This window comes from Chlorocebus sabaeus, chromosome 7, assembly GCF_047675955.1.
Source record: "Chlorocebus sabaeus isolate Y175 chromosome 7, mChlSab1.0.hap1, whole genome shotgun sequence".
Taxonomy (NCBI): domain Eukaryota; kingdom Metazoa; phylum Chordata; class Mammalia; order Primates; family Cercopithecidae; genus Chlorocebus; species Chlorocebus sabaeus.
Window position 1 is genome coordinate 124,829,406 of NC_132910.1, and position 288,358 is coordinate 125,117,763.

General features: G+C 36.6%; 2 protein-coding genes, 1 long non-coding RNA gene and 1 pseudogene across 12 annotated transcripts; 3 read left to right on the forward strand and 1 right to left on the reverse strand.

Annotated features, from left to right (window-relative positions):
- Window positions 1–34,808: 34,808 nt before the first annotated feature.
- Window positions 34,809–89,590, reverse strand: FBXO8 (F-box protein 8). Of its 3 annotated transcripts, XM_037993866.2 has the most exons (8): window positions 89,283–89,590; window positions 75,276–75,328; window positions 74,083–74,196; window positions 61,214–61,550; window positions 58,159–58,285; window positions 39,572–39,690; window positions 37,416–37,612; window positions 34,809–35,439 (listed from the first exon to the last, which is right to left on the reverse strand). In XM_037993866.2, the coding sequence occupies exons 4-8, from the start codon at window positions 61,540–61,542 to the stop codon at window positions 35,252–35,254; spliced, it is 960 nt and encodes a 319-aa protein (XP_037849794.1). In that variant the 5' UTR covers window positions 61,543–61,550; window positions 74,083–74,196; window positions 75,276–75,328; window positions 89,283–89,590; the 3' UTR covers window positions 34,809–35,251. The 3 variants fall into 3 exon arrangements, with proteins under 3 accessions (XP_037849794.1, XP_007998477.1, XP_007998478.1); XM_008000286.3 differs by lacking the exon at window positions 75,276–75,328; XM_008000287.3 differs by lacking the exons at window positions 74,083–74,196; window positions 75,276–75,328.
- Window positions 89,591–89,722: 132 nt separating this feature from the next.
- Window positions 89,723–137,667, forward strand: CEP44 (centrosomal protein 44). Of its 8 annotated transcripts, none has more exons than XM_073017726.1 (12): window positions 89,725–89,819; window positions 102,676–102,769; window positions 103,444–103,582; window positions 106,424–106,571; window positions 108,074–108,220; window positions 108,606–108,728; window positions 113,011–113,181; window positions 119,778–119,984; window positions 120,718–120,793; window positions 132,371–132,495; window positions 132,735–132,772; window positions 133,537–133,757. In XM_073017726.1, exons 3-12 carry the CDS (start codon window positions 103,494–103,496, stop codon window positions 133,583–133,585), a joined length of 1,173 nt encoding a protein of 390 aa, XP_072873827.1. In that variant the 5' UTR covers window positions 89,725–89,819; window positions 102,676–102,769; window positions 103,444–103,493; the 3' UTR covers window positions 133,586–133,757. The 8 variants fall into 8 exon arrangements, with proteins under 8 accessions (XP_072873830.1, XP_072873827.1, XP_072873825.1 ...); XM_073017724.1 differs by having other exon boundaries at window positions 89,813–89,929; XM_073017723.1 differs by lacking the exon at window positions 89,725–89,819 and adding an exon at window positions 89,828–90,115 and having other exon boundaries at window positions 133,537–137,667.
- Window positions 137,668–215,122: 77,455 nt separating this feature from the next.
- LOC103236550 (uncharacterized) lies at window positions 215,123–243,951 on the forward strand. Its single transcript, XR_005238862.2, has 5 exons — window positions 215,123–215,304; window positions 217,933–218,048; window positions 236,243–236,496; window positions 242,946–243,172; window positions 243,761–243,951. It is a non-coding gene; the product is annotated as an uncharacterized lncRNA (long non-coding RNA).
- A 13,756-nt stretch (window positions 243,952–257,707) lies between these two features.
- LOC103236549 (phosphoglycerate kinase 1 pseudogene) lies at window positions 257,708–259,269 on the forward strand (annotated as a pseudogene).
- Window positions 259,270–288,358: the final 29,089 nt, after the last annotated feature.

The following is a 288,358-nucleotide window of genomic DNA, read 5'->3' on the forward strand; positions in this document are numbered from 1 at the left end:
CCCACGCGTCTGCCACACCATTGCCTTGAGTTGACCTGGCACTAAAGGTGCAGTCTGTAACCCTGAAACAGAAAGAAGCCAATCAGTTTCAGCATACACCCCCACTGGCTATACCAAACCCATATTCCTCAAGCCCCAACTTTACACTCAGGGTAAAGCGCTCTGACTTGAATATTCTCAGCTTTCCTTCTTTCAATCTCTAAACAGGATTACCTTTATGCTGTAGTTTTCTTTTCTTCCTTTCTGACTCAAAAAATCAGTGTCTTTTCCACATGTAAACCTCTGCACCTGTGCTTAATTTAATCTCCTCCCACTTCCCCAAGGAGTTTGCATCACTAATTATCTGTTCTTGTCCTTGCCATAAACTACTTCCAATATGCCTTCAAAGACTTGTCTCTAATTAGGAAAAAAAAAATTATTTCGTGTGTCCCCATCGCATTCCTACAACTATTTTTCCATTTCTATCCTTCTTTTCATTGCTATAACTTCGTGAGCACCTATTTTTCTTCTTGTATGATGGAATATCATCCACTCATTATTAACTACTTGTTTAATGTCTGTCTTCTCATAACATCAACTCCATAAAAGCAAAGATTAAGTCTGTCTTGTTCCAGTTTATGCAAGTGCCTAATACAGTTTGTAGCACATGTTAGACATTCAAAAAGTATTGATTCTACTGGATTATTTAATCTTTTTTTTTTTTTTTTTTTTTTTAGATGGAGTCTCGCTCTGTCGCCCAGGATGGAGTGCAGTGGCACAAGATCTCGGCTCACTGCAACCTTTGCCTCCTGGGTTCAAGTGATTCTCCTGCCTCAGCCTCCCGAGTAGCTGGAATTACAGGTGCCCGCCACCACGCCCAGCTAATCTTTGTATTTTTTTCATAGAGATGGGGTTTCATCATGTTGGCCAGGTTGGTCTCGAACTCCTGACCTCAACTGATCCGCCCACCTCAGCCTCCCAAAGTGCTGGGATTACAGGCATGAGCCACTGCACCTGGCCTGGATTACATAATCTTGACAATGCTACTTTTTCTGTTGTTGTTTCTCATCACCTCCACTAAAACTCCTGAAAATCGGGTTTCTACCCCCTCCACTCTCAAGGAAATGTACATTCACCAAAAACATATGCTATATTCTTTTTCTCAACACCGTTACTTACAAATCGATAAATAAAATAACATGTTCTCAGTTTCTACTCCTTTTCACCCTTAAAAATTTGATGCTGATGTTGGCCCTATCTTTACGGACCCTCTGGCATACTGATTCTCCTCACCCCTCCTATCACTTTGTCTCAGTTCATGCCTCCAACCTCTACAAACTAACCCCACCACCTACGCCCAGCCTGCTTGCTTAGACGATTGTATTAGACTCCAATCTCTCCCACTCCAATTCACACTGAGTGAGACTGAGGAGACTAATTCCCTCCTATTCAAAAATCTCAAAAGTTTTACACTGCCGGTATTATTTAAAGTCTAAGCTCCTTATCCTGATATTCAAGACCCCCTTGACAATCTGTACCCTAATCTCTCCAGCCATACTCCCCAAATTACTTACACTCAGTCCTTTCTACTTATTGAAACCACAAATGTTTTATTTTCCTACATCATACTTTTGCTTAATATCAGTTGCCCTGACTAGAATGCTTCTGGCTACTCTCAGTGTATACAAATATTCTTTATCTTTTCTTTCTTTCTTTTCTTCTTCTTCTTCTTCTTCTTCTTATTATTATTATTATTGGAGACAAGGTATCTCCCAGGCTGGAGTGCAATGGCATGATCATAGCTGACTGCAGCCTCAAACTTCTGGGCTCAAGTGATCCTCCCACCTCAGCCTCCAGACTAGCTGGGACTACAGGCGTGCATGCACCACCACACTGAGCTATTTTTTTTATTTATTTATTTTTTGTAGAGACAGTGTCTCACTATGTTGCCCAGGCTGTTCTCAAACTCCTGGGCTTGAGGAATCTTCCTGCCTCAGCCTCCCAAAGTGCTGGAATTGCAGACGTGAGCCATCGCACCCAGCCTTATCCATCTTTTAATATTCAGTCCAGACCACTGTTTCTTCATTAAGACTAGCACAGAATTGCAAGGTATCTTGGTGTCCATTTGCACCATTATTTTGGAAGCCAACCATGTGCTTGATTATTTTATTTTGTTAGTTTTAGAATAGTTGTGTAATACATTCTCAGTGTTTAAATTTCAAGGTGTACAAAAGTGTTTAACTGTTTTCCCCACGACCTTGTCCTTCAGCCAGCAAGGTTCCCTCCTGGAAGCAACCAATATTATCAGCTTCTTGTGTATCTTTCCAGAGATAATTCATTAGAAAGAAATAAAAGTTACTGTCTTTTTACTATGTTTAGCACTTTGTACCAAACAAATATGTATCTATTTATTTTTTCTACAGATATTTAACATTTTATGTACATACAAGTGATCCTCCCATTTATGGAGTCTATGTGCCTTGGCTTCTTTATATTAATGTCTGTCAAACAAATATTCATTGATTGATTGTGCACTTCTTTTTTTCAAGTTTGGGAGAGACTATTTCATGGTAAGATTGACTCTCTACCCCTTTCCTCCTCAATTAAGCAGGATAATAAAGTAAGCAGTCGGTTTTTTCAAACACTTCCTCCCCATACACAGTCTTTAAGAGGAAACTGAAACATGACTAATCACATATGCAGATGTGCATTGTTTTACTGTGATAGTTTAATACGTTCCAGATACAAGCACACATTACCATGTTTCCTTTGGTTCTGATACATATGCTGATACAAAGATTAGCAAAATTGCTGATTTGTAATGGATGATTTTGTTTCATTTTAGAACCTCCCATCCCTGCAGCATTCCAAGTTCACTAAAGGTGTGTTTGCACTAAACTTTTTTCATAATTACATCTATATCCATTTCACATTGCACCTATTAGAAATGACATGACGGCCCACCCACCTTGTTGCTGCTTCCTAAATACCCTACAGTTTCTTCTTGTTTTAACCATATATATTAATTTGTGCAGTGATAAACCCCAAAATGATGTTCTGTATAAAGAAATAAAATAATGCCTAAGTCAAGCATTGGAAGCAAAGTCAGTTTCATTCATAGTTAAACACTGTACCTAGCATTACTAATTTAAACTATCATACCAAATATAACAAAGTAGATATTTGGAATCAAATGGTTTATTTGACCAACAGAGCGTCAAACCAGATAAGCTAGAATGCCTCAAAACCCATTTGTTAAAAGAGCCTTTAACCATCAAATTGGCTGCTTTTAATGCATCAAATTAACTGGGCATGTGTCAGATATTCCCTTGATTTCACAAAATAGAACCTTAATGTATATCCCAGACATGTACCTTGAATTGGAATTATTTCTTTTCTATTAATCTTGTATTTAAATCAGTGCCCAAGGCTTAAATATCATCTACAAAGACACAATTTTTCTTAGAAAAAAATGTATCTTGAACCAATAAATACAATTTTAGTATGTATGTATGTATGCATGTATTTGCATACATAGTGAGATGGGACCTCACTATGTTGCCCATGCTGGTCTTGAATGTCTGGCCTCAATCATTACTCCTGCCTCGACCTCTCATAGTGCTGGGATTACAGGTATAAGCAACGACACTTGGCCTAGTTTTTCAAAATTAATGTAGATTATTTTTATCTATACCAGCATTGATGCTTTTAAAAATTTGAAACTATTTTTTTTTATCAGAACTCCATGGAAAATATCAGTATTTTAGGCTTACAATTTTAGTAGCTCAGTTTTTCTTGATGACTATTTCCTTCCCAACTAAACACACACACTTTTCACAAACTCACTCACAAGCTCACTCACCTAGAAGTCTCATAAATATAAAAATTATGTTACAAAATATTCAGGTGTGAGTAAGATTAAGTAGGAATCAATAATTCTGATTTGTCATAACAAATGCATTTATTTTTGTCCTCAATTTTAATAAATTCTGTTCTGGGTTTTAGTTCAGATTATGAGTATATATGATCATAAATGGTTTGAATATTTACCGACACAGAATGTAGTAACAGTTAATAGTTAAACATACTGCTCAAGTGAGATAAATTCTAAGACACTGTTAAGGTAGGTTGGAAGCACTTAGTTTTGATAGGCATGATATATAGCTAGGGGAGTAAGTGTATGCAAATAATTATGCTGTCTTTGAAAGAGTGGCTTATTTAGAAGTAGCATAGCCAATGAGACTGAGGTAGTACTTGTCAAACTTACAGGAAGTAATTAAAGAGGCAGAGATTCTCTTCTTTTACTGGCTGTTTCTGGATTACATAGAGATTATGAAGAGAGACAAGAAAAATGACAGAGAAGCCTAAACAGCTGTCACATTTTCAACTAAGAAAATTGTTTTTCTCCATAGGTAAACTTTCTGGTTAACAAACACTTAGTGTTTTTATTTTATTCTCTATTACTTGAAAGTTTGGGGAAAATTCTGATTTCTACATTTTAACAAAGATACAGATATGTTTATTCTCCAAAGGATTTGTTCTCTATTTCCCCAGCATTTTGCAGTCCTCTTCATCCTCAGTTCCTCTAGTTGGTTGCCATCTGGCAGTTTGCCTTTGATTTCAGGAATAAGGTCCCCAATTGTTTTTGCAGCTGTTATCAGTGCAGGCTGATCTATTTTGAATGGGGATAACAGAAAATATATCTCCACAATGTTCTCCTCATTTTATTCCTGTGGCTCTCTTCCCAGACCTTGAATTGTGATTTTTCTAATGTACATTCCTCAGCGCAGATGGTGACAACCCATATGGTGACTAGACAATTGGTTTAAAGAAGATATAAAAGTGAACGCCTTCCAGTAATCATTGTTTATAAACATATTTATGAATCTGTGACTATGGGATCTATTAATTGTATGCATATTTTATGCATATGTACTGTTATTCTCATCATGGCTGCTGAAAATTCTTCTAATTATACAATTTCTACCTCCAATTAATTGTTTCTTATTTTTATAAATGATGTTTATATCTTCCATGCTGACCTCATGAAAAAATAATAATGTTAAAACTGTATTCCCAGGAGCACTCCGGGGAAGAAGTGAAAAAGATGGGAGTGATTAACTACTATTAATGTTATCCTAGTTTTCAAGGTAATAGGTCCATCAGTCTCCTTTCAACCAAGGTAGTTATTTTGAACTGATTTCACGTATTAGACTTCCAGGTAACATTCTGTTTGAAGAAAAGATTTCACTACTAATTTAGAGGATAAGTGAATTCACTCACTACTAGAGATGGCCTCTGGCCAGTTCACCATATAGATAAGTAAGATATTCCTTACAAGCAGCCTCCCCCTGAGTATCTCCCCTTGTAGCAATGCTGCCTGTAATTTCTACTTCTAGTCCCATCTTTTTAAAGGCATTGAAAACATGAGTTTTAGGTCAGCTATAACAGGTTGGACCAGAGAACACGTTAAACCATCCATTAGCACCTCCATATGAATAAGTTTATCTATTAGCTCTGGGAACTCGAGAGGCCTGGAGAAAAATCTAGTAAGTTTTTGTGGGCCAGGGGATAAAAAAAAAAAAAAAAAAAAAAAAAAAAAAAAAAAAAGTGCACTAGGTCATCACTTTAGGGAACTGTAAAGTACTCTGAAGCTCAGGGCTGTGGAGGGGTGAAGAAGAGGAATGCAACCCTGAGCAGTAGGGGGCAGTGATAGGAAACCCAGGCTCTGACAGTTGAGGCTTGCCACCAAGAGTGGAGGGCTGACCCCTAGTAAAGGGGAAGACACTCCTCCACCCCTCCCCTTGGTCAGCTAAGCTTCTACTTCCAGATCAACATAGATTTTTTTCTTTTCTAAGTATTTTATTTTTCTGATCCTTTCAACTATCCTTTCATTTTAACTGAATCTTACTCTAAAAGCCTTCTGTTGTCACCAACACCAATAATAATTTCTAACATAATCATCCTGAGTTGTCTGTTTTATAAAATATTACAATCTGTCCCAAATCCAGGCAAGAAAGTTTTCAAAGGTCTGCACAAAATTTGTTCTACACATTGATGGTTAGTGTCTCTATTTTTGCTTAGGAAATTACTGATAAATGATCATCTAAGGTGCTAAAGTAAAATGTGCCATTATTTCTCAAATTATATTCTCCCTGCAGCAAGATATCAGCAGAGTATTTAACTTTTGCAATTTTTTAAATGAGAGAAAAGCCTACCGTGGCTAGTTTTTACATTATATTAATGTGAGAAGTAAAATTGAGTCATCGCTGTGACTCACTGTGTTTGAATTATTATTCCACATTTCCAGGCCTACACTAGACGAAGTTTCCTTTAAGCATACCTCTGTACAAATGGTAATTTTGTGCGTCCGAATGGAGGGTGATCCCTGGTTAATTCTGAAGCCAAGTTTATGAGCAGCTTAACTTTACAAAAGAAAAAGAAGGCAGAAACACTGGATTGTATAAGTAAAGTTTCAGTAAACGTCAACTTCAGATGACAGTGGGAGCTAAAGGACAGGGGACAGAGACAATGAAACGAAACCAGAACTCTACCTACTGTTTTCTTACCAATTGTCCCTGCATTTATATATGAAATTTTCAGAGGCACAAGGTAATCTTGCCATCTAATCCTCTACAGTTGACAAAGTGCTTTCATATGCATTTTCTCCCTTTTCTTTCTGCAGGCTGTGATCCCTGAGCACTCTCAGACTTGTTAGAGAGACTTCCAGGATGCTACTTGAGGCTGAAGAGTAGCGTTCTGGGTCCCCGACTCAGCAGGCACCACCTCTCAGGGAAGTGACCACCACTGCGCTCTCGGCTCCGCACGTCGCTGGACAGTCGATTGAGCTCACACCTGGTCTGCCGGATCTGGCACGGTCAAGACACAGGAACAGCCATACTTTCCTGCGGGTAAGAGGTTTTTCTTCTGTCCATCACGTTCAGAAGAAGCCACTCCGAAGTGCAAGCACCTTTCTAAAGTTTTCAGTGCTTCCTGAGATGCAGACAACGACGCCTTGCTGAGTTATCCGATCCTTTGATGATCAAATAAAATGAAGACCAACTCCCCGCCGTTTGATCGTGGCTCAGTTTCTCTAATGGCTGCCACGGCGTCGGCGAAGACTCACTCCGGGCTTCCCAGCTCCCTCGCGTCAGCGAATGTCCCTCTGGTCCAGGCAGCCTTTTCCTGCGCGTTCTTCAGTTCCTTTTTCTAAAGCTCTAAATAGAGTGTAAATACACAAGTTACTTCTTTCTTCCTTTCATTAAGCAATCAGGATTTATTTTCCTTTCTCTCTGTATCAGCCATGGACACATTTACTGATGAAGAACCAATCAACGTTTTGTGTTCTTATTTATTTTTATTTCTGATGAGGCAGGTTCCAATCAAACAGCAAAGTCAGAGAAAATAATCAAACAGCTTGCGGTGGCCGCTTTGTCTTGGTTTTCACTCGAGTTTTCTTTTGTGGGTCATTTTTAATTCTCTTCCTTGTTAAGGGATAGTTAAACCTGTATCTTCTGGCTCTGCAAGAGTGGCCAGGGTAGTAAGAAGGCCCAGAAAGCTTCCTTGCCCCAGTGTGCAATCGGCAGCTTCCATTCGCACTGAGGAGGAGACTTTCAGGGGAGAAAGAGAGATGGAAAAACTTTCCAGCAAAATCAGTCAATGCATGGAGAAGCCTGCTATTCAAGAGCTGCTAATTTTTTCCCAGGCAGCTCCTGCTCCCCTACAGAGGAGGAGGAGAATGAGATCTCAGGTAAGTAAAGGATCCAAGCTCAGTGCTGATGGAAGAAAAAAATCCCTCTCTCGGTGAGGGACAGAACCTGCTTTTTGTCTTGAAGTTGGCTTGGTGTTACTGAAGATGTGGGGGCCAAGATTCTTTTCAGGACACTAAAAATCTGAAATTGTTGACTTCATGGGTTGAACAAGGACCAACACCAGCTGAGAGTGGCCTGGAGTACCTTTCACCTCACCCCCCACCCAGCAATGAAAATAGCCTCTGTGGGCACAAAGGGGTGGAGAGTGCTATCTGCTATTAAACATCAATTACGTTGTGGAAAGGCTATGACTTAAACTACACATAATGAAGACACCTCTTAGGTGACACAGAGAAAGGTTGTGACCAGATGGCTGGCGTTGTTCCTTACGCTTCTGTTAAAAATCACATCCTCTCAGCTCCCAGTCCAAAGTGAGTCCTAATGTTAACCTAACCCTCCTTCTAGAGTGGAAGCTCTAGGAGAGGGTGTGTGTGTGTGTGTGTGCGCGCGCACACACATGTGTGTCTTTAAACTGTTGTGTGCATGTGGTGTCTTTAAACTGTGTCCCCAATGCCTAAAACAGTAGGCATTAAGTAAATATTTGTGAATTGAATGACAGAACATTAGAAGCACCACTACTACCCCCACTGCACCCCACCCACCCACCCGGTGAAAAATGAAATTTCCCAGCCAAGATTAGTGAAAGAAGGAAAAGACAGGGATTAAAGTGCTCGTTACCAGAGTTTTGGGAAGAACTGGCAACCTGGTAAAATAAATACGGACCCAAGGACATCTTCGCCTACTCTTTATAATGAAGGGAAGCAAAATCACAGGTAAATGAGGCGGGGACATTGCCGCGGAGAGGGCTTCGGAGGGTCCTTCCCTGGGATCTTGAAAGAAGATATCCTGGAACAGGGGGCTCAGTTGGAAGGTGGCATACACATTAGCTTTCTAAAATTAAATTTATAAACACAAAACTGCAGAACTTTCAAACTACTGTGTAAGGAAAGGAAGTTTCTCCATTGAAAGCTCATCCGGCTGTTAAGTGGGTTTTAGAAACAGCTCTAGTAAGCGAACCTATCCGGAACTTTCGGGTTTTCATTCCTATTCAACTTCCCTCTTCTAGGTCCTTACCGAAAGGGAAGGTCCCAAAGGACCACCAGCGCGCTCTCTGAGGCTCCAGGACCAGACATTGGACTCCCACAGCACAACACCATAGGGACTCCGGTGTTCGGTTCCCGTGGCCCTCTCCTTGGCTCCCGGTCACCGTCCTCACACCCCCTGGCCCCAGCTACTGACGGAGGCCACGTGCAGCTGCCATAATGTGTATAAAAGAGAATCTCTCCCTGGCGTTGGTTTCTTCTCTTCTTGGAATGCTTTTGGCAGATCCTCCTCCTTTTCCGGGTCTCTTGGGAGTCTGAACATGAATTTTTCTTTATTTCAGACAGGATTCCGAAGTGTTAACTAGATTGTGCCCTCTCCACCACCTATCCTGCCTATCTTCCTTCTCAGCCGTCGGGTGCGGGAACGAACGCCCTTGCCAACCTCAGTCTTTTTGATCTTCCGCGGGCAGAGGCTCATCAGAGCCAGGAGGATTGTAACTACCCCCGGGGCGTGTACCGCCGAAGCCTGAAGGGGCTGGTTGGGCCAAAATAGCAGGCGCTGCAGACACCAGTTTCAGCTCGTCCCCAGAGGGCCGGCTCCTGTGGGCGCCCCAGTCTCGCGGGCAGCACGCCCAAGCTCGCCAATCGCCCTCTCACGTTTTTAGAAGCTAAGAAAGGCACTTTTGAAATTCACTCCTTCGACCGTGGGCAGAGGAGCAGGTGGGCGCAGAGCCCTAGCTGAGAGTGGGGGGTCGCGGAGGAGAGGAACTGGAAAATGGGAAATAGGTGTCTGCTGACCTAGGGTTCTTCGGCTTTGATTTTAAGCGGCAGTGAGGCTGGGTGGTTTCTCCCCCCTCACCCCCTCGGTCGCTGGCGCAGATTGATCCTGGAGCTAGTTACGGGTGTTAAACTGGTACGCGGGTGGAGCAATTCATTAGGCAAGAAATGGATTAGTTGTTTATTATCTATAAACATTCCAACCACAGCAACCAATCATAAAACCGCGGAAGGGCCTGTAAAGTAAAGCAGCAGCGAAGCCTCCATGTGGGCAGCTCAAGCTTAGCGATTGTTCCCGGGCGATAAAGGGTCGATTAGGGAAGTAGAGCTAGGAAGGCGGGGGCGGGGGAGGGCGTGATAATTAAGCGAGTCGTCAGGAAATTGTTTTCTAGATGGGGATCATGATGCCTCTAACTTGAACGGGGCAGGAGAAATATTGGGGTGATTTGGAAGAGGGTGGCAAGAGAAAGCACAAAATAAACATTGGAGGGCCGCAGTGAGGTCGTTAGTGAGGTTGATGTCGGTGATAAAAGCTGTTGATTAAATGAGGGGAGCAATTTAGTCTTTGGTTTCTTGGTGAAATGCTTAGTCACTAACCATGAAAGCGGCCTAATAATATTTTATGGGGGTGGGGAGGAGTTTAAAACTGGCAGCTTTCTAGCAGCAGAAATTCACCTTCGAGTATGGCTTTTTAAAATTCCTCTTTAGAATAAAACGTTTTCTAATCAGAGTTAGTCTCAAAAAAAAATATTAGGTTGGTGCAAAAGTAATTGCGGTTTCTGCCATTTGTTAAGGGATAGTTAAAACAAATGCGTTTCAAATGACACAAACGCATTTACTTTTGCCCTAACCTAATACTTTTTCTTTTTTAAGTATAAAGTTTTTGTTTTTAACAAAATAGCTATTTGGTTTCTTTGCGGTTTCTTAAAACAAACTTTAAACTCATTGCGTATTTGACATTTTACTATATTAGAAACAGTGGTGAAATAATTATGCTGGTTTTCGAATAACTAATTCGAGTATACTGTTTTCACTTTGATTTAGAACCTATTACTCAGAAAACAAGTTAATGGCAAAGTTCTTAATACAGTTTAACAAATATATTGGCTTGAAAATTTATTAGGACTAAGATGCAGAATATAGTAATATACACACATTAGAGGTTTCCTTTCTCAAATTAAAAAAAAAAAATCTGTTAATTTAAGTGTAACCATCCAAAAAGGGGCATAAGTCATAAATGAAAAATTTGATAAATTATTTTTTAAAACCTTCTTATGGAATTTCTTAGATCAAGATAAAGAGCATTACCTGCATCCCCGAAATCCTTCTCCTGCAAGATTTTTTTAAAAAAATCAATGTATTAGATTTTGTTTGGGGGATGTTTATGTTTAAATAACTGCTCATCAGTGCTTGGATTTCTTTGTAGGACCAGTGTTGTAGATTTTCCCCCCTTTAGGGACTACCTTCCTAAAAATAAAATGATTCGAGCATTTTGAAGAAGGAACAAAAACAGCCTCCACATCCATTTTTTGTTTTTTTCCTGCCTCTGGCAGCACACACTCCTTCCCCCAGCTTTCTTTATTCCATACTGAGAGACATAACAAACAAACGATTACATGTTGAAAAACACATCTGAAAACAGAAAGGTCACATTACTACCGAGTCCTGGGGAACATTAATCTGATGTTTGGAAAACAGTTGACAGTTGAAGGTTGGAGTTTCTCTTCAACTCTTGGACAGAGAGAGAGAGAGACAGAGAGAGAGAGTTGAATAAAAAAAAAGAAGAGAAGAGACCACTTTGTGGCCTTTTCACTTCAGAAATAATTGCGGGACTACCAAATTTCTAACCCAGATTTTAAAATGCAAACACATTCACAAAGAGGACTAACAATTTGAAATGGCTCAGGTTGGCATTGACTGTAAGTGAGAAGGGGTATGTGTGTGTGTGTGTGTGTGTGTGTTGTCTTCAAATAATTAATGTGAATAGTGAAAAGTAATCATGATAACATCAAGCCCTGCATGCCTGAGGGGAGAGTTTGCTGGACAAAAAACAGCCCCTTTACTAATAGCTTGTGAGAAGGTGAAAGTTGATTGCCTGACCACTCGCCTCTCTCCAGCATTTCTCTAAGTCCGAGCCCCCATCTCTCCCATTCCTCCCGGCTCAGCGAGGAATTCCTTTCTTTGACTTGGTTAGGTGCTGGTAACCCAGGGCTCAGCGGCTGAAGCAGCTAGGTGTCTAAAACCCTGATATCTGGCTGCCACTGGGGTTCCTCCTATGTGAATTGTGAAGTAGAATGAGGAAGAAGATCTGAAGTACATTCCGGGGACTTCGGAAATGATCATATTGAAAATTATACTAGTAAATTGCAACAGCAACAAATAATGAGTCCTTCTTTACAGGCATTCTCAGATCCTGGTATCTCTACCACACAGTGGATATTTGAGGCAGGACGATGGATGGGGCCAGGTGTGAGAGCCAGAATCAAGAAACCTAGGATAAAGCAGTTTTACCAGATCTTTGTGTGACCTTGTGCAAGGTCACTTTAACCTGGATAGGGTCAGGTTTCCCCCCGCATAAAATAAGATCAAATGATGCCCTCTTGGATTCTTTGAATGCTGGACAATCATTAGGTCATAGTGAACAGATGCGCTTGGTTGCCAGACCCAGAGCCCTTTGCGGGTCTATTAAAAGGGCCAGCGCATATTCTGGAGCTGTCTCGGAGACTTGGACGGAAAGATTCGAGGCAAATATTCTAGGCTGGGAAATTCCGTGCCGAGCCCCCTGTAGCTAGCCTGCCTAAAGGCTGGTGTGGCCAGAGCGACGAGCCAGAGAGCTCTGCACCTACTGTCTGGGCTGACAATGATTTATGTGCATGTGACCCAATCATAAACCTGGTTTGCTAGACTTACAGGGAGCTGCGCTGCAGTTAATGCAGAGGACTTATCCTCTGACCCGCACGGTATCCCCACCTGGTGCTCTGCAGCTCCAGAGCGCAGGGATTCAGCTTTTCCTTTCTCATTGGATCCAAGTTCAATCCCCTCGATTAACTGAAAGCGTGTTCATTTCCACCCGGCCAGCAGGACCCTAAGGGCTCCTGGAGGAGTCTGGTGTGGGTCCTGGCTGCAGCATGCCCAGCAGAGCTCTAGATGCAGGAGGCTGCAAAGCCACCGCCGCGCCCAGGCCCCGTGAGCAGAGGTGGGAACGATCCACCCTAGAGTTCAACGTGAATTGCTGTGACAGTGGCGGGTGGGGGAGGGGAGTTCGAGCCGTTCGCCTAGGGGAAGAATTATCCCAGATCATTTATTTTTAGATCTGAATTCCTCCAGAACCCAGCAGAGGCTGTGGCCAGAGCTCCAGCGCCAGGCAAGCGGCCAAGCTGCGCTCTCGATAAAGGAGCCAGAATGGTTCCATCTGGTTACAAATATATCTTTTTATAAAAAAGTAATTAGATCCTGAAGCGCTTCCCTTGCGGTTCACCGCTCTCCTGCAGGCTGCTTCTCCGAAGCCAGCTGTGGTAGCGCCCACTCGGTGGAGCCCGCTCCTCCCCCAGGCAGACCTCCTATGGGGCATGTTGCGGCCGGGTGGGTTCCTGCCCAGGGAACTCTAATAGGGTCGGGGGGAGCTGATTTGAATCTTCCCAATTCCTTCCCTGTTTATTTCTCAAGCCAGCAGTTCAAAAATTCACTTTATTACTGTCCCCTAACAAAAACACGAGTAAGAAAGATCGCAAAGAGTTAAACTGGACAGGCACTCATGTTGCGAAAAAGGTTTTGCTTGGAGACTGGAGGAGGGGGGCTATCCCTCTTTACAATTCACGACGTTACTACCAACTTTGTCATCGAGTGTTCCTCTCCCTGCCCGAATTCCTGGTCACCTTGGGTCCAGAGAGCGATGCGATCATGGCCCTTGAAACCGAACGGGGCGTAACGTGCCATTCCTCTCCAGCCGCTGAGCCCCACTCCCACCTTTGCCGCTGAAACTGTGAAAAAGCCGCCGAAGTCTGGGCACCCAGCCTGGCAGTCGGAAGACAGTGAGATAAAGAACGCGATAGTAAGTCCTTAAGTGCTTCCTAGAGATAAGGTCCCGGAATCCTGGAAAAATTCAGCCCGGCCTCCCTACTTCAGCAAGTCGCCTCCTGCTTCCGTCAGCCCCCTCCTCACACACACCTGGAGGGAGAGGTGGCCACAGGGGTAGCTGGGGCAGACCCGCCGCTCCTCCACTCCCGGTGGCCAGGGGTCCTAAGGCCGCGCGACTGGCTTCCTTCTCTGGGAATCAGAAGATGATAATGAGAAAATTCCTCAACCATTGGCGCGACCAAGCTCAAAAATCGACAGTCCTCCATTATTCATAAATATTACTTCAAATATGATAAAGACGTTAAGTAATTTTTATTCTCTTTAGAATTTCCAACTCTATACTTTATTATGACACATAAGGTATGATTTGTGCTAGTCGCGTGCCAGGACACTGAAGGTGAAAAGAAGGAAAACAAAGAAAAGAGTTTCTAAAAGGATTCACATAACATTTAAGATAACTACATACAAAGCGCTCCCTTAATTTCTCTTAAAACAGTTACGATGAAGAAATTACATTTCCAACTTAATAAAATTTAATTCTCTTAGTCGTTTGTACAATTGATGGCCTTTGGTTGTAAAATTTTACTTTTTGGAAAAACATTGCTCCTCTGTCAAATTATAGCACATGACAAATAATATAGCAAATAATAGGTTTGACTTTTAAACATACACAGTTATTTGAAACAAAATGTTTTTAATTTCCTGACAGCATACACAAAACAGTAAAAACACAGTTATATTTTAGGAATGATCTTAATACATTCCGCTCTATGATATCAAAACTCACTTCCGATTGAACCAAGGAAGAACAGCTAACTCTTTGGATAAAACTTTTTCTCCTTCACTCCCAGACATGGTTTGGAAAGCAATAAATGCCTATTTGCAAGAAGTCATGAAAAATCAAGATTAAAAATGCTGTATAATCTTCCTGATAAAACATAACTTATATACATTTTATATCTGACCATATGAAACTGTCATCTATTACATTTTAATGAAACATAATTCCTCATGATATATGTATTTCATAAAAAATGGCAAAGGTAATATTATTTACCTTGATGTATTTTTTCTTTTGAAAGCTCCTTCCACCAAATGAGAGAGACCTCTATTTAAACAGCAACTTATATTGAAATACATAATCTGAAGGAATTAGCTATTTGAAAGTCTTTTGACAACTTTACAGATTATATCTGTTGAGTTTTTTCTCTCTCTCTTATTTCCACAATTTACATGTGTGAATATTTGGGTAACTCTCACTATCTTTTCCACATCAGTCATGCACATTAGGTAGAAATTAATTTCGAAACTCTTCTTTGTTTTTAAATTGATATATGTCATTACTGTTAGGTGAGTAAGCTAAGTGTGTTTTTTGGAGGGAGAAGGGAGGTTAATCACAATGACAGAGCAAATATAAATAGTATTATGTTGTTGGTGTTAAAAGGCAAAAACCTCTTAGTCTGTGAAAATCACCTACTTACCTTCTCTCGATTGAAAAAAAGAGTTGAACTTTTTGACTCCCTATATAACGTGTGTTCTCCATAGATTTTATACTAAATATTAATATTAAGATTATAGAGCTAACCTTTTTCCAATGTCAAAGAGCTTTTGAACAATACAGGCTTAGGAGGGAAAAGACACCTACCTCACACATTCACACCCCAAATTTCCTATCTCCAATGCAACAGGAATAATCTTTTTATTCCATTAAAATGGTCACTAACCTTATAATAATAAAGGCATGTTTTAATCTCTTACCTGAAGGAGTCTTATCAATGTAACAAGAACTGAAATTGTGACTGGTCCATGTTGTCGATTACAGTACAGAGATCTGTACTGTATTGCCTTTGAGGAGGACTGAAGTAACAACATATGACTACTGCCTCCTGAGACCCTTATGAAAATGAGATATATAGCTGGTTCCAATAAATGCTTTAGACCTTGACCCAGGAATATAATTGACACAAATTATTTCACATACACTAAAACATAATTAAAATGTTATTCTAAGCTCTGCTTTTGTGTGTTATGTTGTATATGCATACTAATGTTATCCTCAACCATAAAGCTATGGAAGAAATGACTGTACTTTTAAAAATGTTACATAAACATCTTTTTTCCTAAAAGTGTCAAAAATTACCTTAGAAAGCAGTTACACTACAACTTTAACTTTTAAAGCCTTTCAAGATTCAATATTTTAATGCATAACATATTTCTCATTGTTAAAATTTTTTGACTTCCTGAAATCTGGCATTTTAAATTTTTCAGTTGTTTTGTAGACTGTGTATGGAAGGTTGCATTTTTCACTGACTGTCAAAATAAAATCATTGTTTGCTTTAGATTTAATATGTATTTGGATATGTATGCATATTTGTTTAAAACTATGAACTCTGGAGAGGATTTTAATTCTATGCAACATAAGTCAATTTTATATAATGAATATATACAACTTCAGCTAATGAAAAGTAAGATTTTAGTCTTGACAATATATTCCCAAAAATGCATTAAGATATTGTCAATCTAAAATGAGCTTGAAGGCCGGGCGCGGTGGCTCAAGCCTGTAATCCCAGCACTTTGGGAGGCCGAGACGGGCGGATCACTAGGTTAGGAGATCGAGACCATCCTGGCTAACACGGTGAAACCCCGTCCCTACTAAAAATATATATATATAAAAAAAACTAGCCGGGCGAGGTGGCGGGCGCCTGTAGTCCCAGCTACTCGGAGGCTGAGGCAGGAGAATGGCGTAAACCCGGGAGGCGGAGCTTGCAGTGAGCTGAGATCCGGCCACTGCACTCCAGCCTGGGCGACAGAGCCAGACTCCATCTCAAAAAAAATAAAAAAATAAAAAAAATAAAAAAAATAAAAAAGTAAAATGAGCTTGATTTGAAAACAAAAAGAGTAAGTTATTTTAATGAACTAGTGGCATATTGTTATATGTATATATGTTTTGCTGATTTTAGCAATAAAATGGAAAACAATCCATTTTGCAAAAGAAACTTGAAGTAGATTACCTAATAAATTGTTTTCAGCCTGAATTTTAAGGTACTAAGACATAGTCATACGTTTGTTTTTTAAAATATCATTTTCAAAAATCAAAGACATTAGTGGTATTCCCTATTTCAAAACCATGATCATTATTCTGCTTTTTACCACCAATATTTATGCTAGGAGAAACATGTGTAAGAGTCATCAACACATTGGGCTCATTGGCCATATGAATGAGTCACATGGTCAAAATAAATATTATTTTGAAAAAGGAAAAAATATATATATTTATACATATGCATATGTATTCTTTTTAAATGAATAAAAGGGCTTCATACTTTGGGACAGCAGAAAAAGGGAGTAGCAAGCATCACAGCCCAAAGCAAGAATGAAACTAACAATGGTCTCTAGACAAAGGAGCAAGGATATTTGCTTTTAGAGTTAGTTTTATTTGGGACAACTTGGAAGAAAGAAGGGTAGGCTCTCAATGGCTAAATTAAGTTATCTGGATGATTTGTCTTCACAGAGCAATAATGACATCTCTTTTTGTTGTTGTTTCATTTTGTTTTGTTTTTTGTTTGTTTGGAGACAGAGTCTCACTCTGTCGACCAGACTGGAGTTGCCCAGGCTGGAGTGCAGTGGCGTGACCTCAGCTCACTGCAGCCTCTGCCTCTTGGGTTCAAGAGATTCTCCTGCCTCAGCCTTCCGAGTAGCTGGGATTAAAGCTGCCTCACCACCATGCCAGCTAATTTTTGTGTTTTTAGTAGAGACGGAGGTTTCACCATTTTGGCCAGGCTGGTCTTGAACTCCTGACTTCAAGTGATCCGCTTGCCTCGGCCTCCCAAAATGCTGGGATTAGAGGCCTGAGCCACTGCACCTGGCTCCTCTTCCTAATGTGCTACGTAGATACATCTCTAACAGGAAACTAAAGATCCCTCAGCATTTGCTTTTGAAATAATTCAAAACTTCCATTTCAGTTAGGAAACACATTTTGCCAACATCATATTGTCTATTATTTCCATTACATTCCCCATAACAATACTTTTTAAATGAAGTATGCCTCAACTTAATGTTTATTACTAATTTAACAACTATTTGTTGACTGTTTGCTACAATTCTTGGAGCACCAATAACTAAAACAAACAAAATAACCTACCCTTGATAGAGTTGGGGAACTTCTCTACAGAGTATAGAAATTAAGGGCTAAAATCCTGTAGGTTTCAGGTTATCCACTAGGTGGCAAGGTGTGCAAAACTGACTGCTTATTGTAGAGCAAAATTTGGTGCAAAGAATAGCGGCTTTCTATGAAAATTTCCACCATATTTTGTTTGTAATGATATTTGCAAAATCTCTTTTCACGCTCTACTGTTAATATCTAACTGTCAGGATACAATTTGCGTTCAGTTTTACAAAGCATTCTTTGCTAGGGGCTCCTCTCTTCAAGAAGAGAGCCAGCTGTGTTCCCCAGAGGCCTATCTACAAGATCCCCAAGCTTACCTTAAGAAATTTTTCTCTTTTCCTTCTTATATTTCTCTCTGCCCCCAGATGTGTGGATTATGAAATCTGCCTAAGGGTCTGAACATCTGGCTTTGCAGAAGGACCACAAAGTGTTGGTTCAATTTTATTCAAATTTAACTAGATCAATTTAGGTATCACATTTTGATTTGGTGATTTGGGGGGTTAGTGTCCAAAACACTAACATCTTACAATAACATCCATGCTGATAAGTAGTCAAACACATATGCCCATACGCACATACATGCAATCATGAATGTATTTTGTTTTCAGAGACCACTTAAGTGAGATCTCACATTTATAGCAAAGAAATGAAATTATTTCATTTAATCAGGCCTCTTCTTTGGAAAAGAAGTGTGATATTTTTCTCAGTGAAATCGGGCCTTTATGCACATATTTTGTTTTCAGAGACCATTTAAGTGAGATCTCACATTTATAGCAAATAAATAAAATTACTTCATTTAATCAGACCTCTTCTTTGGTAAAGAATTGTGATATTTTTCTCAATGAAGTTGAATCTTTATGCATCTTTAGATCTCCCAAAGAGATTAAAGAAAAAAAAATCTTTCCTTCTTTGAAAAATGGTTTATACAGGATGTAGAACACTTGTAGAGTTGTTTAAATATAGAGTTTGAGATTTTTCTATGCTTATCTACCATAAGAAATCTGTATCTTTGTTTTCAGATGAGTAGCCTCTAAATCCAAAAGTGAGATATTAGCTACGCATGGTGGCACTCAACCAGTAGTCCCAGCTACTTGAGAGGCCAAGGTAGGAGGATTGCTTGAGCCCTGGAGGTCAAGAGCAGCCTGGGAAGCAAAGCAAGACCCCAATCTCTAAAAATACATAAATAAAGTGAGATTTTAGAGATAAATATTTTTCTATGTGAAAATGTTCTCCCCAACAAGACTGTGTGTCTAAGGACATAATTATTAGTAAAACATTAACATTTTAATGTATATAGATGAAATTTTTCTCCTTACATATTCACTTTGGCTGTGATAATTCTCAACACATTCAAAATGTGTGCCTCATAGCAGAATTTATAAATTTGGCCATGAGTTTTGATAACGGTTGTGAATGAGCAAAGGAAAGATTATTTTATACATAAATTGGAAATGTGGGTTGTTTCTGATAGATGTGGTTGTTTTCCATTTATCGGAGTTGTAGGGAAGCTATTTTTTGAAGTTAGGGAAAAACATTTATGTCAGGCTCAATTCCTCTCAATACGCAATCAAGCACCAATTTATATCTGTTCTGCTTAGCTCAGGGCCCTCTACACAGTTCAATTAACAAATTTACTGATCGATAACTGTGATTTGTTTCATGGAGAAGTTATTTGTATAAAATGTATTTATAGATCATAATGTAATCAAGCCAAGGTATTACTGGTAAAAGAAAATATCCATTCTTAATACAATTTTAAATGTAAAGGGATTTTACCTTCAGTTAGTCTAAACAAAATAATAAATCTCATCCTTCCTCCCCTCAACCCTCACTGCATTAATTCTGCTTTGGGTTTCAGGACCTGGAAATAGAGCTTTTAGTGTTTTTATTTTTAATTCCCATTACAAAATATGTCAACTTTTTAAAGACTTTATTATGATGAAATTCTATTCTGGATTGCTATCGTTTTAGGCTTTTCTCATAGACTTACTGTCTTTTCCGAGAATTTTACTTTTTAGTTCACAATAGTATAAAAAGCAGAGCAGAACTCAATAAAATTTTTTAAAACCATAGATTTCTCAATAACTCCTCAATACATCAAAGTTTTCAAGTAACCATATTTTCTACTCAAAATTTTCAATATACATTTTCTTCATTAATTATAATTATTATATACATTTTATTTAGGGTTTTTACTTCATATGTTGTTATAAACAGTTCTCTTATCCTTAACTAGTTTTTATATTTATCTAGATTAATGGCTAAACTCCCTCGCATTTCTTTCTAAACATTCTCCTCCCAATGTTCCTCATTTCAGTAAAGGACACTAGCAGCTGTCCAGTTTTTAAAGCCAAAAGTCCAGGAGCTCTCGGTCCCTCCCCTCTCCTCTCCTTTCCTTTTTTTCTCTCTCTGTTTCTTTTTATTGAGACAGAATCTCCCTTCATTGCCCAGGCTGGAGCTTACTGCACTCTTAATCTCCCGTGCTCAAGTGATCCTCCCGCCTCAACCTCCCAAGTAGCTGGGACTGTGGGTGTGCACTACCACAACTAGCTCATTTTTATATTTTTATTTTTTGTAGAGATGGGGATCTCACTATGTTGCCCAGGCTGGTCTTGAACTCCTGGGCTCAAGCAATTCTCCCACCTCAGCCTCCCAAAGGCTTGGGATTACAGACATCAGCCAAGGCACCATCTCAGTTCTCTGTATCTCCACTGCCACCACCCAGTTCTAAGCCTCGGTGACCTTCCATCTGAACAGCCTCAGATGCCTGCTAACTGGACTCCGGGCTTTCCCTCTTGCTCCAGCCTATTACCCTCTCTTCACATAGCAGTCAGGAGTGATTATTTTAAAAAACATACATCACATCACATGACTCCTCTTTTAAAATCTTTCTGTACTGTTTTATTGCCCTTGAAACAGAATTCAGATTCTTTGCTACTACCTGCCAGGCCCTGTCAGATATGGCTTCTGCCTTTTTTTTTTTTTTTTCCCAAACCCATCTCCCTCTATGAATTCCTTCCTTCCTCACATATTTCCTGACCTTTATCATGTTTTAACGTGGCTTTTTTAGGTGCTGGGAATGGAGAAGTGTATGTAACAGTGTCTTCTTTCATGGCGCTTACATTTTGTGGTGCATGGACCAATGTTGTTTCTGCCTCCCGGCCTCGGCCTTTACTACTCTTCTGCTTTGGAAAGCCCTTATCCTCCCAGGGTTGCAAAGAGAGAGTGTGATTAATCAGTAGATCAAGGACTCACTAGCCTGTGACCTCTATAAATGGTCATGTTTATCTCCTCAGAGCATACTTGTGAAGGCTAAATGAATTAAATAATACAAAGTCCTTAGCACAATAAATGTAAGATAAATGTGATCTATAATTTGGATGTTTATTATCATTTTTGTCAAGAAATATTTCTACAACTTTTTCAGAGATTTCTAAGACATGCTTCCTTATGGCATTGACCAAACTGCAAAATGAGCTCCCATGCAGGAATTTTGAGCTACAAAATACATTCCCAAGTATTTCCTCCCAGAGCCAGGGCTCTGCTGTGCAGCATGACACAAATATCCCAAGCTTAGCACCATGGTTTTTATCATGGATGCTGATTAGAACATAATTTAGTGATGTTTTTGATTGGAAACAAATTTTGACCCCGTGCTGCGTTACATTCAAAATGTCTCCATTGCAAAGTGTTTAAACTTTTATTATTGCATTTATCACATTGTATTATAGTCATGGGTAAGGTAACCACACATCCTAAGTTTATGCCTTTTGTCCTGAAGTACCATCTGGTTTAGCATTTTAGCACTCTCAAAAGTGTCCTGGTTTAGACAATAAACTCTATAGTCCCCCAATTATGAGGCAGGTGCCTGGCTGCAGAGGTTGAGGAGCACTGGGGTGGTCCTAAGCTAAGTGTGGGCCTGTTTGAGAAACTGGTGATGCTGGTGACCCAGAGATGTCTGGCTGCTTTGCATACAGAGAAGGGCTTTGAGGAGAAACTTAGGCACAAAGGGCCAAAGGCAGAATCAGTGGAGGAGAGTAAGGAGGGACTCCAAGGCTACATTGAAACTCTGTAAGGAGAGAGCTCCTCTTCTCATTTCTGCTAAGAACACAACACATTCTAAGGAAGTGAGGATGGAAGAGAACAGCTTTGCTTTGGTTCTTTTGAGGCTTGTAGTTGTATTACAAGATAGCAAGGAATCAAGGGCAATGAGACAAAACTCAGAGGATGCCTTGCAATCCTAAACCTCAGTGAAGTATGAAAACAACTAAACCTGGGTTTCTGAGGACTCGAAGAAACATTTGGGGCTGGGTGAGGATTGGGTTTGCATGCATCTTAATCACCAGTGTAAGATTTAATTTGGTTTGGTTTCATGCTAAAGTTTTAGTTTTCAGTACTTCCAATTAAAGGGTCAAATACAGTCTATCAACTAAAGAATATTTAAGTGGAATACTTCATATCCTGGCAGGAGGAAACCTTTCTGAACAGAGTGCACCTTGGTTATTTAGTTTAAAATTTTTTTCTGGAAGATTGTTTAAATTGAGACGGGATGGTGACTTTTTATATACAAGGAATGTTATCAAGGTACTTTCAGATTTTTGGATGCTTCATTTGAGAGCACTTGTCAAAATCAATTTGTTCATACAACACTTATTTAGATCCCACAGCTTGCCATGCACTATGCTAAGTGCTCACGACAATGTCACAATGCATATCAACTCCTCTAGTTTCTTCTACTATGTCTATGCTGAGGACTCTCCCAAAATATTATCTTAGCCTTTATCTCCCATCTTGACAGTATACAACTAATAGTTGAACACTTTCACATAATTGTCTTATACATACTTCAAATTGACCACAATGAACTCATTCTTGACTGCTTACATCCTTCCCGTCATTACCACTTTCCTCCTAATCCAAGAAGACATGTCCTTCACTTACATTCCCTCCATCTAGAATAGTAACTCCTTCTTCAGAGTATTTGGAGTAGTTTTTAACTTCTTCATCTTCATGTCCAACAGCCAGTAGTTCACCAAGATGATTTACTTCAAAAGTTTCTCTCAAATCTTGCTCCTATTACTTCCACTCCCAATGACAGTGCTAAAGTTCAGATTTCCATCATATTTCACTGGCATAATAATTATAGTAGCCTCTTCAATAATTTCCTTAGACTACAGTCTGTTGCATTTTTACTTCGTATTTTAGATTGGCATTAGAGAGATCTTTCTAAAACACAGATCACAAATGATACCTTTCTTCTTGAAAAATATCCAATTGCCTACAAAATAAAAAAGTACTGACTCTCTATTTTAGTTTACTGTCTGTTCAAACTGTAATTTCTAGGCTTTTCTTCCACATCGTTCCCACTTTGCCCTCCAACTCCAGCAGATTATTCACTATTTCATGACCCTTATATGCTTTTGGTTCCATGTCTTTGATCATGTTATTAACTCAGCAGGCAATACACCTACTGAAATAGCATTCAGTCTTTCACAGAGTATTAATTGCTTACTCTTCTTTAAAACACTATTCGTTTTTTCTAAAAAAATCTTTTGGCCGGACGCGGTGGCTCACGCCTGTAATCCCAGCACTTTGGGAGGCCGAGGCGGGCGGATCACAAGGTCAGGAGATCGAGACCACGGTGAAACCCCGTCTCTACTAAAAATACAAAAAGTTAGCCGGGCGTGGTTGCAGGCGCCTGTAGTCCCAGCTACTCGGGAGGCTGAGGCAGGAGAATGGCGTGAACCCGGGAGGTGCAGCGCCCTCCAGCCAGGGGGACAGAGCGAGACTCCGTCTCAAAAAAAAAAAAAAAAAAAAAAAAAAAAAAAAAAAAAAAATTTTAACATTGTTTCTTCTGCTTTTCATCAAGGTTAGTAATAAACAAAAGGTACTTGGGAGTCAGTTTGTCTTGGTACCTATAAATGGTCATGTGATCCTCCAAAAGTCACATAACTCCTCCAGACCTCTGAAAAATTGTGGTGATATATATGAAGTATTATAGAACTGTATGTGATTCATTATGGTTGCCTTCCTCACACTGAAGTCCTTAATAATGAGGGGTAGTTTTCTTCATTTTTGTCTTTTTCACAGCACCTATTAAGTTTCTTTCTTGCACAAAATGAGCCATATTTAAATGCTTATTTAAATAATAAAAATTAAAATGTCATTGTAATATAAAATAATGCTCTTAATTTATCGTTGTATCATAGGTACTTAGGGGTTATGGTAAATTTGAACTTGAATATGTGAGAAATGATAGTTCCCTTAAACAGTGAGAAAAGCACAAAATACATCAGAATGATGTTGGAACAGCAGGCCTTGCCTGTAATGTGATTGGCTACATTAAGGCTTTAATAAATTGATGTAATAATAAGTGGAAGTATTAGAAACATTCTGAGTCAAAGAAATGGGAAACTGATGAAAGAAAGGTCAAAACACCATGCTACTTAGTATAAAATTAAAAGCAATACGGGAGCAATTGTTGGCAGTTTCTAGTAGAAAGTGATTTCAGCTATCAAATTTTAAATGTGCAAAATAATCTCTATTGAGGAGTGCATTTGGCTATCTAAGTCTGCTGCAAAACATAAAGCATTTGATTCAGGTAACTCCCCTTGATCGGACTCCATGCCCGTCAATCAACTTACTGTAGGCTGGTAAACAGAGAGAGAGAAGGTGCTGTAGGTTATCACTGTAATATTTCCTTTAGTTCTGGATTTAAAATCATGTCATGAAAAACACACATGCTTGAGGGGTGCTGACAAAACCAGATTTCTGAGGCTAAGAACCAGACCCAGAACCAATACAAATCCATCATGGTAATAAATGCCACTCTGGAAGAGCTGTTACAAGGCATTGAATTTCACCTAATCCAATATACGCTTGGCCTCATTCAAGTTTTTCACTTCTCTGGCTTATTATTGACAATAGTCATAATCTTTTTTGGATGGCATCCAGGAAAATACTATATATTATAATACCAAGATTAATTAAGGGAAGGAGAGAAATACATATTTTTAAAATTTACGCTGTAAGAACAAAAATCTCCAAAGGGAAAGAAAATGAATAACTATTAACTCCTTTGCAAACACAATTGCCTGAATTGGACTTTGTAATCCTTTTTTAGGGAAAAATATGTATTTCTCTCCTTCCCTTAATTTCACAAACATTGAGAAAATAAAACATATAATTGTTGAGAATTATAGAGATAAAATAAACTATTCAATGGCCGCAAGATTTAAAATGACATAGGCTTTGGAAGAAACTCACTGGAGGGCAATGTGATGGGTGTCACTGTGCTGGTATACACACAGAACTACTTTACTTAGCTCCTTTCTTTGTCCTCTCTAAAAGGGCAGCAGCTTTGATAAACTTTTCTGGGCCGCCCCACTTTTCTCAGACTGCCTACCACAGGAGCACAGGCAGATATTCACTGGAACTCTGGCCCTGGCAAAAGGTAATTTCCCTTTGGGAACATACATTCATGCAGCTCAGAGGAGACAACTACCCTGAAATTGTTGAAAATGAGGGCACTCTTTGTTCATTTTTTGTTTAGATAAAAATTGGCAAACATACATTAAGTTTCTGTAAAAGGAGCCCTTAGATGTCTGTTATATCAAGACCTTTTCTATGAGGTTTTTTTGGAAGAATTTTCTCTAGCTTGAATTCTTTTGGACAGGTTTTGAAATAAAATGATAAACACTGGTATTGGTAATTGCTGCAAATACCAGTAACAATTTGTACAATTGTTATTGTAATTTGGTATTGGTATTGTTTTTGGAATTAGCAATTGGCATTTGGTGTTTAATTGGTATTAACATTTACTTAACTTTCAGTTAAACACAAATGTCAAATACAATAATTTGTACAATACTAAATACAATATCAGTATTGAACCAAAAATATATATTTCATCTGCCACCTAATAACTAGCTATATTCAGTAATTTGAGTTTAGCTAATGTCATCATTTTTAAACCATACATACATAAATAAGGGTGTATTAAGTCATATTGCAACCTTATACCTTAATTTAAAAACTTGATTATAAAATTAGTCATGCTTAAGTTTTTTAAAAGTATTTTCAAAAATGAAAAATGATTTTACTTTTAAAAAAATGCTTCACTTTAATTCTTTAACTTAAAAAAACAGAATGTAAAATTCCTTGTTTGTTTATTTTAATTTTTAAAACAAATTAAGGAGGGGGACATTAGTACAGATTTTGTCTTCAAAGTTTCCTTTAGAAAATGCCAACAACTTAAATATTTAAAAAGTGATTAACTACTTGCAAAGAGACTAAAAACAATATCTTAAGTATGTGGGTCCCCAAACATACATATTTCTGATTTAGACTTTTAAACTGTCAATACCAGAGAGACAACACCATTGATGGGGACCTGGCACTAGTCTTTCCAGTTAATTTTTTCCTTGGAGAATGGTTTTGGGCGACAGAGTGGCGTCCGGCTTCCCAGGTTGTTGCACTGACAAACTGCAGTGGTGGCAAAGTCAAGGAGTCTGACAAAATCTCATTAATCATTTTAAATTAAATCCAACCTTCCTGTCCAACCATGCCAGGAAGAAAGCCTTTAAATTTTTTTTTTAACAAATAAAAATTTCCTCAGTAAAGATTTGGTATCTTTCTCTTGTTGGTCTTTAATTCGATAAGACAAAAATAAAATAAAACAATGTACTTTTTTTAAGCCTGAAAACAAAACATTTGTCCAGATAATGATTTAACAGGTCAACTAAGTGTCTTTTTAAAATAAATTTTGAATAAAAATACATGGAAACATTCTGAAGGGAAACCCTACAAGGTAAATTAGGAACATTGTTTATGTTCTGAATAGTTTGATGAATTTATTCTGTTCTATCTAAAATATATGATCTTTAATAAGATTTTAAAGAGGAAATAGACAAAAAATCCACTATCTATAATATTTTGGTATATTTTATGCCAGTCCTTTCTATTCACAGGTTTTTGCTTTTATATGGTAATTGTAATTTGTGTGTGTATATATATATGTACAATATACACACATGTACAATTTTATACACTTTATAATATCTATAAGTATTTCCCCGTATTATTCATAAATATCACTGCATCATAGTAATACATCATGAGGATGTATTTTGGTCTTCTCAACCAGTACTTAGTGCAGTGTCTGGTACATAGAATGTATTCAAATATTTGTTGGTATTTGTTAGAATTTCAGTGTTTTCATCTCTTTTTTCTTTTAAAAACAATGATGTAATTAAAGTTGTGCATATTGCCTTTTCCCAATTTGGAATTATTTCCTTAAGATGACTTCCTAGAAGAAGACACATTCACTCATGAATACTTGACAAGAAATTGTAGGCAATAGTGTTATTAATAGCAATATTTAGGAAAAAGTTCACTTTTGACACAGGAAAGCAGGTTTTAATTTGAATAAACAAGCTGTTATTTTAAATATTCAAGCCTATGAATAAGCTTACTCTAATTGAGCACAATATTCATAATATTGTCAAAAACTTAGACCAATTAAAAGAAATAACAAGATCAATGACAAACTCAATGTTTTTCTTTCTTTTTTTTTTAAAGGTCACCAACACAGAATCTGCATGAAAAAAAGGAGGCAGGCAATCTTAAAGTAGCAGTAATTCATTCAGATAGTTCAAATTACTTCTGGAGAGGTGAATTTATGTCTAGAATAATACACAGTTGAATCTTAATATTTTTAAAAAGTTAGCTAATATACTTTGATTCCTAAATTGTGAAAGGTCTGGATGTATTTTTTAAAAATGGAAATAGTAAAGCCATCCTTCTATGTGATTATATAGAAACTAAACCAGAGCAAAAATGATTCAACTGGATTTATTGAGAAACTACTCTGGGCTAACATCCATGTCAGGTACTGAGTGAGATACAAGAACAAAATTTCCACCTGCAAGAATGAAGAAAGTTGTCCTGAATGGAAAAAAATCTAACAGTACTTGGAAGGACAAATAACATTCAACAAGTAAATATGAAGAAAGGTTAATAGCTTTCTAGAAGAGAAACACAGTGCAAATGAATGGAAGTATGAAAATACAGATTTTTATGAAAATACAAATTCATCAAGATTAGAGAGTTCTAATTTTAAAAGAATGTATTCAGTAAAAACCCTATTGATGACAAATTTGGAGGGAATTCTAAAAGTTAAGCGTTTTTGTTCTTTCCTCTCTTCTTCCTTTACATTTTCTTTTTCCTTCCTCCTTCCTTCCTCCTTCCTTCCTCTTTCTCCTTCAAATTACAACCTGCATCTTAGAAAACATAATGAGTGACTGTGTATAGGAAGGATTCACCAGCAGCACCCAGTTGCTATGGTATGTTATGGGTTTGAAACAACAGTGCTTACTGGGGAAGAAAAGTATAGAAAGGCCTAAGTTGCAATGGACCATAGCACTTTTGTGAGTTTCAGCAGAGCTCAATTACCATTGGGTAAAGGAGTATTTGTCTACTGAGAGTGTAAAGGCTATTAGCAATACTGTGATTTTCTAGCCTCACAGAACTCAGCCCCAGGTGGAAAAGGCAGACTTAAGAAGGTGAGTGTATGTGGAAAAAAACCACTTCCTTGGTCTGCAGCAATGTAAAGCTCAGCATCCTTCTTGAAACTCTTCTTCCTTAGCTCTTGGAATACCATTAGTCTCTGGTCCTTGTACAGTTTTGATGAATCTTGTTTTTCTGACTCTTCTCTACCCAAAGCTAAAATGCTGTGTTTCCCAAATGTTTTCCACTCGATACTGCCTTGAGAATTTATCTTTTCCTATGCCTCACTTGTATAACATATGTTAAATACTAATATAAGCCAGCCCCAATTTACATATCCAGTTCTCATTTAAAAAGAACAGACATTTCTCAAAAGAAGACATTCATACAGCCAACAGACACATGAAAAAATGCTCATCATCACTGGCCATCAGAGAAATGCAAATCAAAACCACAATGAGATACCATCTCACACCAGTTAGAATGGCAATCATTCAAAAGTCAGGAAACAACAGGTGCTGGAGAGGATGTGGAGAAATAGGAACACTTTTACACTGTTGGTGGGATTGTAAACTAGTTCAACCATTATGGAAAACAGTATGGCGATTCCTCAAGGATCTAGAACTAGATGTACCATATGACCCAGCCATCCCATTACTGGGTATATACCCAAAGGATTATAAATTATGCTGCTATAAAGACACATGCACACGTATGTTTATTGCAGCACTATTCACAATAGCAAAGACTTGGAATCAACCCAAATGTCCATCAGTGACAGATTGGATTAAGAAAATGTGGCACATATACACCATGGAATACTATGCAGCCATAAAAAAGGATGAGTTTGTGTCCTTTGTAGGGACATGGATGCAGCTGGAAACCATCATTCTTAGCAAACTATCACAAGAACAGAAAACCAAACACCGCATGTTCTCACTCATAGGTGGGATCTGAACAACGAGATCACTTGGACTCGGGAAGGGGAACATCACACACCGGGGCCTATCATGGGGAGGGGGGAGGGGGGAGGGGGGAGGGATTGCATTGGGAGTTATACCTGATGTAAATGACGAGTTGATGGGTGCAGCACACCAACATGGCACAAGTATACATATGTAACAAACCTGCAAGTTATGCACATGTACCCTACAACTTAAAGTATAATAATAATAAATTAATTAAAAAAAAAATTCTATTTCCTAGCTGTAGTCAATTAATGTTCTTTTAACACTTACAAGTTACAAAACTTGGGATCATTACCTTTTCCGTTTTACTCCACTGGGTGCTTCTCCTAGTAGCTACCTTTGATAATAGGAAAACCAGACCCTTGTATTAGAAACCTTTCTCAAAAATCACCAAATCCTATCAATTTCTAGGGTTTAAAAAACCCATTCCTCCTTTCTAAGCCATCTGCCATTTCCCTAGTTCAGTTCTCACAGTAAGAACATAACAGGCTGGGAGCAATTGTTGACTCTAAGAAGATCACATTTGATGAAGAAGCTGGATATGTAGAAAATTACAGTATAATTATTATAATAAAGATATGCACAAAGTGCTATGCTTTGCAGAGAAAGAAACAATTAACATGACTGGTATGTCTGATAGACAGTCTTCGAATGCTTTGATAAATTACATTTGACATGGATCTTGGATGATTAGCAGGGGAACTTTAGCTACAGATGGGAAAAAAAGGGTATCAGAGAAAGAAAGAAAGCCTATAAAAGGCAAAGAAAGACCAGACCACAGTTGAGGAATGTGGTTGAACATGAAGCTTTAAAGGTGAGGTGAGGCAAGATTGTGAAAGGTTTTATATTCCATGCCAAGGAGGCTACACTTATTTTGCAGGATAGAGGGAGACACTGAAAGACTTTAAATAGGTAAGTGTGACCAGGAGATTTGTCTTTAAGAACAATAACATTGACACATCTGAAATAAAATGCAATCATTCTCAACTTCAGGTGATTTGTCTCCCCAGTAGGCACTTGGAAAAGTGGGAATATTATTTGCATGTCATAATGACTAGGGTATGCTACTGGCATTTAGTAGGCAAAATCTAGGCACGTTTATGTCATATACTGCATGGAACAGTCTCTCATGAAAGAATATCCTTCCCCCAAAGGCAGTAGGACACCAACTAGGAAACACTGAATTGCTAATTTGGTAAACATTTACTAAATGTTTTCATAGATGGAACATGTTAAAAATTTCTGCTCACCTAGTTTTAAAAATAACCAAGAACAAATCCCTACTCAGTAATCATAGGAAGCAGTAAAAAGACTACTACCCAATTGGAGAGGGTTCCACTTCAAGTGATGGTCAAGAAGTTCTTTCAGACCACCTGCCAACATATGAAATTACAAACCTTGGACAAAATTTTTAAAAATGAACTAGTCGAAAGTAATAGAAAACAACCAAAAGCAGGTTGATCCTACAGAGGAGTGAATACTTAGAAGAAATAGCATTGGGTGAGTTTCCTATTTTTATAGCTCTTAGCCTGAGGGTACTCCTCACTCTGCATCATGTGGAGACTATAGTTGTACTGACTTGAAGAACCCTAGGACAGAGCTTGGGGTAATGGCAGCTGCTGGAAAATGCAGAGAGAAGTCCTGATAAGAAAAGGACCACAGAGAGAGCCCTAAATTCTGTGTATGACTGCCAAAACTGGCTGGTTTCCCAAGCATGCAAGTACAGAAGAGATTTCAACTACAATAGCCAGGTTAAAAAGCTGAACTAAAATTTGAGCTGCCACGAACTCTAGGGGAACCAGAGTTTGCGGCTGGGAGTTTGGCCAAGCTAACTAGCTGCTTTTTTTTTTTTTTTTTTTTTTTTTTTTTTAAAAAAAAAGAAGGTTTTGGAGAAACAAATAAAAATCCAGGGTTTCTGCAACATTTTACTTACCATGTCCCAGCCACAATCTAAATTATTCAACATATGAAGAAACAGGAAAATGTAACCCATTCTTGAAAGAAAATTAGAGAACACTGACAATGAAATGATCCAGAATATTGAAATGAATATTGAATATATTAATTCAATATATTAAAACAAGAATTTTGAAAATTGAACATAGAAATATTCAATACTGAAATATTTAATATTAAAATATTAAATGTTAAAATAGACAAGTGTTTAATATTGAAATAGAATACTGAAATGAGCCATCAAGTATCTTAAAGTAGCTACTATAACTATGCTAAAGGGTGTAAGGAAAAATACACTTGCAATGAATGAAAAGATAATCTAGCACAGAAATATAAATTATAAAAACTAAGTAGAATTTCTAGAACTAAAACACACAATAATTACAATAAAAGTTCATTGAATGGGTTTAAAAGAAAATGAGTACAGAAGAGTCAGTAAGTTGGACTATATAGATCAAGTGAAAAAATCCAATTGAAGAAAAAAGAGAAAAAAAGGGAAGAAAAAACAAGAGCTTCAAAACCTGTGAGACAATATCAAAAGGTCTAGCATATTCGTAAATGCAGTCCCAGGAGGAGAAGAGAAAATGAGGTCGAAAAAAAATATTTGATGAAATAAAGCACTCAGAGGAAAATTACATTTCTTCATAGGGGAAAAACTATGTGAACATTCCTCTTCTCATTGGAAATAATGGAGGTCAGGAAACTGGAACAACATCCTTAAAATGGCAAACGTGGGGTCGGGGGAAGTTAATCTAGAATTATGTATTCAGCAAAAATATTCCTCAGGAAGGAAGACAAAATAAAGACATTTTCAGATTTTAAAATTTGTCATACTTAATTTCCAGCAGATATGAACTATAGATGTTAAAGCTTTTCAGTTTGAAAGGAACGATGCTACAAGGAAACTTGGATTTTTCAGGAAGAAATAAGAGCATCAGAAATGATAATTTAGGTAAATATAAAAAAGCATTTTTAAAAAATTTAAAATATATGTCTGTTCAAAGAAAATTATAACATATTGTGGAGTTTATAACATGTACTATATGTAATACATTTAATAAGATAATGGATGGGGTGATAGGGTAAAGAGGCTTATATGGTTGTAAGTTTTCTATATTTCATGTCATATAGTACAATATTATCTGTAAATAGGCTGTAAAGTTGTGTATTTTGAACAGGGTTGGGTATGCCCAGGTATACATGCATTTGTGGGGACTCATTGACTAGTATACATAAATTTTACCTCAAACTAAAAAGCTGACCCGGCACAGTGGCTCACGCCTGTAATCCCAGCACTTTGGGAGGCTGAGGTGGGTGGAACACGAGGTCAGGAGATTGAGACCGTCCTGGTTAAGCAAGAAATGTGGCCTTGCTATGTTGCCCAGGCTGGTCTGAAACTCCCGGTCCCAAGCAATCTTCCCAGCTTGGCCTCCCAAAGTGCTGGGATTACAGGCGTGTGTCACTGTGCCTGGCCTGGTTAACGGTGAAACCTCATCTCTACTAATAATACAAAAAATTAGCTGGGCGTGGTGTAGTCCTAGCTACTTGGGAGGCTGAGGCAGGAGAATCACTTGAACCTGGGAGGCGGAGATTGCAGTGAGCTAAGATCGCGCCACTGGACTCCAGCCTGGGTGGCAGAGGGAGACTGTCTCAAAAAAAAAAAAAAAAAAGAAAAAAGAAAAAAAAGCTAAAAAAATGATCTCTAGCTAATGATATGCAAGTTTAAGTCTTTAGGAAGGAAGTTATATCTGAAACTTATTTTTAGCTGTATCAAAATGATTGATGGATAGAGGAATGGATAAACATGATTGAGTGAATACAGTAAAATTTTAATTGTAGAATCTAGGTGGTGAATATACAGGCATTCTTTGTAAAATATTTCCACTTTTCTATTTAAAAATTTTAAAATTTATTTTATGTTTAAGTTTTACTGACACAGAGTCTCACTCTGTTGCCTAGGCTGGAGTGCAGTGGCAATCACAGCTCATTGCAACCTCAAACTCCTGGGTTCAGGCCATCCTCCTGCCTCAGCCTTCTGAGTAGCTAGGACTACAGACAGGTGTGTACAACCACGACCGGCTAATTTTTTAATTTGTAGTAGAAATGTGGTCTTGCTATGTCACCCAGGCTGGTCTGAAACTCCTGGGCTCAAGCAATCCTCCCACCTTGGCTTCCTAAAGTGCTGGGATTACAGGCATGAGCCACTGTGCCTGGCCCCACTTTTCTATGTGTTTGGAATTTTCCTAAGAAAATGTTGCAAAAGCAAATATTGCCAATCCACATTTATAATCAGGTCAGGGTAGAAAAATAAAGTGGGAAAAAGAAAAAAAGTTAGGAAATGGAGGATACAAAAAAAGGAAAAGATACAAGCTAAACCAGAAGCAGAGAGAACTGGATGGTAAGAGACAGGTATGAAGAAAAACAAAGATGGAAAAATAGAAGGAGGTAGACAGAGGGAGAGGGCAAAGTGTTAATCACCGGAAACTAGGCACGATAGTAAATAATAGTTATCACCACCCTTTGTCTTTTGAAATGTAATAAAGCAGTTTTGAAGTTAAAAATTAGAATTGTCATGGAATTCAAAATTATGCACACGTAAAATGATTTGGATATTTGCTTCAGAATCTTAGAAATCATTTACCATCAGTCTAAAAGTCCCTTAGACATTCAAAATTTGATTATCGTATGTCTTGTCCTTGAAAAATCTGTAGTACAACATTCTCATTGTAATACTGACAACCACTTTTGACTAAGGGTCAGATCTGGAAGGAAGCCAGGATTCAATATCTCTAGTAAGGAGTTTCTAACTCCCTCAACTCCCTCCTCTAAACTAGTAGCTCAACCCATCATATACTATTTCATTCCTAAGGTTATGCGTTTTACTTGGAGGTCACTTTTAACTCACCATATAAATACACTGTTCTCTATCATTCTAATGCTGCATATTTTAACTATTTACTTCATACAGTTGCTCTCCACTAAGCAGATTTTTTTCTTCTCGGTACCCAGTTATGTATTATCTGTGAGAGCAGGGTCCATGTCTAGCACCTCACACAGTGTTAACACATGTAAAGCCCTGGATAGATACTCACTGAACCAATGAGGAAAGAGTGTTTACTGTTCTTCACAATATCTCTTCAATGGACTCTGAACAGGGATCATCAAGATTAGAAAAATAGTAAAGTTTGCATAATCACACCACATATAAACAAGCAAACATTTACCAGAGTTCTAATAATATTTTACTTTATTCCTATGAATATAAATCATAAATTTTGATATTTTAAAAAATCCTAAATGGTTTAAAGGACTGAGACTTGATTAACCCAGTTTTTAAAATAAAAAATCAAATTATAAATTTATATTATAAAAATAACTGCCAGTTTTGCATAGTAATATAGTAACAAATTAACACTCTTCAAAGTTTAAAGGAAAAGGAAGCTGGTATTGGTTTCTATCTGAAGTCAGATCTAACTTTTAAGAAGACAAAGTTTCAGATCAGAATCAAATAAATTTCAGAACTCAGTTTGAGAGAAAAGGAAAAACTTTAGTTAAAATCTTTACAATAAAATAATTATGACTATAAATCTCTTTAGTTAAATATGTACACATTACATGGTATTTGTATAAAGAATGGAAATGGATAAAGTTTTTCAGGCAAATCTAATGCACAAATACACCATCTTTTAGAGTATAATGTCAGTTTATCATTCTTTAACAGCTGTGTTAGACAATGGCTCTGCTTTGTGCAAAACATGATAAAAAAAATTAGGAAAAATTCTGTAAAATTATTTAGTTCCCCAAGGAAATTACTAAAATAGAAAATGGCAAAAGAAAAAAAGGTTGCACACTGAAGCTTGATTGTATACTCAGGCTACAATGACCAGCACTGATGTAACCCCCATATCTGCTAAGTCCTTGGGTAGCTTTAGTCTGAAGTAAAAACTTGAAGTCCTAGCAACTGTGCTTTCATGCAGCCACATGGCCAATAAGGTAGATATTGTCATAAAGATGCCCTACAAAATCTTCACTAATATTTTGAGCAGCGCGACGGGTATTTCGAATAAATTCTCTTTTTGACATTTTATTCTTCACATGAGGGCTAGTGAGGTCAATGGAAAGTAGAATCAAAGAGTAGCACAGTACATAGACAGCATCTGGAAGGAAAAAGAAACAGTTCAAATTATTAGTTGGTTTACAAAATATGATTCCAAGGACATAATGTAAGGCAAAAATGTTGATAATTTCAAGAGATCAAGATTAGCTCATAAATACAGAGTGACCAGTCCATCCCAATTTGTCTAGGCTCTTCCCAGTTTTGCATTGAAAGTCGTGTCATCCTGGGAAACTCAGTCCTGAGCAAACCAGGATGGTTATCATCCTATCTTAATACTAATTAAGCATGTATTTCCTTCATTTCAAAATAACTTTAGAACAGTTTAGGAGTGTACAGTAAAAATTCATTCTAGATTTAAAAAATTTAGCACTGCCTTTATTTTGTCTTTGCTTTCAAATGTGATATTTCTATTCAAACATCCATAAAATACATTTGTACTGTCAGTATTTAGCTCCTCTTTCTAAAAAAAATTTATATAGAATGCTTTTACAAAAACCCAATTTAATTGGAAAGCATCTTTAATGACAAGAAAATGTATTAATCTGGTACTAATAAATAAAATGTAAATAATTCAAAAGATTATTAATATTCTCATTTAAGATACATGTTATAAAGGCCTGTGGAATTTACATATTAATTTTTAAAGTAAATCTTTAGGGAAAAGACTGCTACACCTGAGCACCATGCAACAAGATTTTATATATGCTTAGGGTAATATTTGATGTTTAATATTAAAATAGTAACAAATGTCATGATAGTTCTACTACTATGGAGATGATATTTTGGAATCCTGCAGTCTTAAGAAAGCCAAGTTGAACATTATGTCATGTAAAGCATGCTCAACAAATTTCACATGGCAGGAACAGTTTTGTAATATCTGTTTAATAAGATAAGCACAATAAAATTTTTGATATGAAAAGATAAGCTATACCAATTGAAAAAATATGTAGGAGATTCAGGCTATATCATATGCACACAAACATACACATATAGATAGAAGTACACACAAACAATGAAAACCAGTTGTATTAAAAACAAATTTTAGTGAAAAATGGTGCTACCTATATAATATGCAGATTATTAAAAGCTTTAAAAATAATTTCTCGAGTTTTCAATTAGACTAGTAGAAATACCTAACACCCAAACAAGAATAATTTCTTAAAGAACTTATGTAGCTAAGTCTAACTTTCTTCTTAAAACAGTATGCGTGTGTGTGAATATATATGTACATGTATGTATATGTGTGTGTACAGTTGTGTGCATATATATACACACATATATACACACACATATACTGTTTTAATGGAAAGTGGAATCGAAGAGTATCACAGTAGATAGCATCTGGAAGGAAAAAGACTGCTTATCTTGCATCCATATTTTATGTATATGCATTCTATGTAATATGTGTATATGTATTCTAAAAAATTATATGTATATATACATATATACACATACACATACATGCATGATAGCTATGTGTATGCATATATGTATAAACATATATACAAATGCATATATTATATTTACAAATTTAAATATGTACAAATGTCTATATATACATATGTACAAACATATATTACAAATTTATATATACAAATATCTGTATATACATACATAGACATAGAGACATATGTAACAAATGTATATATACAAATGCCTATATGTCTATATATGTCTATATGTCTATATGCATGTCCAATAGACATTTGTATATATATAAATTTGTAATATATATTTATATATAAATTTTTATGTAATATATAAAAAATATAAATGACTATGTATACATAGCTATGTGTATTTATATACACACAAACACACACACACCATAGCTATGACAAACTGTTTTTCCTAAGCTGACATAAATGATGAAGTAGTCACTCCCACAAACAGTAAAACAAGTATTTGTAATTACTGAGAATATTTTTCCCCACAGTGAGACAAATGTCTCGTATGTCTCTGTTTCTACCTAAAAGTGGGCATGGGGTGATGTACTATTAATATATATATTCTTACCAGGACTAAGGCCAAGTTCTCGCATTAAATCAGGGTTACAAGCACAGAATCTATGTGAGAACTTTGTTATAAGAGTTTCAAGATACTCTCCACGCTCTTCAGGGGCATGGATATGACGAAAAAATTCTCTCAGTGCATTTGGCAAGAACTGATTTCTAAAATTATGCAATGTTACAAGGTCATCCAAGACATCTCTCCTATAGAAAGAAAAAAAGGCACAGCTTTAACTTTTCTTCATTAAAAAAATGGAAAGAAAAAAATAACAAATTTCCATTTTTTGGATAAAAATACCTTATTATTGATTACTAGATCAGCTAGTCCTACAGAAGTAAGCATAATTCCCAATATTTAAAAAATCTAGGTATGATTATTTAAGAAGTTAACTTTGAAATCTCTCATGAGTGGTTTATAACAGAATCAAACAAGGTAAAACCTAGTATTTTTACCTCTATAATGAAAAAAAAGGAGTTCTCTAGTATTAAAACGAACAACTTATTTTTAAGTGTCTTCTTGGCTAAATCCAAATAGCAATAGATTTATTTATTTTTCAAATTATGAAAGTAATGAAAGTCTCCACCTACACCAATTCACATCTTCAGAGGTAAAAACTATTTACACAGACTTTTAAGAATGCCTACATACGCTATATATTGTTTTAGAATTTTTTTTGCTTTTTTCACATAGTATATTGTGGACAGCTTTGTATATCTTTATACCTAGATCCACCTAATTTATTTTTAGTGGCTTCACAGTATCCTATCTAATGGATGCAACAATCCTATTGATATACATTTAGCTTATTTGCTATAATATAAATATTTGTGTGTGTATACGTAATTTTAAAAAAAATCACTAGCATTCCAATATAGAGTGAAACTTTGTTACAACGGCCTTCAATTCTTATTGAACTCAGTCATGATTATATGATCATAGTCTTCAACTTCTACCAATTGCATATAACAGGAATAGGCGAACTACAGCAACTGGGCCAAATCTGGCCTGCTGCCTGCTTTTGTAAATACAGCTTATTAGAACACATTCACACTAGTTTATGTATTCTCTCTATCTGCTTTCACCACAGAATGGCAGAGTTTTAAGTAGCTGTGACAAAGATCGTACGACCCACAAAACCTAAAATATTTACAAAAAGATCTGGTTCTTCACCAAAAAAAAAAAAAAAAAAAAAAAAAAAAGAAGAAGAAGAAGAAGAAGAAGAAACAAGAAAGAAAGAAGAAAGAGAAAAGAAAGAAAAAAACCCCTGCCTATCCCTAGGTACTTGGCACTTAAAGATTAAAAAAACACTTAATGATGTCATTTTTACATGTTTCAATGACCAGTATGCTGGACTGTGAACTTCTTGATGACAGGGATTATATCTTAATCATCCATGTACTACTACTCTAGCAAGGTTTCTGGAATATTATGAACATTTACAGATTGTTCTTTAAAAATATTGAGATATACAAAATTTTGAGAATTACAATGAAGGTAAACATATTTTGAAGCCATACATTAGATTCGTATGAGAGCTCTAATTCTAAAAATGGTGGTTCAGTTATGTGACATCAAAACGTTGTCCCAAAATTTAAGTTCATTAATAACCAAAAGTAAAGTGTACAAATGAATAACTATCAAATCAGAACAGCATACTAACCATCATCTCTGTGTAAAACACTGCTAAATGTTACATTTTCATAATTTTCTTACTTGAACATGACATTTCTATATAGTGTCTAAATGCAAATATATATACCTTATATCCCTAGGATTTGGGGTTTATGACTATAATCTGTCTTTGTACTAGCTTTTTTATATGGATAATTTCGTAATTCAGAATTTTTACCAATATAAACACTTAGATTATGGCTACTTTTAAAAAATCAGGGTTGCAGATTCCTGAAAAATATTTTGTTTTGGTTTGCTACTACAAAGACGTTGGGCTTCCATTTTGTGTGGACTTTTACTTTTAAAATGGTAACTTCCTCATCAACAAGTTAAAGCTCACAAAAGAAATGATGTATGAGATATAGGAATCTTTTCCCTGTCTTTACTCAATTTTGCAACCAGATGATTATTACGCAGTATTAAAGTAAAACTTAACTCATCAAAAACATTACTCAACTCATTTTGCATGAAAAGTTAATTTTTGTCTTTACCTTTCATCAAGATAGATTCTCAGTTTTTTCCAATTTAGTGTTCTTGTACAGAAGATAAACTTTGCTATTTCCTTTGGCGAATCATCTAGGATACCCTTGGACATAAAGTAGTTCACTCCCTAAAGCAGAAAGACAAGTCTACATAAATAAAATTGTTCTTTATTTATATATTTTAACAATTAAGCAATAGCAGAACAGTAGCTATAAATTGTTTCCAGTATTAATAGACTTTTTGTAGCTTTATCATGCAAAATACAAGCTAGAACTTGGACTGAAACTATTGTTTGTGGTTGATAGTTTACATGCAATGAAAAGCAGGAAATTCAAAGTTAAGACTGTTAAAGAAATCTTATTTAATTTTCTGGCTCATGTCAGGTAAAACTAACTATACAGAAATATGGCCTAATTTGGGGAAGGGGGCTGCAGATGAAACCACAATACAGACATTAAAACAAGCCTTGTAACAAATACTTCCGATGTCTAATAGAACACATGATTTCTTAAAGTTCACATATATATTGTAGTAGTGTGCCTTTCAAGGAAATAGTTTTTTGATAAAAAAAATACTCCAAATGAAAGACTAGTGATTTTATTCTGGAAGAAAAATATTAAATTATTTAACTTAAAGGAGGCCCAACTCCAGGCCAATTTATAGGTTGTACTACTTTGGCTTTAAACATTGCTACATTCTACAAGAACCTAGTTACAATACACACTGAGGGAAAACATATTAAGACAAAACAATTCAAAGTTTTTCATAGAATTTATCTTTGAATTTCCTTTTCTCTGCATGCAAAGTTTTCCAGAGAAGCATTACCCATAAGTTTTTACCTACTTTAGATTTAAACCACCAACAACAAAACACCACCACCAACAAAAAAATCAAATGCTGAAAACAGTATTCTCTCACATATACAGAGGTCACATTCAAATAAATGTCTTAGCTGGATTTGAATGTGCAGTTATTGAAATAAAAGGCAGGTGGGTTTATTTCAACTTGCAGTTATCCAGATACATGCATTCCCATGAATACTTATGTCTGGATACTAGCACACTATGTGCCGCTAATTGGTAGAGAAAATGACGTATTATATACACACAACATAATGTTTTCACACATAAATTCCTTTGGCATTTCTTCACTTTACAAACACTTACATAGTACTCAGAAATATTACACACATTAAGAATTTTAAAAGTTGGAAGAATATCTATAAAAACCTTTTCAAGATAAAAACTTTCTCATAAAACTTTTACGGCAATTTTTTTTTTTTAAGTAATTAGGTACCACGAGGTAATGCTTTTGAAAGGTTATAATTATCTGTAAGTTGTAATTCAAAGATAAGGCTTTTTATATAAAACTAACTTTATGAGCCATCAACATAATAGCCTACTAGCAATTTGATCAAATTTTCATGTGAATTTTAATAATACAAAAGCAATGCTAAGGCACTGATTTTAAAAATGTACATGAAGAAAAGCACAATGTGATAACGTGAAAACTTTCTTGTCAACTCTGTTGTAACCTGTATTTCAGACTAAATCCTGAATACAAGGACTAGAAAATGTAATATGATAAGATGGAAAGCCAAAATACTTCTTTGGAATGAGGCTTTCATCAACTGTCCGAGGGGGCAGCAACTAGAAAACCATTAATGCTTGTTCTATCCTTTCCTTCATTAGTTTGAATAATCGAGAGTTGACTGTATACTCAATCTGCTTAGCAAAAGTCAGGTTTAATTGCTTCCAAAATTCCTCAGTGTAGAAGGGTAACAATATTTTAGAATTATTTCCAGTATTTAACTTTAATTGAAATGATTAAAAACAATGTCAATTAAGTATTATTTAATAGATTCTTTATTCATACCTAAATCAGTATCTGAGATGTAGAACTAATGCTAAGCTACTTTTTAAAAATTGTGCAAAATAAACAAACCTAATAATACTATACATTAATGATATCTAATTCTCTAGTTATGTAATCTATGCCACTTTAATATCATTTGGTGATACTTAGTTATAAATGAACATTGGTATTTGCCTTATGTAAACATCATAAAAATACACTGTTAGCCATATTCTGTTTTATAAAAAACACATTTTGAGAATTTTACATCTAATCTAACCTGAGTTCTCCCAAATTAATCAAATACATAGGAGCAGGCATGAGCACAAAGAATTGTTAAATTCAATCCTGGAAACTGGGAACACAGTTTGAAATAAGCCAACTCTATTGGTTTTATGAGGAAAAGAGACATCAGCTTCAAGCTTGGGATTCCTTTGGAGAGGAAGGTTACTTTAGAAGGGCTACCAAAGTGAATGGTAAAGGAATAACAAATACAAAAAAGACATAAGACCAGATTATAACTGTCTCTAATAAGCAAGTTGGAAGTCATCCAAATTCTCATCTTCTTATATTTTAGGTTGGTGTGAAAGTGATTGCAGTTTTTGCCATTAAAAGTAATGTCAAAAAACCGCAATCACTTTCACACCAACCTACAATTAAATACAAAAAAATACCACAGCATGAGGTCTGCTGAATAACTATACATTTGTTTAGTAAGTGGTATAAGTATTTTTAAAAGTAAAATTTTAGAAGAATGGTAGAGAAACTCCTAGACCACATAGCATATCAGTGATTAGTCAGGACTAGAACTCTGAGCAGTGTGTATGTGCATGGACATCTGTGCAGTGTCTCACATGCAAAGGAAATCATGAGTCTAGATTAATATATATATAGTATTCTAAAGAAGGAAGGTTGTAGCTTAGTATAGTCTACATAATTGACTATAAAAGTTTCCAATTTTGTGTGTCACCTTTTATGAGGCATACTGACAAATTAGGACTTATCTGGATAAAGAAAATCAAGACCCGGTGAGATTGTTGAAGGGTGTCGAATTCATGTTATGTAAGAAAGAGCTGAGGGACGCAGGAGTATTAGGCCAGAGAAGAAGATATACTTAGGAAAGAAGAAAAGATTAAGACTTTAGGATATCTATAAGGCTGTGTCACAAGGACAAAGGAAAAGATGTGTGTAGTGGTAGTGAAGATATTAAGCTCTTTTGGGAGGTTATGGACCCTTCTGAGTACTAGGAAAGTCACAGAACTTCTTCCCAGAATAATGCACGTACACATTTTTTAAAACAGAAATTGAATTCCATCTAAGGACCGCAGGTTACAAATCCCTATCCTAGATGAGTATAGAAGTCAAGTCAGGAAATGTCACTTATAGGCAGACAGGTTAGTACCACATAAGGAAGGGAATGCTTGTAATTTCAGTTGAGCTGTTCAAAGACCAATCATTTGTCTTTGCTTGATTCAATTTTTGTTGTTGTTGTTTTTACATTTTCAAAATAAGATTAAGCTTCAAACTCAGAACTACTTAAATTTGACTGTTTAATCTATACACATTTTAACTCCCATTTGCAACTCTGTTCAACTTTTAGAATTATCTAAATTGTTGCAGTCATAATGTAGTTCCTTTTCTTGCATGTGGGGAGAATTCTGAGACAGTTTTGTCAGATAACTCTGAGATGAATCATGATGGTGTCAGTACTATAATGGGCTGAAACTATCATGATTGATCTCAGTTATCTCCAAGCACAGAGATCAGCTCTTGTCAGGTAAAGGAAACTATTAGCCAAAATATATTTAAAAAAAAAATAGTTTTAAAGGATAGTTACAGTGGGGTAAATAAAATTCCTCTTATTAAAATAGATATTAGGCCTCATATTTCTCGGGAAAATAAACTGGTAAATAATGTTCATGCTACTAATTATAAATTTCATAGTCATTTGATTTTTAAAAAAAAAATATCCAGTTCACTTTACATTTACATAGAAAGATGAATGCCTAAAGACTAGCTTGTAAAATAGATTGTATATCTGTGCATATTTACATATATGTATCTGCTTTAAAATGTTTTTTAAAACATGAAATAATACATTAACATTGTCTACATTTAATATATTTTTGAAATATATTAAACACAAGGTGTGATAGGCAAGGTATTCAGTGATAGACACTGAGTAGTGTAACACAATTTTGCCCTAAGAAAATTTAAGTTTATATGTGGCAATAAGACACGTACATAAACATCTAGTATACACACTTGTGCCAAGGTACATCAATAGTACATGGCAGTAGAAGAAAATCTAAATGAATGCTTATGAAAAGTGTTTCAGCAGTTCACTGAAAGGAAAAAAAGTCACTATGGGATAGGACATTTGGATAAGGTTTCCTGCTAGAGATTAGACTGAAGTAATGTAAGGGGTTTAGACAAGGAATGTAAGGGGTTTAGACAGCTCTGAATGAGGAGAACACTGGAGAAGAATGCTCCAGTTAATACTGTATTATATGAGCAAAAGTAATATAAAATTTTTAAAGATTATTTTTAGGAAGGAGGGGGAAATATTTTGGGTTGGAGAGTAAGTCTACAACCAGACTATGACAGTGACAGAAATAGCACTGAATTTTAGGGTAAGAAGTTTATTCTCTATCCTAAATCTAACTGGAAGCCTCTGAAGGCTTTTAAACCTGATGAAGCAATGGGCTACAATGTGAATTTGGCAGCAATATAAAGAGAAATAACGAAAGAAAAATTGGACAGTGGGCCATTCAGCAGAGCACTCAATAGATAGTAGGCTGTACCACTGTCCAGGTTTGAACATATGAAAAAGCACTAGAAATATGCTACATATATGAAAATAACTTGATAAATATGCTGGCTATCAAGCCATGTGACAGTGAAAAGTGAAGGACAGCTGATGGCTCTGGCTTAGATGAAGAGGGAAATGACTGACAGAAAATGATAAGTAAAAAAAGTCACAGAACGCGTTGATTTGAAGACAACAGTGATGAGTTAGCTTTTAGAAATGTTGAACTTTAGGTGATGACAGATATAACTAGAAAGGCATAGTAGGTAGTTGCTAATGTAATAGGATATATTTTAAAAGTGAGGGTTGAAGATACAGATTCAGGATCCTGGATAAGAAATATCAGTAAGGGAGTAATGAAGAAAAGGATAGAATAATGTTCCAGAGGCCAAGAGCCTTTGAGTTAAAGAACAGGGTGTCTAGTGCAATTATGCAGTATGATGGAAAGAGCATCATTTTTAGGACAGGGACCAAGCCATGGTTCTGCAACTTAACGATGATATGAATATAAACAATCTACTCAATCTTCCTGAGCCTTAGTTTCCTAATCAGTAAAAATCTTAGTGGGCTAAGTGCATAGCAAAAGGAACAGAGCTAGTTTTCTTTTTCTTTCAAATAGCTCAAGGATACTAGAATAGGAAGAGGGCACTGAGTTTGGTGACTGGGAGGAAAGAAGTGACTTTCAAGAGGTCTCTTTCCACACTGTAGCAGAGGCTGAAATCCAAGAAGAAAACGAAAGAACGAGCTCAAGGTAAGGAAACTGAGTACTGTCCACTCACTTGAAAAATATATTAGTACAAAGGAGGGAAAAAATGGCAAAATTAAAGGGAAAAAAGAGAAAGTTTTTTTTTTTCAAGATAATTTCGACCTAATCATGTCAGAAGACAAAAAGAGGTCAATGGAGACAGGAAAAGACTGATGTGCGGAGATTGTGCTACAGGGGCAGCAAAGCCGATCAAGAGAGCAGGGGAGGGTTTGAAAATACTGCTGGAGTTAATAATGATGAGCCTGGGGGACAGCACAGTAACACTGGTTCAGAGACAGCTACAGTAAGAAAATGAAAAGCAGAAAACAAAGGACATGTTGGTTTCCTTCTTAGAGAGCACTCATTGTCTGGGGAGCACTGGAAAAGCGAGGGCTGATTTGGATTCCTGGGCAAAGTGGTGAAGATTTCTATCAACAACGATGCAGGATATGACTGGGAATTCACTAGGAATAAACTAGGAGAGCCAAGTAGCAGTGAGAATCTAGGTGAAGTTAATGTGAATTCAACGCATCTCTTGTTAAGGTTAAGCAAAATCTACCATACATATGCTCAGAATCTGTAAATATATATTTGGGAACACAGTGAATTCTGTCTAGAAAATTAGACGTGCAAAGCCCAATGAAAAAGTACTGACTATTGGTACTGAAAGTACTGTCTACTGGCACAGACACCTGGCACATATATTGTGTAACAGTTGGTGTCAATAAAAGTTATACGATGTTTTGTTTTGTTTTATTGGTGTCACTAATAAAACAAAACTGTCACATACTAGCGAGTACCTTTAATTTTTTTCCTAAAGAACAACTTAGTAAAGAAATGTAGAAAAAAATTTGATTTACTAAGTTGCGTTTAATTTTGTCCTAGTATACAATGTAAAATCTAGTACAATGGCTACTACTTTTCAGGTAATCAAACTGTCCTTAGACCATTATATAATAGAAAGCCAGATGCACACTGCATTTAATTTTCTTTAAAAAAAGAATTTTGAAGACTTAAAAAAAAAATAAAAATCCTGAAACAATATAGCTCAATCTAGATTTCTAACTTTTCTTTCAACATGATAACCAATATATTATTTTTCAAGTATACATTTTAACCACAGTGAAATTAACTGAATATATTATTTTTCAAGTATATAGTTGACAATGAAATTTAAACTGAAATGTAACATTTTCAAACTGAAGATAATGTAAAAATTAAGTGATATATGTTATTAACAGTAAAAATTAATTGGCACTTCTGTAGGTCAAATGGGAACATCCCCATTGTTTTGTTTGAAAATAGCAGCAGCAATGGTTAAGATCACTGCTCTGATACTATTTCTTCTTTTCTACAGTGTTTTAAGAATTGCTAAGGTAAATGTAAAATCTGTTAATTTGTATCAGTACAGAAGTTCTCCCTCTCCCTATTTAATCAGAGAACATGTGCTCTACAGTCAAGGGAGGGCGGGCCCCAGAGAATGTGGATAATTGAGAATAATTTATCTGAGGATATTTGTTATGCAAATAAAAAATCAACACCTTGCTTTTTGGCTGCAGTAAAATAAGTGCAGATTTCTTAACTAGTACGTTTAAGACTAGGTGTCTATGTTTTTATCCTGTCATTTCATTTCATTCTAGCCACTACATTTTGTAATGTTTTCTACTTTCTGTAATTTTCCATGACCTTCAATGTTTAACGGTAACCTTGAGCACATACATAACAGAAATGTCATGCATTGCTTTTATCAAGCTGCCTATAAATATTACAACAGTTATTCCTAATACAATCACTATATTCAAAGACTAAAGTAAAAACTATGCCCAGATTTTAAAAGTTGTCCTAGATAGAAAGATTATAAGAGTACTAAGTTTTCCTCTCACTGAGAAACCCGTAACTAGGCTATTCACCGGAAGGCTCTGTGTTACATAGAACTAAGAGGAAAAGGGGCAATGGAAATTGGGAAAGAAACGTAAAGATGGTTTTGATGTCAGTTTTAAGTCTGAATAGCAGATTTCAGTCTTCTTTCTTCCAGAGCAGGAACAGAGAATACACACTGTCCACACTGAAGTGGGAGAATTAACAGTTGTGAAGAGAGAGTGCCAGTATCCTATACCCAGTTCTCTCAGTTAGTTATGAAACAGAATACCACATTTTGTCTGGAGGATAATGAAGAGTCATATTATTCAGTTTTGATTTTACATTTACCTTTCGTATAATATGAAACCAGTTTATGTATAAACATTGTTTGAATTGGCAACAATTTCAGCTAGAATGATTTATGGAAGACTTTTCAACATATTAAAGAGCAGAACGCTGAGGAACTGCTAAGGACAGAGATATATACACCTGAAATTGTTTGCAGTTAAAAGATGTCAACAGAAAATCTCACATAAAAGAATGATGGTTTAAGGAAAATCTAAATAAAAATAAATATTCCCTCCAATGGAGTCCAGAGAAAACACAAAGGACGCATAGGACAGGTCTTTCTGCTTATTTTTCAAGAGAGAAAAAGCAATGGCAAACAAAATAACATGAACCTAATTTTCTGAAGTTTTAAATAATTAAAAGTCCCTTTTAATTAGTTCTAATAGCTTCAAACAGAAAAAGAACCACATCTGTGAATTCTAGTATTGCCGAAAAGAACCACATTAGTGACTGGGATGGATCAACATGATAGATAAGAAAGTATTTCCTAAATAGTAAATTACTACTATCAATTAAATGTAACAATCATTACTGTAATTATTATCAAAAAAGCTGTTGCTAGCTGAGTCAAGCTTCTTGGAAAAGCCCCCTTTATCTCTAACCTGTTTCTATATTAGAAAAAGAAAGCATTCTAATCAAAATACGGAGATAAATCTCTATTAGGTTACGATTAATAATGGAAAGTAATGAGAAAGTGACACATTTAACAATGATGCTAGTTTAGAATTCTTGTTTTATAAGAATCACATACAAATACTGGATTTGCAATGTGCATATATACAACTGTTTAAATGACTAACCCATAAATACTAGTTTTATCATATTACCTAGATATTAATATGTACATTTATAAATATATTTTAACAGCTCTGAAACAGTTTTAAAGTAAACAACATTTAAAAAAAAAAGTCTTACTAGCAGACAAGCAGAGAAGCAAGTTGGGATATACATGGTAGGTTCACTGCCAGCACAAGTATATACTTAATCATGCAATGTAAGTATCTATTCATCCTGCCAACATTATAGCCAAGACACACATTTCAATTTTAAGGTAACTTTGGACCCCTAATTATTGCTTAAATGTCAAAAAGATTAAACTCAGCAGCACTACTGAAACAAAATGTTACTGTATATGCAAAATATTGCATATACATGTCAGAAAATACAATTAAAGACAAAGGGTATCATTTAAAGCTAGGAGATATTGATGTGACCAAAACATACTTCACGAAGGACCATTAGTCAGGTGTCACATAGTTATCTACTAGAATCCAAAAGTTCCAGAAGAGGAAGAACCTCAAGGCCTAGAACAGTGCCTGGTTCTTGGTATTTTAAGTTGTTGTAGTTGTACCTTTAGTATAAACATATAGTTACAGTTTGGTGAACACTTGGAGGCATGTTTATCATGTCTTATTTCATTCAATCTTCACAAGAACACTGTTATAAGTATTATTACTGTTCCCATTTTACAGACGGGGAAACTGAAGCACAGAGGTTAAATAACCTGCTCAGAGTCAACATTATATCAATTGTAAGTGGTAGAGATACTTAATAAATATTTGTCGAATGAATGTTTGAATCTACAGGTACAAAGCTTCCAGCTGTCTTTCAAGAGATGCTGTAAACTTCTGAGGATTACATAATTCAATCTGGGGAAAAATACAAAAACAACTCCCTTCCAAAAAATGTATAAGTTGGATCAAATATTAAGGGCAGATAAAACCCCAGCACACTTTGAAATACCTCAAGTTATAAATTCTCAAAGGTCAGAGTCACCAATCTAAATAATCAAAAGTAGCATATCACTTCGATGCTATATTTAACTGCTAATGACCTAAAGAGATTTACAGAAATCTTAGGAATTTTGTTATAAAGAAGGCATCTCTCTAAAAACTTTATGATATAAAAGAAGAAAATGTTACATAGTTTTATGGATAAATGTACACTACAGTTAGCTGGTTTAAAAAATGCACTTAAGGTAGTGTTTCCTTCATACTCCCATATTTGAAAAGCTGTAAGTAAGTTGATGGATGTCTTACAATTGATGACACCCAAGAATTGAGGAAATATTATCCTTTGGATTTCTAATACAATACTCATATTTTGAAGTGGCATCTACTGTGACATTGGTAACAACAATTGCTAAATTCATGAAAGACATGTAGAAGAGGCAAACACCTTGGACATTAAAGCTGAGAACTTAAATCTAGAAAGTAATACCAAGTTGCACTGAAACTGTGATCACAATGGATAAGGAAAAATATTTGGGAGGTATCAAGGGAGTCAGGTAATGTATGATAAGAAAATAAAAAGCAAGCAGATTTTTCATTAAAATGTACTTAAAATACTCAATGTAGCACTGCAAAATCTCTAGTTACAATTATTTATATTGCTAACAAAAGTAAAACTCAAATAAAAAATTGTTCATTATAGCAATTCATATTTTAATATTAAAAATTTAAAAATGTGTCCTAGGATGAAGACATTTTCCACCAATTTCAGCTTTTACCCTAGACAATTCACACTCAATGATACAGCAAATTAGTAGGTCCCATAGCACACTGAATAAAACAAGAGTAAAATACATCAGGTGATTTGATTGATGAATAAACTATGGAATATTCTAGGGCCTGAATCTCTTTTTCAACTAGACAATGATTAGAAGAGGGCCTGGGAAATTCGTCTTTCTTTCACGTTTTTAAAAGGTTTATTCCGAGTCCACAAACCTCCTCTGGGAACTGATTCTACACTGCGTGTTGGAGTGACGGGAAAAGGGAGAAAACGGAAAAGGAGGGTGGCTGGAGATAGAGTATGGTTAGGGTAAGGTGTAAACTTAAGTTGTCCTAAAATGCAAAGGGTAAAGCTGCGGTCTTAACCGCAAAATCATCACGGATCAGATTAAAAAGAGATAGACACATACATACACACATGCATATCCATACATACGTCACATTACTCTCATAAAAAGAAAATGACCTCCAGTTTAGCACCATTTGACTAATTGTAGCTGGTCGCTTGAAGGTATTAACTTGTCTAGGCAGAGGAAGAGGGTATTTAGTGTCTGAGAGGCATATTTTTTCACTTTGACTCTAATGTTGATCAAGGGGAAGGGGCCTGCCATAAACCCCAGCATTTTAGCTCCCATGGGTAAACAATTCTTATAGAGGAGGAAGCTAGTTAAGCCATATTTGGTGAGGGACTCCTCTCACTGTCACCTAGTTTCTTCTGCCCTGATTAAATTTCCCCCAGCAAATTTGGAGATGAATTGATCTGCTACTGAGAATTAGCAATGTTTGTTTGTTTATGAAACAGGGTCTTGCTTTGTCACCCAGGCTGGAGTGCAGTGGCATGATCATGGCTCACTGAAGCCTCAACTTCCTGGACTCAAGTGATCCTCCCACCTCAGCCTCCTAAGTAGCTGTGACTCCAGACACATGCTATCATACCCAGTTAATTTCTGTATTTTTTGTAGAGACAGGGTTTTACCACGTTGCCCGGGCTGGTCTCAAACTCCTGAGCTCAAGTGATCCACCCGCCTTGGTCTCCCAAATTGCTAGGATTACAGGTATGAGCCACTGTATCCAGTTAGCAATGTTTATTTTTAAAAATTTGCATTGAGGATTACATCTCAAACTCTTAAGAGTTTGGATAATAGCAACAGCAATAATACATCAAGATGTTTTTGGTTATAAACAACAGGAGACCCAGTTCAAAATAAAGGGATACATTTACTTCAAAAATAAAATTACCTTGCATAACAAGAAGTTCCAAACTAATATGGTTCCAGGTTGTTAGGCTCACAGATAGCATCACAGACCCAATTCTTTCTTTCCAGTCTGCTATTCTTGGTAGGGTTACTAATATCCCTCATGGCTACCAGATGCCTGCACATGGTCATATCATTATATTCTCACATACCAGTGCCTAGAGGTGTACATGACACATGTATTCGTGCATGTGAGCGCATGCATGCACACGTGCACACACAGACACACACACATACACACAGACACACACACACACAGAGACAATACTACTTCTTTGTGTCTCTTTTTAAAACCTAAAAAATAGGCTAGGTATGATGACTCATTCCTGTAGTTCCAGCACTTTGGGAGGCTGATGCAGGTGGGTCACTTGAGGCAAACCTGTCTCTACTAAAGAAAATATTAACCAGGTGTGTCAGCATGCACCTGTAATCCCAGCTACTTTGGAGGCTGAGGCAAAGAATCACCTGAGCCCGGGAGGTGGAGATTGCAGTGAGCCAAGATTGCACCACTGCACTCCAGCCTGGGAAACAAAGTGAGACCCTGTCTCAAGAAAACTAAAAAAATCTAAAAAATCTTTCTCTACATACATCTTTTCCAACCTCATGAGTCAAAGGTAGATTACATGGATGCCATAAAAGCATCCTCCAAGGGGAATGGAGCTTGGAATAAAGAATCCATATTCAACTCTGGACCCTAGGAATGAGCCAGCCACACAACTGGTTGAGGTGCTTTCCCTAGTGAGGAGTCTAAATGGTGAGTTATAAGTCTTGGCCACGTAGGCCCAGTGTGATTTTTTAAAAAATTACTTTTATCATAGGATATAGTACCACTAGAAGGAACCCCAAGACATCTCTTGAGTTCCACTTATATCCTTTTCTTTTGCCACATCGTGTAGTACTATTTCCCTCTGGTTATCAGGCTTAACCACTTCAATCACAGCATAGCTACCTTCCCTCCAATCCCCTCCTCCTCCCTTTTAAAATTTTGATATTTGCTTAGTAGCAGGAAGACCTACATTGGCAAGAAGGTAGGGTCAGCTACCAATTCAGATTGTTGTGCCACAGGTGCCAATGTTCCTCCTTTGGATACTAAGGCCTCTAACCCAGCAGAGACCAGAAATAAAAGGAAGGCTGAATCACGTGTTTTAAGTGCGTCACTAGTTAAAATGGCATTACAGATGCTTGGATGCCTTAACAAAGGTCATTTCCCTGTTTTTCATTTCTTCTAGCATCCTAGCTGCAGTTGTAGAATCATAAGTCTAAGCCAATCATGTAATCTTTCTATTTTATTCTCTAGTGTTCTAGGGGTGCTCGCATGATTTAATTATGTTCTATAAGAAATGAGTAGAAGTACGCCAAAGGCTTCTGAAAAAGATTTTTCTCCCTAATAAGTATAAAGAATATAAGGAGAAAGCTTCTTTTTCTGCCTCTCTTTCTTTGCACTGGGACACTATTATGGGGGAAGTGATATTTTGAGTTGTGGTAGCCACCTTGCTATCAAGAGAGGATGAAAGTCAACACACTCAGGTCCATCAAGAGATCGTTATCTCACTAAAATAACTGGGATACCTGCATCCAGAACTCCTTTGAAGTAAACAAATGTAAAGGGTTTAAGTCACAGTTCAGGTTCTCAGTTCCTTGCAGCCAAAAACATCTTAGCTGATACATACAGGGAGAAGTAGGTACTGCAAGAAGCCAATCATAAAATGTGGAACATGCTGAGTTGAGCAGTACAACAAAGGGTGTTGCAAACTCAATTCTTTCTAGCTAGATCTTAATTTATACCACAGCCAAGAATTAGAATTTTGAGTTTATTTTTCTCTTTCTTTATGCTATCTGGCATTGTTTGAAGTATGTGTGCCTTACTGTCAACTTGGTTCACATTCTACTACCTGTAAGTTTATTCCTGAGAGATTCACTTTCAGTAGAAAGATAAAGCCAAATTTCTAGACATATAGAACTAAGGATAAAACCTCAACAGGTAGTACATTTTCCAAAGTAAAAAGTATCTTAGTGGCCTGCCAGCCTTCATTAGGAATACTTCTGTGCTGTAAGAAGTACTAAGATTTAAAATAGTACAGAGAATGAGATACCAAGGAAATAATGATGAATGGTCTATTAGTTACAAATTATTTGACAGATGCATTTATCAATGTGTACAGGCAGTTATTTGAATTCAATATTGCTTTCAGGTTTATTGCCTTACCCTTATTGTCCAAAGTAAAACTTCCCTTTCCAAACCAGATGGTAATCAAAATTTAAAAATGGAAAAAATCTCTCAGTCTGTCAAGACTCAATTCAACTCTCAGGGTTTGTTTGTTTGTTTGTTTTGTAGTAAGTACTATCAGACCAAAGGAAAGAAAACAATTAGAGACCCACAGACTTTGATAAGAGAGAAGATTACATCTGATAACTGCAAGCGAACAACACGGTATTTCAACCATTCTAAAACATTTATTTACACACAGTAAGATTACAGATAATCTATACTAGGTTATCTCAAAGTGTATTCCCTGGAATGTTTTTACCTTCCTCTCCCCAAAAAAGAAAGAACCCCATGTCAAACAAAATTAGATACATATCGCATATAACATCTCCCTTGTTAGATAGTCACAATGTGCATCAAGGTATTAAAGGCTTTGAAAAGTTAGGCTGTAAATAAGCCAACTAATCATAATCTATCATGTTCAAATTAGACTTAAGGAATGCATTTGGGAAATGTTTATCAGTACATTCTAATAATGCCCATGACGGTTTTCATTCCCTAGGAATAAAAGTTAAAAGTTATTTTTCACCACCGTTGCTATGCTATGAAGTAATGGTAATGACGATTTTGTTGTGGAATATTGGAGCAAAAATTCATTAACATATATCTGAGATACTATTCACAAGAACTGAATATAAATTCCTGAAATGCTTTCCATAATGGAGAACTACAAATTTCCTGTTTATACTTTAGCTGGTCCAGCAAAAAAAAGAACACGTTATCTTGAAAGTAAGTTGCATATTCATTTCTACCTAAAACGTGTGGATACGTCAAATTTAAAATATGTTTTATAATAGATTATATCCAAGATCAATTTAGTAAAATGCATAAAATTATATGCATGTGGATATTTCTGTATAAATACCAGAAAAATGTGCTTATATAGTCATTAAAAAAAAAAAACCTTTTGTTATCTGATCCCAATGAGGACATTTAAAACAAAAAACTGTTTAGAAACACAATTACACAAACAAAAATAAACCTATATTAAAGTTAAACCATGTTCACTAACAATTTTTCAAATCCTAAATTTAAAAATAACTATGTCAAGAAAGTGTTTTAATATACATTGGAGCACAAGTAATATAGTTTACTGGTTGTTAAATAAAATTACTTCATTATACTACTGCTAGTGGAATAAAATTGACACACACAACTTGTACATGCAGGGAAAATACAACTTAATGTAAATAGATGGTTTTCAGCACATTCCTTTACTAGAATGTGGCCACCTGCCACAAAGTACACAAGCTCATGCACAAGATCAAGACGTTACATACAGCTGAGATCACAATGTCATGCATAGTACAACAGCGTGCCAGATTATCGTACCACAAACTGTGCGGATGTTCTCCCCCACCCCATGAGCCACTGCCAGCAGCTGCTGTGGAGCTTGGTTACCCATATCCGTGACATGAACGGTGTCCTTTGGAGAATCTTGTTCCCTGTGGCTGTAAGTATTCTTATTTTTATAATATTTTAATGATGCTTGCTATCAAAATGTTAAGTACAATACTAGAAATTATGAAAAAGTAGATTTTTTACAATACTAAGCAATTATATACATCTTATCTCAGGTACCTGCAATAAGCATCACATATTTAAACATATCATCAAAACGAATTTAGTGCTCAGAGTTAAATGAACCCAAAATAATATATCTGATGACAGTGCTCCAGTGAGTGGGGAAAAAGAAAACAAAATACAATCTCCAAAAAGTACTGCCTAATTTTGAGCACTCAAAAAACTTGGCAAGAGTCATTCTAAAGTCTGGCTAAAGTATGACTCATACAGATATGTGCTATATAAGAACATTTATTAGGATAGATCTTTCACTTACATGATTTCAATTTTGAATACTTGACTTGGTAAACAATTAGCCAAGTTAACATTATTTATGTTAGTCAATGAAAGAAAGTATAGAATATAGTCACTGAACTACTTCCCCACCTTTCTCTGAACTTATTAAGTGTATTGCAATGTCCTTGTTTTTCTATATATTTCCTAAGTGCATTCTGGTAAAGACAGCATTTTCTTTTGCTATTAGGTAACACTTGCTAAATTACATGTTCATAAAAGCATAGAATCAGAATTTTGGAACCTTGAGACACATTGAGTGGCTCAGCTCTATTCCTCTTGGGAGTACATGGCCCTTTTAGAATGATAAATTCAGTGCTTCTGGAATATTCCAGAGTACCTTTAAATCAGGCCAGGGAGTGGAAAAAAAAAGAAAATACAGCCAACTCTCAATAACAATGGAAGGTAGGATAGATAAGTAAAATCTGAAGATCTAAAAATTTTATTTTAATTAATAACTTGAATCTCCTCTCTTAACATTTGACTTACAATTTTAAAAAATTATGTCAGATATAAAAAGAACTTGAATTTGAACTCTTTTCTCTGCCCCCTCTCCAAACACCCTAGAGGAGGTACTAATAAGAACTGTATAGTCTGATATTGGTAGCTGCAAAGATGAAAACCTATTTATATGTCTAGCTTTTCCAAATTAGATATTTAAACCTATACATATATTTTAGTATATGAGGACCCATGCGTATTTTCATCTTTGTGTAAAAATGATTGCTTTATAATTTGCTTAAAAATTGGCATTCCTTTAGCAAAGAATGACTACTTACCATAATCAATATCAGCAGTTACATCCAACTTTTCTGACTTTGTAACAATCTACAACTTAGTACTTACCAGGTTACATTTCCCTTAGAATGTAACATTTGAAAGTGATATGAATTGAAGATGACAGTTTTACTCAACGTCAGAATAATTCATGAGAGGAGCCAGCATGCCTTGATTAAATGGGCATAAGACTGGGGCTTAAAACAGCTGCCTCTCCTGATTCTTAAGTACTGTACAGTACAACATTGTAGCATTCTGCCTCAGTTTTCCTCCAGCAATCATCATTCAATTACCTCAACAGACTGATGCAAAATACATATCTTTATTATGACTATTATTATGTGAGACAGGGTCTCACTCTCACAGCTTATTGCACTCTTGACCTCTGGGGCTACATATCTTTATTATGATTATGATTATTATCATTGAGACAGGGTATCACTCTCACAGCTTACTGCACCCTTGACCTCTGGGGCTCAAGTGATGCTCCTACCTCAGCCTCCCAAGTAGCTGGGACCACAGGCATGCACCACAATGCCTAGCTAATTTTTTTTAAATTTTTTGTGGAGACAGGATCTCCCTATGTTGTCCAGGCTGGTCTCAAACTCTTGGGCTCAAGTGATTCGCCTGCCTCAGACTCCTGGAGTGCTGGGATTACAGGCGTGAGCCACTATGCCTGGCCTGCAAAATATATATTTTATTATAAAGTTCATCATATGAACTGTTTTAATTCACAACAAATAATGTTTAAGTTAATAACAACAAAGTGTCTATAACTGTGCCATTATTTGAATATGTAAGTGCAGTAGAATCTCTTATAAGAGCAGGTATGCCACCGTGCAGGATAAAAAAAGGGACATTCTTATGTTGCCATATGTTTACATGGAAGATAACTGGGATTTGACCAAAAATAAGGTGAAAACAAGTATATTTTATAATAAAAGGCATTAGAAAAAAATGTGCAATAAAAGGACAATAATATTTAAGTTTATGATAAATAGTTTATCCATTTATTTGCCTTTCTGAAGAATGATCATTCGATTCTAAAAAGCAGTGTTGTATTGGTAAATGTGAAATTTGAACTTCTTATAAATCATTCTAATTTCATTAAGGTATCAGTTTGTTATTCATTGACAGTAATACCTCTTTAAATAGTGATGAAAGAAAAGAAACATCTGAATTTAAGTATTATACCTGGCTTTACAATATATATACTTTGTTATATTTCTGGAGATAAGACTTAACTGATAAGAAGTGTATCAGTAATCCTTTGCAATGGCATTTTATTTCAAATTTATGTACCATAAAAATTTAACAAAAAATAAACCATATGTAAGTAAAAATCAATTGGTTAAAAAATATATTATTGGTATTACTATATGCATACATATAAAATTGGTATTTTTGTTTAAGACTCAAATATTTTACACAGGAGAAACATTTCCCTAATTATAACGAAAGTTAAGATAACTTTAGAAAATACTTGGCTGCATGATTTGAACTGTCGTTAATACCCCAACAACAAATAAAAAAAAGTTGGTTTCAAAAATTAGGTATATTAAAATAATGCTGCAGATTAAATTTTTCCACAAAAAATAATGCATCCAAAAGTAGTAGTTCTGAGTGCTGTATAATTTTCACTTAGATTTCTAAGAATAAATCTGTAAGTATTTAAACATTTCTGAAAATCTGAACTTTTCCAGGACACAGTAAAATAAGAATAGGGAAAAAAAATCAGTGAAAAAGTTGTTTTCACATTTTGATCATGCTTACATGTTGAATTAAATAATTAATACAAAATTCTTCAATTTTGTAACAATCTACAAATAGTTCCTATGTCAACATGGAATTACATTGTTAAAGGCATTATTTGAAGACAACGTTTTGATTTGTCAGAAAATAGAACAATGTCCTCAATGATTATCTTTGATAAAAGTAACCACTAAGGAAAAACAATAAACAGAAAAAACCGCTACAGATAAAATCTGATGAACACACTCTGCGTTCTTATCATCAAATTTTTGTGCTCTCTACTTATAATGTACTAATATTGTAATCAGGTCAGTAGAGGACTGAATATACATCATGGATGCTGCTACACAAAGTAAGCAGGTAGAAAGATTAGAATGTGACATGGTAAGGCGAAGAAAAATGACTATGTCACATAGCAATGGTTCAAAATACTGGTTTTCTCAGTGATTAAAAAAGCATGTTCAATGACTTTTTATTTTCCCTGCAGTTCATCATATTGGAAAGCTACAGCAAGACAGTAATACAGCTCACTGGATACAAATATTCAAGTTCTTCACTAACCTCATCTGGGTTGGCATTAAAGGTGAGGCTGCCTTCATCCAGCTGCATATACAATTTTCTAAAAGAAAATCCTAAAGGTGGGTTCTTATTGTATATGGAACAGTGACCCCAAGTGGATTTGCACAACCTGTAAAATCAGAGAAAATGAGACAAGAAAACATTACTACACTTAATTTCCTAAGTTAAATATGCATATACATGAAAAAATAGTAACATGAAATAAGATTGAATTTTATAGTTCTAAAGTTTAAAATTTTTAAGTTTGCACTTGTTTTCTATTTGTTTACTAGCGTATGACAGATGCTTTAAATTTAGCAATTTTGACAGCATCTAATAAATATGAGTTATAAAGATTAATAATATTCATGAGTACTATCTGAAGTTAAACAAACTATCATAATAGTAGTAATAATAGCTAACATTTACTGAGTACTTACTAGATGTCAGACCCTATTTTAAGTATTTTTATTGGATTAGCTTGTCTAATCTTCACAACAATCCTATGACGTTGGTGATACAGATAAGAAACACAGAGACAAAACAGTTACCCAAGATCATATGGCTAACATGTATAGATGCAGGATTTCAAACAATGAGTAATCCACAGCATGCAATTATTAACCAAGAATCTCAATAGGGTTTATTAACTAATCTATGTGCTCTACTGCGAAATAAAACTAAATGGGAGGAAAAGATTGCTGGGCAGGGAAACAACTTTTGTTTTTCAAATAATAAATGTTACAACAGACAAACTAAACATAGAAATTGTTTGTAATGCCACAACTTGAATACTTTCATCAAGCTGTGATGTTAAACATAGCTGTTTTTAAGACACTGCTTCAAAAACCCTGGTTCTTTACTATCAGAGCGATACATGATTGTTTAGAAATTCTATAAAACCTAAAATACTAACAGTTCATATCTCAAAACACACTGCAGATTGGGATAGTTGTTTCTAACTCTTTACAGAGGCAATAGCTACTGGTTATTTGAAAGCTAAAGTTTTATCTTATTATAATGCCTGGAAATTCTGGATATCTACCAAAGAGCCTTAAATATAAATGCATTATTCTAGAGAGACAGAAAATACTGAAATTATATTCTGACACAATTGTAATGAGTCTTTGTCTCAAAATTATCTCATTTGTTGTGTATTCAAAAGCACCTGCTACTTGTTGAGACAAATGAAACTGTTTACTTTCTTATATTATTAGTTTCTGCCTCAAATTTCCTTCTTTTAATAAACACACAAAGTGCAGGGCAACAAGAAAAAGTTACTGTCTGAGCACATAACATCAACAATTGTGAGGACAAGGGGGTAAAATATCTAATTTAACATGAGACTATCCTCTTAGTAGTATACTGCTGTATTATTTTTATCCACCAAATGAAATCACTGACTGAAAACTGTAAGTATAGAAAATTGTTTAGAATATTATCAATATTTTTTCAGTCTTATTAATCTAGTCCCAATAAAACTCAAAACTAGAGTTTTATTACTCAGCTATGTGAAAGCCAGAGAACTTCCCAACATCAATGAGTATTCAATACATCCAAAGTTGAAATTAAAACTAAGCCAGTCTTTAATTTCAAATAGAAGCAATTTATTATTAAGGAAAAAATCCAAGTATTATTAAAATAGGCATAATTATGGCAAACATTTCTTTCACAAATGAAAAATTGAGATTTAAACCTCAAATGAAGAATATATTTTGATTGACTTTGGGAAGACTAGAAATTAAAGTTTTTAAAGAAGTCCAAAAAAAGAAACAGAAATTAAGTTAGTGAGGAATACTAAAATGTAGAAAAGAGATTATAAAGAATGATCTAGTTTAAAAGTACTTTCATTTCCTCTTCTATTCACATGATTAAAAAAATTAATAACTTACTTAAAGACTCCTCTTTAATAGAATTTCCTCACATAATACTTTCATTATGTCAAACAAATGAATAAAAGAATAACAAGATATGATATTGATGATTTTTATCTATTTAGAGGTTGAGAAAGGACCTATATAACTTGTACTATAACTGTGTGACATCAGAAAACCTAACTTAGGAATGTCATTACTGAAAATATATTTTGACTAAAGTTTGCAATTTATTAAGTCTCAATTAGATTTCTAGTTTGAAATTACATGAAGTCTTAAAAAGATGTTTGTTTCCAGTTACATTCTATATTTTTATAAAGACCCACTTCAAGATAGTAAGACAAATAAACTTTGGTAAAGGATGCTAAAAGGTCTGAGATCCAATGATTCCATGTTTGGTGATATTCTTAGGCCAAAAAATCATGTACCTATACTTTTTGTTAAAGTATATGATGCTACTGAAGGAGTAACTTAGGTTCAATAAAACAGATTCTATTCCAGCAAATGTTCTTAGATTTGTGGTTTTAATTCAAACTAGTACAATGTGAAAATTTACATAGTCTACTTTAAGTTCAGCAAGTAAATTAAAACAACGGTTTGTCCCCTTGCTTTCTAATATTTGCCTACTTCATTAAAATGCTAGTTAGAAAAAAAAAGTAGATACAATTTTCACCAGTTAAATTTTATTCTAACAAGCACCTTTGAAGAAATACAGAATTGAGTAAAAATGTAAGGCTCTATATGAAGAAAATTTAAAAAAGTAACATTTGAGGACTTCATTGATTTTGAAGTCTGCCTATTCTTCAGACAGGACACCTATGGGAAGCACGAACTATACAGCATGTGAACACCCCAACTTTTAAATTAGAAATTCTCACTCCACAACTTTGCGGTATTTTTAGAATAAAGCGAGAGTTTCTGATTTATAATCAACTGACAGAGCCTGACTGGTAACCTCTCTTCTAACTGTGAAGTTGTTATTCTATTTCCTATTGTCCTCCTTTTCACAAGATCAAATTTGACTGTGATGCTAACTGTACATTTTTCCAGGTTTTAATAAAGAGTATCTCAAAGTACAAGACCAAGTTTAAAGAAAATATTTTGTAATATATATTATTAAAAGAACATTTAAACATGATTATGTTTAGAGATACCTGAATTCAACATTGGTGGGTTTAACTTACCCTTGCCAGAGAAGTTCATCATTTGCGAGGTCCTGCCAAACACACGAAGCCAAGCAAAGGTCAGTTGCATTCAGGTAGGACAAGATGGTGAAGCTTAGCTCAGGAGGCAGCATTTCCAAATTAATGAATCCTTCCTGTTCTTTTGATTTCCTTGCCTTCAAAAGATGATATATGTCAATGCCTCCTTGGACTTGTTTACGATGATTGCTGTTAGAAATGTTGTTCGCAGCCATTCTCCTGCTCTGCTCTCTAGTGAGGTAGCCTTGCTCACTGTAGCCTTCTTGTTGTAGCTGCTGGTTTCTGACCACTCTCCACAACCCCTGACCCATCTGCAAGCCTGGGAAAAAGCCAGAATGTAATAAGGGTGACATTTTAAAAGTAACCCATTTTCCCCAGTGGTATAACAAATCTGACATGAAGCATTCATTTACCAGAATTAAAACTTCTCATTAAAACCTATTAAAACCAGAAGTATATTATTAAGAATAGCTGAAACATTGTAAGTGTAAATTTTGATAGACAAAGTTTCGGAATTACTTGGTTTGATCATCACCTTTATCCCGGTTTGCTAACTACTTTTAAAGTCCATAGGTGACATAATCATTTTTCATGTGGTAAGATTTAAAAGTTACTGATGTCCTTAATACTCTTACAAATTATAATTATGTGGACTTATGGGCCAGTATCAAATACAGCTCTGATCAGAGCAAAGACTCTAGTTAAAAGGCCTCCAGACCCTGCTTTTTATCACAATTCAGTCTAAGCTAAGCTAGCTCCTTTTAACCAAACTCCCAGATGTGTTAACAGCTGGGAAACAGGCTTTTAGTTTAATTCTTGCCAGTCTACGCTTATGTTGTAGACTGTAATAAAATGTAACATAGGCCCTGAAGTCTAATTCAGAAACCTTATAAATTAGACACCTAGAACTCCAAGATAAATGCTCAGTAACAGTCTACTATTTAGTTTTGTTGTTGCCTTAGATTAAAAATTGTAATTTAGATAAATTTTCTAATTCTTCTCCACAAATCCCTATGGATTCTTCAGAAGTACCTGGGAAAAGTCACCAGAAGAAGGCGTGCTCCAGTCTCCCCACTACCATCTGACCTCCCACCAAGGCATTCTACATTTGTCTGTCATGTATATTGACTTCCTCATGTACAAATGTATTAGAAAATTCCTAGATCTAGATTTGGCATTGCCTTTTAATAGCTTTTCTAGGGCAAATAAAGTCATTCTGAACAACTAAATCAGAGTTCTTAATGAATATGAATAATTACTTTCATGATTTCTTTTTCAAACAAAATACTTTCGTTTTATCAACTCAAGTTGACAGCTAATACCTGTGTGTTTCAAAAACTTGGAAAAAATACTGACTTTCCCATAAAATCATTAAAATAGTCAAATAATTTTTATAGCATGACCTGAACTTAAAATATAACGTTGTTTTAATTAATTGTTTACAATAAGGACTAACAAAAACAAAAGCAAAAATCCCAAAAGACAAAAAACAAACCAACAGTGACTAGATATCTTTTAATTAGAAATAATTTGAAAATTGAGCGGAACTTCAAAGAATGTCAAAGATACTATTATTGTAGTATTTAAAAAGCTATGATCCACGCATTTACTTACTAAACCATTGGCTATTGTTTCGATAATGACCACTAAATTAAATCATTTGCTGATTAAAGCAGAAAAAATAGTCCAAGATAATTTTTAACTCTTCCCCCACCTTATATTGTCCTGCTTGGAATCCCAGCAGCTTAAGCTATAAAGGTATGGAGGGGAGGTATAAAGAGAAGAAACCAATAATTTTAAAATGTAGGCATAATTGTTTTTGAAAAGAAGGCACAAAAGATAACCTTTCTCTCCCTACTACACACAACACCATGGTATTTCTTCCTAAATCAGTGGTTAAGCTATACAAATAAAATGCTTTAGAAAATACAGAATATCAAGAAAATAAAAAACCACAGACCAGTAGAAAATCTTTGTAAAACATATATATGATAAAAAGACTGTGTATCCAAAAAAGATAAAGAACTCTTTTTTTTTTAAGTACATTTAAAAAAAATTATACTTTAACTTCTAGGGTACATGTGCACAACGTGCAGGTTACATATGTATACATGTGCCATGTTGGTGTGCTGCACTCATTAACTCGTCATTTACATTAGGTATATCTCCTAATGCTATCCCTCCTCCCCCTCCCCCACAATAGGACCCGGTGAGTGATGATCCCCTCCCTGTGTCCAAGTGATCTCATTGTTCAATTCCCACCTATGAGTGAGAACATGCGGTATTTGGTTTTCAGTTCTTGCGATAGTTTGCTGAGAATGACGGTTTCCAGCTAAGAATCCATGTCCCTACAAAGGACACAAACTCATCCTTTTTTATGGCTGCATAGTATTCCATGGTGTATATGTGCCACGTTTTCTTAATCCAGTCTGTCACTGATGGACATTTGGGTTGATTCCAAGTCTTTGCTATTGTGAATAGTGCCGCAATAAACATACGTGTGCATGTGTCTTTATAGCAGCATGACTTATAATCCTCTGGGTATATCCCCAGTAATGGGATGGCTGGGTCAAATGGTATTTCTAGTTCTAGATCCTTGAGGAATCGCCACACTGTTTTCCACAATGACTGAACTAGTTTACAGTCCCACCAACAGTGTAAAAGTGTTCCTATTTCTCCACAGCCTCCCCAGCACCTGTTGCTTCCTGATTTTTTAATGATTGCCATTCTAACTGGTGTGAGATGGTATCTCATTGTGGTTTTGATTTGCATTTCTCTGATAGCCAGTGATGATGAGCATTTTTTCATGTGTCTGTTGGCTGTATGAATGTCTTCTTTTGAGAAGTGTCTGTTCATATCCTTTGCCCACTTTTTGATGGGGTTGTTTTTTTCTTGTAAAATTGATTGAGTTCTTTATAGGTTCTGGATATTAGCCCTTTATCAGATGAGTAGATTGCAAAAATTTTCTCCCATTCCGTAGGTTGCCTGTTCACTCTGATGGTAGTTTCTTTTGCTGTGCAGAAGCTCTTTAGTTTAATTAGATCCCGTTTGTCAGTTTTGGCTTTTGTTACTGTTGCTTTTGGTGTTTTAGACATGAAGTCCTTGCCCATGCCTATGTCCTGAATGGTATTACCTAGGTTTTCTTCTAGGGTTTTTATGGTTTTAGGTCTAACATTTGAGCCTCAAATCCATCTTGAATTAATTTTAATATAAGGAGTAAGGAAAGGATCCAGTTTCAGCTTTCTACTTATGGCTAGCCAATTTTCCCAGCACCATTTATTAAACAGGGAACCCTTTCCCCATTTCTTGTTTTTGTCAGGTAGGTCAAAGATCAGATGGCTGTAGATGTGTGATATTATTTCTGAGGGCTCTGTTCTGTTCCATTGGTCTATATCTCAGTTTTAGTACCAGTACCATGCTGTTTTGGTTACTATAGCCTTGTAGTGTAGTTTAAAGTCAGGTAGCATGATGCCTCCAGCTTTGTTCTTTTGGCTTAGGATTGTCTTGGCAATGTGGGGTCTTTTTTTGGTTCCATATGAACTTTAAAGCAGTTTTTTCCAATTCTGTGAAGAAAGTCATTGGTAGCTTAATGGGGATGGCATTGAATCTATAAATTACCTTGGCAGTATGGCCATTTTCACAATATTGATTTTTCCTATCCATGAGCATGGTATGTTCTTCCATTTGTTTGTATCCTCTTTTATTTCACTGAGCAGTGGTTTGTAGTTCTCCTTGAAGAGGTCCTTTACATCCCTTGTAAGTTGGATTCCTAGGTATTTCATTCTCTTTGAAGCTATTGTGAATGGGAGTTCATTCATGATTTGGCTCTCTGTTTGTCTGTTACTGGTGTATAAGAATGCTTGTGATTTTTGAACATTGATTTTGTATCCTGAGACTTTGCTGAAGTTGCTTATCAGCTTCAGGAGATTTTGGGCTGAGACGATGCGGTTTTCTAAATATACAATCATGTCATCTGCAAACAGGGACAATTTGACTTCTTTTCCTAACTGAATACTCTTGATTTCTTTCTCTTGCCTGATTGCCCCAGCCAAAACTTCCAACACTATGTTGAATAGGAGTGGTGAGAGAGGGCATCCCTGTCTTTTGACAGTTTTCAAAGGGAATGCTTCCAGGTTTTGCCCATTCAGTATGATATTGGCTGTGGGTTTGTCATAAATAGCTCTTATTATTTTGAGGTACGTTCCATCAATACCTAGTTTATTGAGAGTTTTTAGCATGAAGGGCTGTTGAATTTTGTCAAAAGCCTTTTCTGCATCTATTGAGATAATCATGTGGTTCTTGTCTTTGGTTCTGTTTATATGCTGGATTATGTTTATTGATTTGCGAATGTTGAACCAGCCTTGCATCCCAGGGATGAAGCCCACTTGATCATGGTGGATATAAGCTTTTTGATGTGCTGCTGGATTCGGTTTGCCAGTATTTTATCGAGGATTTTTGCATCGATATTCATCAGGGATATTGGTCTAAAATTCTCCATTTTTGTTGTATCTCTGTCAGGCTTTGGTATCAGGATGATGTTGGCCTTGTAAAATGAGTTTGGGAGGATTCCCTCTTTTTCTATTGATTGGAATAGTTTCAGAAGGAATAGTAGCAACTCCTCCTTGTACCTCTGGTAGAGTTTGGTTGTGAATCCTTCTGATCCTGGACTTTTTTTGGTTAGTAGGCTATTAATTATTGCTACAATTTCAGAGCCTGCTATTGGTCTATTGACGGATTCAACTTCTTCCTGGTTTAGTCTTGGGAGAGTGTAAGTGTCCAGGAAATTATCCATTTCTTCTAGGTTTTCTAGTTTATTTGTGTAGAGGTGTTTATAGTATTCTCTGATGGTAGTTTGTATTTCTGTGGGGTTGGTGGTGATATCCCCTTTATCATTTTTTATTGCATCTATTTGATTCTTCTCTCTTTTCCTCTTTATTAGTCTTGCTAGTGGGCTATCAATTTGTTGATCTTTTCAAAAAACCAACTCCTGGATTCATTGATTTTTTGGAGGGTTTTTTGTGTCTCTATCTCCTTCAGTTCTGCTCTGATCTTAGTTATTTCTTGCCTTCTGCTAGCTTTTGAACGTGTTTGGTCTTGCTTCTCTAGCTCTTTAAATTGTGATGTTAGGGTGTCAATTTTAGATCTTTCCTATTTTCTCTTGTGGGCATTTAGTGCTATAAATTTCCCTCTACACACTGCTTTAAATGTGTCCCAGAGATTCTGGTATGTTGTATCTTTGTTCTCATTGGTTTCAAAGAACATCTTTATTTCTGCCTTCATTTCGTTATGTACCCAGTAGTCATTCAGGAGCAGGTTGTTCAGTTTCCATGTAATTGAGCCGTTTTGATTGAGTTTCTTCGTCCTGAGTTCTAGTTTGATTGCACTGTGGTCTGAGAGACAGTTTGTTATAATTTCTGCTGTTTTACATTTGCTGAGGAGTGCTTTACTTCCAACTATGTGGTCAATTTTGGAATAAGTGCGATGTGGTGCTAAGAAGAATGTATATTCTGTTGATTTGGGGTGGAGAGTTCTGTAGATGTCTATTAGGTCCGCTTGGTGCAGAGTTGATTTCAATTCCTGGATATCCTTGTTAACTTTCTGTCTCGTTGATCTGTCTAAGGTAGACAGTGGGGTGTTAAAGTCTCCCATTATTGTTATATGGGAGTCAAAGTCTCTTTGTAAGTCTCTAAAGCCTTGCTTTATGAATCTGGGTGCTCCTGTATTGGATGCATATATATTTAGGATAATTAGCTCTTCCTGATGAATTGATTCCTTTACCATTATGTAATGGCCTTCTTTGTCTCTTTTGATTTTTGATGGTTTAAAGTCTGTTTTAGGCTAGGCGCGGTGCCTCTAGCCTGTAATCCCAGCACTTTGGGAGGCTGAGACGGGCGGATCACGAGGTCAGGAGATCGAGACCATCCTGAGTAATGCGGTGAAACCCAGTCTCTACCAAAAAAACACAAAAAACTAGCCGGGCGAGGTGGCGGGCGCCTGTAGTCCCAGCTACTCGGGAGGCCGAGGCAGGAGAATGGCGTAAACCCAGGAGGCAGAGCTTGCAGTGAGCTGAGATCCGGCCACTGCACTCCAGTCTGGGTGACAGAGCGAGACTCCGTCTCAAAAAATAAATAAATAAATAAATAAATAAATAAAATAAAATAAAAGTGTTTTATCAGAGACTAGGATTGCAACCCCTGCTTTTTTTTTTTTGTTTTCCATTTGCTTGGTAGATCTTCCTCCACCCCTTTATTTTGAGCCTATGTGTGTCTCTGTATGTGAGATGGGTCTCCTGAATACAGCAAACTGATGGGTCTTGGATCTTTATCCAATTTGCCAGTCTGTGTCTTTTAATTGAACCGTTTAGTCCATTTACATTTAAGGTTAATATTGTTATGTGTGAATCTGACCCTGTCATTATGATATTAGCTGGTTATTTTGCTCGCTAGTTGATGCAGTTTATTCCTAGCATTGATGGACTTTACATTTTGACATGTTTCTGCAATGGCTGGTATCCGCTGTTCCTTTCCATGTTTAGTGCTTCCTTCAGGATCCCTTGTAGGGCAGGCCTGGTGGTGACAAAATCTCTAACATTTGCTTGTCTGTAAAGGATTTTATTTCTCCTTCACTTATGAAACTTAGTTTGGTTGGATATGAAATTCTGGGTTGAAAATTCTTTTCTTTAAGAATGTTGAATATTGGCCCCCACTCTCTTCTGACTTGTAGAGCTTCTGCCAAGAGATCTGCTGTTAGTCTGATGGGCTTCCCTTTGTGGGTAACCCGACCTTTCTCTCTGGCTGCCCTTAATATTTTTTCCTTCAACTTTGGTGAATCTGACAATTATGTGTCTTGGAGTTGCTCTTCTCGAGGAGTATCTTTGTGGCTTTCTCTGTATTTCCTGAATTTGAATGTTGGCCTGCCTTACTAGGTTGGGGAAGTTCTCCTGGATGATATCCTGCAGAGTGTTTTCAAAGTTGATTCTATTTTCCCCGTCACTTTCCGGCACACCAATCAGACATAGATTTGGTCTTTTCACATAATCCCATATTTCTTGGAGGCTTTTTTCATTTCTTTTTACTCTTTTTTCTCTACACTTCTCTTCTCACTTCATTTCATTCATTTGATCTTCAATCGCTGATACTCTTTCTTCCAGTTGGTGCAGTCGGTTACTGAAGCTTGTATAGTTGTCATGTAGTTCTTGTGTCACGGTTTTCATCTCTATCAGTTCTTTTAAGGTGTTCTCTGCGTTGATTATTCTAGTTATTCATTCATCCATTCTTTTTTCAAGGTTTTTAGTTTCTTTGCGCTGGTTACATAGCTCCTCCTTTAGCTCTGAGAAGTTTGATCGACTGAAGCCTTCTCTCAACTCGTCAAAGTCATTCTCCGTCCAGCTTTGTTCCGTTGCTGGCGATGAGCTGTGTTCCTTTGGAGGGGGAGATGTGCTCTGATTTTTTGAATTTCCAGCTTTTCTGCACTGCTTTTTCCCCATCTTTGTGGTTTTATCTGCCTTTGGTCTTTGATGATGGTGACATACTGATGGGGTTTTGGTGTGAGTGTCCTTTCTGTTTGTTAGTTTTCCTTCTAACAGTCAGGACCCTCAGTTGTAGGTCTGTTGGAGTTTGCTTGAGGTACACTCCAGACCCTATTTGCCTGGTATCAGCAGCAGAGGCTGCAGAAGATAGAATATTGCTGAACAGCGAGTGTTGCTGTCTGATTCTTGCTCGGGAAGCTTTGTCTCAGGGGTGTACCCCGCCGTGTGAGGTATGAGGTATTGGTCTGCACCTAGTGGGTGATGTCTCCCAGTTAGGGTACTCAGGGGTCAGGGACCCACTTGAGCAGGCAGTCTGTCCATTCTCAGATCTCAACCTCCGTGCTGGGAGATCCACTGCTCTCTTCAAAGCTGTCAGACAGGGGCATTTACCTCTGCTGAGGTTTCTGCTGCTTTTTGTTTAAATATGCCCTGTCCCCAGAGGAGGAGTCTATAGAGGCAGGCCAGCCTCCTTGAGCTGTGGTGGGCTCCACCCAGTTCGAGCTTCCCAGTGGCTTTGTTTACCTACTTAAGCCTTGGCAATGGCGGGCGCCCCTCCCCCAGCCTCACTGCCAACTTGTAGTTAGATCTCAGACTGCTGTGCTAGCAATGAGGGAGGCTCCATGGGCGTGGGACACTCTGGGCCAGGTGTGGGATATAATCTTCTGGTGTGCCGTGTGCTAAGACCCGTGGTAAAGTGCAGAATTAGGGTGGGAGTTACCCAATTTTCCAGGTGTTGTGTGTCTCAATTTCCTTTGGCTAGGAAAAGAAATTCCCTTCCCCCTTGCACTTCCCAGGTGAGGCGATGCCTCGCCCTGCTTCAGCTTTCGCTGGTCTGGTCGGGCTGCACCCATGGACCAGTGCCAACTGTCTGACACGCCCCAGTGAGATGAACCAGGTACCTCAGTTGAAAATGCAGAAATTACCCGTCTTCTGTGTCACTCACACTGGGAGCTGGAGGCTGGAGCTGTTCCTATTTGGTAAAGAACTCTTAAACCTCAGCAATAAGAAAATAATCCACTTTAAAAAATGAGTAAAAGATCTGAATAGACACCTCATCAAAGAAAATATACAATGGCAAATAAGCATATGAAAAGATGCTCAAGGCCGGGCGTGGTGGCTCAAGCCTGTAATCCCAGCACCTTGGGAGGCCGAGACGGGCGGATCACGAGGTCAGGAGATCAAGACCATCCTGGCTAACACAGTGAAACCCCGTCTCTACTAAAAAATACAAAAATCTAGCCGGGCGAGGTGGCGGGCGCCTGTAGTCCCAGCTACTCGGGAGGCTGAGGCAGGAGAATGGCGTAAACCTGGGAGGCGGAGCTTGCAGTGAGCTGAGATCCGGCCACTGCACTCCAGCCTGGGCGACAGAGCGAGACTCCGCCTCAAAAAAAAAAAAAGAAAAGATGCTCAACATCGTATGTCATGAGGGAATTGAAAATAAAGTAACAATGAGATACTACTACAACTACTATACACCCATTAAAAGAGTATACCCAAAAGAGTGACAATACCAAATGCTGGCAAGGATATAGGAATGCAAAATGATACAACCACTTTGGAAGACAGGTAGTTTCTTTAAAAATTAAACATACTTTGTATGATTCAGTATTAGCATTCCTTGGTATTTATCTAAATAAAAGTTTATGTCCACACAAAAACCTACACGTGAATGTTTAAAGCAGTTATGGTAATTAATTTTCAAAATCTGTAAGCAACTATGATGTACTTCATTATGGGAATGTATAAATAAGCTGTGGTACAGTATACCTACATAATTGAAAATTATTTAGCAGTAAAAAGAAAAGAGTTAGCAAGCAATGAAAAGACATGGAGGAACCTTAAGTGCCTAATACTAATGTTAACTAAAAGAAGCAAATCTAAAAAAGTTCCTTACTGGATGATTCTAATTACAAGATATTCTGGAAAAGGCAAAACCATGGAGCCAGTAGAAATGATTAACGTACAAAAATAGAGAATGTCAACAAAAAATTACAAGTACAAGTTTTATATTTGTTTAATGTTTAAATGTGCCATGTCACATTACAACATAAGTACAACTTAATTTTGATACAAATTGAACATTTTAAGTCTACTAATCATAAAGAAAAGTATTTTATTTTCACCATGGTTATTCCTCTATTTAACTCACAAGAAAATATCTAGAAATCACGTTAATTGCTGAGCTCACCTCGCAGAGCTGTTATTTTAAATAATTGAATTTATTCTTCTCTTTTGTTTTTGTACCACTAAAGGTAAATTATCAAACATGGTAAATGCAGTATCTAAAGTCTCAATAATTAAAGCATTTATTAACAATTTCAGTCTATTTTCCTACAGAATCTTTCTAGTGGCATATGGTGAAGCAGCTGTTGCTACTCTTAGGCCTGTTGCTAGGGAACAAAGAATCAGGGTGATTTCCCTAGGCTCTGGACTTTAACGGAGATCACTTAAATTGATCACACTGGATAATGTGATTCAGAAAACATCCAGCAGGTAGAAAGAGGTAAAGCCAGCAGCTGGTTCTTTAAAATACTAATAATTAATAATGGGGAGGTTGGAGGGTTGAGGCTCAAGTATACATAGTTCAGACAAAGAAAACTGCAAGATTATACCTTATTTTCTGTATTCCTACTGCTAAACAATACTGAAAATTGTCCCCTTGGGACTTTCATTTCCCTTTAAAGCAGTTCTTGATCCTAGGTAAAAACACAGTAATGATAAAGCACTCTGAAAAAAATTAATATCATGAGTTTAGCATTTGGAGAAAGAAAAGGCAGTCTATAGTGTTCTGCCCCCATTCCCTATCTTCCTTAGCGTAATAGGGATGTGAAACATGGGTGTAACTGTCAGAAAAGCTTTAAAACTCTCAAAATGACATGACATCCATTGTGTAAGTTGTAAAGCAAGTCATGGAGGGAGTACAGTGGTATGGATTTTGAAGTCAGACGGAACTGAGTTTAAATCCTGACTTTATTAGTTATTACTTACAGGACCTTGGGAAAGTTACTTGACTACTCTGAGCTTTGGTTTCTTCATGTACAATGCAAAAAAATAATAATGATAAAAATATCTATAGCTCAAAAAGCCATTGTGTTAAATAAGATAATGTACATAAAGTTCATTTCATGGCTAACAGTCAACTAACAGTCAATATGTTAGATATTACTTTGACAAGCATATTTTCATCAAGTGAAAGTAAGCACTTTCATAAAGCTTACTTAATGATACTTTAACTGTTCTGATGTCCTGCCTGTTGAATAAGCTTATTTGCTCATGTTGCTACTTGTACAGCTTTGTAGGGCCTCTACATGCAATTCACCTCTTTTAGTTATTTCATATTTTGACCATGTTTTTATTTTTATCTTCTTGTAAATGTAATTCTTTTATATCAATGACCCAGCAACAACAACAAAAAACTCTAGAAAACAAAAAAGGCTGTGTTGTCTTTCACAAAAAATTTTAAAACTCAGCATGCCTGAGGATGGTGTCAATAGCAGTGTCATGAAATAGGTCTTTGTGTTATTGTTAATAATCGGTCAAGATGTGGCTAGGTGTGGTGACTCATGCCTGCAATCCCAGCACTTTGAGAAGCTGAGGCAGGAGGACTGCTTGAGACCAAGAGTTCAAGACCAGACAGGGCAACATAGACTCCGTTTCCACAAAATACAAAAAAAGTTAGCTAGGTGCGATGGTGTATACCTGTAGTCCTATCCACTCAGGAGTCTGAGGCAGGAAGATCACTTGAGCTCAGGAGTTTGAGGTTATAGTGAGCTATGATCACACCACTGCACTACAACCTGAGTGACAGAGTGAGAAATTGTCTCTAAAAAAAAATTAAAATTAAAAATTAGAAGAAAATAAGCTGTCAACACTAGCTCTAAAAGAGATGTAGAATATGACGCAGTTTCATGCTGGGTTCTTCTATGATTTCAAACTCTTGAAAATAGTGTTTAGACTGAACCAATTAAAACTTAATTTCAAAGTATAAAGTCTTCAGATTTGTCTTAAAAGTTTTAATAATATCTTGTTATAACGATTTTAAAACTGAAACATAATATTATAAAAGATATAGTACTGTCCTGTCGCTTGCAGAAATTGTTAGGTTAAAAAAATCAGCTGCAATGTGGAATCACTGAATATGCAAAAAGTTTCAAATTGAAAAAAAATTCAATACAAAAGAAGTTTTGTATTTGAAATCACTAGTTTTGGTGTAAATATGGATTCTGTGATGAAACTACAGCTTTATTTGTTTACTCAAAATAGGTGGAGAAAATAGATATTTATTTCTTAGAAAAAATATTTACTCTTCTAAGAACATAATTAATCTATGTTAGTCTATCTCATATAGAAATAAAAGAAATACGGTGCTTCTTGTTATTCATGGCAATTATGTTCTTTAAAGTTTCTGCAAACACTGAATTAGCAATACTGAACCATTGTTCCTAGGGAATTATAGGGTTAGGTTACTGTAAGCCTCTGTTCACAATATCTTCATTAACTGATCAATACATAACCTTATTTTATGTGTGTTTCTGCTGAAAGACATTTAATATATATTGCTAATTCATTAACTGTGAACTCATGGCCAATAGCACTATAACTCAGGCTTGAATGAAGCTTATCTAACATGTATTTTCTCCATAAGGCACAACACTTAGGAAAACTAGACAACACTTCTGCACTAGGCTTGGGGGCCGTTTTTTTTGTTTTTTGTTTTTTTTTTTTTTGGAGATGGAGCCTCACTCTGTGGCCCAGGCTGGAGCGCAGTGGCGTACTGCAAGCTCCGCTTCCCAGGTTCACGCCATTCTCCTGCCTCAGCCTCCGGAGTAGCTGGGACCACAGGCACCAGCTACCACGCCCAGCTAATTTTTTTTTTTGTATTTTTAGTAGAGACGATGTTTCACCATGTTAGCCAGGAGAGTCTCGATCTCCTGACCTCATGATACGCCCGCCCTGGCCTCCCAAAGTGCTGGGATTACAGGTGTGAGCCACCTCGCCTGGCCAGGGACCATTTTAAACACTAAAACCACCAAGAAAAAGCATGTGGGAAATGTGGCATTAAATAAGCCACAAAAAGGACACTTGTTTATAATGAGAGCTAAGATAAGGCGGCAGAGCCTTGCCTTCAACTTCAGCTGCGAAAGTGCACCTTGAACAACACATTTTTTTCAGCTCTTGTGCATGTTTGCTAAAGGCTGCAGAAGCAACAGGAGTACTCCTTTGAGAGATACAAATAAATTTTAGTGAGTAGGTAAATTCACCAATACAAAATCATAAATAATGAAGATCAACTGTAATTAATACAATTCAAGGTGTCCCATACCTTTTCTTCCAAATTTGAATTTATTTTGTTCAAAGCTTCTTTATCATGTTGAGAGGATCTATAAAAATCTTTCTAAGGAGCTTCAAAATAAAACCAAACATATTTTTTCTTGCTCTACAAACAAAGAAACATGACTTCATTATTTATCATCTGACAGAAGTAACCAAAAATTTCATAATTACTTAGATCACAGAAGAGAAATCAGGCAACAAAAAAAATTCTCCATAAGATTTCACAGTTGAAACTCTTCCTTTCCAAGGAGACAAAAACAAACAAACAAAAAAAAATGGGGGAAAAAACCCCAACGCAATCCCAACTCTACATTTTCTCATTATTTTTCAGAATGGTAATAAAACGCGGCCAGGAGTGGTGGCTCACGTCTGCAATCTCAGCACTTTGGGAGGCCGAGGCGGGCAGATCACTTGAGGTCAGGTGTTCCAGACTGGCCTGTCCAACATGGCAAACCCCATCTCCACTAAAAATACACAAATTAGCCTGGCATTGCAGCGCATGCCTGTAATCCCAGCTACTGGGAAGACTGAGGCAGGAGAATCACTTGAACCCGGGAGGCAGAGGTTGCAGTGAGCTGAGAATGTGGCACTCCAGCCTGGGCAACAGAGTGAGACTCTTGTCTCAGAAAAAAAAAGAATAGTAATAAAATGAATACTTACTACTGAAGATTTAGATACTATTTAGTAAACGTAAATTGATAATTTCCAGCGAATGATTAGCACAAAATAAAATAAATCAGAACTCCTTTATAAATTGGATGAAGCATCAAATGAAGCAATGGCCAAATAGGCAAACGAACATGATCCCAGAATTTCTACTCCCTGAAATTATGCAAACATGACTATCAATTAATTATAGTCATTTTAATACAGCAGTCAATTAATGCTCCTTGTGTCTCAGAGCTATTATATACTGTTTTGGTTTAAGGATAAAATATTCATGTTCAATTCTGTACTGCCTGCAAATACACTCAGGGAACATGGTAGTGAACAGGAAACTTAGAAGCCTGACACAAATGGGTACTGAATGGCTACTGAATGTAGACTGGCAACCAAACTGTGCGACCTTGAACACTCAGTGGTACTGTGTATAAACGTATCACATTAGCGAAGACAGAGCTATTTTATTAAATTAATCTCGTGTATAAGAATTTCATACTTTGGTTTATTATCATAGCTTACATTTCAAACTTAATCTTCTGTTCCTAAAGTCCTATGCTGCTGTGGCACAGTAGCTGGGAAGACATAAATGGAAAGTAACATGATTTTAGGAAGAGTCCAGCATTATTAAAAAATAATGCCTTTATTTATCTAGAAGACTGCATAAAGTTTCCTACTTTTATAGAGCAAGCAGCCACTGTCACCCCTATATGATCTGTTGTACTCCCACCTGATAACATTTCAGTAAAGTTATATCTAGGATTACTAAACATATATGGTATTTTTCTTTCTACGAAAGCTCTTTTGGTATTACATAGCTTACATTTAATATGCTAAACTTCAAAATCATTTTTATTCATGTTCATGTCTTAGGAATAGTGGTTTTTTTTTTTTTTTTTGAGACGAAGTCTCGCTCTTGTCCCCCAGGCTGGAGTGCAATGGTGCGATCTCGGCTCACTGCAACCTCTGCCTCCTGGGTTCAAGCAATTATCCTGTCTCAGCCTCCTGAGTAGCTGAGATTACAGGTGCCTGCCACCACGCCCGGCTAATTTTTGTATTTTTAGTTGAGATGGGGTTTCACCATGTTGGCCAGGCTGGTCTACGAACTCCTTACCTCAGGTGATCCGCCCGCCTTGGCCTCCGAGGAATAGGTTTTAAACTAATATTGGGATAAGTATAAATGGTAGGGTATCATCTCATTAACATGCTTTGCAATTTGTAAGATACCATTTGGACAGGAGACAGAAGAAACAATTTTTGGACTCACTTTTGAAATACTCTTTTAAGGAACTTTTTCAGAAAAAAGCTCAACCTTGGTTGGATTCTTGTAAGATGGAGCACATATATTTATCACCTCTCTCTCCCATAAAATGACAGAGTAAAAAAAAAATGGTAGAAACTACAACTAAAAGAAAACGAAAACAGGACAGTAATGAACATGAGATTTCAACACATTTCTGCAACATGAAAAGTAGAAGGAGGAGTGGCTACTAATGAAGCCATGTAGACAAAGACGGAGGACAGTCTGGAATCATATGGAGAGGGAAGCAGAAGCTTATGTACCTTGCAGAAACCTTGAGAGGCTTGGCACTCCAAAACATAGGATAAGGAAGAGAGAAATTCAGAGTGAAATGAGCAAAAGAATCAGGATATTAACATCTCTGGGTCATTGCTTCCTTCCCTACACAATACTAATAAAAATATCCCCCTTGTATAATTTTTATGAGAATTAAATAAAATAATGTGCATATATATGTAAAAATGGACCACAACGTCTCCCCTCAACACACATATATCACACAGCTAGAAAGATTGGGTATGTATCCCAACCCCTTTCCCTCACCCAGGCAAAATGAAGAAGCATTTTTGCTACAGAAATTGAATGACATTAGAGAAAAACTCCCTGCCACCACCCTCCTTACATTTACAATTGGCCCAGCATAATGGCTGTCAAACCAATCACCTCAAAGCAAGGAACATGGTGCAGAAATCTCTAAGTCACTTTTCATTGCCTCAAAGATCCAATGTTTAAGCATTAAAATGTGGCTGAAGCACTTGCATAGCAATTACTTGATTTACTTTTCCTGATTTCATCTGGTAACTCGTCAATAAAAGTTAATTTTAACCTTAATTTAAGTAGATATAATTATAAAATATTATACTCTATATATTACATATTTGGGGGATTTACCTATAGGAGGGACTCATCAAAGTTCTGCTATACATGAATATGGTGAAAAGGTGCATCTTCTTCTCAATTTGTACCTTTCCAGTTTAAGGACCCCCTTAGGGGCTACCAAGAAACTCCTAAGGCAGTGTTTCTTAAACTTGGATTATGAGTGTTCAGTGAACTAATAGCAAATCAAAAAAAAAAAAAAAAAAAAGAAAAACAAAAGCAATGGGATAATGTCAAAAGGACATTAGGAGCTAATTTGAAGGCGGCTCCTATTGCCCAAACCTGGAACATCAAATAAAAATGACAGTAATGAATTAATTGTCCCTTAACATTTGCAGTAGACTGGTTCCAGGATCACCCCCTCATGTCACCTCCCCCAGATACCAAAATCCACGGATGCTCAAGTCCCTTGTATAAAATGGCATAGTATACATCCTCTTGTACACTTTAAATCATCTCTAGGTCACTTATAACATCCAGTAAGATGTAAATGCTACGTAAATAGTTGTTATACTGTATTCTAAAATTTGTATTATTATTTATTGTTGTATTGTTACTTTCTATTTTTTCCAAATATTTTCAATTGTGGTCGAATGACACTGTGGATGCAGATCCACAAATACTGAGGAAAAACTGTATAATCCATTACATAAAAAAAGAATCTGTGAGTCTACACTGATGATGATCAATAGAAACATAAAGGAGAAGGAAAGCTCTTTTTTAGAGTAGAATTCTAATTAAAGAAGATAGAATAATGTAGTTAGAAAAATTATCATTTTACCATCAGAGAAAAAATAATTTAGTCAAGAATTGTCAATGGATGCTGCTGAATCTGAAGTTTGACAAAGAATGGAATACTTACAGAATCCCAAAGTATCTTCCCACATATCAGCCATTAATTACAAGAAAAAATTAAGAAATAAGACAAAACCTTAACTAAATGATGAAAATTAACATTCACAAATAAGAGGCAAATGCACATCATGTGCCTCTAGATGTGATGCCCTGAGGACACAACATCATTATATAGTATTCCAGCCAAAAATCCATAATCTGAATTTAATAGGGAATATACTCAAAAGGCAGTCTGTAAAATAACGGAATCTTTTCCTTCAAAAATGCCAATGCCGGGCTGGGAATGGTGGTTCATGCCTCTAATCTCAGTGCTTTGGGAGAGCAAGGTCGAGAGAATTGCTTGAGGCCAGCCCAGGCAACATAGCGAGACCATCTCTATAAAAAATTAAAAGATTAGATGAGTGTGGTGGCACATGCCTGTAGTCCTACCTACTTAGGCGCCTGAGGCAAGAGGATCATTTGAGGCCAGGAATTGGAGGTTCCAGTGAACTAAGATCACACTACTGCACTCCAGCCTGAGTGATGGAGCAAAACTCTGTTCCTAAAAAATAAATCAATAATGCCAATGTCATAAAAGTTAAAAAAAAAAAAAAAAAAGAAAAAAGGTGGAAGAACAGTTTTGGATTAAAGGAGGCTACAAAAAATACCACCGAAATGCAGTATGTCAACAGGATTGGAAAAAAATTGCTATGTAGCACATTATTGAGATAAATAAGAAATTAGATATATGGGCTGAAGATTGGATAAAAATATGGTATCATAGTATCAATGTTAAATTTCCTAAACTTGATAACTGTGAAATGGCTATACAGAAGTATATTCTTGTTCTTTGTAACACACACTGAAGTGTGATGGTGTGACATATGCAACCTACTCCAAAATGGTTCAGCAAAACAGTAACATCTATGTCTATACAGATGGCACAATAAAGTAATGTGGCAAAATGTTAAACATTTGTAAACCTGGCTAAAAAGTATTCAAGGGTTATTTTTATTCCTCTAACAACCTTTTTTGTAACTACAAATCTCCTAGTTGTGGAATCCAGGCATGTAAACTTGAAAAAGATGTGTGTTTGAGTTTATGTACTCAGTTTAAGAATTATTACCTTAGGGCTCAGTGTAATACAGACTGAATACCATTACTAAAGAAATAAATACTCAGCATCACAGTATAAGAGCAGTAGGAAACCTACTATCAAAGAAAACATCAAAATATTTAGTAGGAATTATTTTTGCCATTTTTGATAAGAATTTTCTATTTTAAAGGGCAGAGACATTCTTTTTTTATTTTTATTCTAACAAAGTAGAATAAAAAATCCCTTTAATTATTTGTTGTGTGTGGAGATTTAAGCCTTAGAATGAATTCTTGACTCTGTCCCCTCCTTTTGTACATAATATTATGCATATACATTTATTTATATAATGTTTAATAATATAAACATTAAACAATACTATTTCGTGCTATAACCCGTTAATATGTACTCTGTGCAAAGCACTCTGTTAAGTCTGTTATATATTATCTCATTTTAGTCCTCACAACAACCAATAGGTAGGTGTTACCATTCTAAGTTTACAGCTAAGGAAATAGTGCTCCAGAGAGGTTAAGTAAATTTGCCTGAGAAGTCAAAGCCGGAAAAATGGAAGATTTAGGATTCAAACTCAGGTCTATCTGAGTCTAAAGCTTTTATTCTTAACCCACAAAGCATATTCCCAGAACTGCTGGAGCCCATGGATGACAAAGGCAATTTACCATCTGTTTCTTCATCACTGGTTCTCATCTCTTTTTACCCGTCACTGTTTATTACCTCCATCGCTGCTCCCAGCTGCAGCTGCTCTTTCAGGCTGCTGCTGTTCTTGTGGAAAGCACACAGGCTTTGATGTGAAAAAAGATCAAGATCAAATCACAACACAGAATCTGATTAGCCTATAATCTCTGATCCTCATTTTTCTCATTAGTAAAATAATGGATACTAATTCTTATTTCATGGGAGGTGGGGATAACATTTACGCAACTTAACCCATAGTTGGTAGTTCACAATAAAAGGTAGTTTTGTACTCATCCCTCTCACCCTCTTTAAATGATAACTATTATTTTGGTTCCTTCATTTCAAAGTACGTCTGATAACTGTGGATTTAATTACCTGAGTAGTCATAATCCTGGTCCTGAATTTCAATAATTTAGTATCTGTGAAATTTGGAGAGACGCCATTTACATAGCAAGGCCACAGTTTCAGCATGCACTAGTTTCAGTTAACATGGTACCACGCAAAATGATGACTGTAAGTACTAAAATAAGGAACTGACTCCACACAATAGGTTACATGAATAAACCCAGTATCAAACACAGTGGCTTGGCATATAAAGTGCTCAGAAAATATTTGTTGAATAAACAATTGGTAAACACTGATTTTTTAAAAAAGTGAATTAGATGAACCTTGACCTAAACCTTACACCTTTTACAAAAGTTAACTCAAAATGGACCATAGACTTAAACATAAAACATAAAACTATAAAAATTTTAGAATACATAGAAGGGGTCAGCCATGGTGGCTCACGTCTGTAATCCCAGCACTTTGGGAGGCCAAGGTGGGTGGATCACGAGGTCAGGAGATCGAGATCATCCTGGCTAACATGGTGAAACCCCATCTCTACGAAAAATACAAAAAATTAGGGTGTGGTGGCGCGCGCCTGTAGTCCCAGCTACTCAGGAGGCTGAGGCAGGAGAATGGCGTGAATCTGGGAGGCGGAGCTTGCAGTGATCCGAGATTGCGCCACTGCACTCCAGCCTGGGCAACAGAGCGAGACTGTCTCAAAAAAAAAAAAGAAAGAAAGAAAGAAAGAAAGAAAAATACATGAAGGAAATCTTTGGGGTCTAAGGCTAGGCAAAGAATTCTCAGACTTATATCAAAAGCATGATTATGAAAGTAAAAATTATCAAATGGAACTCATCAAAATAAAAAATTTTTGCTCTTTGAAAGTCTATATTTGGAAGATGAAAGCCTATACACAGAGAGAAAATATTTGTAAACCACATATCTGACGGACTGGTATCTAGAATATATAAACAAGTCTCAAAACAACAGTAAACAAAAACCAAACAATCCAATACAAAAATGGGCAAAAGATATGAACACACATTTCAATGAAGAGGATAAACAAATGGCAAACAAGCACATGATAAGATGGTCAACATCAGAGAGGTGGGTATGGTTATAAAAGCACAGTGTGAGAGATCCCTGTGGTGTTACAACTATGTACTATCTTGACTGTGGTGCTGGATATGTGAACTTGCACAGAACTTCATACACATACACATATGTATACCGAGTAAAAATAAAACGGGGAATATGAATAAGAAGGATTGTATCAATGGCAAAACCTGGTTTTGATAGTATATTATAGTCCAAAACTATTACCAATCAGAGAAACTAGGTAAAGTATACAAGGGATCACTCTATATTTCTTGAGACTTCATGTGCATCTACAATTATCTTTAAAAAATCATAGAAGGATGGAAAAAAAAACAAAAAAAGTTTTAAAAAGGACAGGAAACTGTACATTTAAAATAAATGAATTTTATGGTATGTATATGATACCTTAATAAAGATTTTTTTTTAAAAAGGAATTAGAAACTCTAATGAATGCTTTAAAGAGGGTGACCAAGGACATGGGAAGTCTAGCATCATTTCACAAATAATAACTATTTTATATTTTAGGAATCCAACTAATTGTGAAAAATTTACAACCTGTGAATCATCTCTCACTTCAAGTAAATTCAAATACATATAGATTAAACGAAGATGGAATTAAGGGATACAAATCCTTAATGACACAAATCCTAAATGATGTTTTGACCACTTACATAGGATATATCAACAACAGAGCAAGGTACAATGCAAAAAGGATAGATATTTGTGTAACTCTTAGTCTGATAAAAAAAACAATGTAAATATAAAATATATTAGTTAGAAAATTGGTATAATTGCTTATTTGAAAACAAAGTAATAAGCTATCTGAATTAATTTGGATTGCTACAAATATTATACTTCTAGTATCTGTAGAAAAATGCTTCTACTTAAAATACATTAAAATCAGTAAATTTTATTTAGAATCTCCTAAATTCTTATATGCCCTTGTTTCTATTAAAATAACAACAGCAATATTAACAGTAATACTTTTATTACACATTGACCAAATACTTATTTGACAGCCATTTTTTTTGTTGTTGAGTTGGAGTCTTGTTCTGTTGCCCAGGCTGGAATGCAGTGGCACAATCTCAGGTCACTGCAACCTCCGCCTCCAGGGTTCAAGCGATTCTCCTACCTCAGTCTCTCGAGTAGCTGGGACTACAGGCACGCACTACCATGCCTAGCTAATTTTTGTATTTTTAGTAGAGACGGAGTTTTACTATGTTGGCCAGGCTGGTCTTGAACTCCTGACCATGTGATCCGTCCGGCTCGGCCTCCCAAAGTGCTGGGATTACAGGCATGAGCCACCGGGCCTGGCTGACAAAGCCAATTTTTTAAAAATCTAAATGTATTTAGATCTTTCGGATTTTTGTTTTGTTTTGTTTTTTTGAGACAGAGTCTCCCTCTGTCAACAGGCTGGAGTGTAGTGGTGTGTAAATCTTTTGGTTTTTTAAAAATTAATTTGTCTACTTTCAGTTTTATTATGCTAATTTCAGCATAAATAAAACTGAAATCTCTAAAGTGGGCTATATACTATAATGTCTGCTTTACAGTAATGTAGAAGCTTTTTGACACCACTACTGTGGAGGATGAATTTAAAGGTGGAGCTCCAATTACGCTCTAACTTGCTGTATGACCTTAGGTATTTCAAACAAGGTTCCGACCTTTTGTTTCCTGTGAAATGGGGGAAATCATTCCTATCTATTTTACAGGGTGACTATGAGCCTTAACTAAGAAAATGTATGTAAAAGCATCTTTTAATTGGTAAAGCAGTACGTAGTTTCTGAAACAGCTATATTGTTCTGACATAATTTTGGATTTTTTTTAAGAAGTAGTTTTAGTCTAAAGAGTCTTTACAACAGCAACAAAGAGCTTCCACTTAAAAGCAGTACAAACTACGGATTAACTACAAATAAGTATACAGATTACACATTTATTAAAATTTATAAGAATAATAGTTTTCTATACTTGTTAACTTCTAGAAGATCGCGACCTTTCTGAGAGACATGGTATTTTTGACTACCATGTTTTGTTTCCTTTTTAAAATAGTAGCCTATTTCTAAAAAGACTAAAATACAAATGTTATTAATAGCTGTTGTACCTAATACAAAGTCTATCTGTAAAATATTAAGTAGCTTTAATCGAACTATCTCTATATAACAAGTTAAACACCAAATAAGGTAGTATTTATTAAGAAAAAGGTAACTAATGCTTTTAATAATTTCATGGCACTAAGCACTCAAATGGCACATGCTGTGTAGACGATAAATAATGAAGAATAGTTTATATACTATTCAGGCATATAAAATCTACACAGGAAAAGATGGCAAGAATAGAAAGGAGTCCGGAGGTCTCAAAAAAGCATTCTACTTTAAGATCTTTTGTTTGAAGCAAACCAATTCCATAAAGCTTTTACTGAGGAAACGGTGTTAAATCATTGGTATGTAACGACTGACATATGAATAGCCTCATTTAAATACACATTATAAATGATCATCTTTCTTCAGTATTTCTTAGTTATCTAAATACTGGAATTTATAAATAAATGTCCTGTCTCAGATGAAGGTTTAAAGTGTGTACTAAAATAGTTATCTCTAAAACACAAATTCTAAAGATAAGGAAATCCACCTATATGTTTTTAAAAATGTTCAATGCTTTTCAAGTAAAAAGTAGCAACTCTATTTTTGGTTACTTTAGGTTTCAAAAACCTTTAACCGATATCATGTAATATTATTCAGTGGCATAGGAACATGGCAGAGTCTATGAGAAAATATTTTCTGAGACATTTTGAATCAAATCAGGAGCCTAGCATTTACTTCTTCACTTCCAAAAGAACAGACCACCAAAGAAGTTTAGAACAGAGTGGGTAGAGAAATTTTTTAAAAAAGAAAAAAAACCTGATAACCAATCACATCCCTAAAATTTAAAGGCAACAAATGTAGAGAAATGAAGGAAGGGTAAGTCCACAAGGAGGTCTTTCTAAGGAGAAAAGGGAAATAGCTAAGTACTAAGAGGTCACAAGGTACATTAAACACATAAAAAGCCCCACTCATTAAATTTAAAGATCTGGTCCTGCAAGAGCAGTTTTTGTTACTAAAAGGCATACCATTTGCAGGTTTTTTTTTAATTCAAAAAGATTTACAATATTACTTTGTTTCCTGAAGGTTTTTTTTCCTGTTCTTTAATTTTATTCTATAATAAGTGTTACAAAAATGGCAACTAAACAAATGTAAATATTAAGATGTGTTATTTAAATGCAACCAAAAATCTAAGAATTTTAGGCTTATTCAATTTCTTTGGTTTGTTTTTCAAGAAATGTTCCAATGTCCAATTATTTGAAATTTTAAATAAAATAAATGTATCATACTTCTCACTAGCATTATTTTTAATTATATGGTTCTTACTTAATTGCATTACTATTTACTCAACGTGGCTATAATCAGCTGTAGTCATGGTAGCATAGCATATCCTAACCCACCTTCTCAGTATACACACACTCGCCTGCCCACTAACCACAAAGGCCATTGCTATGAGTGCTATGGAATTAAAAAACAAAACAAAAGTCGTAATTCTCACTGAGTTGCTTTTATACAAATAAAACAAGGTATTAAATTAAATGAACATTGAAGGCAGCCAGAAATAGGGGGAAGGTGATAAATGAGATGAGAAAACATTTAATAGTGAAAAGAGACATATGGAAAGAAAACATGAATTTGACTCAGTCTCCTTCCTTAGCTAGTAGTGAGTATCAGGCAAGTCACTAAAATTTTGAAGTCTCAGTTTCCTCCCCTGTAAAATAAGGGTTTTGAAACTGTCCCTAATATCTTTTTTAGCTATAAAATTCCATGGTTCCGAGAGTAATTAGACAAGAAAAAAAGCAAAAGACACCCAAATTGGAAAGAAAGCAGTAAAATCCTTTGTAGTTACCCTAAGGATTCTACCAAAAACTTAGAACTAATACATATGTTCAGCAAAGTAGAAAGATACAAAGTCAAAACGCAGAAATAAGTTGTATTTCTTTACACTTACAATGAACAATCTGAAAAGCAAATTAAGAAAATAATACCAATTACAATAGCATCAAAAAGAATAAAATACTTAGGAATTAACCAAGTAGGTAAAAGTCTTCTGGAATGAAAGCTACAGAACACTAGTGAAAGAAGTGAAAGAAGACAAATAAATGGAAGCACATCCTGTGATTACAGATTGGAAGATTTATTATTATTAAGATGGTAATACCACTCAAAGTTATCTATAGATTTAATGTAGTTCCTGCCAAAATTCTAATGATGTTTTTTGCATTAATAGGAAAATAAATTTAAAATCCACATGGAATCTCAAGGGACTTCTAATAGTCAAACCAAACTTGAAAAAGAAAAACAAAGCTGGAAGACACACTTTCCGATTTCAAAACTTATTCCAAAGCTACAGCAACCAAAACAGTATGGTATTGGCATAAAAACAGACATACAGACCAATGAAATAGAACACAGAATCCAGAAATAAACCATCACATATACGGTCAAAAGATTTTTGACTAGGGTGTCAAGATGATTTAATGGGGGAAAGGACAATCTTTTCAACAAATGGTGCTGAGAAACATATCCACATTTAAAAGAATGAGGTTGGAACCTTACCCAACACTATCTATGAAAATAAACTCAAAATGGATCAAAGACTTAAATGTAAGACATAAAACTATAACACTCTTGGAAGAAAAAACAGGGCAAAAGGCTTACAGCACTGAATTTGGCAATGATTTTGAAATGCACAAGTTGGAAATAGACCAACTGAACATCATGAAAACTAAAAATTGTGCATCAAAAGACAGTATTAATAGAGTAAAAAGGCAACTCACCGAATGAGAGAAAATATTTTTAAATCATGTATCTGATAAAATCTAATATCTATAATTTACAGATAACTCATAACTCAACAATAACAAAAACATGATTCAAAAATGGATAAAGGACTTGAAAAGACATTTTTCCAAAGAAAATATACAAACGTCCAATAAGCACAGGAAAATACACCCAACATCACTAATCATTAGCGAAATACAAATCAAAAGTACAATAAGATACCACCTTATATCCATTAAGATAGTTACTATAAAAAAAAAAAATAAGTGTTGGGAGGATGTGGAGAAATGGGAACCCTTATGTATTGTTAATGTGAATGTAATACGTATGCTACAGCCTCTGCGGAAACAATATGGAGCTTCCTTAAAAAAAAAAAAATTAAAAACAGAATTACCATGTGATCTAGCAATTCCACTTTCAGGTATATACCCAAAAGAATCGAAAGCAGGGTCTGGAAAAGATATTTGTACACCCATATTCATAGCAGCATTATTCACAACAGCTAAAACATGGAAGCAACCCAGATGTCTATTAATAGATGAATGGATAAGCAAAATGTGGCCGACACATATAAGGAAATGCTATGTAACCTTAAAAAGAAAAGAAATTCTGGCATACCGTACAACAGAGATGAACCTTGAGGACATTATGCCAAGTTAAATAAGCCAGTCAAAAAAAGTCAAATACTGGATATGCCCATACATATGAGGTTTTGGTTCTTTACCACTTTCCAGTAATATGAATACAAACATTTCCGTTTTCCAAAACCAGAAATAAAAGATAGAATGATGATTGCTAGGGCCTGGGAATGGGGGAGGGGAATTATTGTTTAATAGGTATAGAGTTTCAGTTTTACAAAAAGAGTATGGTGGCACAACATTATCAACGTAACTAATACCATTGAACTGTATACTTCCGCTGGTTAAGATGGCAAATTTTACGTTATGTATATTAAAAATTGGAAAAAACAATTATGTGATCCTGCGAAAATAAAATGATGGTGGCACAACATTATCAACGTAATTAATACCATTAAACTGCACACTTAGACTGGTTAAGATGGTAAATTTTATGTTACATATATTTTACTACCATTTAAAATTGGAAAAAACAATTCTGTGACCCTGTAAAATAAAATGAGGGGAAAAAACTCTGAAAATAAATAAATAAAAGAAGAGATGATTGTGTGCATGTGTGTGTATTTAACATCTGTCCTTTCCACCTCTTTTTTCCCTATATTCATGACTTCCACAAATCACTACTCCACATAGGGTCTCTCCATGCTTGGTTTACTTGCTAAAATCTGGTTCCTTAATTCAAATAGCTTATGAATCTTATGCAATCTATTCTTGAAAAATACACTAACTGCTGACTACAGAGTTAAACTCCCTAAAGCTATTGCCTAAACTCCAAACCACAAATATTTTTATCTCTATATTGCTGTAAAATACTTGCCCCAGACTCAGCACAGTGGCTCACACCTGATTCCAGAACCTTGGGAGGCTGTGAAAGGAGGATCGCTTGAGATCAGGACTTCAAGACCAGCCTGGGCAGCACAGTCAGACAAAAATTTTAAAAAATTAACCACACATGATGGGGTGTGCCTGTGGTCCCAGGTACTCTGAAGACTGATGTGGGAGGGAGAATTGCTTGAACCTGGAAGGTCAAGGCTGCAGTGAGTCTTGTTTGCACCACTGCACTCCATCCTAGGCAACAGAATAAAAATCTGTCTCAAAAAAAGTACTTGCCCCAAATATGATATAAATTTATTCAAGTCCGCCCAAAATGTTTCAGTTTATTAGAGAGCTATGTCAAGAAATTTGTCAGAAAAACAAAACAATGAGAGCAAAACGAAAAAGAAATAGTGAACATAAATGTCCAGAAATAGATGTATTTCATTTAAATTGCTTAAAAAATTATTTAAGTAAAATAATTCAAGAAAAAGAAACACAAGTTAAATGCATAATTCTTAGACTTTAGTATTAATGATTTTGATGCATTATCATGGGTCAGTCAATGGAATAGTGTCAGTTTCCAAATTTGAATCAAAATGAGGAAAAAATTAGTGGCACAAGAGCAGTTGGTTAAACAATAAACCACAAAGCTACAAATTTGAATGACTAATTTCAACACTCTGTGATTAAAGATCTGGTAATTCACTGTTTTTATATTGTAAAATGAGGAAAACATATTTTAACCCAGCAACAGTAAACACACATTCCCCATTAAAGTGGTCATATGTAATAAATTGTGATCGTTTTGTATTATCTAGAAGCTATAATATTTTGTGGATGGAAGTATTTCAATTGATCCAAGGGCCCCAAGTAATAATAGTTAATTTGCTCTAAGTTATTATTAAATGAAGTTACAAATGCACCCTGATTCCTGACGTACAGAAACGGATAATATTTTTTGTTTTAAGCTGGGGTAAATTTGAGGGTAATTTGTTATCCAGCAAGACAACTAATGAAGTACCTCATCAGACATATTGTCAGGTTAACTGGCTAAAGATGAATTTCTGACAAAATATGAAAAAAAAAAAAATAAAACTTATCTATTCTTTATTCTGAAACCTACTCTATTTCGTATATCATTTTCATGAAGGGTAGAGTTGAGGAGTGTGTAGAGCTCCTACTTCAGAAATATATTACTTCAAACATTAAAAGAAGGAAAAAGAAAGCTGAAATAGAAAACATAAATTGTCTTCACCTTGCAGTAATAAAAATCATGATATATTCATTTGGGGATATACACCTAGGACCCTTGAAAATGAATATTTTACTTGTAAAACAAGTAGAATCAATTATTTTATTTGTAAATTCATACAGAACCTAAAAATAAAAGTAAAAAAATTAAATGACCGAGGAATGGGATCAATTTATGTAATTTTGCCAAATAAATATTATTCGTTGAGAACCTACTGAGAGATTAGAACACAATCGCTGAGACTCAAACAAAAGCTTGTCAAGTTTTATATAACCAAAGTTTGACTACTGCAACAGCTAGCAATCCATCGTGATCCTAACTACACTTGTATTTGCATTCATTATTACTGGAAAGTAGTAAAGAACCAAAAACTGTGTCTACGAGCCAAAATAACACTCGATCCGAAAACCAACACTTTGACCTGAAGAAAGTAACCCTTGTCATTTCTCAGGTTTATTTCACAACGACACTGGGTTACTACTTGGAGTCCTAAACCGAACTACACCCCAATGGCCTAGAAACAGAAGGAACACACCCAGTCCCGCCTCTTGACACTGATTCCTCACTTTAATGAGCCACTACCACTGTCACTCAAGATGCTTTGCATTGTCATTGGTCCCAAACTCTTGCTGGTCGGCCAGTTTCGGCCAACTGGCAAGCACTGGTTGTCTTTATTTTCGAGAAAAGTGAAGGTGAACAGGGAAAGGGCAAGAGATCTGAAATATCTAGGTTGACTCCTGTACCTGAGCGACCTGCGATCTCCACCGCCGCCGCGACGAATCGGCCTCTGGGCGGGGGCTTTTAGCCAAAAAGAAAATGGTTCAGCCGGGAACTGGTGCCCAGGCCATGGAGAAGCCGGTTCAAACTTTACTTGTCCACACCGGTGGAGGTGACGGCAATGAGAATACCAGAAACAGCACTACGACCCTCAGAACTCAGGGCTCCTCCAGCTGCAGGAGCCAGAACTGCCGACTGCCCTAGTTTTGACGCTTCCTATTGTTGCCGGAAGTGACGTTAGGCTCCAACTCTTAACGGAGACGCATTTTTACTTCCGTTGTTTACAATTCGCTATAGATTCCTTGTTTCTCACTTCGCAGCACGAGCCCCTCTGACCATCAAGATCAGAAAAACTTCTCAGCTGCAAGTTAGAATTGGACTGGCCATTGAGAAGGCTCTCAGCAGAGTCGCTTTTCACAGGAGTCTTGACGAACGCGGTGTGGAATCTGCAGCGAGGAATCCTGGAGCGCAGAGAAGCCCGCCGCTTTGAAGGTCTTGCCGCGGTGCGTGGCGGGCAGGAACCCACAATGCCAGATACAAACGGTCGGCGCGAGAAGCGTGTCTGGGCGCAGGCGCCTGGCTGTAGCAACTCGTTGCGGGAGGCTGGACTCTGGTGACTGTCAATGGTTGCATACGCTCCCTCCTCCTGTCCCTGTCGTGCTGGGCCTTTGAAACCGGCTTCTTTGCTGGTGGCTGCTGGGTGAGCCCGGAGGAGACGGCAAGGCTGCGCCCTGTATTGGGCAGAGGTCGCCTCTCTCCGCCGCCCTTATAGAGACCCTGGGCGGGGACGAATGACCGGGTTCGCCTTTTCATTCTTTTAAATCAAGTGGCGGGAGGGGAGCCTTGCTTATATACCCAATTAGTGTAAGTTTTTAGTCACAACGAAGTGGGAAGTATCCTGGCAGCTCATCCTATCAGAATTAGGTTGTCACTTAGGGTTGGAAAGTTACAGGCTTACTGATTCCTATTGGATCCTCTGGGGTGAGGATACATCCGGCTTCTCACTGTAAGGAGGACAAGACAGCAGTTCGTGTTTTACTTGTTTGCATTTCCCCAGCTTTTCAAATATTTCTCTACCTTTATTGAAGGCTACAGATTTTTCCCTCACTATAAGAAGTTAATCTTGAAACTGTTACTCTCTTTTACTCTGGAATTATGGCGCTTTTTTCCCCCCAAATTATCTGTAGACCTTTTAATTTTGTATGTGAACACGGCAGTCCCATTGAACTCTTTACTTGTCTCTTAGTCCTGCGCACTCCCACCCAGCTTTCTCAGTGCTTTGCCTGTGAGACCTCTCTCCTATCTCTTAGAGAATTATTTCCTTAGTATCTTTTGCAGTTTCATAAACTTTTTTTTCTCATTTTTACCCTTCTGTTTTTGATACGTGTTTTTAGATAATATCGAGCGTTATGTGGTATATCACAAACTCTTAGCCATTGACTATTAACAAGGTCAGTGTAGTTGCTTCATTCTAAACAAAAATCACTCTGGTCCAGTGACATTCTATTCGGAGGCACTGTTTTAATGACCTCTAACAGCAATGAGATTGAGAGATGTTGAAAATCTTAAAACTGCTAGAGTACACCATTTTCACAACCTCTCCCACAAGTTCAGTTGCGCAGATCTGACTCGTAGACAAGGAAAGAAGCTAGAAAGGGATATTGAGAGCTTTATTATTGAATCTATGCTGCAAGTTGAGTGGTATCTCCTTTTTTCCTCAGTTTTCCTTTGATCAGTGCTGTAAGTTGAAAATGTTAAATTTTTAAAAGTATTTTTCATTAATGGAAGTAAGGTGTTAAAATGTACATAAGTAATAGATTGGCTTCTTTTAATGTCTTGTTTTTAGGGCTTTTGAATTTTATAATAGACTTAGTAAAATCCTTTAAGAGAATGTAGAGCAGTAGCTGTAATTTTATTCCATAATAATCCCAATTTTAAATCCCTTTATTTTTCTGTCTCCTATCACTTACCTCCTTCACAAGCTCTACTTGTATTACTCTTCAAAATATTTATTCTGCTGTTACTGAAGAGAGACATACTTTGTTGTCAGAAATTTCATTACCAGAGGTAAAAATCACGTAAGAGACACTGAAATGTTTTCCAAGATGTCAGAAAAAGGAAAGGTGAGAAAATATCATAAAGTGTTGCATAAAACAAAATTACTTGCACTGGGAAAATGGAATATTCATCTGGAAGGACTAGAGGAAGTCTGGAAAGACATAGAATTTACGTTAAAGTTACACAATGTTGTAATGAGAAGAAGGTATCCCTAGAAGAATTGTGTTAAAATAGATGGGTCTGGAACCTGAAAGAAGCTCAGACCTACTATATTGGCCAGTGGCAAAATCCAAGAATACATTTTTTGCAGTTAAGGCCAGAGTAGTCCTCACTTCATGTTTTTCAGGAAGGTCAAGGCTGATCTTGGGAAATCTCTTTTAGACTTCCATGTGTCTATCCACCCTCAGTCATCCTAAAGGATACTAAAGAGGATTTACCTTCTTGGCCAGTGTTTTGTATAATGTGATTTCAGGATGACTCTCTTTTTCTGGTTATCTCCCATTTGACAGTACCTAAAATTATCTCTGACTCAAATGTAAATGTTTAGTTGAAGTAATTGATTGGCTGAAAAATAGTGACTAAAATGTGCATGCACAAGTCTGTAAAAGTATATTCAATAAGTTCTTCCCTACCATGTTGATAAAGGAGAACTGACTAGAAACAGAAAGGTTCATAAAGAGAGGGAGCAGTTGCTCTACCCTGGGGAAATAGCTATGGAAATGAGTGGCTAGGTGCTTAAAGTAGGAAGCTTACTAAATTTAGGATTTTGTAAATTGCTAGCTTTTTTACCTGTCCTTAAAGATAGAGAAAAGATGTGTAAAGGGATGATTTGTATCCTGGACAGCTGGGGAATGCGAATTGAAGGAAAACACTAACCCAGCTTCACCTGATTTCTGAATTGTTCTGTTTTCATTTTATGTAATGACTTCATTTTAAAGGAGCTTCATTTTCAAAGGGTTCATTACTCAAGGTATTGTTATGTATTACTTTTCTTCTATGAAGTGTCCATGGACAGTTGTGGTAGATGTTTTTATGTAACTTATTGAGTTTCACCTTACTGGCTGACTAGACTTTTATAGTTCAGAAGCCTATCTCCTTCTAGCAAAGGTTCTTAATCCTTTAAATACCTACTTATGACTCTTCTTTGGGAAAAATCTCCTTTGAAAATCTAATGAAAGCCCCACTCCATGCAAGAAATTTAGTCATTTAGAAATAAATTCCATGCTATTACTTTTGGGGTAGTTTTTAAAAAATGAATCATTTTGTTTAAAGTCTCAGTTCGTTCAAATCTTTTGGTTCACGTATATGTTTTTCTGTTGTATACATTCTTCACAGGCCTGTTTCATAGGCCCTATGTATGTCAGCTTTTAGTAGGTATCGCTAATAAGTTTTCCAAAATAATTGTACCAATTTACTCTTTCTGTGAAAGGTGTAGATATTTTGAATTTCTTGCCTTTTTTTCCCCTGTTCACCTTTTCTACTTGGCCAACCAGCAGGAGTTTGGGACTGATGACTGCAAAACATCTTGAGTGACAATGGTGGTTGCTTTTTAAAGTGAAGAATCAGCATCAAGAGTGGGAATGAGTGTGTTCCTTCTGTTTCTAGGCCATTGGGATATAGGTCGTTTTGGGACCCCAGGTAGTAACCCAGCTCATTCTGAAATAAAGCTGAGAAATGACAAGGGTGAGTGTTGCTTTTCAGGTAGAATGCTATTTTGGTCCCTGGGCACAGATTTTTGTTCTTTATTATGATAAGTACGAAGAAGGAAAAGAACTGGGTCTATTAGAGAAAATTAATGAGGGGGATTAATTAGTTTGGGATCTAAGACTTATTTGAGGTTGTGACATTTAAGCAGGATGCCCAGGCGTATTAGCCAGATGGAGAATGGGAGAGGGAAGGAGTTGCTCTGTATCTCTTCAAGCTTGAAGAAATGGCATGTGCAGAGGTTTTGAAGAGCTTGAGATATCACCAAACATCCTTGTCCAGGTCCAGGAAATTTATCCCAGATACCATTTCTGTTATTTGTTGCTTTCCATAATATTTTAAATTAACTAAATCACACACATTCTATTTTTCATTATTACTTGGTAGATGGAATGTTTTGATTTTCCCTTCTGGTTATGATTTACATGTATTAACTTATTAATACACGAAGATCAAAATGACGAAAATTGTTCAGAAGGTACAATTTATTAAAGGATAATTATAATTATTTCATGCTGACAGTATGTTTTCAGTGTTTTACAGTAATTTAACCTTTCTGTTTCTATAATTTCATGGTAAGAAAGAAGATGAAATGAATTAGGTAGAGCTGGTAACACCAGGTATAGATAAGAATGTAGTATTTAAAGGTAATTTCTGAAATTCTCTTCTTGCATCTGCTAACTGAAGGACAAAATTCTGTGTGTGAGAAGGGAAAACTTTGGGTGAAGAGTGAAAACTTGGATTTTGTAGTCCAGGCCCTTAAGTAGATAACACACTCAGAAGGGGAAAATTTGGGGTGCTTTATAAACAAAGGGACTATTTTTAGAGGTGTGTGTGCAGGGATCTGGAGCTGCTTCATTTTTTAACCTGTTTATTGAGGTCTGTTTGACATACAGAAAGCTATAGACATTTAATGTATACAATTTCTGTTGATATAAGTAGATATGGTGAAACCATCCAACCATTATTACTATAAGAAATCAATGCCAACACCTTGAAAAGTTTCCTTCTACCCATCTTTTTTTCACCTTTTGTGATAAGAGCACTTAACATTAGATCTAACTTCTTAGCAAAATTTTAAGAATGCAATATTGCTAATCACAGACACTGGGTTGTACCTCCAGATATTATTTATTTTGCATAACTGAAACTTTGTACCCTTTGAACAACAGCTCCCCATTTTGTTCTCCCCAAATTCCCTTACAAACACCATTCTATTCTCTGCTTGTATTTGACTGTTTTAGATTTCACATATATTGAGATAATACAATATTTGTCTTTTTGTGTTTAGCTTATTCACTTAGCACAACATCCTTCAGGTTCATCCATGTTGTTGCAAATGGCAGGATTTCCTTCTTTTTTAAAGCCAAATTTGTTTATTCTCACATTTTTGTTGGGATCCCTAAGGTTTTCTACATATAAGATCATGTCATCTGCAAACAGGTAAATCATTTTACCTCTTCTCTTTTGATTTGGATGTTTTTAATTTCTTTTTCTTACCTAGTTATTCTGGCTAGAACTTAAAATACTACACTGAATAGGAGAGGCAAAAGTAGCCTCTCCTTGCCTTGTTCCTGATCTTATGGGGAAAGCTTTCAGTTTTTTACCTTTAAGTATGTTAGCTGTGGGCTTCTCATAAATGGACTTTATTTTGTTCTTCCTTTACCTAATTTGCTATAAGGTTCTTCCATACCGAATTTATTGAAAGTTTTTATCATGAGAGAGTATCTAATTTTGTCAAGTGCTTTTTCTGCATCTGTGGAGATGCCCATGTGAGTTTTATCCTTCGTTCTATTAATGCAGTATATCCCATTGGTTGGTTGTCATGTGTTGAACCATCCTTGTATCACAAAGAAAAATCCTACTTGGTCATGGTATATGATTCTTTTAGTGTGCTGTTGTGTTTGGTTTGCTAACATTTTGTTGAGGATTTTTGCATCTATATTCATCAAATATATTAGATTGTAGTTTTCTTGTAGTTTCTTTATCTGGCTTTGGTGTCAGGGTGATGCAAGCCTCAGAAGGTCTTTGGAAGTGTTCCCTCTTCTTTTTTTTTAAAGATATATTTAAGAAGGTTTTGTATTAATTTTTCTTTAAATGTTTGCTATAATGTGTCTGGCTCTTGGCTTTTCTTTGTGGGAATTTTTGATTATTCCTTCAATCTCCTTTTTTTGTTATTGTCTATTCAGGCATTCTATTTCTTCTTGATTCAGTCTTGGTAAGTTATAGTTTTCTAGGAATTTATGCATTTTTTTTTTTTAGATTGTCCAGTTTGATGGCATGTAATTGTTCATAATAGTCCCTTATGATACTTTTTATATCTGTGGGATTAGTTGTCTCCTCTTTGATTTCTGATGTTATTTGAGTCTTCTATTTTTAAAGTCTAGCCAAAGATTTGCTGATTTAGTTTGTCTTTTCAAAAGAGGAACTTTTAGTTTTGTCGATTTTTAAAATTGTTTTTCAATTTTCTATTTCGTTTATTTCTGATCTAATGTTTATTATTTTCTTCCTTCTGCCAATTTTGAATTTAGTTTGTTGTTTTTCTAGTTCCTTGAGGTGTAAAGTTAGGTTGTTTATTGAAATCTTTCTCTTTTTTTTTTGACAGAGTCTGGCTCTGTCACCAGGCTGGAGTGCAGTGGCGCAATGATCTTGGCTCACTGCAACCTCTGCCTTCTGGGTTCAAGTGATTCTCATGCCTTAGCCTCCCGAGTAGATGGAACTACAGGTGTGCACCACCACGCTCAGCTAAGTTTTGTATGTTTAGTAGAGACGGGGTTTCACCATGTTGGCCAGGATGGTCCCTATCTCTTGACCTCATGATCCGCCCGCCTCAGCCCCCCAAAGTGCTAGGATTATAGGCGTGAGCCACCATGTCCTGCCTCTTTCTTCTTCTTAATCCATTCATTGCTATAAATACTTCTCTTACTCTACTTTTACTGCATCCTATATATTTGGGTATACTATGTTTTTATTATTGTTTGTCTTGAGATATTTTATAATTTCTGTTTTGACTTCTTCTTTGACCCAGTATTATTTAATAGTATGTTATTTAATTTCCCTGTATTTGTGAATTTTCCCATTTTCTATTATTGATTTCTAGTTTCATTCCATCGTGATCAAAGTCCTTAGAATGTTTTTAGTCTTCTTAAATTTGTTAGGACTTGTTTTGTGACTAGGCTGTGATCAGTTATAGAAAATGTTTCATATGCTCTTGAGAAGAATGATTATTTTGCTTTCGTTGGGTCTCATATTCTGTATATGCATGTTAGGTCTGTTTGGTCTAAAGTGCTGTATAGTTTGCGATTTACTTGTTGGTATTCTGTCCGGATGACCAGTACGTTATAGACAGTGACGTATCAAAGTCTCCTTCTATATTGTATTGATATCTATTTCTTCCTTCAGCTCTATCAATGTTTGCTGTTGGCGTTCTGTCTGGATGACCTGTACATTACAGAGAGTGATGTATCCAAGTCTCCTTCTGTACTGTATTGGTATCTATTTCTTCCTTCAAATTTATCAGTGTTCACTGTATATTTTAAGGTGCTTTGATGTTGGGTGCATATGTATTTTTAGTTGTTATATCTTTCTATTGAATTGACCCTTTTACTATTATATAATGCCTTCTTTGTCTCTTTTGACAGTTGTCGACTTAAGGTCTATTTTGTCTGATATAGATATAGATAGCAACCCTGCTGTCTTTCGGTTTCAGTTTGCATGGAGTATCTTTCTCAATCCCTTCACTTTTAGCCTATGTGTGTCCTTAAATGTTAGAGTCTCTTGTAGATAGCATATAGTTGGGTGTTGTTTTTATTATCCATTTCAGCCATTCCATGTCTTTTGAGAGCCCTTAATTATTAAAAATTTAAAGTAATAATTTTTAATAATTTTAAGTACTTAGTTGTTTCCATTTTATTCAGTTTTCTATTTGCTTTCTGTTTCTCTTGTTTTCTCTTGTTGGTTGTCTTTGTGATTTGATGATTGTAGTAAAATGCTTTGATTTCTTTTTTCTCTTTTTTGTTGATTTACTACTTTTTATTTTGGTTACCATGGGATTTGCATCACATATTATGTAGTTATAGCAGGCTTTTTAAAACTAGTAACAACTTAACTTCATTCACATTCAGAATCTCTACATTCCTCTCCACTCTTCCTCACCAATATATGTAATTGATTTCAGATTTTACTTCTTTCTGTATTGTTTCAATTAACAAATTTCTGTGGTTGTTATAGTTATACTATTTGTGTCTTTTAATTTATATACTAGTGTTCAATGAGATTTATGTGCTACACATTTCAGTACTGCAATGTTCTGTGTTTGTTTTCATGTTTATTTTTAGCAGTGAGATGTATACTTTCATCTGCTTTCATACTGTTGGTTTAGTATCTTCGGTTTACTTGAAGAACTCCTGTTAGCATTTCTTGTTAGAGCATGTCTGAAAGTGACTAACTCCCTGAGTTTTTTAATCTGAGAACGTTTTTATGTTTTCTTTATTCTTTTTTCTTTTTCTTTCCTTTTCTTTTCTTTTTTTTTTTCAGGTCTGGCTCTGTTGCACAGGCTGGAGTGCAGTAACATGATCTCAGCTCATTGCAACCTCAACCTCCTGGGCTCAAGCCAACCTCCCACCACAGCCTCCCAAGTAGCTGGGACTAGAGGCATGCACCACCATGACTGGCTAATTTTTGTGTTTTTTGTAGAGACAGGATTTCACCATGTTTCCCAGGGTGATCTCGAACTCCTGAGCTCAAGCAATCTGCCTGCCGCAGCCTCCTCAAGTGCTGCGATTACAGGTGTGAGCCACCACTCATGGCTATTTCCTTCATTCTTGAAGGACATTTTTTTCAGGTATTTATTTTTGGTTGTCAGGTTTCTTTTTTTACTTTCAGTATGTTGAATATGTCATTCCACTCTCTCCTGGCCTGCAAGTGTTCTGCTGAGAAATTCACCAATACCTTTATGGGGGCTCCATTATATGAAATAAGTTACTTTTCTGTTGTTGCTGTCAAAATTTTTTTTCTGTCTTTGAATTTTGACAAATTCATTATAGTGTGTATTGGTGCAGACTTCTTTGGCTTCAACCTATTTGGGAACTTTTGGGATTCATGAGTCTTGATGTTCATTTTCATCCCTAGATTTGGGAAGTTTTCAGCCATAATCTAAATGTGCTTTCTGCCCCTTTCTCTCTCTCTCTGTTTGCCTTCTGGAACTTTTATAATGTCTTTATTAAGTTACTTAGTGGTGTACCATAAGTCCTGTAGTATTACTTCATTTCACTTTTTATTCTTTTTTATATTTCTTCCTCTAATTGCATAATTTCGTATGACTGGTGTTCCAGTTTGCTGATTCTTTCTTTTGGTTGATTGAGTCTGTTGTTGAAGCCTTCTATTGAATTTTTTAGTTCCGTCATTATATTGTTCAGCTCTAGGATTTCTGTTTGGTTCTTTTGATGCTTCTCCTTTATTGAACAAAATTTTGTTCATGTATTGTTTTCCTGATTTTATTTCATTTTCTATCGGGTTTGTTTGTTTGTTTGTTTTTGTAGCTCACTGAGCTTTAAGATGATTATTTTGAATTCTTCGTCAAGCAGTTCATGGATCTTCATCTTGTTACAGTTTCTGTAACCGTATTGGTTTCCTTTGGCATGTTATATTTACTCATAATCCTTTGAGTCTTTCACTGGTATCTGTACATTTGAAGGAGCAGTTACCACTTCTGTACTTCACAGAGTGATTTCAGTAGATAAAGATCTTCTCCTGCAGGCTCCCTTGATGAGACTGACTTCTAAACCACAGTCACTTAGGTGGAGCTAGGTTGTGGGTCTGCTTACACGTTCAAAATCAGGTCTGCAGATTGTGGGCCTATTACTGGGGCTTGGGTGGGTGTGATTCCTTCTGGGTTCCCAGACAAACAAGTCTTCCTGTGAGACCTTGGACAGGTGGGTTGAAGCCCACATGCTGATAAGGCTGCTGCTGGGTCTGGAGCCAGATCTGTAGTCACATGCCAGCTACCGGGGCCCGATTCTGCCTTCTCAAAATGGCTTCTATCAGTCTTGGGCTCCAGAAGGATGTCACACCCTCCTACTTGGACCCTTCAGGGCACTTTTATACACAGATGGTTGCTAAATTGGTGCTTCTGTGAAGGACAGGGGCTGGGGAGGTCCTGTTCCGCTATTCTCTGCTAGCTAAAACCTTCTTTGATTTCTTTCATAGTATTGTAGTTTGTGACATACAGATCAGGTACATATTTTTTTAGACTTAAAAGTGTTTTTTGTGCTATGATAATGGTGTTTTTAGTTTGGTATTTCATTCTAATCATTTATTGCCAATGTATAGGGAAACATTTGACTTTTGTGTATTAACCTTATATTATATGACTTTGCTATACTCACTTTTTAGTTCTAGGGAATTTTGTTGATTCTGTAGTGTTTCCTACATAAACAATCATGTCTTTTCCAAATGAAGACCACTTTATTCCTTTCTTCCTAAGGTATTTTATTTCCTTTGCTTGCCTCATTTCACTAGCTAGGACTTTTGGAACACTGTTGAATAGGAGTGGTGAGATAGGACATCCTTTTGTTATTCCCAGTCTTTGGGCGAAGGATACAGTTTCTCAGCCTTAAGTGTGGTGTTAGCTGTTGGTTTTTTTGTAGACTTTATGGCCATTCTAATAGGCATGTAGTGGTATTTTGGTTTAATTTGCAAATCTCTAATGATAAATGATTTTGAGCCACTTTTCATATTACTTACAATCCATATGTCCTCTTTACTGAAATATCCGTTAACTTCTTTTGCCTATTTTTTAATTGTATTGTTTGTTTCAGAATTCTAGGTATTTTCCCAATTTAAGTTGAGGAAGTTTCTCTCTATTCCTAGTTTGCTGAGAGTTTTTATTATGGGTGGGTGTTAGATTTTTTTCAAGTATTTTTTCTACATCCATTGATAATACATGATTTGCCTTCTTTGACCTGCTCATATGGCTTACATTGATTTTTAGAATGTTGTACTAAGCCCTTGCGTACCTAGCGTACATTGCTGGGTGTGATATTTGATAACTTGATTGAGTGTAGAATTCAAGATTATAAGTAATTCCTCTCAGGATTTTGAAGATAATGTTGCTTTATCCTTTAGCTTCTAACATTGCTATTGAAAATTTGATGCTATTTTGATATTCTTCCTATGTGATCTTTTCTTGCCTTGTTGGATGTTTTACAAAGCTTTTCTTTTACGTTATGAAATGTCACAGTGATATATCTTGCTGTGAGCTTTGTTTCACTTCTTGTGTTGATCACTCATTGTGTTCTTTCAACCTAGAAAATCATGACATTCCGTCTTGAGAGGTGTTTTTGTATTATTTCACAATTTCCTCCCTCATTTTCTCTTGTTCATGAGATGTTGAATCTTTTGGTTTGGTCCTCTACTTTTCTTATAATTTCTATTCCACTTTCGTATCTTTTCGTCCAATGTGTAACTATGATTATCTCCTCAAACTTGTCTTATTTAAATTTTTATTTAATGAATGTAAATTCTATTGTTGATTTCTATTTAAATTCGTTGTGATCTAAAAGCAGACATTGTATGACTTCTACTTTTTAAAAATGTGATAAGATATGCCTTATGACCCCAAAGGTAGTCTATCTTGGATGTTCCATGTGAAATTGAGAAGAATATGTATTCTATTGTTGTTTGATGAAGTAGCCTATAAATATTCATTATATCCAGTTGATAGATGATATTGTTTGTCCTTACTGACTTTATTATTATTATTATTATTTTATTTTATTTTTTGCCTGCTGGATATATCTCTGATAGAGGAGTGTTGAAGTCTCCAACTAAAATAGGGGTTTGTATATTTCTCCTTGCGGTTCTGTCAGTTTTTGTTTCATATATCTTGACATTGTGTTGTCAGGTCCATATATATTAAAGATTGTTATATTTTTTGGGAGAATTAAGTCGTTTATCTTTATGTAATGCCCCTTTATCCCTAGTAACTTTCCTTATTATAAGGTCTGCTGTCTGAGATTAATATAACTGTTCCTGCTTTCTTTTCATTAATATTAACATGATATATTTTTCCCTATCCATTTACTTTTAATCTTTTTTTTTTTTGGAGACGGAGTCTCGCTCTGTCACCCAGGCTGGAGTGCAGTGGCCGGATCTCAGCTCACTGCAAGCTCCGCCTCCCGGGTTTTCGCCATTCTCCTGCCTCAGCCTCCCGAGTAGCTGGGACTATAGGCGCCCGCCACCTCGCCCGGCTATTTTTTTTGTATTTTTTAGTAGAGACGGGGTTTCACTGTGTTAGCCAGGATGGTCTCGATCTCCTGACCTCGTGATCCACCCGTCTCGGCCTCCCAAAGTGCTGGGATTACAGGCTTGAGCCACCGCGCCCGGCCCTCCATTTACTTTTAATCTTATAAACGAAATGGATTTCTTATAGACAGCATGTAGTTAGATCTTATTTTTGGTCCACTTTAACAATCTCTGGCTCATTTTGCATTCTCACAAGCTTAATATTTTTTATATCCTTCTATTCTTGTTTTAGGTTTTAATTTTTTTTTTCTAATCTCATCATTGAGAATGGAAAGCTTCATTTTGAATTTTTTTCTCTGTATTATCTCTATTTCCACCAATTTTTCTTCTCTGCTTATTTTGTTAAAGGTATTTATATATACTTTTCATACTGAAAGCTTCCCTCTAATAGTTATTGACCTTTGGGCATATATTCAGTTTTTTTTTTTTTTTTTTTTTTTTTTTTTTTTTTTTTTGAGACAGAGTCTCGCTCTGTCGCCCGGGCTGGAGTGCAGTGGCCGGATCTCAGCTCACTGCAAGCTCCGCCTCCCGGGTTTACGCCATTCTCCTGCCTCAGCCTCCCGAATAGCTGGGACTACAGGCGCCCGCCACCTCGCCCGGCTAGTTTTTTGTATTTTTTTAGTAGAGACGGGGTTTTACCGTGTTAGCCAGGATGGTCTCGATCTCCTGACCTCGTGATCCGCCCGCCTCGGCCTCCCAGAGTGCTGGGATTACAGGCTTGAGCCACCGCGCCCGGCCTATATTCAGTTTTAAACATGAGAATCTAAGAAAAAAAGGTGCCTGGCTAGGACTTGTCAATGAGTGAGTTTGCTACAGGTTTATTGGGCAAGACCCTGCCCTTTTCAATTTGGGTTTTCTTCAAATGTCAGAAATGTGATGGTACTTTTTCTCTAGGTCCATCCACCTTCTCTAACATAGAACTTGATAGTCTGTTGTCACGGAGGATATAAGTCTCACAGCTTCTTGTGGCCGAGATATAGGAAGAAACTTTATTACTCTGTGTGTGTGTGTGTTTTCATTAATACTTCTTTCTCCCTTCGAACATTTCATTCCATATTGTTTGCCTTGCCTGGTGTTTCCAAATTTGGTGCCTCTTTGATTCAATTTCTTTAGAATGTAAAGCTCTTTTCTCTTTCCAGGGAAGGTGAGAGGTAGTTGCCTTGCTGAGCAAGTTATGTGTGTAGGGATAGGAGGCAGGAGGGAAAATAAATTCTAGGGTAGGCTGCTTCTTATGTAGACTTTCAAATAATCATTCTTATTTCAGCCCCCTGGACTTACCCCTTTGTCTTTCAGAAGCATCAAGTGCACCTGATTTGTGAACCTATCTTGCTTCAGTTGGTTTCCTCCTAAATAGGCAGATGGGATTGGCCTGTCTCTGCTCTGCTAGGTTGGTTGTCCCTTATTCATTTGCTTTTCATTTTCCAAAATTTTGTTGATACCTGTTTTGTCATGTGAAATCTCCTGAAGTTCTTTTTGTCCTGGTGGGTATATGTGATTTTAAATTATTTACTTTCATTTTAGTGGTCTTTAGAAAATGGAAAGGAAGGTAACATGCATTTAATCTGTCATATTTATCCAAGTGAACCCTGCATTTTTAAAATGTATTGTTAGTTTTTAGAAAAGGTATCTTTTTGGCAACTGTGTGAGATCAGAGCTCTGTGACTCTGATTAAATCTGTGCTGAATTTATTTGTCTCCATTTTTTATTGATTGTGTTATGTAGCCTCTATAAGCATCCGAAAGAGTCACTGATGGATGTTATTCCAAGTTGATGTGTCTTAAATGGTGCTTTATGCTTAAAAAAAAAAAGCTATTTGGGCAAGTGTCATATAAGATACTTATAATAAGATGAATATAAGGCACTTACTTTTTTGGAAGGAAAACATGTAGGAGGGTAGGGGAGACACCCTATTTTCAGGAACTTGCAGTAGTTACAAAGTAGACCTTGAATAGTAGAGAAGAAGATAGGGGAAAAAGAGCTAGGGTAAGATATGAACAAAATAGAATCAAGAAGCTTCAAAAATAGAGACTTAACCAATATTTCATGGATTTCTGTTTTTAGGTGAAAAATTAGACTATTTCAAGAGTTAGAGCTGAATCCGATGTTACATAATGGCAACAGGTGACTTAAAAAGAAGCTTACGGAACCTAGAACAGGTGCTCCGCTTGCTAAATTATCCTGAAGAGGTGGACTGTGTAGGGTAAGCTATAATAGCAAACTTAATTGTATTCTTCTTGCTAGTGATTTGAGATAATATTTAACATGGGGGACTACCTAAGAAAAATCAGATTTTACCTGGATCCTATTTAAATCTACCTTGAAATGATTAAAATATTTGAGAAAACAGGGAATTATAGGAGTTTATTTCTGAGTATGAACAAATGAAGAATTTCAACTTAAAAGATTTAAAACTGTTTAGAAGCACAGTGTTTATCTGCATAAGGTATAATCTCTGTACAACTTTTAAACTCATAGAAGTATAATAGATTTCATTAATTGTATAATCTACCACTCTCTCACATTCAGTTGGATGATATTTCTTACAGTTAAATATATCCAGAATAAGAAGAGATTGTTGCCATTTCTTGTCAGTCTTTTCTTGTCATTTATTTGTTTATTCTTTCATGGAGGAAAAATTTTATACATTTAAGGCAAGTGTTCCTTTCATACGGAATATTCTAGTTAGTAGATTTTTTTTGTGTATGGCAACCTGAAGATTGCTCTTAAGCTCTCCCATTTAACAGACCCCACTTTGAACCTTTCACTTTAGCTCCTATTTTGCAACTATGACTTAACGTTTTTAGAATATGGCAACATACATTTTCCTATATTCATGCCTATCTAATATGGTACTGCAGTCATTCTGTATCCCTTCACACTTTTGTTTCTTCATAACACTTACCCTTAACCTTTTATCATTGATTAATTGATGGATTGGTTAAATGTTTCCCTTCAGCCTACTAGAATGTAAGCTGAAGTCTTGGACTTTGGTTTTTGTTTTCACTGTTGAATCCTCCCATCTAGAATTATGCATGGCACATATTAGGAGTTGATTAGACATTTATTGAATGAATGAGTGTCCAGGGACAAGTCCAAGTTAGATGTTCAAGAGTAGAGTGAAACATGGTTAAACCAACTACTAAGTAGAATCCTTCAGTAATGGGCTTTACATATAAGAATGGATATCCATATAAGAATGGATATTCTAATAACTCTTGAGGTTACACTAGGGAGAGGTAGGGGCTGTCAAGAGAAGACTGAAAGTGAAAGGATAGAGAGGAGAGTAAGGAGAAAATTAGGTCTAATTGCTGTTACTATAGGCATTATATGTGAGTGGCAGAAGATATGAAACAGATGTAATCCACGTATGTAAGAATGATCTTCATTCCTCAAAACATGAAAATCCTGACCATCGAGAACTTGCAGGGGTTTAACCAGTTTGAGTAGCCAAGTTTTCCCCTTGCCACTTTAAGCGTCAACATTTTAAAAGACATTTTAAACAGGAATAATTCTAAAATATACCAATATTATCTTGTTTTCTAAATACAGTGTTTAAACATTTAATTTTCTTATTACCCAAAAGCATCCTTAAGAGCAATAATTTTTAGATTATTGTATAACATACTGAAATCTGCAGGGTCTATTGAGATTTGGAATGCTACTTGCTTCTTCCACGGAGACACTCAGATTGCTAGTCTCCCTACCACATACATGTAAGTACACACACAACACGCCCCTCATTTTGATTCTTTTTTCTACTTTTTCACATTTGTAATGTTTTCTGGCCACTTGCTGTTTTTTGTGTTGGTATGCCAGTTTCTAATATCTGTTTTTCTTACTGTTTCTAATATGCTAAGTCCTTAGGAACTAGACAACCAAGGTTTTTGAAATTGTTTAACTTAAGAAGTGTTAAATATGGGTCTGGCTGTCATCTATGTATAGTTTGCATAAAATGGACAGATTTTGCTGTTCAAAGGTATTTTTTTTTCACTTCCTGTTTTTGGACTGTGTTTCAGATAGACAAGGTTGCCAGAGCAGTTTTCTGATTAGGTGAAATATTATAGTATTTTAAAGAAACATAAAGGAAACAACTCATATTTGTCCAGAAAAACAAAATGCAGTGTTATCATCATGTATTTATTCTCTGTGTTACTAAAAATTTGGGTGAAGATGGGGATATTTATGTGAACATCTTGAATTATTTGGAAAACATGTTTTATATAAGTACAAAATACTACAATTGAAGAAATGTAACTGGCAAATTGAACAAATATCTCCTGTGCTTTGTTGTGGGAAAATCGGTGAAGGTACTTCACATTGAGAAAATGAGAAGACAGGAAACACTACCAGACAGATAGTGACACAGCAGATACTGAGTAGCCTGGGAGTCTTTCTCAGAGAGATCAGTATAGATCAGAAAGTTGAAAGCTTCATGGGAAGCTTGAGATTTGATGAATGATGCATAAAAAAGAAGAGTGGGATACCTTTCTAGATTGGAGGAATTAGCATAGGTAATAATGTAAGATTTAGAATGAGCAGTAAGTGAAAAGTAATAGACTGCTCAGCCAAGCCACAGTTCATGCTTTTTCCCACCGCATCTTCCTCATCTGTAACTTAGAATTCGTAATCTTTACCTTTGGAAGTTTGTGGTAGAGAGCAAAGGAGGTAATAGAACAAGTGTTTGCAAAACCATAAAGTGTACTTCAATATTGTAAGATGGTACATTGCTTTTATTAGTAGTAGAAAATGGAGTAGATCACATAAGACTAAGCTATGGAAAATCAATGGTAAATAGTTGGTACTAGAGACCTAGAGTAAGTTTTTTGAGCAGATGAACAGTGGTATTTCATAGTAGTCTGGTTAGACTGGTTTAGAATGGGGAATGGAATCTAGAAGGTCTCATGTATCACCTAATTATTATAGCTGTAGTGTTAAGTTTTAAATTATTATAAACATTTCTAGTATTTTCTTGATTATCCAACTTTGTGAAATTATGCTTATTAAATGCTTATTAAGAATATTTTTCTTTTTTTCCTAACAGTTTGATAAAGGGAGACCCAGCAGCATCTTTACCCATCATCAGCTATTCTTTTACCTCATACTCACCTTATGTAACAGAACTTATAATGGAATCCAATGTAGAACTCATAGCAAAAAATGACTTGCGCTTTATAGATGCTGTCTATAAGGTATTTTGAGTTTATGAAACAATAATTATTGAATGATTTTAAAAAATTAATGTTTTAGTCATAACTTCTTAAATATATGCAGCATATACAGTTGACAGAATATTTTCATTTGTATTTATCTCATTTAAATGTAGTCCCTATTGAAATCAAAATGCAATTCATGTTTGCTTTTTGAATGTTATCCTAATAAATACAGCAACTGGTAATTATTTGTTGTTGGCTATTGTTTGCCCTTTTTAATCAAATTTTAGTAAAATTTGGTATACTGGCAGAAATTAGGGAATAATGTAATTATATTCAATAAAGTGTATAGTTTTTTATAATTATATGATAATTTAGTTGTTTGTAAGAAGGAACTATTACTGACATATTCTTTTTTTTTTAACCGATATATTCTTTGAGGTCTGAGAGCATGTCTTATATTGTATCTACCCTAGTATTTATACTTGTACTATGTGTATATTGAATTTCATCTTGTATTTGATTTTTTTTAAAACCCTGCTTTTATCATCAATTTTTGCTTAAGTACTGTGGTTTGTATTAAAGTTAGTTTTTAATGGTAAAACCCACTTATCAAATGTAGTCTTTTTTTCTTTTTGAGACGGAGTCTTGCTCTGTTGCCAAGCTGGAGTACAGTGTCATGATCTAGGCTCACTGCAAGCTCCGCCTCCTGGGTTCAAGCAATTCCCCTGCCTCAGCCTCCTGAGTAGCTGGGACTACAGGTGTGCACCGCCACACCTGGCTAATTTTTTGTACTTTAGTAAAGACTGGGTTTCACCATGTTGGCCAGGATGGTCTCAATGTCCTGACCTTGTGCTCTGCCCACCATGGCCTCCCAAAGTGCTGGGATTACAGGCGCGAGCCACCGTACCCAACCTCAAATAGTCTTTAAAAAAAGCAGAGTTGCAGTCAGTGAAATGGGAGTTTTTATATGTAGTCTCTGTTTAATCTTTCTCTTTCTTGCTTTTCATCCCAGAAAACATCCATGGAAGCTAAGAGGCACTTTTAAGAAATTCTAGCGCTCCACCGAGTAGATTTAGGAAACTACTGATCTAGTGTTTTTTTTTTTTTTTCATTTTACAAATGAAAAATTGAGACCAAAAGGCCTACTGACTTATCCAGAAATCACATAGTGGAAGAGTTATAAACAAATAGAACTATAGTTTCTGATTCTGGTGTGGTGTTCTGGTGAACTAAGGAGTTTTTCTAATGTCTGTGAAGATATTTAAACTTTTTGATGATTGTCTATGTTTTTCCATCTCTCTGGACAGCCATCTGTTCTCCAGCATATCCTTTGCTACCTGTTTTCCACCTGATTCCTGTTTTACCGGATCGTGACTTACACCAGCCCTATAAATTACTTTAGTACTCTTTAGTTAATGGCTTGGTTTTCCTTGTCCTCTCAAAGGTGGCCATTATTCCCCTGACCAGGTGGGCATTATCATTTGGAATGTTAGAAATAAATTGCTCCCAATTATTACAAGAGTCTGTTTCCTCTGCAGCTCCTTCGTGATCAATTTAATTATAAACCAATTTTGACAAAAAAGCAGTTTATCCAATGTGGGTTTGCAGAATGGAAAATCCAAATTGTTTGTGATATTTTGAATTGTGTGATGAAAAAGCACAAGGAATTAAGTAGTCTTCAGAAGGTAATTTTTGAATAGATTTTAATGCTGATATATGATATTAATAGATGGCTCAGTATTTTAATGTATAAAATCAGTACCCTAGACAGCAGATTATTTCATAGTGTAATTACCGTGTTATTCAACTATTTGAGTAACCTTATAAAGCTTGATGTTTATTTTAAATAGTACTCTCTTGTTTTATACACCTGTGACTGGGAACTCCTAGTGTTAAACTAATAGTTCACACATAATGCATTTTCATTATTTCTTAGTTTTTAAAAGTCATGTAGTCTCATTATTTGTCAGTTATATTTCATATATGAAAATTTAAATGTTAATGGAATTTTAATATATAATTCTGCTTTCACACAAAGTTTGCTATTTTGACTGATACCTTTTTTTTAAGATTCCATCACAACAAAGAAAGAAAATCAGTTCTGGTAAGTCAGAACCTTCTTTGGGCAATGAGAAAATATCTGCAGAGGCTGTTGGCATTGATACCAGTGGCAGATTTGTGACTTCAGGAAAGGTATGCAACCACAAAGAAAATATATTGTTTAAGAGTTATCTAATTAATCCAATATACAGTTTTCACTTTTCTGATTGGCACCTGATGAAACATTCTAGTTAGATATTGGAGTGTAGGGATTTTTAACAGTGCATGCCAAATGTTTTTGGGCAGTATTTCTGAAGTTATAACAGTAGGATAGAAATATAAAATTAAATAGGTGTTCTCTTTGTATTTCTAATTTCTAATTTTGCCTGATTTCCTAAACAGAAGAGTAGTGATTTAGAAAGATATCTTATGCAGTTGTCTACATTTGCTCTTAATTTTGTTCTGGTTTTCCTAAAACATGGGAAAATATGAAGAGCCTACATTAGCAGTAGTGATAGCTTATAATGATTCATTTATGTACATTATATTTCTGTAACCAAGTATGCATTATCCAATGATTGGTAGTCCCTACACGTATTAACTGGTTTTCAGTTAATATTTTGAATATGTTCTCTTCCTTGAAAGATAATTTTTCTGCCATTATCTGCTTTGAGCAGCTGTGGCAAATTGAATCTAACGCATTTAGAGCTCCAGCGTTTCTATCACAAAGGGAGATTTAAGCTAAAATATTGTTTTATAATATATTTTCAGCTGTCTTCCATCTGGAGAAAACTCTTTCTGATTGAATGATAGAATATCAGATGAATTATCAATGGTGTAATTAAGTAAAGGATGTGAATACTTTCTGACTGAAGTGTAATCTAGAGTATTATTTCTGCCCTAATCCAAAATAGATGAGTTATGTAAACAGAATCTATTTTAAAAATTATACATGGGCCTGGTGCAGTAGCTCACTCCTGTAATCCCAGCACTTTGGGAGGCCAAGGCGGGTGGATCACCTAAGGTCAGGAGTTCAAGACCAGCCTGGCCAACATGGCGAAACCCCATTTCTACTAAAATTACAAAAATTAGCTGGGCGTGGTGACAGGTGCCTGTAACCCCAGCTACGCAAGAGGCTGAGGCAGGAGAATCACTTGAACCCTGGAGGCGGAGGTTCCAGTGAGCCAAGATCGTACTACTGCAGTCCAGCCTGGGTGACAGAGCGAGACTCCATCTCAAAAAAATATATATTTATTCCTTTGTACCTTAAAAAACTGAAATTTTATTATAAGAAAAAGTTCTTATGCCACTTCTTTTTAACGTGCCTGTTTTGCTCTAGGTAATGAGGACAATATAAAGAATGATACAGAGCTGAGATTTTTGAATAAGTGCATGTAGTTTTTGTACACTTGCATCTCTAACTCGTCTAACTCTTGTTAGTTTTATTTATTATTTTCTAACTGTTAAATGACATATCTTGTATTCTTCCCCAACTAAAAGGAACATATATAAACAGGGATTTTTTTAATACTGATTTTTTGTGCCTTCATTTTGCTTAGCACAGGATTAGGTACACTGTGAGCACTTATTAAATATTAGTTGATATAATGTACTTTTCAATCTTCTATTTCAGTATGAGAGTTGAGGGGACAGTCTAAATTGTGCTAGCCAAGCAAAATGTAAACTTCAAAACTTTAGACTTATTTTTAATTTTCTTAAAGCACAGTTTTCTTTATTAAAATTTATATCAGATCTTTATCAGAAATTCGAATAAGTATTAAAAGTTCTCAGATTTTGAAAAGAGTCTACACGTACATGTCTTTGTTTACAAGCAAAAGTTGAGTCAATATTAAAGCAAATTGTCTCCTATCCCGGTGCCTTATATAGTATGCTGTTTGTGCTTCTGAATCACATATGTTTTTATAGTGTGTATGCAAACTGTAGAATAGGAAGCAGGTAGAGGATTTCTAGGTAAATGCGTAGCGTGACCTAATGCTTTTTTTGTCAGGACTTTTTCGTTGTCATTATTAGGTTTGAATTGTTAGCCGAAGGTCTAATAAATTGCAGTTTGTTTAATAGAAAAATTGTAATGAGCCCTACTCATACAACCAGGCTCTATTTTGATTATTTGAAGTGAATTATTCGGCAATCTTTTTTAAAAATAACTTTGTATTATGGAACATTTCAAACATTTACAAACGTACCCATCATCCAGTTTCAACAGTTTATTAACTCTTTGCTCATCTTGTTTTGTCTTTATTTTAAAACAAATCTCAGACATAATTTAATAAATATTTCAGTGCTTGTCCTAAAATGTAAGAATTGTTTTAAAAGTCATAACCCCAATTTTATCATCACACATAAATTATTGGTAATACTAGTAATGGTAATATTTTGATATATACATTATATGTGATAATTTAAACTTTTTTTTATTCTTTAACTGTTGGTGTTCCTTTTGGAAAATTACTGTGTGTATGTTTAAAATAATTGTAGGAGGATCTTCTCAGCCCAAAAGCTTCTTAAGCTGATGAGCAACTTCAGCAAAGTCTCGAGATACAAAATCAATGTGCAAAAATTGCTAGCATTCTTATATACCAACAACAGTCAAGCTGAGAACCAAATCACAAGCAAACTCCCATTCAAAATTGCCACAAAAAGAATAAAATACCTAGGAATCTAGCTAACAAGGGAGGCGAAAGATCTTTACAAGAAAAACTACAAACCATTGCTCAGAGAAATCAGAGATGACACAAACAAATGGAAAAACATTCCATGCTCATGGTTGGGAAGAATCAATATTGTTAAAATGACCATACTGCCCAAAGCAATTTATAGGTTCAATGCTGCTCCCCTTAAACTACCGTTGACATTCTTCAGAGAACTACAGAAAACTACTTTAAAATTTATATGAAACCAAAAAAGACCCAAATAGCAAAGGCAATCCTAAGGAGAAAGAACAAAGGTGGAGGGATCATGCTACCCAACTTCAAACTATATTACAGGGCTACAGTAACCAAAACCTCATGGTACTAGTACCAGAACAGACACATAGACAAATGGAAGAGAATAGAGAACCCAGAAATAAGACCACACATCTGCAACTATCTGATCTTAAACAAACCTGATGAAGCAATGGTGAAAGGATTCCCTAGTCAGTAAATGGTGCTGTGATAACTGGGTGGCCATATGCAGAAGATTGAAACTAGACCCTTTCCTTACACCATATACAAAAATCAACTCAAGATGAATTAAAGACTTAAATGTAAAACCCAAAACTATAAACCCTGGAAGACAACCCAGGCAATACCATTTAGGACATAGGCGTGGGCAATGATTTCATGACGAAGATGCCAAAGGCAATTCCAACAAAAGCAAAAATTGCCAAATGGGATCTAATTGAACTAAAGAGCTTCTACACTGCAAAAGAAACTATCAGCAAAGTAAACAGACACCCTCCAGAGTGGGAGAAAATTTTTGCAAACTTATATCTGACAAAGGCCTAATATCTGGCATATATAAAGAACTTAAATTTACAAGAAAAAACAATCTAATTAAAAAGTGGACAAAGGATATGAACATCTACTTTTCAAAAGAAGGCATACATACAGCCAATAGTCATATGAAAAAAAAAACAACATCATGGATTATTAGAAAAATGCAAATCATAACCACAATGAGATACTATCTCATGCTTCTCCGAATGACTTTTATTAAAAAGTCAAAAAATAACAGATGCTGATGAGGTTGTGGAAAAGAAGGGAATGCTTATACACTGTTGGTGGGAGTGTAAGTTAGTTCAACCACTGTGGAAGGCAATGTGGCGATTCCTCAAAGACCTAAAGACAGAAATACCATTTGACCCAACAGTCCCATTACTTGGTATATACTTAAGGGAATATGTATTGTTCTGTTGTAAAGACACATGCATGCATATGTTCATTGCAGCACTATTCACAATAGGAAAGACGTGGAACCAACCTAAATGCCCACCAATCATAGAGCAGATAAAGAAGATGTGATACATATACACTATGGAATACTCTGTAGCCATAAAAAATAATGGGATCATGTCCTTTGCAGGGATATGGATGGAGCTGGAGGCCCTTATCCTTAGCATACTAATGCAGAAACAGAAAACCAAATACCACTTGCTCTCACTTGTAAGTGGGAGCTAAATGATGAGAATGCATGGACACATAGAGGGAAACAACACACATTGGAGCCTTTCAGAGGGTGGAGGGTAGGAGGAGGTTCAGGAAAAATAACCAGAGGGTACTAGGCTTAATACCTGGGTGATGAAATAATCTGCACATCAAACCCCCATGACACATTTACTTGTGTAACAAACCTGCACATGTACCCCTGAACTTAAAAACGAATAATTGTGGGAGGAAAACATTGAAGTGTTTCTTACATATTTTTCTCTATGCAGAAGAAAGCTGTGGTGATTCGTCACTTGTATAATGAAGATAATGTAGAAATTTCTGAGGATACATTAAGTCCAATAACAGATGTTAATGAAGCAGTTGATGTATCTGACTTAAATGCTACTGAAATAAAGATGCCTGAAGTAAAGGTTCCTGAAATCAAGGCTGAGCAACAGGTAACAATTTTGGACTTTTAAAATAGATGCCAGTATTTTTTACTTAAATATATGTAATTATTTCAGCCTCTAAACTTTGGAATATGTCTAGCCTTTTGAATTATTGATCATGACATTTCACCTATGTTACAATTACTTAAGTATCAATAAGTCTTACTAAAATAATTCAACAAATATTTGCTGCGTATGTGTAGGGTGCTGGGCTAAGTATTGGGATAATGCAAAGTAGAATGAGATATGGTACTTGGCTTTAAGAACTTACAGTTTAGTGAGACATAGAGATACACTACTTTGCATAGTGAAGGTTCTCTACCACCTATTTTCTTTATTGGTGAATGAAAAAGATTGGCACTTTATTGTGTATTCATTTTCCTTTCTGGCTCCTTGTTGTTATTTTCTGTCTCTCTTAAAAAACCATTTCTAGATTTAATCTTGGGAGGGTGTATGTGTCCAGGAATTTATCCATTTCTTCTAGATTTTCTAGTTTATTTGCATAGAGGTGTTTATAGTATTCTCTGATGGTAGTTTGTATTTCTGTGGGATCAGTGGTGGTACTCCCTTTATCATTTTTTATTGCATCTATTTGATTCTTCTCTCTTTTCTTCTTTATTAGTCTTGCTCACTAACAAGACTAGTATCAATTTTGTTGATCTTTTCAAAAAACCAGCTCCTGGATTCATTGATTTTTTGAAGGTTTTTTTGTGTCTCTATCTCCTTCAGTTCTGCTCTGATCTTAATTATTTCTTGCCTTCTGCTAGCTTTCGAATGTGTTTGCTCTTGCTTCTCTAGTTCTTTTAATTGTGATGTTAAGGTGTCAATTTTAGATCTTTCCCACTTTCTCTTGTGGTCATTTAGTGCTATAAATTTCCCTCTACACACTGCTTTAAATGTGTCCCAGAGTTTCTGGTATGATGTGTCTTTGTTCTCATTGGTTTCAAAGAACATTTTTTTTTTTTTTTTTTTTTTTTTTTGAGACGGAGTCTTGCTCTGTGCCCCAGGCTGGAGTGCAGTGGCGCGATCTCGGCTCACTGCAAGCTCCGCCCCCCCGGGTTCACGCCATTCTCCTGCCTCAGCCTCCCGAGTAACTGGGACTACAGGCGCCCGCCACCTCGCCCGGCTAATTTTCTTGTATTTTGAGTAGAGACGGGGTTTCGCCGTGTTAGCCAGGATGGTCTCGATCTCCTGACCTCGTGATCCGCCCGTCTCGGCCTCCCAAAGTGCTGGGATTACAGGCTTGAGGCACTGCGCCCGGCCTAGAACATCTTTATTTCTGCCTTCATTTCGTTATGTACCCAGTAGTCATGCAGGAGCAGGTTTTTCAGTTACCATGTAGTTGAGTGGTTTTGAGTGAGTTTCTTAATCCTGAGTTCTAGTTTGATTGCACTGTGGTCTGAGAGACAGTTTGTTATAATTTCTGTTCTTTTACGTTTGCTGAGGAGTGCTTTACTTCCAATTATGTGGTCAGTTTTGGAATAAGTGTGATGTGGTGCTGAGAAGAATGTATATTCTGTTGATTTGGGGTGGAGAGTTCTGTAGGTTTCTATCAGTTCTGCTTGATGCAGAGTTGATTTCAATTCCTGGATATCCTTGTTAACTTTCTGTGTCGTTGATCTGTCCAATGTTGACAGTGGGTTGTTAAAGTCTCCCATTATTATTGTGTGGGAGTCTGAGTCTCTTTGTAGGTCTCTGACGACTTTATGAATCTGGGTGCTCCTGTATTAGGTGCATATATATTTAGGATAGTTAGCTCTTCTTGTTGAATTGATTCCTTTACCATTATGTAATGGCCTTCTTTGTCTCTTTTAATCTTTGTTGGTTTAAGGTCTGTTTTATCAGAGACTAGGATTGCAACCCCTGCTTTTTGTTTTCCATTTGCTTGGTAGATCTTCCTCCATCCTTTATTTTGAGCCTATGTGTGTCTCTGTGTGTGAGATGGGTCTCCTGAATACAGCAAACTGATGGGTCTTGACTCTTTATCCAATTTGCCAGTCTGTGTCTTTTAATTGGAGCATTTAGCCTATTTACATTTAAGGTTAATATTGTTGTGTGTGAATTTGATCCTGTCATTATGATGTTAGCTGGTTATTTTGCTCATTAGTTGATGCAGTTTCTTCCTGGCATCGAGGGTCTTTACAATTTGGCATGTTTTTGCAGTGGCTGCTACCAGTTGTTCCTTTCCATGTTTGGTGCTTCCTTCAGGAGCTCTTTTAAGGCAGGCCAGGTGGTGACAAAATCTCTCAGCATTTGCTTGTCTGTAAAGGATTTTATTTCTCCTTCACTTATGAAGGTTAGTTTAGCTGGATATGAAATTCAGGGTTGAAAATTCTTTTCTTTAAGAATGTTGAATATTAGCCTCCACTCTCTCCTGGCTTGTAGAGTTTCTGCCGAGATATCCGCTGTTAGTCTGATGGGTTTCCCTTTGTGGGTTACCTGACCTTTCTCTCTGGCTGCCCTTAAGATTTTTTCCATCATTTCAACTTTGGTGAATCTGGCAATTATGTGTCTTGGAGTTACTCTTCTCAAGGAGTATCTTTGTGGTGTTCTCTGTATTTCCTGAATTTGAATGTTGGCCTGCCTTGCTAGATTGGGCAAGTTCTCCTGGATGATATCCTGAAGAGTGTTTTCCAACTTGATTCCATTCTCCCCGTCACTTTTCAGGTACACCAATCAGACCTAGATTTGGTCTTTTCACATAGTCCCATATTTTTTGGAGGCTTTGTTCGTTTCTTTTTACTCTTTTTTCTCTAAACTTCTCTTCTCACTTCATTTCATTCATTTGCTCTTCAACCACTGATACCCTTTCTTACAGTTGATCAAATCAGCTATTGAATCTTGTGCATGTGTCATGTAGTTCTCCTGCTGTGGTTTTCAGCTCCATCAGGTCATTTAAGGACTTCTCTACAGTGGTTATTCTAGTTAGCCATTTGTCAAATCTTTTTTCAAGGTTTTTAGCTTCTTTGCAATGGGTTTGAACATCTGCCTTTAGCTCTGAGAAGTCTCATCATGTGAAGCCGCCTTCTCTCAACTTGTCAAAGTCATTCTCCATCCAGCTTTGTTCCATTGCTGGCGAGGAGCTGCGTTCCTTTGGAGGCGAACAGGTGCTCTGATTTTTAGAATTTTCAGCTTTTCTCCTCTGATTTCTCCCTGGTCTTTGTGGTTTTATCTACCTTTGGTCTTTGATGATGGTGACGTACAGATGGGGTTTTGGTCTGGATGTCCTTTCTATTAGTTAGTTTTCCTTCTAACAGTCAGGACCCTCAGCTGCAGGTCTGTCAGAGTTTGCTGGGAGTCTACTCTAGACCCTGTTTGCCTGGGTATCAGCAGCGGAGGCTGCAGAACAACGAATATTGCAGAACAGCAAATGTTGCTGCCTGATCGTTCCTCTGGAAGCTTCGTCTCAGATCCCTGAATTGACCAATAACAGGCTCTGAAATTGAGGCAATAATTAATAGCCTACCAACTAAAAAAAGTCCAGGACCAGACGGATTCACAGCCGACTTCTACCAGAGGTACCAAGAGGAGCTGGTACCATTCCTTCTGAAACTATTCCAATCAATAGAAAAAGAGGGAATCCTCCCAAACTCATTTTATGAGGCCAGCATCATCCTGATGCCAAAACCTGGCAGAGACACAACAAAAAAAGAGAATTTTAGACCAATGTCCCTGATGAACATTGATGCAAAAATCCTCGATAAAATACTGGCAAACCGAATACAGCAGCCCATCAAAAAGCTTATATCCACCATGATCAAGTGGGCTTCATCCCTGGGATGCAAGGCTGGTTCCACATATGCAAATCAATAAGCATAATCCATCCTATAAACAGAACCAAAGACAAAAACCACATGATTATCTCAATAGATACAGAAAAAGCCTTCAACAAAATTCAACAACCCTTCATGCTAAAAGCTCTCAATAAATTTGGTATTGATGGGACATATCTCAAAATAATAAGAGCTATTTATGACAAACCCACAGCCAATATACTGAATGGGCAAAAACTGGAACCATTCCCTTTGAAAACTGGCACAAGACAGGGATGCCCTCTCTCACCACTCCTAGTCAACATACTGTTGGAAGTTCTGGCCAGGGCAATCATACAGGAGAAAGAAATAAAGGGTATTCAGTTAGGAAAAGAGGAATTCAAATTGTCCCTGTTTGCAGATGACATGATTGTATATTTAGAAAACCCCATCGTCTCAGCCCAAAATCTCCTTAAGCTGATAAGCAACTTCAGCAAAGTCTCAGGATACAAAATCAATGTACAAAAATCACAAGCATTCCTATACACCAATAACAGAAAAACAGAGAGCCAAATCATGAATGAACTCCCATTCACAATTGCTTCAAAGAGAATAAAATACCTAGGAATCCAACTTACAAAGGATGTGAAGGACCTCTTCAAGGAGAACTACAAACCACTGCTCAATGAAATGAAAGAGGACACAAACAAATGGAAGAACATTCCATGCTCGAGGATAGGAAGAATCAATATTGTGAAAATGGCCATACTGCCCAAGGTAGTTTATAGATTCAATGCCATCCCCATCAAGCTACCAATGACTTTCTTTACCAAATTGGAAAAAACTAAAGTTCATATGGAACCAAAAGAGAGCCCGCATTGCCAAGACAGTCCTAAGCCAAAAGAAAGCTGGAGGCATCATATCATGCTAGCTGACTTCAAACTATACTACAAGGCTACAGTAACCAAAACAGCATGGTACTGGTACCAAAACAGAGATATAGACCAATGGAACAGAACAGAGCTCTCAGAAATAATACCACACATCTACAACCATCTGATCTTTGAGAAACCTGACAAAAATAAGAAATGGGGAAAGGATTCCCTATTTAATAAATGGTGCTGGGAAAACTGGCTAGCCATATGTAGAAAGCCGAAACTGAATCCCTTCCTTATACTTTATAAAAAATTAATTCAAGATGGATTAGAGACTTACATGTTAGATCTAAAACTATAAAAACCCTAGAAGAAAACCTAGGCAATACCATTTAGGACATAGGCATGGGCAAGGACTTCATGACTAAAGAGCTTCTGCATAGCAAAAGAAACTACCATCAGAGTGAACAGGCAACCTACAGAGTGGGAGAAAAGTTTTGCAATCTACCTATCTGACAAAGGGCTAATATCCATAATCTACAAAGAACTTAAATTTACAAGAAAAAAATCAAACAACCCCATCAGAAAGTGGGCAAAGGATATGAACAGACACTTCTCTAAAAAACACATTTATGCAGCTAACAGACACATGAAAAAATGCTCATCATCACTGGCCATCAGAGAAATGCAAATCAAAACCACAATGAGATACCATCACACCAGTTAGAATGGCAATCATTGAAAAGTCAAGAAACAACAGGTGCTGGAGAGGATGTGGAGAAATAGGAACTCTTTTACACTGTTGGTGTGACTGTAAACTAGTTCAACCATTGTGAAAGACAGTGTGGCGATTCCTTAAGGATCTAGTACTAGAAATACCATTTGACCCAGCCATGCCATTACTGGGTAAATACCCAAAGGTATCATGCTACTATAAAGACGCATGCTCACATATGTTTATTTTGGCACTATTCACAATAGCAAAGACTTGGAACCAACCCAAATGTCCATCAATGATAGCCTGGATTAAGAAAATGTGGCACATATACACCATGGAATACTATACAGCCATAAAAAAGATGAGCTCGTGTCCTTCATAGGGACATGTATGAAGCTGGAAATCATCATTCTCAGCAAACTATCAGGACAAAAACCGAACACCGCATGTTCTCACTCATAGGTGGGAATTGAACAATGAGAACACTTGGACACAGGAAGGGGAACATCACACACCGGGGCCTGTCATGGGGTGGGAGTAGCGGGAATGGATAGCACTAGGAGATATACTTAATGTAAATGAGGAGTTAATGAGTGCAGCACACCAACATGGCACATGGATACATATGTAACAAACCTTCACATTGTGCACAGGTACCCTGGAACTTAAATTGCAATAATAATAATAATAATTTCTATTACTCTTAATTGCCACAGACACCAATATGTCTGATGTCTATTGTTTCTGCTAAAACTTCTTTTTCTATGTTTCTATGTCTTGTGACTTCTATATATCTCAGTATATCAATATACAGTTGGCACTTACAAAAACTACCAGAAGGCCATTGGACGTACTCCCTGTTACATGGCAAATCGAATAATCTCAGTGCACTAAGTGTTGTTTTTAGTCATTTCCTCTTAGCTTTGTGCTAGGTGTTGTTTCAAGAAGCTAGTTAATAATAGTTTTATTTTACTAGTTGGTATTAAAAGAATCATGCAAATTAACTCATCAGAAGAATCATATGAAGTAGATACTTCTTTTATCTCTCTCTCTCTTTTTTAATGAGGAAATGGAGGCATCAAGATCATAAGTCTCAGAACTAGTTTAAATGGCCAAGTAGTCTCCCTCCAGAGATAAACCTTTTAACTCTCAAGCAGGACCGTCTCTCCTAACTATTGAGATAACACTGTGGAAGTGGGAAACATCAATTTTAAAGAAATTTTAGTTTGATTTTATTTTTAATCTCTCTAATCTTTTTAGGATATAAATGTTAATCCTGAGATTACTGCACTACAGACTATGCTTGCTGAATGCCAAGAAAAGCTTAAGGAGCTGACTTTGATAGAGAAAAGGTTAGACTGTTTAGAACAAAAAATGAAAGGAAATGTGATGGTAGATGAAAACACCTGGACTAATCTGCTCAGTCGTGTCACTCTTCTTGAAACAGAAATGCTTTTGTCTAAAAAGGTATTTTCTTCTTTTAACATTTATAAAATATCTCAGATATAACAAAGTAATTTTTTGATTGTTGTATGTGTATTTTTTTGGAAATGCTAAATATGAGAATATTTGAATAATGAGAAAATGTCTAGTTAGAATGAAGTCCTGTTTAAATATAGCCTGAATGGTGTTGTGGCTGTTGTTTCTCTTCATTGAATAAGATGATCTGAAAAACTTGTAAGTTGAACTTTTACACATGTTAATGATGCTTGAAGAACTTAAAATGAGGTAAGAATATGATAGATATTATGAAAAGCTTAGAATTATTTTGTATCTTTTAATAGTACAAATGACCTATTTTCGTAGGGTGGAAAAGATACAGAAGATATTGATAACTCTTCCTGTCTTTTTTTCACTCATTTACTTCAATCATTGTGAATTTCATAGAATAGTTACCAAATTTATCATTGCCTTATCAAATCTGAGAAATTTGTTTCTTTTACTCAGGATTTCAATTTCTGGTCTGTCTTTCCTTCCTAAAAAGTGAAGTTGATAGATTCAAGATGCTTGCTATCTGCTTCCATATTTAAAACATTTCTTACATGTAGGAATATATAGTATATGCATTGCTTTAATAAAAAATTAAAAATATTTAAACATTTATCATGCTACCTTTATATTTTATGCTCAGTAGTAAGAATATAAAATGAGAGGGTTTTTCTTTTTATTTCATTCTAAATATTTAACTGTGTTATTCCAGAATGATGAATATGTAGAGTTTAATGAAATTAATGAAGACTGCGCTTCTTGCAACAACATGGACCTTCTGAATCCTCGTAAGTTTGTAAACATTATGAGAATTGGTATGATGAGTTTTCAGAAAAATGATTGTTATAGGTATTTGGTAATTTTAATATTTTTTTTTTAATTTATTTATTATTATTATACTTTAAGTTGTAGGGTACATGTGCACAACGTGCAGGTTTTTTACATATGTATACTTGTGCCATGTTGGTGTGCTGCACCCATCAACTCGTCATTTACATCAGGTATAACTCCCAATGCAATCCCTCCCCCCTCCCCCCTCCCCATGATAGGCCCCGGTGTGTGATGTTCCCCTTCCCGAGTCCAAGTGATCTCATTGTTCAGTTCCCACCTATGAGTGAGAACATGCGGTGTTTGGTTTTCTGTTCTTGTGATAGTTTGCTAAGAATGATGGTTTCCAGCTGCATCCATGTCCTTACAAAGGACACAAACTCATCCTTTTTTATGGCTGCATAGTATTCCATGGTGTATATGTGCCACATTTTCTTAATCCAATCTGTCACTGATGGACATTTGGGTTGATTCCAAGTCTTTGCTATTGTGAATAGTGCTGCAATAAACATACGTGTGCATGTGTCTTTATAGCAGCATAATTTATAATCCTTTGGGTATATACCCAGTAATGGGATGGCTGGGTCATATGGTACATCTAGTTCTAGATCCTTGAGGAATCGCCATACTGTTTTCCATAATGGTTGAACTAGTTTACAATCCCACCAACAGTGTAAAAGTGTTCCTATTTCTCCACATCCTCTCCAGCACCTGTTGTTTCCTGACTTTTGAATGATTGCCATTCTAACTGGTGTGAGATGGTATCTCATTGTGGTTTTGATTTGCATTTCTCTGATGGCCAGTGATGATGAGCATTTTTTCATGTGTCTGTTGGCTGTATGAATGTCTTCTTTTGAGAAATGTCTGTTCATATCCTTTGCCCACTTTTTGATGGGGTTGTTTGTTTTTTTCTTGTAAATTTGTTTGAGTTCTTTGTAGGTTCTGGATATTAGCCCTTTGTCAGATGAGTAGATTGCAAAAATTTTCTCCCATTCTGTAGGTTGCCTGTTCACTCTGATGGTAGTTTCTTTTGCTGTGCAGAAGCTCTTTAGTTTAATGAGATCCCATTTGTCAATTTTGGCTTTTGCTGCCATTGCTTTTGGTGTTTTAGACATGAAGTCTTTGCCCATGCCTATGTCCTGAATGGTACTACCTAGGTTTTCCTCTAGGATTTTTATGGTATTAGGTCTAACATTTAAGTCTCTAATCCATCTTGAATTAATTTTTGTATAAGGAGTAAGGAAAGGATCCAGTTTCAGCTTTCTACTTATGGCTAGCCAATTTTCCCAGCACCATTTATTAAATAGGGAATCCTTTCCCCATTTCTTGTTTCTCTCAGGTTTGCCAAAGATCAGATGGCTGTAGATGTGTGGTATTATTTCTGAGGACTCTGTTCTGTTCCATTGGTCTATATCTCTGTTTTGGTACCAGTACCATGCTGTTTTGGTTACTGTAGCCTTGTAGTATAGTTTGAAGTCAGGTAGCGTGATGCCTCCAGCTTTGTTCTTTTGACTTAGGATTGTCTTGGAGATGCGGGCTCTTTTTTGGTTCCATATGAACTTTAAAGCAGTTTTTTCCAATTCTGTGAAGAAGCTCATTGGTAGCTTGATGGGGATGGCATTGAATCTATAAATTACCTTGGGCAGTATGGCCATTTTCACGATATTGATTCTTCCTATCCATGAGCATGGTATGTTCTTCCATTTGTTTGTGTCCTCTTTTATTTCACTGAGCAGTGGTTTGTAGTTCTCCTTGAAGAGGTCCTTTACATCCCTTGTAAGTTGGATTCCTAGGTATTTTATTCTCTTTGAAGCAATTGTGAATGGAAGTTCATTCCTGATTTGGCTCTCTGTTTGTCTGTTACTGGTGTATAAGAATGCTTGTGATTTTTGCACATTAATTTTGTATCCTGAGACTTTGCTGAAGTTGCTTATCAGCTTAAGGAGATTTTGGGCTGAGACGATGGGGTTTTCTAAATATACAATCATGTCATCTGCAAACAAGGACAATTTGACTTCTTCTTTTCCTAACTGAATCCCCTTGATTTCTTTCTCTTGCCTGATTGCCCTAGCCAGAACTTCCAACACTATGTTGAATAGGAGTGGTGAGAGAGGGCATCCCTGTCTTGTGCCAGTTTTCAAAGGGAATTTTTCCAGTTTTTGCCCATTCAGTATGATATTGGCTGTGGGTTTGTCATAAATAGCTCTTATTATTTTGAGGTGCGTTCCATCAATACCTAGTTTATTGAGAGTTTTTAGCATGAAGGGCTGTTGAATTTTGTCAAAAGCCTTTTCTGCATCTATTGAGATAATGATGTGGTTCTTGTCTTTGGTTCTGTTTATATGCTGGATTATGTTTATTGATTTGCGAATGTTGAACCAGCCTTGCATCCCAGGGATGAAGCCCACTTGATCATGGTGGATAAGCTTTTTGATGTGTTGCTGAATCCGGTTTGCCAGTATTTTATTGAGGATTTTTGCATCGATGTTCATCAGGGATATTGGTCTAAAATTCTCTATTTTTGTTGTGTCTCTGCCAGGCTTTGGTATCAGGATAATGTTGGCCTCATAAAATGAGTTAGGGAGGATTCCCTCTTTTTCTATTGATTGGAATAGTTTCAGAAGGAATGGTACCAATCCTCCTTGTACCTCTGGTAGAATTCAGCTGTGAATCCATCTGGTCCTGGACTTTTTTTGGTTGGTAGGCTATTAATTATTGCCTCAATTTCAGAGCCTGCTATTGGTCTATTCAGGGATTCAACTTCTTCCTGGTTTAGTCTTGGAAGAGTGTAAGTGTCCAGGAAATTATCCATTTCTTCTAGATTTTCCAGTTTATTTGCATAGAGGTGTTTATAGTATTCTCTGATGATAGTTTGTATTTCTGTGGGGTTGGTGGTGATATCCCCTTTATCATTTTTAATTGTGTCGATTTGATTCTTCTCTCTTTTCTTTTTTTTTTTTTTTTTTTTGGAGACGGAGTCTTGCTCTGTCGCCCGGGCTGGAGTGCAGTGGCCGGATCTCAGCTCACTGCAAGCTCCGCCTCCCGGGTTTACGCCATTCTCCTGCCTCAGCCTCCCGAGTAGCTGGGACTACAGGCGCCCGCCACTTCGCCCGGCTAGTTTTTTGTGTTTTTAGTAGAGACGGGGTTTCACCGTGTTAGCCAGGATGGTCTCGATCTCCTGACCTCGTGATCCGCCCATCTCGGCCTCCCAAAGTGCTGGGATTACAGGCTTGAGCCACCGCGCCCGGCCTCTCTCTTTTCTTCTTTATTAGTCTTGCTAGTGGTCTGTCAATTTTGTTGATCTTTTCAAAAAACCAACTCCTGGATTCATTGATTTTTTGGAGGGTTTTTTGTGTCTCTATCTCCTTCAGTTCTGCTCTGATCTTAGTTATTTCTTGCCTTCTGCTAGCTTTCGAATGTGTTTGCTCTTGCTTCTCTAGTTCTTTTAATTGCGATGTTAGAGTGTCAATTTTAGATCTTTCCTGCTTTCTCTTGTGGGCATTTAGTGCTATAAATTTCCCTCTACACACTGCTTTAAATGTGTCCCAGAGATTCTAGTATGTTGTATCTTTGTTCTCATTGGTTTCAAAGAACATCTTTATTTCTGCCTTCATTTCGTTATGTACCCAGTAGTCATTCAGGAGCAGGTTGTTCAGTTTCCATGTAGTTGAGCGGTTTTGATTGAATTTCTTAGTCCTGAGTTCTAGTTTGATTGCACTGTGGTCTGAGAGACAGTTTGTTATAATTTCTGTTCTTGTACATTTGCTGAGGAGTGCTTTACTTCCAATTACGTGGTCAATTTTGGAGTAAGTACGATGTGGTGCTGAGAAGAATGTATATTCTGTTGATTTGGGGTGGAGAGTTCTATAGATGTCTATTAGGTCTGCTTGCTGCAGAGATGAGTTCAATTCCTGGATATCCTTGTTAACTTTCTGTCTCGTTGATCTGTCTAATGTTGACAGTGGAGTGTTGAAGTCTCCCATTATTATTGTATGGGAGTCTAAGTCTCTTTGTAAGTCTCTAAGGACTTGCTTTATGAATCTGGGTGCTCCTGTTTTGGGTGCATATATATTTAGGATAGTTAGCTCTTCCTGTTGAATAGATCCCTTTACCATTATGTAATGGCCTTCTTTGTCTCTTTTGATCTTTGATGGTTTAAAGTCTGTTTTATCAGAGACTAGTATTGCAACCCCCGCTTTTTTTTGTTCTCCATTTGCTTGGTAAGTCTTCCTCCATCCCTTTATTTTGAGCCTATGTATGTCTCTGCGTGTGAGATGGGTCTCCTGAATACAGCAGACTGATGGGTCTTGACTCTTTATCCAGTTTGCCAGTCTGTGTCTTTTAATTGGAGCATTTAGTCCATTTACATTTAAGGTTAAGATTGTTATGTGTGAACTTGATCCTGCCATTATGATATTAACTGGTTATTTTGCTCGTTAGTTGATGCAGTTTCTTCCTAGCCTCAATGGTCTTTACATTTTGGCATGTTTTTGCAATGGCTGGTACCGGTTGTTCCTTTCCATGTTTGGTGCTTCCTTCAGGGTCTCTTGTAAGGCAGGCCTAGTGGTGACAAAATCTCTAAGCATTTGCTTATCTGTAAAGGATTTTATTTCTCCTTCACTTATGAAACTTAGTTTGGCTGGATATAAAATTCTGGGTTTAAAATTCTTTTCTTTAAGAATGTTGAATATTGGCCCCCACTCTCTTCTGGCTTGAAGAGTTTCTGCCGAGAGATCTGCTGTTAGTCTGATGGACTTCCCTTTGTGGGTAACCCGACCTTTCTCTCTGGCTGCCCTTAAGATTTTTTCCTTCATTTCAACTTTGGTGAATCTGGCAATTATGTGTCTTGGAGTTGCTCTTCTCGAGGAGTATCTTTGTGGCGTTCTCTGTATTTCCTGGATCTGAATGTTGGCCTGCCCTACTAGGTTGGGGAAGTTCTCTTGGATGATATCCTGAAGAGTGTTTTCCAACTTGGTTCCATTTTCCCCCTCACTTTCAGGCACCCCAATCAGACGTAGATTTGGTCTTTTTACATAATCCCATACTTCTTGCAGGCTTTGTTCATTTCTTTTTCTTCTTTTTTCTTTTGGTTTCTCTTCTCGCTTCATTTCATTCATTTGATCCTCAATCGCTGACATTCTTTCTTCCAGTTGATCGAGTCGGTTACTGAAGCTTGTGCATTTGTCACGTATTTCTCGTGTCATGGTTTTCGTCTCTTTCATTTCGTTTATGAGCTTCTCTGCATTAATTACTCTAGCCATCAATTCTTCCACTTTTTTTTCAAGATTTTTAGTTTCTTTGCACTGGGTACATAATTCCTCCTTTAGCTCTGAGAAATTTGATGGGCTGAAGCCTTCTTCTCTCATCTCGTCGAAGTCATTCTCCGTCCAGCTTTGATCCGTTGCTGGCGATGAGCTGCGCTCCTTTGCCGGGGGAGATGAGCTCTTATTTTTTGAATTACCAGCTTTTCTGCCCTGCTTTTTCCCCATCTTTGTGGTTTTATGTGCCTGTGGTCTTTGATGATGGTGATGTACTGATGGGGTTTTGGTGTAGGTGTCCTTCCTGTTTGATAGTTTTCCTTCTAACAGTCAGGACCCTCAGCTGTAGGTCTGTTGGAGATTGCTTGAGGTCCACTCCAGACCCTGTTTTCCTGGGTATCAGCAGCAGAGGTTGCAGAAGATAGAATATTTCTGAACAGCGAGTGTACCTGTCTGATTCTTGCTTTGGAAGCTTCCTCTCAGGGGTGTACTCCACCCTGTGAGGTGTGGGGTGTCAGACTGCCCCTAGTGGGGGATGTCTCCCAGTTAGGCTACTCAGGGGTCAGGGACCCACTTGAGCAGGGAGTCTGTCCCTTCTCAGATCTCAACCTCCGTGTTGGGAGATCCACTGCTCTCTTCAAAGCTGTCAGACAGAGTCGTTTGCGTCTGCAGAGCTTTCTGTTGTTATTGTTTACTGTGCCCTGTCCCCAGAGGTGGAGTCTACAGAGACAGGCAGGTTTCCTTGAGCTGCTGTGAGCTCCACCCAGTTCGAGCTTCCCAGCAGCTTTGTTTACCTACTTAAGCCTCAGCAATGGCGGGCGCCCCTCCCCCAGCCTCGCTGCTGCCTTGCCGGTAGTTCACAGACTGCTGTGCTAGCAATGAGGGAGGCTCCGTGGGTGTGGGACCCTCCCGGCCAGGTGTGGGATATGATCTCCTGGTGTGCCTGTTTGCTTAAAGCGCAGTATTGGGGTGGGAGTTACCCGATTTTCCAGGTGTTGTGTGTTTCAGTTCCCCTCGCTAGGAAAAGGGATTCCCTTCCCCCTTGCGTTTTCCAGGTGAGGCAATGCCTTGCCCTGCTTCAGCTCTCTCTGGTCGGGCTGCAGCAGCTGACCAGCACCGATCGTCTGGCACTCCCCAGTGAGATGAACCCAGTACCTCAGTTGAAAATGCAGAAATCACCGGTCTTCTGTGTCGCTCGCGCTGGGAGTTGGAGACTGGAGCTGTTCCTATTCGGCCATCTTGCTCCGCCCCCAATTTTAATATTCTTAAGCTTCATTGTTTAGAAATTGCAAAGCTCCTAGAACAAAGAAAATAATGAACCTACAGACTACAAAAGCCAAGAATTGCTTATGAAGCCAGCCTACTTAGTTCACATAACACAGTGGGTGAACAAATTTCAGTGTACAAAATTGAAAATGTTTAGAGATATTTTACTGTTTTAATCATTCTAGAATAATCAAGTGTTCTAGAATTTTAAAATTGACCTCCAAGTTTTTAAATTTAAGCTTAGCTAGGTAGTAGCTTTCTCATATGTAAATAATAATATGTAAGAGAAGAAAACACATTTGTCAGTAACCTATAAAGTATTGCAAACCTCTTCCATGTGAATGGTTCACTGATAATGATAAAATGGGAAAGATCTGATATTAGAACAGGTCTTTTCCTGGTCACATAACTTTACTAGGCTACTGGTATTTTGCTCAGTGTGACTGAGCAGCAAGGATAAGATTTCTGTTTTGCAATGACAGCTTTGTTTTTTTTGATTCATATTTTTTTAAAAGACAGATCTAAATTTTGTGCCATGTCTATGATTAAATCATATCTATAGATGAGATATTTTGTCCAATTGAGAATTCATCAAATTAAATTTTTAATATCTGGATCGTTAACATTATAAAATCTTTCAGCTTTACTATATGTGTAACAATAAAATAACAATATATATTCTAGCACTAACAGTGTGCCTGGCACTATTCTAACTACTATATTAACTCATTTAATTCCTGAAGTAACCATGCAAGATAAGTACTATTTTTATATTTTACAGTTGAGGAAACTGAAGTACAGCAAAATTAAGTAACTATGACAAAGGTCACACAGTTATTGAATGGTAGATCAAATTTGAATCCAGGCACCTGATCTGAAGTTTTTTCTTAACCACTGCATATTTGGAACACATATCAGTATCATTGCACAAAGAACAATTTCAGTGATTAGGTTATTAAATATAATTATTTGAGATGCTATTTAAGGCAACTAAATTTATTATAGACTGCAGATTTCAGATTTGGTAAAATGTTGCCTGTTTTATTTATCCATTCATATATCTATTCAACAAATGTTAACACTTGAGTATAAGATCCTCGAGAGCAAAAACTTTATCTTATAATCTGCCTGTCTAGCACACAGAAAGTGTATCTGTGCTTTTATCACCAGTATTTGCATATAGTAGAGTTTATATATTTATTCACTGAAAAAATATTGAATGCTTGTGATTTGCAAAACATTGCCTTTTGCAAGTTTGATTTTGCATGCTCAGGCTTATTTTTTTTTTAATGACATGATTATAGAATATACCTTTAACCTATTTAGAAAACACATGGCTAGGTTTTTTTTTTTTGAGATAAGGGTGGTCTTACTCTGTTGCTCAGGCTGGAGTGCAGTGGTGCAATCATAGCTCACTGCAGTCTCCTAGACGTTAACTCTTTGGCCTAAAGTGATCCTCCTGCCTCAGCCTCCTGAGTGGCTGGGACTACAGGCACGTGCCTCTACACCTGGATAATTTTTATTTATTTATTTATTCATTGTTTTTAGTAAAACGAGGTCTTGCAATGTTGCTCAGGCTGGTCTTGAACTCCTGGGCTCAAGCAATCCTCTTGTCTCTGCTTCTCAAAGTACTGGGATTACAGGTGTGAGTTACCATGTCCAGGCTCACATAGCTAAATTTCAGCAACTGTGCCAGGACTGAAAGTAATTAACAGGCCACTATCTGAAACGGATTACAGATTATGATTATGGTAAATACCTGGTCTCATAGAGTTTATGATCTGATCTAGATGAATTAAAAGACCCAAGTTTATGAAGACTTATACATTATACCTTATACATGCTACTTGGGAATAGGATTTGATTTCATTTGGATGCAGAGAGCAATAATTTATCACTCTGGGTTTAGAATCGTATTAAATCAGGAATAGTTTTTGTGAGGTTCCATATTTGTTTTGACTTTATCAGGAATACAGTGTTCCATGGGGAATTGTAAGGCACCTTAATGTCTTGGTAAGAGTGAATTAGCAGAGGCTTTTAAGGATTGGACTTGTGTTGGATAATTTTGGAGAGGGTTTGAGGAAGCAAAGCCTACGGGTGCTGTCAGGGAGCAGGAGCAATTTGATGATTGATGGTAAGAATGAAATTTTTAGCATAAAATAAGTACTCTTATTAGGCAAGGGGGGGCTATATCTGGTCATTTATGTGGTTACACGGTGCCCTTGTTTTGTCTATATTTGGACATGAATAATGGTTTTGGGCGTGTTGTTTAATTATGCTAATGAAGTGACCTCGTGGTGTTATTTTTTGTGAAATTATTTATGTTTACTAGAGGGTACAGTAGCTTAGGTGTTAATTGCCAGACAGGACACCAACTGTTAGTGCTCCTTTTTTGTTTGCTTGTTTGTTTTGCTTTGTTTTGTGCCTTTTTCTCCTCAGAGGAAAACAATATTAAGAAAGGTGTGGCTCCACAGAAGAGTGTGGTTTGTTCTTGTGTTACTGGAAGGAAGGGTACATGTGAGCACCTGAAGGAAGCTGAAGCAGAAGAGGAGAAAGATCAAGTCATGGGGTTTATCCCAGAGTCGTAGAAAGATTTTCAGCAAGGCTAATATTCTGAGGTTTGCGTTTCACAAAGGTTATCATCAAAGCAGAACAGTGATTTGTTAGGAAAGTAAGATAGGCAAGGATAATTTGAAGAGTATTTTAGTAGTCATTATTTCAGAATAATAATGAGGGTCTCCACTAAGGCAATGATAGTGAGGATAAAGAGCAGGTAATTTATTTGGGAGAAATTTAGATGTTAAAATTGATATGCCTTGATTCCTGATAGATACAAAAAGTGAAGGAGAGTAAGGAAGTTAAGACTGACTACTTGTGTTTAGCTCATGTGATTGGGTAGATGATTGTTACTCTTCAATAAAATAAAAAGTTCAGGAGGAGGAGAAGGTTTGGGAGAAATAATGAGTTCACTTTTGAATATAATAAATTATGTATGAAACCCTTAAGACAAAATATCTACAAATCATTTGGATACATACATTGGTCCTTGATTTAGAAATACTGGCTTACAAATTATTAAATGGTAAAGAACCCTACTATTTCCTTAGTGAATAAGGTGATGAGCCTCCAAAGATGGCAATGAAAGATTAATTGTTACGTGGTAAGAGTTGGCTAGAAGATCTCATGTCCCATACCCTTAGAAGTAGAAGAATTCCTTTCTTTACAGAGACTTCTTAGCAGTCACTACTGAAGAACATAACAACTGGTGTCAGGGTCCTTGTGTCAGTGGCCATTGCCTTTCCCCATTCCTTTCCAACCTGAACTCAGTTACCAATTCTTTTCTCAATCCCCTATAGCATAGCTAAGAAACTATTAATGTTTAAACAAGTAAGGCTTTACTAAAGGTTCAAGAAAGCAATAATAAAAATTACAGAAATTAATATGCACTTAACTGATCTGGCTATTAAATAGAGCTGGTGTTCTGTAATGGTCCACTCTGTAACCTCTGGAATCCTCTATAGGAATAACTGAATAGCTTGCCAGCCTGCCAAATACCAGCTTTCTCCCACCATGAGGCACACTCTTGAATAAGCTTAGACACCTCAAAGTCTGCACCCCAAAGTAGAAGACAAAGAGAGCCCTTCCTTCACCCTTTATCTGTCTTCCCTGACCTGTTTCCTTTTCCTAGCCCCCACCTCTTTTTGGAGAGACATAGGAAATGTTCAGGACAACTATCTGTACCCACAGAAAGTAATCCAAGATTTAGTGTGTAGTAGATATAGTTCCTGCCTAATTTCAAATTATTTCTTAAAATAACCTCTTGTCCACAGATCCTGCTAAAAGATCTGAGTTTATGTAGTCTTCAGAGTTGTACCCTGTAATCTTGACCTCCAGGCTTAGCTAATTGGATTAAGAGTAGACACTTAACCCAGAGAATAGGAATTCAAAGTGTGATGAGTCAAATTTCATTCTCTCTCTTAGAATTTGGAATTAGGACACCACGAGTCAGTCAGTCAAATGATATTGAGCCTGGGCTGGGCTGGCCATGTGGTGGAAGTTTATGCTGATGAGTCAGCAGAGAAAGCCATTCTACAGAGAAGAGCAGAGGAATGGAGCAAATGGCAGAAGTAGGCAAAAGAGACTATGATTCTATGAGAGATGAAAATTAGCCTTCTAGTTGTTTCAGTTCTCACATGGTAATAGTTTGTTCCCCAATTAAGGTTGTCTGTGTAGACTTACAATAAAGCTGTCTTTATGTGAACCAGTTTAAATGGGTGTCCTTTTTTTTTTTTTTTTTTTTTTTTTTTGCATTGCTTTTGCAGCCAAATGTATTCTGATTAAAACACAGGGTTTGTAGGATTTATTACATTATCCATAATCTTCTCTAATTGATATTTTTGAAGGGGAGATGCCATCATTTTGTCAAATTAATATTATCAGGATATTTGAAATGTTAGGTTTTTCAGTTTTTTAGAAAAAGAAATCTGTGGATCTTAAATATTTGCATTACTTATTTTCATATGTGTTAAATCAAGTTAGAATGTTGCTTGATTTTTAAAAGACATATATGGTCAGTTATAGAAATAGTTGTCACTTGCCACAGAACAGTAGTAAAAAAATTTGTGAAATACTTGAATGTTGCTGAATAAAAGCATCATGACAAATTCATGGATACGAATTATTTAATGTAGATGTCACCATTTTAAGAAAAGAATATACATGATTGATTCAATAGGTTATATTTTAAAATAAATAATTAACTTGCCTGTTTTTCAAACTGATTGCTACCATGATAATAATACTGCCTTTTGTAATTTTTATTGGGCAATTTTTAACATCTAGATCTCCATATGAAAGCTTTTACCTTAAAATAGTACTAAAAACTCTTTGATCTATACCGATAGCCATGTTTAATTAAAATAGTGTGTTTTTCTTCCATCTATAAATAACATTTTTAGATATTTGACTCTACTGTGAAAGGAAAAGGTAATCTAAAACTTAATTTCTTCACAGACAGAAAAAACAAAGTAGGGAGGCCAGCAAGTATTCCTCTGTCCTCTGGCTATAGTACGGCATCATCAGATTCAACTCCCAGAGCCTCTACCATTAATTACTGTGGTTTGAATGAGATTTCAGAGGTAAGAAAATGCTTAGATTATTTCCTTTCTAAATTAGGAAAACGAGCAAGCATTAGTTTTAGTTGTAAATATTGCTGGCAAGAAAAATAGCAAAACTGAATCTTAGTCTCTGAAAATTCTTTCATAAGTAAACAGTACTTAATGCAATGTTTCAAACTGTATTTTGTACATTCTCGGTCCATCTTTGATGATGGTTTACTTTGAGAAGTCATCTAAATTTGTTGCTTTTTAAATTAAAGGAAACAACAATCCAGAAAATGGAAAGGATGAAAAAAATGTAAGTAACAGAAAGGGGCAACAGAAATTCATTTCTCCATAGGGAATTGGATTGGATTACAGTATATATAGAATGTGCATGTGTGTTTCAAACCTTAAAGGTCTCTCAGTCAGGTGTGGAATTTCCTTCAGGACTCCATTGGATAATAAATCCACCTACAGTTATGTGTTTGTGAGATGAGTCACTGTTTTAGTTTCCAACAAGTGATGTAAAACTTGTTGGAATTGTTAATGGAATTAACTGCAGATAGAGTATAAAGATATTTTTGGTTGGTAACTAATCAAGAGTATTATCTATTTTTGATAACTGATTTATCAAAATATTAAATAATATATGTAGATGGATGGTTTGGAGACATTTTCAGTATTGTGAAAATATCACTGGTGTTTTTCAGCGAGTTATAAGATACTAAAAATGATGTTTTTGTCTAGTACAAATGATGTGATTTTTCTAAAGAGCAGTTCAAAGGAAATATAAAATGAAATTGCATATAAGATGATTATGCAATCTACTACTATAGAAAATTATATTATTATTTTGAAATGCAAAAAGTACTTAACTTATACTCCAAGAATACAAGACTCATAATTGACTCTTTTTTTCCTCCCTCTGAGCATACTTAAGTTTATTCATAGTAACTGTACTTATAGATAAGAAAAATATTCAAATTTATTTTAGGCTAAAAAGCATAATTTCAACAACTAAAATGCTATGCTTTATTATGAATTATTGATTTACTTAATATATTATTTATTATATTTCAGGTTTGAAGAAACTGCAGAGTTATTGAAATGTCCAAATCACTACTTGTAGGATTTTCTACGTGAACTTTTCTAGGACTTCGGTTACTATACATATTGTATATTTTAAGAATTCTTTATACAGTTTTAATATACTGCAAATTTTTGACAATTTGGATTCCATTTGGTATATGAATTTTTGCATTCATTATTGAATAAATCTTTTAATATTTTTGAGCAATGATTATACTGCTTTACCTTGTGTCACTTTTTTTTTTTTTTAAGGAAAAACTCATGTTCCAGTCTATTTCTCTTACAGAGTGAAGTCATTACAGCACTGTATTTCTGTGTTGACATTTGTTGGCAGTGTGCTAAGTAATGTTTTTTAAAGCACAGGCTGGAGGACTCTGGTTTACATCCTGTTGGAAACATTCCAAATGGGACTTGTGTATTATACCCAGGAGGCTTTCATCTATGCCATCTTCGCATCTGTACTGATGAATAAATTATAATAAACAGTTAAAAATACTCATTGAAAATTAAATATAAAGACAGCTATTTCATGCTTGGTCAAAAACAGCAATACCTTTCCAGTTAACATTGAGAAACTAAGGTTAAGATTCCCCTTTTGTACTGGGAAACGGGCTTGAGGACTGTGGTCCTCAGGTTTAGACTAAGAGGACCGTGGTCTCAAGGTTCACCGTGAGAAATGTGTTGAACATTTTAGTGTGCTCTATTGTATGAATTTTTTTTTTTTTTTTTTCTTTTGAGATGCAGTTTCGCTCTTGTTGCCCAGGCTGTAGTGCAATGGCGTGATCTCGGCTCACTGCAACCTCCGCCTCCCAGGTCCAAGCGATTCTTGTGCCTCAGCCTCCCAAGTAGCTGGGATTACAGGCATGCACCACCATGCCCAGCTAATTTTGTATTTTTAGTAGAGACGGAGTTTCTCCATGTTGGTCAGGCAGGTCTCGAACTCCTGACCTCAGGTGATCCACCCGCCTTGGCCTCCCAAAATTCTGGGATTACAGGCGTGAGCCACCACTCCTGGTGGTGTAGCACTTTTTAAGACCAGTATAACAGACAGAGAATATAGCCATTCTAGCCAACATTAAAAGATACACTGAGGTGTCGTGTTTTTTTGAATGATGAAAAGTTACACATTTTTTGGAGAGAGAAATCTTAGCTGAAGTTAAATCAATGGAAAAATGAAATTTATTTTTAATATTTCTATATGAATTACCTTTTTAAAAAAATTATAGATAAAAGTGTAGCAGTAATCCCGGAAATTCCTCAAGAAAATTGACTTCATTATTTGGAAGGAAAAAGTGTATTTTTTTTTAATTATATGGACCATCTGATTATATTTTATTTATTCATCTATGGTATATATGTATAATTCGGTATTACACTGTCAAATATAAAATATTGTTATATGAGTAGAAATCACTTAAATTTTTTTTGTGTGTGTGAATTTGAAACAGCGTAAGAAATCACTTTTAAGAAAACATTTTTAGTATTCCTTTTTTTTTTTTTTCCTTTTTGAAACAGGGTCTCACTCTGTTGCCCAGGCTGGAGTGCAATGGCGTGATCTCAGCTCACTGCACCCACCACCTCCCGAGTTCAAGCGGATTCTCGTGCCTCAGCCTCCTGAGTAGCTGGGACTATAGGCCTGTACCATCATGCCCGGCTAATGTTTGTATTTTTGTAGAGACAGGGTTTCTCCATGTTGCCCAGTCTGTTCTCGAACTCGTGAGCTAAAGCTACCTGCCTACCTGGAACTCCCAAAGTGCTAAGATTACATGGGTGAGTCACCATGCTTGGCCACATTTTTAATATTCTAATAAATATTTGGTTGTCAGAACTTTAAAATGATAGCCTACAGAAACATACAATTTTGAATTTAACAGAGTTTCAGTAAATGTTTCCAGAATTAATGAAGCATGTTAGCTTTAATTTTTTTTGATTGTGAGAGAAGTACATTTATAAAAATTAAGAGGTTATAGTTATAACGGAAAAAACTACTGTATCGATTAACTCCTAAAATATCAGTACCAACATGGAACTATAGCACCACCTTGTGGTTAACATGGCAGTGTTTTACCTTTTATTAAAACAAGTGATTTCCCATCAAAGAGGATATTTTTTCCCTTTTGAAAAAGTCAATTTTAAAAAGAAACATTTTTGAAGTTTTCTTATGGAAGATAGAAGGAAAGCGTCTTTCTGCCTTTCTTTTTTTCTTTGTATAGTGCAGATACACACACTGTGAAATGACTTAAAACATTTCTAATCTAGTTTATATGCAGTGTGCAAAATATAAGTATATATTGAAAATATAAAATATTTCATATATGTTATCAGGTGGAAATTTAGAATTCAAATTTTCTTAAACTTTAATAACTTGTCTAACAACTCTGTAACAGGAACTAAAAATCAATTCATAATACATCATACATTTACACTTACAAAGAGTCTCTATCTTGACAACATAATTTTTGGAAAAATCAAATTCGACTTTATTGAAATTGTTGGACAGATCTGCAAATTGTTATTTTAAAAAGTTTTCTTGTTTAGGCAATTTGGCAAGTGGTTTCCAGTCATAAACTAGCCATTATTGATTAACTTGAGATGGTGAAGCAGGGGAGTTCTGAAAAGATTACCTGGAGCTACAGTAATTAACCCTAAGTAAAATTTTCATTTTCATTCTTTTCATTCTCTCATAAACTGGATGAAAAAACATTGTGCTGCCAACAAAGGTGTCAGTTGCTGCCCTGTCTGTGCTATGCTCTGAATAGGTCTAGGTAAAGATTATATGGAAATACTATAAAGAATACATAAGGTAAAATACTAGTCAGAAAGCCTTCAGAAGAAGTTAACATCAACTATACGAAAATTCTAGGTAAAGCTAAGTACTGTTGAGTTGGAAAAAAGTAGTTCTATCCTGGTTGCTTGTTTTCCTCTACTGTTTTTAATGTGATGTTGTAATATATTTTAAAAACAAACTTTGAAAACGTTGGGACCTTGTTTCATGCCATTCATTACTCATAACTATATAATTGATACACACTTTGGGAAGCATAAAAATTAATAAAAAAAAACTTCTCAATTTTCTAAACTACAACACTTTTTGAGCTCAAATAACATTGTAGCTTTGATTTTTACTTTTTAACAGTCCCCAGGTTTGCCTTCTTTCTTTGAAATGGAATGACATAAAGAAAGTGAAGTAGAGGTAGTGTGAAACATTAAACTACAAAATTAAAGCTTTAATTGTTGTGTCTCTTGAGTTTTAATGTTCCTAGTGAAAATGGCAGGTTTCTTATCCCACTCAGAGAAGAAAGCTGGAAAGTCAGTACAGCACTGACAGCAGTAGCACACTCAGAACATGCAAATGTATTTTTGAAGAGGAAATTTCTAAAAATTCATACTAATTGTATTATGACATGTTTATTCCTAATACTTGTGGGAATTAGGACTATATATATATGGTTTGGTTTTTTTTCCTCAGTGAAGTCCACTAAATCACTAGTAAAAATTTAATTTGATTTTGCTTTTTAATTATTTAAATGTAAAATATTAAACTCAGCATTTAAAAATTAAAAACATGGGACTTATTCAGTAACTATCCCAAATGTATAAATTATTTTAATTTTATGTTAGGGCGATGGGTGGTAAGAAAAGTAGAGAATCACGGGAAAGTTGAACAGTCAGGGAATTTGAGTGATGAGAAGGCTGAATATTTTGGAGTAGTTCTACTTCATTTTAGAACTTCAGTTCACTTAAGGTGTTACGTTCTTGGAGTGCAAATCAATTTATTAAATCATGAGATGTAGCTCTTCATTTGTTGAAACCCTGAGAGGCACTTGTGACAATGCAACAGAATTCTGTACATGTTTCGTATGTCTCTTGGCCATCCCTATAGATTTGCTTTTGCAGTTTCCCAGTAATGTTTGCCCCAGGTAGATCTCCTTTCCAGGCTCCCCATCAACAGTATTTCTGTGTTTGTTTTCTTGTCTCTGAAACTTTTGAGCTTTTCGAAGACTGTATCTCTGTTAGGATATTTATGAAAAAATGTTTAAAAATAAGCTATGGAATAGTTATTTGTAATTACAATTGTAAAACTATTAAGTTGAACTATAGTAAAGATTGATCATTTTTAGACTCATGACTGGCTCGCTTTTTTTTCATTTTTCCCATTCCCCACTTTGATGGGAAAGCATTACTTTCTATAAGTCCTCGTAAGGTGGAGGACGTTTTGTCTGCATGCCCTTTGCTATTGTATGGGAGGCAAAACTTTACCATCTTAACGTCTCTGGCTAGGCCTGAGAATTGAATTGACATAAGATAAATTAACAGGAGACAAACGGATTTTCCCATGTACATGGGAGCCCCCATAGGAAAATGAAGATCCAAAGATGTGGCAAAACGTAAATGCTTGTATAGTAGGTTGAACGAAAAGTAGCAATTGTGGAAAAGTAAAATGTATGAAGAGAATAAAGGAAGGTAAGTTATTTTTACAGAGACCATTTGTACAGGTTTTTCTCCACCTCCTCTCATCTCTGGTAGCAAGGATGTTTCTTCTCTCCTTGTACAGGGAGGGCATCTTTCACATGGAAGTGTTCTCCCTTCAGTGATACTACTTTTTTCCTGGTACACGGAGGGCAGTGTCTCTTTTGCATCTGCTGATTTTCAAGTGCCTTTAGCTCAAAATAATCTTATGCCAAAACGGCATATTTTGTGGTGGCATATTCTGCCACACTTCACTATCAAAAACAGTACATAGACTCTCACTCAAAGATTACTACTACTACTACTACTACTGCTATTACTACTACTACTGCTACTACTACTACTGCTACTACTACTACTAGTCCATCCCCTGCCTAAGTCCTGTTATTTATACTGTACTATCCTTTATAATATTTCATACATCTGTCTCCTTTCCCATTACCACTGTATTCAAGGTTTCTCATTCTTTGCTTGCACTATTCACTGATCTTGCCTCCTTGAGTGTATCCACACCACTATGAAAGTGTATTTTTTTAAATTGATTATGCCATGTTGCTGCTAAAAATGTATGTTTGTGTTTCTCCTATTACTAATGAGAAGAGCCCAGCTTTTTATGCTGGACAGCAAAGGCCTTTTTCCTTGAAGTCTTTGTTTCCAGCACCATCTACAATTCTGTAGAGAATATAAATACACAGAACTCTCTTAAAGTATGTTTTCAAACACATTTCTTTTGTCTAGAATGACTTTTCCTTTCATCTGCAAGTTTCTGCTTATCCTCAAAGACCTAATACCTTTCTTGGAAAAGCTTTTTTCTACTATAGAGGCCAAATTATCTACTTCTGTCTCTTTGCTGCTTTAGTGCTTTTTCATACTTTTGATTTTTATACCCACTTTTTATAGCTGTTATTTATTCATATGACTTTAATTCTCATTAGTCTTCCAGCTTTCAGTCTTTTTTTCTAATGTTTGTTTCACTATAATCAAGGTTTCCAGATAAGCAAGGTTTTATCAAGGTAAAGCCAGGGCCTGGTCAATCATACTGTATTCTTTCTATGGAAAAAAATGTATTGACTGAAGAAAGACATAATCATGAATTCTAGAAAAGAGTCAGCCAAAGATGAATACCTCATTGATAGATTAATGAATACGTTTAGAATGAAAGTTGATTGAAGTGTCTACTAGTGCCAGTTAGTGTGCCAGGCACTGGATATAGGCAGAGCTAACAACATAGACATGGTCCCTGTTCTTCCTGAGCTAACAGCTAAGCAGCAAAGACAGTTAAATACGCTGTAGCAATGTGTAGTACTGTGATAAGGCTAGGCATCAAACTGATCAGCATGGAAGGAAGTGATGTTTATCTTAAGCCCTAAAGAGTGAACAGAATATAGCCAGGGAAGATGCTTTATGCAAAAGGACTAGCATAAACAAAGACTTGAAGAACATTTGAAAGAAATTCACTAGGGCTAGCATACTGAGTGTGCAGTGTGTGTGTGTGTGGGGGGGGGGAGGCCAGGTGACACAAACCCAAGGGGCAGCTTGTGTCTTATTTACTGAACCATTTAAGCAGCAGAACATGATAACCAGATCTGAGTTTTTGAAGGATTTATTTTACTGCTTTAATATGGAGAATGGGTAATGGGGCAAAACTAGAGGCAGAGAAATCAGTGGGAGGCTGTTACAGTAATCGAAGAAACATGGTAAGAGTGACCTGAATTATGATGACAGTGGAGATGGAGGGAAATAATGGGATTTGGAGCGAATGTAGTACTTCCAGTTTAAGGACTATCTTCAATCTAGTATTTGGACTGAGAGACAGCAGAAAGATACTACACTAGTGTTTAATCTGATATCTTGCCTAATTGGTTCTGTCTGGAATCTTGTTAGAAGTGCCAAATCTCAAGCCCTACTCTTGACCTACTTACTACATTAGATTCTGCATTATACAAAGAACCCAAAGAAATCCATAGGTACCTTAAGTTGAAGAAATATTAGTTTACATTCACATACTTTTGTTTTATTATCATAACATTTGAATCTAAGCCTTCAAATTCAGATTCTCTGGAATTGCTTTCATCTAAATATATACAGCTTTTTGTAATTCACATTTAGTATCTTGGACTCCTTAGCACCTTTGGTTAGCGTTTTAGGGTTTTGAGTGCATTTAGTTAAATGGTTTTTTTCCTCAGTCAAATAATATATAAATAAGAATTAAAACATCCTCTCTTCAAAATTAGGTATAAGCTTTGTACAAATAACTTTTTAGTCCTCATGAATAATGATTCTTTACTAAGCATGCACAGTTCATACCATTAGCCTCCATCTTTGAAATATCTGTGTTTATGCTGAAAATTTTCCTAGTTTTTTACTTTTAATTATGTTACCCAAAGTACAACAGGCGATATTCTACATACATATTTGTTTTTCTGTATTATGTCATAGAGTGACTTTCCTGAATATATGGAAAGCAATTATTAGGGATCTGTATTTCACATTTAATTTAAAATTCAGTAATATATGATCTTACAAACTTTTTCTGAAAATCATTTGTCAAGGAAACCCCATTTGAGTAGTGTTAAAATAAAGCAGTAAAAAATGCATCTTAAGTTTAAGAAAATACAATATTTAGAAAGCAGTTTCCATAGATGAATTAGGTGAAAGAGAGTGAGAGGAGAGGAAAACAGAAACCGCTAGGAGTTCATAACTTTACCCAATCAATAGGTGTCTTCCTTCAGATTTGCCAGCTTCTGTTTAAGCTTTGATTTACTGGGTAAGAATCTGATGAGTGTTTTTAAATTCTGATCATTGTTTGTCTGTTGATATTCAAACTAGGACATTTAAAACAACACCACAGCTGAGGACTTTTAAATGAACATCGGTAACAAACATCAAAATGTTTAAAATGTATTTATTTTTTCACACTGCCATGAGAAAGTAGAAAAATCTTTAAAGTTTAAAAGCATTTCAGTATTCCAATTATCCTCTTCAATTTTGCACCATTTTTAAAACTCACTGTTCTCTTCCACCTTCACTTTTTATACACTGTGCTTTTTCACTTTCTGAATGTGCTGGGCTTTCCATGACTATAAATGCTGTTCTATCACCTAAAATGTTCATTGTTCTCCACTCTTCATTTCCTATCCTCCGCACCACATTGACTGGTAGGATTCTACTCATCATAGGGGTTTCAGGTTAAACATAACTCCCTCCAAATAATGTCCCCTAGGTCCTTGGAATAGGTTAGATTCCCTGTTTATGCTATGAAAAGCACCCTGTAATTTTTCTTCATTTCAGTTTGTGCATTATTAAACCTTCTATATGCAATTGTTGCTTAAGGTTGTCCTCCCTGCTAAACTATGAGTGTTATGTGAAAAGAGATACTGAATTTTGTTTACTGATGTATCCTCCATGCTTAGCACAATGCTTGGTACATAGGACATTCTCATTTTATTTGATGTCTTGACAAACAAGATGTCCTTACATCCCCCATATTACATAGAATTCAAATTTTGCAAACAACTGTTAACTGATTTCTAAATTCAGTATCTGAAATTAATTTCATTTTAATTTAATGTCAACTATTTATTGTTATACTACATTTCTGTATTTGGTAATTATTTAAATGTAGAATATAGTATGTAGCATTAATGCCCAAGTTGGTAACTTTTAAAATAGTTTCTCCATACTTTAAGCAGTGATATTTTTGAGTCTAAATGTGAGATTTTCCTAATAAAAAAGTGAGGAAATTTTATGATATTTTTGAAAATTTACTCGAAAAGTACACAAGTCTCATTTAAAGCACTAAAAGCAAGTTTTTAGAGAAAATGAGATTTCTGTTTGCAGGAATATGGCATACAAGGTATTAAAAAATGTAAAAAACTCCTGCAACAAATCAAAAAGATATATAATAAATATTTATCACTGATATCACAGGAAATTAAAAGAAATCCCTAAAGGCCAAAAGAAGAGGAAGCAGAAACTCAGAGTATTATGCTTGCCTGAAGCAGCAGCTGCCCTGAGAGACTGTTGATATTAGAAACTAAGGCCTTGAGAGGTTCCCCCCTCATGTTTTTTCATCAGGCTTTATTGTGTTATAATTTACGTACAATAAAATTCACCAGTTTCAGTCATACATTCATGTAACCACCACCATATTTAAGATACAGAACATGCCTCTTTGCAGTCATTCCTCTGATACCAAACTAGGCACATTCTGCCCATCCTGCGGTAAGCCAATCACTGAGACAATGAGTTTTGCAGTGGAGAAAACATTTTATTCATGAGGCAGCCTTGTGAGGAGGTGGGAGAACACCCCTTAAATTCTCCTCCTTGAAGTCAGGGTATTAGGGATATTTGTGGGATAAAGAACAAGGCAGTCCAAGGCATGGAAAAAGGTGATTGGTGGTAAGGAAGAGTGAGGTAATTGCTGATCTGTACAAGTGCAGTTAAGCTTCATGGCTTTTCATAGGATGCATGTTCGCAAAATGGTGTCATTGGCACAATCTGAGGGTGGAATTTTTGGCCTTTTGATGTCAAAAGGGCACTCATTGGACATTGATACAGGTCAATTGGAGGGTCAGCGGAGTCAGTCAGCTTGAACTGGACAAGAGCTGATCCTAATTTCCTGAAAAACAAGCAACCATTACTATGGCGACCTGTACATCAGAGATGTTATCTATAAGGAAACTAGTGGAAGTTTAGTTACATATTCCTTAGTTGCATGACTTTTAGCTCTGTAGATTTTAAAATCAACTAGAAGCAAGTGACTACAAACAAGGCAAATTAAGTTTGACAGGCCTAATTAGGTTAGCCCTGGGTTTCACCTCGTTCTTCAGCAACCACTGATTTGCATTCCATCATTTTAATGTTGCTGTTGCTAGAGTTTTATATTAATATCATCATACCTATTTAGTCTTTTGTGTCTGGCTTCTTCCATAATGCTTCTGAGATTCATCCATGTTGTTGTATGTAGTAGTTCATTCCTTTATATGGCCAATGAATATTTCAGTATGCTAACATACTACAATTTCATCAGCTGATGGACATTGTGATATGTCCAGTTTGGAGAGAGCTGCTATGAACACTGGAACATGTGTCTCTGGACACATGTTTTTACTTCTCTTGGGTAAAAACCTAGGAGTGGGATGGCTGGGTCAAATAGTAAAGTTATGTTTAAGTTTATAAAAAACTGCCAAACTCTTTTCCAAAGTGACTGGTCCATTTGTTTTTCTTGGGAGTAATGTATGAGAGTTTCAGTTGCTCTGCATCCTTACCAACACTTGATTTTGTCGGTCTTCTGGTGGATGTGTGTGGTGTAAGGCCAAAAGTTAAGGCACAATGTTATGTACTGTCTTGACATCTGGTAAAACTGAGAGGGTCTCAAATGGCCTAACCAGAGGATCCCCTCCTCACTCTTCTTCCATGGATAAGGTACCCTAGCCAGACCACCACTCCTTAACAGAGGGACCACTTACCCCTGAGTAGCAGGGTTTCAGTTCCATGCCAGCTGTGAAATTATTCCAAGAAACCAATCACATATTCCTATGGGAACCAGGGGATGTCTCACCCTCTTCATATTACAGAGTCTGCCTCCCACATCTCTCAGCTGTTCTCTGTTCCCAATTTCAACCCCCATAGAGCATGCGGTGTCCTCTCCTACAAGCTGTGAGTACATGTGACTAATAAGCTGTTCTCAGTTTCATCTGCCTGGTGCTGGGTTTTGTGTTGGGCCTTCCCATAACCCTAGGTGGGAATTCCTCCCTCACCAATATGGTGAATAGGGGGTGATTAAAACAGTGTGTAATGGTCTCTCATGGTAGTTTTAGCTTACATTCCTCTAAAATATTGAGCATAATGTACTTATTTGCCATTAGTATATCTTCTTTGGTGAAGAGTCTATTCAAAGTTATTCCCTATTGTATTTAGGTTGTTTGTCTTCCTATTGGGTTGTAAAGGGCCTCTGTTGAACAGTTTTGCAAAGATTTTCCCTCACTCTCTGGTTTCCCATTCATTTCCTTAACCGTGTTTTTTTAAGGAGCAGAAGTTTTAAATTTTTATAACATCCTTTCATAAATTTATTCATTACTGAGAGGGGGGTATAGCCGTGTACAGTCACTCATGCCTGTAGTTCCAGCACTTTGGGAGGCTGAGGTAGGAGAATCATTTGAGACCAGAAGTTCAAGACCAGCCTGGTCAATATAGCAAGACCCTGTCTCTACAATTTTTTTTTTTTTTTGTAATTAGCCAAGCGTGGTGGTATGCACCTGTGGTCTTAGCTACTCAAGAGGCTGAGGTGGGAAGATAACTTGAGCCCAGGAGGCTGTGGCTTCAGTGAGCTATGAATATATCACTGCACTCCTGTCTGAGTGACAGAGCAAGACCCTGTCTCTAAAAATAAAAAAGAAAAAGAGAGGTGTTGAAGTCTCCGACTAGAATTGTAGATGAAGACTAAAAAACAAAATTTTATTTTTTCTTTCAGTTCTATCATGTATTTTTAAACCTGTTATTAAATGCATAAACATTTAGGACTGCTATTTCTTCATTATAAAGAGACTTATTTCTTACTATGAGTTGGCCCTCTTTATCTCTGGTAATATTCTTTCCTGATATCTATGTTGTCTGACATAGCCATTCCAGCTTTCTTTGAGGAAGTGTTACTACAGTATTTATTTCCCGTCTTTTTACTTTTAATGTATCTGAGTCTGTATATTTAAAGTGGGTTTCCTGAACATGACATAATTTTGTCTTACCCTTGTATCCAATCTAAAAATCTCTTGAATGTTTAGATTATTTACATTTAACTTGATTATTGATATGGGTGGGTTCAGATCTACCACCTTCTTATATTTGTTTTCTGTTTTTATCATTTGTTCTTAGCTGCTTTTTTGCCTGTTTTCCTGAATTATTTTTCACTGGGTATTTTTAAATATTTCTTTATTTTTTTTCTTGGCTTATGAAGTATACTCTGTGTGTGTGTGTGTGTGTGTGTGTGTGTGTGTGTGTAGGTCTGTGTGTGTCTGTGTGTTTGCTCCAAGATTTGCAGTATATATATTTAACTTACTATAAGCTACTGTCAAATATACTACTCATTTTTCAGTATATATATTTAACTTAGTATAGGCTACCTCCAAATATTATGCTACTTATTTTAAGTATAAGAGCCTTACAATAAAATACTTTTCTTTCTCTGTGCGCCCACCAAGCCTTTTTTGTCAAACATTGACTTCTACATATGTTACAAACTGCAAAACATTATTATTACTTTTGCTGTGAGCAATCCATCATCTTTTTAAAAGGTTTAAATAATTTTTAAAAAGTATTTTATATATGCCAACCCATTTACCATTTCCAGTGCTATTTATTCTTTCATGTAGATCCACATTTCTTCTTGATATAACTTTCCTTCTGCCTGAAGGGTTTCCTTTAACGTTTCTTGTCATGCCAGTTGCTGGTGATGATTTCTGGAAAAGTCTTTATTTTACTTTCATTTTCAAATGAAGGATACAATTTTAGGTGAATAGGGATTTTTGGGGTTTTTTTGTTTGTTGTTTTTCATTATTTTCAGTAATTTAAAGATGCCCCTCCATGGTCTTTTGGTTTGCATTGTTTCTGATGAGAAATCTACTGTTATTTTTATCTTTGTTTCTTTATGGAATCTGTCTTTTTTTACTTTGTCTGCTTTGCTACATTTGAGATTTTTCATTACCACTGTTTTTCAGCAATTGGAAGAGCTATGTAGAAAAAACAAAATAAACTACAGACAGCTTTTTAGAATTAATAGAATTTGGCACATTTTTAGATATGGGATCAATATATCAAAACCAATTTTACTTCTAGATAGGACCCATAAGTGGAGATTTACATATATATGTGTAGATATATCTACATATATAAGTAGTATGTGTGAATTTGTGTTTGTGTATATACATATATATATAGAGAGAGAGAGAGAACAGATAATAAATGGTACCTAAAAACAAATGTAATAAAATATGTGCATGAACTTTATGTAGAAAATTATGAAACATATAAACTAAAAACAAAACATTAAAGAAACCTAAATAAATGGATAGACATACCATCTTCATGTTAGGAAGACTCGTTACAGATTAATTCTCACCCAGATTATACTTTTAATTCAAGTAAACTCAGAGTCTTGACAGTTTTTTTCCCCCCAGAGTCTAAGATTATACATATTAAAAAAGAGAAAAATACAAAAGGTAGCTAAGACAACTTTGAGGAAGAAAAACAGGGTGGGGGATTTGTCTTATATTTAAAATTATGTCTAAATTGTAGCAATTATAACAATAATTAAAATTTTTATAGCAATTTTTGTAGTGTAAGGCAGACAAATAGGCTAATTGAAGAGTAAAGAGGCCTCAAACAGACTCTACACAATATAATGTATGACAAATACTGCGTTACTGACTATAATGGGGAATGGATGGATTATTCAGTAAAGAGTTCTAGGAATACCTGGCTATTTATATGGGGATGTGTGTGTGATGAATTTAGTCTTGTTTCATACCATTCACAATCATTTTCCGGTAGATTAAAGATGAAAATGTGAAAAAAATGAAAGTGAGGACTGTAAACAGTAATATCAATACCACCCACCAAGCTAACTCTGCATATTAAAAACTTTTCAGGTGGTTATATGAATATTAAAGTTGGAAAAACACTGGTAAAGGAGATTTATCTTTATAACTTTGGATGGGAAAATAGTTTTTAAAAAACACAAAATGCACAAACCATAAGAGAAAAAATAAATTTCATATTAAAATTGAATACTTCAACTACTAGCTAAAAGATAGCCTTTTCCCAGAAGTTGTCCCAAATAGGTGTCAGAAAGCTTAACTTAAATTGGCTTAAGCATGAAAGGGGATCGATTGATTCATTAATCTGATGACCAAGGGGGAACTGTAGACATTCCAGAACCCAACAATTCCACCAAGAAGTAGGAAAAGGAGAAAACAGCTAAGCTGTGGCCATGCGGCCATTCCAATCCCAAAGGGCTGACTGGTTAGATAAGGTAAAGGAAGAGGGTATTTTTGTTTTGCGTAAATGATGGTTACCTAGAATGTTGGCAGTGGTCCAGAAGATAACTCAATATACATAAGAAAGTTTTGCTAGTTTTTCTAAGAAAGAGATTTTTTTTTTCCATTTCCACAGTAACTCTCAGAAGAGACTGGAATTGATACAGTGATTTGTACCTGAATGAAAAGCTGCCTCGTAGAAACCCAAGAGGAAGCCAATATTTCGAACAGTATAATTGTAAGACAGTGTTTGAAATGCTGGAGGAAGCTTCAGTCAAAGCCAGGCCTACCTATGGACTTTTCAGTTGCATGAGGCATTGTTATTATAGTCTTATGGTGTATCCAGAAAATTGTCTGTAAGTTTTAGGAGCAACTCAAACTTATTTCTTTCATTTGTTTTCCTCTTGGCAAAGAATCTCAATAAATATGATTTTTTTAACCACAATACTTTGACATACATAAAAGATATTGCTAATTTACAACTCAGGCTAATTAAATTCTGCATAGAAGGTATCAATTATGTTTAACTTTTCAAGCCTAAATCATCCTTTAACAATATAAATTAAAATAGGTTTCTATTCTGAAGTTACCTAGAAAAACTTATGATAAACCATTAGCATTTAAGATTAGTGTGTACAAGAGTAATGGCAATGATACTTTTCCTTTTTTTTTTTTTTACTTTTAAGACAGAGTCTCTCTCTGTCACCCAGGCAGGAGTACAGTGACACAGTCATAGCTCATTGCAACCTAGAACTCCTTGGCTCAAGCAATCCTCTCATAGCAGCCACGTGAGTAGCCAGAACTACAGATGTGTGCCACTGCACCTGTATTTTTTTTTATTGGTATTTTTTCAGAGTGGGGATCTCACTGTGTTGCCCAGGCTAGTCTCAGACTCCTGTCCTCAAGCAATCTTCCTGCCTCATCCTCTGAAAGTGTTGAGATTACAGGTATGAGCCACCAGGCTGGCCCTATGCTTTTCCATTTTATTAGGAAGGTTATTCAAGATGAATAGGAAAGTATCATGGGAAAGCCCTTTGCTCAAACACAGGCACACACACAGACACACACAGACACATACACACACACACATACACACTCATTTTAATAAGAGTTAATTATAAGAATTTTTAGAAAAGTTGTTAGCCCTTTCCCTCTTAGTACAGTTTTAGCTGATTTTACATTGTAAATGTTAAGGAAACATGTTTCTAAATTGTTTTGATATGCCTTCAAAGTTATAAAAGTTATAAAGTTGTCAGTGTTGAAATATATTTGGTACTTTAGCATTATCTTGCTTCCAGGATAATGTTCTCACACTTTATAGCTTTAAGAATGTACTTTACTCATGGGAACTAAAAATGTTATGGTTTGAGAAACCAAAGGGGAAAAGTTCAAAAGGTATTTCATAACTTTTTTTTTAGGTTTAGAGAAAGGATAAGACTGTTTGGATTATGTTGTTCTCTAATTTAGTAAAAAAAGATATTAATGAATATATGTTAACCTTCAGGCTATCATCATTCTTTCTCAAGATAGATTTATGGTAAAAATAGACTACTGAACTGTCTTCTCAAATTTTTAAAGATGAGTTTGGATGAGTTGCAAATAACATCCTCTACCCTTAGGTCAAAAAGAATATGTAAACCAAAATATTTTAGATAGGAATACTTATTACAGTTTCAACTTTCATACTTCTTATTAAAATGATTGCATAAGAAAATACAATATTTTTAATGTTTTTGTCAGAATATGTTCTGAATTTGTAACACATGTTCATTTTTTAATTGTTCAAAGTAACACACATTCATTTTATTGTCATTAAAATTTTCTTTAAAAGTCAAAGATTGAGTTGTACCCAGAAATAAACTTTGTTAATATTTTGATGTATCTTATTATTTTTTCTATCTATATGTATATTTATGTAGATTTTGTGTTTATTAAAAATGACGATTGACCAGGCTCAGGCCTGTAATCCCAGCACTTTGGGAGGCCAAAGTGGGTGGACCACCTGAGGTCAGGAGTTCGAGACCAGCCTGGCCAACATGGCAAAACCCTGTCTCTACTAAAAATACAAAAATTAGCCAGGCATAGTGGTGCGTGCCTGTAATCCCAGCTACTAGCGGGGCTGAGGCAGGAGGATTGCTTGAACCTGGGAGATGGAGGTTGCAGTGAGTCGAGATCATGCCACTATACTCCAGCCTAGGCAACAGAGCAAGACTTCATCTCAAAAAAAAAAAAAAAATTATGTGGTACATGTAATTTTTATTCTTTCATGGAAATCATGAATATTTTCCGTATCATTAAATATATTTTCAAATGCAAAATACGGATTTTAATAACTACAAAATATTCTTTCCTAGAAGTTCAACAAACATTTAATCTTCAATGTGCCAGGCATAACACCATAATCATTTTTATTATAACATGTGTTTTTTTAATTAAAAAGAAACATTTCAAAACATTTTCTTAATATACTTCTCTCCAGGGATTATGCCAAGTATGCACATGAAAGCTTGTTTCTCTTGGATCAAGGGAACTAGAGGCAACTCAATCATCGAACAGTCGGGAGTTCTCAGAATTCATTCTCAACCTCTTCATTAATCTACTAAAAATATTTACCGTAATCTTTTAAATCATTTTCCTATTGCATATTTTGTTGGTTTATAAAGTTCCTTAATATAAAAAGTACCACGGTAAACATATGTACATGTAAATCTTTGATGATATGTATTATTATTTTCTTAGGATGTGCTTTCAGGATATGCAGTGGTTAAGGCACTTGATATCTATTGATAGCTTTACATCCATAAAAGATATACTTTTCTATAGGAATTGTTGTTTAAGTGTATGCTCATCACAGTGGAGTATTTTCATTTTTAATTAGTACATAAATTATGTTATCTCATAATTATATTTATTACAATTTTAAATTAAAGTAAGACAATTGCATAGATTTCTTATTGCCATCACTCCTCACCATTGAGGAAAAAAAAATCTCTGAACATTTAGCTGTTTGTTCTGGTATCTAACAACATATTTCTAAATAATATGATTGTCGTTTCTCTTTGCTTGGTCTTCTTTAGGCATTATTTTCAGAGTACCTATTATGGAAGAGGAGGAAATATTAATAGCACTCGGACACTGCTCTAATTCCTATCTACCCATTCTGCCAATGTATTTAGATCATATTTTAATGTATAATTTTGTGTTTCCTTTCTAGAATTTTCCTGCATGGAGTGCTCCATCCTTTTGTTCTAGTCTCAGCTGGCTGCTCCATGGGCATACTTCATACCTTTCATCACAGCACTTTGCTTGGCCTCTCTCCTGCATGTAATCTCTGTTTCTTGGATCCTGTGCTTACATTTTCCTGCTGTACTCTGATGTTTCAGTGAAGCTCATCCACGAAGTCCAGAATTCTGCCTGGAAACCAGCTTCCTCCTTGGCTCCAGCTCTTTTAGTGGGTACATCCAAACCAATGAATTTTTCCTTCCTGCTACATGGGTAACACTTAATTGTTCATCTAATTTCTGTTTTCCAGAAATTTCTCAAAATGTTTGCTGATAGCCCCTCACTCATATTTTTCATGTGGGTTTATAGTTTTCATATTTCTTTATTATTGTAAATGGGGGCTGTGGAAGGTGGGAAAACACATGTTTTTTTAAAACAAAAGCTCTCCTTCCTTAACTTAAGTATTTTTATCTGCTCTAGAAAATGTATAAAGTTAGAACGAGATCAGTAGAGAGAAAGTCAAAGATTACAGAAGTGCTGAGGTAGACTATTCTTCCTTTCTTCCCAATGCCTATTAAGACCACACATAGGTAAACTGTTACAAATCCAGAATGGCGAAAGAGTCCAACAGTGGCTGAGGGAAGTAGAGGTTAATATATAGCCCAACAGTGAAAGTAGCAGGGAAAGAGCTGGGCAAGGCGAAGGCCATCTTTTGTACAGTTGGTACGGTAGGCTAAATGTACAGTGTTCCATATTAGCTAGAGCAATATGAAGAAAAATAAATTAAGTCCCTCATACCTAAGACCTCTATTTCTCTGTTGATTACATATGCAGTGGCAATGGAAAGAAGGGAAAATAATGAGGATAACATTTGCTCATTCTCTGACCATGCAACACTGACAGCATTCTAGATTCATTCTATTAATTGTATCAACTACATCTTATAAAACACATTTCTATAGGTCATATGTTATAGGCTTTGGCTTTATTTGTTGCATTTACTGACTCCTTAAATTGACAACATATAATTTTTTTCATATAATTTTCATCATATAAAATTCACTTTAATTTGTATGAACATATTTAAAGTGGAAAATGTCTTCCCAAATGGTCCGTATCTTAAAGTGGCAGATGTTTTATGGGCTTCACATCTGAACTGCCAGAGATATCAGGCATAGCATGCATTAACCACAACCACTTACTGACCTGGTTCAGATACTTGCTCAGTACATGGGGCGAGACTCAGAGTGTGCCTTAGGCTAAAGAAAAAATTATTCAAGTTGAACATATCCATAAACTCTGGCTCAAGCAGTATATTTTGGGGGTAATAAACACAAGTTTGTTCCTAGTTGGGGGGATATGATGCTTAGGCTTGAAGGTTAACTTAGGCTGTTAACCTTCCCGGGTTTGAGGGCTAGAAAACATGGAGACATTCCTTTCTAACTAACACATTTTCTAATAGAAACAATCCACCAGGATGTTGAGCCCACATTTTAAGAGTTCTTTGGAATTTACTGAAAATGGAAAACTGATTACATTGGGCACATAGGACATTTATATTTATAGAAACATTTTAGATAAGAGAAGAATTTTAAAAGCCAGAAATCACTTTTAGTGGGCATTTTCAGAAAAATGTTGTCAACTTTTTGTAATTTTTAATAGGCATAAAAAGGATTGTTATATTGATATTGACAGAAATTAGGTGGTTAATTAGAGAGCATAAAAGGATGAATTGCTCTAACATTGGCTTAGAATTTTTCTTTATATGATTCAATTTTGTGGTCTGGCAAAGGCCCAATAGTCATTTATCTAGTATGCATACCTTTCCACAGCTGGATTTTCAAATATGATTATAAAGTTCATATGACAGAACTATTCTGAAAATAAATATGTCAGCAGGTTTTGCTTTATTTTATGCATTTATTCTGGATATAACATAACTTGGTACAAACACAGAATACAATTTAAGACATTTTGCCAGAGCTCTTCAAGTATAGCATCGTTTGAGATTGTGGAAGGTGATTTAGAAACACCTGGGTTGAATATTTCTGTCCCAGCCTTAAATCCTAAAAGCCTTGCAGTTTTATAGTCCTTTCGGGGAAAGACAGGAACTACATTAATACTTGTTAGTGTAAAAGTTAATGCATTGCTGGAAAAGCCTTGTAAAAAAATTAGAAAATTGTGCAAAAAATACAGGGAAGATTAGAAAGGGTAGTGTTTGATCAGCATTTATAGTTTTAGGGATATATTTTTTAATAATATATTTTTAGGAATATATCCTTCAAATTTTTAGGGTTTGGGAGCATAATGAGAAGATTCACTGGAATAAAATTCTAAATCTTATGTGTAAATGAGCATTTTTGTTCATAGTAATATTAATGGAATGTGGCTAAGAGTGCTATCTAATGGTGAAACAAAAATGAACAAGCTCTATGTGGTCCTCCTGTTCCCTCTGTCTTTTTAATGACACTGTTCTCATGCTCTCCTTCCTCCCTTCCTTACATCTGTTTGGTCCAACTTGATGCCACACAAGACAAAAAGCTTATTTGATAGAAGAATGTAAGCTGATAGATTAGTACGGAGAAGAACGATAAGGTTTCCTCCTCTCTTCTTGGGTAACATGTTTACATGTAACAGCAGTCATCTAGAGGAGCACCTCCAGCTTCCCTGTCAGAAAGAGTGATTTTGAGACAGTGTAGTAGGAGAGCAAGCAGCACTGTAGCTCATGATGTAAATATTTTCTCAGAGTGGAAATTTTATAGCCTACCAGATAACATGTTAGCTACGTAACCTGTCATACTTTTGAAAAAGGTCCCTTCACAAGGTCATCTTTATCAATAATAAATAATAATAGTCATTGCTAACATGTTTGAGTACTTTAATTACTCTGGCCAGGCACAAAGTGGTTTACATATATTATCTCATTTGAATCTCCCAGCATTTCTATTAGGTAGGTACTTTTGTCATCTCATTTTATGGATGAGATATCTGTCAATTCTCTTTTTTTTTTTTTTTTTTTTTTTTTACTGTTACATGTTATAATTCACATATCATTTACATCCCACATTTATTAAATTTATACATCTTGCATACATTATGGTGCTATGAGAGCATATAACAGAGAAATCTCAGAGGTTAGTGGTTAATCAAGGAGTCTATCATAGATCTTTCCTTCTTTAAAATCTCTATTTCTAAATCCTAAACTATTTAGGCAGGCACTAAAGCCTTGATTATTCATGAAACTCACAAAATGACTGATTAGCTAAACTGCAGTTACTTTACTGAAACTTGTTAGAGAACGCTATTTCTCCTTATCTTTATGGTTATTATATTTTCCCAGAGTATTTAATGGTTATCAAAATGTCACTCGATCTTGATTGAAATATTGAAGTAAACACTGTAAATATGATTAAATGACAGTGACTGATGTATCTTTTTAGCATTCTGTGTAAGGAAATGAGAAGGATCTTATTCTCAGTAATAAAAGTGGTAATATTTTGGCCCCAAACTAATAGGTCCCCTCTATATAAATGCTGAATATATTGTTGAAATACATCGCCTAAGCAAGTCACTAGAAATTATATAATTGGTCAAATGAAATTTCCAGCATCATAGGAAAATTTTAATGTAATTCCTCATTTCAAAATTTCACATTACCAGTTTTGACTTAACAGCCACGGAACTTCAGTGCGTAAGAGCAGGGTTGCACAATTGCTTCTCATTTCCTTACACAGAATGTCAATTCTCTTTTGTGATTAATGCACTACCTCTAAAATTAGTGGCTTAAAACATCAACCCATCATTTAACTCAAGAGTCTGTGGGTTGATGGCTCGGGTGGGGCTTAGCTGGCTTGTTCTTGGTCTTAGTTAGCCAGGAATAGGTGATCTTGGCTGAGTTCTATGAACCTGTGATCAGCTGGTGAGCCAGGTGGGGCCTGACTGGTCTATAAAAACCTTAGCTAGGTCCTGCTCCAGCAGCACCTCTCCCCACACAGTTTCTCATTCTCTAGCCTACTAGCCCTGGCTTGTTCATGTGGTAGTCTCACAGTTCCAAAAGTTCTCAAATGGAAACTGCAAGACCTCTTGAGGCCCAGGCATGGCACTAGCATAACCTCATTTTTGATGCATTCTGTTGGTCAAAGCAAGTCATGACTCCTAGCAGGTTCAAAGTATGGGGAAAAAGACTCCACTTTTCGAGAGGAGTGTCATTGCGAGTATTTTCACATTTGTTTCTGATTCTAGGAGATGTGTCATGACTTGCCAAAGATCACACAGTTAATAAATAAAGGAATTGAATTCAAATCCATGCAGTTTGAGGCCATTACACTGCATAATTCAGCATCGTGTTTCAAATGTCAATGTTAACCCTCGACCTCTTCCTCCCCTTAATGCTAAGGAACCATACCAATTTCTAATTGTAAATTCTCTTTAAAATGGTATTAGTAACTTTGAATGTGCAAACTGCAAATTGTTAAATAATCTCTGCAAAATCTAATGGGTCTAGACCAGAATCTTGTAGACTCTCCACGAGTCTCAAGAGTTCATCAAGTCTCTTGGACAAGGAAGGATGTCAGATCTGAGACTCCAACTAATGACTTACTAACTCACTAACTCATCTCTTTAGAATGGTCTCTAGCATTGGAAGCTGCATGTGGAGACTGAGAGTAGCTTTTGGGCCAGGCAATGGAAACCAAATAAACGAAATGAGTTATCAAATACCCTTTCCTACATTCAGTTCCCGTCCCATCATTTTAACCAATGCTGAGTCTATTTAGTCCAGGTGCAGTTTTATTTACTGACATCAATGGCTCTGGAATCATCAGGATTGCCTTATAGATATTGGTTTTCAGTTTGGATCCCAGATGACTATGGGTTTTCCCTCGATTATTTAACCGCACATTTAAGTCAAGTCTTATTCATGCTCAGTAAGTTAGCTTTTAATATCTCCACATTCCCTAAATCTGTGAGTCTGGAGCATTGACATGAAATACTTCTAGGACCCAGGCTTTTAAAATTGGAAATATAGTTAGCTGCTTCTTACCTCAAATTTCCTTTCCCTATACCTTGGTCCTAGTGAGCATCTTTTTTTTTTTTTTTTTTTTTTTTCCCATCTTGGACTTCTACTTTTCTTTTTGATTAAGAAAAAAAAAATGAGCTGAAGTAGAATTCTTCTTTCTTCTTTTATTCATTGCCATGCCCTTTAGTGGTTCCTGTACTGTGTATTTTGGAGAGTTACGGACCTCAGGAGTCAGCGCTGGATCTTAGGCAATGATAAAAGCTACCAACACAACAGCTATTTTCTCCGAGTCCAAGTGCTTTTGCTTTTGATTCCCTACCTCTTGATGTTAGCAGTCAGAATGGAAGAACAGTCTCAAAAAAAAAAGAAAAAAAAAAAAAATTCAGTCTTTCCAGAGCCATTTGGTAAAAATAGGGAATGACTGCAGATTGGATTTTTCAATTCGTCACTCTGTCTAGAAACCTATTCTTTAACCCCTGGTTCTTTGTATTTTCACAAATAGGGACCTTATTTATTATATATTGTTGTGTATATCTTTTTCTAATTTTTTTTTTTTTTTTTTTTTTTTGAGACAGAGCCTTGCTTTGTCACCCAAGCTGTAGCACAGTGGAGTGATCATAGCTCTCTGCAGCCTTGAACTCATGGGCTACAGCAGTCCTCCTGTCTCAGCCTCTGGAGTAGCTGGGACTACAGGAATGCCACCATGCCCCGCTCATTTTTTATTTCTTTTTAGAGACAGTATCTCACTCTGTTATCCAGACTGGTCTCAATCCTGATCTCTAGCAATCCTCCCATCTCAGCCACCCAAAGTGTTGGAATTACAGGATTGAGTCACCATGTCTGGCTATGTATATCTTGTAGATTTCTACCAAATGTGTATGTGTCACTTTTAAAGGCCAGGCATCATTTGTCTTCTCAATACTTAATTTATTTAACTTATTCATATAATAATGTGCTGCAATATACACTGCTGGCTTAAAAATGTTCATATTATTAAAACCTGATATCCTGGCATAGGAAATATTCTGAATAAAGGATATAACTAGATTTCCTAGGTATGCACTGCAGATCTATTGATAACAGAGGAATAAAGGAAACATTCTATTAAGCAACAAGGGAACTGCAGTCACTCAAACCATGTGTATAAAGGATAATTGCTACAGTAGTAAGGCAAAAACTAGACTTGAATACTTTATATAGAATATAGAATAACATCTTAAAAGCCTACAGACATATACCAACATGTTATTCTGGGACATGAGAATATGAGTTTCTTTTTCTTTTAAATATTTACATATTTTTCTGTTTTCTAAAATTAACCCACTTTTCTTTGATATTTTACTGAACAAAAATTATATACATCTGATATATATCAGATATATATCTGAATTTTTCAGATAATTCAAAAATATATATATACACACACACATATATACATATATATATGTATATATGTTTGTTTGAGATGGAGTCTTGCTCTATTGCCCAGGCTAGAGTGCAGTGGTGCAATCTTGGCTCACTGCAACCTCTGCCTCCCAGGTTCAAGCGATTCTCCTGCTTCACCCTCCCAACTAGCTGGGATTACAGTCGACCACCACCATGCCCAGTTAATTTTTGTATTTTTAGTACACAGGGGGTTTCACCACGTTGGCCAGGCGGGTCTTGAACTTCTGACCTCAGGTGATCTGCCGTCCTCGGCCTCCCAAAGTGCTGGGATTACAGGTCTAAGCCACTGCACCCAGCCAAATTCAGAGATATTTTTTGATATATCAAATGTTTGTATTATAACGATAAAATAGTTTATTTAAAAAGATAATTATAACATTTGCAGAAAGTACAGAAAAAATAAAAATATATGTGAAACAATCATTTATAATCTCACTACTATGAAGTACTGTTATCATTTTCTCATATTACCCCTCATTCTTTTCCATATATCATTATATATGCAAATGCACACCTACACATATACAAACACATACATACACAATTTTGATTCCTAAATTTTACCTTATCATTAATTCCATATCACAAAAAATTCTTCATAAATATTTTAATTGCTACAAAATATTTCTTGGTAGAAATGTGACATAATTTGTTTCCTCTCTTATTAGACTTTTGAGTTGTTTTTAATTTTTGATTTTATAAAAAATAGTGAGATTAACATACTTTTTGATAACTTTTTGTCTGTTTTAAAAAAAATATTTCCCAAGGGAATTGTTAGTGGCTTTTTAATCACCAAACCCACTGCTGTTTGTTAGTCCTCATCTTCTTGTTGTTTGCACTGCTTGCCTGATGTCGGCCACCTCATCTTCCTTGTCGCACCCCTCTTCTCCCATGGCTTTCGTGAAATAGTGGTTTCCTGATTTTGCCACTGGTCTAACACCTTTCTCAGTTTCCTAAAGGTTTGTTTTTCCTTGTACTTCTCTAACTTGATGGTCCTAATATTTGGAATTCAATCTCTTTTTCAGTTCTTATCTCCCTCATCCCTAAGCCTTCTTGTTTTTATTTTTATTTATTTATTTGAAACTGAGTCTCACTCTGCTGCCCAGGCTGGAGTGCAGTGGCACCATGTTGGCTCACTGTAACCTCCGCCTCCTGGGTTCAAGTGATTCTCCTGCCTTAGCCTCCCGAGTAGCTGGTACTACCGGCACCTGGCACGCCTGGCTAATATTTTGTATTTTTAGTAGAGACGGGGTTTCACTGTGTTAGCCAGGATGGTCTCGATCTCCTGACCTTGTGATCTGCCCGCCTTGGCCTCCCAAAGTGCTGGGATTACAGGCATGAGCCACTGTGCCCGGCCAACCCTAAGTTTTTTTGTTTGTTTTGTTTTATTTTGTTTTGTTTTGTTTTGAGATGGCATCTAGCTCTGTCACCAGGCTTGAGTGCAGTGTTGTGATCTCAGCTCACCAAAACCTCCAACTCCCTGGTTCAAGCGATTCTCCTGCCTCAGCCTCCCAAGTAGCTAGGATTACAGGCACACGCCTCCATGCCCAGCTAATTTTTGTATTTTTAGTAGAGACGGGGTTTCACCATATTGGCCAGGATGGTCTCCATTTCCTTACCATGTGATCCGCCCGTCTCAGCCTCCCAAAGTGCTGGGATTACAGGCGTGAGCCACAGTGCCCAGCCAACCCTAAACTTGTATGCTTCTATGAGGATTGCTAGTATATCTTTTCTTTCAGCTTTGAACTCTTTCCCATTCTCTAGATTTACATTTCTCCTTGCTGCAGATGGCCACTTCAAATTCAAAATGTTTGAAATGGAAAGCAAATTTACCACCAAGTCAACCTTTTCTCTTGTTATATTAACCTCTTATTTCTACATATAGCCCTACAGTGCTTCCAGTCAGCAGGGCTTGAACTTGGAGTCTTTTTTAAAAAATGGCTTATTTGAGATGTAATCAAACTTTACATATTGAATGTATAAAGTTTGGTCTGTGTTAGAACCATTGCAACCATCAAGATAATCAGTTCTATCATCCCAAAAGTATCTTCAAGCTCCTTTTAAATTGATTTCTCTCTCTAGCTGCATCCTGAGGCAAATGCTGATCTAATTTCTGTCACTGTAGATTACTTTTCATTTTCTTGAGTTTTGTATAAATGAAATCATACAATGTGTACTCAGCATAATGATGTGGAGATTAATCCACATTGTTGATTGCATTAATATCTTCTTCTTTTTATTGCCAAATAGTACATCACACATGGATGTACCATAATTTGTTTATCCATTCACTTGTTGATGACATTTGGATTGTTTCCAATTTTTGATTTTTAGAAATAAAGCTTCTATGAACATTGCTGTTGTAAACCAAAAAGTATCTGAGACAAGACGTAATCAATTTAGAAGTTTATTTTGCCAAGGTTAAGGACATGCGCATTGACACAGCCTCAGAAAGTCCTGATGACATGTGCTCAAAGTGATAGGCTACAACTGGATTTTACACATTTCTGGGAAACAAAAACATCAATCAGTACATGTAAGATGTGCATTGGTTTGGTCCCGAAAGGTAGGACAACAGGATGTGGAGGTTTCCAGATCATAGGCAGATTCAAAGATTTTTCTGATTGGCAGTTGGTTGAGTTATTATATAAAGACCTGGAATCTAATCTGTCATGGGAGTTTTAAGAAAAGTAAAATTAAAATAAAGACCTGAAATCAGTAGAAAGAAATGTCTGGGTTACAATTGTGGAGACGAAGGTTTTATCATGCAGATGAAGCCTCCAGGTAGCAGGCTTCAGAGAGAATAGATTGTAAATGCTGCTTGTCAGACTTAAAGAGCCTTTTCTATCAGTCTTAAGGTCTGTGTTGATGTTAATGGTAATGAGGCACATCTGACTTCTCTTTCCCATCATGGCCTGAGCTAGTTTTACAGGTTACCTTTGGAATGCCCTTGGCTGAGAGGAGAGGTCCATTCAGAATGGTTGGGGGGCTTGGAATTTTATTTTTGGTTTGAAGTATGCACATTTCTGTGTGGACATATGTTTTGGTGTCTCTTGAGTAAATTTCTAGGAGGTAAGTGTATACTCAATTTTCAAAGAAACTGCCAAGCTGTTTCTGAAAGTAGTCATATAATTCCTGTCAGCAGCATGTGAGAGTCTAATTGCTCCATATCCTCGCTGTCTTTATCCATTTATGATACTATAACAAAATGTTCCAGTTCTAGTACACACATATATATATGCAGAATATATAATAAGCAGAATATATATATATATAATCTTTTATCTTTTAGCTTTAAGCTTTTCTGACTCTATTAGTCTTGTCTCATGCAGCTAATAAAGACATAATAAAGACTGAATAATTTATAAACCAAAGAGGTTAATTCGCTCACAGTTCAGCATGGCTAGGAAGGCCTCAGGAAACTTAACAATCATGACGGAAGGGAAAGCAGGCATGTCCTTCTTCACATGGTAGTAGCAAGGGGAAGTGCAAAGTGAAGGAGGGGAAAAGCCCATTATAAAACCAATGGCTCTCGTAAGAACTCACTCACTATCACAAGAACAGTATGGAGGTAACCGTCCCCATGATTCAATTACCTCCCACCACATTCCTCCCACAACACGTGGGCATTATGGAAACTACAATTTAAGATGAAATTTAGGTGGGGACATAGCCAAACCATATCACTGATCATTGAATATATTATTAACTTTCTATGTAGATTCAATGATTCAACTACATAAATATGTCTAGGCTACTAATAAACCTTGAATGAATAACAGATGAACAACTGAATATAAACGAAAACAGATGGCCTCAAAGAAGAGGATTCAGAATTGTCATCAGCCCTTCACAATCACTACATTCTCTCTAATAAGCTCATATGCCCACAGATATTTTCTTCTAGGCCTTTATTTTAGGAGGCATGTTTACATAGGCGTGACTCTGCACAGTTTCTATCCTGCATTTTAAAACTTAGAATTAAACATATTTTCCCTATAATACTATAAAAATTCCATAAATATAATTCAATTGCCAAAGTTTATTGACTTCTTCCAGAATTATTGTATAAAATTATGATTATGATCTCCCAGAGTTCAGGATTGCTTACCAAAGAGCATACCTCACCAGGATGATGCCCTTTCAAAGGAGCTGGTGCCCCCAGGAGCACTGGGGGAGGGAGGCATACAGATGCATTGCATGACATTGTTAGCCTAAACCCTGCTTTGTGATCTCAGAATCTTCCAGACTTTTACTCCTTCCAAATCTGAAAATCTGTAGTCACTCCATGATCCAGAGACACAAGGCAAGCAGAATTTGGTATCTGGATACCAAACACTGGTGTTGTGTTGTGAATCTTTGGTATCAAGATTCTTGTGCCTTTAAATTACATATTTGTGGATTTGACCTATTGAGATATATCAATATTCCTATGCAGATACACATATTTGCACAGTAAATCTTTTAATAAAGAAGGGTAGTATAATTCTTACAAAACATAAAACAATGGTTTCTGCGGTTATTTGCTTTAGATTTGATGTGTCTATAAATGGCATTATAAAATATGTTTTAAGAAGTAATAATAGTAATATTAAGCAACTGAATGTGGCAGCTAGGACTAAGGTGTATTACCAAGTTTTGTCTTCATTGAACAAATCATAGAAGAAAGTGGGGAATTCATTTCATGCCTTTCTCTGTACATACTCCATATTGATTTAACTACTTAAATAATCTCATAAGTATATAGCTGTTATTTCATCTATATCTTTTTTTTCCCTGACTCCTCTGATAGCTTAGGAGAGAAGATATGTTCAGATGCATATGCAAAGACCTACCAGAACACTCACAGATGGCGGAGTGATGAAGGAGTAATGGCGTAGTGAGAAGCACTGATAATTTGTTTTGCATAGAAGTCAGATATACAAGCATTAAAATATATGCCTATTATAACCACTAAAATTATGGTTCATTTTGATAGAAAAAAATTCTGCTGAAAATCTAATTTCAGGCAATTGTTCACCAAGCAGAATCATAGTAACTATCTAATCTGTGCTTTCTTTGTATTTATTTTGCTGACTGATTGTGCTAGTTATGGTAAGCATTTACTAGTCACTCTATATAATGTATAACAAACTGTAACTTGAGTAAAGGCAAGTTGTTAGACCTTAGTACCAAAAACTATTTGAAAATTCAGAGTGCTTATCTTTTCCTTTATAATATCTGACTTCATCTCATTTATGCCATTGCATCTGGAGTAGTTCAATACATTTGCAATAAAGTTACATAAGTTTATGCATTATGTAAGAATATATTATCATTGCATAAACTCTTAAAGCACAAGTTTCTTTAAAAAATTATCAGTGTATTCAAAAGCATTAGTTTTAAAATTATGTATGTTTGGAAGCGCCCTCAATTCTGAACAAATGTGCTATATTAAGAAAAGCTGCTGGCTTTTTTTAAAGAGTAAAATTTACTCTATTTTTTTTTCTGCTCTAAAATGTAATAAATAGTTCCATTCCGTAAAGATGACCACTCTTAACAGATATTTTCTTCTAGGCCTTTAGGAGGCATGTTTACATAGGCGTGACTCTGCACAGTTTCTATCCTGCATTTTAAACTTAGAATTAAACATATTTTCCCTATAATACTATAAAAATTCCATAAATATAATTCAAAAATACAAGTGACTGTGCCATAATTACTTCAGTTAATCCTGTAATATTGCACACTTAAGTTTGCTATTATAAAACTACTCCAGCAAATCTCTTACTACATGAAGTTGTTTCCCAAATTTCAGATTATTTCATTTAGTTAGAGTATTAGTCAGGTTCACTGCCTTAGTGGCTAGAGATATATATTAGGAGATTTATTGCGAGGAACTGGCTTACATGGTTGTTGAGGCTAGCTGGGCAGGTGTGAAATCCACAGGGAGGATGTCAGAAACGGCAGTCTGGAACTCTCATGCATAGGCTGAAACTGCTGGCTAAGGCCAGGTGAGGTGACTCATGCCTGTAATCCCAGCACTTTGGGAGCCATGTCAGGAGGATTGCTTGAAGCCAGGAGTTCCAGGGCAGTTTGGTCAACAAAGCCAGACTCTGTACAGAAAAAATAGGAAGGAAAGAAGGGAGGAAGGAAGGAAGGGAGGGAGGGAGGGAGGGAAGAAGGAAGGAAAAGGAAGGAAAAGAAGGAAGGAAACTGGTACCTAAAGGCAGAAATGCTTCTTCAAAGAAGCCTAACTCTGCATTTAAGCCATTTTAACTGATTGAATAAGACTCACACATATTACCTATGATATTCAATAATTTCCCTTACTAGAGCCAATTGATTATAAACCTTTATCACAGCTAAAAAATAATATATTCATAGCATCACTTACCTAAGTGTTTATGAGTCAGCGGGAACTGTAGTCTAGCCAGCTTAACACATCAAAAGACAATCACAGTTAAATTCTCAGAAATAGAATAGCTGAATCAAAGGGAATAAATTTTTATTTTTTCAATGTTTTTAAAATTATAGACCATTTTTAGAGCAGTTTAAGCTTCACAGCAAAATTGAGATGAAGGTACAGCGATATCCCATATACCTCCTGCCCCCACACATGATAGCTCCCTCATTATGCCCCCACACATGATAGCTCCCTCATTATCAAAGTCCTCCACCAAAGTAGTACATTTATTACAACTGATGGAACTGCATTGATACATCATTGTCACTCAGAGTCAATACTTTACATTGGGGTGATTTTTTGTTTTGTTTTTGGTACTGGATATTCCATGAGTTTGGACAAATGTATTAAATGACATGTATCCATTATTATAGTATCATACAGAGTATTTTCACTGTCCTAGAAATTCTCTGTGCTCCACTTATTCATCCCTCCTTCCCCAAACCCCTTGTCAACAACTATTTTTACTGTCTCTGTAATTTTGCCTTTACCAAAATGATATATTGGTAACACATAGTATGGAATCGAATCATACAGTGTGTAGCCTTTTCAGATTGGCTTTTTTTTTTTTAACTTAATGATATCCGTCTAAATTTCTTCTATGTCTTTTCATGGCCTGATAGTTTCTTTCTTTTTAGCACCAAATAATATTCTATTATCTGGAGGTACTGCAGTTTATTTATCCATCATCTACTGAAGGGCATCTTAATCACTTCAAAGTTTTGGCAATTATGAATAAACCAGCTATAAGCATCCATGCATAGGTTCTTGTGTGGATATAAGTTTTTAACTTTTTTGACTAAATACCAAGGAGCATGATTGCGGATTGTACGGTAACCACGTGTTTAGTTTTATAAGAAATTATCAAACTACCTTTGAAAGCATCTGTCCCATTTTGCATTCCCACCAGCAATGAATGAGAGTTCCTATTACTTTATAAACTTTTCAGCATTCGGTCTTGTCAGTGTTCTGAATTTTGGCTATTCTAATAGGTGTGTATCTCATTGTTGATTTCATTTGCATTTTCCTGATGGCTTATACTGTGAGGCATCTTTTCTTATGCTTATTTACCATCTGTATGTCTTCTTTGGTAAGATGTCCATTAAGGCCTTTGTCCCATTTTTAATGTTTCTTTTCATATTTTTGAACATTAAGAGTTCTTTGTATATTTTGGGTAACAGCCTTTTGTTAGGTGTGTCTTCTGCAAATATTTTTTTCCAGTCTGTGTCTTACCTTCATTTTCTTGGCAGTGTCTTTAATAGAGCAGACATTTTAAATTTTAATCAAGTCCAGCTTATCAGTTCTTTCTTTCATGAATTGTGCCTTTGAGGTTGTAGATAAAAACTCATCGCCAAACCCAAGATCAACTAGATTTTCTCCTATGTTATCTTCTAGGAGCTTTATAATTTTGTGTTTTACATTTAGGTCTCTGATCTATTTTGAGTTTTTTGCAAAGAGTGAAAGGTTTATGTCTAGGTTCATTGTTTTGCACTTGCATGCCAGTTGGTCCAGAGCCATTGGTTAAAAAGAATGATGCATATTTTAAAATTCCTTTTTTTTTTTTTTTTTTAAGACAGAGTGTTTCTCTTACCCAGGCTGGAGTGAAATGGCATGATCTCAGCTCACTGCAACCTCCACCTGCAGGGTTCAAGCAATTCTCCTGCCTCAGCCTCCTGAGTCTCTGGGATTACAGATACTTGCCACTACACTCAGCTACTTTTTTGTATTTTTAGTAGAGAGGGGGTTTCACCATGTTGGCCAGGCTGGTCTTGACCTCCTGACCTTGTGATCCACCTGCCTCGGCCTCCCAAAGTGCTGGGATTACAGCCGTGAGCCACTGCGCCCAACCCTTGTGCCAGTTTTCAAAGGAAATGCTTCCAGCTTTTGCCCATTCAGTAGGATATTGGCTGTGGGTTTGTCATAAATAGCTCTTATTATTTTGAGATATGTTCCATCAATACCTAGTTTATTGAGTGTTTTTAGCATGAAAGGGTGTTGAATTTTATTGAAGGCCTTTTCTACAGCTATTGAGATAATCTTGTGGTTTTTGTCATTGGTTCTGTTTATGTGATGGATTACGTTTATTGATTTGTGTATGTTGAACCAGCCTTGCATCCCAGGGATGAAGCCAACTTGATCATGGTAGATAAGCTTTTTGATGTGCTGCTGGATTCAGTTTGCTAGTATTTTATTGAGGATTTTCGTATCGATGTTCATCAGGGATATTGGCCTAAAATTTTCTTTTGTGTGTGTGTGTGTGTGTGTCTCTGCCAGGTTTTGGTATCAGGATGATGCTGGACTCATAAAATAAGTTAGGGAGGAATCCCTCTTTTTCTGTTGTTTGGAATAATTTCAGAAGGAATGGTACCAGCTCCTCTTTGTACCTCTGGTAAAATTCGGCTGTGAATCTGTCTGGACATGCGCTTTTGTTTTGGTTGGTAGGCTATTAATTACTACCTCAATTTCAGAACTTGTTACTGGTGTATTCAGGGATTCGACTTCTTCCTTGTTTAGTCTTGGAAGGTTGGGAGGGTGTTTATGTGTCCAGGAATTTATCCATTTCTTCTAGATTTTCTAGTTTATTTGCATAGAGGTATTTAATGTATTCTCTGATGGTAGTTTGTATTTCTGTGGAATCAGTGGTGATATCCCCTTTATCATTTTTTATTATGTCTATTTGATTCTTCTCTGTTTTCTTTGTTATTAGTCTGGATAGTGGTCTATTTTGTCAATCTTCTCAAAAAACCACTCCTGGATTCATTGATTTTTTTGAAGGGTTTTTCACGTCTCTATCTCTTTCAGTTCTGCTCTGATCTTACTTCTTTTCTTCTGCTAGCTTTTGAATTTGTTTGCTCTTGCTTCTCTAGTTATTTTAATTGTGATGCTAGGGTGTCAATTTTAGGTCTTTCCTGCTTTCTCATGTGGGCATTTAGTGCTATAAATTTCCCCCGAAACACTGCTTAGTTAGCTGTGTCCCAGAGATTCTGGTACATTGTGTCTTTGTTCTCAATGGCTTAGTAGAACTTATCTATTTCTGCCTTAATTTCGTTACTTACCCAGTAGTCATTCAGGAGCAAGTTGTTCAGTTTCCATGTAGTTGTGTGGTTTTGAGTGAGTTTCTTAATGCCCAGTTCTAATTTGATTGCACTGTGGTCTGAGAGACTGTTACAATTTCCCTTCTTTTACATTTGCTGAGGAGTGTTTTACTTCCAATTATGTGGTCAATTTTAGAATAAGTGCGATGTGGTGCTGAGAAGAATGTATATTCTGTTGATTTGGGGTGGAGAGTTCTGTAGATGTCTATAAGGTCCACTTGGTCCAGAGCTGAGTTCAAGTCCTGAATATCCTTGTTAATTTTCTGTCTCATTGATCTGTCTAATATTGACAGTGGGGTGTTAAAGTCTCCCACTGTTATTGTGTGGGTGTCTAAGTCTCTTTGTAGTTCTCTAAGAACTTGCTTTATAAACCCGGGTGCTCCTGTATTGAGTGCATACATACTTATGATAGCTAGCTTTTCTTGTTGCATTGATCCCTTTACCATTATGTAATGCCCTTCTTTGTCTTTTTTTTTTTTTTAGCTTTGTTGGTTTGAAGTCTGTTTTATCAGAGACTAGGGTTGCAACCCCTACATTTTTTTTTGTTTGTTTGTTTTCCATTTGCTTGGTAAATATTCCTCCATCCCTTTATTTTGAGCCTATGTGTGTCTTTGCACATGACACAGGTCTCCTGAATACCGCACACCAATGGGTCTTGACTCTTTATCCAATTTGCCAGTCTGTGTCTTTTAATTGGGGCATTTAGCCCATTTACATTTAAGTTTCATACTGTTACGTGTGAATTTGATCCTGTCATTATGATGCTAGCTGGTTATTTTGCACATTAGTTGATGTAGTTTCTTCATAGTGTTGTTTGTCTTTATATTTTGGTATGTTTTTTGGAGTGGCTGGTACTGGTTTTTCCTTTCCATATTTAGTGCTTCCTTCAGGAGCTCTTGTAAGGCAGGCCTGGTGGTGACAAAAATCTCTCAGCATTTGCTGGTCTGTAAAGGGTTTTATTTCTCCTTCATTTGTGAAGCTTAGTTTGGCTGAATATGAAATTCTGGGTTGGAAATTCTTTTTTTCAAGAATGCTGAATATTGGCCCCCACTCTCTACTGGCTTATAGGGTTTCTCCAGAGAGATCCACTGTTAGTCTGATGGACTTCCCTTTTTGGGTAACCTTAACCTACCTTTCTCTATGGCTTCCCTTAAAATTTGTTCCTTCGTTTCACCCTTGGTGAATCTGATGATTATCTGTCTTGGGGTTCCTCTTCTTGAGGAGTATCTTAGTTGTGTTCTCTGTATTTCCTGAATATGAGTGTTGGCCAGTCTCGCTAGGTTGGAGAAGTTCTTCTGGATAATAATCCTGAAGTGTGTTTTCCAACTTGGTTCCATTCTGCCCATCACTTTCAGGTACACCAATCAATCGTAGGTTTGGTCTTTTCACATAGCCCCATAGTTCTTGGAGGCTTCGTTTGCTCCTTTTCATTCTTTTTTTCTCTGATCTTGTCTTCATGCTTTATTTTATTAAGTTGATCCTCAGTCCCTAATATCCTTTCTTCCAGTTGATTGATTCAGCTATTGATACTTGTGTATGCTTCATGAAGTTCACATGCTGTGTTTTTCAGCTCCATCAGGTCATTTATGTTCTTCTCTAAACTGAATGTTCTAGTTAGCAGTTCCTGTAACCTTTTATCAAGGTTCTTAGCTTCCTTGCATTGGGTTAGAACATGTTCCTTTAGCTCAGAGGAGTTTGTTATTACCCACCTTCTGAAGCCTACTTCTGTCAATTTGTCAAACCAGTTTCGTTCCCTTGCTGGTGAGGAGTTGTGATCCTTTGGAGGAGAAGAGGCATTCTGGTTTTTTGAATTTTCAGCATTTTTGCACTGTTTTTTTCTCATCTTCTTGGATTTACCTACCTTTGATCTTTGATGCTGATGACCTTTGGATGTGGTTTTTGCATGGGCATCTTTTTTGTTGATGTTGATATTATTGCTTTCTGTTTGTTAGTTTTCCTTCTATAGTCAGGCCCCTCTTCTGCAGGTCTGCTGGAGTTTGCTGGAGGTCCTCTACAGACCCTGTTTGCCTGGTTATCACCAGTGGAGGCTGCAGAACAGCAAAGATTGCTGGCTGCTCTTTCCTCTGGAGGTTTCATCCCAGAGGGGCACCTGCCAGATGCCAGCTGGAGCTCTCCTGTATGAGGTATCTGTTGACCCCTGCTGGGAGGTATGTCCCAGTGAGGAGGCACGAGGGTCAGGGACCCGCTTGAGAAGGCAGTCTGTCCCTTAGCAGAGGTCAGACACTGTGCTGGGAGATCTGCTGCTCTCTTCAGAGCTGGCAGGCAGGAACATTTAAGTCTGCTGAAGCTGTGCCCACAGCTGCCCCTTCCCCCAAGTGCTCTGTCCTAGGGAGATGCGAGTTTTATCTATCAGTCCCTGACTGGTGATGCTGCCTTTCTTTCAGAAATGCCCTGTCCAGATAGGAGGAATCTAGAGAGCCAGCTGACATATTGTTTATACCTCATGCCTATTTATGATCTTGCTTGATCAGTGATATCTAATTTTAATAATTTTGAAAAAAAATTTTTTGAATCTTTTTTTGCACGGGCATTTGCCTTGAAACATTCTAAAAGTCCCACTTATCCTCAAACAGAAACCACCAATTTCTTTTGCTCCAACCATTGTATCAAGTTCCTGTGTCCTTCCTGTTCCTCATCACATTTCTTAAGAGGGCAGTCACACTTGATGTGTCTACTTTCTTAATTCCCATGGAATCTCCAACTGATTAGAATTTGATTTATTTTATCACCATTGAAGGAAACTCTTTTAATTAGGAAAACAATGGCCTCTTGCAGCCCAAATCCAACATGTTTTAATTATTCATGTTATTTAACCTCTGGTTAGCATTTGACACTATGCCACACCTGTGTGTCAAGAAGATTTGTTTTTTTAAGAGTTCAGCATTGTACACAAATGTTTTTAAAGCTCTATATAAGAAAATATTGCTAGAACTGGAAGTTGTACAACTTCTTCTTGAGAACTGCTCCAGTGTGTTACATTCTACACATCAGTTAATGCCCTTGTATGGTACTATGTCATTTCTCACTTCTTTCTTTTTCTCAACTCTCAAATACAGGAGGACGCCAAATCCTGTCCTGTAGCTTCTACCTGAGAAATAGTTCTCAGCGATTCTTCTTCTTCACAGCAGTGATTGTGATAGGAAGCCCTCATTTTTCTCTCAATTAGAAAATATAATAGTACCTAGTCAATTTTCCTGTTACTAGTGTCCCATACTCTAGTCATATCTCACACTGTAAACCAAAGCCAATGATATGGATATCTGTCCCATGAAGTTCTCTATCATTTCTCTGTTGTTTCCAAGATGAAGCTCCAGCACCCTATTTCAGGATCTCACAGGGTGGTGCCTGGATCAGGAGAATCAACATTTCCTGGGAACTGGCTAGCAAAACAAAACCTTTGATCCCATCTCAGAGCTACTGAAGCGCAAACACTTTAGTTCAGGTGATTCTGATTCACACCAAAGTGGGAGAACCACTGCCCCAACTGGCTAGTAGATGAACCTCTTTTGTTCAGGCTGCTACTACGCTGCCTCTCCTGCATTTGTATTTCTCTTGTACTTTATGTTATTTTCTTATTGACTATCTCATCTTGCAAATGCCAGACATTGGGACCGACCTTCCAGACTGGAATAACACGCCTGAATTTTTTTTTTCCTGGAAAATTGCTATTTAATTCATTATCCATTTCAAATGCTCTGAGAATTCCGACCTCCCTCAAGATCCATTCTTGCTCCATCTGTCCTCCATTGGTATTTTGTTCACATCTCTGTAATAGCATTTACCATGTCATATCTTAATTTATCTTTCTATGTAATATTGTCCTCCTAAGACTGTGAATTCCTCACATATAGGCTAGATCTCATTCAAATTTGTTCCCCTAGTGGCCTAGCTTGCTGTTTGGTTTTTTTTTCTCTCTCTCTCTCTCTTTTTTTTTTTTTTGCCACCTCTTTACACAACAGATTTGAGAGTAGGAAAATATTTTTGAGGTGAAATATTTCAACTGAACACCATAATGGTAATCAAGAAGCTTGGCAACTATTACAACTTTGTAGGAGACTTTTTGCATATCAGAATAACCAGTCTTCTATTGTTCTTTTGTTCATCTGCGTACATAAAATGACAGTAATTAATTGAGACAGACTGATTCCTCTCACACACTTCCCATATGTTCTTTCTATTCTACTTTATCCATGTGTCCCGATAGACTTCTTTTATACAACTTCCTTTGTGACCCCCAGATTCCGACAACAAGGATCTAATGTTTCCCAGGTGATTTCTCTCTATTGTTCAAAAATCCTGTTGCCTTAGGTGCGGTTCTTTCAATTCCCTCTCCTGATTTTTAAAAAATCTGATTGCCATTTGTGTTGAAGGAACACTGTGTGATGAAAAGATGAAGGAACCTCACGGTTCGGGCTCTGTTTGATGGCCTCTTTCATTAAAACGCAGCCCTCTCCCCTTGCTCATATTTAATTCAGTAAGATGGACATAAAACAGGCAATTTAACTCCAGGTGTGAAAATACATTAGTTTCGAATAAACAGGAGCTGACATTTTCAGATTGGTTTGGGGTAGCTTTGCTATTACTATGGACGTGTTACAGGTGTCTTCATGTTTCCGTAGCTTGATGTTAAACTGCTTAGTAAATAACTATATCAAAGCACCAAATTAAATGCATTAGCTTAAAAGCGTAATGCAGTTCCAACTGGTAATTGTACGTTTACAGAGAACATCATGTGCCTTGTTTTAGAGAATGAAATTAGAGAGTTAAGCTAAAAACAGATTATTTTAATTACCAACTAAGCAGGTTAGAACACTTTTTGATTAAAATCTAGCAAAACAAAATCAGTTAATAATTTTTAAATGATCTCTTAATTTCTTCGGAGTATTAAATATTCCTTGATGACTTCCATAGATTTATTTTATGATATGCAGAAAACCACATCTGCAAAACCAGAAGCAGAGTGACTTCTTACTGTGATTTTCATTGTCATTGATGGGACAGATTTTTGGCAAATCTCATTGTTAGCTCTGAACTGTTAGAACAGTTTATTTTCCAGCAGCAAGTAATTCCAACTCGATACAATAGTTAACATGAACATCTAGTTCATGAGCTAAATCTAAACCCCTACCTGTTAAATTTACTTCATGTAAGGAAACCTTAGGGTCGACCTGCAGCAATTTCTTACAGTAAAGAGAACTATTGCAATACTTTGAACTCCAGGTAAGTGAGAGACATAAAATTGATGTCTCTCCGATGTTCCACTTCAAGATCATAATAGATCTATTCTTAAAGAAGTGTGTAGGCCGGGCGCGGTGGCTCAAGCCTGTAATCCCAGCACTTTGGGAGGCCGAGACGGGCGGATCACGAGGTCAGGAGATCAAAACCATCCTGGCTAACACGGTGAAACCCCGTCTCTACTAAAAAATACAAAAATCTAGCCGGGCGAGGTGGCGGGCGCCTGTAGTCCCAGCTACTCGGGAGTCTGAGGCGGGAGAATGGCGTAAACCTGGGAGGCGGAGCTTGCAGTGAGCTGAGATCCGGCCACTGCACTCCAGCCTGGGCGACAGAGCCAGACTCCGTCTCAAAAAAAAAAAAAAAAAAAAAAGAAGTGTGTAAAACTTAAGCTTTTTGAGCCATAGTATCTGTGAAAAGGATACATTTGGAGACCAGTTGTTCGAGGTGCTGATGTGCTGCCCATATGTCTCAATCTGCTGTAGTGTGCAACTGAGGCCATATAGATACAACACTTTTTTCCCCTGCAGGCTCTGTGTAATCCTCTCTGTGGCAAAGGCAGACAGGACATCATCCTACAACAGGTCTCTGCATTTGAACTTTTTAGCCTCTGCCAACAGCCAGAGTTGTTAATTACCTATCATAAATTGCCTTCTCTGAGCATTTCCAAATGTTTGTCTCCAGTTTTGCCTATAATGATTGTGTATCTATTAGGAATATCCCAAGGCAGGAGAATAATCAGTGTCATTCTGTACCTTAAAAAATAGATGTAGGGATTAGGCAGACTGTGGGAAGAGAAGAGTAGCAATTTGCCTTCTACCGGGAAAAGCCCTGAGGAGAATTTATCCTTGTATCACAATTATCTTTTCCAGCATTGAAAAGAGGTATTTAAGTTCAGTGATAACTAAATCAACTTCAGGATCCTACTACGGTTTTTTCCTTCTTAGTAGTCTTCTGAGAGAGGTGCTCTCCCTAAGCACCCTGGAGAGTGCTGGCTGCACCCTTAGAGAAAGGCAACGATTGGGGCCAGGCGCGGTGGCTCAAGCCTGTAATCCCAGCACTTTGGGAGGCCGAGATGGGCGGATCACGAGGTCAGGAGATCGAGACCATCCTGGCTAACACGGTGAAACCCCGTCTCTACTAAAAAGTGCAAAAAACTAGCCGGGCGAGGTGGCGGGCGCCTGTAGTCCCAGCTACCTACTTGGGAGGCTGAGGCAGGAGAATGGCGTAAACCCGGGAGGTGGAGCTTGCAGTGAGCTGAGATCCGACCACTGCACCCCAGCCTGGGCGACAGAGCGAGACTCCGTCTCAAAAAAAAAAAAAAAAAAAAAAAAAGCAACGATGCTTGGAGAGTGTGTTTTGCCTTGTGCTGTGAGGTATGTGTGTGAAAATTCTAATTGACAGCTTTTCTATTTTCATCAACCATACTGCATCCCTTGTAATTTAGCCCAGAAAACTAGATGGAAGATAAGAAACCTCCTTGTGATCTTGCATGGAACATCTGAATGTCCAGGGTGTTGTTAGTTGCCCTGAAGAATGCTGGAGAATGTTCAGGTCCCCTCTGAGGAAACTTAATAACCGCGATCTCTCCATGAGGGAGACTTATTGGCAAGTGTTCCCTGATAAGAAACCTGGAGTTAAAATGAAGAAACCTGGCTGCAACTAAAAATTATAAATTAGTGAAAGTGACCAGAAAAATGTAAGAACCAGATATTGTTTGTGTGTGTGCGTGTGGGTGCGTGTGTGTGTGTGTGTGTGTGAGTGTATGTGTGTGTTTTAGGAAGGAAGTTACTTAAAGAAGTACTGATTTCTGTCCTGCAGAGCTAAAGAGTTTTGGTTGCTTCTGGTTGACTTGGATGGATTCTTAATGCTATTTCAGGCTGGTGATGCTGGTGGCTACAATGGATGAAAAACTGTTTGTATGTTAAAACCTATAGTCAATTGTGGCTTTTATTTATTCACTCACATATTTATTAATCATCACCTGTGTTCCAGACACTCAGACTGGCACCCATATACTCTTTCAAGAAAAGCTAAGCATTATTTTTATAATAACTGTGTGATGAGCTAGGCAGCTCACTTTACTTCTCTGAGCTACATGTCAAGAAAACAATTGTTAAAGTAAGTTACTCTAATCCAACTAACATAGCTGGCTTTTGTGACTATGGGAGCATATGCCAGAATGTCAGAGAAAAGTTGTTACAGGTTGAGCATCCCTAATCCAAAGGTCTGAAATCTGAAATCTTTCAAAATGGAAACTTTTTGAGCGCCAACAAAATCATTTAAAATATTGTATAAAGTTACCTTCAGTCTATATGTATACAGTGTATATGAAACATAAATGAATTTTATGTTTAGAATTGGGTCTCCTCCCCAAGAAATCTCGTTATGTATATGAAAGTATTCCAAAATCCGAAAAAATCTGAAATCCAAAACACTTCTGACTGCAAGTGCTTCAGATAAGGGATATTCAACCTGCACAAAAAATGAGGGTTCACATTCTTTGGTATAAGTTGATAAAACTTAATGAAACATGATGTAACATTGGCAGACAGAAATCCTTCATCTAGAGCTAGATGTTAATTACCATGGTTGAAGATCAATTCTTTCCAATATATTTAACAAACTACTTTGACTGAATGTTAGAATACAAATTATAGACGAAAACCAAGATATTTCCTTCAATAATTTCATTGTAACAGAATTGGTACTTATCCATCCATTATTCCACAAATGTATTTGAATGACCAATTAATAGTGCTAGAAGCTTGCAGTATAGCAGAGGAAGATGTAAGTGTACTACAATGTCTACATTCTGAAAAAAAGAAGCTTTAAAGCTACAGTTCCAGGGAGGCGGGGAGTGGGGTGCAAAAAAATCATAATCAAAGTCAAAGAATAACTCACTAGCGGTAACATAATAGTCTCAGCATCCTCTTAAACACTATGTCTCCTTCCTTTCCTTTTTCCCAGCCAGAAAGAAAAGAAACAGGTACCACCATTAGGGGTTTATAGCTGTTATCTTAAACCTGTATTATTACTTTTTTCTTCTTCCTTTATAACTAAGTGGCTTTACTTGACTAAACTCTTAGATAGGTAGAAGGAGAGGCCTGGAGGCTCCAGAAAGAAGAATCAAAGTAAACAGCTTTGGGAAAAAGAGCTCCTGGGGAAACCTAAAACAACATAAGGGGTAAATGAAGTTTTCTGGATTTAAGTCTGTAAAACTACATTTCACAGCATTTTGCTAAAGCTTAATTCTGAGTGATAATGCACCCAAATAATTTGCTCAAATGTTCATCTCTTTTTTTTTTCTTTTTTATTATACTTTAAGTTCTAGGGTACATGTGCACAACGTGCAGGTTTGTTACATATGTATACTTGTGCCATGTTGCTGTGCTGCACCCATCAACTCGTCAGCACCCATCAACTCATCATTTACATCAAGTATAACTCCCAGTGCCATCCCTCTCCTCTCCCCCCTCCCTATAATAGGCCCCGGTGTGTGATGTTCCCCTTCCAGAGTCCAAGTGATCTCCTTGTTCAATTCCCACCTATGAGTGAGAACATGCGGTGTTTGGTTTTCTGTTCTTGCAATAGTTTGCTGAGAATGATGGTTTCCAGCTGCATCCATGTCCCTACAAAGGACACGAACTCATCCTTTTTTATGGCTGCATAGTATTCCATGGTGTATATGTGCCACGTTTTCTTAATCTAGTCTGTACCTGATGGACATTTGGGTTGATTCCAAGTCTTTGCTATTGTGAATAGGGCCGCAATAAACGTACGTGTGCATGTGTCTTTATAGCAGCATGATTTATAATCCTTTGGATATAAACCCAGTAATGGGATGGCTGAGTCATATGGTACTTCTAGATCTAGATCCTTGAGGAATCACCATACTGTTTTCCACAATGGTTGAACCAGTTTACAATCCAACCAACAGTGTAAAAGTGTTCTTATTTCTCCACATCCTCTCCAGCACCTGTTGTTTCCTGACTTTTTCATGATTGCCATTCTAACTGGTGTGAGATGGTATCTCATTGTGGTTTTGATTTGCATTTCTCTGATGGCCAGTGATGACGACCATTTTTTCATGTATCTGTTGGCTGTATGCATGTCTTCTTTTGAGAAATGTCTGTTCATATCCTTTGCCCACTTTTTGATGGGGTTCTTTGTTTTCTTCTCATAAATTTGTTTGAGTTCTTTGTAAGTTCTGGATATTAGCCCTTTGTCAGAGGAGTAGATTGCAAAAATTTTCTCCCATTCTGTAGGTTGCCTGTTCACTCTGATGGTAGTTTCTTTTGCTGTGCAGAAGCTCTTTAGTTTAATGAGATCCCATTTGTCAGTTTTGGCTTTTGTTACTGTTGGTTTTGGTGTTTTAGACATGAAGTCCTTGCCCATGCCTATGTCCTGAATGGTATTACCTAGGTTTTCTTCTAGGGTTTCTGTGGTTTTAGGTCTAACATTTAAGTCTCTAATCCATCTTGAATTAATTTTCATATAAGGAGTAAGGAAAGGATCCAGTTTCAGCTTTCTACTTATGGCTAACCAATTTTCCCAGCACCATTTATTAAATAGGGAATCCTTTCCCCATTTCTTGTTTTTGTCAGGTTTGTCAAAGATCAGATGGCTGTAGATGTGTGGTATTATTTCTGAGGGCAACTCTGCACCAAGCGGACCTAATAGACATCTACAGAACTCTCCACCCCAAATCAACAGAATATACATTCTTCTCAGCACCACATTGCACTTATTCCAAAATTGACCACATAGTTGGAAGTAAAGCACTCCTCAGCAAATGTACAAGAACAGAAATTATAACAAACTGTCTCTCAGACCACAGTGTAATCAAACTAGAACTCAGGACTAAGAAACTCAATCAAAACCGCTCAACTACATGGAAACTGAATAACCTGCTCCTGAATGACTACTGGGTACATAACAAAATGAAGGCAGAAATAAAGATGTTCTTTGAAACCAATGAGAACAAAGATACAACATACCAGAATCTCTGGTACACATTTAAAGCAGTGTATAGAGGGAAATTTATAGCACTAAATGCCCACAAGAGAAAGCTGGAAAGATCTAAAATTGACACCCTATCATCTCATTTTAATCCTGGTTCCTGATAGTTTAAAGGGATTATTAGGCAAAGTTTATGGGAGGCGATTTCATTGTTTAGACCAAGCTCCTACACTGGGCTCCAGCAGACAATGTCACTCATGCTAGGTGTCATGCACAATTACACTAAACTTTGAAACAGGCAAGTTTTCCAGAAATCAGAAGATTCACAGCAACTAAGCAGAAGGGGCTCACTTTTCCTGAGCCAGCATGATAAGGAAGCCCCTTCTGTGTTAACCCTCTAAGTAAAGTAACTTTGAAATGACCAATCTGCTTTTGTTCCTTGTTTCTGCTTTCTTCAGCCCTTTTCTGCCTATAAAGCCAACCTATAAACCAGAGCATGCATTCTGTTTTATAGAATGAGATAGTGCCCAGTTCTAGAATCACTAATAACAGCCAATTACATCTTAAAACCAAACTTGCTGTAATTTTATTTTTTAACAATATCAATAAAGGTGCCTTTATTCTAAGAGCTATATGAGGTGGTTTGATCATATCATTCACAGAATTATAAAATTAGCATAAGACAATTATTAAATTAAACCCCAAATTGTTTGTTCAATACAGTGGCTGGTTATTAATCGTGAGGATAGGAAAGATGTTCCTTGATTAGTGTTGGTCCTGAAAGAACTTATTGTTTTGTTAAGAAGAAAAGACTCACAAAAAATAATCCAAAACAGAATATAGTCAAGTTTCAACTACGTGTATTATAGATGTTCAGAGAATTGTGTTGTGTTGATTTTTGTTAGCATAGAAGGCCTTGTAAAACGTGTGAGTAGAAGCCAATTAGAACTGAGTTTTTTTTGTTGTTGTTGTTGTTGTTTTTTTGAGACAGAGTTTCGCTCTGTCACCCAGGCTGGAGTGCAATGGCGCGATCTTGGCTCACTGCAAACTCCGCCTCCAGGTTCAAGTGATTCTCCTGCCTCAGCCTCCAGGTGTCCACCACCACGCCCAGCTAATTTTTGTATTTTTAGTAGAGACGGGGTTTCACCAGGTTGGCCAGGCTAGTCTCAAACTCCTGACCTCACATGATCCACCTGTGTCAGCCTCCCAAAGAGTGTTTTTACAGGCTCCATCCCTTATTCCTGGAGTCATCTTAGGGAAATTTTCTGACATTTTATTGCCATTTGTAAAGTAGAGAGAAAGATGACTTGCTTGCTTGCTGAGGACTAATGAGATACAATTTTGAGAAGTCATGTTTTTTATCCCAACGATTTTCACCAACCATGATCATACTAAATTTGTCTCACTCAAAAACAGGCATAATGTAATGCTGTTAAGAACATATTATTCTAATATTCAGTCCAGAATTCCTCTCTGTGAGCTGTTTCTGTTCAGAATCCATGTTCATAAATGCTGGGAGTGTGTCAGCTGGTGACTCCAGGAAAGGGGAAGCCACTATGCATGAGGTAAAAGGAGGAATGTGTTGTTTTGCTACTGAGAAGGACTGGGGAGGGGAGTGGAATAAAGGGTGGGAGCAGAGAAGAGACAGACCAGCAAAATAAAAAAGCAGGTGCTGCAGAGGAAGAGCCAGGAGATAAACTTCTGGTGGTGAGTGTTAAAAATGGACTTGGGGGACAGGGCAATATAATAAGTGATGAGCTTTTGCCCCTTTTCTCTCTAGTCATCAGGAAAGTCTATTGTGCTTATAAATGCTTTGTTTCAATTTTTAGCAAACACAATAAAAGAGCTGTTTTATATCTGGTAGCACCTCATGCTGACCCCGATGTAAACAAGAAACAAGAGCCCAAGAAGCAGAGGAAGTTAGGAGATAGTAAGCTGTCCAGAAATTAGCCAACGATCGTGGAATGGCTCTAGACTTCTGTAGCAAATGGAAATATGAGGTTAATTCCAGGTTTATGTAAACCACCAAGGGTTAGATGAACTCCCATATGGCATGTTACTCCAATTTGTAAGGACATCAGAAAATAGTTCACATTGTTTCAAAGTTGGCTCCATAAGCGGGAAATTATTTTTAATATATATCAGGGCTTAGAACATGATTCCGCGAAATATGGCACCTTGGCGTAAGCAGAAAGCTCACTCTCTTTCTCCAACCTTCTCTCCTCAGGCCATAAAAATCATTCTCTATCCCTCCATGTGGAGAATGAAGACCTTTTGGGACACCTTGTACCCAGAGAAAAGGAATGAAGATACGTAGAGCCAGAGCAGAATCTGAACAAACAGGTCAACAGGCCTTGCTAAGTTCCCCCCAGTTTATTGATCATATCCTTTTCGATCAATCAGTTCTTTTTCTTTTTTGTTTTTTGAGATGGAGTCTCACTCTGTTGCCCAGGCTGGAGTGTGCAGTGGCATGATCTCAGCTTACCTCAACCTACGCCTCCCGGGTTCAAGCAGTTCTCCTGCCTCAGCCTTCCAAGTAGCTGGGATTACAGGTACCCACCACCATGCCCGGCTAATTTTTGTATTTTTAGTAGAGATGAGGTTTCACCATGTTGTCCAGGCTGGACAATCAGACTTCTATGTGACTGTCCATTCTTTACCAAACCTAGGCGTAAAAATACACAGCTTTTCCTAAGTCTTCGGGTCGTCATTTCTGAAGTTTCCCGTGTCACATAAAATTTTGGTTAAAAAATTTTGTTATGCCTTTCTCTTGTTAATCTGTCTTTTGTTATAGGTATCAGCCACTGATTGTCAACTTCACAATTGGTGTGAAAAAGATACTACTTTTTCTCTCGTGCACATCTAATGAAATTCTTCAGTTTAAATCCTTAGGTGTAAACCAATAATATCCCCAATCTTTGTTTTGTACTAACAGTCTTGCCTTTTTCTAAATCAAATACATCCTTGTGGATTATTACTCTCACCTACATGATCTTCAGAAAAGAAAAATAAAATTACACTATTGGAGATCACAATGACATAATATTCTGAAAGTGGAACTGCCTTATAAAACTATTTTTGTTCCATTCTTTCACAGCTATTTTTAAACTTCTGTTTTTAAAATTCACAGTTCTTCTCTTTGAGACTTCAACTACAAAGTCAAGTATTGCCATTCTTAACATTTAATTGATACTTGCAGCCAGGAGTTCAAGACCATCCTGGACAACATAGTGAGGTCCTATCTCTACATTTTTTTTTTTTTTAAATTAGCTGTGCTTGGTGACATGTACCTGTAGTCCCAGCTACTTGTGAGGCTGAGGTGAAAGGACTGCTTGAGCCCAGACGTTCAAAGCTGCAGTGAGCTATGGTCATACCACCACACTCCACCCTGGGTAAGAGAACAAGACCCAGTCACAAAAAAAAAAAAAAAAAATTCTTCCTGCATTCAACGACATTGCCTTTCATTTGGCCATTTCCTCCTCTCCCCAATTGTGACCTCCATACTGAGTTATACTACAAGTCTCTGATTCCTTTTCAGATAGTCTCTGTAATTGGAATTGGAGGTGTGAAAGGAGTTCACATTCACACAGAGTCTGCTGAAGTAAGGTAAGCCTTGCTTACACAGGCAACTTTTAACTGTGATGACACCTCAGTAAAATGTTATGCAACTTTGGTATCTTTTAAATATTCTGTGACACTTTCAGAGGAAACTTTCCAGTACATAAAATCATCTCTTGTGTTATATGAGAGAATGACAATGCTGTTTTAAAAATTACTCTAAAATTCCTAGAAAATCAAACCAAACCAAAAACCTCACTATGTTTTTTATTTTCCTGGTAAATAAATATTTTTTCTTGGTCATATTTAGGTTGTGGTGAGAGTTACATAATATGTCTGAGAGTACATTATTTACCATAAATCTTTGTACAGGCACTCCTATTTTTATTAGCTATTTTCAAAATATCAGAAACTAATAATTCCCCTTCATTTCCACAGAGCAATAGTGATCCTAGACCAAATTCTTTCTTTTTCTCTCCAAATTGGTTATGATCCTACTTCTTCAGGTTGGTCCACTATATTTAGGCATGAAGGACAAGGAGAGACAAGCTGTCAGTAGTCAACAACAGCAACAACAACAACAAAACAGATACAAGGGCTTTTCAGGTTAGTCCTAGAGAATTTCACAACATCCCAGGGTTTTCACTGCTTCCATGAGTAAATTTTCTTTCCTGCTCCCATGCAGGAAATGGTTCAGCGTTGGCAAGCCATTCAGGCCCTCGTTACTGCTATGTTTTGAATGTGCCCCCCTCAATTTCATGTGTGGGAAACCACATTTCCTATGTGGCAGTATTGAGAGGTGGAACGTTTAAGAAGTGAGTGGTTCATGAGTGCTCTGCCCTCCTGAGTGGATTAATCGTCTCATGACTTAATAAATTTATGGGTTAATGGATTAATGGGCAATCATAGGAGTGGAACTAGTGGCTTTCTAAGAGGAAGAGAGGCCTGAGCTAGCATGGTAGCATGCTCAGCCCCCTCACCATGTGATGGTCTGCACTGCCTCAGCACTCTGCATAATCCTCACCAGGAGGAAGGCTCTCACCAGACACCGAGCCATGCCCTTGGACTTCCAAGCCACCAGAATTGTAAGAAATTTTTTTTCTTTATAAATTACCCAGTTTCAGGTATTCCATTATAAGCAACAGAAAACAGACTAAGACAGCTGTGTTATTAAGACTCTCACTTTTGAGAAAATGTAGACATGATCCTGAAAAGAGATATATATGTGTGTAGGTGTATGTGAGTTACACAGTTCTAAGATTGCTTGTCTTCAAAATATACAACAAAATAATTAATAGGAAAAAGAGGCACAGTACAATGTTGTAATTATTTTTCAGAAAAAGCTATCAGACTAGGATGGAGAAAGTGATGTCATGTTGTCAAGGGAAGACTTTGATTTTAAAGGGGGATCTATTTACTTATTGCATATATAAAAACAGTTTTAAAGAATATTAAACCTGCTAAGCTACTTATGGCTTTGCTCTGAGAACTACTTCCTTTGGTGTTTGGTTTCAGTTGGCTTCTTTGAGTCATCTTGCTTCTCTGGACAAGTGAGGTATTTGCTGTCAGTGATGTGGGCTGAATCAATATGGTGTCACTGTTTATGCTTTAAATTGATGAGTTTTCAGAATGTGGCAGTGGTATGAGAGCCAGTGATTCAGTTCACCCTAGGATTGTTAACAGAGGTTAATATAGTAGATAAATGGTGTGTTCTATTTTTCTTTCAAAATAATGATATATTAAAAATATCATGAACATGGAAAAAGCTTTCAGTAAAATCCAGCATCGCTTCATGAAGAAAATCCTCAATAAACTAGTCATCGAAGGAATATACCTCAAAATAATAAGAGCAATCTATGACAAATCCATAGCCAACATCATACTGAACAGGCAAAAACTGGAAGAATTCCCTTCAAACTGAAACAAGACAAGGATGTTCACTGTCATCATTCCTATTCAGCACAGTACTGGAAGTCCTAATCAAAACAATCAGGCAAGAGAGAAAAACAAACAACATCCAAATAGGAAAATAAGTCAAACTATATGTCTTCATGGATATGATTCTATACCTAGAAAACCCTAAAGACATCACCAAAAGGCTCCTGGAACTGATAAATGACTTCAATAAAATTTCAGGATGCAAAATAACTGTACAGAAATTAGTAGCATTTCTACAAACCAATAACATTCAAGCTGAGTGCCAAATCAAGAATGCAATTCCATTTACAATAGCCAGCCATATACAAAAAATTATATGGGAACATATCTAACCAAGGGCATGGAACATCTCTACAAGGAGAACCACGAAACATTGCTAAATGAAATTACCGATGACACAAACAAATGAGAAAACATTCCATGCTCATGGATACAAGAATCAATGTTATTAAAATGACCATACTGCCCAAAGAAAACATTCCATGCTCATAGATACAAGAATCAATGTTGTTAAAATGACCATACTGCCCAAAGTATGGTCATTAATCTATAGATTCCATGCAATTCCTTCCAATATCATTTTTCACAGAATTAGAAAAAACAACCCTCAAATTCATATGGAACCAAAATAGAGCCCAAATAGCCAAGGCAATCCTAAGCTAAAAGAATAAAACGGGGGGTATCACATTACCCAACTTCAAGCTATACTACAGAGCTGCAGTAACCAAAACAGCATGCTTCTGGTAAAACAAACAAACAAACAAACAAAACAGACACATACGCCAATGGAACAGAACAGGGAAGCCAGCAATAAAGTCACACACCTACAGCCATCTGATCTTCAACAAATTGGACAAAAATAAGCAATGAGGAATTGACTCCCCATCCAATAAGTGGTGCTAAGAAAGCTGGCTAGCCATAGGCAGAAGAATGAAACTGGACCCCTAACTTTCATTATATATAAAAATTTATATAAAAATTAACTTGGCTGGGTGCAGTGGCTCACACCTGTAATCCCAACACTTTGAGAGACTGAGGAGGGCGGATCACCTGAGGTCAAGAGTTCAAGACCAACCTGGTCAACAAGGAGAAACCCTGACTCTACTGAAAATACAGAAATTAGCTGGGCATAGTTGCAGATGCCTGTAATCCCATCTACTCAGGAGGCTGAGGCAGGAGAATCACTTGAACCTGGGAGGTGGAGGTTGCAGTGAGCCGAGTTGGTGCCACTGCACTCCAGCCTGGGTAACAGACAAAAAAACCAAAAAAACAAAAAAAACTCATGACAGGTAAAATATTTAAATGTAAGATCTCAAACTATGAAAATCCAAGAAGAAAACATAGGGCATTCTAGACATTGACCTTGGGAAAGAATTTATGACTAAGTGCTAGAAAATCAATGGCAACAAAAATGAATTGGCATGTGGGACCTAATTAAACTAAAAAGCTTCTGCACATCAAAAGAAAATATCAACAGAGTAATTAAGCAGATTACTTACAGAATGGGAGAAAATATTCACAAATGATGCATCCAGCAAAAGTCTAGTATTCAGCATCCAGAGGAAACTTAAACAACTGAACAAGCAAAAAACAAATAACCTCATCAAAAAATGGGTGAAAGTCATGAACAGACACTCCTCAAAAGAAGATTCAAGAGGCCAACTGACATTTGAAAAAATGTTCCACATCATGAATCAAAACCACAATGAGATACTATCTCACACCAGTCAGAATAACTATTAAAAATTTAAAAAAACAACAGAAGCTGGTGAGCATGTGGAAAATGGGACACTTATACTCTGTTGGTGGGAAAATGAACAGTTTAGCTACAGTGGAAAGCAGTTTGGAGATGTTTCAAATAAAACAGAGTTACCATTTGACCCAGAAATCCCCTTACTGGCTATATATCCAAAAGAAAACAAATTATTTTACCAAAAAGGCACCTCATGCACTCACCTGTTCATTGCGACACTATTCACAATAAAAAAGACATGGAATCAACCTAGCTGTCCATCAGCAGTGGACTGAACAAAGAAACTGTGATATATATACACCATGCAATACTACACAGCTATGAAAAATAATGAAATCATGTCCTTTGCAGCAACATAGATGCAACTGGAGGCCATTATCCTAAGCAAATTAACCAGGAACAGAAAACCAAATACCACAGCCTCACTCATAAATGGGAGCTAAACATTGGGTACTCATGGATGTAAAGATGGGAACAATAGAAACTGGAGAGTACTAGAGTGGGCAAAAAGGGAGATAAACAATCATTGAAAAATTATTGGGTACTATACTCAGTACTTGGGTGACAGGATCATTCATACCCCAAACCTAAGCTGTAGAATATAACTAGGAAACAAACTTGTACATGTACCCCTGAATCTAAAACAAAAGTTGAAAAAAATATGAATTAGACTATTATATTCATAATTGATAAGTAACCACCGTGCTTTAAGCTTCCATACAGAATTTTCTTTGCAAATAATAGTCTCTTACATATGCTAATTAAGTTAGTAAAACTCTGCTATTCTTCCATAGAATATTTGCCTAATCTGTGTTTTTTTCTCTTAACATATAAAATAAACTTAATTTTCATAGGTTTGCTAAATATTTTTGCTCTGTCTTTAAGAGTTAGGTCAACTGAGTTGTTGGTGTTGAAATTCTCCAGCATTCAAACTATGGTTGGTTATTATGGAGATTGAATCTGTTTAGTCTCAAATGCCTCTGGTAGCAATGGTTTCTCTCCCATCTCTATTTTGCATGTCCTAATTTTGCATGTAGACTATAAAATGCAATCTAGCACAAGGACTGCCTTTATTGCTTTTTAATCCTAGCATCTAACATAGCATGTTTTGCAGATGCTCCTCAATTTACAATGAGACTGTCACAATAAACCCATCATAAGTTGAAAATATTGTAAGTCAGAATACATTTAATGTATCTAACCTACTAGACATCATAGCTTAGCCTAGTCTACTTTAAACATGCTCAGAACACTTACGTTAGCCTACAGTTGGGCAAAATCATCTAACACAAAGCCTGTTTTATAATAAAGTGTTGAATATCTCATGTAATTTAGTGACTATATTACACTGTGTAGTATAGTACTGGTTTACCCTCATTATCACCTGGCTGACTCAGGGCTATGGCTCACTGCTGTTGCCCAGCATCTAGAGAGTGTCATACTGCATATCACTAGCCTGGGAAAAGATCAAAAGTCAAAATTTCAACTATAGCTTCTACTGAACATGCATTGCTTTTGCACCATTGTAAATTCAAAAAGTCATAAGTTGAACCATCCTGTCTGGGACTGTCTATATATATGTTTGAGCTTCACAAATATATGACATTCACAATGGTACAATATTGTAAGTAATATTTTAAATTTTAGAAGAGTAGTATTTACTAGAGGAGTATTTCCTATGTAACTGAGAACTGTGATAAATCCTCCTAATACTTTAGCTCACTTGTTCCTCATAACAATCCTATTTTACAGATGAGGAAATGGACTTAGACTAGGAAACTTGCCCAAGGCTTAGGATAAATACATTTCATCTTAAAAGACAAGTGTGATTTGAGCTGTCACTGGCATTATCAGACGTTTTATATCAGATTGATTGATGATAGAGAACATAAATTGGATTCTTAATATGTTAAGTATTGTTCTAAGTGTTAATTAACTTATCTTCACAGCAACATAAAGAGGGAGGTAGATTATTACTTGTATTTTGGAGATGAAAAATGCAGACATTGAGGGGTTTAGTAGCCGGGCCTCAGAGGTCCTGTAGCTAGCTGCTAAAATACCTTGCCAGAATTGAAACCATGAAGTCTCTTCAGTGGTGTGGCTTTCTGCTGATTTGTTATATAGCCGTTTATTTAAAATTAGGTTTTAACCCAGCACATGACGTGAAGACTGTTTAAGATTTCATTTCCCATTTTGAATAATTTTCTGTGTTTTCCTAGCCAAAGACATTTAATGTTAGTTTTCATTTTGATAAAATTATCAATATTTTTACATTACTGTCATCAAAAGACTGTTGTTGAGATTAATCATGCAATATGTTTAACTAAAAGATAAAATAAAAGTCACATGTTACACACAAACACACTCAACTGATTTTTAACAAAGGTACAGAAACAATTCCATGGAGGAAGGATCTTCTTTTCAACAAATGGTGTGGGAGCAATTGGACATTCCAAAAAATGCACCTTGACTAAAGCCTTATACTTTATTGAAAAATTAACTTAAAATAGATCATAAGCTTAATGATAAAATATAAGAATATAAAACATTTAGAAAACAAATAGAGAATATCTTCAGGACTTAGAGCTAGGCAAAGAGTTCTTATTGATGACACCCAAAGCATGATATGTAGAAAAAGTTTTTTTTTTTTAAATAAATTGGAGCTTGTGTTAGTCCATTTTCACACCGCTAATAAAGGCATATCCGAGACTGGGCAATTTTCAAAAGAAAGGGAGGTTTAATGGACTTAGAGTTCCACGTGGCTGGGGAGGCCTCACAATCATGGTGGAAGGCAAGGAGGAGCAAGTCACATCTTACATGGATCGCAACTGGCAAAGAAAAAGCTTGTGTAGGGGAACTCCCCCTCATAGAATCATCAGATCTCATGAGACTTATTATCATGAGAACAGTATGGGAAAGACTCACCCTCATGATTCAATTACCTCCCACCAGGCCTCTCACACAACACATGGGAATTCAAGATGAGATTTGGGTGGAGACACAGCCAAACCATATCAGACCTCATAAAAATAAAAAGTGTTTGCTCTGTGAAAAACCCTGTTAAGAGAATGAAAAGGCAAGCTATCCAGTGAGAGGCAATATTTTTAAAGCCCTTATAGGACAAAGGGATTGTATATAGAATATATAAAGAATTCTTGAAAGTCAACAGTTTTAAAAACACAAAATGATCAAAAGACAGACACGTTTCCAAAGAGAAGGTGTAGATGACAAATAAGTGCAGGAGAAGGTGTTCAGAATCATTTGTCATTAGGAAAATGGACATTCACGCTACAGTAAGATACCACTGTAAACCTATCAGGATGGCTAAAATTAAAAATAGTGGGCTGGGCATGGTGGCTTACACCTGAAATCCCGGCACTTTGGGAGGCCAAGGCAGGTGGATCACAAGGTCAGGAGTTCGAGACCAGCCTGGTCAGCATGGTGAAACCCTGTCTCTTCTAAAAATGCAAAAATTAGCTTGGCACAGTGGCACATGCCTGCAGTCCCAGCTACTCAGGAGGCTGAGGCAGGAGAATTGCTTGAACCCAGAAGGCGGAGGTTGCAGTAAGCTGAGATCGCACGCAACAGCAGTCCAGCCTGGGTGACAGAACAAAACTCCGTCTCAAAAAAAAAAAAAAAAAAAAAGTGATAACACCAAATGCTGATGAGAATGCCGAGAAACTGAATATCTTTTACTTTGTGGGAATCAAAAATAATAGAACCACTTGGGAAGTAGTTTGGCACTTTTTAAATAGAAATATATGTACCATTTTTGTAACTTCGTATTAATCTATAATTATTTCAAACAAAGAGGTAAAGAAATTACCTGTCAAAGTAAGATGGGAATGAGTTGTTATTGTATTCATCATTTTGTTGCAACGTTTAAAATAATATAATTCATAGTGTGCTCATAGTAGATATGTGTGGCTATTTTTAAAAAGTTTTTGTCTCTAGTTGCTTCATATTAAAATGTCTGAAACATTCAAGCAATTCAAGAATAAAAATGTCCTTTAAAATGTTAGTCATGACTTGGCAAATTTTTTTTTTGAATTCTGAGCAACCACTGGGTGGCAGTAAAGGCTTGGGTTTTTGTTCATTTGCCTGTTTTTTTTGAAAAGCTGAGAAAATAAGGAACTAATTTGGTTCTGCTGTTAGCAAATTAAAAAGTCTGTAATGATAGATATTATTGCTGATTGGCAAGGTTTAAGCTGCAAATCCAATCATTAAGAAATAATATTGGTATAAGTTAAAGCAATAAGTAACACACACTCTAAGGGATCATATGCAGAGTAAAACCTTATAAAAATAAACCTTGGGCTAACAGTCTGAGATGAGATGGACAATTCTAGAGAAAAAAGGAGTTTGGCATTGAGTGTTGTAATGGCATGTGGGATTTTCTGGTTCAAAATTTTGCTGGCTTTCAGAAACTCTAAACAACCCCTTTATTTTTCTGTTTCCTCCCACTAATAATTAATTACACAAAATTCAACTGCTCTTCATTTCTTATTTGGAAAATAGTCTTCCTCTTTTAAATTTATATTAAAATGTCAGAATATGAGGAGAATGATAGATTCTCCTCTATAGGAGACAGAATATATCACATTTTGAAATGTGATGGGTAAGAGACTTAATGTCTTTTTTATCTTTAAAAAGCTGAGAGAAAACCTCCATACAACCTGTTGCATTTTTCATAAAATTTACTTGCCAGGAGCAAATTGAGACATTGACTTTAATAGCAAGTTTGAAGAGATCCTATGCTTTTCCTCACAGCTTAACCTCATTAATGCATCTCATTCTAAATATATATTATCATCAAGGATGAGGTGTGTATTTGCATGTGTTACTGTTCTTTTGTGTCATCCTAATGTCATATAAAATAAAACAATGGATATTAGATCTGGCACTACCTAGGTGGAAGAGTCACATTCAAAATTTCTGCTGAATATCCATAATAGTATTGTCAAAGCAGATTTCCATGTGAATCAGGCATCAAAACAATTTACAGCCAAAAGGTCCAGTTTTTAGTCTGTCTTCTAAACCTTATGGCTGCAATGAGGATGGAGCAGAATGTCTGTAATGAGACAACTACAGTGAGGTTGGGATAATAATTCATCATATCATTGTGTGATTTGAGTGTGATGATGCCATGAAAAAGCTTAGCACTGTTCCTGGGTGACAAGAGCGAAACTCTGTCTCTAAAAAAGAAAAGAAAAAAAGCCAAGCTGTGCCCTGATCACCTTGGGTACATGTCATCAGGACCTCCTGAGGCTGCGTTATGGGCACACATCCTCAACCCTGGCAAAATAAACTTTCTAAATTAACTGATACCTGTCTCAGATATTTGGGGTTCTTATTTGGGTGACCACAAAGAGATTCTGCATGGAGGTGCCCCTGACCTTTGACAAATCTCCTGTTGGTGCTTGGTACCAGCTTGAGCTATCTTTATGGCTCAAACCAACAGAAGAATGTGCTGAGACTTGGAAGCACCCCTCCAGAGAATTCTTGATCTCCTAAAATTTGGTCAAGATCTAAAGTTTATTTTGCCATACAACTAATTGTTTTGGAGTTTTACTTGCTTCCAACACAAGAAAGGCAAGTTTTTTCTGCTTCCATGACGATGGAAGGCAGGTAACTCCTTTATGGAGTTTGAACTCACTTTTAACAGGTAAGATGAATTTGAGATTTTTCCTGCTTCTAGGTTAGTAGAGAGCAGTTTTAGCCTGAGACCTAGTCCTAGGTAAGTAACTGAATTGGGATTTTTCTTGGCCAAAGTGAAGATTAACAACCAGCTGGACTTAATTTCTCCTCACCATCAGAGCATTCAGTAATTGTATAAGTTGTGCCATCATTTGTTTTACTTAACTATTTTTTTGTTGTTGTTTGGGTCTTTTCCCCCATTTGGTTTGATTAACTCTATTTGATTTGATCAAATCTGAAGGAAAGTTCCAAATTATGGGGAACAAGACCTCTGAAGTGGCTAAATTCCCACAAAAAAAAAAAGAAAAAAAATGCATTTTGTGGGGAGACAAATGGCCAGCAAAATTTAAAAAAAGAATTTTTTTAAAATTTTTGAATACTTAAGGGTCTTTTTAATTACATAACATGGCCACCTTTTTGCTAGCCAAGCGAAACTGAAAGAGCAATTGCTATTGCCCCATTTTGCATTTCCATAGCTAAGGGTTCTACCTTCTTTTTTTCTACCATGACAGCCTAGATTTGGTTCCTAAATCAAACCCTTTCTGGTTTGATACTTGATACTTCTGAAATAGCACCAATTTGTTCTAGCTGAAACATGGTAATGAGAATTCAAAAGATTTTTTTAAAGGAACTCAATGGTTAAAAGTCAGCTTAATTAAAAGCTAAAATCCAAGATGCATGTGTGTATATGGGCATGTGTGTGTATTTAAAAGGTCTTCATTTTGTTGTTGTTATCATCTTTGTTTCAAAGCCAAGCTATAAAGTAAGTTCCTCCAAAAGTCCAGGAATGAACAAGGACAGCTTGGAGGTTAAAAGCAAGATGGAGTCAGTTAGGTCATATTTTTTTCACTGTCTCAGTTAGAATTTTGAAATGGTGAATTTCATAACTGTAAATTATGACTATTGCAGTTTTCATAAACAACCTAGATAAATGAGTAAAATAGGTAAATGTAATGGGATAAACATGTAGACAAACTCATCATAAATTAGAATCTAAAGTTAAATTAAATAATAGATATTTTATTATTTTGGTATTTTCCAACCAAAATATACTGTAGGAAAACATTCTCTCTAAAAAGAAAATATGTCCTTTTTAAAAAGGTGAACAATGTCAAAGCTTATATGAATGGTATGTATAAAACAAGGTTAAAGGGAACCAGGAAATAAAAGAGATGTAAAGAAAGTTGTAGAAATAAAGAGGTATTTTTTTTGGTAAGAAAGCTTAAAGAAAAATAATTTTATATGAGAAAGAATCTTATATGGTAAATTTAGTCCTAGAATAAAATGACTGGTTGTTTAAGAAAGAGAGATGTTCAGGACAAACCAGAAACTCCAAGTATATCATGAATGGTTTGTATAAGTCATAGAGTGCTTATAAAAAAAACAGAAAACTTTTATATGATCATGTTGTCTATAATTAAAAGAAAATTATAATGCTCTTTCTAGAGATTAGTTTTGATGTAAAAAACACTTTTACGTGAAAGAAATAATTAGAAAAGTGAAATTTTCTGAAGGGATTGATTTACTCTTAGTAAATTATAAGATATTGTAATTTTTTTTAAACCACAGTTCAACTTTTATTGCATCTCGTGGTTTTTAGTTTCTCTTCCCTTTTAAGAGGCACAAAATATTAATATTAATGCTCTCCTTCAATTCATTTTCAGCTCATGTAATTTTTTTTTCCCCTCAAGTTCCATTTGTTGTGTCCTGATGCTAACAATGGTTTCTTAAGGGTGTAAAGGAAATGTTTGCTTCCAACATAATATCCTGTGGACCTCAGAAGGTCTGCCTTTTGCTTTCTGGTAACTCGTCTGACAGATTTTACATTTTATCAAAATAATTCCTATGCCATTATTATTAAGTTTAGTTTCCTTAGGGAAAAAAAAAAAAAAAGAGTTAAGGCCAGGTGTGGTGACTCATGCCTGTAATCCCGGCACTTTGTGAGGCCAAGGTGGGAGGATCACCTGAGGTCAGGAGTTTGCAACCAACCTGGTCAACATGTCAAAACCCCATCTCTACTAAAAATACAAAAATTAGCCAGGCATGGTGGCACACACCTGTAATCCCAGCTACTCAGTAGGCTGAGGCAGGAGAGTTGGTTGAACCTGGGAGGTGGAGGTTGCAGTGAATTGAGACTGTGCCCATTGTATTCCAGTCTGGGTGACAGAGTGAGACTCTGTCTCAAAAAGGAAAAAAAAAAAAAAAAAAGAGAAAAAAGAGAAAAAAAGAAAAAGAAAAAAACTGAGTAAAAAAATTTTTTTTAAATTAAGGTTATTACCTCTGTGGATCTTTCTGTATGTGCTTTTAAAATCCTTGTGACATCAACTTACAGGGCTTTGACTCCTGGGTCTAAAAAGGGGACCAAATCCTGCTAAAGCACAAACATTGAAGATGAGGCTTCAATTGCCTCATCTTCAGGCACCTAGAAGATGCCAATCAAAATAAACTGCATTCCTGAGACACAGGGCCAGAAATTAAAGCTATTCAACCCCTCAAGGCCCAGGGACTATCATGGAACAGGTAGGCATGTGGGATTGTAAGGGCCAATTTTGAGAGAAAATTATGTTCAGTTTCTCTATAAATTAACCATTAATGTCAAAGGTACACTGATGCAAGACCAGTATATGCCCTGTGTCAGATTAACAAGGTTTTCTTGAAGCATTATCCAACTCCCTAATAAAAGTTCTAAAGGTTATAAAAGGCTAATGGAAGTTATATCTTATAGTCAAGATTAAAATCTTATAGATTGTTTAGAAAATTTCAGAAACCTAATTTAATTGGTTTCATGCTGTTTTTATTAGGGCTATTTATGTGGAAAAATTCGCTCTCCTCTCTTAAATAATGAAGGTTTATACCTTTTTTTTTGAAATCCTTGAGTTATCCCTTTGATTAAATGAATGACTTAATTCTTTAAGATATTAGATTCCCTAACGTCCAAAATGACATAATTTGGCTTATTTGCTATAAATATTATATAGGAAGCATTGTTAAATGTGAAATGGTGTTTGGTTTTCTTTGGGCTGTATTTGTATAAATGTGTTATTGGTATATGTTCCAAAATTATGGGAAACTCCTATAATTCTGATATTACTTAGTGTACATTATCAGTAATAATAATTGCTATGTTAAATTATTGTGTGCCACAGAGGTAACAAATTTCCTTCTCAATTGTGTCTTTTGACTATGGTTGCCCTAAAATTTTTGTCATTCCTGGACATTTTTGTCTTGTTTTGGTCCTCTTTAGAAGATGATTGTATAATCAGCTATAAAACCCTGACAGGTACTCTTGAAGGCAGGTTTCTGATAACTTTGGAGACTGATATCAGAATAGAGAAAAAACTTTCAGGACTTATGGAAAGCCGAAATGTTCATAAATATCAAGCAGAACAGGAATTAACTGCATGGACTGAACTAATAGAAGACTGAAATAATCTTTTTTACTTTTTTCTTAAAATGTTACTGGTTCTATGTTTTATTTTTCAGAGTCAAAGAAACGTTTCTTTTGAGCTATTGACAGCTTTTAACAATTAAGTATATTCCTATGAATAAAATTTGGAGCATATTTGTCTCTACCTGATTTCTACAGAATTTGGAAACTATTTATGAGTATTCTTAATATACGGCAATGTAGTTATTTGCATGAGTGCAAGAAGAATCTATTTTCATTTGTAACAGGACACAATTAGAGAAACTGGATATTTCACCAAGGCTTTGACTGGAATGGTGTGCTTTACTTTAAGGAATCAAACTTTACTTATACAGCCAATAAAACCCCCTTGGGAAAACTGGCCTCACCAAAACTTGTCTACACCATCCCTGTAGAGAATTCCTGACCTGTGGTAAGTAAAGAATGTCACTTTCTGACAGACCCAAGAGCCCTGAGTTATCTTGGGACCTCAAGAGGAGAAGAATTCACCCAACTCATAGATATTTGATGGTACACATCCATGGCTGGGCTTGGCTTTAAAAAAATCTTATCTGAGATTCCTTCTATAGAACAAACTTCCACCAAAGCCATTTATTTATTTATTTATTTATTTATTGAGATGGAGTTTTACCCTTGTCACCCAGGCTGGAATGCAATGAAACAATATTGGCTCTCTGCAACTTCTGCCTCCTGGGTTTAAGCAATTCTTCTGCCTCAGTCTCCCAAGTAACTGGCACTGCAGGTGCCCATCACCACACCCAGCTAATTTTTGTACTTTTAGTAGAGACAGGGTTTCACCATGTTGGCCAGGCTGGTCTTGAACTGATCTCAGGTGATATTCCTACCTCAGCCTCCCAAAGTGCTGGGATTACAAGCATGAGCCACTGTGCTCCTCCCATCAAAGTTAATTTAAAATGCCTATATGAAAAATAATTATTATTGCTGCACTTTATACAAATAATCTGGCCAGGCATAATGAAGCAAATGGGTCCTACCATGATTTGTCTTTAGCAAACCTGGGAAACTGCAGAGAGAAAAATTATGTTTCAAAAACTATAGTACACCTGTTGTTAGATTCTAGTCTTGCCTAATGTTTTTCAATTTTTACTGTTTTCTACAATTTGGACTAAATTCTAATTTTTCCTGACTTCAAGTCTCCAAAATAATGTTTTCAATTTTTCTTCTTTTTCTTTTCCCCTGCATTTTTGCTAATGAGTAGTCACCAAGAATGTAGCTATGCTTTCTTAAAGCCCCATGAACTGAACCTACTAGACAACTTAATCTTCAGAAGAAAATAATAGCAATCTATTTACCTACAAAAGCCACTTTCCTACCTGCCTACTAATGTATGGACTTCCAAGGAATGTGGCCTATATGGATTTTCCAGCATTGTTTATTTGTTTGATGTTATTTTTCTCTCTTCTTCTCTGTATTTTCTCTTCATAGGACATGCAACTTCTCAACCTTCTAAAAATGGGGTTTCCTAATAGCTTGGGACCAGCCATCTAGCAATAAACCATTCTAACTATGAGAGATCAGACAAAACCTGACACCAGAGACTCATTTTCTTTTAAAATGCTTTCTCCAAAATATTTTTGAAAGGAAAGGAGGGGGGAAATGTAATAGGAAAAGAAATCTTGGGGCACCAAAAGTCACTAAGCTAAAGGGAAAAGTCAAGCTGGGAACTGCTTAGGACAATTCTGCCTCTCTCCTCACTGAGCTAAAACACGTATCTGATTGCCTCCTTTGAAAAGGCTAATCAGAAACTCAGAAGAATGCAACTGTTTGTCTGTTACCTACCTGTTACTTGGAAGCCCCCTTTCTGCTAGAGTTGTCCCACCTTTCCAGACAAAACCAGTGTAAATCTTACATATATTGATTGATGCCTCATATCTCCCTAAAATGTGTAAAATCAAAATGTGACCCAACCACATTGGGCACATGTCATCAGAATCTCCTGAGGCTGTGTCACGGACATGCATCCTCAACCTTGGCAAAATAAGCTTTCTAAATTAACTGAGACCTGTCTCAGATATTCAGCTTCACATATTCATCTCATCTTGGCCCTCTCAGCAAAGAAGCAAGAGGTAGAAAATCCATTTTTATTAATGACAACATTAAAGCACAGAATATACTGTAGGAGACTGTCTCCAATACTTTCCAGAAGTGTTTGCCACACCAAAATCAGTGGCATTTACTTTTGTGAGCAGATAATTAATCTGTGCTACCAACTTCACAACTGAGTGGAAATCAAGTAAGGTAGCTGAAAAAAAAATACTAAATCATTTTAATTACGAGTCCATGATTACCAATGTGCTACGCACTGTAAAATGATTTTATCAGCAAATCGCAACTCTATGATGCAACATTGTTTTTACACATGAGGAAACTGGATTCAGCAAGGTGAGATGACTTAGGTCACACAGCTTGGAGCAAGCGGAACAAGATTTTAAGCCCTAATACGTTTTCCTGAAGGCTTAGCTGTTTCCACTGTGAATACTGCCCTTTAAATTAGGACGTGAACTCAACTGAAAATCTTCTAACCCAGAGATATGAACCCACTAATAATCATCCCAAAAGCCATTCCTTATTTGCTGTTTTCTAGGGTGTGGAGACCTTGGCATTTCAGGATCCAGTCTCTGAGAGGCAATATAGCTTTAGAGTTAGGCGTATCTGTTAGATATAAGATGCAAAAGCCATGTAGCTTCTTTATGTCTCAATTTCCTTCTCGCTACATTATTAAATTTGTATACTAATATTTACTAGGTTGCAGAAGGGATCAAATGGGAAAATTTACCTAAGGTACTCATCATAGTACTTGTCATGAAGTAACTTATTGTATCTTACATAGTGCATGGTTTTTGAGGCATATATTGCTAAATTACCCATTTTTGGCCAACACCTGGGTCCAGGTTATTTGGGGCTTTGCCATTTGGAGTGTGATCAGAGGAACAGCAGCACTGGCCTCATCTAGGAGCTGGTTAGATCTACAGAATGTCAATCACAGTTTCTGGCCTAGGCCTATTGACCAGAGACCTGTAATGTAACAAGATTCTCCAAATAATTTTTATGTACATGAGATTTTGAGAAGTGCTTAAACATAGAGTATTTTCTCATTCTTATTGGCCTCTATAATAGGTAAGTCAGCTTACTTCTTCCATTTCTATCCATTGTACTATCCCTCTATGTCTCAATACACATATGCATACATACAGGCACATACATATATCTATGTGTTTGCATGTGAATTTATATGTATACTCATATGTATGCTTTATGTCAGGCAGTATGATAAAAACTTAGATTTGTTAGTGAACAAGATAGTCTTTGCTCTCCTAGAATTTGAAATTACTGGAGGACAAGCACCATAATCAAAGGGGAATCTCTCTGAGGGCCTAAGGTTGAACCAGGAATAGGTAGCAGGGGGATTCACAAGAAAGAAGGTAGACATCCCACCTGAAATTCATGAATTGGTCTTTCTACATAGCCAGTGGTAAAATCTGATGAGAAGTCTCAGCTTCATAACATTAAAAATTTATTTCCATGGGCTTGGGGAATCCTGTGAGTCCATGGGTTGTCAGTTGAATCTGCTCATACAATAATTCTTGAGGCATCTCGGTCTAGATTAAATTCATTTTGGTGTGAGCTCAAGGGAGCCTCTAATTGTTCCACTAGAGGATTCAGTTTATAGCCTCGCCTCCTAAACTATACTAGGTGAATGGAATTAAGAACTCTTAAAGTGAAGCTTGTTAATTAGAGCTTATTTATTACTATACTTTGTAATCATACAGATTACAATTATCATTATATCATATATTACAACTATATGGTAATATCAATAATTATTGTTCTTTAGGTACTAGTAGATTATTATTCAATAGATAGTGAATAATATAACATAATCATATGTAATTATAATTTATAATATATTATTCATGCATCATAATCAGATTTGTGAATGGTTTTGATTTTCTATTTCAAAATATAATAAAGTTTAAAGCTTGAGCTTTCCTCACAGATGTGATTCCTGGGTTGATTGTTTCTCTATTTTGTAGCCCGATCTCTCATCTAATAAGTTATTTACCAAGAGGTCAGTACATAAATGAGTTCCATAAAGTCCTCCAAACTGAATAGCACGTTGTCTCATATTGCATTGATACATAGAAGTTTTGGCATTTTTAAAACCTCTGATAGCAGAGGAATAAGGAAGCCAGTTTGCTAACCTAAGAAAAGTAAACTTTTTTGGTGGGCTGAGGAAGTTAAGGAAACTGGCTCTACCTGGGTATATTGACTGATTTACATGCTTGCATTTACTTTTAAATTGTGTGGATATTGAAGTCTTCTCTCTCTTTATAGCTATGTTTTATTCAGAGCAAAGCATAAGGACCATTTTGAGGGGTGTATTGATTGGTGAGCATTTGCTTTGAGTATTCAGGAATCCTATCTGGACACCATACCACCACGTGGGAGAAGTCCTTTCATAAGCTTATAAGATAGGTACTGTCATTATTACTATATTTTTAAGGGTGGAAACTAAAGCTCAGTAGTATTTATCACTTGAGCTTGTGAAGAAATGTTTTACCCAAAAGAGGCTGCATAGGTCAAACACTTAAATACATCCAATATATATTCACCTAGATTAATTTATTGCTCTTTACCCAGTCTGAAGGTGGTAATAGGATAGCCCAATTTTCTTTGGGAATATTTTATCTTACCATATTTTTTTTCAGCTACACATATTCTTAGCTATCTTTTGTCTGAATTAGTATGAAATTAATTTTTTTCATTTTTTAATAGCAGCTTTATTGTGATATTACTTCTATACCACACAAATCACTCATTTAAAGTATAAACTTCAAGATTTTTAGAAGTATACAACTTATTTTATTTTATTAATTAATTTTTAAAGTGTATAATTGACATGTAATAATTGCAAATATTCATGGGGTACAATGTGAGGTTTTAATATATTATATAATGACCAAATCAGGGTAATGACCTTATCTATCACTTTAGATGTTGATCAGTTCCATGTGGTGATAATATTTAGAATCTTCTCTTCTAGCTATCTTGAAGTATATGCTACATTGGTGTTTGCTATAGTAACTCTATTGTGTGATAGAACACCAGGACTGATTCTTCTGGTCTCACTGTAGCTGGCATTATTAATTTTTAAGGAATCCTATTCTAATTTAATTAGTCTCTGGACATGGAATATGGTTTATTTTCCTTTTTATTTTGATATAATTTATTTTGTTTTTTTATCACCTTACTGAAAGATTACCCACTTGCTAGCTATGTAAACCTTGGTGGGTTACTTACCAGCTCTGGGTCTCAATTTTCTCATCTAAAAATGGGGTAAATAGCAATCATACATACGTCATAGGGTTGTTATAATAAATAATCAGTTAATTTTTAAAAAGTTACTATAACAGTGCTTGGCACATAATAAGAGCAATGTGTTTGCCAAGAAAAAAGTAAAGAGAGATAATATGTCCAGAAAATTAGCTTATGTTTTTTCTAGATAATTTCTAACTAACTTTCTTTAATTGTGAGAAATTGAAATAGCAAGGCACAGTGGCTCATACCTGTAATCCCGGCACTTTGGGAGGCCGAGGTGGGCAGATAGCTTTAGACCAGAAGTTTGAGACTAGCCTGGACAACATAGTGAACCTACCCCCCATCACCACATCTCTACCAAATAATACAAAAATTAGTCAGGTGTGATGATGCAAACCTGTAGTACCAGCTACTTAAGAGGCTAAGGTGAGAGAATTACTCGAGCCGCAGAGGTTGAGGCTGCAGTGAGCTGAGATTGCACCACTGCTCTCCAGCCTGGGCAACAGAGTGAGATCCTGTCTTAAAAAAAAAGAGAGAGAGAGAGAGAGAGAGAAATTGAAAAATTGAAACACAAAATGCTGGACCCTCAGTAGAAAAATCAACATTTTGTTTTTAGAACTATTTTCAAGGGGTTATTGGGAGCGTGCCATAGGGCTCATAGCCCTTCCCTTCTAGGCTATAATTCTCCTACACAGGTGTCAGTTATTGAAGGGCTGGCAGCATAACGGAGAATCTTCCAGAAAGTTGGTGACTGATAAATGTTGTCTGAATTAATGAGCATTTAACTCATTCTTTCTCAGTAATTATTCTGGAATTCTCAGCTTGGACAAACACCCCCTTTTCCAGATGTCCCTAGTTAGTCCAGATCCTTGTGACCACAGCAGTCAACCACAAAGTCACTGTGGTGGGAGAATTCTGACACAGCTAGGAGTGCCTGGAAGAGGCAGAGGTTGATAGATGGTAACTTCCAGAAACCACGCCACCAACTTCTGCATCTTCCAGTTAAGTAATTTGAAATAAACTTTTGAAAATGAGATGACTTCAGTATCCTGTTTGTATTAACATGAAGAAGCACATCAAAGTATTTCATGTGAAATAATAATGATAGGATAATCCTTGGAATTTTAAACCATTTTGTCCAATGAGTGGGTTTTTTAAAAAAGATTTATCTAGAGAAGTTCAATATTTAAAAAACATTGTTCAGCACATGTTTATTGAACAATCAGCAAAATAAAATAATCTGTTGTCATTGGCCGAATAGGAACAGCTCCAGTCTCCAACTCCCAGCGCGAGCGACACAGAAGACCGGTGATTTCTGCATTTTCAACTGAGGTACTGGGTTCATCTCACTAGGGAGTGCCGGACAATCGGTGCTGGTCAGCTGCTGCAGCCCGACCAGCAAGAGCTGAAGCAAGGCGAGGCATCGCCTCACCTGGGAAGCGCAAGGGGAAAGGGAATCCCTTTTCCTAGCCAGGGGAACTGAGACACACAACACCTGGAAAATCGGGTAACTCCCACCCCAAAACTGCGCTTTAAGCAAACAGGCACACCAGGAGATCATATCCCACACCTGGCCGGGAGGGTCCCTCATTGCTAGCACAGCAGTCTGCGATCTAACCGCAAGGCAGCAGCAAGGCTGGGGGAGGGGCGCCCACCATTGCTGAGGCTTAAGTAGGTAAACAAAGTCGCTGGGAAGCTCGAACTTGGTGAAGCTCTCAGCAGCTCAAGGAAACGAAACCTGCTTGTCTCTGTAGACTCCACCTCTGGGGACAGGGCACAGCTAAACAACAACAAAAGCAGCAGAAACCTCTGCAGACGCAAATGACTCTCTCTGACAGTTTTGAAGAGAGCAGTGGATCTCCCAACACGGAGGTTGAGATCTGAGAAGGGACAGACTGCCTGCTCAAGTGGGTCCCTGACCCCTGAGTAGCCTAACTGGGAGACATCCCCCACTAGGGGCAGTCTGACACCCCACACCTCACAGGGTGGAGTACACCCCTGAGAGGAAGCCTCCAAAGCAAGAATCAGACAGGTACACTCGCTATTCAGCAATATTCTATCTTCTGCAGCCTCTGCTGCTGACACCCAGGCAAACAGGGTCTGGAGTAGACCTCAAGCAATCTCCAACAGACCTACAGCTGAGGGTCCTGACTGTTAGAAGGAAAACTATCACACAGGAAGGACACCTACACTAAAACCCCATCAGTACGTCACCATCATCATCAAAGACCAGAGGCAGATAAAACCACAAAGATGGGGAAAAAGCAGGGCAGAAAAGCTGGAAATTCAAAAAATAAGAGCGCATCTCCCCTGGCAAAGGAGTGCAGCTCATCGCCAGCAACGGATCAAAGCTTGATGGAGAATGACTTTGACGAGATGAGAGAAGAAGGCTTCAGCCCATCAAACTTCTCAGAGCTAAAGGAGGAATTACGTACCCAGTGCAAAGAAACTAAAAATCTTGAAAAAAAAGTGGAAGAATTGATGGCTAGGGTAATTAATGCAGAGAAGGTCATAAATGAAATGAAAGAGATGAAAACCATGACACGAGAAATACGTGACAAATGCACAAGCTTCAGTAACCGACTCGATCAACTGGAAGAAAGAGTATCAGCGATTGAGGATCAAATGAACGAAATGAAGCGAGAAGAGAAACCAAAAGAAAAAAGAAGAAAAAGAAATGAACAAAGCCTGCAAGAGGTATGGGATTATGTAAAAAGACCATATCTACGTCTAATTGGGGTGCCTGAAAGTGAGGGGGAAAATGGAACCAAGTTGGAAAACACTCTTCAGGATAGCATCCAGGAGAACTTCCCCAACCTAGTAGGGCAGGCCAACATTCAAATCCAGGAAATACAGAGAATGCCACAAACATACTCCTCGAGAAGAGCAACTCCAAGACACATAATTGCCAGATTCACCAAAGTTGAAATGAAGGAAAAAATCTTAAGGGCAGCCAGAGAGAAAGGTCGGGTTACACACAAAGGGAAGCCCATCAGACTAACAGCAGATCTCTCAGCAGAAACTCTACAAGCCAGAAGAGAGTGGGGGCCAATATTCAACATTCTTAAAGAAAAGAATTTTAAACCCAGAATTTCATATCCAGCCAAACTAAGTTTCATAAGTGAAGGAGAAATAAAATCCTTTACAGATAAGCAAATGCTTGGAGATTTTGTCACCACTAGGCCTGCCTTACAAGAGACCCTGAAGGAAGCACCAAACATGGAAAGGAACAACCGGTACCAGCCATTGCAAAAACATGCCAAAATGTAAAGACCATCGAGGCTAGGAAGAAACTGCATCAACTAACGAGCAAAATAACCAGTTAATATCATAATGGCAGGATCAAGTTCACACATAATAATATTAACCTTAAATGTAAATGGACTAAATGCTCCAATTAAAAGACACAGACTGGCAAACTGGATAAAGAGTCAAGACCCATCAGTCTGCTGTATTCAGGAGACCCATCTCACACACAGAGACATACATAGGCTCAAAATAAAGGGATGGAGGAAGATTTACCAAGTAAATGGAGAACAAAAAAAAGCAGGGGTTGCAATACTAGTCTCTGATAAAACAGACCTTAAACCATCAAAGATCAAAAGCGACAAAGAAGGCCATTACATAATGGTAAAGGGATCAATTCAACAGGAAGAGCTAACTATCCTAAATATATATGCACCCAATACAGGAGCACCCAGATTCATAAAGCAAGTCCTTAGAGACTTATAAAGAGATTTGGATTCCCAAACAATAATAATGGGAGACTTCAACACTCCACTGTCAACATTAGACCGATCAATGAGACAGAAAGTTAACAAGGATATCCAGGAATTGAACTCATCTCTGCAGCAAGCAGACCTAATAGACATCTATAGAACTCTCCACCCCAAATCAACAGAATATACATTCTTCTCAGCACCACATCGCACTTATTCCAAAATTGACCACATAATAGGAAGTAAAGCACTCCTCAGCAAATGTACAAGAATATAAATTATAACAAACTGTCTCTCAGACCACAGTGCAGTCAAACTAGAACTCAGGACTAAGAAACTCAATCAAAACCGCTCAACTACATGGAAACTGAACAACCTGCTCCTGAATGACTACGGGGTACATAATGAAATGAAGGCAGAAATAAAGATGTTCTTTGAAACCAATGAGAACAAAGATACAACATACCAGAATGTCTGGTACACATTTAAAGCAGTGTATAGAGGGAAATTTATAGCACTAAATGCCCACAAGAGAAAGCAGGAAAGATCTAAAATTGACACTCTAACATCGCAATTAAAAGAACTAGAGAATCAAGAGCAAACACATTCAAAAGCTAGCAGAAGGCAAGAAATAACTAAGATCAGAGCAGAACTGAAGGAGATAGAGACACAAAAAACCCTCCAAAAAATCAATGAATCCAGGAGTTGGTTTTTTGAAAAGATCAACAAAATTGACAGACCGCTAGCAAGACTAATAAAGAAGAAAAGAGAGAAGAATCAAATAGATGCAATAAAAAATGATAAAGGGGATATCACCACCGACCCCACAGAAATACAAACTACCATCAGAGAATACTATAAACACCTCTACGCAAATAAACTAGAAAATCTAGAAGAAATGGATAATTTCCTGGACACTTACACTCTTCCAAGACTAAACCAGGAAGAAGTTGAATCCCTGAGTAGACCAATAGCAGGCTCTGAAATTGAGGCAATAAGTAATAGCCTACCAATGAAAAAAAGTCCAGGACCAGATGGATTCACAGCTGAATTCTACCAGAGGTACAAGGAGGAGCTGGTACCATTCCTTCTGAAACTCTTCCAATCAATAGAAAAATTGGGAATCCTCCCTAACTCATTTTATGAGGCCAACATCATCCTGATACCAAAGCCTGGCAGAGACACAACAAAAAAAGAGAATTTTAGACCAATATCCCTGACGAATATCGATGCAAAAATCCTCACTAAAATACTGGCAAACTGTATTCACATCACTGCACATCAAAAAGCTTATCCACCATGATCAAGTAGGCTTCATCCCTGGGATGCAAGGCTGGTTCAACATATGCAAATCAATAAACATAATCCAGCATATAAACAGAACCAAAGACAAGAACCACATGATTATCTCAATAGATGCAGAAAAGGCTTTTGACAAAATTCAACAGCCCTTCATGCTAAAAACGCTATATAAAGTTGGTATTGATGGAACGTACCTCAAAATAGTAAGAGCTATTTATGACAGACCCACAGCCAATATCATACTGAATGGGTAAAAACTGGAAAAATTCCCTTTGAAAACTGGCACAAGACAGGGATGCCCTCTCTCACCACTCCTATTCAACATAGTGTTGGAAGTTCTGGCTAGGGCAATCAGGCAAGAGAAAGAAATCAAGAGTATTCAGTTAGGAAAAGAAGTCAAATTGTCCCTGTTTGCAGATGACATGATTGTATATTTAGAAAACCCCATCGTCTCAGCCCAAAATCTCCTTAAGCTGATAAGCAACTTCAGCAAAGTCTCAGGATACAAAATCAATGTGCAAAAATCACAAGCATTCTTATACACCAGTAACAGACAAACAGAGAGTCAAATCATGAATGAACTTCCATTCACAATTGCTTCAAAGAGAATAAAATACCTAGGAATCCAACTTACAAGGGATGTAAAGGACCTCTTCAAGGAGAACTACAAACCACTGCTCAGTGAAATAAAAGAGGACACAAACAAATGGAAGAACATACCATGCTCGTGGATAGGAAGAATCAAAATCGTGAAAATGGCCATACTGCCCAAGGTTATTTATAGATTCAATGCCATCCCCATCAAGCTACTAATGAGTTTCTTCACAGAATTGGAAAAAACTGCTTTAAAGTTCATATGGAACCAAAAAAGACCCCGCATCTCCAAGACAATCCTAAGTCAAAAGAACAAAGCTGGAGGCATCACGCTACCTGACTTCAAACTGTACTACAAGGCTACAGTAACCAAAACAGCATGGTACTGGTACCAAAACAGAGATATAGACCAATGGAACAGAACAGAGTCCTCAGAAATAATACCACACATCTACAGCCATCTGATCTTTGACAAACCTGAGAGAAACAAGAAATGGGGAAAGGATTCCCTATTTAATAAATAGTGCTGGGAAAATTGGCTAGCCATAAGTAGAAAGCTGAAACTGGATCCTTTCCTTACTCCTTATACGAAAATTAATTCAAGATGGATTAGAGACTTAAATGTTAGACCTAATACCATAAAAATCCTAGAGGAAAACCTAGGTAGTACCATTTAGGACATAGGCATGGACAAAGACTTCATGTCTAAAACACCAAAAGCAACGGCAGCAAAAGCCAAAATTGACAAATGGGATCTCATTAAACTAAAGAGTTTCTGCACAGCAAAAGAAACTACCATCAGAGTGAACAGGCAACCTACAGAATGGGAGAAAATTTTTGCAATCTACTCATCTGACAAAGGGCTAATATCCAGAACCTACAAAGAACTCAAACAAACTTACAAGAAAAAAACAAACAACCCCATCAAAAAGTGGGCAAAGGATATGAACAGACATTTCTCAAAAGAAGACATGCATACAGCCAACAGACACATGAAAAAATGCTCATCATCACTGGCCATCAGAGAAATGCAAATCAAAACCACAATGAGATACCATCTCACACCAGTTAGAATGGCAATCATTCAAAAGTCAGGAAACAACTGGTGCTGGAGAGGATGTGGAGAAATAGGAACACTTTTACACTGTTGGTGGGATTGTAAACTAGTTCAACCATTATGGAAAACAGTATGGCGATTCCTCAAGGATCTAGAACTAGATGTACCATATGACCCAGCCATCCCATTACTGGGTATATACCCAAAGGATTATAAATCATGCTGCTATAAAGACACATGCACACGTATGTTTATTGCGGCCCTATTCACAATAGCAAAGACTTGGAATCAACCCAAATGTCTATCAGTGACAGACTGGATTAAGAAAATGTGGCACATATACACCATGGAATACTATGCAGCCATAAAAAAGGATGAGTTTGTGTCCTTTGTAGGGACATGGATGCAGCTGGAAACCATCATTCTTAGCAAACTATCACAAGAACAGAAAACCAAACACCGCATGTTCTCACTCATAGGTGGGAACTGAACAATGAGATCACTTAGACTCGGGAAGGGGAATATCACATACCGGGGCCTATCATCGGGGGGGGAGGGGGGAGGGATTCCATTGGGGGTTATACCTGATGTAAATGACTAGTTGATGGGTGCTGACGAGTTGATGGGTGCAGCACACCAACATGGCACAAGTATACATATGTAACAAACCTGCACGTTATGCACATGTACCCTAGAACTTAAAGTATAATAATAATAATTAATAAATTTTAAAAAAATTAAAAAAAAAATCTGTTGTCCACATTCAAAGCATTTTTTGAAAGTTGTAAATAAGTATTTTTAAAATATTACCATTGTTTTAAAAATATTTGCTGATATCCTGGGTTCTTAGGGAGATAATGCACTTAGCATATGAGTGTTCATGAAATTTAGTGTCATTATTGTTATTGCTATTATTACTGGTATTCTCATCTTTAATAGTTTCCATTCCTCACCCTTCTACTTCTTACCATCATCCTTTTAGGTCTAATTGCAATCTTCCGTGGCTTGCTCCAAGCCTGGCTTTTGGACTCATGCTGCTCCCTACACCCCCAAGTCCAGCAAGGATTTTCGGTTGGAATTTTTGCCAGAAACCAAGCTTTAAATCTTGTTGGTTCATCACGTCCTCTAACTGGTAGCTAAATGGGATCAGCAAAACTAACCCCACAGCCACTCTGCACACACTTTAACCTCCAATGAAGTTATGACAGTTGTGTCTCCAGCATTATGTCTAAGAGAGTCATGGGGGGAAGATGAAGAGAATATGGGAAGAACGAAGTAGGTAGCAAGTTGATAAAGTTATGAATGAAAGCAGAGTAAAGGTGGGCAAATGAATATGAGAAGGGGTCTGTTCCCTACTGAGACTTAGGTCACTGGTACAGAAAAATATGTGGAAAGGTACAAGGGCCTAGTGAAGTAAACACGGGCACAATCTCTTTTCTTCTAAGAGTCTTTCAGTTTTCCTTTCATTAAATGTTTTTGTTTTTGAAAATGACATCTCAGAAAATTGTCTTTTTTTTTTCCCACGACATCCTTGTTAGATCTCTAGGATATGATACTAATATAAGGAAACCTATCGTGAGATGTATTATGAGACCAAAGAAAACCAGTGGGTGACGTATTTCCTTTTGACTGTTGTGGCTGCACTCTGTGATGAAAATTATGGATAACATAGGATAAAAGCAATATTTAAAATATTTTCTTTTTTTTTTGAGATGAAGTCTTCCTCTTGTTGCCCATACTGGAGTGCAGTGGTATGTTCTAGGCTCACTGCCACCTCTGCCTCCTAGGTTCAAGCAATTCTCCTGCCTCAGCCTCCCAAGTAGCTGGGATTACAGGTGCCCACCATCATGCCTGGCTAATTTTTGCATTTTTAATAGAGACAGGGTTTCACCATGTTGGCCATGCTGGTCCTGAACTCCTGACCTCAGGTGATCCACCTGCCTTGGCCTCCCAAAGGGCTGGGATTACAGGCATGAGTCACCGCACCCAGCCTGTTTTTAAAAATGTTGTTGATGTCCTGGGTTATTATGGAGATATGCACTTAGCATATGAGCGTTCATGGGGTAAAGTATATTTGTTCTCAGTGCCTGTATTCGCTTGCTAGGGCTGCCTTAACAAGATACTACAGACTGGATGGGTTAAAGAATGATAATTTATTGTGTTGGAGGTCCAGAGCCTGGATGTCTAAGACGAAGGTGTCAGCAAAGTTGTTACCTTCTGAAGGTTATGGAGAATCTTCCATGCCTCTCTCTTAGCTTCTGGTGGTTTGCCCACAATCTTTGGCTTATAGAAGCATCACCCCGTGTCTGCCTTCATCTTCATATGGCATTCTCCCTGCCTGTGTGCCTGTGTCAAAATTTCCACTTTTTGTAATAACACTGGGCATATTGGATGAGGGACCTACTCTCCTCCATTGTGATTTCATCTTAAGTAATTAAATCTGCAATCACACTATTTCCAAATAAGGTCACGTTCTGAGGTACTGGGAGTTAGGGCTTCAACATATGAATTTTAAGGGGACACAATTCAATCAATAACATTGCCAGTTCAGGAAAATTTAACTTAATTTACTGTTCTTGGAAACCTATCATTTAGGTTGAGGGCTCTTTCTTGGATAGGACTTCTTAATGAATAAAACCCATTAACTTAAAAACTTTTAATTAATAAAGTACCATTTCCAAGCTACCTACATAGAAACTTTCGCATGTATCTCACATGGAAAAACCTACCTATATTATGTGAAAGTCGTCATCCAAGTAAATTTGTAATGAGTGAAGAGGGCACAGGTGAACACAGGAGTCCAAGTTGTTCCTCCCATACGTCAGTCCTACAATCAAAAAGTTGTCTTTCAATGTCAATGTCAGGTCCAAGTTGCCTGAAGAAATCCTAATGGTTTGTTTTTGTTTTTATTTTACCAAGATAATTACTGTCTGGGCTCTGTTTTTGATAGACTGTTTCTATCTTGACTGGATAAATTCTTTCCAAGTCTGTCTTCCCCGCTTCTCCTATTGGTTAAAGGAAATCCTTTGTGAAGCTTGTCTGCAATCTCTAGATATGGGGTCTTAGAGGTAACAGAGAATCTACTCATTCTTTTCTGTACACTTCATCTTTAAGGAGCAGGGGAGGCTGGGGAGAGGTAATTCCATTTCTGTTTTATCTCTAGAATACATACACACACCCTATGAAAACATTTAGTCCTAACCAAGTATACTCCACACATATCACCCTCTCCCTACCCCCGACACATGCACATACACACAAGCTCTCTCTTCTTGTGTTGTGGGAAACTTTTAGGGGCAGTTGCACATGAAATGTTCATTAAAACTGCCTGAGCAGTTTGAGGCTATTGTATGATACTTGAAAATGAAGAGTATCTTATTTTTAACATTGAACTGTTAACACATGCAGGGAATTGGGAAGAAATGTGAGTCTGACTAATAGATGATTAGAGAACAAGCCATAGGGTTAACTGGAGTACAAACAGCAAGAGAATCATGAAAGTAATTTTATTTGGAGTTTTTGAATAGCTAAACTTTCAAATTTGTTTTTTAGATTCTGGTAGGAAAATATACAAGCTGTTTCTCCTCCCCTAGAAAAAGCTAATATCAGAAATAAGTCAAAATTGTAGGCATATTTTTTCCATTTACTAAAATTCTTATAGAATAAGGACTTCCAATTATCCAAGGAGGAATTTTGAATATTATGCATGTGTGCTTGCACGACTGAGAGAGAATTTTTGCGTCTATTTTTTTGTAAAAATATAAAATACATGTATTTATAGAAGGGAAAGTTTAAAAAGTAAAATAAAAAAGTAAAATAAGGTAAGATGTGATTATTTATTTTGAGCTTATTTTAGATTTTTTCTTTCAAAATCATGAATTTAAAAGAAAATAGAATTTGTCCAAATATTTCAAGATTCCTTTCAATAAGTACCATCAAGGCACTATTCCTTTCTTGTGAGACCTTGCCCCTGGTTTCTGTGGCACCATGAGAGTGATTCAATAGGAGCGAATGAACAGTTACACACAAACAGACACCCAGGCACACTTAAATGTTGGCATTCCTCTTTGCAAGTCTCACATCCTTAAAGACAGAGTTAATGTTTGTGCTAAAGATAGTGGTGTTCACTGAACATTCCATTGCTGTCCGTATTTCTCAACTTCCTTGCAATTATGCAGGACCTTGTGATTTGTTTTGGTCAATGGTTGTGTGTGGGAATGATGTGTAATGTTTGCCATTTTAACATAGCAGATGTGTAATGTTTGCCATTTTAACATAGCAGCCTACTCAGCTAATACAAAGGTTTTACACAGGATATAACCACAACACGCTTTAATTGTTCAAATATCCACAATTTTATCCTAGTGTGAAAAAGATCTAAAGGTATATTCTGACGGTCATGGACTCTCAGTCCTGGGTCATCTTTCTAGCTGGGGAAGAGGAGGAGGCTGACACATCTTTCTAGCTGGGAGGTCTATAATTTTTTAAAAGACAGACAAATTACAGCAACTGGCCCATTGTAAGAGGACAAGGTGGCCACTTACATAGAATTTTAGGGTGCTAACTGATGCCTTTTTCACTTAGAGCACACTAGGGCTACACAGAATATTAATTATCTTAGCTTAATTTAAACACATTTTTAAACTTCCAGTTCACGTGTTTAACATTGAAATGTTTAAGCATTTGAATCCTTCTGTTGCATTTTAAAGATTCAACACTGGCAGCCGTTGCATTATCTCAAAAGAAAATGCACCTTAAAATCAATTAGGCTCATTCCATTTGAATATGCAACTCGTGATAATAAAACATTTAAATATTCCCTTCAAAAATTAATGTTTGACAATTATTGGGCCTACTAAAATTATCTTCCAAGAAAGCAGTTGCTCAAAGGAACAGTGTAAGAGGAAGAAACTGGCCCTACTTCATATTGCCGCAGGACAGCCCACCTTCCTCTCTGTACTGTGATGTTTCCAAGATTGCAGCTTCTATGACACTCAATAATTAGGAATTTAATCAGTCATTTTCATTGCTGTAAATAGTGCATTGTAGAGTCCCCACCAGCATTCTGCTTCACCATCTGAGGTCCCAATTAAAATCAAAGGAGGAAGAGAGGATCTACTACTTGAAAGTATCCCACTGATTCATTGTTAAAAAAAATTTTTTTTGAATAGTTTTGTTCCAGTCATACCAGCTGGAAGTGATTTCCCTTTAACTATTAAATAGAACTTTCTCTTTTGGCCTTCGGTAATACTTGCATTTATCTCCGGCTTCGTTCATTGCAGCAAATGTTTCTAATATTTCAGAAAACTCCAAGTGCAAATCATTAATATAGGAACATAAAAGACATTTAATACCATTAATCCTTCCCCACAATTTAAAAGATTACATTTAAATTAAAATTTAAATATAGGATTAAATAGGATTAAAGATTAGGGCTATCTGCTTCAGAACCAAAGGTATAATTTTATGTATCTCTTGGGTACCGCAGCTAAAGAAATGCAAAAACTTTGTGTTTTCTTAACTAAAGGAGCTATTAAGAGGGGAAACCTGTTAGTTCTCTGCATCCAAAAGGCTGACAACATTTTTTTTAATATATACAGATGTTCCTAGTTTGAAATATTAAGACTCATAGAGTTGAGCTGACAAATTTAAAACTCTGCAATTTTGGATTTACAAGCACTATGCTAAGCACTAGACAATAGTGAAGAAAACTGAACATGAATTGTGTCACCATGGTGCTTGAATAGTGATGAAGACAGAGATTACACTAATAATGTAAAATTATATTTGTGATAAGGACAGTAAATGGTATTTGGCGCCACAACATCATTTAGCCAAGGGATGTGATATATAACTTGCAGACCAGACAAACTTTCCTTGAGAGAGTGATGATAGAGATGAAATCTGAAGGTTTACTTTTAGCAAATGAAGTGGGAGGGGAAACACTGTAAGAATTTAGCAAATGAAGTGTCCAGACAGAGACAACAGTATGTGTTAAGGACTTGTGTTCAGATGATAACAGACATTGCATTGTTAAGCTCTAGAAGTTTGATTTGAGTCCTTTTCCATTATCTCCCATGTGTTTGCATGCTTAAATCTTCTTGAATATATGGCATGTAGTTATATTAACTGATTTGATGTTCTTGTCTACTAAATCTGTATTGTTTCTAAGTCTATTTTTATTGATTGATTTTCGTCTTTATTATGGGCTATATATTCCTGCTTCTTAAATGTGAATTTTACCTTTTTGGGAGTTGAATATTTTTGTATTTCTATGCATATTCTTGAATTTTGTCCTAGGATGCTGTTAAATTACATAGAAACAGTTTGCTTCTGCTTTTTGTTCTTAAGATTTGTTAAGTGGGACCAGAGTAGCCTTCAGTAGCCAATTTTGACCTTTTAGTAAGGTAGTAATGTTTTTAGTATTCTATCCAATGCCCCTTGAATTAAGAGGGTTTCCAGTCTCACCGGTGGGCACACAAGCTATTCTCAGCTCTGGGTGAGCCCTAGGGGTTATTTCCCCTGATCCTTGGGTGTTTCTTTTTCCAGCCTTGGATAATTTGCTCACATGCATATCCTGATCAATATTTGCCTGAATACCCAAGGGGGATCGTCTGCAGATCTCTGCGCTTTCTTTTCTTTCTCTATAGTTCTCTCCTCTGCAGTAGTCTGCCCTGTCCAACTAAATAACATACAGGGAGACTCTATAAAAGAAAATAGTATTTATTCAGGAGTAGCATTGCAATGGGAATATGCACACTATGTAAATTTGTGCATATTCAAAGAGGTTGAGGCAATGCGGAGTTTTTAAAGGCAAATGAGGAGGATTACCTAGGTTTTTTTGTTTGTTTGTTTGTTTTTAAATCAATCATCCTTGGCTACAAAGATCAATAAAAAGGGCAAATCAGTCCAAGGTTAAACAGAAAGTTGCTGGGCAGACGCCCTTGCAGAAGTATTTACTGGACAAGGTTGTGGTGACCTTTGTGCAAGGTTGTGGTTTTTGCAGTCTGCTTTTCTAGCTGTTGTTATCAGACAAACATGCATGAGAGCCCTCCCTTCATGGCCTTCCTCAGGTCCATTTTGTCAGCGCATGACACAAGTAACTCCATTTTGATTCTGACAGCTTTGACAGCCTTGTGAACTCTTGCTTCCTTGGCCTTCTTGAACTCTCAGCTCCATCTCCTCAACTCAGGGAAGTCAATGGACTTCTAGGTTCTTCATCTTTTTTTATTTTGTCCTGCTATAACAAAATACGAGACTGGGTAATTTATAAAGAAAAAAATTAATTTTCTCACAGTTCCGGAGGCTGAAAAATCCAAGATCAAGGCACTAGCAAGTTTATTGTGTGCTGAGGGTTGCTCTCAGCTTCCAAGATAGTGCTTTATTGCTGCATTCTCTGAGGGGAGGAAAACTGTCTTCTTACATGCATGGTAGAAGGTGGAGGGGCAAGTGTGAAGCATCTTTTATAAGGGCCATAATCCCACTCACAGGGAAGGAGCTCTTATGGTCTAATTGCATGTTAAAAGCTCCACCTTTTAATACTTTCACATTGGCCAGTAAGTTTTAACACCTACATTTTGGAGAGGACACATTCAAACCATTGCACCCTCCCTGTACTGCAGCCTGGAAACTCTTCAGGCAGTGAACTGATCCAACTACAGGGCTCACCTTGGTTGCTTTCCTTGTTGCAGGAATTGCAATCCGTGCTACCAGTGTCTACAAACCATTGTTTTATGTCTTGTTCACTTTTGTGGTTGTTTCACATGGAAGGGTAAATTAAGTCCCTGTTATTCCATCATGGCAGGAAATGGAAGTTTGAAAGACTGATAAAACACCTATGTGGCTAGAATTACATGCTGCCAGATGAGACCAGAGGAGTAGACTAGCAGCCAGCAGATTTTCCAATTTGAAAAATATTAATGCATCGTTTTCTCTTTGCCTTTTCATGTACACAATGTGTAGATGCTAGCATAAGGCACCTGTTTACTTGGAGCAGGGGATGTGACATAAAAGAGACACAGAAGCATCCTTATGTTATTTTGATTATCATTATTATTATTATTATTTGAGACAGAGTCTGATTCTGTCACCCAGGCTGGAGTTCAGTGGTGCAATCTCTGCTCATAGCAACCTCTGCTTCCTAGGTTCAAGCAATTCTCTTGCCTCAGCCTCCCAAGTAGCTGGGACTATGGGTGCCTACCACCACGCCTGGTATTTTTTTTATTTTTTAGTAGAGACAGGGTTTCACCATGTTGCTTAGGTTGGTCTTGAACTCCTGACCTAAGGTCATCCACCCTCCTTGGCCTCCCAAAGTGCTGGGATTACAGGCATGAGCCACAATGCTCAGCCTGCTATCTTGATATTGAGGGTACAAGGTGAACTGGGAGACCTGGAGAGTCCAGCATGTAGCAAAGAGGGCATGGTACTTGGGGATTTGGGATGGTCAAGGCTAGCAGAAAAGAAGGATGATGGGAACAGTAGCACTTTATGATAACTACTGGGAGAGTCCTATAACAACCACTTCATGCACAGGTCAGCCAGGACCCACAGAACTCTGAGGGGTTTCAAACAGTCTTATTTCTCCATCCTCCAGCAGCATGAGATCTTGTGTTATCTTTACTTTTCTCATAAACTTCATTGTCACCTAGGAGGAAGGTTAAGAGAGGGGAAAAACTCTGATTTGGGATTTTCCTGGCTCATTTAAACAGCCTAAGTTACTTAGAGACTGTTTAAATGAGCATGCATCAAAATTTCTCCATCTTTTGACTTACCAGATTCTTTTTCCTCTGATACTTCTGAAGATGAGGTCTTTTAAGTAAATGAGGTATTTTACTGATGAGGTATTTGAAGACCAGAATAGTAAATCGAAAATAAAGGAGTTTTTTATATTTTTATTTTATTAGGTTTTTTTTTTTTTTTACATATCTGAATGTTGTGTGAGTAAATCTGCAACCTCACCATAAAGTTAAGAATTTCTGTTTTAATAATGGAGAGTCAGTTATGTTTTTTAAGCATAGGTAGTTGGTGTGAGGGACAGGATCATATTGGTGTTTTCAAAAGTTTGGAGTGCATTTCAGAAGTTCACTCAGCCAAAGTAAGTGAACTATTAAAGCTTAGAGATCTTACAGAGACTATTAGGTAAATGCAAAAACTGATTGAAAATACTCAGATTTTAAGAAAATATTTATGATAATCCTTAGTATATATTTATATATATATATTTATATAAATATTTATTTATTTATATGTATATTTATATCTGTAGAGTTTACCACTATTCCAAGGCACCTAGATGACCATGCTACTAATATAATAATGTTAGAAGAAAGGCAAATCTCATTTTTATAAATGCTAACCTATTTTGAATACAAACCACTATCTTTTAAAATTTCTCATCTCTTTTCAGAGGAAGAACCACCTAATCCAAGAAATTAAAAAAAAAAAAATTACAATAGTTATTTTTACCACATGTATCAAAGTGCATTGCCTAAGGCCATGTGCTCTTTCAGTAAGCGAAAATCCATAAAAATAATTCTATACTAAGAGGTATATCACCATTCTTTCTCAAGCTGGAGGCTCCATCCTTACCTTGGACATTCCCAAGTGTCCAATCCGATTGTTAACAACTGTCACAATTTATGAAGTTCTTTGAATATACCTTATCTGGATGGTTGGTAAATCAGAATAATAAGGATATTTGGCCCTTGAATTAATTAGTAGCTGCTTGATTTGACTAATCTCTTCTAGTCCCTACTTCAGCTGGTACTATCTTATAAATCTTACTTAAGGAAATGGCTGACTCAAAGTTTTCTAGTAATTTTGCTTCTTGTTACCAATTGTATTAGTTCTGTCTCATACTGCTAATAGAGACCTACCTGAGACTGGGTAATTTATAAAGGAAAGAGGTTTAATTGACTCACAGTTCAGCAAGGCTGGGGAGGCCTCAGGAAACTTACAATCATGGCAGAAGGGGAAGCAAACACATCCTTCTTCACATGGCAACAAGAAGGAGAAGTGCCAAGAAAAGTGAGAAAAGCCCCTTATAAAACCATCAGATCTCATTGAGAACTCACTATCATGAGAACAGCATGGGGGTAACCACCCCCATGATTCAATTACCTCCCACCAGGACCCTCCCATGACATGTGGGGATTATGGGAACTACAGTTCAAGATGAAATTTGGGTGAGGACACAGCCAAATCATATCATCAGTGATCCCTTTTCTCATGTATCTAATGCAGGAAGAAAATTGAGGTTTTACATTCTGAAGTGCTATTCCATCTTTAAAAATCAGAACTTTCTTTATGCTTGAATGTCCCATTCCATATTTTAATGTAAGTGTTTTTCAATCAAGTAGATTTCTTTGTTTTATTTTTTTTACACAGGTAATATTTGAATATACGATTGTTCAGAAATAATTGAAAGATATAGGTAAGTAAAATAGAATTAAAAAGTCACTTATACCAACAACAGCCTGGAAGTAATCACTGTTATCTTCATCTTACTGTGTATTCTTCAGATTTCATATTATTGTTATTTGTAAACATAAAGACATCATGCTTCTTTTGTTTAGAAATATATTATGAACCTGCTTCTTTGCCAGTAAATATTATTTTAAAACATTATTTTAAGAGGATGTTCTATTACATGAATATGCCTTACTTTACTTAATAAAGCCCTCATTTTTGGATGTTCAGTTCTTTTAATTTTTTTTTTTTTTTTTTTTTTGAGACAGAGTCTCGCTCTGTTACCCAGGCTGGAGTGCAGTGGCGCAATCTCAGCTCACTGCAAGCTCTGCCTCCCGGGTTCATGCCATTCTCCTGCCTCAGCCTCCCGAGTAGCTGGGACTACAGGCGCCCGCCACCACGCCCGGCTAATTTTGTATTTTCAGTAGAGACGAGGTTTCACTGTGTTAGGCAGGATGGTCTCAATCTCCTGACCTCGTGATCCACCGACCTCGGCCTCCCAAAGTGCTGGGATTATAGGCGTGAGCCACCGCGCTGGGCCAAGTTCTTTTAATGTTTAAAAAATATTGCAAACATAGCTACACAATTTAACAAACACAGTTGCAAAAACAGGTAAATGTTTGAGTGTATCATGAACTGCTTTCTTCAAATTAATTGGGAAATATGTAATGAATTGAGATGACTTAAAATTGACCCCTGTTGCCATTTTCCTAATCATGGAAAAGGGTAAAATATATGTTACCTTTCCAACCACATCATAGAAAAATGCCACATAATGACGCTACAGTGAGGCATCTAGAGAGTCAATTATGCATCCTCAAACTCCCAGTAGGACTAATTAGGTTTGCATAACCTGTTTCACCATGTGGTTTGGTTCACAAGGTATGGACTGCTTATGACCAAATGACTTATTAAAACATATGTACTCAAACCAGTTAAAAACAATAATAATAAAGTTCAACTTGTATAAATCTACTGGGAAAATAAACTACAATTTATAGGACATCTGATAGGAAAAATAGCAGCTTTTATTCCTATACATTAGCTGTGAATTGTGATTCCATTTTTGGCTAGATCCTGACTGGAGCATACAGGAAGCATGCAGTGATCAGTTTGCTCCCAGAGTCCTCATGGTAAAACACAAGACAGATGAGCTAAGGATTGCATTGTGGAAAGGGTGCCAGGGGGACCAGGGCCACATAGTTCCTGTTTCTTCATTCTCTTTTCTATGTTAAGAAAAGGAGAGAGAGAGAGACAGAGCATGAGGAAGAAAAATGAGAGAGGCAGAAAGAGAGAGAGAGGCACTGATTGACTTGGCCCAGGAAATACTCAAGCAGATAATTTTTGGTTATTTCATCTTTTAGATCCCTGTGTCTTTGACTCTTAGAGGATCAGTTGGAGCAAACAATTTAGAAAGTAAACCCACTAAGCAATAAGCTTTAGGCAATGCGTTTGGAGCCCATCAGAGAGTATAACTATTTTGGTAGTAATTATAAGTGTACAGTGGAAAAGTAAAACTCACATGTGCAGATCTGTCTCTGATTACAAGTCTGAAAGATAGAGAAAATGAGCAGGATAATTTAAAGGCAGCTGGCAAGTGCAGTTTTATTTCCAGATGATGTTGCCAGAAAGCTCCTCTGGTTTAAAAACACAGTCATAATTTTTAAAACAAATCAAAATGTTAACATTTTTTACTTCCATTTATTTATTTAAAAGATATATTATGAATATATGTGTGTGTGTATGTGTCACACATATATATATATACACATACCAGGTATACCAATGTATAATACAGAGGAAATTAATTAATAATGTAAAACGTACCAAAGAATATAGAAAATAATACCATGAATATGCATGGCCAGGCAAAAACTGCCAAGGCTGGTTGTGTTTCCTCACCTATTACTTCATGACATATATAAGCATTGCCAAACATTATGTAATAATTTTGTATATTCTTTAACTTTATATAAATACATTTTTTCTGTATGTATTTTTCTGTAACTTGATATTATATTTGTAAGAATCAACCATATTAACACCTGTAGCACTAGGTCATTTGTTATAATGTCTATTTTGTTTGACATTAATATAACTATATATAGCAATTTTGGTTTTTATAAGTTAGTATATGTTTTTCTATGTAAGTCACAGATTTGTATGCGCTTTAGCTTTATTTTATGTATGCCTCTTGCTACGATATGAATGTTTGTGTCCCACCAAAATTCAAATGTTGAAACCTAATCTCCAATGCAAGAGTATTAAGAGGTAGAGACTTTCGGAGGTGATTAGGTCATGAGGGCTCCACCCTCATGAATGGGACTAATGCCCTTATGAAAGAGGCTTGAGGGAGTCTGCCCCGTTTCCATGTGAGGACACCTAGAAAGCAACATCTATGAGGAATGAGCTCTAACCAGACACCAAATCTGCTGGGAGCTTTAGCTTGAACTTCCCAGCTCCACAACAGTAAGCAACAAATTACTATTATTTTTTTTCTTTCCAGAATAAATGAATTATGATATTATCAGGGTCAAAGTGAATTTGACTTTCAATTTTATATAATCCATCAACGACTATTCTCTTTTTAAAGGCTTGGCAGCTCTTTGGGGGTTGGAAGAAGACCATGAAGCTCTAAGTGCTTCAGAGGAATGGGGTTGCCAAAACAGATGTGAGCTACTCAGAGAGGAGGCTGGGCCAATGCTGAAGGTAAAGATCCAATTCACCGTTCCGGCTAAACTTGATCTTACCGGTAGTTTCAATAAAATAAAGTAACAACTATTTCTCCTAAGAATTTACTATTGACATTTTAAGAAGCAAATATACTATTGTCTTAGAAAATAATGGTTATTGTTTTCCTTTTGAATACAGTTTTCTTTTTCTTTTTTACTTTATTTTTCATACCTCCAAGCAGCACCAGAACAGATGAATTCAGTTTTCTGTGCATGTATTCTCCAGGGAGAGTCGGGGGAATGTTTTCACTTTTGTAGTGGCTGGAAAGTATATGTTTCTTCATAGCAAGGAAAAGTTGTGTATGACACTTCAAAAGTAGAGTCCTTGAGTTCCTCCTGGGGACCAGTGTAGCAGCTGCTATGAGATCAAAGTTTCAATAGACCCCTTGCTCAGAAAAATTGAGAAAATTGAATCCCCTGGAACTAGATATTTATTCCTTTATGTTGTTTAGTTCAGGTTATGATTTCAATGGGAATCTTCAATCAGAACTGTAGTGAAGGTTTATCTTCCTTGAAATGAGATAAATTGGCCAAAATCATCCCCTACTTGCATAAACATACAATTTCAGGTAACAGTCACTGGTGGGTGATGTTTCTTTATTTTGTATCTAACGCCTGCTCTATGCGTTCTTTCCTCCCAGGGTGTTATTTTGGGTCTGAGTGCAGAAGTAAGAGACATGTGCTAAAAGGTCATCAGTTTAGAACCAGCCCTAGATCTCCTGGGATCCTGCCCAGCTGAATCTTCCTCCTTGTAACATGGGCTTTGGGAATTCGTGCGAGAGTTAAATAAAGTAAGAGACACTGAGGAAATGAATTCATAGGGCACTGGGGAAATTCTGAGGATATAGGGGCAGGAACTATGGTTGGAGCAGAGAGGAAAGGAGATCTGGAGATATTTATAGCAATAAGTTGTCACTCAGTTCATAGTGGATGACTAAAATGAGGCGTGTCTGCCCTCTGAGCAACCTGAATGGAAGGAAGCCTTTTCACCTTTTATCTGCAGTGAGTGGGTGCTCCACAGAATGTTCAATCAAATCTGAACTGAAAGAAACATTTTAAACTCACACTTCAGGAGATCATAGAATAAACAGAAAATAGCAAGAGATTTTAATTTCAATTTTCTACTTGTGATAGTCACTGGTAAGAAAAAACTATTATAAATAACAGTCTATATTCTAGTTAGTCTCAAGCAGAATTTTTGGGGATTGCTATTGAAAGTTCTATATAATCGTTCTTTATATTAAAAGTATATTTGTCGAGGCTTGGTGGCTCACGACTGTAATCCCAGTGCTTTGAAATGTCAAGGCAGGAAGGTTGCTTGAGCCCAGAAGTGCTAAACCAACCTGGGCAACAGGGCAAAATCCCATCTCTACCAAAAATACAAAAATTAGCTGGGCATGGTGGCACATACCTGTAGTTTCAGTTGCCTGGGAGGCTGAGGTGGGAGGATCACCAGAGCCCAGGAGGTTGAGGCTTCAGTGGGCAGTGATCATGCCACTGCACTCCAGTCTGGGTGACAGAGTGAGACCCTGTCCCAAAGTAAATAAATAAATAAATAAATAAATAAATAATTATTTGTGTATATATATTTGTAAAAATATACATATATTTATAAATACTTTTTATTTACCAATATTTACAAATAATTAACCCATGATCTGATAACCTATTCAGAAACTTGTAAGTGATGTGTTAGCCCTAGCATTGCTATATCCCTATTTATTTTCTTCTCTTACCTTCCACACAGTGTGTTTTATTAGGATTTACTAAAGCAACGTCTTCAAAGGGGTGTTTTAGAAGGAGAGGTTGGTCGGAACCAGAAAATGCATTCCTGGGGTGATCTCTGGGATACATCCAACTGACCCTCCGAAAAGGTCAGCCACATGTGTTTAATCGTTATACTACATCACCACCCTCCAAAGTCAGGGTGGAACTTATCTACCAAATCTCAGCCTTCCAAGCCAACAGAGTTACTTTCTGATCCCTACTATATATCACACTAGAAAGTAAGTATGTAGACCTTATTATCAAAGTGGCCATGCATGCTCAAAATACAAATGAGTTTAAAATGATTTATAATTGTTGAAGCATAAATTTGAGATAATGCTGTTTTTGAATGGCCTATGAACTTAGAATTGTTTTTATATTTTTTAATGGCTAAGAAGAAATTAGAAGAATAACATTTCATGACACATGAAAAGTATTTGAAATTCAAATTTCAGTGTCCATAAAGTTTTATTGATCACAGTCACATTCATTCATGTTGCTTTGTACTACAATGGCAGGATTGTGTACTTTTAACACAGCTTAAAATTTCCAGTAGATGGCCTTTTAAAGAAAAAAGTTTGATATTCGCTACTTTATGCCCTTGTCAGGTAGAATTCAGGGGTCTCCATGGGTCAGATCCAGGTATGGCTATCCCCTGTTCTTTCTTTTGTATATCAATGTATATAAATTGTCTTTCCTCTGGTCTACAAAGCCAGGAGCATAGCTTGAGTAACCAGTTATGATGTTTTCTGATATTCTGCATGGGAAGAACTCAGAGGGCCACTCCAGATGTATTCCAGAGGACACCAAATGTCTGGGGGACACCAAATGTATTCACAGGGACACTCCAAATTATATTCTGTATGGGAGGAACTCACAAGGACACTCCAAATGTAGTACAATCTGTATGTATGTGGCACTGTATGATGATGGCACTTCAGTCCATTTAAGAACCGAAAAGTTGAGAAGCCTATTTCTGGCACAGCACTGTATTCTGGTGCCCCAGAGGCATCATCAAATTCTAACTTGATTTTTGCTGCATTAAGAATACCACCTCTGTGATCTTCTTATTTGGTCATAATTTCTTTGAGTTTTTTATCCTTCAAATAGCTAGGCCATTATTTTGGAATGCTCAGACTTGTAGATTTTTTTTTTTTTTCCAGTTCATTCCCACAATTCGGAGTGGAATTTGCATGCCTTTAGATTATTTAAAGTGATTTCACAGGTTTACTGGGGCATCCAAAGTCAAGTAAAACTGTGCTAACACCATGACATTTTTCCTTTGGAGTTGCATTCTGGGGAACTGGAATTCTATTTTTCTATTCCCTGTGCTTTGGGAAACCAAGAATACTGGCTTCATAGCATCTAAGACAGTGATTAATATTCTGTGCTCAATGTTCCATTGGTCTGAAAGTAAAGGGAAAAGGGTTCAGAGCCATTTCTGCCTCCAACTAGTTTTGTAGCTTTATGCTCCTCATTTAAATTATATGGACCTTAGTTTCTTTTTTAATTGGCAAATAATAATTGTATATATTTATGGGGTCCAATGTAGTATTTTCATACATGTATACATGGTAGGATAATCAAATTAGGTGAGTTAACATATCCCTCACAGAACATTTGATATCCTCTTTTAACTGTTTTAAAATATGTAATACATTATTATTAACTATAGTCACCATGCTATGCAGTAGATCATGTTCCTTATGTTCCTTATGTCTAACTGAAACTCTGTACCCTTTCACCATCATCTCCCCTTTCCTTGTCTACTCCTGTGCCCCAATCATTGCCAGCCTCTGATCCATTCTATTCTCTACTTGAATGAATTTGACTTTTTTAGATTTCACATAAAAGTGAAATCATATGGCATTTGTCTCTCGGTGCCTGGCTTATTTCATTTAGCCTAATGTCCTCTAGGTTCATCCACTTTGTCACAAATGCCAGAATTTCCTCTCTCTCTCTCTCTTTCTCTCTCACTGTGTGTGTATGTGTGTGTGTGTGTGTGTGTGAAGTCCTAAGAGTGTTCTATTGTGTATATATATGACATTTAAAATATCAATTCATGCTTCAGTAGACACTTGGGTTTTTTCCATATCTTGGCTCTGTGAAAAATTCTTCAGTGAAGGTGGGAGTGCAGATATCTCTTCAAAATACTGATTTCAATTCCTTTGGGTATATACTGTACCCCAAAGTGGGATTGCTGGATTATATTGCAATTCTTTTTATAGTTTTTTTGAGGAAGCTCAATACTGTATTCCAAAATGGCTGTATTAATTTATAATATCACCACCAGTATACAAGGGTATCTTTTTCTCCACATCCTTGCCAACACTTAACTTTGGTTTTTTTTAAATCCAATTGAACAGGTAGGTATGAGGTGATATTTCAGTGTGGTTTTGATTTGCATTTCTCTAATGATTAGTGATATTGAGCAGTTTTTTCTTATATCTGTTAATTACTTCTGTCTTCTTTTGAGCAATGTCTATTCAGGTTTTTTGTCCATTTTTAAATAGGTTTATTTGTTTTCTTGTTACTGAGTAATTTGTGTCCTTGTATATTTTGAATATTAGCCCCCTTATCTGATGTACAATTTGCAAATATTTTCTCCCAATCTGTGCATTATCTCTTCACTCTATTGTTTCTTTTGCTGCCCAGAAACTTTTTAGTTCAATATAATTATATTTGTCTATTTTGCTTTTGTTGCCTGTGTTTCTGGGATTATATCTGAAAAGTCATTGTTCCAGACTCTGTCATGGAACTTTCCCCCTATGTTTTCTTCTAGTGGCTTTACAGTGTCATGTCTTACATTTAAGTCTTTAATCCATTTTGGCTTTATTCTTGTATAAGAGTGAAATAAAGGTACTTTTCATCCTTTTTCATGTGGATATCCAGTTTTCCCATTTATTGAAGAGACTGCCCTTTCCTCATTTTGTCTTCTTGGAACCTCTATCAAAATTGACTATAGATGTGTAGGTTTATTTCTGGGCACTCTGTACCATTCCATTGGTCAATGTATCTGTTTTTATGCCAGTACATTCTGTTTTGATTACTGTAGCTTTGCAATATGTTTTGAAATCCAGTTGTGTGATATCTTTAGCTTTGTTCTTTTTGGTTAAGAATGGTTTGGCTATTGAGGTCTCTTGTGGACCCATATGAGTTTTACAATTGTTTTTTCTGTTTCTGTGAAAAATGACATTAGAACTTTGATAGAGGTTGCATTGAATCTGAAGACTGCTTTGGTAGTATAACATTTTAACAATATTAATCCTTCAAATCCATGAACACAGGGTATGTTTTCTTTTATTTGTGTAATCTTCAATTACCTTCATCAATGTTTTATAGTTTTCAGTATACAGATCTTCCATCTCTTTGGTTAAATTTACTCATAAGCATTTTATTTATCTATTTTTGACACTATTACAAATGGGATTGTTTTCTTAATTTATTTTTCACATAGTTTGTTATTAATATGTGGAAACACTACTGTTTTTTTGTATGTTAATTTTATGTTCTGCAACTTTGCTGAATTAGTTCATTAGTTCTAACAGGTTTTTGGTGAAGTCTTCTGAATTTTCTATGTAAAATATCATGTCAGCAAAAAGACAATTTCACTTCTTCCTTTCCTATGCAGATGCCTTTTCTTTTCTTGCCTAATTGTTCTGGCTTGGATTTCCAGTACTGTGTTGAACAGAGGTGGTGAGAGTGGGCATCCTTGTCTTGTTTCTGATCTTAGAGGAAAAGCTTTCAATTTTTCACTATTAAGTACAATGTTAGCTGTGGTCTTTTAATACATGACCTTAGTTGTTTGGAGGAACATTCCTTCTACACCTAATTTTATCATAAAAGGAAGCTGGATTTTGTCAAGTACTTTCTCTATTTCAACTGAGAAATCATGCACTTTTTGTCCTTCATTCTGTTAATATGGTGAATCACATTTACTGGTTTGTATATGTAGAACCAAACTTGCATTCCAGAGATAAATCCCACTTAATCATGGTGAGTGATCCTTTTAAAGTATTGTTGAATATGGTTTGCTAGTATCTTGTTGTGAAATTCTGCATCTGTTTGTCAGTGATATTGGCCTGTAGTTTTCTTTTTTCATAGTGTCTTTGTCCAGTTTTAGTGGCAGAGTAATGCGGCCTAATAAAATGAATTTGGAAGTATTCTTTCTTCTTCAATTCTCTGGAACAGTTTGAGCAGAACTGGTATTAGTTTTAAAAAAATATTTCATAGAGTTCAGTTATGAAGCCATCTGGTTCTGGGTTTTTCTTTAGGTGATTTAAAAAGCCTGATTTAATACTCTGACTCATTATTGGTCTGTTTAGATTTCCAGTTTCTTCATGATTCAGCTTGGTAGGTTATATGTTTCTAGGAATTTATATTTTTTTTCTAGGTTGTTCAATTCCTTAGTGCATAATTGCTCATAGTAGTCTCATGATGCTTTCTCATCAGTTGTAATGTCTCCTTTTTTATTTTAAATTTTATTTATTTGGGCTTTTTTCTTTTTCCTTAATCTAGCTAAGGGCTTGTCAGTTTTATTCAGCTTTTCTAAAAACCAATTTCTTAATTTTATTCATCTTTTCTATTGGTTTTCTAGTCTCTGTTTTATTTATTTCTGCTCTGATCTTTGTTATTCCTTTCTTCTGCTAACCTTGGGCTTAGTCATACTTCTTTTTCTAGTTCCTTAAAGTATAATATTAGGTTGTTTATTTGAGATCTTTCTTCTTTTTTTGATGTAGATGCTTATTGCTATAAACTTTTCTCTTAGAACAGCTTTTACCATATCCCATAAGTCTGGTATGTTGTGTTTCCATTTTCATTTGTCTCAAGATTTTAAAAATTTCTCCTTTAATTTCTTCTCTAACCCAACAGTTGTTCAGGGACATGTTATTTAATTTCCACATATGTGTTCATTTTCCATGATTCCTCCTGTTCTTGTTTTTTAGTTTCATACCACTGTGGTCAGCAAAGACAGTTAATATAGGACCTTAGTTTTCAAAATTATGAATCAATGTAGTTTGATTAGATGACCTTGGTGGCTACCAACAACTGTAAAATATAATGCTCTTATTTTAACTCATTAAAGATTGCCCTCCTCCTCCATTGAATTGACTCAGAGTATTTAGGATTTTGTCAAGTTATATATTTGCTGCCTATCTATCTGAAATTTAGTGGAATTTGTTTTGTTTTTAATGCAATTGAACTATTGCAATGAATAGATGTAATGGAAATATTGTAGTGAAATGCTTTTCACTACATTTAAAGAAAGGTCACTGGATGGCAGTTAATAATTATAAAAAACACAAAGACAGTAATAAGATAAATAAATATAAGATAATTAGCTGTATGTATACAAACTAAGAACATTCCGGTGGTAAAGATGAGCATGAGTTAAAAAAATTCTAGGCATTATATTTAAAACAAGGAACAATCTGCCTGCACTGATCTAAATAAAAACAGCTTCTCAAACCTCCATCTTCTTCCATATCACCATGTTTCAGGATTAAATTGTTCTTGTATTTTTTGACTATTAAAGGCACAACATTTGTCAACTCAACCTTCTTCAGACTTTATCAGTAACAAAAAGTTGCTAATGCTTGATGAAATGATGGGTGAGAAGGTGGGGAGGCAGAAGCAGCCAACAGAGAAGACAAAGGATCTAAGAAATTGAGAGAGAAAGAAAGGAGAAAAATATGTAGAAATTTCAAGTTGATGATAATATTCTAAGACCAATTGAACACTTACTTTATTTTCTGAAAAAGAATCTTTGACCCCATGAAACACATTGTGAATGTGTTTTGTTCTTCCTGACTCAACCTGAGAACAGAACATTGAATTCAAGATTGACTACAAAGTTAATAATTATATAAAATTTTATAAAATAAAAGTACGAAGACAATAATAAGTAAATATAACAATGTATAACTATATGTATAACTATATACATATTATGTATACATATATACATAATTTGTAACTATGTATACAAACTAAGAACATTCTGGTGGTAAGGATGTACCAATATAAGAAAGTTCTATTTGATGTTGACCCGGACAAAGCACACTTCATCCCGAAGGCATTTTTGACGGTAAATCTAAACAGCCTGTTGTCTTTGTCTTTTTCAAATAGTTTACTGGTGAGCAGCCAGACATTTGAAAATAATTTCTGTTTTTCCACAGCTTGAAGATTGAATCAGAAAAAGTAGTACAATCATTTTGAAAATAAATATTTTTAAAACAAATCACTTGGAGGATGATTTGTTTTATATAAGCAAATTATATGTAATGTAATATATTTTTATTCCTTCTTTGTATAAAAATACTAACTTTAGGCATTTTGCTATGTTGTATTAAGAAAATGTCTCCTCCACCCCACTACCAAGGGGCTGTTCCTTTCAGATGAAAAGGTTGTTCTTTTCTTAATACTAGCTAGGTCACTTTGGTAGTTTGCTGTCAGGACATGAAGTATGACTAGTGTTCTCTCACTTACCAATGAAGGTAATTTTGAATGCCTCCAGTCAGCATTTTGTTTTGGAAAAATTGATTCAGGACTTAATGCTTGTTGAGATTATGAGAATAATTCACCAATCTGTGCCTCATCTAAAATGAAAGCAGTAGACATAACTTACCATTGTCCATCTTTAAAATTTTATGATTAGAGTAAAAACCAGAGAGAAATGAGGTAATGCTTGAGGCAAATTATTACACTCAAACTCTCTCATGTTGTGTCTCAAGTACCCTAAGGATGCAGCTGTCCATGACTGGCAGCTGACAGTCACATTATTGCCATGTAAGGTAAGAAAAGGCTACTTTATTTAACTTCTATGAACCAGGATATGCATTAGTTGTTAAGGATACAAAACTAAATAAATCTCGACCCTTGTCCCTGAAGAAGTGTGGCAGTATTTGCAGATGAAGTTGTAAACAGAGTTAAACTGTTATGTAATAGTAAGTAGAAAGCAGGCATTCAAACGAAATCATTCAGGGATTGAAAATATTTGCTGATTATATTAGTTTCTTATTGCTGTTGTAACAAAGTACCAAAAATTAGTGATTTTAAACATTACAAATCTATTGTTTTATAGTTCTGAAGTCAGAAGTCAAAATGAGTCCCAACCAGGCTAAAATCAAGGAGTTGGTCGGGTGTGTTTTTTTCTATGGGCACCAAGGGAATTCATTCTCTTACTTTTTCCAGCTTCTAGAGGCCACCTGCACTTTTTGCTTCATGCTAGCCCTCTCCTGTCTTCAAAGCCAGCAATGAACAGTCTAGTCTTTTTCACAGCATATTACTCTGACATTCAGTCTTCTGACTCCTCTTTCACTTATAAGGACTCATATAATTACCTATTACCCACTAGAAAATCCAGGACAGTCTCCCCATCTGATATGGTTTGCTTATGTCCCCAACCAAATCTCATCTTTAATTGTAGCTCCCATAATTCCCACATGTTGTGGGAGGGACCCAATGGGAGATTGAATCATGGGGGTGGTTCCTCCATACTGTTCTCATGGTAGTGAATAAGTCTCACAAGATCTAATAGTTTTAAAAAGGAAAATCCCTTTTGCTTGGTTCTCAGTCTCTCTCTTGCCTACTGCCATGTGAGACGTGGCTTTTGCCTTCTGCCATGATTGTGAGGCCTCCTAGCCAGGTGGAACTGTGAGTTCATTAAACCTCTTTTACTTCATAAGTTACCCAGTCTTGGGTATGTCTTTATCAGCAGCATGAAAATGGACTAATACACCTTCTCAACATTAATTTATTAACAATTTTAATTCCATCTGCAGCCTTAATTCCTTCTTGTCATGTAACATAGCATATTCACAGTTTCCAGGGATTAGGATGTAGACATCTTTAGAAAGCTATTATTCTGCCTACCACATTGATGGGATTGTAAATCTTGAGTTTTCATGTAGCTTTCATGACCAATTCCAGTTAATCTTACTCATGCAATGGTCATTTAAAAACATGCAATTAGTTCCATGAATTTGAAGTCCTCCCCAAGTCTGATATGAGTCTTTAAAAATTCATCCAGGACACAAAGGACAACTGGATTAGAACATTGCTGACATGGCTTTTATGAGAACTGTGTGCCTATATAGTCCCAGTCTGTATTTTTAATTCTGGTTCATTCTGACTGTGTGTTGCTTCAGTATGTACAACTCCAAGGAACTGATGTTTTATTAGCACCATCTGTTTATTACAGATTATGAGTCATCAGTTGGCTCCCAGAACCTTAAGGCCTTAGACACTTTAATATTAATTCACAGGTCTTTGTGAGTATGAACCCAGAAAATCTGAGACAGGTCCCGGTTAACTTAGAAAGTTTATTTTGCCAAGGTTGAGGATGCATGCCATGACACAGACTCAGGAGGTCCTGATGACATATGTCCAAGGTGGTCAGGGCTCAGCTTGGTTTTATGCATTTTAGGGAGGCATGAGACATCAATCAGTATGTATAAGATGTACATTGGTTCAGTCTGGAGAAGTGGGACAACTTAAGGCAAAGACGAAACAACTCGAAGTGGGGAGGGGGCTTCCAGGTCATAGGTAGATAAGAGACAAATGGTTGCATTCTTTTGAGTTTCTGGTTTCTGTCACTCAGGCTGGAGTGCATGGCATGATCCCAGCTCACTGCAATTTCTCCCTCCTGGGTTCAAGCAGTTCTCGTGCTTTAGCCTCCCAATAAGCCAGAATTACAGGTATACACCACCATGCTAGGCTAGTTTTTGTATTTTTGGTAGAGACGGGGTTTTGCCATGTTGACCAGCTGGTCTCAAACTCCTGGCCTCAAGCAGTCTGCCTGCCTCGGCCTACCAAAGATCTGGGATTACAGTTGTGAGCCACTGCACCTGGCCAGTGGAAACACATTTAAATGCTCCTCTCTTTTGAAAACAACAGTTAGTTTTTTGAACCGCAAAGGAAATATTTGTTAATTGTAGACATTTTGAAACAATTCTAAAATTCAAAGAATTAAAATCATCCATAACTCTTTTACCTACTCGTAGTTAAGTTTTTGTTATATTTCTCTCCAGTCGGTAATAATCTTTTCTTGAATGATGTGAAAAAATCACTAGTTCTTGGTGTTTGGTGTTTTTTTTATTATTCATAATTCAATCAACCTCATTTTACCAATTTATTTCCAACTCAATAAGGAGTTGAAAATTTTATATACACGTTGGCAGAGCCTAAAAATAATAAACCAAATTTTCCTGTCTTTCAGAAATTTAGAAATGGAGTTTATGTAAGCATTACCTTTCTACTCTTCCTAACCTTTAGGGCCACTACATGACCTTTTTTTTTTTTTTTTTTAAATAAAAAGGAAAGAAAAGTCTGAGTATTTATTTTGAGGAAACATTCTGTTAGCCATAGGAAAACAAAAGGGTATAAAACATTTGTCTTCGAAGAGTTTATAGTGCGGTTGTATAGGAAGGCACATCTTCAAAGAAAATTTCAATGCAACTGGAAGATGGGGCTCTAAGGACCCAGCCTCTCTCATGGAGGAGGTAACATTGCCCAAAGAATCTCTTTCCAGAGAGAATCAAAGTTTCCTCTCTGTGGTTACAAGAACATGGCAGGTGCCAAGTGTTCATTCTGGAGGATCACCGGAAAACTATGGGCCAGTGAATCTGGAGAAGTACAAAACTGGGTCAGGTATAGTCAGTTCCTGAGAGAATCATGGTGCCATTCACCAGGATAAGAAAATCCCAAGGAAAGTGGACATCATTTCACTGAAAAGGAAAATAAATGATTTTGTCTGGACACAATCGACTGTCATCCTGTGGTGATATCCTGCATCAGGCATCAAAGAATCGTAGATCAATGAACAATTAATACTTGAAGGGATTTTAGAGGCAATTATTGTGTTAAAATTTTTTCATCTTAGACATAGTGGAAGATAAATTTCCAAGAGATTTAATAATTTTGCAAATGCCACCAAACAAGTTGGTTATAGAAGTGGGACTAAAAGATAAATTCCTTTTTTTTATGCTACTAGCACATGAGAAATCCTGAGTTTTTGTTCCTTGTTCTTTGGTGATGGTGGGTTCAGTCATCTCAGATAATCTCAAAAGGGAATTTTGGACAAGGTAACCCCCAGCATCCCTTCCAGCTCTGATAGTCTACTACCATCAGATAGGCTCAGGAGAAATGTGACTTTCTGAAGAATGGATTTGTAAGCACTGAGAACGTTTAAGATCCCTGAGAGAAAAAATGATGACAGGGATCAGGATATCAATGATTAAGCTTTGTGCTACCTCTTGATATGTGGTGTGGAAGAAAGAAGAGAAACCACAAAGGACACCCACAAAGAAATGGGTATCGAAGCAGAAGAATAGGAAAAGGCCTGGGACAGAGACAAGAGGAGGGGCTGAAGAAGGACTGATTAAATGTGGCAAATGCCACAGACGTCAAGGCGTATGGGAATTGAGAATTGGCAATGGGATTTGATAATGAGATTGGACAAGAAGAGTCTTTGTATTAAAAGATTTAAAGTACATTGATTAAAGTAAATTATCTATTAAAAGATGGATACAAAAGAGAAAATATTGAATGTAGGTAGTTCGAAGATAAATAAGAATAAGAGATAAGGTGTATAGAATTGTGCAGGCTATAAGAACAATTACAGGCAGAGGAGAAGAAAAGCAAGAGATTGAAGATTTGTGAAGAAGGATTTGTCTGATGGCATGAAGTTCCAGAAGAGTTGGAAGGTGGGGAATACCCTTAACACAGCTAGAGAGGCTGATTCAGGCAAGGGGAAGGTGGGCACCTCTTCCTCTGGAAAAGGAGTAAAGGAAGAGTAGGCACCTGAAAATACAGAGATATTTAGAGTTCTGTGGATGCATAGCTGGTTTGAGGTGGAGGAAAGAGTATACGAAGGATTTTGTGACAAGGAATTTGTCTTCTTAGTCATTATGGTGGCAAGACCCAGGCTGAGTGATGAGACTGAGTAGCTAAGGACTGAGCAAAAAGATCCAAGCAGGGGCTGGAGGGAGAGATCCACAGAGGGTTAATAAAAGAAGGGGGAGCTGCTGTAAAGTTAGGTAGAAAATGTTTCAGTGCTTCTCTGATGCATAATTGTGTGACTTTTATTTTAATGTTTGGAGGCTGAGGGTGGAACTGTAGAAAGTAGGTTTCCCAGGGCTAGGGATTAGCAGAACTGAAAATTAAAGGATGGAAGCTGCCAGGGACTCCAAACAACTTAAAGTTGCTGATCATGTGTCTCAGGCTGAACAGTGAGGTGATGAAGTGGTAAAGGTACTAATGAGCTTGATAAAGTGGTGGGATTAAGGGGCTGGCCCTCACACTAGGGGAGGAGCAAGATCAGTAACATGAGGGAATGGGAAATGCTAGGTCAGAAAGTCATGGCTAGATAGAAAAATCATTGAGTGAAAAGAGGACGCAGAGAGAATGGCTTATGAAATAACAGATCCCTGACCTTGTGGAGCTCACATGCCATCAGAAAAACCATCAAATAATAATAATAATAAATGAGAAGATTACTTAGCAGTATGAGGAAAAGGGGAGAGGAGAGCAGAGTAAGGGAGATTGGTACTGCCAGGGGAGGGGGACGGGAGGGAAGTTTTCACAGTGGTTGTCGGCCGTCACTGAGGTATGATTTGAGTAAGGATGGATGGAGGTGAAGGTGGTCCAAGGTAAGGGTGTTCTAAGAAGAGCGGGCAGCGTGGAGTGTGTGAGGCACATCAGGGAGGCTGTCCACTACTTTTTGCTACATTGTGTTGCTGGTCTCGTGCCTTCTCTGAGCTGCAGAGCTGCGAAGCTCTGCTTTTATGTTGTGACCAGAGCTTGGAATAGTGCATGCTCTGTCCCGGATCCCTTTCCTCTAGGTAGTAGCAGTACCCACATTGTCATTTTTGTGCCTTACTTCTAAAATAAAAGAGTCTGTATTGCAGGTATTAGGTGTGCAGGTTCCTGGCTGTGAAAAAAATAATAATAATTTTGTGCCTAATCTGATCTTAAGCTAGAGGAGTAGACTCAGAAATGGAGCAAATGAATCTTTATCCTTTTGTGATTTGGGTATTCAGAAGAATAAACTTTTATTTATTAAAATGTTTCACTGAGATCTTAAGTCTTTATTGGACAGTAGGGGTTTAAGATTAATAGAGTCATCCAAAAGATCTCATTAACAAAATACAGTCTTAGTAACTGACATGATAATTCTTCTGAGGAAAAAATACAGCTTTGATGTTAAAATGCCTGTCTGGATAGGCCCTTAGGAATTCACAGATTTTGACGAAGGCTTTGGATTGTGAGGTTATGAAATTGAGGGGTTAAGTCAAGACTGTTAATTTTTTCAGGAGTCAGAGAGGCCTGATCTTGGATCTGAATTATACAAGAGTTAAGAGTAATTGGGAAATTGATTCAAGTCAGCAAATACATTAACAGTGGCTATTTGTTTGCTATGATTATACACATTCTATTATCCATTGCTGACATTCAGAGAGAACTACCTGACATGAAATTTTCCCTTAAGCACAATAATTCTTTGGTAAATGTTTCCTAAGTATCTATAATAATGAAACAAAGAAGATTTACAAAGATCAAAGCAAGCTTGTTAATCAACAATTAATCCCAGGAACAAGTTGTAAAAATACATTCATTACAGCAAAGCCACCTTTACCTTAGAATTCTAACAAATAATTAATTTGAAATAGAGTTTGAGTAAATTTGTATCAAAGACAAAGCCCAGAAGCCAGGGTGTGAGTGATAGTATTACTTGATAAAACTCCCTGGGATTTCTGTAGTCTGTTACATCTTTGTTTATAGGAGCTCAGCTGAGAATGTTTAATTCATCAAAACAAAGTTATCTTTCCAAGATGTTCTTATAAACGCCATTAAGACCACATTGTCTAAGATGAATTCCTGCCCAGACAGACTTGGAAATTGACATGTAATTTTCCAACCCATATTGCTAGTAAAGTTAGAATCTGTTAATGTAATTTCTATTAACTGGTGACTGCTAGGAGATTATAAAGAATTTATGTTCCCAGATAATGTAAGTGCTCACAACTTTTGCAGGGAAATCTCAAATCATACTCATTCACTCTATCATGGTCTAGGCCAGAAGGTTTTCTGTCTTCAATAGCCAATATTCAAGGTAGCAGTTGGTTTTGTTTTTGCTTTCTCTCTTTAATGATGTTTCTCAGCTTAAAATGTGTGACCACACCCCTCCCCCTCCTCCCTTCCCCTTCCCTCCCCTCTCCTTCCCTCCTGTTCCCTCCTCTCTCATACCCTCCTCTTCCCTCCCTTCTCCCCTCCTCTTCCCTCTCCCTTTCTCTTCCTTCCCCTCTCCTCCCCTCATCTTCTTCCCCCTCTCCTCACCTTTCCTCCCCTCTTCTTCCTCCCCCTCTCCTCCCCTCCCCTGTTTTTCCCTTTCCTCCCCTCCCCTCCCTTGCCCTCCCTTCTCTTCTCTTTCAATTCCCAGGGAGGTAGCAAAAACATTGAATTTCTAAACTGTCATCCTAATTGATAGTTTAAAGTCCAAGAGCTTTAATGTGCCACTGTGTTCTTCTGTAACCCTGTTTCTAACATGTTGATACCTTTTTGATGCTCTTAAGAGCTCACGGATGGCTCATATGATTCTTCTATCTGTCAAGTATCACCTTCTGCCAATCTCACTTCACACACCAAGCATCATCTGAGGGAGGAGGTTGAATTTCCTGAATTGAATCAGGAAAAAATTTCTGGTGGAAGATATATATGTATATATGTGTGTGTATATATATGTATGTGTGTGTATATATATGTAAAAGCTAAAAACCAATGGATGAACAGAAGCTGCCCAGGCAATGAAGACAGCTAAGAGTGTTCTGGAAAAGGGGAGAGATGTCAAAATAATTGGAATATGGATCCTATGGATCTTTGTAATACAGTTCAGTATGGACCACAGTGGCACATTAAAGCTGTTGGCTGCATTGTAGTGAATAACCTGGGGTATAAAATGGAGGTAAGCAAGTGCAGTGATAACCCAGGTGAGCAAATAGGATGACTCAGAATAGGGCAGTGGTGCAGGGTGTTGGAAAGAGACACATCTGAAAAATGATTCGGAGGTAAGTTAAATAAAATTTGATTTTTGGCTAAATATGAGAGTGAGGGAGAGAAAAGAGTGAGGGAAAACTCAGGTTTCCAGCTTGAGTAATTGGTTGGAGAGTGATGTTGTTCACTAGGAAAGGGAACACCTAGGGAGAAGCTGGCTGGAAGAAAGGTTAAGATGGTGAGTTCAGTTTTGGACATGTTGAGCTTTAAATGTCCAGCAGCCATCACAGTAGCTGTGCCCAATAGACAAGTATGCATACAAGGCTGGGGCTCAACAGAGAAATCTAGCCTAATGATTTGAGTTTTATTTCCATGGAAGTTGATAAATCACTGGTGGAGTGTGTGCACTGCAAAAAAGAAGGTGGCTTGGACTATACCTTGAGGAAATATTTTCTCTTTCAAAGGTAAGCAGAAGAGGACCTATAAAAAATATCTGAAAGGAAATGAGGTTAGAATTAAGGAAATCAACAGGAAAATGTGTTTGAGGAATGAGTGGATCAACAAGTGGTGAAAATTCCCCACCAGATCTATGAAAAATTTCACCAGTAATCCTGACAATAGCAGTTTCAGTGGCAAGGCAGGGGAGAAAGCTGTATTGCAGTGGGTTGAAGAAGGAGTGGGATAAAAGGGAACAAGGATGACAAAAATGCCAAAAACAAAGATGCCAAAGGCAATTGCAGCAAACAAAAATTTAAAAATAGGACCTTCTTAAAATAAAGAGCTTTGCATAGGAAAAAAAAAAACTATCAATAGAGTAAACAGACAACCAACAAAATGGGAGAAAATATTTGCAAACTATGTGCAAACTATGTGCGTAACAAAATATCCACAATTTATAAGAAACTTAAATCAACAAGCAAAAAACCAAAAACTCCATTAAAAAGTGGTCAAGGGGTATGAACAGACACTTTTCAAAAGAAGACATATGCTGGCCATCAAATATATAAAAAACACTCGACATCACTAATCATTAGAGAAATGCAGATCAAAACCACAGTGAAATACTATCTCACATCAGTCAAAATGGCTATTAATGAAAAGTAAAAAAAAAAAAAAAAAGTAACACGCTGGCAAGGTTGCAAAGAAAAGGGAACACATGTACACTGCTGGTGGGAGTGTAAATTAGTCCAGGCATTGTAGAAGGTAGTCTGGTGCTATCTCAAAGAACCCAAAGCAGAGTTATTATTTGATTTGGCAATCCCATTGCTGGGTATATACCCAAAGGAATATAAATTGTTCTACCATAAAGACACATGCACATGTATGTTCATTGCAGCACTATCCACAATAGCAAACACATAGAACCATCCTAAATGCCCATCAATGATAGACTGGATAAAGAAAATGTGGTATATATACACCATGGAATACTACACAACCATAAAAAAAGAACAAGATCATGTCCTTTGCAGTAACGTGGATGGAGCTGGAGGTCATTATCCTAAGTGAACTAACACAGCAACAGAAAACCAAATACCACATCTTCTCATTTAGAAGTAGGAGCTAAACATTGAGTACACATGGACACAAAGAAGGGAACGACAGACACAGGGGCCTACTTGAGGGTTGAGAGAGGGAGGAGAATAAAGATTGAAAAATCACCTGTAGAGTACTATGCTTATTACTTGGGTGGCAAAATGACCTGTACACTAAACCCCAGTGACACACAGTTTATTTATAGGAGAAATCTGTACATGTACCCCTGAACTTAAAATAAAATAAAAAAATTTTAAAAAGTGAATGAGGGTTAAAATGGACAACTTTTTCAAGAATTTTAGTTGAAGAGAATGAGAAGTGGGAGGATAGCTGGGTAGGAATGTGCAGTAGACAATTTATTTTTTAATATAGGAGAGGCTCAAACATGATACATACTTATGAATCAGTAGGAAATGAATGATTGAAGACATTGAAGTTTTGAAGGAAATGTTCCAATCTTTTATCCTAGAATACATGTGGGTAAAAGTAAATATTGAGAAAGTATACTAAGTATTACAGCAATATTCAGTTTTTATGCCATTTTCATTATCATCAAACATCGCAGAAGATTTAAGTCAGGCATAACATTTATTTTGATGCATCATTTCCTTCATATAGACCTGGTTTAGATTGTATTGTTTGCAAGATGTTTGAAATCAGAACTTTGTGAGCATATTCGTACAGTTGTTACACATTTTCATGGCAAAAGTCTTTTCAACTTTCTGAGTAATACTATTGAGCATTATGGTAAACAGTCAAAGGGTGCAAAACTATGCAAATATCCCATTGTGAGTAGAGTGAAAACGTTTGTGGTATAAATTAAGCAGATGTGTTATACTAATGAGAACAAAATTAGCCTTGACATATTTCTGGCAGGTCTAGAGAAAGAGAAGATATGTTCTCCACCACACACGACGTGTTGCATCAGGGTAACCATGGATGTCATCGTTGAGCCTAGGAAGTGCCAGGAATATGCTCTACTTGGACAAATCCTGCCTCCCAGTGGGACCAGAGTCAAAACCTCAGTGACTTTCCAGGTTGAACCAATTGAGAGATTTTGAAACTATTTTGATCAGACTGGAAAGTTAGGGACCACCATTGAAGAACTTGAGAGGTGACAAATTCCACAGGTATGTGCATTTGGTGAAGACTGGCCACTTTAGTAAACACTAATCAAGCTCTTATACATAGAAGTAGAAACCCCAGAGAACTTCAACTGGATTATCAGACAGAAAAACAAAAACAAAAACAAAAAAAACCAAAAAGGGTTGAATGTTACTTTGATTTTGTCCACACTTTCTTTTCTTTCCCAATGGATAGAGTCATGGAAGTAATTCTAGAAAATAAAATGGAAAATGCAAATGTTTTCTAACCAGATGGCCTAATTTTGGAGTAATTCTAATTAACTGAACATTGGATGAAAGGGACTTGGGCCTCCTGTCTTCTTTAGTAAACTTCAGGGAGGTGGTACTTATAAAATGAACAGACACTTTTCAATGCTGGCCATCAAACATAAAAAATACTTTATATCACTAATCATTACAAAAATGCAGATCAAAACCACAGTGAAATACTATCTCACATCAGTCAGAATGGCTATTTCTCCTTAAATCTACAATTAAAAATATTTTATTTTCCCTAAAATTATATATACTGATTTAATTTGGAAATTCTTATAATGGTATATTTTAGTTATTCTGAGAACATAATTACCTACACTGAGTATCTATATTTTTAAAGAAATGAATATTTCACAAAAGGTATTGGGTAAAATGAGTTGCCATTCCAAGCCTCAGATACACTGGAACATGTTTTCATGCACTACTTTTGATAAAACTGATTTGAATCAGAATAAATTGTCAATAAAGAGAACACAGACTTGTATGGGTTTTATTTTACATATTCTTACATATAAAATGAGAATTTTAAAAATTATTAAAAGGCAAGTCAAATACCTGAATTACTGATTATAATGAATAATTTTTGCAAAGAAGAAATAAGAATGTAAATTTTATTTATTTTTTTTGAGACAGAGTCTTGCTCTGTCACCCACACTGGAGTGCAGTGTCACAGTCTCGGCTCACTGCAACCTCCACCTCCTGGGTTCAAGCAATTCTGTTGCCTCAACCTCTGGAGTAGTTGGAATTACAGGCACCTCCCACCACGCCAGGCCAGTTTTTGTATTTTTAGTAGTAATGGGGTTTCAGCGTGTTAACCAGGCTGATCTCAAACTCCTGACCTTGTGATCCACCCACCTTGGCCTCCCAAAGTGCTGGGATTACAGGTGTGAGCCACTGCACCCAGCCAAGAATGTAAATTTTTAACGTAGAAGAAGGCATCAGCCTGATTCTGAAGAGCATATTGGTATTCACTGATTAGATTAGCAAACTTAACATCAACATTCCAAATCACTACTAAGTTATTTCATTACCAAAGCCTTTCATTATTAACCTTAAAGGCTGAGGTAAAGATTTATAGGACTAAGCGTTTGCTTTAGTCTTTTGGTACATAGTGATGTGATAGAAATTTTTTTTTTTTTTTTTTTTTTTTTTTTTTTTTTTTTTTTGGTGGCAGGGGCAGATAGGCTGCCAGGGTTTTTATGTTGCTTTATTAAAATCATTTGTATACAGCTGAGGCTGGATTTTAAAGCTATAATTCTGGCCCATTTTCCTCTGCAGTTTGAAAGGAAACAAAACAAGACTGAAGTCTCAGCTGAAAATTGCTTTCAGTCTGATCCCTTGGGCCTCGGCCTCCCAAAGTGCTGGGATTACGGGCGTGAGCCCCGGCAGCTGGCCTAGATTCTTTTATATCAGACAATGCGCCTATCACTCATTTGCTCTAGTATTGGCTGATAATAGCCCATATTCTAATAGCCCCTTCCTTTAAAGAATTGCCCTTGGCAGGCTTGGCTCAGTATCTCACGCCTGTAATCCCAGCACTTTGGGAGGCCAAGGTGGGCAGATCACCTGAGTTCAGTAGTTCAAGACCAGCCTGGGCAACATGGGGAAACACTGTCTCCATAAACAATACAAAAACTAAAACAAATTAGCCGCACATGGTGGCCTGCATCTGTGGTCTCAGCTACTTGGGAGGCTGAGGGGGCAGAATCGCTTGAGCCCAGGAGGTCGAGGCTGCATTGAAGCAAGATCATGTCACGGCACACTAGCCTAAGCTACAGAGCTAGACCCTGTCTTAAAAAATAATGATAATAATAATTGCTCTTGGCAAGACCTGCCTACCAGGAAAGCGCCAACCTAACCTCCACCCTGCATGAAAGTATAAAAGGCTGACTCAGCCTCAAGGTCAGTCTACCTCTCTGGTAGAATTTCCTTTCCCAAGGGATCAGACTAAAAGTAATTTTCAACTGAGACTTCCTTCTTGTTTTGTTTCCTTTCCCCTGTATATCCAGCTTTCCTCACCCAATTTTTCCTGAAAGTACTCCCTCAACAAGTCACATAAACCAGAATCTTCATCTCAGTCTTTGTTGGTAGGAAATAAGACCCTATATAAGATGGTAAAGTCCGACCATGTACTAAAGCTGTGTAGTCCAATGTGGTAGTCACGAGTCACCTGCGGCTGTTAAATAAAATAAACTAAGAATTCAGTTTCTCAACCGCACTAGTCACATTTCAAGTGCTAAAGAGTCATATGCAGACATCACAAATATAGAACATTCCACTGTTGCAAAAGCTTCTGTTGGATAGCACTACACTAAAGACTCTGTGCCCTGAAATGTTTCCTGTATTTCTACTCTTCCCCCTTAAACTCTCAAAGAAGGGCATAGCTAGTGCACAAGTGTAGTTTGAGACTTCAACATTCCTCTCTCAGTAATTGATAGAGCAAGTAGATAGAAATCAATAAGGATGGAGAAAACTTGAAAAATGCTATCAACCAATATGACCTAAGATATAGATAGAATATTCAACCACTCATATCAGAATATATCACCTCAAGTACACATGAAATGGTCATCAAAATACACAAATTTTAACAAATGTAAAAGAATGGAAATCATACAAGTATATTCTTTGAAGATAATGAAATAAAAAATGGAAAATAATCTGGAATATCTTCACAATTTGAAAGTTGAACAAGGCACTTCTAAAATATTTCATGGTTCAAATAGAAAGAAAAATTAAAAAGTATTCTGAATTGAATGACAATGCAAGCACATTATGTGGGGTGCAGCTATAGCTACACTTAAAGGAAAACTCATAGCAGTAAGGGATATTTTAGAAAGGAACAAATTCCTTATATCAATGATATAAGTTTTGCCTTAAGAAAGAAAGGAGTAATTTAATTCAAAACAAGCAGAAGGAGACAATAAAGATTAAAAATAAAGAGGATAAGTTAATTAAATTAAAATCAGAAAAACACTAGAAAAAAATGAGTGAAACCAAAAACTAGTTCTTTACAAAAATCAATGCAATTTATAGACAACTTTATGTCATAAATTGAAAACCTTTAGATAAATAGGCAAGTTCCTTAAAGGACACACACTGCCAATGCTCACTCAAAGAGAAATAGATAACTTTAATTGTCCTATACCTATTAAAGAAATTGAATTTGTGGTTAAAACCTTCCAGCAAAAAAATTCTGTGGTTCACTAATAAATTCTACTTAACATTTAAGGAAGAAATAATGCTAATTCTATGCAAGCTCTTACGGAAAATTAAAAAGGAAGAGGACAGGCATAGAGGCTCATGCTTGTAATCCCAGCACCTTGAGAGGTCAAGATGGGAGGACTGCTTTAGCCCAAGTGTTTGAGACCAGGCTGGGCAACATAGAAAGACTCCTGTGTCTATTAGAAAAAAAATAATTAGTGGGCATGATGGTATGTGCCTGTGGTCCCAGCTACTTGGGAGACTGAAATGGGAGGATGACTTGAGTCTGGGAGGGGAGGCTGTGGTGAGCCATGATTATGCCACTGCACTTCAGCGTATGTGACAGAGTGAGACCTAGTCTCAAAAAAAAAAAAAAAAAAAAAAAAAGGAAGGAAGAGAAGGAGGGAGGGAGGAAAATGGAAAAGAGGAAACTTTATCACTCATTCAATTAGGCTGGCATTACTGTATACCCAAACTAGCCAAAGTCATTATAAGAAAACTGCATATCAAAACCCTACATTTACATTGACAGTATAACCCTCCACTAAACATTAGCAAATTGAGTGTAGAAATATGTAAAAATGATAATATATCATGACCAAATTCAGTTTATTCTAGAAATGCAAGTTTGGTTTGAAGTTTGAAAATGAATTGATATTATTCAACGTATCATTCAACATAAAATACTAAAAAAGAAAAGCCATACAATCATCTCAACAGATGCAGTAAAAGTAATTGACATAATTAAGTATTCATTCATGATATAAGCTCTCAATAAAGTAAGAATAAGCAGAAACTTCCTTACTATGATAGAGGGCATCTTTGAAAAACATTCAGTTGCCATCACATTTAATAGTGAAAGACTCTTCCCTTAAGACTGGGACTAACACAAAGCTGTTGGCTGTCACCTCTCCTATTCATCATTGTCCTAGTCAATTCAATAAGGGAATAAAATAAAATAAAATAAAATAAAATAAAATAAAATAAAATAAAATAAAATAAAATAAAATAAAAAGCATTCAGACTGGAAATGAAGTTGTCTTCATAAGTTACGTGATTGTGTCTGTAGAAAATTCCAAAGAATGTACAAAAAATGACTAAAACTATAAAGTGAGGTTAGCAAGTTTACAGAACACAAGATTAATATAAAAATCAACTGCATGTTCATATATAAAAAATCACTAGCAATGAATAATTGAAAACTGAAATAATAAAAGTTCTATTATGTCTGTGGTCTGTATGTAGAAAACTAAAAATATTACTAATGAAATGTATCAAAGAAGACCTAAATGAATGGAGAGATATATTGTGTTCTTATGTTAGGATATTTAATATTATTAATGTATCAATTCTCCCTGAGTTGATTTATAGATTCTATGCAATCCCAATAAAAATTTTAGCAGAATTTTAAATAGAAATTTACAAAGTGATTCTAAAATTTATATGGAGAGGCAAAGGAACTAGACGAGCCAAAATAATTTTGAGGTTGTTCAAAGTTTGAAAACTCACATTACCTGATTTAAAAATTTGTTATAAAGCTATGGTAATATTTTGGCCAAAAGACAGACATAAAAATCAATGGAACAGATCAGAGAATCTAGAAATATACCCAGCTCTATATGGTCAATTAATTTTCCTTTGGTCAATTAACTTTTTGACAAAGTTGCCAATCTAATTGAACAAAGAAAGACTATTCTTTTAAAAAGTGATACTGGAAAAACTGGACAAATTCATGAGATAAAGAACCTTGATCCATACCTGACACCATACAGAAAGATTAACTAAAATGGTTGATTTACCTCAGTGTAAACATAAAATCTATACTACTTCTAGAAGAGAAATTCGAAAATCTTTGTGATCTTGTGTTAAACAAAATTTTCGTGGCTATGACAGCAAAAGTAGGATGCATAAAAGAAAAGAAGTATATAAATTGGACTTTACCAAAATTGTACACTTTTATTCTTCAAAATAAACTATCAAAAAAACTAAAAGACAAGCATTTGTGAAACACATATCTCGTAAAAGATTTTTATTCAGAATATCTTACATCCACCCAAAACTCAATAATGAGAAACCAATCAAGTCGATTAAAATAGGGACAACATATTTGAATAGATACTTCACTAAGTACATTACTTCACAAAGATATTCAAGATCATTCATCATTAGTAACATTTAAATTAAAGCAACAGGAACTATCATTGGGTACTCAATAAAATGACTACATTATAAAGAAGAAAACAAAAATCTGACCATACCAAGTACTGGTGAGAATATAGAATAACCGAAACTCATTCATTGCTGGCAATATGCAAAGTGGTAGAGATAGTTTGGAATATAGTTTGTCAATTTCTTAAAAAATTAAATTTATACTTCTATGACCCAGCAGTAAGTCTCATTCCTAGGGATTTACCCAATTAAAATGAAGACTTACGCTCCTGCAAATGCCTGTATAAAAGTGTTTGTAGTGCTTATATTTATAATAGATCAACACTAGAAACAACACCAACTGGTGAATATTTAAAGTGTGGTAAATCTATGCCATGGAATACTACTCAGCAACAAAAAGCAACAAACTACTGATAAATATGACATCACGGCTGCATAACTACATCTCAAATTTATTTTGCTGAGTGAAACAAGCCAATTTTAAAAGGCTACATACTGTATGATATCACTATATGACAATCTAAAAGGCAAAACTACAAGGATGGAAAATAGATCATGAGTTGCCAGGTTTGGGGATGTTGAGAGTGGCTAATTATAGAGTGGCATGAGGGAATTATTTGTGGGGATGGAACTGTTCCATATTTTGATTGTGGTGGTTATGTAACTGTATGTGTTTGTCAAAACTCATAGAAGTATACACCAAGAAGTTTACATATTATTGTATGTAAGTTCTATCTCAATTAAAAATACAGAAAAATTACAGAAGACAGAAAATATTTGAAGAAATGAAATAATTTTTTTTTCAGAATAAAAGACAAGACCCTACAATCAAAAGAATTCACAGATTATAGTCACAAGCTAGATAAGAAGAAAACACTGAACAGAAACATCTCTATACACTGACACATACTTGTGAAATTTAAGATCATCAAAGCCAAGATTGTGCCATTGCACTCCAGCCTGGTCAACAAGAGTGAAACTCCATCTCAAAGAAAAAAATAAAAAAATAAAAAAACGGAAGTATGGGGGTATGGTAAGTAAAAACTATAAAATAGGAGCATATATATAAATTCTAAATGAGTATCTAAATGGGTTAAACTCATCAATAATAATAGACAAGGTAGAATTTGAGGTAAAATATACCTTGAGGGGAGAGATGCTACATATTAATAAAGAATAAATCAAGGAAATGAAATAATCACAAATGAATATGAACTTAATTGCAGAGACTCCAAAAGTATATATAAGGTGGTAGCTGACAAAATTATTAGAAAATGGATCCAATTATAAATGGATTTTAATAATATGAACACAGTAAAATGAATATCAAGTTTCATCCTGAATGGAGGTTTTCTTTTGAGATCAGAAAAAGACAATGATGCCTACTATCACTACTATTTGGCATGAGACTGAATATCATGACCAATGCAGAGATGGGAAAAAGCAGTGAGTCTTTTAAGTAAAAGAAAGGAAGAGACAGCAGAGAGGATGCGATAAGCTACATAGTAAATCTAACAAAATCAACTGCAGGAAATCAAAACTGCAATTTTTAAGTTACATATTCTATATATGGATTGCTGACAGAAAATATAATTATTATTACCTTTTGACTTCCTTCTAGGAGTAAAATCCTGAAGATTGAGATCCTGGTGAACATAAAGTAAATCCTATTCACCTGTGACAGGCCCTGTTGATACTGTTGTCCCATTAATTAGTGACCCCACACTCTCACATGGATACCACTTGGACAGTAATCATGTGATTACCCAAATTCTGATTGCTGAATTTTACGTAATGAAAATATCAATAGAATATCAGATGTAACTCATAATATAATTTACTCTCTTTTTGTAAGCATAGCGAAAAGTATAAAATAAATATCAATTTATTTGAATATTTAAATTTGTTTCTCCTATTGATGTTGTTGATCTGCCCATCCACTTGAAGGAGGCAGGAATCATCACTGTAGTATTCAAACCATGAACGTTATAGTGGTTTACAAGAATTAGGAATGAAAAGAAAAGAAAATATGTCCAAAACAAAGAGAAAATGAGAGGAGATATACCCTTGGATGTACACCATCTTAATATTTGGAACATTACTGCAATCCTACAATTCATTTAAAAAATATTTTACATAGATCTCATGCAAGCTTGAAAGTAAGAAAAGTACAGATGTGGTTTTTAATTTCCATTATCATAAAGAGTTCTTTAAGTGAAAATAAGAACAAAAACACATGGAAATATGAAGTGAAGAAATTTCATAAAAATTTAGCATACATAAAAACTAGGAAATAATTTGAGCATAACTCATTAGATTATTGTTAATTTATTTTCCAAGATAACATTAAATTACTGCATCTCTGACTACTAAGATTGGGTTAATTTATTTGTTATTTTCATAGACATGAAAAGAATCTACAAATTTTAACCGTTAGTACTCTCTATTTAAGAGATGCTAACTGATAACAAAATAATGTCTGATTGGCATATTTCTGCATATTTTAAGTCATATTTGAGTAAATGTGCTAAAAAATGATGCAATATCATAAAAGAAAGTAGCAAGATTGAAAGAAAGCTAAATTATATCATAAATCACAAATGAGGGTGAGTTGTCATTTCTATAACTACTAAGAAATATCCCGATCTGGAAAAGCTAAAGATTTAGCGATTACTAAAGATTTTGGGTAAGAAAAATTTACTGTATTATCATTGACCTAATAAGGATCACCGATTCATTAAAAAGTATATAAACATTGCTGGAACCTAGATTTTTATCAACCATGACCTTTTGCCTGTATTTGTGAATGCATTCAATTCACTATGTTGTTTTTGGCTAGTGAAGACACAATAGCTAAATTCTGACACATCATGCATAGAGAGCCTTTCTTTCTTTTTCTTTTTTGACCACATATTCTAAACATAACAAAGTCTCTATATATAGTCTTACATTTTATATATAATGTAAAGTCTATATATTATATATAGCATAGTTTTTTATATATAATATAAAGTCTATATATTATATATATGTAATTTTTTTGAGAGAGGGTCTTATTCTTGTCACCCAGGGTAGAGTGCAGTGGTATGATATCAGCTCACTGCAACCGCCACCTCCCAGGCTCAAGCAATCTTCCCACCTCAGACTCTTGAGTAGCTGGGACCATAGACACACGCCACATGCCTGGCTAATTTTTGCATTTTTTGTACAGATGGGCTTTCCCAGTGTTGCCCAAGTTAGAGTCAAGCTGGACTTGAACTCCTGAGCTCAAGTGATCTGCCTGCCTTGGTCTCCCAAACGCTGGGATTCCAGGCATGAGCCACTGTGCCTGGCCCCAGATACACATTTTTCAATCTCATTCCTTCAAGAAACTTTACTCAGTTTACATATTGCGAACATCTGTCCTTTGTGGTATTGTTCTCTGCTTTCTCCCTCCTATCCTTTTCCTGCATAAACAGTATTGCTCTTCACATAGTATGTAGATTAGATACTATCTTTTTTTTGTAAGGCAGTTTACTTATTTGACAGAAAGAGACATGCTATATTCATAGAATATATCTGATGTATAAAACTCATAAATAAGGTTTGCCTTACTTTAGGACTTAGATTTATTGGGGGAACAAGATATCCTAATGACTGTCACATTTTAAATTTTATGATTCCTCTCTCTGCCTTAAATTCCAAACTCACATTTCCCTGAATCTACTTAGCTATACAATTATGTCTCACAAGCAGTTCACACTCAATGCATAGCTGTATGTATTATCTTGCTTCCTATTTACAAGTGGGTACAATCATTATAATGCAACTTCCTAAATGTCTACTTTAACCTATTTTACAAATCCGAAAAATCATAATAGTAACACTTACCTTCTAAATTTGTGAGAATTATATGAACTAATATGTATACAGTGCTTTGTAGAGACCAGCAATTTTCAAAATTATTTTTATTGCCCCCCTTAGCAACATGTTCTTGGTTACAGTATTTATACTTCCTTCCTGTCTCTCAAATTCTTTTCCTTCTTTTTCTTCTTCCTTCTGCCACTTCCCTGGTTATGTTTTCCCATCTAGATTATTTCACAAACCACCTACCTTATCTTTTGGCCTGCAAACTACACCATAGCTTGGATGCTCAACATAGACTCTACGCTGTGGGTAGAATGACAGCAAGAAAGTTAAATGCTGATTTTATCACCATGATTCTTCAAAATCCCTCAACTGTTTGCAAAGATAAAATATAACATCCAGTGTCAGTAAGCATGCTAGAAAATGGCATCTCACATGTCATCATAGGCATGAAAATTGACATTTTTTTCAGAAAGCGACTTGCCTCTATACCAAACCCTTTCAATACTACTTCTTGCTTGACCCAGCAGTGCCACTTACCTGTACAATCCTGAATTAAAGGGAGAAAATGTGCTCTGGATTTCTGGCAAAGCTTCCTTTAAGAGTAAAACCCCTTTTCAACAAGTGGTCATATGCTAGGATAAAAACAATAGGAAATAATAATAATAAAAAAGAAAACTACCTTTGTTAGTGCCAACAATAGAAAACGACAGTCACATACCATAAAATCAAGGAAATATCAGCCAAGTCTAGGGAAAATTTAATTATCCAGAAGGCACCAAGACGGAGAAAAGAATGCATCATTGTGGAAAATGAGTGGAAAACATTCTGGTGAGAGTTGGGGGAAATATGGTTGGTCCCAACTGAGTTGCGGCACAGTCTCATTTGCTGCCCATGACCTCAGATCAGTATCACTGCAAGGCTGTTAGAATCAGGGCTGTGGAATAAAGCAGGTAGTCAAGTCACACAATTCTTTGCTGATAGAATCTGAAGTAAGTTTACTTTTCTTCTCTATGTTTTCCCCATTTTCAAATTTCCATAGATGAAAAATTAATTTGACAGCAAAACCCCCAAAAAACAATAAAAATGATGGTGGCTTCTTAATTCCTTATTTGAATGGGCAAAGTTATTCCCTCCCTGTTTATACTCCAGTTATTCCACCTGTGCTAAAACATTTAGAAATCGACAATACAATATGGTCTTTTTCCTTCCATATCTTTGCAACTGCTTTCCCCTGCAACTGTTTAGGGAGTTCCTTGTAATTATATGTCACTCAACTAAAAATTTACCTTCTTTGTGAAATATTCTGTGATGTCTGTGCACATATTTCCACTTTTGTGATCCCATTGTACTCTGTCAACATCTCAGTTGTGATATTCACCACACTAGGAAATTTCTGTATACATTTCTCTCTCCTGTACCATGAAAGCTCTAGGACTGCAGGAATTGTTATTTTAAACTTTGTATGGAATTTAGTAAATGTTTGTTTAATCAACTCATAAGAAAATTGGGTGTTAATATTTTACTTTCTTCAGTTTCTTCATTAGGTTTAGTGGAGAAATTTCTCACAATATTGCCTGGAGGACAAGTTTGAGTACAGATATATTCTTCTTACATATTTTTTCTTTTTATATTTGTCATTATATGTCCATTTCCAATGAGTAAGTGTTTAATTACATTTGTTCATTTCATATTCACATTCCACTTACTGTTGTAGAATGTGGAGATCATGTTTCTTGTGTTTGACTTACTTCACACATGGCAGAAGTTGCACGCACGTGAATTCGCTTAAATTATTTCACAAAGCAGAAGGGTGCGGTGGCTCATGCCTGTAATCCCAGCACTTTGGGAGGCTGAGGTGGTGCAACACTGGAAGTCAGGAGTTTGAGACCAGCCTGGCCAACATGGTGAAAGTCTCTACTAAAAATACAAAAATTAACTGGTGTCATGGCATATACCTGTAGTCCCAGCTACTCGAGAGGCTGAGGCAGGAGAATCGCTTGAACCCAGAAGGCGGAGGTTGCAGTGAACTGAGATTGTGCCACTGCACTCCAGTCTGGTGGACAGAGCAAGACCCTGTCTCAAAAAAAAAAAAAAAAAAAATCACAAAGCGATGACTGCATTTTCATTTCATCAAAAATAAAAATTATTAAAGTTACTAATTGTATTATTTATCAGATGTGGAAGCAAAAGGATTTTCAATTCACTGTGCAGAGGAGGTATGCTTATAGAGACTTAAGAAAACAAACTGATTGCTTGAATTTTTCTGTAAGCTCACCTGCCAAAAAACAATTCTGATCTGGCTCTTAGATTTTAGTAGATTAAATTTATGGAAAACAGGAATATGTTCCTATGCAAAATGTTTTGGTAAAAGATTTTATGCTGATATTGAGTGAATTTTAAGCTTATTTAGTCTAAAGTAAACCACTAAGTTTTTTTCCAGAACCTCAACTAAACCCAAATATTTGGAGGAAAAAAGGAAGCAAAAACAAATATTCAATTATACAACAGAAGTTAATTTCAAAAATGAATGATTAAAGATTTTGACTTTTTAATGTTATAACAACATACAACATATAACATTATAGTAGTTATGTTATAATAACATAATTGTTTTCATTTATTTTTAACAAAATCATTAAATTGGTCCTTTCCATGCTTTACTACAAACTCTTTCAATTGTTCTCCATTTCTTTGACAAGCTAGAAGGGTCTAGATGTTTCTCATGTGATGAGCCCTGTCAAAACACTTTTAAGTTTGCATTTTTTCCAGATAAATGTAACAATACCCATAAATCATACTTATTTGGAATCTTATCTAATATTGCATGGCCGGGCGCGGTGGCTCAAGCATGTAATCCCAGCACTTTGGGAGGCCGAGACGGGTGGATCACGAGGTCAGGAGATCGAGACCATCCTGGCTAACACGGTGAAACCCGTCTCTACTAAAAAATACAAAAAAAAAAAAAAAAAAAAAAAAACTAGCCGGGCGAGGTGGCGGGCGCCTGTAGTCCCAGCTACTAGGGAGGCTGAGGCAGGAGAATGGCGTGGACCCGGGAGGCGGAGCTTGCAGTGAGCTGAGATCCGGCCACTGCACTCCAGCCTGGGAGACAGAGCGAGACTCCGTCTCAAAAATAATAATAATAATAATAATAATAATATTGCATTGAAATCATTGGAAATAAGGCAAAAGCTTTTCTGAAGGAATGCAACACTTTCCTCTCAAACCTCAGACAAAATCTAAAACCTGTGTGAACCTAAACTGAAAAGAGGAGGAGAGAAAGAAGGAAACATATTCAGTGGTGGACACTGTGCTAAAATATAATTTTACACTTCCATTGGATCCTATTTTATAAAAACCTGCATTTTTAGTTTTAATTTTGATTCATAGTGCTCTTTGTGAATCATTGAAATGACACATGTTAAAGATGACAATACAAATAACACAATTTGCACTTCCAGTTTTCAGAATTTCCGGTTTGGCAGTTTGCCAGCTCTTTGAATTTAAGATAAAGAGGGAAACACAATTTCTACGGAGGTGTTATTTCTTCCCAAAACATGATCCAGACATTCATAGAACCATTGAATTTGCTATTGCTATTCTGACTACCTGAGAAATATAAACTTTTTGCGTGTGTGTGTGTATGTGTGTGTATGTGTGTGTGTTATGTGACATTTGGTATTGGGGCTGGTGATGAAAGATAAAACAAAACTGCATGTCTTGTCTGCTTTTCTGTTGAGTCCGACATCTGAAGATGTAAATTCAACAAAAATTAGACATCTCCCTAGATAAGATGACTCTAAATAAACATTTTATTTATAGTTCTCTGCTGACACAAATATAACTTGCTAAATCATGCATGTATCCTGGAATATGTGTAAAGTCAATTTTGCTAAAGTGATTAATTTGTAGACTGTGTATTTTTTCTTATGTGTTCCTTGAGTCAATGAGTTAAATAATGGGATATGCTGTGGGCATGTCACAGTCTGACTCAGTGACTCATGCGTTGGCAGTGGCCACATAAATAGAGCTACTGTGTCTGAAAGCAATGGGTAGCTAGATACCTTTTTGACAGCTCAATATGAAAACTTAAAGAATTTCAAAACAGGCTGGGTGTGGTGGCTCATGCCGGCAATCCCAGTACTTTGAGAGGCCGAGGTGGGAGGATCATTTGAGCCCAGAATCTTGAGACCACCCTGGGCAGCCTAGCAAGACCCTATCTCTGCATGTAAAAACAACAACAAAATTATAATAGTAATAAAAAAGAAGTTCAAAACAAAAAATATTTGCAAGGATTTTGTTTCTGGGTCTTTTGATTTTGTTATGAGATTTTTAATTAAAATAGAATAAAAACCTGAACTTCAAAATCAAGATCTGCTTATTTGGAAATTTTGTCTGTTACTCAAGACCATTGTTTTACTTTTTCAAAATAAATTAATATTATCTATTTTCAGATCTCCTACATTGCAGTTTCTTCAAGATTAATAAAAGTATATTTAAAAATTATTTTTCAACAGAGCAATGTCCCCTTTCCAGGCTATAGTCCAACATGATAAGATAATGGAATCGTATGTTAAGCAGACTATCATCTTGATTCCAAGAATTCATCTAGGAAACTTACTTAACAATTGATGATTTTGAATAATTTATCCTGAGAGATTTTGCCAAATCACAAAATAAAAATCATTGGAATTACTAATTGTACTAGAGAGCATATGTACTACACAGAGTACTAAGAAACTTACTAGCTTTCTAGCCGTGTTGACTAGGTTTAGAACCTTACCTCACACACAAACTGTGTGAAGTGAGGTCTAAGTTCTTCGTCTTCTTTATCTTCAGTTCCTTACTTATAAATAGATAAAGAAATAATCAAACCTGTAGGATTTTTGAAGATCAAAAAAACAGAATGCTATTTTTAAAATTTTCCTTATACCATACCTAGCATAAGTAAATCCTCAATTTATAGTAGTTTCTGCTATATTTTAAAGCTCATAAACAAAAGAACATGATGCAGGTACACCTATTAAAATGAGATGGATCAATAAAAACAGGTATTTTAGCAAATATAAAACTTCAATAATGAAAATCATATAATGACTCAAGAGTATTAGTTTTATGATTTTTTTTTTTTCTTTTTTTCTTTTTTGGAGACAAGGTCTTACTCTGTTGCTCAGGCTGGAACGCAGTGGTGCAATCACAGCAGGGTCTCACTATGTTGCCCAGGCCGGTCTTGAACTCCTAGGCTCAAGTGATCCTCCCACCTTGGCCTCCCAAAGCTCTGGGATTACAGGTGTGAGTCCCTGTGCCTGGCCAGTTTTGCTGTGTTATTGTTGTAAACATTTTGGCAATACGGGGACAACTTAATTTATCAAAAATCAACACAATGTTTTAAGACCTCTCTATTATTTTTGGCTCAATTAATTTGGCTTAAAAGCAAAATATTGAGTTACCTGGATATTTTTAATTCTGCCATAAACTTACTTTCATAAGGATCTGTGGGGAAGTTTTGTAAATCGGTTTCCAGTTATCTAACTTCAGGGATTATTTTTTAAAAGGGAAAATATCAGAATTTTCTATTTTTAATAAAGTAGAACAAGAATTTTTTAAACATTTTATCATAATTTCAAGTTTTACATAATTTCAAGATTATCCGAATAGAAAAAATGATACTCATTTTATTCTTTACCTAGATTCACAAATTATTAACATTTTTGCTCTAGTTGTTTTATCATTTACTCTCTTAATAAACATGTTTTTAACCGTTTGAACAATGTGTGTTTCCTAAGAAGAACATACTCTCTTGAATAACGAGTAAAATGGCCAGAGTAAAAAATATATATATCATTTATACAATAGGAATGCCTCATCCAGAGGCAATATTCAAATTTAGTCCATTATCTCAACAATGTCCTATATTTTTTTTCCTGGTCTAAAATTTAACTCAATGTTAAGAATTGTGCTTAATCATCATGTCCCTGGAATGTTTTTAAATCTAGATTAAATCCTCAGTCTTTTCTCTTATAACCTTGGCAGCTTGTAGAGTACCTGTTATTTTGTGGAATGTCACTCAGTTTGGGTCTGTCTGACATTTCCTCTGTTTAGAACCAGGTTGTGCATGTCAGATAGGGAAACAAACGTGAGATTTTGCTCTTCTCAGCACATCACATCAGGAGGCACATGATGTTGGCCTTTCCCGTGATTGGTGATGTCAGCTATGATTTATTGGCTAAGATGGTTCTGCTAGGTTTTTCCACTGCAAATTTATTATTTCACCTTAGTCATTTATAATTAATTTGTAGAGAGATACTTTGAAGACACCTAAATATTCTTTATTCACCAAACTTTGACCTACTCATTTAAGTACTCATTGATAATTTTTGCTTACATCAGTTTTTAATAGTCCAAAAATGGTGATTTTCTAAGTCTACCATCCCTTCTACATTTATTAGTTGACATTCCACTTAAAGGGATAAGATTCCCCCACTATTAATTTAGTTTTTGTTCATTTATTTAGATTTGGATGGATTGATTCTTACATAACTCAATGATTAATAATCCATCACCAGGATTATTATCAGGATTATTTGAGCTTTCTCTTCCTGGGGGTGACTTTAACTCAATTGTCCCTTATCGTTCTTGTGCATTTTTTCAGAACCCCTTTTCTCTGTGGGAATGACTGCAGAAGAGCTTCAAAAGTTGGCTATGCTGGAATTTGGTGCTGATTTTTATACCTATGGGTAATTTTCACTTGTAATATTTTTCTGTCTTCTAATTATGCCAAAGGCGAGAATTTTGTGTGGTTTTATTCTTGTTGCTTAGAGGTTGTTTGAGGAGATTTGGATTTAGGCAGCTGTCGTTCATATACCTCAACTGCTCAGGACTCTGGGTTGCAAAGACTTTTACCATCTGGCTAAAGAGTTCCTTTAACAAGGAGGAATCGTCTTGTTTGTAAAATAACGTGAGAAACTATATTTCAATATAATGTGAAAACTTAACAGCATGGGTTCTAAGAAAATAAAAATGAAGAAAAGCTATATTCTTTGTAAAAGTGATGAACAAATATCAGAAAAAGACGAGTAGCCGGGTGCGGTGGCTCACTCCTGTAATCCCAGCACTTTGGGGGCCCGAGGCAGATGGATCACTTGAGGTCAGGATTTCAAGACCAGGCTGGGTAACATGGCGAAACCCTGTCTCTACTAAAAATACAAAAATAGCTGGGCTTGGTGGCATACGCCTGTAATCCCAGCTACTGAGGAGGCTGAGACTGGAGAATCACTTGAACCTGGGAGACAGAGGTTGCAGTGAGCCGTGACTGCGCCACTGCACTCCAGCCTGGGGAACAGAGTGAGACACCGACTCAAAAAAAAGAAAAAAAAAAAAAAAAAGAAAAAAATAGTAAAACGAGTGAGAGAGAAGAGAGGAGAAAGAAACAGAAATGGCCAAGTAACATAGCAGAGCAAATATCCATGGAGGAAAATGAACAGTAAGAGATTATTGAAAGCAGGTCAAATAAATGTAAACAATGAGAAAGTATAATACTAAATTTTAAATTTTCAGAGGCCATGTAAATACATTTATGTATCATTTCGAATCATAAGGTAAATGTAATACATGAACAAATATTATGGGTGAGTCATTTATAGGGTTATTCAGAGGAATAAGGTTGCTTTTCATGTCCTGGTTGTCACAGAGTAGAGGACAGGAGAATAGTTATAGGGGATCAGATGCCAATGACATCAGTAGTCCAGTGGAGGCAGGCAGGCAGAGCAAGGGTAACCGTGAAGATACAAACCCCAAGGAATTCTCAGAAATCTTCATAAGGGTACTAGATTTCCCATAGAACGTGGGATAGAGTTCTTGAATTGTGGTTTTAGAGTAAGCAGACATGAGCTCCATGTAGTCTACACTGTGACTGAGAGATGGCCATTGTGCCATATACGTATGAACAGTCCAGGCGGGGTGTGAGGGTCAAAGAGCAAGTCAAGTAGGTTGTATCTAGCTGTCCTACAGGAAGGTGTTCTCCAGGAGGTGGCTGTGCAAGGTAGAGATCTGGATCAACCACACTAAAGAATTAGGAGAAAGTGGACAATGGGAAACTGTGTCGGGGGTGACTAAGCTCTGCTTCTAGTATAAGTCCAACTGATATTCAGAAAGGATTCTGATGCAACATAACATTATAAGAATTCACTACAGTAATTACTTAAGTTTCCGTTTGTAGGCATAGTTTTGATCTTGTCATTCATCAAAGAGATTTGTACTTACTCATGTGAATGTTTTAGTTTATTAAATGTCTTCCTAATTAAGATAGTCCAACTGTGTAATAAATACTTAACTCCTAGTATTCCTCTTCCTTTCATGAGCATTCTCAAAATCAACTTCTTTACCTGTTCACAAGACGTATGCATTTATAAATGACCGAAGTCCTATGGTGTTTTGGGTGTATAGTCTTTCCCTTCCCAATTTTGGTTCTGTAATTGGTCTTCTGTAGAATACATTTATATATTCAACACGTGTCTGTGAAGTGCAGGAGTAATGCATGGAAGGAACATGTGAGGGATATATGTGTGATACTTTCCATGGAGTGGTCAGAAAAGCTCTCACTGAGAGAATGGGAGTTTTGAGTTAAAAAAAAAAAAAAAAAGGAAAGAAGCAAGGTAATTAGCCATACACATATCTGAGAAAAGAGCATCCCAGGTAGAGGAAAATTCATATGCAAAGTCCCTGAGTAATTTAAGAAAACATTAAACAGGCCAATACGCTTTAAGTAAAAAGAGTGAAAGCGAAATAATAGGACATGAAGTTTGAAAGCTAATGGGGACCAGGGCATGTAAGGGCTTGTAGGTGCTGATAAGGACTTTAGCTTATATTCCCCTTGAGATGGGAAGACATAGAAATGTTTTGAGTAGGGGAGTGGCATCATCTCATTTATATCTCTCGGGATCGTCATTCTGGCTACTCTTCTGAGGCTAGTGTGTTTGGAATGGTGGAGGGAACTGGAGAGGCAGTAAACTAGGCCAAGCTCAGGATTGTGGAGACCATTGGGAGGTTATCACAATAATTCCATAAGGATATTGTGGTGTCCTGAACCAGTATGATGGCAAGGAAGGTGATTAGAAGTGCCAGATTCTGGATATGTATTGAAAATAGAATTCCCATGTGGGATGTAATAGCAAGAGAGGAGTCAAAAATGACTTCAAATTGACTGAGGAACTTAAAAAAGGATGAATTTATTTACTGAGAAGGGGAAGACTGTATGAGGAGCTACTTTAGTAGGAAGTATCAGTTCGGATTTGGACATATTAGGTTTGAGATGCCTGCTGGATAAGGAAATGTCACTGTGGGGTGTGGTGGCTCACATCTGTAATCCCAGTGCTCTGGAAGGCCTACGTGGGAGGATTGCTTGAGCCCAGGAGATCAAGACCAGCCTAGGAAACATAGGGAGATCCTGTCTCTACAAAAACTTTAAAAATTAGCTGGGTCTAAGTGGCACACACCTATGGTCCCATCTACTCGAAGGGAGGGCTAGGTGGGAGGATCACTTCAGCCTGGGAGACAGATGCTTCAGTGAGCCAAGATTGCACCACTGCACTCCAACCTGCATGGAGGAGTGAGACCTCATCTCAAACAGAAAAATAGGAAATGTCAAGCAGGAAGTTTTGGGTCTGGGTACATGGGTTTGCAGTTAAACGTGCTGATAGTATTTAAAGGCAGGAGATAGGGATCCCTTAGGGAGTGAGTGTAGATAATAAAGGGAAAAGAACTAAAGACAGTGCTGTGAGACACTCCAGTATTTAAAGGGCGAGGAGACAAAAAGGAAGCACAGTGATATCCTGGGATCCTGGGAAGCTGAGAGAAGTTTGTTTTGGTTAACTAATTGCACCATTGAGCAGAAGCAGGGAGGGGTTCATCATGAGAACTGACTTTTTCTTACAGGGTGACTTCTTCAGATCAGGATGCAGCAACATTTTCAAACAGGAGAACATCTTGATAAAGGTCTAAACTATGATCCCATGGACCAGGGAGGCTCAGAGGGTGGTTGAAGTTTCAGGATTTCTGGGTACATGCAGAACTCGAAATTCTCCACATATCTCCATTTCAATTCTCTAGTGCTTGTTCACTCCTGACCAGTGTGCTGCACGATGTGCAATCAAGCATATGGATGGTGGAATCAGTCTAATTGTTTTCATCCTTGCTGCAATACTACCAGCTATTTGACCTATGAGAATTTGCTTAACTTCTTTATGCCTTAGTTTCCTAACCCATGAAACATGGAAGACAATAGTACTTACTTAATGGGGTTTTTCTGAATATTAAGTATGATAATATAATATAGCACTTAGTATAGTGTCTTGAATAGAGCATTTTCTAAGTGTTAGCCAGGACTATCATTCTGAGACTTGGTGAGGCTTGGCATTCAACAGATGGTGTAACTGGTGCAGATGGACAACTTACAGCATGAGCCTTTGGCCACATCAGCCCTGCAGCTGCCTGAGCTAAATAATTATTTCACATGATTTTAGAAAGTCCCTGGGTTTTTAAATGTATTTGACTTGAGCCAAGAATTTAGAATTTTGAACTTTTTAATAAGTTAATACTTTTTCTGTTCTAATTATATTTCATGACGGAGTATGTTTATGATATTTTTCATTATAGAATTAATACAGGTTTGCTGGAAAAAAATGGCCACAATAGATAGATATTAGTAAGAAAGTTAAAATAAAGTGAAAGCTCTTTACCCTAAGGTAACATTAACATTTTAGTGAATTTTCTCTTGCACATCTCTGTATACATCTATGAAGCTCTGAGGGCCTACGTCTCTCCAGGAGTCCCAAGAAGTCCAGGCTCCAGTCAGGTCTCCAAGTTCCCTCCTGGTACAAAAGCAACTAAGTGTTGCATTCATTTTGCCCATCAAGATCTTGGAAACACAGAAGCCATGTTTGTACCGTACCGGCTCCTGAAACTGCCCTGCTTAGAAAAAAGAAGATGGCAATTGACTTGCATTTGAGAGAGGCAGGCTGTAAACTCATTCATGTCTCCGTTATGCAGCATCCACATTCTCTTTAATATATGTCTATATAAAGTGCCAACAGATGAACCTTTCTCACACTCTGGTCTTTTTATTCACATCCTTTACACAGCCTATGGGCTGGGCAACATGGTCACCGAAAGCCTTACCCTAGAGGATATTTTATTCTAGAACACGATACACAGCACAGATTTTCCTCCTTCATGACCATTTATTTATGACCTTTTGTTTTAGCATCTCTTGAAACGTTTACCTCTTTGTGAATGACTCTTTCCTTTTTCAGTATAATGACTTTTTATAACCTAAAGATATTTAAGATCTATTTCTGAAGATATGTAAGATATGATATTTTAAAGATATATACAATATAATATTTTAACATTATGTTTTTAAGCAAAGACATCCTCATCAAGACTTGACACACAGTTTACGGTCAGACAATATTATATAAAACAATGTTTGGATGAATAAGAAATTATGTTTTGTATATGCATGCCAAGTGAAAAGGCATGAAAAGGGTGCGCCTTCTATGACTTTTGAGTCTGTTTTGTGCCTGCACTATTTACATATTTTAAAGTCTCTTGTGTACAAATGTTTTTCACCCTAAAAGTGGTTTCGGTTCAGCATTCTTCTCATCTCCCGAGCGCATGTCTGCAGCCGGCTCCCTGGTTGTCCGAATCACCGACCTCTCTCCCCAGCTGTATTTCCAAAATGTCGCTTTGTAACAAACTGATGCTGGACAAGCTGGACGTTAAAGGGAAGCGGGTCATTATGAGTGTCGACTTCAATGTTCCTATGAAGAACAACCAGATAACAAACAACCAGAGGATTAAGGCTGCTCTCCCAAGCATCAAATTCTGCTTGGGACAATGGAGCCAAGTTGGTAGTCTTTATGAGTCACCTAGGCCAGCCTGATGGTGTCCCTATGCCTGACAAGTACTGCTTAGAGCCAGTTGCTGTAGAACTCAGATCTCTGCTGGGCAAGGATGCTCTGTTCTTGAAGGACTGTGTAGGCCCAGAAGTGGAGAAAGACTGTGCCAACCCAGCTGCTGAGTCTGTCATCCTGCTTTCATGTGGAGGAAGAAGGGAAGGGAAAAGATGCTTCTGCAAGGTTAAAGCCGATCCAGTCAAAATAGAAGCTCTCCGACTTCACTTTCTAAGCTAGGTGATGTCTACGTCAATGATGCTTTTGGCACCGCTCACAGAGCCCACAGCTCCATGGTAGGAGTCAATCTGCCACAAAAGGCTGCTGGATTTTTGATGAAGAAGGAGCTGAACTACTTTTTTTTTTTTTTGCCAAGGCCTTGGAGAGCCCAGAGCAACCCTTCCTGGCCATCCTGGGTGGAGCTAAAGTTGCAGACAAGATCCAGCTGATCAATAATATGCTGGACAAAGTCAATGAGATGGTTATTGGTGGTGGAATGGCTTTTACCTTCCTTAAGGTGCTCAGCAACATGGAGATTGGCCCTTCTCTGTTTGATGAAGAGGGAGCCAAGATTGTCAAAGACCTAATGTCCAAAGCTGAGAGGAATGGTGTGAAGATTACCTTGCCTGTTGACTTTGTCACTGCTGACAAGTTTGATGAGAATGCCAAGACTGGCCAAGCCACTGTGGCTTCTGGCATACCTGCTGGCTGGATGGGCTTGGACTGTGGTCCTGAAAGCAGCAAGAAGTATGCCGAGGCTGTCACTCGGGCTAAGCAGATTGTGTAGAATGGTCCTGTGGGGGTATTTGAATGGGAAGCTTTTGCCTGGGGAATCAAAGCCCTCATGGATGAGGTGGTGAAAGCCACTTCTAGGGGCTGCATCACCATCATAGGTGGTGGAGACACTGCCACTTGCTGTGCCAAATGGAACATGGAGAATAAAGTCAGCCATGTGAGCACTGGGGGTGGTGCCAGTTTGGAACTCCTGGAAGGTAAAGTCCTTCCTGGGGTGGATGTTCTCAGCAATATTTAGTACTTTCCTGCCTTTTAGTTCCTGTGCACAGCCCCTAAGTCAACTTAGCATTTTCTGCAACTCCACTTGGCATTAACTAAAACCTTCCATGTCAAGGTTCAGCTAGTGGCCAAGAGATGCAGTGCCAGGAACCCTTAAACAGTTGCACAGCATCTCAGCTCATCTTTACTACACCCTGGATTTGCCTACATTCTTGAAGATCCCATTTGAATTTCTTAGTGACTAAACATTGTGCATTCTAGAGTGCATATATTTATATTTTGCCTGTTAAAACAAGTGAGCTGTGTTAGTTCTCTTTTGATGTAGGCTATTATGATTAGCTTTGTCACTGTTTCACTACTCAGCATGGAAACAAGATGAAATTCCATTTGTAGGTAGGGAGACAAGATTGATGATCCATTAAATAACCAATAAAAGTGTCCACTGAAAAAAAAAAGTGGTTTCTGTGTTATAATGCTAGTTTTAAGTGCAGTTTGTGGTGGAAAATTGATGAATAAAATGATGCAAAAGAAGAGCATACCTACGTGCACCTGTGGCCCCAGCTACTCAGGAGGGTCACGTGAGCCCATGAGGCGGAGGCTACAGTGGGAAGTAGAGGAAGACCCTTTCTCAAAAAAAAAAAAAAAAAAAAAAAAAAAAGAACATGTTTTTCAAAGAATAACTGCCTTGAGCCCTTGAGCTCTTTCTCTTTCTCCAGTGACTATTTTCTATGTTCTAGTCTCCTCATTCTTTTTCAGTGAAGACAGTAAATCTTCATGGCACTTAATTTTCTGTGTAAGCTGTATTTATTACTTTGAATCGTTGTTCTTAATTATATAAACTTATTTTCTTTGTTCAATTGATATAGTTTTCTATCCATTGGAAACTGAGTATTTTGGATTGGATGAAATGAATCATAATTTGGTCCATTAAAATTAACGGAAAAATGTCATATAATGGTTTTTCATTTAGCAGGAAAATATTTAGAAATGAAGTAAAATTATGGGGAAGCATATTAAATATATATGGAAGCTAAAGCAACTCCATTTTGGATGGGAGGCTAAAGCAGCTCCACCTTAGAAGCTAATCTGCCATGTTGGCTTCACTGATTAATTCCAATATCTGGAAGGCCTCTAAGATTTCCATTTATCTGTTGTTCCTTGTGTAAGAAAAGGTACTTAACTTTAAATCCTGTCCTTAGGTCAAACAACCTTGATGTTATCACACTTCAACCGGCCTACAAATTCCATCTGAGCCACTAACTTCACTATGGTATGTAAGCCCTGGATCAGAGAGGTAATGGTGCCAGGATCCGCCATCTTGTCTTGCCACCACCCAAGACACAGACATGGCTTCTGTTCCTTAAGTCCCTATTAAACGTTTGTTTCTAAGAAACAGGATACGTCAGCCTCTTTCTTCGGCCTCTCAGCTTCCTCGGACATTGGTGTAGGTTTGCACAGATTTGCCTACCTTGAAACAGTAGAGATGTACTTATTTAGCTGCGTCATCATGGTTTCCCATGGACTTCTGATTCCTATTGGGGAATATTCACGAGACTGTCTACCTATAGTCTCCAATAGTTAGATAATAAATCCTAGATTCTCCATATTTTCATTTCTTACAAACCTCTTCCTATTATTAATAACCGTATTTGCTAGGATTTTTGCTTATAAAAGTGAAGTCAAATCTTTCTGTCATAGCAACATTGGGATTTTCTGGAATTATATAAGGGATTCACAGAACTGAGGGCAGACTGCAAGAAGAAATAAAAGCTACAGGGTCAGTCTGAGCTGGAACTGCAGTCCAAAGTTGCTGGTGGGCACTAATACTGCCACCAGATCATTACTAGTGCCATTGAGTCTGACTTTTGCATCATTAATTCTAATAATCTCTGGTCATTGGCTCATTTGGTCCACATTAAAAATAGTGGGACAGTCTCATTGACCAAACTTGGGTCATGTGTTTTCTGCCTTTGGAAGGAGCGATGCACCCCTTCCATATCTCCCCCATGGGAGATTCTCCTGAAAGAAAACCGGGGAATTAGTGTTGGAAATCCCAAAGGAAACAAATATCCTTTATTGTTGTCTTTATCTTGTAAGTCATAATAAACCTAGTTATTAAAGAAATAAATCTCAAGAAGAGTCATTTTCAGGGAGAAAGGAGACATGTTAAAGCAGCACCGTGTGCTAAATTAGGAGGAGGCAGTTTTGTAATAGACATATTTTTTGTAGAGATATCTGGGTGAGCTTATTTAACAGGGTCTCTAATGCATAGGCAACCTTTTTTCTTTTTTTTGAGATGGGGTCTCGCTCTGTTGCCAGGCTGGAGTGCAGTGGCACGATCTTGGCTTGCTGCAACCTCCAGGATTCAAGTGATTCTCCTGCCTCAGCCTCCCAAGTAGCTTGGACTACAGGCTCATGCCACCACACCCAGGTAGTTTTTGTATTTTCAGTAGAGATGGGGTTTCATCATGTTGGCCAGGATGGTCTCAATCTCTTGACCTCATGATCCACCTGCCTTGGCCTCCCAAATAGGCAACTCTTTTAATTGTCAAAGGCTAATATGAGGATAACAGAGGAAGTTTAGTATTTTAAAAGTGCATCATATAAGGGCCAAATCACGTAATGATTTATTGTGTGAACACAGTTTGGATTATCAGAATGATATTCATATTGACAGTGCTGATTTCAGTTTAGGACAACAGCATCATCTGCTATATTAATGTTGTTAATATACTTTTTTGGGTTTTGTTTATAAATTTACTTTGGTCTCATACTTTTATGAGAGCTATAAGAATATAAGTTTCCTATCTATTTCTATGTTTTTGCATACTTAAGTCAGCACAGTACATTTGTGAATGTTTTTTCTTTCAGAGGAGGTAACACATTGCTCATTCTATGGAAACATGACTCCTAGCTTTGATTAATGCACAGATATTCATTTTTATTCCAAATGCCATTCATCAATATAGTTCTTTTGATAACTTTTATCCCTGTTACTATAAAAATGGGGATTTTTTTTTTTTTGCTTTGGTTTATAGTGCTCTTATTTGGAGGCAGTTTAGCTGCATGATTAAGAATTTAAGTTTTGAACTGGGCACAGTGGCTCACACCTGTAATCCCAGCACCTTGGGAGGTGGAGGCAGAAGGATTGTTTGAGCCCAGGAGTTTGAGACCACCGAGTTTTAGCAAGATTTTTTTTTTTTTTTTTTTTTTTTTTTGAGATAGAGTCTTACTCTGTCACTCAGGCTGGAGTGCAATCACGTGATCACAACTCACGGCATCCTGTGTCTCCTGGGCTCAAGTGATCCTCCACCTCAGCTCCAAAAGTAGCTGAAACTACAGATATGCATAACCACACCTGGTTAATTTTTGTATTTTTTTGTAGAATCGGGGTCCCATTTTGTTGTTCAGGCTAGTTTCTAACTCCTGGGTTTAAGCAATCTTCCCACCTTGGCCTCCCAAAGTGCTGGGATTACAGGCGTGAGCCACCATGCCTGGCATGGTAACAAAATACAACAATTGCTTTGCCGGACAAAAGTCATCTTTAACATTTGCCCTTACTACCCACACACATACCTGAAATGGTTTCCTGTGGCTGCTGGGTGTGCAAAAAGAGACTCTGAAGCCTTTAAGCACATGAATTCACAGCTCAATCCTTCACTGGATAATGTAGTTAGAATCCACATGGCTTGAACTCTATAATGGGAGCACACTGGGTCAGCCATTAACGTCCAATTCATGTAAGCTCATGACTGAGGTTGCCCTTTGAAACAACCTGAGAGTCTTAAAAAATACGAATACCTGGGCCTCGTCCCCAGAGATTCTGATTTAATTTGTTTGAAATAGGACCTGGGCAACTACTTTTTAAAACACTCCAGGTGTTTTTAAGGTTCAGCTTTGAAAACCTCTGCTTTGCCTAGATTACTTCAGGACCTAATTCTTACCAATTTCCCTACTCTACATTGGAACTAAGCCATCTGTGGAACAGTTCTCCTATCAGATAGCCAATGGCTATTTCACTGGACGTGTTAGACCCTTGATGAATGATGATAATTTGTTTCACCTTGGACATACAGCCCAAGAATGCACATTGCCAATAAACAGCAACTACAAGTAAATGAGTTAGTTATTGTGATATACCCCAAAGTGATACTTCACTGATTTCTGAGAAAAAGAAAAATACAATTTATTTTTGGGCAGTGATGTGATACAGAAGATTGCTATATTAGGATGTTGAGATATGAGGCAGGCTTTCGGTGGTTAGAGGGTTTATTCAATGCTATGACTCTGTGACTCTAGGTATCTGAGATCTAAAAAGTAAAGCAGCAATGGGGTTAGAAAAAAAGATTTGGACAACGAAAAGAAGGTTGTGAAATCAAAAGCACGAGTTCTTATTTCTTTCTCGTCTTCTGTTAGGGGCCTTTAGCAAATACCACAATCAATTTACCTCCAAGCCTCCCATTAGTCACAAAGCCACTTTTACTCAGAGGTTTAGTTCTCTCTTCCCTTCCCTGGCAGACAAATCCTAAATTGATTCCTCTAAATCAATTTCCTCTTTCTCCTTACCTTATTAACATTGTTACTAAAACTTTACTGTACTAATAGATTCAAGTTGGTTCAGATTTTCCAAAACACTTCTTGCCATGATGAAGGTGCAGCCACCAGCACAAATTTACTTGTCTTGGTTGGTGGTGGAAAAAAGTGAGAATGGCAAACTGGTGAGCTTCTACTTCTTCTGGCACATATCAGCTCCCTCCATTTTACCTGAATGTCTCCGTCTCTGACCTACAGCCTTTGGACATTTGCTTTAATTCCAATGTATACTTACATATGCAGCTGTTTATTGCCCACTTCCTTCTGGGAAGTAGAAGCCTCGCTCATTGCAACCTGTTTCACCTTCTTCACCTCCTCTAGCTGCTCTCTCTTCTTTGCGCCCAGTGAGGGTGAATGGTTCCACCGTGAACGCGGGGCCTAAAGCCAGGAAGCTGTGTGGTATTCTTTTACCATGATCTCCAGTCCATCACTACTATCCCTCCTAAGTAGCCTGGAATCTATTCACTTCTCTCCGTCTCTACTATGGAAGCTTTTAAGTATGCTATCACTGTATCTCATTTGAATTACCATGACAGTCTCCTTACTGATCTCCTTGCCGTTAGCTTAGTTCCCTGGAGTTGCCATGGAGACATTCTTGCCTATAAGGACAATAGCAAATGCAGCTTGAGACTTTTAGTAATGACAAGCATAGCATCTCAGTCATTTTTCCAGTGAACCTGAGAATTAGGGAAAATTTATTTGTTACCAAAATCATGACTTCACACTTATTCCTAGGTTGTAATGCTTTGGAAAGCACAGGTTGTTAATTATTTTGTTGTTTTGAGGAAGTTTTTGTTAAATGTTTTTGATTTGATCCTCATATACTATATACATTATCTCATTTATTCTTGCAGTACTCCTAAGTAATTAGAATTAACCACAAACAATTGTTTCTACTTTATGGGTAGAAAGATGGATGCAGAGTAAGTATTTTTATGTCCAGTCATGCAATAGCTTCAATCAATAATCAATCAATAATCAATCAATAATCAATCAGAAATAAAGCCAGGTTTCTCCAACTTCTGACTTTACTATCTCTTGACTATGACTATATAGGCTGGCTGGTGAGGGGGTAAAGAGTGAGGGGAGATAACCAAAACCTTGATTATTAGTGGTTATTGAAATTCACAGCAGATAATGGGAAAATATAGGACCATGAGTTAGCAAGAAAGTTTGATTTTCACTGGTGGCTCTGCTACTCATTTGTTGAGTGACCTTTCAACAAATCACTTCTTAGCCTGTCTGGGTTTCATTTCTTCTTTAACAGGTAAGATAGGTATTTGGACCAGATCTGAGATAGTTGACCTGGGCTCTGTGGAACCCCCCATCCTCCCACCAGTCCTATCATCCATGAATAGGTTTCAAGGAGTTGGCAAAATAAACTTCTGCACCACACGTGGAACACATGCACTTTTTTAAGCAGGAGGTTCAGAGACAATATCAGAATTTTAAAGAAGTCTGTGATAAAAAATTATTGACAACAAACAAATGAAAAAAATTAGAATATGCCACCTAATAAATACCTAGGATTTCAAGTATTTTTAGGATTAAGTGTGGTTATGTAACAAGAAAAGCTCCTTGCCCAGTGTAATTTCCAAGTATGAATTGTTATCAGATTTCGAAACACCTAGCCCCCAAGTCAATCTTCAGAGAGATGTAAATAAATATGAGAGGGCAATCCATGATGTCTTTGTGTCAGAATGCTTTTGGAATCCTGTTACTTTTAAATCTCTTCATTTGTCTTTAGTTGAGATTATATGCCTCCATTTTTTTTGTGTGTGAGAACTCCTGAGGAATTGTTGAGTCATTCATTTTGCAGACATGTGGGTACTCTAACTTCTCACAATGTGTTAATGTTTTAAATAAAAATCTACTTAAGAGGGCAAACCATGACATTCCAATATGTACAGCTCGTATTTTTGTTTGCAAACTCAATTAAACACATCATCTTGAAATCATGAAATCATTCCAGAAACTGTACATGGCTTTTGAAAAAAAAAAAAAAAAAAAGGTTTTGGCAGGCAATAGGGGAGTTTCCTTGAAGTTTCTGAAGCTTATGTTATTCTCAGTGGGAGTTTGCCATTGGAACACTTGGAACTTGTCTGTGTTTGGAAAGCTGGGGAATTCTTATCGTTATACACATGGGAAAATATAACAGTTTTTCATTTGGAGGATGCAGTGAAATGAATGGTGGTCCATCTGGTGGTCAGGGAAATGTTGAATTATTCCCAATTTAATCACTTAATCTTTCAATCTTTTCTGTTCAGCCCTAGAACGCCTTTCATGCATATTCCCATGCAAATGTCTTCATACTTCTCTTTCTAGGCAACCACAACAATGTCAGTGATTGTTATCTCTGCAAAGACTGAAGCCATCGTTCTAAGGTTGTGAAATTCTAGACGGTCAGCAACATCTCTGTCTCCTTCATTACTATTCTTATCTTCTACCACAATCATCATGTCTAACTCATTCTTCACACAGGTATTTTATAGATACCTCCCTTACACTGAAGAGTAGGAATTATCTTCTTCATGCATTCTTGTTCATACATATGTATTTCTTTTTTTTTTCAGGATCCTTTTGTGCTTATCAGTTAAATAACCTGTAAGTAGATATTTCATTTTTTCTCTCTCCTTATGCATATCCTCTATCTCAGTAAATTTGTTCAACACATATGCTCTACAAGACTCTTGATATTAAGAAGAGATGATGATTTAAAAGGAGTCTTTGGCTACGCATGGTGGCCCACACCTGTATTCCTAGCACTTTGGGAGGCTGAGAGAGGAGGATTGCTTGAAACTAGGAGTTCAAGATTAACTTGGTCAACATAGTGAGTCCCATCTTTAACGAGAAAACAAAATTTAAAAGAGCCTTTATCATTGAGGTGAATCACAGTTTTGAAGATGAATTAGATGTGTGGACAATTATACTTTTTTCTTGGCCCTTGTCAAAATGGTAATTAATTAACCTGTTTTTGTCTCTCTCACCAGGTACTATTGGTATCTATTCAATGTTATACCTAGCATCTACACATTGTGGGGTAAAACAGGTACTTGTCAAATAAATTAATGAATTATGGCTAGGGCAATAATATTATTTTTAATGTATAGCATAACTATATTTATTTAAGAATGTATTCCAATATCAAGGACAAATTCCAACAATGCAAAAACCATGATGCCTTTTGCACGGACTTAATATGTACCCATGGGATATAGATACCAATTAAGTAAAGGATTATCAAGTAAGGGTGATTTTTCAGTATGGACATTAAGGAGCTGATCACAGATTTTGACTTCAGTGGTGGAGCATCTCATTGGCATATAAGGCAAACTCAGGAACTCCTAGAGCTGAGTCAGCATTTCCATCAAGAATTGGCTTTGGGTCCATACTGGCAAAAGAACACCTGTAGGATTGAATCCCTAAAACTTTACCCTAAAAACAGGATCAGGATGATTCCTAAATACTTATTTTTTATTTTTATTTTTTTTCCATAAGTTATTCGGGTACAGGTGGTATTTGGTTACATGAGTAAGTTCTTTAGTGGTGATTTGTGAGATTTTGGTGCACCCATTACCTGAGCAGTGTACACTGCACCATATTTGTAGTCTTTTATCCCTTGACCCCCTCCCACTCTTGCTCTAAAGTCCCCAAAGTCCATTGTATCATTCTTATGCCTTTGTGTAGGACAATAATATTCTAACAGAGGCACATTCAAGCTTCAGTGGAGGCATCTAGGATCTTCTTATTTCGGCATGGAGACATCAGAGGTTTCACAAAAAAAGACAATGTCTGGGATGAGACTTATAAGAATCAGTAGGTGTCAAGGAAAACAGGTAAGTTGACTGCATTTCTGTTGGATGCAGCAAAAGATAAATACAGGAGCTGTTAGGAGATAGAGTGGAAAGGAACTTTTTTCCTGTAGGCTGGCATTTCCTACAGTGTGTTCTGAGAACAGTGGTCCTATCTGTTGCTCAGAGAAAATAGTTTCCATGGTATTCTGGTAAATGTTTAACAACTGGCTTCCTTGAAAAAATATAAAGTGCTTATTTGTAACATTTGTTGGGAAGAAATGCTGAGTAGTACATCATTTTATAATATTTCCATCACAGCTATACAGGAGACATATACAGATACATAGATATTAGTACATGTAGTCACATGTTTAGGAAATGATGAATGTTGAGTATTTATTGATTTGGTGTTTGATATAATTTATCCAATTGTAAATTTTTATAATTTGTATGATGGCTGTTTAACTAGTGGTTTTCCTAATTCACAAAACTTTAACATTTGGCTTCTATAAGCTAATAAGAGCTGGATTCAGCATACCATAGGTCAAGTATACTCAAGGAACATGGTTTAATACAGTATATTTGTTATATATTAAAGGGCCTGAGAAGTCTTGAAGCAAAAACACATGTCTTAGCTTACTGGTTGGACAAAAAAAAACCCACCATTTTTAGCAAACTAGGTATTAACAAGTCACAGAGCCAGAGCATCATGGTCTTATATATTTTGGGTGCATGGTGACTCAACATTCAATGTGTTTATCTCTTTTCTATTACTGGAAATGGTAATCAAATTTCCTTTTTTCTATTATCTTCTTTTTTCTTTTTTACCAATTCCTGATAAAAGTAATTTACCCCCCTACTCTGAATCTTATTTTATCTTTTAAAATTTCTGCTTGAGCCATACCTCTTTTAAGAAGCTTTAGGCTGGGCGCAGTGGCTCACGCCTGTAATCCTAGCACTTTGGGGAGGCTGAGGTGGGTGGATCACTTGAGGTCAGGAGTTTGAGACCAGCCTCGCCAACATCGTGGAACCCCATTTCTACTAAAAATGCAAAAATTAGCTAGGCATTAGTGGCAGGCACCTGTAATCCCAGATACTCAGGAGGGTAAGGCAGAAGAATTGCTTGAGCCCAGGGAACGGAGGTTGCAGTGAGTTGAGATCACGCCATTGCACTCCAGCCTGGGTGGCAGAATGAGACTCCATTGTAAAATAAAAAAAGAAGTTTTTTGTCATTATCCTGTATTAGTCTATTTTCATGCTGCTGATAAAGACATACCCAAGACTGGGGAGAAAAAGAGGTTTAATTGGACTTACAGTTCCACATGGCTGGGAGGCCTCAGAATCATGGTGGGAGGCAAAAGGCACTTCTTACATGGTGGTGGCAAGAGAAAATGAGGAAGAAGCAAATGCAGAAGCCCCTGATAAACCCATAAGATCTCATGAGAGTTATTCACTATCACAAGAATAACACAGGAAAGACTGGGCCCCGTGATTTAATTACTTCCCCCTGGGTCCTTCCCACAACACCTGGGAATTCTGGGAGATACAATTCAAGTTGAGATTTGGGTGGGGACACAGCCAAACCATATAATTCCACTCCTGGTCCTTCCCAAATCTCATGTCCTCACATTTCAAAACCAATCATGCCTTCCCGCAGTCCCCCAAAGTCTTAACTCATTTCAGCATTAACTCAAAACTCCACAGTCCAAAGTCTCATCTGAGAAAAGGTAAATACCTTCTGCATATGAGCCTGTAAAATCAAATGCAAGCTAGTTACTCCCTAGATACAATGGGGGTATAGGAATTGGGTAAATATAGCCATCCCAATGGGAGAAATTGGCCAAAACAAAGGGGTTACAGGGCCCACGCAAGTCTGAAATCCAGCGTGGTGGTCGAATTTTAAAGCTTCAAGATGATGTTCTTTGACTCCACATCTCACATCCAGGTCATGCTGATGCAAGAGGTGTGTTCCCATGGTCTTGGGCAGCTCTGCCCCTGTGGCTTTGCAAGGTAAAGCCTCCATCCCAGCTGCTTTCACCAGCTGGCATTGTCTGTGGCTTTTCCAGACACATGGTGCAAACTGTTAGTGTATCTACAGTTCTGGGGTCTGGAGGATGGTGGCCTTCTTCTCACAGCTCCACTAGGAAATGCCCTAGTAGGGACTCTGTGTGGAGGCTCTGACCCTACATTTGCCTTTTGCACTGTTCTAGCAGAGGTTCTCCATGAGAATCCCATCCCTGCAGCAAACTTTTGCCTGGTCATGCAGCCATTTCCATACATCTTCTGAAATCTAGGTGGAGGTTCCCAAACCTCAATTCTTGACTTCTGTGCATCCACAGACTCAACACCACATGGAAACTGCCAAGGCCTCTGAAGCCACAGCCTGAGCTGTACATTGGCTTCTTTCAGCCATGGCTGGAGCGGCTGGGACACAGGGCAGTAAGTCCCTAGACTGCATACAGCATGAGGACACTGGGCCAAGTCCTCGAAATCACTTTTTCCTTCTGGGCCTCTGGGCCTGAGATGGGAGGGGCTGCCATGAAGTTCTCTGACATGGCCTGGAGACATTTTCCCCATGGTCTTGGAAATTAACATTAGGCTCTTTGTTACTTATGCAAATTTCTACAGCTGGCTTGATTTTCTCCCTAGAAAATGTTTTTGTTTTTTTTTTTCTATCCTACATTCAGGGTGCAAATTTTCCAAACTTTTATGCTCTGTTTCCCTTATAAAACTGAATGCCTTTAACAGAGCACCCAAGTCACCTCTTGAATGCTTTGCTGCTTAGAATTTCTTCTACCAAATACCCAAAGTCCCAAAGATCTCTAGACAGGAGTAAAATGCCACCAGTCTCTTTTCTAAAACATAACAAGAGTCACTATTGCTCCAGTTCCCAACAAGTTCCTCATGTCCATCTGAGAAGACCTTAGCCTGAATTTTATTGTCCATATCGGTATCAGCATTTTGGGCAAAGCCATTCAACAAGTCTCTAGGAAGTTCAAAACTTTCCCACATTTTCTTGTCTTCTTCCAAGCCCTTCAAACTGTTCAATCTCTGCCTGTTACCCAGTTCCAATGTCACTTCCACATTTTCAGATATCATTTCAACAACGCCCCACTCTACTGGTACCAATTTACTGTATTAGTCCATTTTCACACTGCTGATAAAGACATACCCAAGACTTGGAAGAAAAAGAGGTATAATTGGACTTACAGTTCCACATGGCTGTGGAGGCCTCAGAATCATGGTTGGGAAGCAAAGGGCACTTCTTACATGGCAGTGGCAAGAGAAAATGAGGAAGAAGCAAAAGCAGAACCTCTGATAAAGCCATCAAATCTCGTGAGACTTATTCACTATCACAAGAATAGCACGGGAAAGACTGGCCGCCGTGATTCAATTACCTCCCCCTGGGTCCTTCCCACAACACGTGGGAATTCTGGGAGATATAATTCAAGTTGAGATTTGGGTGGGGACACAGCCAAACCATATCAACTGCAGTTTTCTTTTCCAGTCTAAATCTTATTCTTGCAATTTCCACATTCCCCACAATTCATTAATGTTTTACCATCACACCATTTCTAATCTGATATATGTAGCTGTAAACATAATGTGTTTATAACACAGATTTGTGTTCATGCTTGTCTCACCTCTGCTAGGGGGTCACTGTCCAATAGAGTAGGTTCTGTGCCTTCGATAGGTTCATAATGTAACAATGCCTGATAAGTGTTTGTCTATTATATTATATATTATATTATATTATATTATATTAGTATTATATTACATATAATAATATTTTCAACCTAACAAACTGATGATTATAAAGAAGAGATAACACAGAGCTTCAGAATATTCAAAGTTTGTTTTTCTAGTTTACAAAAGCTTGTTAATCAGAGCTAGAGGCAGATGTAATAGAACATTTTGGCAGCACCTAGAAAATAACTCTGAATCTATATAATCGTTAGCTAAACCAGAGGTCTGGCTGGTACCCTTTTATTTGTCATTTGAACTTAGGACTCTCTGGGAGTGTGCCGAAATAACACATAAAAGAACATTTTTTCTCCTATTTACTCTTTAATTTCATCTTCCTCTTTCCTCTTCCCTCCTACACATCACCTTCTTCTTTTATTTCCATCTCCTTGTCTTCCTCCTCTCCTCTCTCTCCTTCTTTTCTTCTTCTTCCTGCTGTCCTCCTCTCCCTCCCACTTCTACATCCATCACTCTTCCTCCTCTTTCTCTTCATTAATTGAATATGTTTTCAAGTTCGACCATACCCTACACATTGTAGAAATAAAGCCACTAACTTTGGCAATGAAAGCTAGAAATAATGATTAGAAAATAAAGCCCAGTTATTATCATATTGTTTGCTGTGGCATTGTACTCCTTACCGACAGACTTCTTTATTCATTTCTTTAGAAATTCAAGAAACTTGGCAGGTGGCTGTGTAGCTTCCATTCACATTTAAACTCTTAGAAGTGCCAACAATCCTCTATAATGCTTAATAATGGTATAGGGTGATAACCCAGCTCATTTATGTTAGTATCATTGTGTGTTGAACTGTATGTATGATATGTAGAACGCATTTAAGAACTTTTCCTCCTGATATTGTATTATAGAATTACAATATTTTATTATTAAGAAAATTTATATATTGTATTAGCAATAGAAAAAATCATAGAAACTATGTTATTTAACTGCATCGATAACATTGCAAAGAACAAAAATCTTAAATGCACATAACTGGCTTGCTGAAGGCATGAGGAAGAAAGCAGCTACTCACATTTTCTCCTTAGAACCATGATACTTCTTTGTAGTACAATGTAGTGTTGTTAAGGAATAGTCATTTCTTATTTCCTAAAAGATTTCTATGGTTTATTCACCTGGCCTTTGGAGCCTCATTTCTTTATCACCTTGCTTTTTGAAAAGTTTATCCGAAGCTGTAGGAAAGGGATTTCCCTGGACCTACATGCTTTACTGGAAAATGAGAGGTTGAGTTGACCTCAGGGTGAGAGAAGAAGGGCAGAAAGCTGGCTGGCTCCACAGAGGAGAAAAACTCCTGAGCTTTACAACGAGATGTATTCTTAGCCCTCACTTCCCTTTTCTGTGGTCATTTTTTCCTCCAGGCCTAAACATTTTACGCTGTGCCTTCTGTGTAAAGAAATCAATTTGGCCACCTCTTTCATAATCAAGAATTATGGAATGAATTACTACTCATAGAGAATTTGCCATTTAAAAGGTAGTAACTTAACATTCCATTCTTACCATCGTTAAGCAAGAGTGGAAGACTGGTAAAATCAGTCACTTCAATTGCCATTGCTCTTTCAAAATCCAGGCTGTTTCCCTGAATGCATCACTGTTAGGAAGAATGCTAACTGAGTCGCATTCAATATGCACAACTGTAGCCAGATTCTGACAACAGGGGAAATATACTTGCAGCAAGGCTGGGCAAGGTGGCCGTAGGCGATAGAGGGAGCCTTGAGTTAAAGGAATTTTGTTTCTCCAAATTGATAAATCAGTCCTGATCATGACCCCCTACTGGCAAAATATCTTAAACTCCTTTTTTCACACATTGGCTAACAGGCAGCACAAGACAGTGATTCTTAAGAGAAAGGGAACAAATCAGGTGAGGCCTGATTTGTTCGTCTTGACTTTCCACCTGGAGGCCCTTTCAAGGTTGATTCACAGGAAGTGGAATCCAAGCAGAAGTAATAGTTTCACAGATTCCACTGAGGAGCCAGACTCAGAAAACACAGAGGGTGAGGATTTTCAATTTATGTGGGAAAGCACTCAGTGAGGATGTAGCTATGCAGAAAAAAGAGCTACAGAAATTTGCCTAATGGTCCCCTGAAGTCTGCTGATGAATTATAAGCTGTGGATTGATAGGGTGAAACTATGTGGCCAGGCAAAGAATTACTAGGGAGCTGATAAATTTCCGGAACTCATATAACACTGAGAGGCTTTAAGTTTCCAAATACCGAGAGTAGAAACCCTTCATTAAAAAGATCAATAAAGACAACACACCTGTAATCCTAGTACTTCAGAGTCCAAGGCAGTAGGGTTACTTAAGCTTAGGAGTTTGAGACTATTCTGGGCAGCAGAGCAAGGTCCTGTCTCTACAAAAAATTGAATATTTAGCCATGTGTGGTGGTGCGTGCCTGTAGTCTTAGCTGCTCAGGAAGTTGAGGTGGAAGGATTGCTTGAGTCTGACAGCTTGAAGCTGCAGTGAGCCATGATCATATCATTGCACTCAAGACTGGGTGACAGAGAGTGAATCTCTGTCTCAAAAAAAAAAAAAAAAAAAAAAGAGAGAGAGAGATAAATTGTCAATATCATATGATACAGTTTGGCTCTTTGTCTTCACCCAAATCTCATGCTAAATTATAATCCCCAGTGTTGGAGGAGGGGCCTGGTGGTGAGGCAGGAAAACAGGGTCTGGATATAGGGAACATAAGGCCAATTCACACTTCACCTATGACAGGAAATATCTTCTTTGTAGGACATACGCAAAGTAAATAACTTTGGAACTTTTCTTCATCCTCTCCATTTACATAAGGTGTACCTGAAGTAACCAATGGAATCCTCTAGAGGGTAAACTCTCCAAAATACTGTAAGGGGGCCCTTGAGCCCCTATGCTTGGGCTCACTCCCACACCATGGAGTGAACTTTGATTTTCAATAAATCCCTTAATTTCTTCCTTGCTTTGTTTGTTCATTTTGTCCAATTCTTTGTTCAAGACGCCAAGAACCTGGACACCCTCCACAGGTGACAGTGGGAGGTGACTGAATCATGGGTGTGGTTTCTAATGGTCTTGTGATAAAGTTCTCAGGAGGCCATTAGAGTACTGTTTCATGATAAAGTTGTCATGAGAGTTGGTTGTTTGAAAGCATGTAGCACTTCTTCCTTCACTCTCTCTCTTTCCTGCCAGTCATGTGAAGATATGCCTGCTTCTCCTTTGCCTTCATCCATGATTGTAAGTTTCCTGAGGTCTCTCCAGAAGCAGAAGCCTGTACAGCCCACAGAACTAGAACTATGAACCACTTAAACCTCTTTCCTTCATAAATTACCCAGTCTCAGGTATGTCTTTTAGCAGTGCGAGAACAGACTATTACATAAGAAATAAAGGAAAAGTCATCAGTCTAGATCCTATCAACATTTAAAGAATAACAAGGGAACATGAACAATGTGATGACAATATGTTTGGTAACTTTGATTAATGGACAAGTTCCTCAGATGACACAGATTACCAGAATAAACACAAGAAGTAGTAGAAAGTCTGAAGAGTAGTCTAGAAGTTACTCCATCTTGAAGTGGTACTTTAGGTTCCCCATCCTTCCTGGTTTTGGCTAAGGTAGCAGAGTTGCTTTCCATGACAAAGCTCAATATAAAGGTCAGAGCAGTTTACGCAGAAGAACGTGAAACAGAGGGTGTTTAGCTGTGAAGACACTAAGGTAGACAATGTAAAGTGGTAATGCAAGTAAAACTCCTCCTGAGAAATTCATCATCAAAGAGTCAAAATAATAAAGTGAAACTTGTGAGGGAGAATGAGGAATACTATTCAGACAGCATAAAACTAGGACAGAACACTTGCTTGGAAACGGCCACTGGGGAAGAATTCACTTGATATCCAAGAGATAATTCATAAAATAAGGATGAAGAAGAAACAGATGAAGATGAGATTCTTAGTATAGGTAAATTTTTTTTTTTTTTTTTTAGTTTTTTGAAAATAAGAGCAGGATATTTCCTTTTATTGGTAACAAAACTGAAGAAGTGGTAATAAGATAAAGTTTTCAGATTAGGAAAGTCAACAAAACTTATAGTTAAGTTGGAATCGAGAACTTATATAGTTTTTTAAAAACAAAGAATGATGAATCTGTGCAGAAGAAACAAGACAAATAAAAAGGGAGTTAAGTTTCCAGGGGTGGGGAAATGATTAGGAAATATATGGAGGAAACTATGAAAGATAAGGGTTATTTTAGGAGGTTTGTTTATACAGATCCACTTTGGTGGATATCAATACCCAGCCTCCAATTCTCATGGGAATTTTTATGACATGCTTTTAGGTAGAAACATGGAGTTCAGAGACCTCTTTCTGCCTCTGCTGTTTCTCAAGCACCTTTAGTACAAAATAACCAATATGCCCACGCTGCATATTTTGGGTGGCATGTTCTGAACTCCTGTGGAATGCCTGAAGTCTTTGTTCAGGGTCTCACAAACCTATAATCAAAGTGTAGACTGGGCTTAGTTTTTGTCTGGAGATTCTAAGGAAAACCCATTTACAAGTTCATCCTTGTTTTTGGCAGAATTCAGTTCCTTGCTATCTGCTGGTCAAGGACGCCTGTCAGCAGCTAGAGACTTCCCACGTTCCTTGACATATGGACTATATATATATATAAAGTGTATATATATATAAAGTGTGTGTGTGTGTGTGTGTGTGTATAAAGTTTAATGAGGATTGTGAACCTGCTGAAAGTCCTTAGGACATTCCAAAGTCCAAAGGTCCAAAGTGAGTCACTTGAAATTATGTGTGGCTCTGCTTGTACAATTAATGTATACATCTGTAGTTGAAGTATAGCTATTCTAATGTGATCATGCTGAAGGGAATCTTCTAGTTGGTGTCTTTTGAATAAATAAATGGTGTACATTGTCTAGTATCTAGAGCAACCTTTGGATGACTAAGATTGAATCCTTTGAAAAAGGATGACCATTTTCTCCCTTTTTTCTTATGTTGCATGTTTTTCTAACACCTGTCACAGTTAGTCCTGAGTGTGTTATAGGATAAATACTGGTCTTTTGTATATGGGCTGTCCTATCTGTGCTGACTTTGTACTTATGACTCATACTTTCAGGCAACATTTATGCCAACTATGCCAAAGAGCATGAAGATTTTGTTTTTTTGGCTTATTTCCTACCCACTGTCAGCTTATGTATTCGCAATTATACTTCCCCGTTTCTGTTAGCTTTCAAAAATGTGTTTCTTCAGTACAAAATTTGTTCATATTGAGTTAAAATGCCAATTTGAGTTAAGCTGGGTTTCACTGATGATCTTGTGAGTGCCTAGCTAATCTAAAGTATCTTTTTTTGCAATCAAGATGTAAGCTGAGGCTGGTGCAGTCACTCAAGGCTGTAATCCCAGCACTTTGGGTAGATCACCTGGGGCCGGGAGTTCAAGACCAGTCTGGGCAACATGGTGAAGCCCCATTTCTATAAAAATACAAACATTAGCTGGGCATGGTGGTGCTTGCCTGTAGTCCTAGCTACTTGGGATTCTGAGGCAGGAGAATCGCTTGAATGTGGAAGGTGGAGGTTGCGGTGAGCCTAGAGCGCACTACTGTACTGTAGCCTGGGAGATAGAGTGAGACTCCATCTAAGAAAAAAAAAAAGATGTAAGTTTAAAGCATCGATTACAAAATCAGTAGAGTTTACTAATTTTACAAAAGTTTCCATTTGTTGCTTTTGCATAGATTGATAAAAAATTTTGTTAATTTTCCAACTCATGTTTAAAAAGGGATGAATTTCTGGTTTTAATTTAAAATGTCCTATCATTAGATTTTTTTTAGAATTTAAGTTGTGTAACTAATATTTGTCACTTTGATTTGCCATGTATATAATTCAATCCTCTAGATACTACGCAAATGTATCCAAAACTTGGTGATAAAACACTGTTCTCCATGTCCAGTATGTTAGCCAAGTCCTTGAATTACTGTTGTTTAGAGGTTCTGTCCTACTGAGACAACGCTAACTAAAATGAAATGTTTTCTGGTGAACAACTTTCCAGACTTTAAGTCATCTGTGCACTCTGTTCAGCTCATCATAGTAATTTAAAGGACTTGGCATTAGGAAAATGATTGTAAAACTTCCAAGTCATGTACTAAAACTTTTTCTAGCAGCCACATTAATGGCAGTATCTCCATGAGTGAACATTTAGCTTATCCCGCCTGCCAAATACGTAAATGTTTAGGTCTTTCAAAATGGAAGAATATGTAGGTTAAATAAATTTTAAAATATTCTTCAACTTGTAGCAATATCACTGACCCGGCACCAGGGAGGGGGTCACTCCTCCAGGTGAAAGATGTTCTTAAGCTGTCTCTCACTATTCTATTGCTCAGGGGTGTGTCTATTTCTCCTGTTTCCTGAGCTTCCATCCTTCTGGACCACTAACTGGATCATGTCAGTTTCTTAAGGATGTGGGAAGTTTGTGGGTGTGGGTATGTGGGGAAGTGAGAGGTAGCAAAATCTCCAGAAGCAATCTCATTTTGCAAAATGTATGCATTTATGAAATATATTAGGCTAAATATCTCTGAAATGTGTGACAAGTTTCAATTTCCTGAGATGGACATTGATTCTATTCCACAGATTTTTCTTTGGAAACAATAAATCATTCATCATTTTACATCATCATTAGAGTATTTTCCTCTCATGTTCTTGTTGATAAACAAGAAACATTCCACTCCACTTTGGTCAGACAATACTTAGAGAAATGGAGATTGTCCATTTCCAGCAGGGAATGGGTTGATCAGGAGAAGCTGAGCAGTCAGAGAGCTCCAAGGACTTTCAGTTTCTCCGATTCAGGTCTCTATGGCCTACTTTTACTACTTTTTCTGAAATGCAAATTCTCAGAATGCCAGGCACACCCATATTCCAGTGCAAGAATAAAAACAAAATTGAAAGCCAACTACAGTTGAGTTTTTTATTACCTGTCTCTTTGATCTTGTCCTCTCTCGTCTATCCTTCTCACTCCCAATTAACTGGAATAATCGAAGGCTGTCTGTATTTAGTGAGAAAAAGAACTATAAAAAGGAGATAATTCATACAATGTAGATACACTCCTAATTGACCAGAAGCCCTCTCTTTTTGGTGAATGTTCTCAACAGTATCAGGTATTACTGATATGTTGTTTCTTAGTGGTACAGCTGACCTTTATTAAGAGAAAAAAAAAATGCAGGGATGAATTCTCAAATCCAGCCGCTGCTGCTGTTGGGCCTGTTTTCTTTTCTCACACAAGATTAAGGGTAGGCTTACTTGAGATTCTATGTTCTGGCAAGTCTTGTTGCTGAACTTGGCAGGAGCATTCAAATATCTTTATTAGATGCCATGAATCAAGTTCCATTGCAGAATTCATAACCTTTCAAATCTGGCTACCTTGTTTTGTCAACCTCACAAAAAAGGTGTGGCTTCGAATAATGTTTATTTTGTGGTGTAGTGATCCAGTGATAAAGGTAAACCTTGTTCCATAGCCTGTGTAGGCAATCTTCATTTAAAACACAGGGATCTGTGAGTTTAAAATGTCTACAGAAGTTCCAAATATGATCCACAAGATTTTGCCAAAGGAAAGAGTTGGGCTGAAAAGTAACTAGACTTTTTTTTGAAAAATGACAATATTTTCTTTGAGCGTGCTGACAATCCATTGGGTTTTGTTCTTTAAAGATACAAATCATCATAGTTTTAGTGGGAAATTATGTTACTATTTTCTTGGAGCAAAGATTTGAAATTGCTCTCTCAAAATCGCTTCCAGTTCCAGAAATCTCACCTAAGGGGATCTAAAAATCTCACAGATGTACAAGACTTAGGCTGCCATGCAGGCATGGCCCCAGCTATCAAGAAAAGCTATAGGCAATCGGGGGGTTTTGTACATACCAGTGAGAAACAAACAAACAAACAAACAAAAACTTAACATGTATAGGGTAATAGGCACTCTTGAACCTGAGTTTTGCTTTTTTAGCAGCACTGTAACCTGAAGGCCCTTGGAGGTGAAAGTGTATATTCAACAGGCAAATTCAGAAACCCATCTCTCTATCGAGGTGAAAGGTAGGGAAAGATAGAGTAACAGTTCCCCGAGATTAATAAAGGGAAGATAGCATCTTCAAGGATGGTTTTGGTGTGCACTAACCTTCTGTATGACAAGCAACAGGGGATAGACTAGCATAAAAATTCTAGTCCGAATCTGAAAACCATAAAATTGCCCAAATAAATATAATTTAATGGCATTTTTGTCTATGCATGATGCAATTGCGGATGTGAATATTTTAGAGATCTATTGCTTTGTACGAAGTAAAACTGTTATTTTGTTGTTTATGAAAATATCTGTGGTGAGTTGGATGCATTAGCTTTATGTAAAAAATGTTGTGTTTTGGGTGTTGTATGCGGTCATTTCATAGAGAATAATTCTATGTTAGAATAAAGACATAAAAGCAGAAAAGCACAAAAACACTTGCTATTTCAGTTCCTATTTCTGATTCTGTGAAACTTCGATAATAGGTTCATGGATTTAGCGGACTAAATGATTAACATGTATTATGTCTCTTTAAGTCTCAGATTACCTAGGAATGCAGGCTTTTTTTTCCAGTTGTGTAATAGCAGCTGACTGAACACACAGGTTAAATCCTATTGCCTTCACAGTGTCTATCTATTGCTTTTGTTCAGAGGCACTATGCCAGGGTAAAACCCTGTCATTTTGAGAGGTCACGTTAGGAAATGGAACACCTTAGTGGTGTGTCCTAGTGCCATTTACACCCTTAACACTCCACCTGTGTTCTCACAGCCACTACATACTGTAAACACTGTTTGTTTATTAAGTCTCACAATGCACACTTAACGGAATGACTCAGAAAACAACCTGCTATTGTTTTTCTCCAGTTGCCATCCATTAAGAATATTTTGATTTGGAAATGTATCCTCTCTTTCCTATATATTTAAAGCCTCTGGTAACAATCAAATGGACCTTGAGCAAACTTTCAAAGGTCTGGGAGGTGTTTAATTACTTTGTAATGAAACCCTGGCTTTTTTTTTTTTTTTTTTTTTTTTGGTAATTGCTATTATACCCTCCTCCTGTGGTACAGACTCCCTTTCGCAGAAATCCCCGTAAATTAAGTTTCTTTCCATTCGTAGAGAGATGAACAAAAGACAGCCCTGTTTTAGTTTCCTCCATAGGATAATGCATATTTGTTTTATATCGTGAGAGGCTGTTAGGTTTGGGCTCTGCTTCTACAGGTCCAGATGGTTTAATAAAAAAGGAGGAATACATGGCATATTTTATTTTTCTCATCGAGAAAGAATCAGCTTTATGTCAAGTTAATTTGTAAGTTACAAGTTGAAGGAAACTGCTATGTAAATAAAATGACTGATAAAAGAGAAGAAAACAGGGCAGGTAGAGGCACTCTGCCCAGAAAAAAAACATATAATAAAAAATGACTTCTTTCAAACAAAGACTGAAATGTTTACATGATTTACCACAGTCTGAGTTTATACATAGCTCTAGCCCCTGCAGTAATCTCAACTCCAATATATTTGCAAACAGCTAGTGTCCTAAATTCTTCACTATATGATACATTAAGAAGAACATGTTCTGAGTTAAAACCAAAAGATAAAAGAAAGAGTATGAATAAGCAAATTAAGACTACAAAGGCTTACCCAAGGGCAGATATTCAGCAACATCCAGACACATACAGTTTGGAGCAAACTTGATTTATACTTACACAAAACTCGTTAGCCCCTAATAATTAAAACTTTCCCTTCTGATATAAAGTTCGGTACAGTATTTTTAGAGCCTTTTGGATTTTATCTCTTAACAGAAGTATATGCATGTAGTTCATAGACTTGCTCTTTTGTTCTCAATATCCACATTTAAACAAGAAAGACTGAAAGAATAGTTGAGGATTTTGCAGTTTTATCTTGGCTATATCAACAACTTAACTCTAACAAACTAGTTTTTTGAGAAGAAAGAATGGAATGAAACAACATTAAAGATGGGAATTTTGGATGGACACTTTAAAAGTATAGTATCATATACTAAACACTATATGGGAAACCATATTTAAAACTAGAATATTGAAAGGAATTTCATTAACCCTATGAAAAAAAATGCTTCTTTCCTTTGAGTAATAGTCTTTTGTTGGGAACACCAGACACTGGAGAATAAAGAGAGAAAGAGGGGTATAAAGTTTGAAAAAGCTACCTATTGGGTACTATGCTCATTACCTCCGTGACAGATTTATTTATACTTCAAACCTCAGGATCATGAAATATAGCTTTGTAACGAACCTCCATGCATACCCCTGATTCTAAAGTAAAGGATGAAAAGAAAAAAAAGTAATCTTTTGTATGCAGCAATTCATACCCATTTATTATATTATCACGGAACATTCTAGTCACATAATCTTTAAACATGAGGAAATATTCTGACTATGGAATTGAAAAGTTCATGAATCATTTTCATAACAGTCTATATATATTTGCATAAGGAATAGTCAGGATATTCAAATAATTTCAGCTTTGGCTAAAGTTGCTAGCACCATCAAAGTAGAATTTCTTGATCCATTTTTGGAAGGGATAGGGTGGAGCGGGGAGCAAAGGCTTGGGCAGGCTGGGCTGGGACCTGCCAGTTGTTCACGCCTGGTTGGTGTTTTGAGTTCAGCATTGGATCTGTTGGGATAATTGCTAACAGAGAACAGATAAATAAAATAATACAAATAAAAAATAAGAATAAAATAAACTTTATTGAGTACTTACTAAACTCAGAGACTGTTCTAAATGCATTATATATTTTTTTCTTTTTTAAACTCACAGTCATCCTATAATAGTTACTATTAGTTTTACTATCTCAATTTTCTTTTTTTGTTTTTAATCAAACATACACAAACACTTACATTGCCATGAAATTTAGATACTCAGAGTTTCCAAATTCTGGAGGAATCAGGCAGGAAGAAAAATATATTATTTATAAATGTACATTTTAGTTTATTAAGATATAATCCACTAAATTGTTATGAGTGATAGATTGCTTCAGAGAAAGGGGCTCTTCATATATCTAGAAAAATGGAACTTTAAAACACCAATAGTGTTCCAAACAAAACCCCACAGCTATCCCTCATCAATTCATTCGGTTCTATATAATTAATTCTTGCTCTGCTCAGACCTGAGTTAGACTCTTGGGTCTCATGAATCCATCTGTTTCTTGACTAGAATTGTGGAAATCCTGATTCAGTCCAGTGAAATTTCCATGTTAAAAAATAATTGAGGAAAGTTAATTACTTAAACAGAAAACCAACTATTCATTGCCAACAGATCTGGCTTCCTGATCAAGATTTTGATAAGGTCTCCCCAAGGCATTTTTTCTTTTTTTTTCTTTTTGATAGAGTGCCTTCTGTTGTCCAGGCTGCAGTGCAGTGGCACGATCTTGGCTCACTGCAACCTCTGCTTCCAGGGTTCAAGTGATCATCCTGCCTCAGCCTCTCGAGTAGCTGGGACTACAGGCACCCACCACCATGCGGGGCTAATTTTTGTATTTTTTTAGTAGAGGTGGGGATTCACCACCATATTGGCCAGGTTGGTCTTGAACTCCTGACCTTGTGATCCTCCCACCTCGGCCTCCCAAAGTGCTAGGATTATAGGCATGAGCCACCACGCCCGGTCTTTCCCAAGGTTTTGATAAAGACTTCCTTCTTGTCTTTATAGGAAGAAACATACAAAGACTTGGCAAGGTCAAAGGCCATGTAGGTAAGTGACTAGATCTAAAGGTAGACCCAAAGGCAGCAGCTCAGACAGTTTTCTTGAGTTAATAATTACATAGAGCCAAGCAATGAGCTAATTTTAAAAATCAAAATTAGCTTAATCATAAAGGAACAGAGCTCACACCCAGAGGGAAAGTTACCTTTACTGGTGTGACTTTCTGCTATTATTTAGAGGCCTTTGCACTCTGTCATTGAGGTGGGTACCTTAGGAATTGGCCAATATGTAACCTAGTAGAATGAACTTTAGATGTGTCCTGTGGGAGGGGAAGCTTAGGTCCTAGTCTTAGCTCTACTAGTGAGTCAAGTAGTTTTAATATGTCATGAGAATATTGGGTAATCTATTAACAACGTAAGCTCTCTCTATATATATGTATATATATTTTATATACATAAGTATATATAATAATATATAAACAATGTAAGCTATATATAATTTATTAACAATGTGAGTTTCATATATTTAATTAACAATGTAAGCTATATATATATAGCTAACAATGTAAGTAACAATATATAAATATATATAGCTTATATTGTTAATAGATTACCCAATATTTGTTTTACACACATATATTATGTGTGTGTGTGTGTGTATACATTTTTTTTTTTTTTTTTTTGAGACAGGGTTTCAATCTGTTACCCAGGTTATAGTGCAGTGGCACAATCATGGCTTGCTGCAGCCTTGAACTCCCAGGCTCAAGCGATCATCTTGCCTCAGCCTCCCAAGTGTCTGGAAATACAGGCATGCACCATCACACCTGGCCAATTAAAACAAAAAAATTGTAGAAGTGAAGTCTCACTATGTTCCCTAGGCTGGACTTGAACCTATAGGCTCAAACTATCTTCCTGCCTTGGCCTCCCAAAGTGTTGGGATTATAGGAATGAGCCACTGCACCTGGCCAACATATGTATTTCATTCCTCTTACATTTTATATTCAAAATCAGAAGCTTGCACTTGAGCTACACAGACTATTTATACCTTTTTTTTTTTTTAAACATTTAGAAGTTGTCTACCAATGTTTGGGAGCAAGAAAGCTACAAATAATAAAACGTGGTAGATCTTTTAAATTCAGTCTATTTTTTCAACATACAATCTCAAAGTTTTGTAGGTTTCTTCCCCCCCCCCCCCCCCTTAGAACTATACCAGTACACTGAAGGTTAGAAGTTATACTGAAGAATTTGCTCCCTTAAGATTTTTAACAAATATAATATTCTAAGGCTGTCACTTGGGCAATCAAAGCTTCTGTCTTTGAAGTAGAGATTTTCAGAGAGAAATAAAAAATAAGATCTGGAGGGAGTTTGCCTCATGCCATTTTTAAAAGTTCTTTCTGGTAAGTACTTCACATACTTTGCAGAAATTGGATTCTGATCCTTTGGCTATAAGAAGGAAGCATAATTATCAACTGGCCACGGGACCGTCATAAGAATGATGACTTGTGTGTTTAAGCTGACTTTCTGAATTTTAATTTTTGGCATCATACTTATGAATGTTTTGTTAGAGATCAAATAAACAAATGTAAATTGATCTTTCTTCTGAGACTGGGATTTTTTGCTATACTCTATTTGAGTTAGTAACTCTAAGTTTCTTTTCTGGATTGTATTACTAGTTTTTATGGTGGGAGTGGGGATGTGTAGTGGAGAATGATGAGGAAAATTAAGACTCTGTAGTTCCTGTGGTTCAATAAACTTTGGTATTCTACCAGGCTTAGTCCATTTTGCCAGAACCCCAGTGGAGAAGAACAGGCTGCTGGTGACTGAGCTAATCTGAAACCTAGAATCCTAAACAGTATAATTGAAAATATTTCCTCATTAAATAAAATAAAAGTAAAAGGTCAGAATTTCAAACATGGAAGGATTTGACATTAATCTACTGGTAAATTGGTACTGTACTTCAAATGAGGCTTGAGTGGTGTTCTTTTCTTTCCCTGAAATCAAATCATAGACATATAAAACAGGATTTTTCATTTGTAAAAACCATGCAAAACATTACATTTCCTTAATGTTATAACTTTACACACAAAAGCATTTTCTTAAAATAAAATACTAGATCAATAACAAATGGTAGTTATACACCTTCATTTAATATCTTTCTTTCTCTCTCAGACAGAAAGAAACGAAAACATTTAAGACCTTTATTCTGTAGGAGGAAAACATCTTTCCCAAAGTGATTTTACAAAGATTTTCTTTCAAGCTACTCCATAAATATTTGGAAACCTCTCCTAAATCAAATAATCTTTTACTTGATATGTTTGGAAACCTCTCCTAAATCAAACAATCTTTTATTTGATATGTCAGAAAAAACGCAGCCAAAGATGTAGTAGACAGATAGCAGAATGGAAGGGAAAAGAAGGGCCCTATTGCTTTAGGAGAAGCCAAGTTTATTAAATAAGAGCTAAATCAGCTTTGGTTATGTCTGGATGCAATCCTAGTGCTTAATCATTGCTTTTTTTTTTGTTTGTTTCCAGTGAGACAAGTATAAGTTTTTTACAAAGCTGGTTTATTTCCAGTTTGGATGGAAAGTGTAGAATAAATATCATACAAATATCTTGTAAGGACTAATTGCCAAGAAAATCACTGACTCACAGTATAAGGTAGAGCAAGGGTGTAGGGAAAGAGAGTAGGGAGGCAGGGTGTAAGGTTTAAAATATGGCGTCGATTCGGGTTGTTTGTAGCAAGTTTCTGGCCTGAAAGCTCTTCTTGTGCTAGAACATGTTCTGATTACTTTGCCAAGTGTTGGTGTCAGGGTTCATAGTCATATAAATACACAGTCCAAGCATTAAGACAGAATTCATAAACACTCTAAACCGTACTGGTATGGGGGGAACTAAAGTAAGTGCGGTTAGTTTGGGGATAATTTTTGTCACTCTACTACTCTTTCTTTACCTTCACCTGTCCTTAGCATCTGTTCCCCACTCAGACCTGCTTCCTCTATAGGTCGTCACACTCTAGAAAACTCTCTTTCAGGACTTCCTTGACCTAATAATACATGTATTCAATTTCCTTAAGGTTCTTATCTCTGTTGAAGCTAATCTGATAAACTAATATCTGCTGAGTTGTTTAATAACAAATAATAAATTCTACCTTGCCCATCTAAGAATATAATTTTACATATTAGCATCTTGCTAAGCTTTATCTCAAAAGAATGACTAAGATTCAGTATTTTATAAAATAGAGCAGCGGATTAGTACAGAGAAAATATTAGACTAAGCAACCCTGAAACGTGTTGCTTTCTGGGCATATTTTTTAACAAGGGCTTTCAAAGTTGGCATCAAAACCTCATAAAAAGCAGTTGAATGCGCTACTAAATATAAGCAACATTGAAAGAGAGCTTGGTCCTAATTAACTCATAGTTTTTTCCACTTGGTATTTTTTTTTTCTTAATTTTAAAATATTTAATTGGCAAACAAAAATTGTATATATTCAAAGTATACAGTGTGATGATTTTATATCCCTACACATTTTATAATGATCACCACAATCAAATTAATAAACACATCCATCACCCATAGCTACCTTTTGTGTGTGTGTGTGAATGTGTGGTGAGTTTCACTTAAAATATTCTCTCTTATCAAATCTCAAATATATACAATAAGGTACAATAATTAACTATAGTCACCATGCTGTATGTTAGATCCCCAGAACTTGTTCATCTTATAACTGAAAGTTTGTCCTTTTGACTAACATGTCCACATTTTCCCTACACTACAGCCTCCGGCAACCACCATTCTACTCTCTGCTTTTACGAATTCAACTTTTGAAGATTCTACATACAAGTGAGATCATTCAGTATTTGCAGTATTTGTCTTTCTGTTCCTAGCTAATTCCACTAAGCATAATGTCCTTCAAGTTCATCCACGTTGTTGCAAAAGGCAAGATTTCCTTTTTTAATGGCTGAATAATATTCATTTGTGTGTGTGTGTGTGTGTGCACGTTTTCTTTACTTTTCAATGAACACTTACATTGTTTATGTAGCACGTCTATTGTGAATAACACTTGAATGAACACAGGAGTGTAGACACATCTTCCAAATACTAATTTTATTTCCTTTGTTTATATACCTAGAAGAGAGATTGCTGGTACATGTGGTAGTTCTATTTTTAATTTTTTGAGGAACATCCACACTGTTTTCCGCATGGTTGTATCAATTTACAGTTCCATCAACAGCATACAAGGGTTCCCTTTTCTCCACATTCTTGCCAATACTTGTTATCTCTTGTCTTTTCTATGACAATCATGCTAACAGATGCGAGGTGATATTTCATTGTGGTTTTGATTTACATTTCCTTAGTGATGGGTGATGTTGAGCACTTTTTCATATACCTGTTGGCTATTTGTATGTCTTCTTTGGAAAAATATCTATTTGGATCCTTTGCCCATTTTTTAATCGGGTTACTTGATTTTCGCTTTTGAGTTGTGTGAGTTCCTTACATATTTTGGTTATTAACTTCTTACCAGATCTGTGATTTGCAAATATTTCCCCCATTCTGTAGGTTGCCTTTGCATTTTGTTGTTTCCTTTGCTGTGCAGAAGCTTTTTTGTTTGATGTAGTCTCACTTGTTCATTTTTGCTTTTGTTGCCTGTGCTTTGGATGTCATACCTAAAATATCATTTCCAAGACTAACGTCAAGGAGCTTTTCCCCTACATTTTCTTCTAGTTTTGTGACTTCAAATCTTCCATTTGAGGCTTTAATTTTTGCGTATGGTGTAAGACAAGGGTCCAGTTTCATTACTGAACTCCTGATCTCATGAACCACCTGCCTCAGCCTCCCAAAGTGCTGGTATTACAAGCTTGAGCCACCGCGCCCGGCCCAATTTCATGCTTTTACTTGTGGATATCCAATTTTCCCATCACTACTAATTGAATGGGCTATACTTTTCCCATTGTGTATTATGGCACCCTTGTCAACTATTAGTTGATTATGTATGTGTGAATTTCCATCTGATAGTCTTATAGCTATGAAATGCTATAGTGAATGAAAATATGTGATAGTAATTAGTTTAACCTTCACTATTTTCTAGTGTTCATTTCCCGGATGAATACTACATTACTTTCAAATGGTGAAAACTCCAATTGCTTTTGCACCAACCTAGTAGATACTTAACATATTAGTAGTAATACTTTTGGTTGCAAGTAACAAATCCCCAACTTAAATTAGCAAAACCATAAACTAGATTTTTTGGCTCACATATCTGAAAAGTCCAGGTATATTTTGATCAAGGCAGTCTCTCAGTTTCCTGTGATTCTCTCAGCTGTTCCCTCCTTTCTATTCTGGCTCCCATCATATTCACAAAATGGTTGCCAATAGCAGGGCAACCAGGCCAACAGGTTACTTGGTTCACATCCAAGAAGATAAAGGGTGTCACATTCTATGATCATTGAGATTTACTCTGATTAGGCCAATCACTGTGGCCATGAAGAAGACAAATGCTGATTGATCTGGATTTGGGAAAAAGCTGTTATGGAACCAGTATCTGTTTTAAGTGAGGTAAAATAATATAGCTTGAAGTTGAGATAGATTCA

Coding starts and splice junctions, on each gene's coding strand:
- FBXO8 (XM_008000287.3), bottom strand. CDS start 61,542: ATGGGTCAGGGGTTGTGGAGAGTGGTCAGAAACCAGCAGCTACAACAA. Junction 39,691..58,158: donor TTAATGCCAACCCAGATGAG/GTTAGTGAAGAA, acceptor TTTCTGCTTTAG/GGAGTGAACTACTTTATGTC. Junction 35,440..37,415: donor AGAACTTGGCCTTAGTCCTG/GTAAGAATATAT, acceptor TTTTCCTTCCAG/ATGCTGTCTATGTACTGTGC.
- CEP44 (XM_073017729.1), top strand. CDS start 103,494: ATGGCAACAGGTGACTTAAAAAGAAGCTTACGGAACCTAGAACAGGTG. Junction 113,182..119,777: donor AAATCAAGGCTGAGCAACAG/GTAACAATTTTG, acceptor TAATCTTTTTAG/GATATAAATGTTAATCCTGA. Junction 119,985..120,717: donor AAATGCTTTTGTCTAAAAAG/GTATTTTCTTCT, acceptor GTGTTATTCCAG/AATGATGAATATGTAGAGTT.